The 288,358-nt window shown below is 36.0% G+C and overlaps 1 long non-coding RNA gene across 2 annotated transcripts; it reads left to right on the top strand.

Moving 5' to 3' along the window:
* Positions 1-125,045: 125,045 nt before the first annotated feature.
* Positions 125,046-135,209, top strand: LOC116872558. Of its 2 annotated transcripts, none has more exons than XR_004383671.1 (3): positions 125,046-125,260; positions 125,421-125,468; positions 135,150-135,209. It is a non-coding gene; the product is annotated as an uncharacterized LOC116872558 (long non-coding RNA). The 2 variants fall into 2 exon arrangements; XR_004383672.1 differs by having other exon boundaries at positions 125,172-125,206.
* The last annotated feature ends 153,149 nt before the right edge of the window (positions 135,210-288,358 follow it).

Here is a 288,358-nt window from a genome sequence, read left to right as displayed (position 1 = left end):
GAGAATTAATTAGTATTTAACATAATGATTTGCATGAAATAATTACCTAATGCACTTTATTATTTTCATTGCCCCTGGGTGAGAAAGATGGAACTACAGATTAGGAATAGGGGAGGGAAGGAGAGCACTAAACTAATCCAGCCTGACTGGGGAAACAGGATTGAAGTTGTGAAGTCAGGGCACCCTTCCATCCACTTCCCCCACTTCTGCTCTGATCTATTTCCAAGCTTACCATACAGCAATTTCATTATTCATAACTGCTTTTGATGTAAACCAAAGTTTGATTTTTAAACTAAAAAGAGGATCACATTGCAAAGTATTTTGGATGCTGAGGAAAGGTTATCTTACATGAAATTTTAGGCTTTTTCATTTTATGATTCAAGCACATTAGTGGTTGCAAGACCTGAAATAGACGCATTTCAGTGAAAAAGCAGCTTAAGTGGTAGTTGCTTTCTGACAGATGGAGGAATTTAGTTCATATCTAAATATGAGCTTTGTTTATTTTTATCAGATTACCAACTCTGCAAATTGGATTAATGTGTAATTTTAAGTACAGCAGGCGTAAAACTTAATAGATGGGTTTTATATTTCTAGCATTTCCATCTTACTATTTTTTAATTTTTACAAAACTGATGTTGGGCAATAACATATTTTTACTCTTTTTTCAAAACTGCCATATCAAATAATACTATCGCTCTGATAGACTCTTTGAAAGAAATTGTCTAGGATCACATTTGCATGAGTTCTTGGAGCTCACAGGGAGAGAAGCTCAAACTGTGCTTCTAGGAGTTTGGCGGGTGGTTGGGGAAGAAAAAGAAAAAAAAGGCCTTGGTGTTTTCCCATTCCCAAACCCACATGATTTTAGATCTGTGTTCAAGGTCACTGTTGGACCCTTTAACAAGCTCAGCTCTGGGCTTAAGGCCAGTGATTCCTGGGCCTCTGCCATCAGTCTGTCTTTTGGACTAGGGAATAGAAATCTTGAATTCAACATCTATGTAATCCCTTCCTCTAGCTTCATGTGTCCCTATGCAACTTTTTTAGTTTTCCTTGTCATCTGGATATCAAAGTGACATCTTTTGGCACTTCTGGGTAGCGGTTCCTCAACTAATGAAGTGTAAAGGTGTAAGGACCACCGCACTCCTTGCCCTTGCTCTCCAGCATCAAAAGAAAAAGTCTCCTGGGGGGGAAAGACAGAATAGAGCATGAAAAAAAATGGTTGCAGTAGAGTTTGAAAAACACAACTGAATATGTCTTTCCGTTAGGTAAGTTCAGAATTTTACTTTGGTTTCTAATTTGAAGGAAAACTGGCAACATAGTCCAGGCATAACAAATAGAACCGTGTCATACTGCAAAGTGAACATACATGATTTCACCCAGGTCCAAGCTCTGTCCCATTTCTTGGGAAGTCTCTGTTTGAACACCAAGGTACACACTGTGAAGGACTGAGTGGGGAATACCCTCTGTTCTCTGTGTGTTTCCCCATCCTGGGAGGTGTGTGGTCAGAGCCTGCCTGCCTTCTTCTGCCTGTCGAAGGATTTCTTTTCCTTTGGTGCCCGCAATTCTCGGTCAGGCTGCCTCAAAGGAAGAAGAAGTAGACCAGAGTGGTGGGCAGCAAAGTGAAGTTTATTGAGCAATAGTACAAAGCTCCCAGAGAGGGAGTGGACCTAGAGGGTTGCCAATTTGGCGCTTTAAATCTAGGGGTTTTTATGGGCTCTTTGGTGTCGGCTGTTTTAATCTGATTAACCGTTCATGTGCCTGTCACCCAGTCGTGGTTTTGTCTACCTATCAGGTAGTTGTTCACGTGGGAAAGCGTGGAGGGCTTCTTCCAGGGTGGTGCTTCCTAGTGTTCAGGACCAGGAAGGCTGGGGCCACCACTGCAGTAAAACATGCAGGCCAGCAGCAGGCCACCAGATCAAGGTCTTTGTTTAAATATGCTCCTGGTTGTTGACTTGGCCTCAGAGACCTGGATAGGAACAACCAAGGCCATTGCCTTCCTTTCCTTTCCGTCAGGTACAAGTTGTAAGTCTTTCCAGTAAGAAGACTTAGAGCTGAGGCATAGAGTAAAGTCTAGAATAACAGGATGGGGTCTTTTTCCTGTTAAGGGTTGTTTCCTCTTACCTGCCTTTCTTCTGACTATCTGTCTTTATTACCGCTAACTCCAGCTGTCCTACGGACTTTAGTAAAAACAACTGAAATGCTTTTCTTTCCTTTCTTTTTCTCTTTCTTTCTTTCTTTTTTTCTTTTTCTTTTTTTTTTTTTTAAGATTTTATTTATTTTGAGAGAGATTATGAGCAAGGGCAGAGGGAGAGAGACAATCTCAAGCAGACTCCACACTGAGCGTGGAGCCCAACTCAGGGTTCCATTCCACAACGGTGAGATCAAGACCTGAAGTGAAATAAAAAAATCAGTCCTTAACTGACTGAGCCAACCAGGCGCCCCCTGAAGTGCTTTTCTGAGACATTCACAGCCCTTAGATGATCTAAAAACTGTTAAACGTAGGTGTGATCCCTGCTAACTCCAAGACCTAATTGTGCAAGTCTTTACTTGTGGATGCAAGTTATACCTGGCAAAATGTAATCTTTCCCTGTAGAGTGGGAGCCTTATCAAACCTACGTGGCATAGGCATTCTGGGTGCAATCACAGGCTTTAGGGATAATTTACAGTTAGAGTTACATGGACAACCAAGAAGCAGAATCTCCATTTTGTCAAGAGGGAAATCACAGTAATTATAAGAGTATCAAAATGGCAGATTCAGGGGCACCTGGATGGCTCAGTCCTTAAACGTCTGCCTTTGGCTCAGGTCATGACCCCAGAGTCCGGGGATCCAGTCCTGCATCAGGCTCCCTGCTTGGCGGGAAGCCTGCTTCTCCATCTCCCTCTCCCCCTTTCGTGTTCCCTCTCTTGCTGTGTCTCTGTCAAATAAATAAATAAAATATTTTTTTAAAATGGCAGATTCATTGAATGCAATTCAATTATGATTCTATTGATCAAGAAATATGAGGTTGCAATTTGCAATGGATATATGAAATAACATTTTATATTTTTGAAATCAATGAATAAAGATTATGAAATTGATTTTAAACATCTGAAATAATCTGGAGCTAGAGATCCTACCTAGTTTCCCATTTTTTGAATCAGTCTTATTTTAGCTGACTTCTGGCCCCAGTCTGTGTACTAATACTCAGTAGTAGAACAATTAATTCGGGCTTTAATGGAAATTCATTAAAAAATACACAAAACTAGCTACAGTGCCATGTACATATTTTCCATATAACAGTCTATATTTACTGCCTATTTACTGTCTTTTAAGCACTTTCTATGATTTTAAGGAGAATGTTGTGTTTTATTTAAAAAATGGACATAAAAATAAGCCTAAAATGATTATCACATTAATTTTTTAGTCATAGTAATTATTACAATCCTAGAAAAAAAATATTTGGCGCTTATATCGGAAAAATGCTTTATTAACTAAATTTCTTTTTCATCATGCTTTAGTAATTATTCTCAGTAATTAAAGATTGTCTTATTGCTACAGGATAGCAAAGTGAATGTTAACAGATTAATATTCTAATTCTATAATATATATCAATCCTTTATACTAATTTAATATTTTACTGAATGTGCACATACTTTGCAAATACTCTCTTAAATTTTAAGTTTAGTTTAAAATTTGCGTACACATTTTCAGAACATCTATTGATGAAACAATAAATGAAGGTTAATTTATTATTTAGTAATCTTTGGTAATTTATTGTTTAGTTTTATTTGACATATTTGTTTTAATGTATTTGCCATTATCATAAAAATAATTCATATTTATAAAATTTAAAAAATATAAAAATAAATAGAAATGATAAAAACAGAAAAAATAGAAAAATAAAAAGAAATTAAAATCACTTATCACTTTAATAACCAGATAATATTTGGTTAGCATTTAGATACGTTTTACATGTCTTCCTAAGTAGGATAATCTTTTTTGATATCCATGGTTTCTTCTCTCTAGTGATCTAAATGTATTATGGATATGATATTGCTGGGTGGCAAACTACAAATACATACATATATTTTTTCTATTCCTGTGAGGCAAGATGACGCATGTCTAGAGCCATATAATATAACTTTTCTTTATTTCTCTCCTTTCCCTTGACCCCATGCTCACACAGCTGATTAGAGTGGGTAAGTGGTCTAACCAGGGCCAACTACATGTTCATTTGGGGTATTTGGAATTGGAATTTACAGATTCCAGCCAGCACTCCTTGGTCTGTTGAATAGAGGGAAACCAAACCTTTTCTGACATGTAGACCGGAAGGCAGAGGCAGTCAGGTTGCAGCAGGCAAGGAGGGTAAGACAAACCAACGGAAAGGAACAGAATTCAGAAATAAGGAGAGGGTTCTAATTACCATGAAGGCCATGGTTAATGTAAATGATTAAAAAGCTTTTAGTCTCAAAGGGTATATACATGTCTCCAGAAGAACTTCTGTTCCTCCTATTTTCTGAGTCTTTCCTTGAAAAACTGAAGGTGTATATCACTGTCACTGCCTTAGGTATGAAAATGATGAAATTCCAATTCTTTCAACAAATCCAACAAATATTTATTGAGTGCCTAATGTGCAATAAGCACTATTTTAGGTGCTGACACTATAGGAATGAAAAAAATAAATACCTGCTTAAATGCAAAGTAATATTATTGTTGATGCCTGGGGACACCTAATAAATAACACTCTCCTTTCCCCAACTGATTTGAAAACAACCAGTAGGCACAGGAGTTGGGAAAACTGGAGATTAAAATGTGTTCTGAATTCTGGACAAAACTATGGAGAATATAGTTTGGGTTGGTGGAAATAACAGGCTTCATATCACTGTACCCAATCTTCAGCACAATTACCTGCACACACACAAGAGATTGTGGAAAGACAGAGGCCACCACCCCAAATATTCCTTACCAAGGAACATTGGACAGGATTCAGAAGGGTTGGGTGATGTATTCTTGGGTTTTCCCTCATAACTTCATCCTTCAGACAGAGGAAAGTATTTTACTCTAATAGAATCTTCTTCACAGAGAAACAAAAGAACTGGGGAATGGAAATTCTCCCCTAATGATATTACTAATAATCCTATATTAAGATTAAAAATAAAAAAGATGTTGTCATGTTGCTGTCTCATTTAACCTTCCAATTTATTATGTGGCTTTTACTCTGGAATATTTTAGCTACTATTTGCAGACTCCTGCATAGCTTTTCTTAAATGTAAATGTGGAGTCTACTTAGAAGGTTGATAAAGAGGAATAGGAGGAAAAGCCAAGAAGAGAGTGTCTGTATGCTACAAATTAGATATATATTTACTTAAATTGTGTAATAGGTTTGGGGTTTGAAGGAATACAATAAATGTTACTTTTGTTTTCCTTCTGAGTTTAAAGCCAATTTAGAGATAGACACAAACCATTTAGACAGATGGATATCACAATATGAGCTTAATGCAGATGAATGATATGTTACAGGATGTGGCAATGATAAAATACCTATCGCTGATCTTCAGAATTAGGCTTGCCCACTAAGTTACAGACAGCCTTAAACAGCCACAGACTTTCCTCCATGGGAATTCTTGTCTTGTAAAATGTGTGGCTTGGAAGAGCAAACCAGAATGCCTACTCATTGTAGACAGGGAGGTTTTCCAAAAGGAAGTCAGGTGAGGAGGCGGAGTTGCTCCTGGTCAATTTCTTGTTCCATATCTTCTCAGTCATGTACATCTTTCTATCTTCTGCTTCTCTCCTAGAGGATAGAGAGAGACTGGAAATGTTCAGTGGAAATCTTATCTTAGGGAAATTTGGATAGTGAGGGATAAATATTTCTAACAGCACATAAACTTAAAACTAAATTCTGGGGAGATATGCTGATAGGTGGCTTTTCAAAAGTAAAATAAATAAAAGTAAATAATTAAAGCAAAAGTAAATAAATTAACAAAAGTAAATAATTAAATTGGATCTTAGGATACTTAAAAAAGATGTTAGAATAAGCCTGACGAATAGGGGTAAGAAGTGTATAGGTGAGCTGTGTGTATGAGTGTGGGCAGATGCATCAAAAATTAAGATAAACTTTTAGAAAAATATAGCATAGAGAATATGGTCACTAATACTGCAGTAATATTGTATGGTGACAAATGATAACTACACTCATCATGGTGAGCTTGCATATTGTATAGATTGTCAAATCGCTATGTTGTGTACCTGAAACTAATATAACATTGTTCCTGACACCTCAAAGATAAAAACTGAAAAAAAACCCAATAGTTGAAATTACCTTAAAATATTAAGGTAAAGTTGCTGAAGCCTTCTGTTGCCCGTTAACATGAAAGCAAATAGTTTTGCCACTCAGTCATTATATGAATTTGATAAACTGTGCATTCATAAAGACTTAAATTATCAATAACTTCAAGGAGAGTCTTCATGTTTAATGAAATATAATTCAATAAGTGATTACTCATTAGTGATTGAGATTTGCTACATGGCAAGGGATAATATAAAGCAGAGCTTTTGGGACATAATATAGTAAGTTTTGCAAAGTTTTTTTTTTTTTTTTAATGTATTTGACAGAGTGAGATCACAGGCAGAGAGGCAGGCAGAGAGAGAGAGAGAGGAGGAGGAAGCAGGCTCCGTGCAGAGCAGAGAGCCCGATGTGGGGCTCTATCTCAGGACCCTGGGATCATGACCTGAGCCGAAGGCAGAGGCTTTAACCCACTGAGCCACCCAGGTGCCCCAAGTTTTGCAATGTAATGTTATTTGTATCATTATTTAGAATCCAACATATGTATCCCTTTTCTCTAATCTCTGACAAGCAAGTTACCAAAAATTGGATCAGTATAAGTCCAGTGGAGTAGAGCTCAGACTTCATAAATTTTCCAGGGAAGGGAGAATGTCTTTAACCCTTCATGAGATACTAAAAGATGTATATTAGAATCATCCCTGAAACTTGTTAAAATGGATAATACCAGCTTCCATTCTAGAATGTTCTGATCCAGGGGCACCTGAGTGGCTTAGTTGGTTAAGCATCTGCCTTCTGCTCAGGTCATGATCCCAGGGTCCTGGGATTGAGCCCTACATTGAGCTCCTTGCTCAGCGGGAAGCCTGCTTCTTTTTCTCCTCCACACTCACGCTCTCTCCCTCTCTTGCTATCTCTGTGACTATCTCTGTCTCTCTTAAATGAATAAGTAAAATAAATAAATAAATAAATAAAATGTTCTGATCAAGTGGTTCTAGGCTGTGGCCATAGAATCAGCCTTAATAACAGGCTCCACGTATGTTACTAGGGAAAGTGAGTTTCTGCAGGGACTGTGTACAATTGTCTTTTATCTTTATGCTGTCATTAATTATGATCATCATCAACTCTTGGTCATTATTATGTAGTGTTTCCTTTGAAACAGTTTTAAGGGATGTGCTATGACATTCTAGAGCCACTCATCACGTTTCTACCGCCAGAAGTGATAGATCATCTCTGGAAGAACATTTTCAAGGCTTTTCTTCTCTTTGAATTTGGGAAGTTTCTCAGTATTGAGAAAGTATATAGTACAAACAGTGTCTCTCTGTTTATTGGGGATTCAATTAGTTATATTTTTAGATGCATGTTACCTTGACTGACGGGATGGTGAGGGACAGTACTGATGCTTTTTTTTTTTTTTTACATCTGTAGGAGAATATACTATTAAGAGAGTTAAAGAATTTTCAAAATCCCTTAAACTTATGTCAACACATCCAGGATGCTAAATGTCATAGAACAGAACAGATGGGAATTTGGGAGAGGAGATCAGATGCAAAAGTTCTTGTACTGGGGTTAAGCATTGAAGGGGGTGGGCAAACATGTGGGTATGACTGGAGGCTGTGCATTGGCATCAGGGGTCTGCTCATTCAGGATTATCCAGAAAAGCTTCAGGCTCTAGCAGAAACGTAGCTTCCTGCTCAAGACGTGGCTACAATTGGAAGAAAAGGCTGACTAGATGGATGAACCAATAACTACACTCCTGGTCATAATCTGTTCATACCATGTGAAAGATCTATAAATTTCTGGTTGCTTGCAGGGGAGAAAAAGGAGCTGTTGAGGAGGCTAGTGCTGCAGAGTCACATACACCTTCTTGATTCCCAGTCACACCATGAAGAAAGGTAAGAAAGGAGAGAAATTGGAAAGACGAGGATATTCACAAAAGAGACTAATTTAAGTCACTAGCTAGCAAGCTAACTAACTAAACCCGAAGACACTGAGAAACTAAGATACCGTTGATTGTATATTTAAACAGATTTCTCCACTAAACTTTTATTAGGCACGTACATTGATAATCTACCTCTAAATCAGCATATTCATTATGAGGTTCTAACATTCTATTCAGCTGCCCTGATATTATGCAATCTACCAGCCACGAGGTAGGAATTTCACATGGATTAGCTTTAAGAGTTCTTAGTTATTTATAAAAAGTGCCAATGTTCAGTACCAGCAGAATGTTGGCATTTAAGGAATGCTACCACCACCATACCACGAAACAGTTGCCAGGAATAAAGTAGCTTAATAAAAATACATGTTTTATCCACAAAGAGTTTCCATCAGCTTTCCACTATTTTTAATTTCAGCAATTTTTTTTTAAAGATTTCATTTATTTATTTGACAGAGATCACAAGTAGGCAGAGAGGCAGGCAGAAAGAGAGAGAGAGAGGTGGAAGCAGGCTCCCCACTGAGCAGAGAGCCTGATGCGGGGCTCAATCCCAGGACCCTGGGATCGCGACCTGAGCCGAAGGCAGAGGCTTTAACCCACTGAGCCACCCAGGCGCCCTTAATTTCAGCAATTTTAAAAATAACATATGAGATTGTGAGTAAAACAAAATTGAATTATTGGAGTCCTAAGATATAAAGTAGAGTCCTTGAACTGAAAGAAGTTCCAATTTTTTTGACTCTGTGCTGGTAGACTTTAGATCCACTGGTGAGATTGTGTGGTGATGGTTCTTTCTTTTTCAAATAGTCATTTTCTCCCATTCATTTTACAAACAATAGAGTGCCTAAAATGTGGCCACAAATTTGTGGGCAAATTATCCATATCACCAATATAATTTTCATTTCACTTTGGCTGAGATGATTTTTTAAAAAAAACAATCTCTTGCTGTTTTTGACCAATTACAAAGAAATGGGACTGCAAATCTAGCTATACCATAAATTTACAAGAACCTCTGGTATAGTTTTAAAGATGGTTGCTCCTAGAAATAATGACTGCTATTTTTTCCATATCTAGATGTGTTCCTAACCAGGCCAAGGCACACACTGTAAGACAGTCATCCTTTTCTCACAATGGCATTAATTACTGTTGAATGATCCTGTAGTGATCTTGATTGCCCTGCCACAATAGCATTTAGTAAATATGGGGAAAAATAAGGTGTGTGGAGAATTTTGTCCCTTTTATTTTCTTTTTAAAGGAGAGAGCATGAGATTTTCTTAATACATCTCATTCACAGATCTTACCTCTGTGGCGAAAGTGCTAAAATGACCCGAAAGAGTGGCTAGTATGTAGGTATCTACATTTTTAATAGCCGTGTCATGAAATGTTATGTTTTAACTTTTCTCCTAAACCACCTATTGAGCTACATCAGAACAGCATCAGACTCTGTCACACCTTATAATAATGGACCTCACATATTGCTATTTGCTGAACAAAGAACTTTATTTTATTTATCTTACAATTAACACTGATGGAGTTGTGAAGAGTATCTCTGTTTCCATCATGTCACTGTTAAGACAGGTCAGTGCATACTTACTACATTATATAAGCTCTTCTTGTAAAGATACTTATGATTTAATGGAGGTTTCTCCTATCCCCAATCTGTGATGACCCGATCTTTAGATCCTTAATTATATCTGCAAAGACCCTTTTTCCAAATGAGGTCATATTGTAGGTACTGAGGATTAGGACTTGGGCATATATATATATAAATATATATATATGCATGCAGTTGTGTGGTGGAGCATATATCAATGTACTACATTAATTTAGTATGAGTTATCTGTGTATTTGTTAATGCACATTCTCATTCTCACTCCCCCTCCAGTTAGACTGTCAAGACCATGATAACAAAGATTAAATATGTTTTGATTATATCTGTGCCTTGACCACTTTTGGGCACACAATGGGAGCTTAATAAATATGTGTTGAATGAATAAAAGGTGAAACTGTGAACAAGATATAGGAGTTATAATTGGAGTTGAAAGTAGAAAAACCAGGGAAAGAGGACTTGGAAAAGGAGTCAGACTTGTGTGAAAAAATGCAAAAAATAAAGCCAAGACTATTTGCATCATGAGGGAGTGAATGCTAATGTCAAATGTCAAGCTGAAAGAGGGATGAAAAGAGGCCTCAATGATTGGCTATTAGAATTCTTTAGGTTCTGATGAAGATCTTCATATCACTTGGAACTGTGTCCAACGCTGAGGCAGATTTTGTTTATGTATTCTGTTATCGTTGTGGCTATTTCACTACCTTATTACAATAAGATAGAGCAGATCAAGAAGGAAATAATTACTGTCAGTGGATTATAACTCACTGACTTTGTTTTGTAGTAATGTTCTTGTGGTCTCTCTTATCTTCTGGACCCACTGGCTTACCAGTCTACCTATCTGGTGTAGATTTGATGTTTGATAATTATTGGAGCCTGTCAGTATGTGTGTTATTTCCAGACTCTACTTATTAAACTGGACATATGTTTTTACCCTCATTAGTTCTATTCTGCTAGTTCCAATGCACGTGTTCTATTATGTCAGTTTGTAACATTTCATTTCTATTGATAATTTCTGAACAGCAGAGTTTAAAATAATTCAAAAAATTCAATTCAGCCTATTCTTAACAGAAACATGGAAGGTACTTCTAGTATATAATCAGCAGCACTTAGTAAATATGTAGAAGTATGTGTTTTATTCAATAACTATAAAAATTCATTAAGTCTTGGAGAATAGTGCAACATGCCCATAGGATATCATTTGTACTTCTGCGGCTGCTTTTCTAGGGAAGAGAAACAGCTACAAAATAGTGTAAGCACTTCAACATTAACTTCAATGGAGATGAGATGAGTTATTATGTGCAAAAGTTCCAAGTATTATTACCTAAAACACTTTGATAATTACAGTTTATTTTTTTTTAAGATTTTATTTATTTATTTGACATACAGAAAGAGATCACAAGTAGGCAGAGAGGCAGGCAGAGAGAGAGGGGAAAACAGGCTCCCTGCTGAGTAGAGAGCCTGATGTGGGACCCGATCCCAGGACCCTGAGATCATCACCTGAGCTGAAGGCAGAGGCTTAACCCAGTGAGCCACCCAGGTGCCCTACAGTTTAAGTTTTGAATGTATGTGTGCTATATAATTCATATAACCCACATTTTATCTTGTACAATTTATCAAATGTAAAACTGTTCAATTTTTGAAAATCATTCCAGCCTATATTATGTGGATATTATACCTTTAGGAAGACAAATAATTTTCTTTAAAAAAATAAATCAATAAAAGCAATCATTCTTTAGTTCCCAGAAAATGTGAATAATTGCTTTATATGTTTTAATCAAAATAATTCAGTCACATTTCAAAATTTTTTTGTTTGAAATTATTGTTTTCCTTGGAATGACAGCATTTTATTTTCTCTTAGCATCCTCAAATACGACTACATTTACTTACTTACTTATTTATTTATTTAGAGAGGGAGGAGGGGTGAGGAGGGGCAGAGGGGGAGGGAGAGAATCTTAAGCAGACTCCATGCCCAGCATGGAGCTCAATGCAGTGCTTCATCTCTTACCACTGAGATCATGATCTAAGCTGTAGAATGCTAAACTGATTGAGCCACCCAGGCACTCCTCATTTATGCAATTCACAGTAACATTATTTCTTAATTATTTTATAGATATGTCAGTAACTATAGAGAAACATTGTTATGTAAAATACATTATATAGTGTATAATTATATAATACCCTGTTATAAATAGAGATACCTAAATAATTTTTATTCTACTGTGACCATTCTTTTTCTTTTCCTTTTTCAAATTCACAAGCTAGCGCTCTTTTTTAAAAATAAGAATATTTACTGAAGCACTACTTTTATCATTTTAATTTTAAGTTTATTTATTTTCTAAGTGGGCTCCATCCCTTACCCCCAGTTCATTAGCTGGCCTTCTCTCTAATCCCTTGGTGTTAGTTAGCTTCTCCCTGAAGCCTCCGATGAGAAGAATGTCACCATCCACTGTAGACCTTCCCATTGTGTTAACACTCTGACCCTTCCAGCAAGGGAGGGCCCAACCAAAACTCTCTTTAAACTCTAAATCATCTTAATCTCAGTGTTTTGCCTTCTACATTTGTACCCTCTAATCACGGATCTTTTAAGGCTTCACTCTGTGGACTCAAAATCCTCTTGGTCTTTTACCCTTGTTCTGTCTCCATGTGCTTTGTTGGCCCCATGATCAGTCATTTTCACAGGGCTTTCTCTAGTATTTGCGGATCCTTCACTATTGGTAACTCTCCTACTTCCAGAGTGTCAAGCATTAATAGGAATCACTCATGGAACCCTGCTCAGGAGATGGGTGCTTTCTGGCATGACCTTTCTTAGCTATTATCCTCTCCTTCTCAAGAAATTTGTGTATCTCCACCAACTGCAACACCTTTGACTCAAGACGAGATGTATCTCCTTGTCAATCAAGACTAACAATCCTCTAGATTCAGTTTGCCACCACTAAGACATGACTTTTCTTTTGCTGTCATCCTATACCTCTTCTTTCTTTCTGGTTTCTTTTTGCTTTCATGTTATCCATTCCATAAAAATAAATAACCTAAATAAATGCAATAAAACTTATTTAACCTTAACACTCATGTACATTAAACTATTTTTTCCTTAATTCTTTGCTTCATACACTGACATGAGGTAGGAACACACTAAACTGTTGCTCTAGGACCTCACAGGTTTATTGTTTTCAATTTATAATCAAGCTTTCCCCTCCAAACCCTCTACTGAAACTGAAATCTTAAAGATGAATGATAACCGTATACAATAACCCTAACAGAATTTCTTATTTTCTATCCTCTTCTATTCTGTTAGACCAGTGCCACTCTCTTCTATCAGTTTGTTTGTTTCTCTTTTCTTTTCTTTTTTCCTTTTCTTTCTCTCTTTCTCTCTCTTTCTTTCTCTCCTCTCTCCATCCCTCCTTCCCTTCCTTCCTTATTTCCTTCCTTCCTTTGAAAAATTTTCCTTTGAAATCTTGACTCACTTTCTCATGCTGCTGAGAGATGACTTATTTTTTTCTGGACATGCACACTCCTTTCCCACTGTTGCCCTTGCTTATACTGTTTTCTCCTGTTCTCTCAGAATTCTACCCACTCCTCAAGGTGATCTCCAGTTGGATGTGGTGTTTTCCCCTTTCCCAGCTCATACCACTTTGCATCTTGTATATTTATTTTCCTGTGTGCATGCACATGTTTTCTTCCTATAATTGTGTAAATTCCTTGAAGTGGGAACTGCTTTTCACACACAATAGGTGCTCTCAATAAATCTTATCTAATTGAGGTGAATTTCAAACTGGCAGTGCATTGTTTTCTTAAAAATAAACAAATACAGCAATCATATATTGCAAATACAGTGTTAGTAAAAAAGCAATGAGAGGCAGAATTATTTTTCCTCACAATTTAGAGATTAATGAAACATAGACTGCATTAATATTCAGTTATTTCATGGCTTTGTAGTTCGCTAAATTTCTTTTTCGTTTTACTCAAGTGATTACTCTCTTATCCATAGGATAGGAGTTCCTGGAAAATCTTCCATATTAACATCTACAGTTTGTTGATAGGAAACAATTCCCAAATGGCAGTGAGCTCATTATATATGGTGGTATTTTAATATCTCTTTAATTTTTTGGTAATTCCCTCCAAATCCAAAGAAAGAATTCTAAGCCTTTTGTCAAACTTGCTTAATATAATTAAGCAACGTAACTACAAGAATTTGACCAAAAAGGTTTTTTGCATTTCCTGTTTGTTTTATTTTTAGTTTCTCCAGTTTCCAGTTTGGGAGGCCAGACTTAAAGCATTTTCATGGATGCATTTCCCACAGAGAGCCATGGGAGATTGGTGTGAGAGGGACAGCAGCCTGGGTATAAAGGAATTGTGTTTTGCCTTTCTTTTCTTTATTCTCCAGCTGCTGTTCCTTAAATACAATTTTAAAAATAACTTTTATAGGGTGGTGAATACATTCCTACCCTGTGGGGACAGGCTGCATTCTCAGCTGCCCAAAGTTTTAAGCAGGCTCTAGTAATTTGGATAAAGAAACAGGCTCTTGTCTTGAGTCTTGAAGAATCGCTACAGGGTCAAGGCCAGAGCACGGGAAGTGTGGGCACTGGTGAACTTGTACTCTGCATATGCTTCCCCAGGGGCTGCGGGAGAAGTAAGGAGCAGAGGCTAGGTGGTGAGGAGGAGTGGGACAGAGTCATAGGGATATTCCGAACTGTATGACAAAAGAGGGAACATCACAGTTTTTAAATTGAGAAGGTCCTGTGCCTTTCTCAAGTAGTTTATCATTCCTTGGCCCCGTTTATTGAGTTAAACTTTGACATTTGGAAACCTATGGGAGTACAGCAGGTAGTATTATTATACCTCACTCTGAGTCCATCTGAAATCCATGTGTGTTTAAGGTTCCCAGTTTTCTTAGGGGAGCAGGCTGGGCAGAAGTATGTTGGAGGCTCTAAAGTCCCAGGGGTCCTTTATGTAAGCATAACTACCCTCTCAGCACACAGGTGGGGCAGTACTGTGTCCTGTGACACCTGCCTCACTTGCCCCAGGTAGTAAGCATTGAATCGGTGAAGCTACTGGTTTGGCTGTTTTTACTGCATAACCCACTGCCCTGTTCTGCGAAAGAGATTTGGCTTTCATGGAAAAATGCGAACTGGAAGGTGGGGAAAGATTCTTGGATATCAACTCTCTTCTCCACCCTGCATATTTATTCCATTGCACACTTTACAAATGAGGGAATATATAGGGTATAAGAAAAGTGGACAGAAAATTTACATTTGTTAAGTGCCTTCTGTGTGCCAGGCACTAGTAGCAATCCATGTTTATAGCACTTTATAAAAGGTGCTTTGACTTATGCTATTTGTTTTTCATAATAGTCATGTGAGGGGTGCAGAGCAGATGTAATTATTCCCACTTTGCTGATGTAGATACTAAAGTTCAAATATTTCAAGTGGTGCTCAGGGTTAGGTAATAAAGAGGTTAACCAGCATGTACCCCCAAAATGCTAGAACCTTTCTGTACACCAACAGCAAGACAGAAGAATGAAAAATTAAGGAGTCGATCCCATTTATAGTTGCACCCAAAACCATAAGGTACCTAGAAATAAATCTAACAAAGAGGCAAGGAATCTGTACTCAGAAAACTATAAAGTACTCATGAAAGAGATTGAGGAAGACACAAAGAAATGGAGAAACGTTCTGTGGTCATGGATTGGAAGAACAAATATTGTGAAAATGTTTATGCTGCCTAGAGCAATCTACACATCTACTGCAATCCCTATAAAAATACCATCAACTTTTTTCAAAGAAATGGAACAAATAATCCTAAAATTTATATGGAACCAGAAAAAAAACCCTGAATAGCCAGAGGAATGTTGGAAAAGAAAACCAGTGCTGGTGGCTTCACAATTCTGGACTCTCAGCTCTATTACAAAGCTGTAATCATCAAGACAGTATGGTACTAGCACAGAAACAGGCAAATAGGTCAATGGGACAGAACAGAGAGCCCAGAAATGGACCTGAAACTCTATGGCCAACTAATCTTGGACAAAGCGGGAAAGAATGTCCAGTGGAAAATAGACAGTCTCTTCAACAAATGGTGTTGGGAAAATTGGACAGCCACATGCAGAAGAATGAAACTGGACCATCTCCTTATACCACACATAAAAATAGACTCAAAATGAATGAAGGATCTCAGTGTGAGACAGGAATCCATCAAAATCCTCAAGGAGAACATAGGCGGTAACCTCTTCGACATCGGCCACAGCACCAGTTAGAATAGCTTAAATTAACAAGTCAGGAAATGACAGATGTTGGTGAGGATGTGGAAATAGGGAACGTCTTACACTGTTGGTAAGAATGCAAGCTGGTGCAGCCACTCTGGAAAATAGTATGGAGTTTCCTCAAAAATGTAAAAATTGAACTATCCTGCAACCCAGTATTTAGGTATTTATCCAAAAGATACAAAAATAGTGATTTGAAGGGGCATATGCATGCCAGTTTAGAGCAGCAATGTCCACAATAGCCAAACTATGCAAAGAGCCTAGGTGTCCATCAACAGATGAATGAATAAAGAAGATGTGGCACATATATACAATGGAATACTATGCATCCTTCAAAAACCGCCAAAATCTTGCCATTTGCAATGAGGTATTATGCTAAACGAAGTAAGTCTATCAGAGAAAGACAATTATCATAGGAACTCACTGATATGATTAATTTGAGAAACAAGACAGAAGATCCTAGGGGAAGAGAGGGAAAAATGAAACAAGATGAAAATAGAGCGGGAGACAACCATAAGAGACTTTTAATCTCAGGAAACAAACAAACTGAGGGTTGCTGGAGGGGAGGAGGGTGGGGGGGAAGGGGTAGTTGGGTGACAGACACTGGGGAGGCTCTGTGCTATGGTGAGTGCTGTGAATTGTATAAGACTGATGAATCACAGACCTGTACCCCCGAAACAAATAATACATTTTATGTAAAAAAAAAAAAAAAAAAGAAAAGAAAAAGAGTCTTTCTTTTTTCCGATGACTTCGCATTCAGGTTTCCCTCCCTTCCCCTATGATTCTCTGCACTGCTTCTTGTATTTCACTTATGAGTGAAACCATATGATAATTGTCTTTCTCCGATTGACTTATTTCACTTGGCATAATACCCTCTAGTTCCATCCAGGTGGATATAGCCATTTACTTGCTTTTTTTTTTTTTTAAAGATTTTATATATTTATTTGACAGAGAAAGATCACAAGTAGACAGAGAGGCAGGCAGAGAGAGAGAGGGAAGTAGGCTCCCTGCTGAGCAGAGAGCCCGATGCGGGACTCGATCCCAGGACCCTGAGATCATGACTTGAGCCGAAGGCAGAGGCTTAACCCACTGAGCCACCCAGGCGCCCAGCCATTTACTTTCTGACAGTACTACAAGCCATGGAGAACTTATTTCTGTATACCTATATTGACACAGTAATATGTGTTTTAAAAAGGCAAAAGATTTAAATGATCTGAAGAGAAACCAGAGCTAATATGCATTTTAAGTGTGAAAGCATTCCTTTTCATTTCTAGAATATTTTTCATGTGTTTAATGATCTTGTGTTTAATGATCTTTTATATTTCTCCTCTGATTTGTTCATCTCTAATTTGACTGCTTTTAATTTTGGATGTTAGTATATTTTTCCATATTTTAGAGCTCTTTTTACATCAGAAATATAAAAAATCTTCTGTATAGTTGTATCATATTTGCTGCAGGTATTTTCCATGTTCATTATTTGATTATAATCACAGTAATATTGCATATGTATGAAAAACCAAGTATGGAGTTTTTTGTTGTTGTTGTTTTTGTAGAATTTTTATGTTTAGAAAGTTCTTTACCTTCCCAAGATGAATATTTTTATGGTTGTCTTATGCTTCATTCTAAAATTTAGTGTGTATTTCTTTTGGAATTTATTTTGGTAGATAAGGTAGTTTTATTTATGTATATTTGGATGCAAGTCACAAGAATTTTGGAGCTTTCAAAAGTTAGATTGCTTCTTATTAATACCGGGGTGTTTCACAGAACCCATGTTTGGGATGCAGTAACCCTTTAGGCAGAGACAGAGATCCAGGGTGGGCATGCCATTGGGATTCTGCTGTTTTTCTTCTCTGGCCTGTGCCCTCATTGCATTTCCTCATCTTCCTCATGTGTTTTCTCTACTTCCTTCTCCCAGTGAATCATCCAGAGAAAGACTACCTCTATACTCCCAAGCCAAATTCTACTAAAGTGACCCTATTTTTCTAGTTTGGATATGGTACTTCAGTTTGCCCCGAAACAAGGGCACATTGGATGAACACTGACTTCAAGGAGCTCATTCTCTGTGGATTAGATTCCATATCAAAGAACCAGGAGAATGGTAGTTACCAGGGAAGGGGAGATATTTTGAGCTGCAGAGGCAGTTAATAGGCTTGTGGACATTACACAGATGAAGACCTCACTTGATTATTTCTGAAATAGCTTTCCTAACAAGTATTGGTGCTCTGTCCTTTCACTACTGATTTTTTCATATTTGTTTTGTCATATATTAAACTCATAAATGTGCTTGAAAGTATGTATTCCTAGACTGAGATTGTCTGATAATAGTTTCTGTCAGTTGTTAAAACAACTTTATTACCATCCTTATATTAAGATCAATTTCCCTTTCTTCTTTCCAAATTTGTTGTATATGTATTCTTCCATTTATTCTTCTGGGGAAATTTTGTTGCATTTATGAATGAAATATTTTTATAATAACTATTCTAACTTATTAAGGAAAGGTATTATTTTTATCCATTTCTCTTATACCTGGCCACTTTTCTTTTGTTTGTTTGTTTGTTTTTGTTTTTATTTTATTTTTTAATTTTTTAAACTTTTTATTTCTTTTCAGCGTAACAGTATTCATTGTTTTTGCACCACACCCAGTGCTCCATGCAATCCGTGCCCTCCCTAATACCCATCACCTGGTTCCGCCAACCTCCCACCCCCCGCCCCTTCAAAACCCTCAGATTGTTTTTCAGAGTCCTAGTCTCTCATGGTTCACCTCCCCTTCCAATTTCCCTCAACTCCCTTCTCCTCACCATCTCCCCTTGTCCTCCATGTTATTCCTTATGCTCCATAAGTGAGTGAAACCATTTGATAATTGACTCTCTCTGCTTGACTTATTTCACTCAGCATAATCTCTTCCAGTCCCATCCATGTTGCCACAAAAGTTGGGTATTCATCCTTTCTGATGGAGGCATAATACTCCATAGTGTATATGGACCACATCTTCCTTATCCATTCATCCGTTGAAGGGCATCTTGGTTCTTTCCACAGTTTGGCGACTGTGGCCATTGCTGCTATGAACATTGGGGTACAGATGGCCCTTCTTTTCACTACATCTGTATCTTTGGGGTAAATACCCAGTAGTGCAATTGCAGGGTCATAGGGAAGCTCTATTCTTAATTTCTTGAGGAATCTCCACACTGTTCTCCAAAGTGGCTGCACCAACTTGCATTCCCACCAACAGTGTAAGAGGGTTCCCCTTTCTCCACATCCTCTCCAACACATGTTGTTTCCTGCCTTGCTAATTTTGGCCATTCTAACTGGTGTAAGGTGGTATCTCAATGTAGTTTTAATTTGAATCTCCTTGATGGCTAGTGATGATGAACATTTTTTCATGTGTCTGATAGCCATTTGTATGTCTTCATTGGAGAAGTGTCTGTTCATATCTTCTGCCCATTTTTTGATATGATTATCTGTTTTGTGTGTGTTGAGTTTGAGAAGTTCTTTATAGATCCTGGATATCAGCCCTTTGTACTGTCATTTGCGACTATCTTCTCCCATTCCATGGGTTGCCTCTTTGTTTTGTTGACTGTTTCCTTTGCTGTGCAGAAGCTTTTGATCTTGATGAAGTCCCAAAAGCTCATTTTTCGCTTTTGTTTCCTTTGCCTTTGGAGACATATCTTGAAAGAAGTTGCTGTGGCTGATATCGAAGAGGTTACTGCCTATGTTCTCCTCTAGGATTCTGATGGATTCCTGTCTCATGTTGAGGTCTTTTATCCATTTTGAGTTTATCTTTGTGTACGGTGTAAGAGAATGGTCGAGTTTCATTCTTGTACATATAGCTGTCCAGTTTTCCCAGATCCATTTATTGAAGAGACTCTTTTTTCCACTGTATATTTTTTCCTGTTTTGTCGAAGATTATTTGACCATAGAGTTGAGGGTCCATATCTGGGCTCTCTACTCTGTTCCACTGGTCTATGTGTTTGTTTTTATGCCAGTACCATGCTGTCTTGGTGATCACAGCTTTGTAGTAAAGCTTGAAATCAGGTAACGTAATGCCGCCAGTTTTGTTTTTGTTTTTCAACATTTCCTTAGCGATTTGGGGTCTCTTCTGATTCCATACAAATTTTAGGATTATTTGCTCCAGCTCTTTGAAAAATACCGGTGGAATTTTGATCAGAATGGCATTAAAAGCATAGATGGCTCTAGGCAGTAGAGACATTTTAACAATGTTTATTCTTCTGATCCAAGAGCATGGAATGGTCTTCCATCTTTTTGTGTCTTCTTCAATTTCTTTCATGAGTTTTCTGTAGTTCCTCAAGTACAGATCCTTTACCTCTTTGGTTAGGTTTATTCCCAGGTATCTTATGGTTCTTGGTGCTATAGTAAATGGAATCGATTCTCTAATTTCCCTTTCTGTATTTTCATTGTTAGTGTATAAGAAAGCCACTGATTTCTGTATATTGACTTTGTATCCTGCCACATTACTGAATTTCTGTATGAGTTCTAGTAGTTTGGGGGTGGAGTCTTTGGGGTTTTCCATATAAAGAATCATGTCATCTACGAAGGGAGAGAGTTTGACTTCTTCATTGACCTGGCCACTTTTCTAATTTTTCATAATTCTAAGATATGTTCAGTTCTCTTGGAATTCCAGTTACATAAATTATATAATGGTCAATAAGCATAGTCACTTAATTTTTTCTCTTCTAATTGTATCTTTTATTTCCATTTTATATCTTTTAGAATTATTCAGAATATCCAGTAAGGCAATAATTATATTTATGAGTATTGTTATGAGCAAGAATAGTATTTGGTATCTACTGACACCATGTGTCAGGTGCTATTAGAAATTTGTGTGAATTATTTTATTTAATCCATTATTACTATTACTCTAATTTTGGTGATGAGGAGACTGTGACTTGGAGAAGTCAAATTAATTGGCCAGAGTTACACATCTCATACATGGTAGAGCTGGCATGCAAAAACAAGTCTGTCTGACTCCAGTAACCATAATTGTAATGATTATCCAGACTACCTTTTTTAAAAAGGAAAAAACAATTTATTATTTGAAGTTATATACTGAGAAAGCCCAAGAGAGTTTCATAACAAAACATTAAATGTTTCTTGCATTTCTAAAGAGGTCACTGGTAGAACTTTGTATCTTTGAAGTCTTTTGTGCAGATGATTAGTTAATACATTTTGCCGCCTTCCCCATCATTGATGTCTATCCGAGTTTTCTGTTTTTCTTTGGGTTAATGTTGATCTACTTTTTTTCCTCCTTAATTACTCTGAATAGCCCTTGTGAATTTTTGTTTCAAGAAAGAGCTGCAATGAAGACATGAACAGACATTTCTGCAAAGAAGACATCCAGATGGCCAACAGACACATGAAAAAGTGCTCCATATCACTCGGCATCAGGGAAATAAAAATCAAAAACACAATGAGATACCACCTCACACCAGTCAGAATGGCTAAAATTAACAAGTCAGGAAATGACAGATGCTGGCGAGGATGCGGAGAAAGGGGAACCCTCCTACACTGTTGGTGGGAATGCAAGCTGGTGCAACCACTCTGGAAAACAGCATGGAGGTTCCTCAAAATGTTGAAAATAGAGCTACCCTATGACCCAGCAATTGCACTGCTGGGTATTTACCCTAAAGATACAAACGTAGTGATCCGAAGGGGCACGTGCACCCAAATGTTTATAGCAGCCATGTCTACAATAGCCAAACTATGGAAAGAACCTAGATGTCCATCAACAGACGAATGGATAAAGAAGATGTGGTATATATACACAATGGAATACTATGCAGCCATCAAAAGAAATGAAATCTTGCCATTTGTGATGACGTGGATGGAACTAGAGGGTATCATGCTTAGCAAAATAAGTCAATCGGAGAAAGACAACTATCATATGATCTCCCTGATATGAGGGAGAGGAGATGCAACATGGGGTGTTAAGGGGGTAGGAGAAGAGTAAATGAAGCAAGATGGGATTGGGAGGGAGATAAAACATAAGTGACTCTTAATCTCACAAAACAAACTGAGGGTTGCTGGGGGGAGGGGGGTTGGGAGAGGGGGGGTGGGGTTATGGACATTCGGGAGGGTATGTGCTATGGTGAGTGCTGTGAAGTGTGTAAACCTGGCGATTCACAGACCTGTACCCCTGGGGAAAAATATATATGTTTATAAAAAATTAAAAAAAAAAAAAGAGCTGCAATGTACATAGTTCTGCCCTTAGAGTGAAGTGCATAGGTAACAGAGGGGATTTCAAAAGTTCTCTTTTATTAATTAATTAATTAATTAACTTTTTAAGTTATGTCATATTTTAAAATGAGAAGAAAATAAGTAGTATGTAATTGTTAAGTCTATCTAAAGGATATCTTTTTTATTCTTGACTTAAGAAGGCTATTGTAGGCAAAGACTGCCAAATCCATGCAAACTTGTTACCTTTTTGGCATTTGAGCACATCTTTTATATTATGTGTTGGTACATCATCATCCAAATATAACATAATAACTGCGGTTAGTATACTCTGTAAACAAATATACATATATTATCAGGCTGATGGGGAAAGAACAGATTAAGTGTGTAGGGAGAATACCTTTTAGAATATGCCAAAAATACAATAGGGTTGACTGTGTCAGTCTAGTTTGACATATACAGAGACAGATACAACTTTCTAGATGGGTCTGCCAGCATGCTTCAGACACAAATCCTAGCAAATTCAGGCCCACATTGAGTTATTTTCAGTGTGGTTGAAATGTAGTAATTAATGACTTTATCAATAAAGCAGATATAAATGTACATTCAATTTTGTAGCCACTCTAATTTTATTCTGGATACAACCTAATATAATGTATTCACCTGTTGGTATATGTTGTTTTGATCAAATAGATTGTATGCTTGAGAGTAGTGAACTTGGAGCCCAGTTTTGGTCTTACTTTTGATACTGATTTCAGTTTTAGATAGATAGTTTATCTCCTTGAGTTTTATTGCCTCATCCATGAAAGAGATAATGAATGATGCCTATATGCAGTGAAAGAAAGAGAAAACATTATAAACTTATTTAAAAAGCATATTTTAGCAAGGCTCAAACCAAAAGTTCCAGAAAGGTTAAGCATCTTCCTCAGGACACAGAGCTTACAGTGGGATTTAGGCCATTATCTTCTACTGGTAGATCTAATTCTAGGTTCTGTATGCCTAGTGACTTTAACATGCTTTTAACTAAAGCTCTAGCAGCTGAACCAGTCTTACCCCGTAGACAGGCTAATAATGCTATTAATTTTGTACGAGACATATGCTTTTGTTCTACAGATCTTGAAATATTCCATTAGTGACTAAAGGAACTTAACTCATAATATTAATAAAATGTTAGATTAACATATTTATATGTAAATATTACTTCATTATATTTGATACTGTATGTTTAGAAGAATTGAGTAAGAATTTAGGATAAATAATTAAATGTTTGTGGCAGATTGTGTTTTCCAAAGATGGCCACAGTACCTCCTATCCCATGCTTTGGTTTTACATTGTGATTTCGAGAAGGGAGTCTATATTACTTCATCTTGAACTTAGAAGGACTTGTGACTATACGGAAGTGACTTTTCTGTAACTTTTGAGGCTAGTCATAAAAGGTGGTGCAGATTCTACCTCAATGCCTTGCACACTCAGAGTGAAACCCTGTTTCTCAGAGCGAAACGCTTCTCATGCTGTGAGGAAGTACACACTGGCCTATGTGGAAAAACTGCACAAGGAAGCCCTGAGACTGCAAGAAAACAGAGAAATATATGGCCAGTCCTCCCTGGTTGCAGCCCCAGTTACTGTCTGTCTGAAACCACAGCCCAAGTCAGAATCATTCAGCTGAACTCTTCCCAGATTTCCAAATTTCCTATGGTTGAGTAAAGAGACAAATGTTGAATGGGATACTTTCTGAGAAATAGGTGGATGGAGCCTTTAAGAAAACAGTTGTGTCTAATTTTCTATTTGAAGTTATCTACATGGTTGTAATGTAAACTTTTCCCTCTCTTGAGGAAATATCCCCGTGAGGACAGACCCATATTTTGAATGAGTGCCTTTTGTTTTGACTTCTTAGAAATTACAGAATGTTGGGGTATCTGGGTGCCTGAGTTGGTTAAGCGTTTGCCTTTGGCTCAGGTCATGATCTCCGTGTCCTTGAGAATGAGCAATGCAAGGGGCTCCCTGCTCACTGGGGAGTCTGCTTCTCAGTCTCTCTCCTTCTGTCCCTCCCCTCTGCTCATTTTTTTCTCTCTTTCTCTCTCTCAAATAAAATCTTAAAAAAAAAAAAAAAAAAGAAAAAGAAAAATTACAGAATGCCCTGGATTTCCCATCTGGGTTGAAGTAGTGTAGACAGGTACAGAGCTCTCAGAACATTCAGGTAATCCAAAACTGAGTTCATTCTGTGAAAGCAGCTGCTCGGAAAGACCAGAGGTTTGGGAAGGTATTACTCATCTAAAGGATGTGGAATGAGTGAGTAGTCAAATAATCTAGCTGAGATCTTAAGACGTGAGTGGATGACAGTTGACATCTGGGCTGCATGTGTTACACATGTTACTGATGTTCATCAACAAGCTATTATTTAACATCATTCTGAATGGCTCTCTAGGTGTTAATCCGTCTTAGATATTGGGACTGAGATAGCATTTTTTTCCCCTTTGTGTAAAACTGATTGTATTTGAGTGGAATTGTCTTTAGTTTGATTGTTATTATATTTATTCAAAACTGTTTATAAATTTAATCATAGAAATGAAATCTTCATTTATATTACTTTTCAAATTCTGCATATTAACTTGAGCTGTTGAATACATAATATAAATCATAGCTACAAATATTCAAATCTTAATCACCAGTTTTATTTAAAAATTATTTTAAATTTTAAGTGTGCCACAAAACCTAGCTATTTCTACAGAACATATCCCATCATATTTAGTAAAGAAAAATCTGAAAATAATACTCTACCTTATAATCACCTCCATAAAAAACAGCAACATAAAACTGAAAAATATAAGGAACCTCCTCAGATGCATAATGTTGCCATAAATAAAGCACTGACGTCATTTACAAATACTTTTGCAATAAATGCCAATAAAATACACCCCACACTACATTTCTGAAGAAACATTAATCATGAACTTACCTGAACATGCATAATTAAAATAGTAACTCTGGCTGGTGTTGATGGTTCCTGGGTTAAGCACTGGAGGGATTCATGTAAGCAAAAACATTTTATTTCCATATCAGCTAATCTTGACTTTAGGGAACAGTCTCTAATTCTTTACATGTCTAAAACATACAAGCCCTGTGCTACCTGTTACTTTATAGGGTGCTTTTATAGGCTTCTGGCTTTTTCCTCAATTACATTTCCATTTAGAATTATGTGTGGCCTATGTATAACCTCACACCACAAGTTTTCTTTTAAAGTTTTATCTCATTTAATGACCATTTTTTGTACTGGAAGAAGTAATTGCTAAAGTAGTTTCCTTAATTTTTCTTTTTTTTTTTTTAGTACTTAATAACATACATAATATATGGTGAACTTATTCATACAACCATCACATTTCATTTGTGTGTTCTAATTTATCTATGATTTAATTTTCTGGCTTAAGAACTGTTGGTTTTTAGACCCCTCCATTTTCTTTTAATTTCTATCAACAGGGCTAGCTCTTTATTCTTTGGGATTTTCCACAGAACAATACTTTATTCATTTCACAAGACTATTGGAGAAGGGATAGGAATGAAACCTTGAAATCAGTAAACTGAAGTGAGGTATAGAAACTTTGGGTGGACACCAAGACTCACTACTACACCAGCCTCTAAGTCCAAGTGATTCAAATTATAACTCAGAAAAACATACCTTAGTTTCATAGCCTTTTAGGAATTTTTAAAGTTTCATTTTGTTTTGTTTTACTAATAGTTTAAATTGGAAAGATCAGTTACTCAGATGCCGTGGGTCTCCTATAATTTTAGTAAAGACTTATATCAAGGGACTTAACAATAACTGGGAGTAGCAGCTAACAGTCTTGTAACCATTGTCACTAGTCAATACCTAAGGTCTGTCCTAATTGAGAAGTTGTTTCCCTTTCTTGTCATTTAAAGATGAAGAAAAAATGTTCGTGCCCTCTAATTTAATCCAAAGTCTTGGAAGAGTCCTTCTGACCACTTTCAAAATCTGGTCTGGGAATAAAAATGAAAGTATTTTAAATTTCACACTGCACTAATTATAGGTGCAACTTTGAAATTTCTCCTTCTCTTAGATTTGACAAATGTTGCCTAGTGTTTTCATAATGACATAACAGTTTTGTGTAGTACACAATCAAAATGTCATTATAGCATATTACACAACCGCTGAACATGCCATTCTTTGCCAGACAGTCTTTTCTTAGTACATGTGTTTCAAAAGCACTTACTCTGTAAATGAAAGATTAAGGCTTAGCTGACCTAGATTGAGCTGTGGGAATTTAAAATTAAGGGATCAATCATCTTGGGTCTACCTCAGTTCATCTCTTTTTTTCAACTTTTTGGATGACTCTGTGGATTCATTCCAATTTTCTGGACAAAGACAATGTTTCATGCTTGTTTTAAAAAAAGCCTCAAAAATGAAAACAAAACAAAACAAGGTGAAATAAGCAAGCATGATTAGATGGATCCTCCTTTGAATAGGATACCACAAGTAGCTTCTATTTTACATTCTGCTGGTAGAAACTGGAAATTACATAGCTATCTCTGTATTTGCAGTGGAGATTGAAAAGCCCAAGCAGATATAGTTTTATTTGGAAATAAACCTTTCTTCATAAAAACATCTCCTTTTCACCTATGACATTTGATGACATTTAACTTCTCTTACTCTTAAGCCCTGAGATGAATGGAAAATTCTTTTATCCCTTATTTATGAAGAACCAACAATAGAAAGACCCAACATAGGTAGTCATTGCTCTTCTTTTTCTCTATGACTTTATGTCATATAATTAAGAAAAAAACAAAGATGAAAACTTTGAAGAGTCCACAGTAGATATGGAATTTTAAAAATGTCATCCTTTATAGGGGAGTTCTTTTTAGAGGTCAGCATTATGTCCAATTCTGCTTTCATTTTAGGAAAAGGGAATTATTGAAAATACCTTTGGAATTTTAATAACTCAGTTTCCACTGGAAATGGAAAATACAATTGAACTTAAGAATACTTTTGACTCTAAAAGAAAACCAGTCTTGTGTAACAATTTGACTACATATTAAGACATATTAAGATTTAAATATGCAATGACAATAAGCTTCAAAATACATTTGTCTTTCTAGCAGATCTTATTTGAAAATTTATTGTACATTGATAAGAACTTAAATAGAAATAAAAGACTTAAAATTTAATGTTATACTTAAAAAATTGAAGTATAGTTGACACACAGTGTTACACTATGTTACATAAATTAATTTTAGGTATGCAGCACAGTGATTCAATAAGTTTATATGTTATGCCATTTATGCTCACAAGTGTAGCTACCATCTGTCACTATACAGCACCATTACAATACCACTGTCTATATTTCCTATCCATACCTTTTATTCCTTTCATTTAAAAGTTATACTTTTTAAAAACATTCAGTACCTTACACAGAAAAAGAAACAGTATAGACTTCCTTTTTTCAGCATGATGGAATAATGGGGTCAGATTTACTCTCTCACATTAAACAAGTATAAAACCAGACAAAATAGATGAAGCATTTGCTTTCAGGCAGTGGCCAAAAGGTATCACAGAATACTGATCCTTAGGAGAAGGAAAACAAAGTATGGGAATCTTAAAAATTCCTTAACTCATGGCGTTGATTCCTGGGGTCCTGTGTTAAGAGAAATCTCAACAATGTTTAGAAGCCATGTGAAGCTGGGGAGAGAGAATTTTAGGAGCTCAGGTCACCTAGAATTTGTGGAGCAAAATAACAAATATGAGGGAGTAAGACAGACCTAGAACTCCAAATATATGCATTGGATCCTTTAGAGGTTCTAGCTGAGCACTGTTCTGCACATATTTGTGAGTAAAATACATGAAAGTAAGAAACGAACAGGAAGAAGTAGACAAGGCAATCTCTGGAACTCTCACAAGACTGGAGATAATCCACATTGCTACCAGCCAAAGTGGGAAAATATTCCCAATTGTCCTAATATATAGGACATTGGGTAGAATAAATATCCTAATATATAGGATATTGGGTAGAATTCTCAGAAGTGAGAATTAGTGGCAAAATAAAATTACACTCAAATAGAGGCCTTTCTCGAATTCTTCTAAAAAGATTGAAAGCAGGTCTCAAAGGTTAAAATGATTCTATTGAAGTTAGCTACATCCTTAAATTAAAATCAAACAATATTTAAAGGAATACAACAAAAATCCCAATAGGTAAATTTCACAATGCCTGGAACCAAATTAAAAATTAACTAGGCATGCAAATAAGGTGGGAAATATGGTCCAGAAGGACTAGAAGAGTTAATCAATAGAAATAGACCCAGAAATGACCTAGATGACAGAAGTCACAGGGAAAGATGGAAAAACAGCTATTAAAAATACACTCCATATATTCAAGAAGGTAAAGAAAAGAATATAAAGAAGAGAGAAACAGATATGAAGAAACTCAAATGAATTTCTAGAGATGAAAAATATAATATTTGAAATGAAAAATATACCCAAAAGCCTTGAAGAATATTGAGGTCAGCATTGTAGGAAACTTCTTTCAAATTGAAGACACAGCAATGAAAAATATACAAATTAAATTACAAAGAAAAAAATCTGTAAAAACAATAGCGCAAAATTGACCTTGGGATGTATTAAGTATTTTAATGCATGCATTTTTAAAGATTCAGAAGGAAGTGGTAGGGGAACAGAAATTATAAAAGAAATAATGACTAAAAATTTTCCAAATTTGTTGAAAACTATAAAACCATAGTTCCAAAGACTCAGTGAACTCCAAGAAGTGGATAGATGAAGAAAACCCCACCAGGTCACATCATAAACAAATACCTGGTAAAGAAGTAATGAAGAGGGGTGCCTGGGTGGCTCAGTTGTTGAGCGTCTGCCTTCAGCTCAGGTCATGATCCCAGTGTCCTGGGATCAAGCCCCGCATCAGGCTCCCTGCTCAGTGGGGAGCCTGCTTCTCCCTCTCCCTCTGCTCTGCCTGCTTTCTCTGTCAAATAAATAAATAAATAAAATCTTAAAAAATAAAAAAAGTAATGAAGAGATAGCTTATGAGTAGACAGAGAAAAAAAGGCATTACACACATGGAACAAATACAAATACAGAATTCTTGTCATGAACTGTGCAAGTGAGAAGACAGCAGAGTAACTTCTTAAAGCACTAAAACAAACAAACAAACCCTGTCATTCTAGAATTATATGCAGCAAAATATCTTCCAGGAATGTGGGAAAAATAAAGACCAGACAAAACCAGAAAGAACTCATTGTCAGCAGAACTGTACCGTAAAAAATGTCAAAAGTATATACAATGGAATATTACTCTGCCGTCAAAAAGAATGAACTCTTGGCACTTGCAATGACATGGATGGGACTGAAGTGTATTACGCTAAGTGAAATAAGTCAGTCAGAGAAACACAAATACCGTATGATTTTCCTCATACATTGACTTTAAGAAACAAATAAAAGAGACAAACAAAAAAATCAAATTCTTAAATACAGAGAACAAACTGGTTTACCAGAGAGGATCAGAGTATACTTATCTTGATGAGCGCTGAATAATGTGTAGAATTATTGAATCATTATACTGTATACCTGAAGCTAATATAACATTGTATGTTAATTATACTTCAATAAAAAATGTAGATTTTAAAATGATGGGTCACTGTCTTCTAGGTTTTTTTTTTTTTTTGTTTTGTTTTTTTTTAAGATTTTATTTCTCTCTGAAAGAGATAGAGCGAGGAACAGCATGAGCAGGGGAGGGACAGATGGAGAAGCAGACTCCCTGCGGAGCAGGAAGCCTGATGTGGGACTCAGTCCCACAACCCCTAGGATCATGACCTGAGTCAAAGGCAGGCGCTTAACCAACTGAGCCACAGAGACACCCCCTTACAGGTTTTAAGAGAGACTGAATTAAAAAAGAAAAAAAAACAAAACTTAAGCCATGTTCTTTTCTATATTATATACTTGATTTTTTTCTCAAAAATATGAAATATATGGGGCGCCTGGGTAGTTCAGTGGGTTAAACCTCTGCCTTCAGCTCAGGTCATGATCCCAGGATCCTGGGATCAAGCCCCGCATCGGGCTCTCTGCTCAGCAGGTAGGCTGCTCCCTCCCTGCCCCTGTCTGTCTCTCTGCCTACTTGTGATCTCTCTCTCTGTCAAATAAATAAAAATCTTTTAAAAAATGATATATATGACAATAATAAAATGAAGGATGGGAGAAAGTAAATGGAATTGTATTAAGATTCTTTCAATATATATGAAATGGTATGATATTTAGTGGTAGACCGTAATAAATGTGTATGATGTAATCCTTAGAGCAACCATTAAAGAAATAGAGTTTAGATAAAATGCAAATAGTGATGATAAAATGTAATCAGACATGAAATTTTTTCAATTAATCTAAAGGAAGACAGGAAAAGAGGGAAAGAAATAACAAAGAGTAGATAAAACAAATATAAAACAACTAGTAATTTTCCAACCATTTCAGTATATACACTAAATGTAATTGTTCTGTACACTCCACTTAAAAGGCAGAGATTTCCAAATTGGACATAAAAAAAAGCAACTTCATGTTCTTCCCAGAGAACCTTCTTTAAATATAAAGTGATAGTAAGAGGAGAGGCTCTACTGTGTATTTATATATATTACATATATACTATTTAGGTTACTCACTACTTTGATGTATTTTTTATCTTTTTTGTTTCATTTTCTATAAATATGTATCTTCTTTCAATTTCCCCCCTCCTTTTTTTTTTTTTTTTTTTTTTTTTTGGCATGCTCTACTTGTAATGAGGTTGGGAAATGTTCTATGAAAATCTTTCTTTTAATAAAAGTTTCTCCCCTCTATCTATTTCCTGCCCGTATATGAAGGTATTTTGCCTTTTAAGGCATTTCCATTGTTTGCTAAATGGAAAACATAGAGTACAGGAATGTAAATAATAAGTAAAACATCAGTTCTCTCTTCTGGTGATCACCAGTTCTCTGTATTCATCGGTCTGCTTCTGTATTTTTTTATTTGTTTGTTCATTTGTTTTATTTTTTAGATTCCACATATAAGTAAAATCTGCTATTTGTCTCTGACTTATTTCATTTAGCATAATTATAATATATACCATATCTTCTTCACCCATTCATCTAATGATGGGCAGTTAGGTTGCTTCCATATCTTGGCTATTGTAAATAATGTTGCAATAAATATAAAGAATTGTATTTTTAAGACATTGGTCAAAGTTAGTGGATCAGATGAAGTCTGCAATTTTGTTTTATTATTCTCATGCTTTTACCAATTTAGATAACTGTCATAGACTTTAATTACTATTGGCTTATTCTTTTTTTCCTCTCTGAAGGTTGTGATCCTAACATTTATATTGTATTAGGGTACATAATATAAAAATAACTATCTTATACTATTACAGAAGTGCTAATACAAAACACTTCATGATTACAAGATACTCATCATACAGGGCCCTCGAAGAATGGTCTAATAGTTGCAAATTTATAAAATTTTCTTTTAAAAATATGCTTATTTTTATTCATAGAGAAGTACCTTTATTGCTCAGGTGGAAGCAACAGTACTTTAGTAAATTAGAAGTTTCTTAAATGGAAAACACCCCTGTCCTCCTAACAAAGACTACATATCTCTCTTTCTTTCTTTACTTCCAAGACTTTGGTTTAATGGGACGAACATCAATTTCTTTTTTCTGATACTAATTACAGATTATTTATTAATTAGATGCTAATTATAGATCAGTTCTTAAATTCATTTTTTCAAATAAAAACTCATTTAAAAAAAACGTATAAAATATGCAGACTTCCCCTAAGATCTCCAGAGATTCCTATTCAAAGTATGTGGTGTTATGTCCAAGTATTAGCATTTCTGACAACTCTGCTAGATGATTCTGGTGCTGGTGGTTCAAGGACACTTTGAGAAACACTAAACTAAACTTTCTGAGCTTGTATAGAACAGTGGTTAGTGATTCTTAAAATAACCTGCACCATCATGCTGCAGTGGTTGTCAGCACAGGTTGGAAGGATTCTTTCATGAATGAGGCAATATTTTCCAATGGAAGAAAACATAGCTGTTGTAGTTCCACTTCTTTTTAAATTAAATCACTAACTGCAGCTTGCAGGTGAACTGAATTCAAGCCTTCCTCCTCTCTTTCTTGCCCACTATTTAGAAATCAAGAGGGAGTATTCCTGATATAATACTGACAACAAGAATTTATTAACATGAACCTGGAATAACTTTAAAAATGAGTTATCTTAAAGATATATCTTAAGATATATCTTAAGATAAACTCCCAAACTTAAACCTAATCACCATAATTAGTATATATCCTTCAGAAATTAACTGCCTTTAGTATCTATGAAGTTCACTAGAGATGTGCATTTATTTTTTATATCTAAGAGCACATTTTATTTATTTGTGTGAAAAAATGCATAAGGACTTAAAATTGTTTAAATGTGGATACTTTAGAGTAAAATACTGATCTCATTGCCCAGGTTATTATTATATTATTATAATTTTTTAATTTAACTTAATTTTATTATTTATTTATTATTATTTTATCATTTTATTTTTTATTTAAATTTTAAAAAAAGATTTTATTTATTTGACAGAGAGAGAGATCACAAGTAGACAGAGAGGCAGGCAGAGAGAGAGGAGGAAGCAGGCTCCCTGCTGAGCAGAGAGCCTGATGTGGGGCTCGATTCCAGGACCCTGAGATCATGACCTGAGCTGAAGGCAGAGGCTTAACCCACTGAGCCACCCCGGTGCCCCTTATTTTAAATTTTTATTTAATTATTTTATATATAATGTTTTTATAATAATTATATAATTATATATAATTATTATAATTTTTTGTAAGAATTTCTTCAGACTTCTCATTTAAAAGAATGTCTACAATGATAGTTTGGTAACTTTGATTTTTATTGAATTATATAGGCTAAAATATACATATCTATATTTTATGATATAGAACCATTCGATATTTATTCTCCATTTTTTCATGCTTTGAAGTTAACTCCAAATTATTTCCTGAGGGTGTTGAGGGGGATGAAGACTAATGTACCTCTTAAGCTTCACTTTGTTTAAGAGGATATTGATATGGTCTCCTTTTAAATCCTAGAGCTCTCCCTTTGACTGGCAGCAAAGTTGATCTATATTTCTTATCTTGTCACAGAGTAAAACCTTGGGACCTTTGCAGTCTAATATTAATCAAAGGGTCTATCTAAAGAAAAATGGAAATTATATTTATGGAGAATTACTTGAAAGGTGTGACTTTCATCCATTCTTCTACTTCTCTAACTTTTAGGTGGCTTAAATGTCTCTTTCTTGTGACTTAAAAAAATAATTTTATATAGTTTTCTTATTGGAACTTAAAGGTGTTCTGTTTCTCCTTCACATTTCTTCTTAAAACCAACTTAAGTTAATTATGAAATAATTTAGGTATATAGGACATTTCAGAGAATGAGAAAATCATTATTCAACCACACATGCATTTCTTAAATGCTAACATTTCCAGTCCTATTTGCTTCAAACCTTTTATGCTTAAAGGGTTAGGTATCAGAGTTAAGTAGAAGCACCCTTTATATTTCTTCTGAACCCGTTCTTTGCCCTTTCTTCCAGATATAATGAACATCCTGAAGTTGTTTGTCTTCCTCCCAACCATCTTTTTGGTTTTTGTATTTTTATCATAAATACCATACCAAATATCATAAATCAAAACATATTTGTGTGTTTTACAAATAGTATATTTAATATATTTTAATTTTTATTAAAAACTAATGCAGATATACTATATTTTTTCCAGCAGTCTTTCACTCAACATTATATACTCTAGATGAATTTGTGTTCACTAATTTTGCATTATTTTTAATTGTTATATAGCATTCTGTGTATGATAAACTGCATTTTTCATCTTTTCTTGTGTTGATAGACTTAGCTTTCAAAAGTTTTGATAAGTGATCTGGTAAAAATCTTTGTATATATCCACTTGGGTAAGAAATATCCTGAATTCCTTAAAGCTATAAATCATTAGAGCTGCAGTATTTCTGCATGCCAGGTTACAGTAAAAGAGTTCCTTTGGTTTTACTGTTATCAGCAGCCTATGAAATTGTCTCTTCACATCTTCACAAATACTTGCTTTGGTATACTTAAAAATTTTTGCCAACCTAGTGAATATACATGAGTATGTCCCTGTGGCTTTAATTTGATATCTATGATTACTGTTATATCTGACTACCTTTAGAGAAGTATTTTTCTTAATTAATTTGTGAGATTTCTTTGTGTTTTTTTTTTGTTTGTTTGTTTGTTTTTTGATAGTCTTCATTTGTGTGTTAGGGGTTGACAGTTTTCTCTCAGTTTTTGGATTATGTTTAAGTTTATGGTGTACTGAAGCTTTTCATTTTAACTGTCAGGTAGGGAAAAGAAAATGATTATGAAGAACATGGGCTTTGGATCAAGTCCAGGTTGCATGTAAACCCTAAGACCTTAGGCAACTTAACTCCTCTGGGCCTCATTTGTATGATGGGGTTAACAATATACCTACTTCATAGGTACTTAGTATAATAATACAGAGAAGGTACTTACTGTATGCTCAAAATATTTCTTTTTAAAATTTTTATTTAAATTCTGGTTAGTTAACATACTATACAACATTGGTTTCAGGAGTAGAATTCATTGATTTATCACTTACACACAACACCCAGTGCTCATTATAGCAAGTGCCCTCCTTAATACCCATCACCCATTTAGCCCATTCCCTACCCTCCTTCCTCCATCAACTCTCTATTCTCTGTCAATAAGAGTCTCTTATATTTTGTTACCCTTTCTATCTTTATCCCCTGCCATATGTTCATTTGTTTTGTTTCTTAAATTCCACATATGAGTGAAATCATATGGTACTTATCTTTCTCTGACTGCCTTATTTTGCTTAGCATGGTACACTGTAACTCCATCCACGTCATTGCAAATGGTAGATTTCCTTCTTTTTGAAGGCTGAGTAATATTCCACTGTGTGTGTGTGTGTGTGTGTGTGTGTGTGTGTGTGTGTACAACATCTTGTTTATCCATTCATCAGTTGATGAAATTTTGGGCTCTCTCCATAGTTTGTGTATTATCCATGATGGTGCTATAAACATCGGGGGCATGTACCCCTCCAAATCTGTATTTTTGTTTTCTTTGTATTTTGTATTACTAGGTAAATACTTAGTAATACAATTGCTGAGTCATGGGGTAGTTCTTTTTTTAACTTTTTAAGTAACTTCCATACTGTTTTTCAGAGTGGCTGTACCAGTTTGCATTCCCATGAGCAGTACAAGAGTGTTCCCCTTTTTCTGCACACCCAACAACACCTATTATTTCTTTTGTTGTTAATTATAGCCATTCTGACAGGTGTGAGGTGATATCTTACTGTGGTTTTGATTTCTGTTTCCCTGATATGACTGAAATTAAGTATCTTTTCATGTGCCTGTTAGCCATCTGTATGTATTCTTTGGAAAAATGTCTATTCATGTCTTTTGCCCGTTTCTTTACTGGATTATTTGGATTTTTTGGATGTTGAGTTTGATAAGTTTCTTATAGATTTTGGGTACTAACCCTTTATCAGACATGTGATTTGCAAATGTCTTCTCCCATTCCATAGGCTGCCTTTTGGTTTTGTTGATTGTTTCTTTCACTATGCAGAAGATTTTTATCTTGATAAAGTTGCAATAGATCATTTTTGCCAAAATATGTCTTTATTAATTTTAGTTTTTATGGTATTAAATGTTTCTGATATTGAGGTCATAAATATATCCTCTTATATTTTCTTAGAAATTTTGATGTTCTGTTTTTCATATTGGGATTTATATTCAGATCATCTGGAGTTTACATTTATGGATGGTATACATTCAGAATCTAACTTTTTTCTCTATGATAGCAAACTTCTCTACCATTACTTACTTATCCATCATACCCTTTCCTTTTTCATTTATAATTGCATTTCCTCTGTGATTTAATATGTCCTTATGTAATGTATAAGTATCTTTCTGTCCTCTGTTCTTACTGATTTGTCTAAAACATAAATATTATCAGGCATTTAAATTTTGTTTTAACTTTATAGTGAGGGGCGCCTGAGTGGCTCAGTGGGTTAAGCCTCTGCCTTCAGCTTGGGTCATGATCTCGGGGTCCTGCGATCGAGCCCCACATTGGCCTCTCTGCTCAGCGGGGAGCCTGCTTCCTCCTCTCTCTCTGCGTGCCTCTCTGCCTACTTGTGATCTCTCTCTCTCTCTGTCAAATAAAAAAAAAATTAACTTTATAATGAGGTTTGTTATCTAGTAGGGCAAGTCACTTTTGTTTTACTTCTTTAAACTTTTCTTGATTGTTTTTGCCTTGTACTTTTCCAAAAGAATTTAAGAATAAGCTTATTATGTTGTGTACACACACACGCACACACACACACACACGCACACACACACACACACACATCTTTTTGTAATTATAATTGAAATTCACTGGACTTACAGATTAATTTGGGTAGAAACAGTATCTTTAACATACTGAATCTATGAATTTTTCCATCAGAGAACATATGGAAACCTATGAACATAGTTTAAAACTTTCCAGTTATTCAAATAATATGTCTATCCTTCTATTATTTTTTAATAGAGAAATCCCAGATTAAATTTTTTAGAGACCTTACATATTTTTAAAATGGTCCTTTTCCAATTATTTGTCGTTCCTGTATAGCAGTGCAGTTGACTTTTGCATGTTAACCTTTAGTTCAGAAACCTTGCTGAACTTTCCTGTGGTTAAATAATTTCTCTATAGATGCTTATTCATCTGTTATGAAATCACATTTGTGTAAAAAGTAACACTTACTAGTTTTTTCTTTTCCATTCCATATGTTTCTATTTAATTTATGTGTGTTGGCCCTTCATTTTTGCAAAACTCTTGTCAACAATATACACGGATTTTCTTTTTTTTAAATCTAGGCTAAAATTATATATCTCTTAATGGATAAGTGACTTTTTAATACTTATTATAATTGCTGAGATGTTTGTAATAATTTCAACTATTTTTATTGTAGTTCCTGCTTTCTTGCCTCTGATCATATCTCCCTACCTTTTATTTCTATCTAGTGTTATAGAATTAAATATTTGTATATGACTCAAGAAGCCTGAATTTAGTCCACATTTTATTTATTTATTTTTTTAAAGATTTTATTTATTTATTTGACAGACGAGAATACAAGTAGGCAGAGAGACAGGCAGAGAGAGAGGAAGGGAAGCAGGCTCCCCACTGAGCAAAGAGCCCAATGTGGGGCTCGATCCCAGGACTCTGGGATCATGACCCAAGCCGAAGGCAGAGGCTTTAACCTACTGAGCCACCCAGGGGCTCCTAGTCCACATTTTAATCCTTCTCTGTTACAGTAAAAGAACTCAAGAATGCCTTTACTCTACTTTCCTCCTCCTATTTTCTACTATTTTTGTCAAGTGTATTAGTTTCCCCTTACTTTTATTTATTATTTATTTTAAAATTATGGCAAATTAAAACAAAATTTTTTTTATTATGTTAGTCACCATATGGTGCATCGTTAGTTTTTGATGTAGTGTTTCATAATTCATTGTTTGCATATAACACCCAGTGCTCCATGCAATCCATGCCCTCCTTAATACCCATCACCAGGCTCACAAATTCCCCCAAATCCCTCCCTTCTAAAACCCTCAGTTTATTTCCTGGAGTCCATAGGCAAATATTTATATGTTTTTTCATGCAGCAAATATTTATGTATGCCTACAGACAAATCATAGACATCTGCTCTGAGTTTAAAAGGGCGATCCAGGGTGGCTGGGTGGCTCAGTCAGTTTTAAGTGTTTGCCTTTGGCTCAGGTCATGATTCCAGGGTCCTGGAATTGAGTCCTGAGTTGGGCTCCCTGCTCTCTCCCTGCCCCTCCTCCCACTCATTCCCTCAGTATCTCTTTCTCAAATAAATAAATAAAATCTTTTTTAAAAAGGTAAAGCTTTCTTTAAAAATAAAATATATATACATGAATGTTAAATAGGTATATAGACAGGTTTTTCTTTCTTTCTTTCTTTCTTTTTGCTTGTATTAGCAAAATAATGTGTTTATCATACCAAAAACCTTTGTACTGGGTCATTATAATAACCTTGTAGAAAATTGCAAATTAACTTGACTTCAGTGTTCTTTTTGAGTCACATAAAACTCTTCTCCTGCCTTTTAAATTAAATCTGTGTTTTCAAGAGTCTTTGCTACTGAAGTGACTTAATATTTATCCACATTATTTTCCTTTTCATTTAAAATTGTTATAATAAAGCATTGTCATAGTTGCTGGTGTTTCTGGTGATTCTGTTTTGTGTGTGTTGAATGTACAAGTAAGGAGCAAGCTCACCATTAAGTTTTTGTTCTAGTTTTACTTAAAGGCAACCATGGGAATTAAAAAATTGTTTACACGTAAGTCTTTCTGTGCCTTATGCCTTGTATTTAAATTATTCCAAATAAATTACTATTATTATTTTTATGTTTATTCTTATTATCAGTGAATACTTATATTTATTAACATTTTAATAATTTAATAATTATTTAATAATCTTAATTTAATAATAAATTTAATAATATTTAATAGTAATTTATTCCTTCATCATTGTATGCCACTTCTTCCTTCTGAGTTTATTCTTATCAAATGGCTCTGTTGGGGAATATAGTAGTGAGGAGTAAAATTCGAAATAAAATATACAATTCTGTTCATCTTTAGTTACAGTTTTAGGAAAAAGTAGTTTTAAAAATTTGAATTAAAAAGGTTTGTACTTTCTTTTTTTTTTCTTTTTAAAGATTTATTTATTTATTTTAGAAGGAGGGCGAGAGGGAGAGAGGGAGTGCGAGCATGAGCAGGGGAGGGGCAGAGAGAGAATCCTTAAGCAGCTCCCCACTGAGAGCAGAGACAAATAGGGGGCTGGAACCCAGGACCCTGAGATAATGACCCAAGCTGAAATCAAGAGCCAGTCACCTAACCAACTAAGCCATCCCGGCGCCCCAAGGATTTGTACTTTAAAAAAAGAAAACTGTACAAGAACAATAAAAACAAAACGAAAACAAAATAATGTACTTTCAGATTATATTCTCATGCTTGATCCCTCCCTGGAATTTTTTTTTAAATTTTATTATTTTTTTAAACATATAATATATTTTTATCCCCATGGGTACAGGTCTGTGAGTCACCAGGTTTACACATTTCACAGCACTCACCATAGCACATACCCTCCCCAATGTCCATAACCCCACCCTCCCTAACCCCCCTCCCCCCATCAACCCTCAGTTTGTTTTGTGAGATTAAGAGTCACTTATGGTTTGTCTCCCTCCCTATGCTATCTAAAGCAATCTACACATTTAATGCAATTCCTATCAAAGTACCATCCATTTTTTTTCAAAGAAATGGCACAAAAAATCCTAAAATTTATATGGAACCAGAAAAGACCTTGAATAGCCAAAGGAATATTGAAAAAGAAAGCCAAAAATGGTGGCATCACAATCCCGGACTTCAAGCTCTATTACAATGCTGTCATCATCAAGACAGCATGGTACTGGCACAAAAACAGACACATAGATCAATGGAACAAAATAGAGAGCCCAGAAATAGACCCTCAGCTCTATGGTCAACTAATCTTCGACAAAGCAGGAAAGAATGTCCAATGGAAAAAAGACAGCCTCTTCAATAAATGGTGTTGGGAAGATTGGACAGCCACATGCAGAAAAATGAAATTGGATCATTTCCTTACACCTCCCTGGAATTTTTATTTCTCTGCTTCTTATCTTTTTTTTTTTTTAGTTTTATTTTTTTTTTAGTTTTTAGAACCCTTTCTAGATCTGGGTCAACAGCTGTGTGTTCTTTTTTCAAGGAGGAAGTAGATTTTCAGGCTGTATTAAAGATGATGTGCACATCATGTTTCTCATCTCCTGAACCCATACCGATAGTAGAATTCTAGTCATCAGATTCTTGAACCTATAGATGGGTTGAAACTCTCGTGAGCTCTTACTTCTGCTTACCGCTTGAAGTTTGATTTATCTCCATAATTCTGGAGACCAAGATTTCCCTTTATAAGAAGTCTTTGTTTGTTTTAATATGATTATATTTTACACAAAATTCTTATATAAGAAAATCTCATGTGTATCAGTTTAGACATTCACATTGCCAGACAGCTATGACTAGTTTCTAATTAAGTAAGATGAATTTGATGGATGACTTTTTGTTTCAAGGTCTTTTAAAGGTATTTTTGCTTTCAGTGTGGTGACAAAAGCAATGTTTTCCTCGTGGGCAAAACCACTGTGAGCTTTCTTAAGTACATAGTGTTAGTAGCAATTTTTTTCACAAAGATAAAACTGATGCATGTAACTTTTAGATGGCTTTACAAAAACCTGTGAACTTGAGTCTTTGGTTATAATAAAATTGCTATGTCTCAACTATCATAAAGGCAAGTTTAAAAAAGAACCTCTCAACAAAAGAAGCAGTTTGTCAAGAATGAAAGCTGGAATTTCTCAGCCTCTCGTGCCAGAGTTGACTTAAATCAAGTCAACAGCCACGTCACTGGTAGAATCCATGGGCTAAGTTTATTCACACAGATCATGGAGATATAAATGTTAAAAAAGCCACCCTTATTTATCATTTGAGTAGTGATTCTCAAATCATTCTATTGAAGTATCTCTATCATGCTTTACTTTAAAATGTAGTGACCTCTGTTTTCTACTTCAGAGTTCTGTTTGTTTTAATTATTTAATTATTGATTTGCTTTTCTATATCCCCTTTTTATATGATTATACTTGTGCCTAGATATGTTACTGCTATTTTGTGGCATCATATATTCCTTTGGTATTTCTTTGTAGATACATACTGTTTGAAAAGATTCAAGTTTGTTTTTTTTTAAAGATTTTATTTATTTGAGAGAGAGAGAAGGAGGGGCACAAAGGGAAAGTCAGAGGAGAAGCAGACTCCCCACTGAGCAGAGAGCCTGATGCAGGGCTCCATCCCAGGACCTTGAGATCATTACCCAAGAGGAAGGCAGACAGCCAGCTGAGCCACGCAGGCATCCCCCAAAATACTAGTTTTAAATAGGACTACTTTATGATTGCTTCAGCCATGCAATGTTAAGATAGAAGGTTTGAAGATGACTGTCTTGTTATCCGTGATTTTCAGAAGTTTAGATGAATTTACATATTCTTTGGAGTTTAAGGACCCTAGAAATCAGATCTATTCAAGGGAGCTTGTAGGGGAAGGGGGAAACTTAGTCTATACTTGTTATGAAACACTTGTCTTAAAATTTTTATAAAACAAAGTAATTACAGAGTCAAAGAAATACTAATAGTATTTATTAAATATTCTGTATGCCAAGGCATTGTTTTAAATCAAATTGTATGAATGAACACACTTAACTGTTCAGATCAAAACTATTATATGTCATGCCCATATAACAAATGAGCAGTGTGAGGCAGAGGGAGGGTGAGTAACTTGCCTGAGATCATATGATCAGTAAGTCGTCATTTAGGTTATGAACTTATTTAGAGCCTAGTCTTCCCACGGTTAAGAATAAAATGAGAGGGGCGCCTGGGTGGCTCAGTGGGTTAAAGCCTCTGCCTTCAGCTGGGGTCATGATCCCAGGGTCCTGGGATCGAGCCCCACATCGGGCTCTCTGCTCGGTGGGGGGCCTGCTTATGCCTCTCTGCCTCCTTGTGATCTCTGTCTGTCAAATAAATAAATAAAATCTTTAAAAAAAAGAATAAAATGAGAATAATTGAGTAGAGGTGAGACTTCTAAGATATCTCCTAACTTCTGATTTAGTGCTCTTTACTGGGTATCCATTTCTTGCGGATATTAAATATGTATTATTGATGTGCATTAGTTTCCCTTGCTAAATTGAAGGGCAAAGTAATTTATATTCACAAATCTGGGATTTGAAAGGCATTCCTAGCAACTTAATCTTCAGTATGTTTGATATGGCGCTTATAATGGGAATGGTGAGAATTTAACTGTCATTCATTTCTTTATCTCTTAAACTGTGCATTAATTGCTCATGAGGAAAAGAAACTTAAGTGATTATATTTTCCAGTTCTTTGTATTCCTTTCTTTTTACATTTTGGTATGACTGCAGAGTTGTCTAGATGGATTTGTTTTGTGGTGTTTCATGGCCATTTTTCATCAGTTATAAACAATTATTAGTATTCTGTCAAATTCTGAAAGCAGTGCTTTATAAATTTCCAATAGAAACTAATATAGAACCATTCAGAGATGAGTATGCCATGAGTTGGAATGAGAAATCGACGGTTCTTCGCATTTTATTCAGTTGCAGCTTTGTAACTCAGTGTGTTGTGAGCTTTTTCTCCTGACTTCTCAGTATTCACAGGAATGTAATCTTTTTGATAAAGTTCTATGACCCATCAATATAATATTTCAATTGACTTACCATTTTGTTCTTGGTAAGCCTGTCTCATAAATAAATTTGTGGGTTATTGCTTAATGTTCAAGTTAATTTGCCACGTTTAATGTGAAAATGGTTGAAACTCACTGAGATTAAAAGGGCATTGTCTAAGATAGTAAGTCTACAGAGATCTGTTACCACAATTGTATGGTAATCACATACTGGCCTGCACACTAGTAAGAAATGTCTTCGTTAATTGGGATCCTTGTACAATTGGTCAGGTTTTGGATATTCCTTCTCTTGAATAAGAGTGTATTTAGCTTTATTTATGATTCTGAAAATGCATCTTTCGATTCTCAATTGTAAACTGGCTACCACAAATGCTATGTTCATAAGTTCCTTAACCATTATGGTAACATTGATGTACCAAGAAAACTTATCATTGCCAAAACTGTACCACAGATCTAGAATCTATTTAAATGAGAGCTCCAAACCATTTTATTTACTTTCAGAAAACAAAAACTTAGAATATTGGCCTTGAATTTGCATTTTGGTTTAGATAATATGGTTAAATTTTTGTACTTAAGAAGAATTTAAATTCCATCAATTTAACTATTGTAAGACATTATGATAAAGATTCAAAACATTGCTTAAGGTTTAATATTGGCTAAAATGTATGTGATTCTAGTGGTTGATTTAATACTAATATATATGTGGTTGGATAAATAAGTATTTTAGATTTTTTTTGGAATAAGATTTTTTGGATTAAGACATTTTAAAATTTAATCTTGATTTACTTCCACATCAACATGTTTATTTTGGAACTAGAGCATCCTCTATCCCATCTTATTTTTTTTCTATTTATAATTTTTTTAAAAAAAAGCTCTTAGAAAACTGAACAAATTACAAATTGAAAGGAAATGCTATGCCATCTTATTTTTAAATTTATAAAACATTATTTTTTTTAAGATTTTATTAATTTATTTGACAGAGATCACAAGTAGGCAGAGAGGCAGGCAGAAAGAGAGAGGAGGAAGAGGCTCCGTGTTGAACAGAGAGCCCGATGCGGGGCTCGATCCCAGGACTCTGGGATCATGACCTGAGCCGAAGGCAGAGGCTTTAACCCACTGAGCCACCCAGATGCCCCTACAGAACATTCTGTAGACAAACTGACTCAAGGAGTTATGGGAGCCGACCATAAATTCGAAAGTACATTCTTCTTTTATATTCTTAAACCCACCTACTTGGGTTTACCTTCATCATATTTGATAGTTCTTTTAGATAAGATGACATATCAGGATAGCAGAACAAACTGATAATCTTGAGACATTATAGATGCTAGAGTTCCAAAAGGAAAAGTTCCCCATCTCCTATCCCATAGGTCCATAATAAAAACTATCAATGTGGGAGCCTATTATTAAGAATCAAGCACAAAAGTGAAAATTCTTATGACCTGATAGTAAGATTGACCACATGACTTATCATGTAAACCCAGAAATCTTTGAGAGTGAAATGGGGCATTATTAGTAAAATTGACCCTTGAAAACCCAGTGGTTAAGGGTGCAGTTGAAAATCCACATATAACTTTGACTCTCCCAAGACTTAACTATTAATGACCTACTATTGACTGTAAATCTTACCAAATACCTAAGTAGTCTTTTAACTCTAATTTTGTATGTTAAGGGTATTATATACTGTATTCTTACAACAAACTAATTTAGGGAAAAGAAAATATTATTAAGATAATCTTGTGTAAAGAAAATATATTTACAACCCTGTACTGTATTTATAGAAAAAAATCCATGTATAAGTGGATCCATGCAGTTCAAGCTTGTGTTGTTCAAGGGTCAACTAATTTAGAATGAGATAATACATATAAAGTAAGTCTTTCCTGGATGTGTAGTTAGCTCATTTTTTAGTTTCATGAATCACAGTCCCTGCCCTGTTATATAGTCTGTTTAGCATTCTGAATGTAAGATTTACTTAAGGCAGACACAAAATTCCATAACAGCATTATGTGATTCTTTTGGTCAACAGAGGCCAAAGTTATGACTGAACAGACCCCTTAGTTTTGAGCTTAAGGCAGTATTCCTAAGGGTATAAATTATAGGCCTTCTTCGAGTTCATTTTTAGCTGGCTCATAAAGGGTGGGGAATGCTTTTTAAACTAGTATATGTCAATCACCCGAGGATCTCGTTAAAATGCAGATTCTGATATGGCAAGCCTACAGTGGAGCCTGAGATTTTACATTTCTGATAAGCTCCCAGGTGATGTTTATGCTGCTGGACACTGGACCTCACTTTTAGTAGCAAAACTGTAAATTATGTTAGGCAATCCATACATCTAGATTACCTCTAATTTCACTAATGAATGCTCATTTCATCACTCAGATTAACAAGATATGTCACTAGTTTCACCAATGAAAACCCATTTTAGATATTCAGTAATCAAATTAGCCAAACTTTGGCTATTGATCAAAGAGAGAAATTTTAGGTGGGATGGGTAGCCACCTCTTGGCTTTGGCCCATTCTCATAATATGCTGCATCTTTCTGTGTTAAGACTGGGTGTTCTTGATTAGCTTGTTAGTTGACCACTTTGCAAATATGCTTTCTTGCTGGGCCCTTATGTATGCACTATATCCCATTTTTTATACTGAGGTGTTTCGAGTATATTTTAGGCATCATGACTCAATCTATCTTGCTTTTCATCTTTCCAGAGTCAATACATACTATTTGTGTAATTTTCTTTGGCGTGTGATCATCTGATGCTAGCATGAGGGAGAACACAAATATTAGGTCAGTGTTACATGACACTGACTCACAGTACGAAGATAGAGGTGACCTCCCAAGACAGGTCTCCTAAATTAGTGACATGAGTCTGAATGTTCATCTGAATTCCCCCTGACGGTAATGGGAGAAGCTTTCACGTCTTTTCAAAATGTACTTTTTGGTCAAATAGAGCCTGGGTTCTTTGGCACATTCATCTTTGACATGTTTGAGTTCTTAGGTTAGTCTTTTAATGTTTTTTGTCATTCTGTTTTTATTTGTAATATAACAAAGCATGTCACCACATTGCCAAGATGATTAAATGACTGATATATATTATATGTTCTGAAAAATTAAGGTGCATTAAGGATGCTGAATTCACCAGTTCACATTTAAAATAATATTCAATTAAAAAAAACAATATCCAACTCTTTATAAGTCATCACAAGTCACTTTTTGTGGTCAAAAACCCATGAAGATATTGAGAGAAATCAAAACTATCTTCTCTTATCTCCTGATGTCTTAAGAATTAAGGATATATTATGGTTGGGAATAAAAACAAATGTACCCATGTAAATCATAAGGATGTGTATAGATTTGGCTTGTTCAGTTCTCAAAACTGAGAACACAGAGAATTTAGAATAATGAAGCTCAGATATTGCATCCCTAACATTAGAAAGTATAACCATGAAATCAAGTTTTCTTTGTGCTCTAAAGAAGGAATCGTTATCTTCTTTCTTTTCTAAGGTTTGACCCTCCTGCCTGGACAAAGGGTACTTATGCCATATAAATGACCATTTGTTTTAGATTTAAGTAGATGGATATTTTCTTTTCTTTTTTCTTTATAACTAGGATCATAGACATTATGGAAAGTCTCTTTGAAGTTTTATGCTAAGTACTTTCTGCTAAGGCTCTCATTTTTCTCTCTTTACTCACTGCCTTTCCATTATGATAGATCACTGAAATCTCATAGGCTTATCCTTACAACAAAACTATCATTCCTTTCTTCTCTCTTTTTATTTTTCTTTTCCTTTTATGAAGTTTTGATGACTTAGGTGACTTAAGCTATACATGCCACTTCTCAGAGTTATTTTATATAAATGTAGTTTTTCATCTACTAAGCATGGATTCCCCCTCCAGAGCATGTCACCTGTGAATTATATGGTAATTGTGAAATACATGTTAAATACTAGTAAAATAAAAGTAAAAAGATTCAGACCATTTATCATTTACCTTAATCCCAACTTTTGTACTTTGTCACTGTATCCTTCACTTTCTTTACTTACATAAAATGCTGAGCTGAATCTTTAACTCATTTATGCTATTCACTCTACTGGACACAACATATAATATTTCCCCCCATGCATATTACCCAGAAGTTAATATTACTTGGTATAAAATCTTAGTGAGTTTTATTATACTTTTTCACATTTCTGGTCTTCAAAAGCCATATATTTTATTCTGCTGTCATTTGAGTGAAGTTTTATATCACTTTTTATTTCTTATGTATGATATCAATAATAAACAATTAATGGGTGTGTACTGTGTGTATCTCAAAAAAAGCCTATAAAAAATAACATAAAATTTTGAAAATTAAGAAGTCAGTACTTACAATTTGATTCACATTATATTAAACAATGTTTGCAAAATCACCATGAAATGGACCAAAGTTAATACTCCATTTTAAATAAAATTATATAAAACTGCCTTTATAAATCACTGAATAATAAGACTTAAAAGATATAATTTAAAGATTTAACTACTATTGCTGCAATTATTATTAATTTTCTAAGAAATCAGCCTACAATGATAGTTTAAAAATTATCAGATTCTGTGTTAGAGAATTAAAAAAAATTTGTATGCTGGGAATTAAGGTATCATTAACAATTCATTCTGTTCAATTGGTATAAAGAACATTTTAGAAATTTTCTGGAATTTCACTTGAGTTGGACCAAAGAGAAAATTATTTCTATGAATTACACTCTATCAAGTTGCTGATAAGCCAATTTTCCAAGATACAAATGTGACACAAAAGAAAGCTTTAGCCTGTGTATGCTCTTTGTTGATAGGAGTCCTGTTTTATTTATTTTTGTATCCCCAGCATCTAATGTATCCTGGAATACAGCTGTTTCTCAGTTAAGTGCTTGATGACTAACCAAATAAATCTAAATGGCATATCCAGGCAAACACTAAATTGTGATTATTCTTTCTCTTGTAATTTTTCCTCAGAGAAGAGATCCATTTCATAGGTAAATGTCCACATACAAATTTGAACATGAGGGTAAATATATTTTCCTACATGGTCACATTTGTAGTCGTCTATCTGTTCTGTCATATTTTCGTATTTTTTTCCCAACGGCACTATTGATCAAAAAGAATGTAGTGAAAAAGTACATCTTCCTATAAAAATATCACTTTTTAATAAACATGATTATTATGCTCTAAATATTAAAATAACTACTGCAGTTTTTTGTTGATTATTAGCCAAAGAAATCTGATGCCTAACATGGTTTCTGAACACCCCCATAAATTAGATTAATCACAGTCCTGGGCTCATGATACTCTATCATTGTTGGTACATGAATGGGCACATTTTTAAAAAAGATTTTATTCATTTTATTTGAGGGAGAGAGGGAGGGGCAGAGGGAGAAGAAGAGAATCACAAGTGGACTCCATGCTGGGCCTGGAGCGAGAGGTGGGGCTTGGTCTCCTGACCCTGAGATCATGACCTGAGCCCAAACCAAGAGCTAGACATTTAACCAACTCAGCCACCCAGGCACCCCTATTGTATTCTTGTTTATTTTTTACTTTTAGCTTAAATATGTATGCCTAAACAATACCTTATTTAATTTTACGTGTTTTTGAACTCATAAACAGGCTATTATTATAAGTACATGTAGTTTGACATAAATCAGAACTGAATTACTATGTGCTTGCTTTTAATTCATACATTTTTAAAGATTTTTTTTTTTTTTGACAGATCACAAGTAGGCAGAGAGGCAGGCAGAGAGAGAGAGGAGGAGGAGGCAGGCTCCCTGCTGAGCAGAGAGCCTGATGTGGGACTCGATTCCAGGACCCTGGGACCATGACCTGAGCCGAAGGCAGAGGCTTTAACCACTGAGCCACCCAGGCACATGCGTTTTTATTTCTACAGATATTACATTATATTCCAGGTATTTTGTTAGATTCTGTATATATGAACTAAAATTTGACAATATTCCCATCTGGGGGGATTCTGTCTATGGTGAAAATAGGCAAGTAAACTTACTGTTACTATGTGATTTGACAGAGAAGGAATATATTATGTACTTTTTTTTTCTATGCTGTGTACTTTTATGATGTGCATCAGAAGGAGGATAGAGTGGAGTCTTGAAGAATGAATAGGATTTACTTAAGCAAGGGTGTCTGGCATCCCAGGACTTTTCTATGTTTGCATGATATATGTAAACTGGCGGCATAAAATAGAAAGATGTTGGAAAGGAAGGCGGAGGCCAGATTGTGAAAGACTTTGTAAGCCATTCAAAGAATTTGAATACTCCTCTGTAGATTATAGGGAGCCTGGAAAGATTTGAGGAAGGACAAAACAGTTATGTTATTCAGAAAAATTACCCTAGTAGCAGCTTGGAAGACAGGTTACAAGATGTTAGACAGTTTCCAGATTATGGCAATGGTCAAGGTAAGAAATATTGAGGAGTCGATCTAAGACAGAGGGGTATTGATGGAAAAAAGTGAGAGATTAATAAGGAATTTTGAATAGAACATCAACAAAACTTGTTTACCAGTGTGAATGATTGGTGGGAATTATGCTGAAAGGTAAGAAATTTAAGAAGACTTTCAGCTTTTTGGGATGGATTACCAAATGACTGGTGAAACCATTAGCCCAGTCTAGGTATTTCGTGTAAAGAGAAATTTTAATGAGGGATCAAGTTGGGGTGTAGGGAGAATGTTTAGTCTAAAACATGTTGAGTTTTCTAGAACCTGTAAGACAACACCAAAACCCAGCTGATTATCTAAACACAACACACTGTGCTAAGAATTCTGGAAGGAACAAAATCAGTTTTGAGGCTCAGTTTTACTCTCAGGAAAGATATGATGCAAGGACCCAAGTATCTCAAAGATAAGACAGAATATCCTAGATGGCATCAGCTGGAATGTGCAGTGTTATGACTTTCCAAAGAGAGAAAGCTCTATTCTCTTTGAATGATCAGGATGGGCTACACGAGTGAGATGCTCCTTGAGGTTCACCTTGCCAGAGCATGAGTCTTTTAGTTAACAGGGATGATGGTGAAGGAAAGAAGTACAGGAAACTAGAAATGGCTGTAATAGAGAGGGGCATGGTATACGGGTAGGAATCATGGGGTATATTTATAGAACATCTAGTCCCTCATTTTGACTACAATTTAAGTTATAAAAAAAAAAAAAACCAGTGAATGATGAACTTGAAATAAAAATAGGGACCAGATGCAGAAGGGCTTTGAATGCTAGGTGTTATAGTTTATTTAGTTGGCAACTGCACTGGGAGTTGGAGCTTAATGCTTAAGAATGGTTTGAGGGGTAAAGTGACAATATCAGATTTTCACTGGGGAAGATAGAAAACAACTATGAAGATCCTGTTTAGGAACCTGTTAGAGCAGTTCGTACAGAGAAAGTGAAAGCCATAAGGGCAGTAAAGAGGGACAGAGTGGATATAATTTCTTATTATTTTTATAACAAATGAAAGGAAGGAGGGAATAATAGATGGTTCTAAGAATTTGGGGTAGAAATTTGATGGGAACGCTGGTGATAGCTGTGTGGATCTGGGATGATCCTAGAGGACTCTGTGTTGGAATAAATATACGGTTCTGGGTAATCAGGAGGAAATGAGAAGAAACAATTACTAAAAATAGCAAAGCCAGAAAAGACTAAGTAAAAATAATTGTGAATCATTCATTACCTTTGAAAGGATTTGTTAAATTTGTGAACATAGAGGAAAGACTAACAAGGACATGGGATTTTCGCTTTATTTGTAATATAATTTAATTAGAATAAAAATCTTCATGTTTCTTTCCAACTCTAATGTTCTGGAAGTCTAAGATTCTGTGAATATTGAAAACTTTTGGAGAGATTGGGGAGTGGGTAAATAGAGGTGTTGTGTGTAAGGATGGTTTGATTGCATTTGTAAATTAAGGGCAGGAGTCCACAAGGAGTAGAGATAGTGCAGAAGTGAAAGAAAAGTGAAAAGGATAGAGCAGGACTCCTCAAGAGGGGGGAAGGGATGAGAGCTAAAGTGGAGATGGGAACAGTCCCTGGGGAGAGTTGGCACAAGTCCACAGCAGCCATGAGGAAGGAGAAAGTGGGTGAAGATAGAGGAGGGTTACAGAAGGGATTTGATAGTGTATGTGACTGGAGAATCAAACTCCTCCTTTTGGGGGTGCAAAGGGATATGGAGAAGGAACTGGAGCAGTCTGCGGAACATCTGCAAGTACTTGCTCTCAGGAGCACAACTGACAAGAAGAGATGCACTGAAAATTGCCCAACAGCCATGAGGCCGTACACTGCTTTGTGGCTCTTTGTCTGCAAGAACTCTGTATTATTTACTTGGGCATGCAGTGCTCATTCAGAATGTTTTTAAAAAGACTATTTTTCTGGTGAGTGTAGGTATAGATAGAGGTACTTTTCTGTAGCCCTCTTCCAGTGAGATTCATTGAGGCTGTAGAGCCTTGGCGCATGTAGGCTCATCACCGGGAAAAAGCATTAGATATAGTTTGGAAGGGAGATACTGTTTCTTCAATCCATTGCATTTCATTTACAGGAACAAGTATTACATAAATTCTTAGGATTTTCCTCTTCACCACCAGCTTAGCCCAAATTACCATAGTCAGCAGTGTCTTAGCTTTGGATTGAGGGTAAAGTGACATTCAGGGTGAGAAGCCCTAAGGCAAACCTCTTGTTGGATAATATGCAGGTTTAGAAAATCTCATGCGTTTAGACATGCAGTGCCTTAAAATATTAGCCGTGCATAAAGATAATTTTTTTTCTTGAAGAAAGAGCTTATATAGATAACCTCATATTTTTCTAATTAGAAATTCATGCCTAGGTAGAACATAATAGTGGCAATACATATGTGTTCGGCTTTATCGAAGTGATTAAAGAGAATCTTCAAGAGGACTGTTGGAAAAATCTTTTCTGTCAGTAGTTGTCCCTCAACCTCTTTTACTTGCAGTCACAGTGGGAAACTGGAGCAGGGTCAAGGGCACATACCATTTCTTAGTGCCAGCAGATCCCAGTAATTGGACTTCAAAACGATGCTGAGTCCTTGTCCCTTGAAGACCAAACTGAGATTTGTATAGCGTTTAACAACAAAATACGATTCCCTGGCCAAAATCAAAATCTCACAATGTAGACAATGTACAGTCTGGGACCTGCTCCACCTGCTTTTGAAAGCTGCCACATGTTTACTTTCTTCTCATTTTGTCCCGTGTTGTGTTTTCACTCATAACACATATTTTGCACCAAAAATAATTTACTGGCTTAGTGGGAATAGAGTCATAAGTGAGGAGAAAATGGAGGAACTGCTGGCTGGTGGAGCAGCCCACGATTAATAAATTGTGCACCATGTGGCTTGGCAGCTCTTTCAGTCACCAGCAGAGTCCCCTCCCTTGTAAATTCCAGTTGGCTTTCCCATACATTATTACGTGGATTCCTTATAACCACTTCCCTTTCTGATTTTCCAGAGACAGAGTATAAAGTTTCCCTAAACGCCAATAAAATGTGAAATCTTATCCCCCTCTTTAGGCTGGCTTTGTGCAGTCATCTTCTAAAATAAGAACAGCAAACGTCTTAAACGTTGCTGTTTGCTATTTTTATGTCCATTCATTAGTTGCAGTTCTTCGTAATATCACAGTTTTCATTTCAATAACAGTTTGTTAATTTGAGGGAGGGATTGATATGGAGCAAAATTTTGTATGTTTTCTTTTTTTCCTTTAGGAATAAAACTGACTTCACGTACCTCTCTGAAGATATATCCATGTCCCTAAATTAGTATAAATTATACACTCATTTCTCCACCCACTCAAAATCTGTAGGTGAATGGACTTGAGTTAACTCCATTAACCTCAAATCCTTCAACACATAATCTTGGTTTGCTGGTATATTCCTGAAACAACATAAACACACTGGGGTTTCAAGTGTTGATTTTGTTTACATAATCAGGGAATATTTGTTTTTTATGGAGGCAATAAATGCAAGCATTGTTATTAACTGTGACACATTAAAAACAAAGATTCTTTACCATTCTGAGACGTTTGTTGACAAGCTTTTAAGAGGAGGTTTTCATTTTGAGCAAAGGGGGAGTGGTGGAGGGATATAAATAGCTTTCATCGCGTGCAGTGTCTTCTGAGAATCATTTCTTTTTCTTTCTTCTTTTTTTTAAATGGAACTTTGGCAGGGAAAAGCCTAAAATATATACATGGCATTACATCATTTGTATTAAATCATTTTGTGTTTTGAGTGCCTTCTAGATTCAGAGAGTAGAAATTAGTTGGAGTGAAAAGATAAGTCGTTCAATATGTCTAAAAGCCTCAGAACCCATGTTCCTGGTATCAGAAAAAGTTCATGGCATATTTATATCAGACCTGCAGTGTATAAGCCCTGAGTGTTTAAAAGTTGCCTTGAGAAGAAACTGGAGAAACTGGATTTGTGAAAAGAGTTTGGTAAATTTGGGATGAAGAGAATGTGGCTTCACTTAATTTTGATTTTTTATAGTTCCCTACTAAACTTAGGGAACACAGGTTAAGTTTTGGAATTTGTGGTATGATTTTCCCTTTTGTATTTCTAAATGCACGACTTTTTTTTTTTTAAAAGATTTTATTTATTTATTTGAAAGAGAGAGATCACAGGTAGGCAGAGAGAGAGAGGAGGAAGCAGGCTCCCTGCGGAGCAGAGAGCCAGATGCGGGGCTCGATCCCAGGACCCTGGGATCATGACGTGAGCCGAAGGCAGAGGCTTTAACCCACTGAGCCACCCAGGTGACCCTCTAAATGCATGACTTTGATGCCAGTGGCGCTTGGACATTTCCCTGTCTCTGGAGTTTGGGCTTAGTTGAAGGGTGGTGTAACAGTTAGACATATTTCTAAAAGAGAGAGGCTTAGACAATATTTAGCTGACTTTTTACATGAAGGTGATAGGCTTGAATCAGGTTTTGGGGGGAAGAGAAAGGGTTGTCCCCTTTCTCTTTAGCTCACATTAGGTATCAAAGGTTCAGGCTGGAGTATCCATACATGGATTTAGAGCTTGGTATAGATAGATCCTCCTTTTGCTTGCCCAAGCAGGGCACTTCCATGGTGGAAAACAGTTACGACATAGAGAAATAAAAAGAAAACCTCTTCTGTCTGGCTTCAGGGAAGTGTGGGAAGGAAGGAGATGGATGTGGTTGATGAAGTGAGATCCAGTGGGCCTTTTAGGAGAGATGAGGCAAGCTATTCAGGGTCTGAAATGGACCATCACACCAGGGTCTGGCTGGAGACTTGCAGACATTTGGGTATGAAATCTGTTTTTTTAATTAATTAGTTAATTTAAGATTTATTTATTTATTTGACAGAGAAAGAGAGCACACAAGTAGGCAGAGTGGCAGGCAGAGGGAGAGGGAGAAGCTAGCACTCAGTTGAGCAGGGAGCCTGATGCGGGGCTCAATCCCAGGACCCTGGGATCATGACCTGAGTGTAAGGCAGATGATTAACCTACTGAGCCACCCAGGTGCCCCCGAAACTTGTTTTAACTGAGGAGAAAAATCAACAAAGGTCAAGTGGCCCGTGTTCCCAGGGGGAATCCGTTTGGCCCAAAGAATGGACAGAGAGCTAGTCATCTTTGATGTTTAGAGACAGAAGCCAGTAGGGTGCCCAGAAACCAGGTGGACTGGGAACATTATCCTAAAAATAAGTGGACTAGGCAGTATATAGGGTTCAGGAGAGGTGGAGCCCAGGAATCATATAAGATGGCAACTACCAATCAAAGAGACTGTTTATATATGTGCATCAGATTGGATTTTAAACTGGATAAAGCCAGAGTTTAATTCCCCCGCAATACCCTCAACAAGCAAGTGGGAGCTTGGGAAGAGTATCAGCTTAATTAAAGGCTCGGTAAAGGAGCTGCATGTCCTCAGCATGTTCCAGGACTACTGTCCCTCCACCTGTACTTTGAGCAATGGTCTGGGCAAGTTGCTAAATTTGCTGGTTGTCTTTTGAGTAGCATCACTATACCTGAGATGCCATATGTGTCATGGGATGTCCTGTTGTGTCCTTTATTTACTCTGTGGGACAGTGGCAGTAAAAAATTCATTCCTTATGCTTTTAAAAACCAAAATAATTTTTTCCGTAACTCCTCTTTGCAGACATTGGAAGTCACAAACTAATAGTCCATGAACTGTGTCAAGCTTATAGATTTTTTTTTTGACCTATAAGGTGTTGTTGTTTTTTAATGAAGGTAATCTTTAAAAATTAGAATATTTCACAAGATAATGGAGTTCTGGCTACTATTGAAAAGATTTGGAAGTCTGGCAGTGTGGTGTCTGGATTCCTAAATGTCCCTAATTGCTAGAGCTGACTATCGCGTGCCCATTTTGTGGGTGATGTACTCTACTTTTCCATACTTGTGTCTCTGCCAGGCTGGCTTCAATCATGACCTGTAGCTCCGTGGTACTCTTTGGCATTGGATTTGTGAGTGCTGCATCCAAAGAATAAATATATGCTTTAATCTTATACCCCAGCCTCCCACAGTTGCCACTGAACCCATATTTTCTGCCTCACCTTTCATTATCTTCTAAGTTTCCTCCTCTTCAAACACAACTACAATTTCTTCACTTGTGTTTGCCTGATCCCATTCCTTTCCTCATGATGTTTGAAGTCCTTTGCCTGCAAATCACACACACGAGTACTCCCAGTCTCTTCATAGCCTCACAGAACCCTTAGAGTGCAAGAGTTAAGTCAAACCAAGACCACAGGTATTTCCTTAAGATGCCACTATATATCTCCTTAGGTCAGGGAATCAGAATCCTGGGTCTGTGTCAGAGAAGAATAGCTCCATTTCTTTCAAGGGTATCACTGAAATGTCAATTTAAAAAAATTACTCATTTAAATTGAAAACAAAATCTAAGCACAAATGCAATTTATATCAATTTACACCTCAGTTTCATGCATGTATACACACATAAAAACACATAATGAACATTTAGTAGAGGTTAATAAAGACTAAAAGCATACACTTAAATTTCATGATTCTTTGAATTTCTTGATCTTCTGTGGTTCTTCAAAATTTTGCATTTTAAAACTTGGATAATGTTGAAACAGAGTTGTTTTCTTATCACATAGTATAAATTAAAAACATGGTATTTTTCTCAGTTTACCGGAATTCTTCTAGAAGAACTTATTGCCATGAGAAATATGTTCTAGGAAACATGAGAAATTGTTTTCTCTTTCCTGTCACACTGTGAGGACTTGCTTCTTTCTGCTTAGACCTAGTTAAGAAATCACAAAGATATCCTGCTGGTAAGCAAGTTAACTGCTAAATAAGGCCCCAGGGCTAAAAGGTTAACAGGCATGGCTTCAACAACAACTTTTTATAATAGACATGCACCACACCTATTAACCTAAACACTCTATTATATCCATCATATTTGGTTGTATTTTATTTCAGTTTCCACCATTCCACCTAGGAAAATTGTTGGTCCTCTCGGATTTCTGGGACTAAGCCACTGTTGCCATTCTGAAATTAGTTATCTCTATTGGTGCCATTCACATCAGGCATTTAAAGTATTACTTAATTAAAACCAGTATGAAATAAGTTCTAAAGAGAATTTAGTTTAAATAAGCTGAGTTAATGCTGCTCTTTCTTTTTTCCGATTTCATGAATTGCTTTAATTGGGGAAAATGAAGCAGCATCTACCAAGAGGTTATTGTACTAGAGTATACTTGGCAATCCATTTATTTCAACCAACCTAGTGATTAATTAATGTGGGTTGATTACTTAACCTTGCTGGATGGTGTCCTATGAGGGTTAGTGATGAACACTCATCCATAATTCTGCCATTGCTGAGGCAAAGGAGTAAAGGCATCACAGGAAACTGGAAGGTTTAGAGTCTTCCACAGTCATATTTACATACTGTGAAGAAAAACTATTCATGTTCGTATTTGAATAGCTCCACAGCTTTCAGTTTAAAAGAAGTGGAATAAAAGGCACAGGGGAGTTCAAGAATACTCCCTCTCTCTATCGCATTCCCAGGACACTACTGAAAGCTTATCAGGCCTTAGTTGAAAAATCTCTGGTCCTTGCCAATCTGTCGCTTAGCAACTAAATCATTCTCTCCTTCCCTTTTTGGTCTACTCACCTTGCAACCTAGAAGACAAAAAAAAAAAAAAAAAAGAAAGAAAGAAAAGAAAGAATCTATCCCATATGTTCAAAATAATTATAGGGACAGATTTTCATAGGTTTAGGGACATGTCAGGAAAGTAGCTAAACAGTGATGTCATCTAGGGTTTTACTGATGAAATGAGCTTTAAGTGGATTTGAATAGCAAAATTTTATCAACTTGTATAGTTATTTGTACCAAAATCATTTAATGGCCTTTGATTTCCAGATTCATTAGGAAGTACCTTTTTCCTCTGGAAAAAAGAGAAAGAGGGTCTTATGTTTCTTTTTTAGTGAACAACCAAAGGAATAATCTTATAATTCTTGAAAGTTGGTACCTAGAATAGGGCCATCGGTTTTCTTTACAATAGCTAAACTTTCCTTGTACTAGGAAAATGTATATGATTTCCATTTTATTTATGAAAACTTTTATTGTTTAAAAAACACAAAGAAACGAAGATTTTAAGAAAAACATTTTACATTCATTTATATACTCATTACAATTTTCATCTTTTGTTCAACTAACTTCTTTCTAAATCTCCAGGTTTTTCTAAACATTTACTGAGGCTGAGGAGAATCTCTGCTTGAGATACAATTGTAAAAAAATGCATAATTTGAAAAAAAGCACAAAGTTGCACAAACACGTCAGTATAATAAAAAATGTACTGCTGATAAAGTTTTCTTATCCAAATATTTGTAAAGTGTTTTGCCAGAATGACAACCACCACAACAAAACCAATGGAACAAACTTTAATTTGGGGCCACAAGACTGTGTAAAGCAAGCTCACTGATAATTACAAATTAGGCAAAATTGTGGTTAGCTTAATGAAAGGGCTCAAAAGTGTGCCAGGCCAATGGCAAAGGACCTAAATCTAAAGACAGACAAGCTTTTCTTGATTACAGTGATTACATCATGGTCATTAGAATTTAAAGTAACTAACCCAAACACAGACATCATATCTTCATTTGATAGCTGTAGTCTAGTAAATAGTGGGAAAGGATGTTATGTATGGATTAAGCTTGATGAAATGAAAACAGACATTCTTTTTGAACCTGTCTGGCAAGGAAAATGAAAACTTCAGAATCAGGCAGTAAAGTTAACTTTTAAAGCTTAGGCTCTTTGATTGGAAGGGGTCTGTGTAGTGTTTTTGGCTATTCTTTGTTTTATAGGGAAGCCACTGCAACAGCTAGCTGTGCATAGCTCCTTCTTGCATGCAATCTGTAGTCAAGTAAGATGTTTGAGATCCACTCTTTGGAACTTAAGACAATTAGTATTTTCAAAGTATAATGCGGTACTAGCATGGCTCAATATTTGTTTTCTCATCAACTGTAATACAGTTAAATCTCAAGTGTGAGTTTTGACTCTCCAAATGTGGATCTTCAAGCATTATGCAGGGTCCCACTCTGCTCTGCATGTAGACAATTCATGCTGGGAAGACAAATGCTTTGCTCAGGCGAAAGGGATGCATTGGGTTACAGTTAGAGCCACATACATGAAAGCAAGTCCTTTGACCTCTGACTCCCAAGCCCCCTTTCATAGCACTACCTGTGGGAACACTGCTTCTAAACAGAAGAGCAGCTATTTAGTTAGATCAGGGGAGTGAGGAAAAGAAAAACAAGGCAGAGAGCCTAAAAGGATGTATTACCTGTCTCACTGATAGAAGATTTCAGCTTGGATTAAGAAAAGGCACCATCCCCCCCGTTTTTAAATTTGGCATTGAGAAAATGAAGACGAAGAACAAATTAGACTTGTGTAACAGCCACATTGTGTAATTTTGAGGAAAAAATAGAACTGATAAGACAATCTATGGTCTGATCTTCAGTAAGACGTTCAGTGTTAAGTAAAGCGAAGGAACACCCAAGTTAAAATCAACTTCATCATTATCATCATCAAAAAGCATTTATTGGGTGTCCGCATGCTCTGCGCGCCATTGAACCTACTATGTTTAAAGAACTTAAGAAAGGAAACCAAGTCTTAATATAAACACGGCTCAAATAACTTGAATTGGTATCAGTTCCTTAAATTGCACCTTAAAGAAACCATTAGGCGGGCGGTTTAAAGAAAAACTGTATAGAGACTGCATGTGAAGTGTCCATGTTTTATCACTCTGGCAAATAAATGGTCTCATTTTCTACTTTACTGAAGTCTCAAAATGGTCAAAGGGACTCACAAAAGTTTCACAGCAATTCTCAGATAAGGTTTTTTTTTAATCACAAGGAACAAAACATGGATTAAATTAATCTTCCCAAATGCATTTTCTTGACTTAGTTTGTCTTAAAATAAAAGTCAGTCAAACTTGCAGGGTTTTATATTACCTCTTGTCCTAGCATCTGCCACAGCCACTGCCAAGGAGTTTCCCTCAGAGCCCAGAAAACACGCATTTGTAATGGCGTTGCCCAGGAACTGTTCAGTCTGTTCGGATAGCAAGAACCTGAACCCTCAGTCTACTCTGATGGAAGCCGGTTGGTGGTCATGTCAGTAAGAAGGCATGAAAGCCTCAGTAAGCAGATATGCTCATGTTCCCTTTCTTTCTGGACACTGGCTCCCAAATGATTCTTATTTTACTCTTTTGGGCTAGGATCAAGCAGAACATTTTATAAATCTCCCTAGGTGAATCTAATATTCACTGTGATATAGCTTAAGTTCTTTTATCTATTTTTTGTGATTATTGATTTTTCAAGTAGAACAGATATCCAAATGATTGTACATCCAGGAGGTGAATAATGTGTTCAAACTCCTGGATATCTACAGAATCTGGTTACCTTTCTTTTGCCTTTTAATCCCTGCAGCCCTACCATGGAAGGTAAGAGAGAAAAGGAGCTCTAAATTATATTGAATTGGTCACTTAAAAAGTGGTAAATTGCAGTGCAGATAATAAAACCTTGTGGCATTGTATGGATAAAGGTCAAGTCGAGTTCCAAGTCTAATGGACCCAAGTGGGGCCCCTGGGAGATGGATTTATCATACTGGAGAGAAAACAAATGCAGACAAACAGTTTGAGGACACCAGAGAGTTAAGCACTGAGGACTGAGGAACCCAGAGTTAATCTGGTGAGGAAATCTTTACTAATAGGCAAGGAGGTTTGCTTCGGCAGGTGAAGAATAACCTGGAAACAGATGCCCTGTTCTTGCCACTTAGAAATAATACTCATACTTCTAGTAGGGTGTAAACATACAGAGCTGAACAATGAGTTCAGGAAAGCATATAAAGATATCTAACAGGGGAGTCTGAAGTGGTAAAAGATCAACCCCAGTTCTAGATTGTTGATTGTTTCAAGATCTTATTGATCTGATAAGGACAATAAAAATATCAGTGTTTCAGGTGCATCAATCAGTGCTCTAGACACTTCACACATACTATCATATTTAATTCTTATCATGATGGCAGATAAGAATTATTTTTTTTTTAGTTGAAAGAACTGAAAATTCAGTGATGTTAATGAACTTGTCCAAGGTACATACCTATTAATGATAGAAATAGATTTGAACTATCTGCTTATATAAACGTCAGCTATTTTATCTCCTTTATTTATTGTTTTATAAATTACTTTATTAAAACTTTTGTAGTCCAGAACAGAGATTCAGGTAATAAGGCTCAGGTAAAAAAAAAAAAAAATGATGCTTTTTGTAACGTTTGTGAAAACTTAGATTTGTTTTGGCTCATTTTTCATGTTTTTGTATTTTCATATGCTCATTTCCTTTTCTCATAGTTTTGCAAACCTTGCTAGGTATATATGAAGTGCTAATATTTGGCGATAAATTTTTAAAAATCTTGATGTCAGTAGTTTGTCATAAAGTTAGTAGAATTCAATGTACAAGAACAGTACATGCAGTGAATATTTTAAACAATTATTTAAATGGTAATATAAGGTTTTTAAGAGCCTATGATTCTGGGAAAATTTAATAATAGGATTTCAAATTTCTTTTAAGTAACATCTAAACACCAGTTTAATTACTGAGGTTTTGTTTTATTAAGACTAAAATATAAATAATATATATATATATATATATATATATATATATATATATATTTAACCATAGAAGTTGTCTGGATAGGAAATTACTGTAATATTTCCAAATCCAGAGCCTAACTTAGTAAGATTAAGAACTCACACTTTATTCAATCCTGGGCGGCTTTCAAATTTTCTAATATGCTTATATTTGAATTGAAAAAAAAATTCATGAAATCTTTGAAAAGTCACTTCTTTGTGTTTAAAATAAATGTCTACTATTATAGAAGGCAGCATTAATCTCAATCAATAAATCAGTTTATTAATTTTTCTCTATTTATTGAATGTTCTTGTATGCTCTCAAATGCTCAAGAGAAGGGTTGTAAGACCCACTTCCTGGTCTCAAGAAAACATACCCCAAATACAAAGAGACTGATGTAAGACAGCACTGAGTAAAGTGTTTAATATGTGCTATAAACTTAGTTTAAATATGTGGTATAAACTTTATTCTTAAGACATGAAGGAAGCAGAAAGTAAGGCTTGGAGAAGGGCTTATAAAGGACTTGGCATGTTAACTAAATGCTCAGTGAAAGGGGTTCTTTAAAGGTGGCAACAGCTTTTCAGACATAAAAGATGGGAGTAAGCAAGTTGTGATAGCTAGCAGGAGGGGAGTGCTCACAGAAGTGATGATGCTGGAAACAGAAGGTAAGCCAAGGTTATGGAGAGTCTTTGTTTTCCAGCAGTGTTTTAGACTCGAAATAACTGCTGAAGTTTTTTAGATAGGAGCTAGTCTTCAAAAGATTGGTTTAAAGAGGGTCAAGTACGTGAAGTTTTGCAAAATGACTTGTTGGAGAGGGAACAGAGTATGTAGCAAACTTGAGTGACAAGGGCCTGATGAGGTAGTGACAATAGAAAGAGAAAGCGCTGACACTTTCTGTGACGCCACCTGGTATTTTTCACATTTTTGCAATATACACTATTAAAGGTTGTTTTGGAAAAAGGAGAAATACCGCTTTAATTGTTCTACTCAAATACAAGAATTTTTATTTTAGAGTATGCCCTTCTAGTCTTGAATGCCATATGTATTTTGACACTATGATATTTAAAGAGGTATGTAATTTAAAATTTTTCTTGAAATAGTATATTTTTAAACAATTCCCATGGCTGCTAAAAACCAAAAAGAATTTTGTAGGAAAAAATGGAAAATTGGATGCCTGAATACTAAGGTTGATAAAATGATAAAAAAAATTAAGTGTGACTCCAAATATATTTTTAACAGTGGTACAAATAATAGAATGGGAGCTGAGGAGTGAGCGAATATTAAATTCAATTTTGGACATACTGACAGTGAATTAAAATATCTCAAAGATAGTTGGACACATGAGGCTAGAGATTTGGTCTGGAGATACAGATTTGATGACAGAGGAATAGTATGGAATAGACTTTATGCAGATTCAAGTTCATTATGATTCTTTATGTTTATTATCTGGGTAACTTCAGGCAAGTTATCTAAGTCCTTGGGGGTTTTAGTTTTTTAATATCTTTTTTAAAAATTTTATTTATTTATTTGACAGAGACAGAGATCGCAAGTAGGAAGAGAGGCAGGCAGAGAGGAGGAAGAAGGCTCCCTGCTGAGCAGAGAGCCCGATGTGGGGCTCTATCCCAGGACCCTGAGATCATGACCTGAGCTGAAGGTAGAGGCTTTAACCCACTGAGCCACCCAGGCGCCCCAGGGGTTTTAGTTTTTAAAAGAAATAAAAACCCATCTTTCAGGCTTTGGGGCTAGTACTTTGTAGACACAGTTAAAATGTCCATTCTGAAGAAATAACAGTTATAAAAAGTTGTGGCATCTCAGTTATCATTTCCCTGTAATTGAACATTTCTCTCATCATAAAATTGGGAACACTGTTATAGGCTGATATGAATTTTCTTTTAAAAAAAAAATCAGGAATGACCTATGTTGAGCAGATTGGCTCTGTACATACAAAACCATCTCCTGGTTTGGCATAAATCTGCTCTAAATTAGACGACTGAAGGAATAAAACAGACCATCATATATGTTATTTTGTTTTCCCTAATTATTTTTCCTTCAACACTATATAACCTTCCTGCTTTTGGCATCACTAATGTAAAATCCCTATTTTTCCAAAGCTATCCGAGAAATGAGTAATGAGAAATGATCTCTGTGTAGCCGGAATATGCCTATCGGAAATGATACCTGATGAAATGTGAAAATGCTGATTAATGAAGGAGAAATTGTACAGGTCTGGGAATGCAAGATAACTTTGTGCTCCAAGTTGCATCTGAAAGCAGAGTATACCAGGGAAAATGCTCTGCTTTAGCCTGTGAATAAAAGAACATCAGTCTCTGTGACTGCCCATCTGGCATTTTTCACCAGCACCAAATTCATTAGCAATGATTAGTCCTTTTCTCCAAACCCCTCACTCAAAATAAGTAAATAAAAGGAGACTTTGGGCAGTAAAAGATCAAGGAACAGTATCTCTATTTTGAGATGTCCTGAAATTATCCTGATTGGCCAAAACCTAAACAAGCATTAAAGAAGGAGCTACGTGATGAAAAGATGAATTCTCAGTAAACATCTCCAATGTTAATGTTCTATTTAAGGTAACAGAGAATTTAGTTGCAGTAACTCTTAGATATTGACAATTTCTCATGTGAATTTAGATTTAAAATGATGGAAAAATTCTCTATTGCTCTACTTCAGCTGCAGAGAAAAATATTTATAGCTTGTTTTATTGATATGCTTATCTATAATAGAAAACCTCAGAATATACATAATTTGCTTTTTTTAGCTTGCTTCTTTTTGTGTATAATATTATATTCAAGTTATCTTTAGAGTTATCATGTCATTATAATATGATCATTATGTTGTTAGATATTACAAAGCCAGTAAGATTCCTAAAGGTTTTAGTAACTATCTTCTACATTTATATATCAGTAGAGTAAATTCTAGATTTTAGAATCCAGTTTTAACTGGAAGCTGGAGTGAGATAGAGATAGAGAACTTAAGAATATATTTCCTCTAAGGAAATCCCTAAATCATTTACTTCTCAGAAATTGCTGTGTTAGAGAGTGCTTTGTGAAGAACATGACATAATGTGGTATGCATAGACTAAAATCAGAATTTACAAAAATGTTAGAAGTCTTACTTCAGTGTACTGATTAAATGCATATAACATGAGTTAAATATTAGGCATGAGTTATAAGGAAAGAAGATACCCAATGTTCAAAATACTGAGGTGCAGTACTTAATATTAGATTTAAATATATGCTAGTTAACAGTGCTGAGAAATATGTTGCTTCATCAAATTCCACAATATAGTTTCTTTTCCTAAATATCTTCTCATTAATTCATGGATAAATTCGTTATATTATTTGTTGCTGTCCTTAGATAGTTTTATAGTTTATCATTAGGATCAAATGTATTAGTAGATTTATAGTAATCACTAGTGTTTGGCTAAAACAAACAAACAAACAAACAAAAAAACCCTTTTCCTATCCGTAGCATCTAGTGTGTTTCTATCATTTAAACATTGTGGGGGTGCCTGGGTGGCTCAGTTGGTTAAGCGGCTGTGTTCGGCTCAGGTCATGATTCCAGGCTCCTGGGATCGAGCCCCGCATCAGGCTCCCTGCTTAGCAGAGAGCTTGCTTCTCTCTCTCCCTCTGCCTGCTGCTCTGCTTACTTGTGCTCTCTCTCTGTCAAATAAGTAAATAAAATTTAAAAAAAAAAACATTGTGGTTCATGTAATAATAACATTATCTTCTTTGCACTGGCTGCTAGAAAACTGTGCCAAATCCATGCCCCATTTCTAAAAAGTTCAGTGGACTTAAAGCTTTCTTTTCATGTATTAGCCTTTTTTTCTCCATGCCCTTGTATTTCCTTACTCTTAGGTTAGTTACATTATGTGATTTTAGATACCCATTCTATAACAAGATTTGTATATGTAACTGCATATTTAATATCATAAGCATATACCCTAAGAGTGCTTATAACTTCTACCATATTAAGAACATGCATTCTAAGAAGCATGGTCTAGAGAGCCACAGAGATTTTCTCTTCTTGGGTCTGATTTGTAAATGTGCTCTCAAACACAGTATTTGCAATATCATTTAAAATTTTTTTTTAAAAAAGAAAAGAAATCTAGTAAGAAAGCTAATGTTTATTGAGCACTGTGCTAAGCAGTAAATATATATAATCTCATTTGTGCTCGTGTAATAACCTTATAAATGTAGGTACTATTTTTATCCCTGTTTTACTGATGAGAAAAATGAGGCCCAAAACCTTTAGTAATTACCCGGATGTTACATTGTAAGTGGTATGACTGTAATTAAAAGTCTTGAGCTCTACATGCTTGCAAAACAAACCACTTAGGAAATAAGGAGTTTTCATGCATTTGGTGTAATGCTATCCTGTTGATGGCCACAAATTTCTTGGTTAATTCTGCCACTGAGAGATTAATTTTCTGCCATTAGAAGTCACTGAATATCGGTTGTCCCTCATCTTTTCCCAGTTTGCTAAAGGCTACCAACCAATAAATGTGTGTGTGTAGAATTGGTAAGGGAGAAGGGATTGCAGAGAAAGTTAATTCTTCACAGGACCAGGGGATGCTGAATCCTGCTGAATATGATCTCCTTATCCTGGCAAGTTTTTCTTGAAAGCCCTATGGAAGGGGTATATAGTACCAGAAACAAGTCTTTAGCTGCAGACCATCATTCAGTTTGATAATTTAGGAGTTGGGCTTTCTGACTGGAAATAACTGGTTGGAGGCACACGGAAGTCATTCTTTAGGAGGGCCCATTCTCTCTCTGATGGCATTAGCAGATTAGGAATTTAAATTGTTGCTTTCAAAGAGGATCACTAAAAGGTTAGAATGAGAACTAGCAGAGTGAAATACTAGTGGTGAAGACATGGAAATATTTCCTTGATATGTCAATTATTAATAACTGTGGTGGCAAAATTTGCCAAGTATTTGTCACAAATACCATGTTGATTCTTGTTTCAAGTTTATTGGGAACCTTCCATGATGTTCATTTTCTGTCTTCATTGAAGGGCACATCTGTTGGTTACAGTGCTAATAACCCAAGCAGGTCCATTTGAAGTCTATTGAACCTCTGAGTCTCTTTCCTGGTTATTTTTATTTGTTTAAGGATTACAAATAGGCAGTTCATCTTTGAAATGGGAGCAAGTTTTATAAGTTTATCTATTAATGAAAACCAGAAGTCTCTGAACTGTCCTACCACTTGGCCATTTAAGTGGCTTTGATAAACTATAAATCCTTCTTTCATCAAATGTCCTGCAGATACATTTTCCTGACGTCCACGTTGAGTCGATATTTTATCTCTGCAGGGACTGTGATTTAGTTTTGCAGATGCAGTAGAAGAAAGAACTGCCAATACTTAAAAAAACTTGATTTCCAACATAAAAATGTTCTAGGGGTCTCTGGCGGGCTTAGTCAGTAGAGCATGTGACTCTTGGTCTCAGGGTCCTGGAGCCTCCTAAAAAAAAAAAAAAAAAAAAAAAGGAGACAGGAAAAAAGAAAAAAAAAAATGTCCTAGCAAGAGATGTCCATTGAAGAACGGTATGGAATATAGACTATTGGACTGGAAGTCAACAACCATCATTAAGCTGTTGTTCCAGTACTGTTGTTCCAAACTAGCTTAACACCTTGATAAAGCCATTTAACTTCTCTGGGGCCATTCTTCTTATTTGTTAAACACAAACCTCGAATTCTAAATTTTTTTCCTTGCCCCAACTCAATGAATGTCATTTCTCCACCCCAGGTTTGTTTGAGACCAGAAATGTGTCCATTGTCATCCCTGTTGGTGTGAGTACTTGCCAAATTAATAAAGCCTATGAAATGAATTTTCGGTTTGGTTAGCAATACTAGATGAAGTCTAAACTTTATGCAACTGCTCTGGCTTCAGTTATTTTGACAACACTTTTTATTATCACATCTGAGTTTTACAAGTATTGAGTGGTGCAGAGGGGAAAAGAGACTTTTTTTCTACAAACATTTTACATATTGTTATTTGGCTGGAATTGAAGAAAACTGGTTTTATTTGAGAGGCTCCATTTTAAAAAAAAATCAAAAGTGCAAAAGGCTGAAAATAGGTGTGTTAGAGGGGTGCCTGGGTGGCTCAGTGGGTTAAAGCCTCTGCCTTCGGCTCAGGTCATGATCTCAGGGTCCTGGGATCGAGCCCCGCATTGGGCTCTCTGCTCGGTGGGGAGCCTGCTTCTTCTCTCTGCCTGCCTATCTGCCTGCTTGTGTCAAATAAATAATTAAAATCTTTAAAAAAAATAGAATATGAAATATAAGAATTTAAAAAGCTGACTTTTATCTCTCATGAACTTGGTCTTATTTATGAAGGAATTGGATATCATACATAGTTGGCTTACATGGAGTTATCTGGGGGAAGCTTACATTTTATGTTTACAGATGTGTTAATTAGCTATTTCAAATTTAAGCTAAGTTAGGCTATTTGTGTTTAAGTAAAATTGTCAAAACAAAAACAAGTTGAGCTCAATGAGATTATTTTCAGAATTTATTTGTATCATATTCAAAAGTTATAACTTAAATAACAAGGGCTATGGATCTAAAAGCACATATAAATTCCATTTCTTTAATTTACCTCTCCCCTTTTTTCCCCATCCACCTCTGAAAGGTCAGCAGTTTCTAGACTATAACATTTGTTGAGACTAGTTTCCAGCTCAAAGTTACTACATTATGTTTGCTAGTGTTCTTCATTCTACCAAAACTCTAAGTTGATATTCAAGAACAATTCACCCAAGCTTTGAAAAAAGTATCTTTTCTGGTTTTCTTAAATCTTGCAGCTATTTGAGTACTGTCCAAGAAAGAAAACAGATTACGATTTTTGATAACATAGGAAGAAAATATTATATTACAGCTTGAAATCTGTTAACAGGAACTTTCTTTAGGGAAAAACAGAACATTAAAGTACAATAGAAATTTAATTACAAGGAGATTTTCCACTTGTCAGATATATTTGCATTAATGTCAGAAATAACTACAGTAAAGAGACTATTGTCTGGTGCTGCAAGAAATGGAAAAGATGAAAGAGATCGTTTGTAATCTCTGTTACAGATACACTAAAGGATCATTGATTATTTAGATTGTCATATTTCTAAACAAAATATTAGGTAAAAATATTAAAGCAACGCTCATTTGTTAGTGTCATGTTGCTTATCAGTACTTTACCAGGAAAGCGTCAAGGATGTTATTTGTCCTTCTAGTCTAGTAGAGTAGTAGGTCACTAAGTATATAATATTTAAGGGAAACTGTGACAACTATAGAAAATCTTCTTTTATTCCTCCTTCCTTTGCTTTATACCCTTAGGTTCAGAGCATTGCTTATGGGATGATCTTTCATGAGCATTATGTGAGAAATCCAGATATTAAATTTACTTAAAATTGGAATCTTAAGGACACTATAAGAGTCAGAGTCCATAGAAAATCCCCCGGCAAATCAGACGGTGATTTCAAATGTTCTGGCTACAGGTCCTCTTGATATAGAGAACAGAAAAAGATGCTAATGAAATGGATTTCTTATAAAGAACCAAGAACGGTCTCATGAATTACAATTTTGATATCCAGCTAACATCTGTTGGAAAGTCAAGGGCACTTTACAAAAGGACTCTTACTATGTGCGAAGCTCTTTACATACATTATTTCATTTTTCCTCACAACACTTGGTTGATGCACATATAATTATGCTCTTTTCAGAGACTTCAGAGATGCAAAGTGCATTTCCTAAGGCCATTCAGCTAGAACATGGTGGAGCCATGACTTAGATGTAGGTCTGTGGAGATGATATCCTACTGATTGGTTTTAACCACACCATTTCTCCACAGCTCTGGTAGGCGATTTGAGAAATCCCCTGACATGCCTTTTAAGGCCCAAATAATAAAAGCAAAGCTTTTACTCAGTGCTTCCCACCTATGGATAATGAGTTCCCAGATAACATCCAAGTTAATATAAGGCATCCTTGAGTACAAATATTCATAAAGCATTATCTGTAGATAATAAAGATGTGACAGACTACTGTTTATTAAATCTAAGTATAAGCTTTGTGAACAATAAAATGTAAGTTCAATTATTAATTAGCACTGATTCTTAGAAGCCTTATTTTTATCATTTTCCTAGCAAGTTACTAACAACAACAAAAAATTCTTGTTAAGGATCAACTACATGTCAGATGCTATTTCTAGTCACTGGGGAGATGGCATTAAAGAAAATGAACAAAGATCCCCACTTTTGAGGAGTTTAAATTCTAGTTTTATGTGTACTACATTACGATGGGTATGTTAGTAGCCCAACGAGAATAATTTGCTAAAATAATATGGGCCTTATCTGAAGATACTGCCTTTGTATACATATCAGTGGAATTGGAGTGGAAAGATTCAGACCAGTATCTTGTATTTCCAGTAGAAGTGATTTTGGAACTGGACTGGATAAACGGTCAGTTAGGATCAGCCACTCCAAGATATTGTCAGAGACTGTAACCTTTATTACAACTTGGTTTTTGAGAAGTAATATTAAAAGATTGCTTGAAGGATTCTAGTCCATCTAGTATGCTAAATGGCATTGAAGTTTACCCCTGGATAAAATGAGGCAAACAGAAGGCTCTGTGCCTAGATTGTGTGGTTTTGGCAATCCTTTGAAACCACGTATAGGAAATTGTGCTTTGGCGTGAATTTCCCGTGAACATGGTAGGCAGCCACAGTAAGAAACAGCTCTGTGGAGCTATGTGATATAGGGTTATTACTGAGGGTGATGTTTCTTGAGTTCTTCAGTGTTCCCTCTAAGAGATACTGTAAGAGAATTTTGTGTGGACTTCAGTGTAGGAAAATGTGTGTTTCTCTGTGAAGGTTGGTATGTTTTTATCTTTTGCACGATGATAATTTTATAACTTATATTTCTCACTTTAGTTTGTCTGGTAGAGGACTTGGAGCTGAATCTATGGTGCACCTTTTAATTCTTTTGCAGAAATGTATGTATTTGTTTTTGAGTTCTTACTCTCTGGCTTTTTTATAATAGATGAGCTCATTTCTCTATTTCCTGGTTTCCTTAATTTAAAATTTTGTTTTACCATGTAGATTTTTTCTAAGCAACTGTAAGTACTTTGGAAACAAGGCAGGCTATATATTCATTAATGAAATAAATAAAATAATAAGTGCTAGAAGAGATTTAAAGAAGTCAAGTACTCTAAACCTGTCTTCCTTAAAGTCACATCAAATATAAAACAACAATGTTAGTAACTGCCTGCTATTTTCTTTAAAGCTCTTCAAAACTGGCTCTAGAAAATTCTCTTTTGAACCATCTTCAGATTCCTACCCCTGTCCTCATGGTTTGCTGTTCTTAAGGCTTCTCATGTCAGTAGAGGGTGGTTCAAATGAAACAGTTTACCTGAAACCAGAAGTTAAGCAACTAGAGGTAGAGTTGCGTGATATCTTTGTGACATCTTATTTGAATTCCACCACCTGCATCTTTACGAACCTCACATTTTTGTCACTTTGTCTAAGAATCTTCACCACGGATAAGATTGGATGGAACATTTTGACACCTATGTTAGTTTTGCATTTTTTCCTGTTAGGTTACTGTGGAAAATCATTTAATTTCAGTCTCCTATAGAACAGAATATATATGAACAGGAATGTTTCCTTATGTGACAAAAAGGATTAAAAAATCACTCAGTATATAAGTTTCAAAGACCCAGCTCCATTAAGAATATAGAGCTATCTTTATTCTCTAGTCATGCTAGTCCATCTTCATTTTTTTCAGTAAGTATGTCAGTCATACCCAACTGTCAGTTTTATTGGTTTATTAACTGTAGAACTTTTGAAAGTAACTGATGCTCACAGGAGGTTCCTGTTTGAGTTCACTGGACCTGATGATGGTAGATCTCTTAAGAGGAATTTAGATTAGGAGATGTACAGCTCTCACAGGTCATATTAAGCCTACTTTCCCCACATATGACTGTAGTTCTTTTCATAGAGCACAATTCATACTCCTCCATGGTCCCAAGGAGATTGTACATGTAAACAGGAATTTTCTCTTGTGGGGTGAGAGAGGAGTTGAGCAGGATGTGAACCAGGCTAATAAAATGTGAATTTATAGGTGTTCTGATTCTGAGCCCACTCTCTTTGTCTGTTAGGACCAGCCCTTCCTGATCCTTCCTCACTACAGAGAAGTGCTGGGTTTCCCCCCCAACCACCCTTTATTTTCTTTCCTTCCTCCCTCCCTTCCTACTTTCTTTCCTCCCCTCCTTCCTTCTTTCCTTCCTTCTTCCCTCCCTCTCTTTCATCCATCCATCCCTTTCTTCCTTTCTTTCTCTCTCTCTCTCTCTTTCTTTCTTTCTGAGATAATGAATTTGAGAATGTGTTCTGAAGATAATGCAAGTGTTACAGACATCACAGCAAACCAATGCAGCCACACTAGGGCTCAGATGAATTAGGAGGAGCCAAAGCCCCAGGCTGACCATTTCTCAGAGCTTACTAATGTGACCTTTAATTTGTCCATGTACTTGAAAAAAAGACACACCATTTCCTTACATTTTTTTTCCTGAATGTTTTAGTTAATTTTGAACCAATTCTTTGGCTTGATAATTATCTGCATATTTATTTTTAAACACAAGTATTGATCTAAATAAAATCTTCAGAAGCATTTGAGCATCAGGTAATTTACCAGACCCATAGGGTTACCATGTTAGGAAACTATTTATCACTTAAACAAACAAACATTCCTCATGAAAAAAAAAAAACAAAAAAAAAAAACTGAATGCAGCATTTCAATTGCAGTCACAAGTAATAAACCATGTAGTTTTACAAGATATCTAACACTTTTCTCAAGTGAAAAGCTTTGCAGAGTTAATGTTAGATATTCCTGTTGAGCAATTCTTAAAATTCACAAGAATGTAAATGGTCTAAAATTGAAGTTAACCTCGTTTGACAATTCTATAATATCTACCATTACAGACTCAAAACAGGGCAGTAATTCCATATGAAAACTTGGCTAGTTTGGCCTTTAAAAAATTTAGGATAAAAAGCCATGCAGGATGCTCCCACATAGTATTTCATAAAAACATGATTTGATCTGATCGTCATAGTCTGGAACATATTTTTCTTGGTATTTGGCTTTTTTCCTGTCATGCCTGAAATAAATTTTCTGGAGTCTGTGTCTTTGCTACATACTATGGATTCAGAACAAAAATATCTTTCTTCTCTAGGGAGTGACTGAAGCAAACGCTTCTTTACATGGGATATTTTACTGCCTGCTCTTTTTCAGGTGCTCTTGCTTAGAAATGTCACGTATTACATTTTTATTTCTTCTTATTTTTCTAAATATACTAAAATCCTCTTTCTTTTATTGTCTCTTACTAACTTTCTTAAGTCCAATTTAATCTGCCACTTACACAAGTCTTAAATGTATCTAGAATACTGCCGCTTATTCCCTATGGTCTAGCTTTGCTTTTTATTTCCATCCACTTGTTGCTTTTCCTAGTGCAGCCTCTTTGGATATGCTCAACAGATATTTGTTGAAGGAATGAACAAACAAATATATGTCTGTCTTGTGTTGTAGTTAAATTTTGTGCGTATAAACTATAAGTTCTTTGAGGACTGTAATGTTGGGATATACTTCCTTTCCCTACCACAACTACGTGCTCATGTTGCACTAAGCTCGGAATATTGCCACCATAGGTGATAGATGTCAAAACATTTATATTGAATATGTAAATTAGGGATATATTGATACTACATCTTAAGTATGGTGCTATTCTTCATTCATGTGTTGAACAAATATTTATTGAGCCCTATAATATGCCACACACTGCTCTGTGAATATAGGCAGGTATTTTGAAGAGCTTTGCTAGAAAGGAAAACAGAGAAATGGGGAAGTTTCCATAGGGAGTATTTAGGCCTAGGAAAAATTTTTTTTTGCTTTTTTTATTTTATAAGATGGTCAGTATTACAGCCTATATCTGTGTATGTGTGTTGTGAGGAGAAAAATATACCCAACAATGAATAACATCTGTTCCCCGCCCCTGAGATGAGGGTGAGAAGTTGTGACTGGGTCTCTCTCTCTTTCTCGTAGACACATACACTCTCCAGTGCAGATTAGTTTAGGATTCTTGAAATTGGCTTTAGATCTGGTAGAATAATTTAATATTAGGAGAGGGTCTTAACAATTCTTGACTCCCTTCATCTCGTCCCTCTTCTGAGTGAAAAGCCTAGTAATATGTTTGTAGAGTATTCATTCGTGTCATAAGTACTTTATAAAGAGCGATTTATGTTCGTTAGATGTTCTAGGTGTGGAGAGAAATGAACAGAGGTGTCATCTGCCTTCTTCTTGGTATTTGTACTTTGTTCTTGGTTGATTCATTCTGATTTTACATTGCACATCTGTAGCACACTGGTCTAAATAGTACAGGTTGAAATATAAGATTTAAAAGGCGATCCTATTTCTATGGGATTAATTAAATTTCTATTTTTATGAATGCATTATAATGAACAAAGTTTCTTTGTTATATTTCAGAGGGTGCCCAGAGTTTTGGAACATAGTTTAATTTTATTGAGAAAAATATCTTTAACTACTTACAATTTCTGTGATTATTAAGTCCACTAATAATAAGTAAAACCTTTATGATTTTCTTTTTAATGCGATATAGGGTTGTGAAATACTCTTTCCAAAAGAAGGATCTGGGGGGGCGCCTGGGTGACTCAGTGGGTTAAAGCCTCTGCCTTCAGCTGGGGTCGTGATCCCGGGGTCCTGGGATCGAGCCCCGCATGGGGCTCTCTGCTCAGCAGGGAGCCTGCTTCCCTCTCTCTCTCTCTCTGCCTCTCTGCCTGCTTGTGATCTCTGTCAAATAAATAAAATCTTTAAAAAAAAAAAAAGACGGATCTGGGGACAATAAAAATACTTCACTCCAGTGAACATCCAAGTCTCGGACACACTCTCATATCTCTTATTATCTGGAATAACTATCTGCATCACAATCCCAACTGACCCCTATATTCACTATGTGACTTGTCAGGCAAAAATTGTTAACTGTGTATTGTGTGTTTGATCAGCATTTTTGTTGTCATTTCTGCCTCAGCCTTTCGCAAAAGATTTTTTTAAACTTGAAAACTGAACCACTTGCAATCCTTTGGGGGAAAAGGGAAAGAGGGAGTTTTACATGAATCTGTTCTACAGTGATATACACCCAGCATGGGGTGGAATGTGAAGAAGGGAAAAGGTTGAAGAAACTGAACAACTTTATTGAGCCTCCTGTGTGGTGTCGTTACAGTAGGACGTTATTATTTCCCTTGGAGTGGATCCCCAGAGGAGCAGATGTCATCTTAGTCAGATGTCAATGTAAAAACACAATCACTTGAGTCAAAGCACAGGCTTTCTTTCCGAGGAGGATCTGTCAGCTTGGATTGCTCACCCTTCTCTTGTCTTGCACTGATACAAGGGACAAACAGTTTCTTACTGTTTCAGGAGACATTACAGCTTTTCTTCGTAATTAATTATGTGGTTTATTTGCTTGATATCTACAAACAAAACTGATGAAAAAAATCTGAGTGTAGTATTTCCCATGTGTTTTAAGTTCATATTTTCACATCTGTGAGTATTCTCTAGCTTATTAACATTGCAGTTAATTTAGAAAGGATATGTAATTTAAGGAAAGAATGATGTCTTCCTGGATTTGGATGATCACTACTATTTGTTGAGGTCCTACCCTTGTAGTGTATTGTTCCAGGTGTCATGGGTAGGACAGTGATACCTTCCACATCAGTGTTGGGATCATGGAATTATAATTAAATTGGAGAAAGGAAGCATGCACATACAGAATTTGCAGAATGCAGGAAAGAATGTTTCTTTGGAGGAAGGTTTTCAGGTTAATAGTTTATGAGTTACTTATTTTCCTCCATATTCTCATTTAAAATGCTTACGTTCATCCTTTTTTTTTTTAAGTTAAAATTGTCTAGTAACAAGAAAACACTGCCGTAACTTTTCAAGGGAAATATTTTAACCTGGAAGTTGTTGAGGAAATATTTTAACCTGGAAGATGTGAGACATTTTAGTAATACAGAGTTCTATTTGAGAATAAAAATGTTAACTTCTAAAATTATTTTGTAATATTTTCATACAATCCTAATTCTGAAGGAACTGACCCAAGTGTTTATCCAAGTGTTTTTAAAGAAGTGTGTAATGCCAGAGAAGAAAATTTTAGACACACCAGAGCATTTTTTCTCATAAAGTTATGCACCAATAAAAGAAAATTATGATAACAAATATTTTCTGATTTTAATTGCAACATTTTCCTGCCATACATGGCTTGCATAATAATAGCTGGGGGGGATGGCTCAGCCCAATGTCTTTAGTACCTAGACCTCATGGAACCAGAGTTCTAAATCCTGCCAGACTGAGCTCTACTCTTAATTCCTCTGAGGCAGATAAATTGAGTTCCACGCAGTTTAGTTTGTGAGATCCCATTGGTTCTACAGTGTATTGGTGATTTCATGGATGTTGTAAAGACCTCACATCCACCCTGGTGTCCTTGGCCTGAACCTCTGTGTTTAAAGACAGGGCACTATCAAGTTCTCTAGTTAGTTATACAGGGTGTTGTCCCACTTGTGTTGAAGATATGTTAAAATTCATCGAAAGGGTAAAACCATGATGACTTTGGCATTGTTTGGGTTTCCTCATTTGATCATGAGAAAAGTGTTGGTTAGTTCACTTACAGTAGACTGAAGGGCTGGGGGAGAATCTGAGGGTGTTTCAGTGTCAGCAACTCCAGGTCGTTTCCTGGCAAGTTCTTGGTAGCTATATGGACTTCACCTTTCAGAAGTAGAAGGGAGGGAGGAAGAAGAAATGCAAGTAAGCATCTATTTAATTTTTCCTGCAGTTTTGGTCCTCTGGAAAGTCCTCTTCCTGTCAGCCAACTTCCAGACATACCCGTACATTCCCTGAAGCCCGTCTATCCTGTCAGCTTCTTCCCCCAGCTCTGAAGCAGGTCTTAGTAAGTATCATTCTCTTAGGATTTATGTTATATTACTCTTATGCTTAGAAAATGGTCAGATTAGTTTGGAAAACCAGAGTTCAGGAGGCTCAACTCTTTTTCTGTTTCCAGAGGCATAATGGGTGAAGGGTAATATTATGTGAGGTCCTACCTAGTCATAGGATTATGTTTCCTTTATTCTAATTAAATCTCCCAACCTGTAGTCATATCTCACATAAACTTATCCATTGAGATATATATATGAGAGAGGACATACAATCACTACCCATCCTTAGATAATCGGCTTTAAACTGCCGTTCATCTATGAAGGGGATCCTTTCTTTGGTTATTGTTTTTTGATTGATGTGTTGTTCTAAGCCACGTAAGAGTCTCTTGAAACTAAATTCAGCACCCTTTGTATTTCCTTCTCCAGGATGGAAATGAACCAAGCATGGTTTCCACTTTCCACTTTGATTCCCAAACTCAACATTAACATAGGACCATTCCTTTTAAAACAAGATGATGATGTAAACCGCAGCAATCATGTGCCACTTCCTCATCTTTAGTTGGTTGCATTATATACATTATACTCTAATGTATAGTGACTTTCTACACTCCTTAGAACTACTCCATATTACAATACATCCACCAAAATTAATGTTAGCCTTTTCCTGCCAGTTCACCCCCTATGTTCTAGCCAAGCATATTTATAATCAGAAAGCTATTGCTTCACAATCAGGCTTTATTTCAACTTCTCTTTATAAGTGATTTGACCTAGTTTTCACCTTAATGACTGCTCTGTTTGGCTTTTCCCTTGTACCCATAGGGTGCACCTTCAAGCCTTATACTCTCATTCTGCACATTCCACTCCAGGGAACTGTGCTACATTTGACATTCAAATCTTTGTCTTTCAAATTCAATCCATGACACATTCAATCCATAAAACAACCTTAACAGCTTCCTGCTATGAGCAATGTCACAATGTCCCTTAATGAATATTTCTTTCATTGTTTTGATTATGTTAATTGATCACTTTAATCCAATGATCTATCTTAGACTTTTTAATTTCTCTCTTAGTTCCTAATACAAGGTATTATATGCATGATTATATATATTTTTATTTATTACATTATATATCTTTCATGTCATGTGTTCATAAAATTAATAGTTTTTTTCATCTTTTATTTGCAAACTCAAGCAAATGACACTTTTGAACTCTGTTTCTCTGCCTTTCTTTGACTTGAAAAGTGGTTTCTTTAAGATAAGAATTTAGGTGTTAATTTAAAGTCCTAGTTCAATAAATATTTTGTATTTCATAGGGTTAATTTAAAAAAAAAATTTACTTTTTTACACCTAGAATCCATAATCTCCTTACAGTTTTCTTGTGGCATCATTTTAAATAAAGCAGATATTTTGAGATGGCCAAGCATCTCAAAATACTTAATTCTGAAGAATGAATATGTTGTAAAGTAATTAATTTGGTAAATTTAATAGTTAATATTATTAATAATATAATTAATATATCAAATATTCTTAACTTTAAGAATATTATAGGGAAATTTAAGATTGATTGGGTATTGGGTATGTGTTTTGAACACAACATTTCTAGAATTTGGAAGGCTTAAAAATGATTAAATGATTAAAAGTATTTAAGTATATTTCATATAATTATTACAAAGGAGGATTTGAGTTCATTTTAGGAATGGGCTAAGCAGGTGAATGGCTCTCTGTGCATATGTAGAATAAGAGGCCCTATTTAGGTAAAAATGAATATTTAAGAGAAGAGAAGAAGAAAAGCAGAGATATCAGAATGCTCTTAAAGACTGCTTTTAAGACTCTATAGCCCCCAAGTAGTCTTTGAAAACTTGTTTTAGAGATATTAATCCAATCTCATTTTATTTGTCAGATAGATTTTCCCCCTACAAATGAAGCTTAGTAGGGAATTTGATGTTTAAAAAATACTTTCTGATTCTGAGTAGTTTTATTTTTTGTAATGTATGTTACATGAAATAGAATAATTGACTCTGTGTGAAGAGGGTCTTAGTAGTTTACATTTCTTTTTATGTGAGATTATATCCATAATGACTAAGGAATCCCATTATCATGCTTTGCATGTACTATAAAAAAAGGATAACAAAGCAAAAATTTTCCATCCTAGGGAAGGAAAATTTGTTATTTCATCTATCCTTTTCACCACATATATTAATACAGCTATTTCCAGGAAAAATGATGAGCGCTCCAGCTCCTTCTCAGTGAGACATTCAGACTGTTCAATGGAGTAGCAAGAGCACATCTTGTTCCCTGCAGGAAGACAAACTGCCATACTGTTTTTGGTTTTTTGTTTTTGAGGTTTTTTCTTTTTTGTTGTTTATTTATTTATCAGACAGAGATCACAAGTAGGCAAAGCAGCAGGCAGAGAGAGAGGAGGAAGCAGGCTCCCCGCTGAGCAGAGAGCCCAATGCGGGGCTCGATCCCAGGACCCTGGGATCACGACCTGAGCCGAAGGCAGAGGCTTTAACCCACTGAGCCACCCAGGCGCCCCTTTGAGGTTTTTTTCTTAACTAATTGCCCTGCTATCTGGATCAAACATTGTCTACGTCAGATATATGAATTCCGTAGATTACATTCATGGTATCTGTGAAAAGGACATTAATGATTTGACGTACCAAAATCTGTCAGAGGCTACTGTCCTAGTATTCTGAATGAATTACCTGAGAAATTTATTTAAGAACAGCTCTGTCTGCCTTTAGTGTGAGAGACCTTTCATTCAGCTCATTACCAGGCAGTAGTTTAGGGAGACATCACTCAAGATGATGATAACGGTTTGAATTCTTTTGGGCCCCCAAATAATAAGGTATCTCCTGCAAGTGACCAAAATTTATAGCTGTGGCTTGTATAGTAGCTTAGCAGTTCACATATGGCTTATGTCAGTGGCAGAAACAACATTATTTTCTAAATCACATTGATTTGTTATGTGGTATTGAAAGATCTTAAACAGAATCAAGGTCTATAAATTGCAGAATGGAGTCCTCAAAACTTCTTATCGGCGTTTCAGTTCTGTCAAAATGAGCCCAAGAGCCAAGCATTCTATGTACACAATGCTACTAGTCAAAGAATAAGAACTGAGACCATTCAATTTCCTCTTTTTTTGGCAAAATGCCAGAGTGACATTTTCCTTTCTGTTAGTTTTGGCAAGGAAGAAAGAGAGAGGAAACTTTACTGCTCAGTTACTGATGGTTTTTCTATTTTGTTTTTATTAAAAATGTTGAAACATGGACGCTTTGTCAAAATTATTTTATTATTGAAGGGTGGGTGGGGTGAATGAACTGGCAAGTGTTCAGCAAACCATTAACGGTACTGATAATGGACAATCTTATTTTGGTTCCCCAACACAGAAGTGCTTAATTGCAATAAATTATGCTGCAGTCTGGTGACTGATGTGCATGTTTAATGAATTGGTACGGACTTGGAGGCTAATCTGCCGGGGTGGGGGGCTGGGTAACAAACTTTAGCCCATCTGATATTGCAATAAAAACTATGATCTTTTAAAGTTACATGATGATATATTTTGGGCACGAACCTAAAAGAATGAGTTTTCATTGGCTGTGGATTTGTTGGGCCTCCAATACTAAAACACTGAAAAATCAACATCCCTAATGGTGACATTTGAATTAAATATAAAACCTGAGTACATGAGCAGCGGAATGCAACCCACCCAGACCGAGACTGGAGGCCATCAAAGAACTTACAGAAGATGCAGTGTGTTCTCAGAAAACAATTGGTCTTAAGCCATCTTTACCTATGTAATGGATTATATTTTTAGTTCTCAAGTTATTTATATAACAAGAAAACAAATACTCTTTCTATGTAATTCTCTGATAAATACCGCTTGGAGTTTGTACAGAAATATGACCTTCTTTAGGAACCATGCGGAGAAAATTATTTCATAAACCTAAATGGGAAACTGAGTGTCAATTAGGAAGACACTAATAATGGATCTGCTGATGGTTATGGGGTCACTGCCAAGGTGAATGAAAAAAATAAATTCAGTAAAACTAAGCAACAAAACCTTTCAGTATGTGAAAAAGTTTGCAGATGGGAAGCACAAGGAACAATTACTTCTGTATTTTGTACTCAAGTGCTTAAAATTGCCAGTTGAAAATGTGATATTTAGACCAGGCAGAAAGAAAGATACAGTGATTCATACCTAGCATTTCCATTTATGTGTTAAGTGTTTATTTTTCCTCATCTTAAAGTAAATATCCTGACTTTGAGGAAATCAGACTAAAATATTTGGAAGCCATATCCCTTAGCTAATAGCCACTGAAAGAAAAAAAAATTAATTAAAAGGCTTAATCTGCTTAGAATTCCTATCTGGAGTTTCTTGTAGAGTCCTTTGCAGATGATTTAGTGAAAAATTGCTGAGAATTACAGGTCCTTGAGAAAAGTTAAAACAAGAAGTACTATGTTTCCAAAAAAAGATAAGAACCACTCTTCCAGATAAATTAATCAAGAGGCCTGTTTTGATAATAATTACTAAGTGACTATAATAGGTTGTAAAGAATAGAGTTGTAAAGAGAAGATTTGCTTAATTGGAGACATTGTGCAGACTCTTGTCAGATAGATGTCTTCATTTATTTTTATTAAGGTTATTATTATTACTACTTTTTTTTTCTGAACATACCTGTGGATTCTTCCATAAACGTCTTTTACAAAACCTTACAAATGAAAACCTACTATGAAATGAAAGAAAATAATAACATGGTACTTCTTAAAGACCGACACTGCCAATTCTGGAGTTCTCTTTTTTCTGAACCCTCACATTGATGACATTGTGGAAATTTTAATAATATTCAAAGATTAAAGAACATCTTTATGTGTTTGCCAGTTTCACTGATATGCTTAGTGCTCTCTCTCTCTCTTCTTAAAAGATTTTCTTATTTATTTGAGAGAAAGAGAGAGCGCAAGCCAGGAGGGAAGAGGGAGAGGGAGAAAGAATCTCAAGCAGGCTCTACACCAAGCATAGAGCCTGACTCGGGCTTGATCTCATGACCCTGAGGTCATGACCTGAGCTGAAACTAAGGGCAGGCACCCAGGCACCCTGGCTTAGCTTTCTTTTGAAAGGAGACAGAATGTTAGAGGCTGTTTTGTTTGGATTTCACTCATGCAATCATTACTTAGTCCAGTAAATATAAATATGCAAATGCTTTTTCCAGTTTTACCACAGAAAAATATAAGGTGTTGTATAAAATCTTGTCAAACTGCTTCCTATCTTGCTTTAATGAGTTGAATGAATAATGAATTCTCTAACTTAACCACTCACATGCATTTCCCAAAATTGAGAATTTGGTGATAGACACCCTAGAAGAAGTATTTGGCAGAGTGGTTGAAGCCATAGGACCAACATTTCCTTCTTTGAAGGAAGAAAATTTCTAGCTATCTCATTCTTTTGTGGAAGAGAAATTTGCAAAGGAAATTAAGAATGCCAGGGACCCCTTTTTATGTAACGGTGCAGGGCCACATAACATGTTGTTACAATAGCTCACTCCACCAATCAGTAATATTTTTCTGAGTAAGAGGAATCACCACAGTGCCTTCTCATTTTTCACTGGGTCTACTCAACATTTAAAATTTTGCCTCCAAAATGTACTTTTCAATTTGTGTAAGCAGATGCCCAGCATAAACTTAACATGTTAGATTTGATGAAAAATTATATACGTTTTAAGAGAATGGGTTTTTTAGGGAGAAGTTTTGTTTGTTTTATTCTTTAATGTCAACTCAAGGTATTTATGTAATGGGTAGTATTGGTCAAAAGTTGAACTAGGGTTATATTGGTTAAAGAAATAGCCCGAAGAAAGCCATGGACCATACAGAGAAAACTGGAAGTAGTCAGGAAACATATTCAACACATTGAACTGAATTTAATATTTGCAAATCTAAAGATTCTATCCAAATTATACTTTCATCTTAACCACCATGATATTTTGACTAGCCCTCTAAGGAGTGTGTTGTTGACCTATAAAGACTTAAATGGACCATCCGTACATAGTTTAATGTTTCTTCACTGATTAGAGAATATCATGTTCCCTGAAAGCAGAAGATGAATAACAATGTATAAAATCATATTCTGAAAAAGGTTGAAACCAAAGTTCCCACATTCAACAACCGAACTGCATGGTAATGGAAGATGTTATGGAGAGAACTTGAACAGGCTGTCTTTACATATGTATAGGGATTTCTTAAATTATTTGTGATGAGAGGAGAGAGTTGTTTTTGCTTCTTGAAGGAATGTACAGAATAAGGATGGTGATGAAAAGGGAAGGATGAAATATTGCTTGGGGACTGTCAAGATGATGATAGAATGATGGAGTAAGGAGGGTCATCGCAGTGTGCAAGAAGAGAAGAGAGAAAGTAAATACTATGGTAATGAATTCTTTCCCTCTCTTGGTGTATTCCTAAAGTTAGAATAAAGAAACAATTCTTGTTAAAAAACAATTTGGTCTAATTATTTTTACTTTGGAAAGCAGTATTTGTTCAGATATGCATGCTTATAGTTTATAATTTTATACCTAATGTTAATTTTCAAATGTTGAGTACTAATTGAGTACCATATTTAAGGAACTCAAGATAAGTAGCTAATATTATTAATCTTTATGTTTTCCTTGTAATAGAGCTATGAACATGCACTTTTGAAGAACACATAATTCTCATTTTGTAGTAAGAAAACTAGACTTAAAGAAGTGATATTTCCAAAATGACATAACTAAGTAACATCTGTTAAAACCAAATCTTTTGATTGTGGTACCAGTGTACTTTCCAATACACCACACTGTGAGTGAAAATATAAATTTGTCCCATATTACTAGTGAAAAATTTAAGACTCAGTGATGTCCAAAGCTATAATGTCAGCAACAAAAGCAGGAAGATCAATCACTCAAGCCACCAGATTGCTAGTCCCAGTATTGGATTAGCAATGCTGCATTTCCAAATTTGTACTTGTCAGTGACATGCATAACTTGTACTTGTCAGTGACATGCATAATAGTGAACAGGATTCTTATGTGCTTCTAAATACACACACACGCACATGCACGTGCGTGCACACACACAACTCTCATGGAAGATTTGGTATAAATTTAAAAGGAATTGTATGTATTACCCTATACTTGAAAAAAAAACTATTACCTGAGTAAATCAGAATTTGTTTTGGGCTGGAGAAGTGAATGGTTTTGTGTGCAAATCCGTTTTCAACCACCGACAGGTGTGACCTCAGTTAGGCTCTGTAATTTAGTTTCCCCGGCTGTAGACTTGGGGTACTAATATTACTCAGTTATTCTGGACTGCAAGCTGAGGGAGTTGGTGAGTGCATTTAAGTGCTTCACGCAAGAAGCCCTCAAAAAATGTTCACTATTATTAGCAACCTGAAAATGTTCATCAATGATAGAATCATCTATCAATTATTTTTTATTCCCATCAGTTCACAGCAATGCATGGTATACCAAATAGTCCTGAATTTAGAAATCTTTTATTTTCTTAATGTACGTTAGTTTTTAATTGTGCTAAAGGCACACAACATAATAGTTACCAACTTAATCATTTCTGAGTCTGCACTTCAGTCGTGTTAAGTGCATTCACATTGTGGTACCACAACAGCCATCATCCATCTCCAGAACTCTTCATTTTGAAAAAGTAAAGCTCTCTGTCTTTTAAATTATAACTCTCCACCCCCACCCCCCGCCACTTCTCTGGCCCCTGAGAGCCACCATTCTATTTTTTGTCTCTATGAGTTTGACTATTCTAGATATGTCATATAGTGGAATTATACAGTATTTGTCTTTTTGTTACTGGATTATTTCACTTAGTACAATGTATAATGTTCTCAAGGCTTGCTTATGTTAAAGCATGTATCAGAATTTCTGCCTTTTTAACTTGGAATAATAGTCCACTGCATATATATATGTATGTATATGTTACGCGCACGCGCGCACACACACACACACACACACACACACACATTTTGTTTATCCATTTATCCAGCAATGTATTCTTGGGTATTTTTTGCCTTTTGGCTATTGTATTGTTGCTATGAATGTGTTATACAAATATCTCCTTGAGACTCTGCTTACAGTTCTTTTGGGTCTATACCCAGAAGTGGATAATTCTATGTTTAATTTTGAGGAATCACCATATTGTTTTCCATAAAAGCTAAACCATTTTACATTCCCACCAACAGTGCACGAGGATTCCAGTTTCTCAACATCTTCATCAACATTTGTTATTTTCTGTTTTGTTTTTTTTTATAGTAGCCATCCAAATGGGTGTGAGGTGGCTAAAATTTTTATTTTTAATGTCAAGTATCTTGAGGAACTGTTGACATTTGTTATAGAATGTGACTGTTCTACCCACTAGGAGCTCTGCTATGATTCTGAGTTTGCAAAAGTCACTGCAAAAAAAAAGGAGATAATTCCAAATTCTTAATGATTCATTGGCATTTGAATGACAACCATGGAATGAAATCACAAACTAATACCTAGAATTGTTATCCAAAATTGTTAAGTTTATACCAGTTACCCTGAATTCTATTACTAAAAGCTATCTAACAATTGTAGTGATAAAGCCCAATTGATTTTGAGGAAGTATTGGAGCTTGAGCTTGTGTGTTTCTTAAGATTTTTACCATTCATTTTCTCCCCTAATAATGTGTCGTGCAGAAGGTAGAATATTCTATGCAGCACTGAAATACCAGAGTGGAAGTTTTTTTTCCTACGTAATATAAATGTAAAACTTTGCACTTTTAAAAACTCAAAACGGAGTATTTCATTTTTTTTGCTATTTATACTTATATATACTGAATATAAAACCTGACCACTAAATAGTTCGGAAATATGCATTTTATTGGGGCGTGTGGGTGACTCAGTCAGTTAAACATCGAACTCTTGATTTCTGTTCAGTTCATGACTTCAGGGTCATGATCTCAGAGTTGTAAGATGGAGCCCCATGCTGGGCTCCACACTGGGCATGGAGCCTGCTTAAAATTCTCTCTATCCCTTTCCTTCTGTCCTGTCACACTGCGTGCCCCCACCCCACTCACATACAATCCCTCTCTCAAATAGAACAACAACAAACCTTCTAAAAAATAATAAAAAAGAACTATGCATTTTATTATCAAATGAAGGTTAAAACAGGAACATATTCATGAGTATCTGTTTTACTTAATTTTAGAGAAAAACAATGATGAATAAGCTATACTCTGGAATTTCATTAGGTAATATCTATTTCCTCAATAGCACTAATGAATGACAGAATGACCAAACCACTAATCCTCCAGTGTGTTTATGCTCTACTTAAACAAATAGACACAAAGGATAAAAAAAATGTTAATCAAAAAGTTAAAAACTCTGAATGAAATCCCAGAATAAATAAATCAGTTATGTTTATGGATAGGAATACAGTATTGTTAAGATATCAGTTCTTCTCAAATTTATCCATAAATTTAATGTAAAATGTCAGTAAGTTATTTCATGGATGTCAATATACTGATTTTCAAGCCTACATGAAGAGGCAAAAGAGCTTAAAATAGCCAACAAAATATTGAAGGAGAACAAAGTTGGAGGACTAACACTGCCTAACTTCAAAACTTAATATAAAGCTACAGTAAGGGGTGCCTGGGTGGCTCAGTTAGTTAAGCATCTGCCTTCAGGTCAGGTTATAATCTTGGGGTCCTGGGATCATGCCCCACGCTGGACTCCTTGATCAGCGGGGAGTCTACTTCTCCCTCTCCCTCTGCCCCGCCCTACTACCCCCTGCTTGTGCTTGCTGTCTTTCTCTCTCAAGTAAATAAATCTTAAAATAAAATAAATCTACAGTACTCAAGGCACTGTGGTATTGACAAAACAATAGACAGATAATGGAATGGAACAGAGAACCCATCGCCAACTGATCTTTGACAAAAGAGCAAAGGCACTAGGGTGCAACAAAGATAATTCTTTAAAAAAAAAAGTGCTGGAACAACTAGACACCCACATGCAGAAAAATTAATCTAGACACATACCTTATACTTCTCACAATAATTAATTCAAAATGGATCACAGATTTGAATATAAAATACAAAACTCTGAAACTCCTAGAAGATAACATAGTAGCAGAAAACCCGTATGATCTTGAGTATGACAACGACTGTTTGGATATAGCACCAAGGGCAAGATCAGTGAAAAAAATAACTGATAAGCTGAACTTCATTAATATAAACAATTTCTGCTCTGTGAAAGACAATGTCAAGAGAATGAGAAGACAAGCCACAGTGTGGGAGAAAGTATTTGCAAAAGACACATCTGATGAAGGACTGTTTTACAAAACAGACACAGAACTCTTAAAAAAAAAGTATGAAAACTAGCCACCAAAGTTTATTTGGTATTTCCCTCAAATTTGTCTAGTTTTAGCTGGCATATATCATATGGTATTTTTAAGCCAATTAAGTCGATGGCTTTAGTCAGGGCTCATTGTAACACAGAAAAGTTAAAAAAATTGTTTTTTCTATTTAGTGTGAAATTTGAATGTGAAAGAAGATATATTTTACCTTAAATTTTAGGATGTTTGATCCATTTAGGATAGTTTGAAAGCCTTTCCTTTTATACATTTTTGAATATGGAAATATATGATGAGTTTATGCCTTGACTAAGATTTATAGAGCAATCTGAAGGTTAATAATGCCAAAAATAATATTTTCTTCCTTTTTACCTATTTGAAACATCAAGGAAAAAGGTTTTGGGGAATCTTTTCTTTTTCTGCACAGAAGAAGAAAAATGCACACAGGCTTTAGTTTCACACTTTTATTTTGGTTGTAGGTTTTAGGATGTTTTAAGTATGATTCATCATTTGTAAAAAGAAGATAACTGAAATATCACTGAATGAACTAAGTTTAACCAGAAATCTAAAGCACCGAGTATATAGAGAATGTGCTAAGTATATTAGTTCAGGATTCCCCTATATGTGCAATATATTCTGAAGAGATTGCTTAATTATGGGCAGAGAGAAGCTTTGTGTATGTTTAATTTTGTTTTAAATTGAGTCTGTACTCTATACAAGAGGATCATCTAAATTCACATTATTTATATTGGAATTAAAACTTATCCATTTTATTTCAACTCAGAATTATCAAAGTAGATAATTTCTCTTTCAGGAGCTTGGTAGAGTTACCCTTGAGTGAATATTTAGATTTTCTAGGGATTTTTTTTTTTTCCTCTTTGGTTACATTAAATGGAGTTGACAACTGCCACAAAAGAAAGTATTGTTCAGAAAGCTACAGCTGGGATTGTTGATGATATTATGAGGCCTTCAGCAGGCTGAATTGAAAAAAGGAAAGGCTGTTAAAGTTCCTACCCCAGATGGAATTTGGAGGCTCCCAGTGAGGAGAAAATTGAGAGTTCACCCAAACCATGTATGTATGGAAAGTGATACCTTTAGATACAGATAAGGAAAAATCCTGACATTGTACATAATCACAGAGAATAATTTTAATGAAAAAAGGTCATTTTTCCTAAAGAAGTCTTACAGAATGTGTCCTTTTGATCTCATTAATTTTACCAGAAACAGAACCATATTCCAATGAATTATTAGGTATGAATCATCTTACTGATAATTTTGATCCCTAATAGTGAGGGACAGAACACATGGACACAAAAGCGCAGTTGCTTTCAGATTTTATGTTATTTATTTCTTTATTTATTGCTTTCAGATTTTAGAAGTAGGAGAAAGCAGAGGGAGAGATTTACCCAAAAACAAATTAATGTTGGATTGCCCAGGTGTAACTATAGTAATGCATTTCTACCTGTTCTAGTTTATACAAATTTATATGGATTTATAAACCGTCATCTTTATGGATAATAATAATGATAAATAATGACATTTTCAAACACAAGATTTGAAATAAGTTAGAGAAAACCTGGTATTGTTTGCTCTAAAATTTTTTACGTGAGATATGGTCAGATGCAAAATTTCTTGTTCTTGCTTTCTTTTTCCACTTATGTAATTAAAAGAACAATGGATTGGAACATTGTTTAACTAACACTTTAAACTGTTTTCACTTGGACAAGGAATTTAAAAAGTTTTCCATGCTTTCATTTATTCATCTTAAAAAAGAGTTTGTAGGACGAGATCATATTTAAGGACTCCAGGCAATAATCCAGATCCTCATATCCTCCGAAACATAAAGGAGGTGGCATCTGATGTTTGACTGTATTAACTTGTCACTAGTCAATTCAGTATCTTTTCCCTGATTACACAAATTATTTTCCCTTTGTAAAAAATATTTTTCTAGCGGAGGAGTCAAGATGGCAGAGAAGTAGCAGGCTGAGACTACTTCAGGTAGTGGGAGATCAGCTAGATAGCTTATCTAAAGATTGCAAACACCTACAAATCCAATGGGAGATCGAAGAGAAGAAGAACAGCAATTCTAGAAACAGAAAATCAACCACTTTCTGAAAGGTAGGACTAGCGGAGAAGTGAATCCAAAGCGACGGGAAGATAGACCGCGGGGGGAGGGGCCGGCTCCAGGCAAGCGGCGGAGCAACGAAGCACAAAATCAGGACTTTTAAAAATGTGTTCCGCTGAGAAGCATCGCTCCAGAGGCTTAACCGGGGTGAAGCCCACGTTGGGTCAGCGTGGCCTCAGGTCCCGCAGGGTCACAGAAGGATCGGGGGTGTCTGAGTGTCACAGAGCTTGCAGGTATTAGAATGGGGAAGCCGGCTACAGAGACAGAGCCGAGGAGTGAGCTCCCAGCTCGGGGTTACCTTGAACTGGTCGCAGGCTCGGTCAGCTCGGAGCGCGGCTGGAGTCAGGGTGACGGGAGTAATTGGGCGCTGTTCTCTGAGGGTGCACTGAGGAGTGGGGCCCTGGGCTCTCAGCTCCTCCGGGCTGGAGACTGGGAGGCCGCCATCTTCATTCCCGTCCTCCGGAACTCAACGGAGAGCACTCAGGGAACAAAAGCTCCCGAAAGCAAACCCGAGCGGATTACTCAGCCCGGCCCCGGTAAGGGTGGTGCAACTCCGCGGGGGGCAAAGACACTTGAGAATCACTACAACAGGCCCCTCCCCCAGAAGATCAACAAGAAACCCAGCCAGGACCAAGTTCACCTACCAAGGAGTGCAGTTTCAATACCAAGGAGAGCGGCAGAATTCCAGAGGAGGAGAAAGCAAAGGACGGAACTCCTGGCTTTCTCCCCATGATTCTTTAGCCTTGCAGTTAATTTTTTTTTTCTTTTTCAATTTTTTTTTTCTCTTCTTCTGCTAAATTTTTTTAACTTTTACCCTTTTCTTTTTTAACGTTTTTTAGCTAGTTTATCTAATATATATATATATTTTTTCCTTTTTATATTTTTTCTTTATTGGTTTTCTTTTTTAAATTGTTTTTCTTTTTTTTTTTTCTTTCTGAACCTTTTTATCCCCTTTCTCCCCCTCACGATTTGGGATCTCTTCTGATTTGGCTAAAGCATATTTTCCTGGGGTTGTTGCCACCCTTTTAGCATTTTAGTTGCTCCTTCATATACTCTTATCTGGACAAAATGACAAGGCAGAAAAATTCACCACAAAAAAAAGAACAAGAGGCAGTACCATAGGCTAGGGACATAATCAATACAGACATTGGTAATATGTCAGATCTAGAGTTCAGAATGATGATTCTCAAGGTTCTAGCCGGGCTCGAAAAAGACATGGAAGGTATTAGAGAAACCCTCTCGGGAGATATAAAAGCCCTTTCTGGAGAAATAAAAGAACTAAAATCTAACCAAGTTGAAAGCAAAAAAGCTATTAATGAGGTGCAATCAAAAATGGAGTCTCTCACTGCTAGGGTAAATGAGGCAGAAGAAAGAATTAGTGATATAGAAGACCAAATGACAGAATAAAGAAGCTGAGCAAAAGAGGGACAAACAGCTACTGGACCACGAGGGCAGAATTCGAGAGATAAGTGACACCATACGACGAACAACCTATTAGAATAATTGGGATTCCAGAAGAAGCAGAAAGAGAGAGGGGAGCAGAAGATATATTGGAGAGAATTATTGGAGAGAATTTCCCCAATATGGGAAAGGGAACAAGCACCAAAATCCAGGAGGTTCAGAGAACCCCCCTCAAAATCAATACGAATAGGTCCACACCCCATCACCTAATAGTAAAATTTATAAGTCTTAATGACAAAGAGAAAATCCTGAAAGCAGCCTGGGAAAAGAAGTCTGTAACATACAATGGTAAAAATATTAGATTGGCAGCAGACTTATCCACAGAGATTGGGCAGGCCAGAAAGAGCTGGCATGATATATTCAGAGCACTAAACGAGAAAAACATGCAGCCAAGAATACTATATCCAGCTAGGCTATCATTGAAAATAGATGGAGAGATTAAAAGCTTCGAGGACAAACAAAAACTGAAAGAATTTGCAAACACCAAACCAGCTCTACAGGAAATATTGAAAGGGGTCCTCTAGGCAAAGAGACAGCCTAAAAGTACCAGATCAGAAAGGAACAGAGACAATATACAGTAACAGTCACCTTACAGGCAATACAATGGCACTAAATTCATATCTCTCAATAGTTACCCTGAATGTTAATGGGCTAAATGCCCCAATCAAAAGACACAGGGTATCAGAATGGATAAAAAAACAAAACCCACCTATATGTTGCCTACAAGAAACTCATTTTAGACCCGAAGACGCCTCCATATTTAAAGTGAGGGGGTGGAAAAGAATTTACCATGCTAATGGACATCAGAAGAAAGCAGGAGTGGCAATCCTTATATCAGATCAATTAGATTTTAAGCCAAAGACTATAATAAGAGATGAGGAAGGACACTATATCATACTCAAAGGATCTGTCCAACAAGAAGATCTAACAATTGTAAATATCTATGCCCCTAACGTGGGAGCAGCCAACTATATAAACCAATTAATAACAAAATCAAAGAAACACATCGACAATCATACAATAATAGGAGGGGACTTTAACACTCCCCTCACTGAAATGGACAGATCATCCAAGCAAAAGATCAACAAGGAAATAAAGGCCTTAAATGACACACTGGACCAGATGGACATCACAGATATATTCAGAACATTTCATCCCAAAGCAGCAGAATACACATTCTTCTCTAGTGCACATGGAACATTCTCCAGAATAGATCACATCCTCGGTCCTAAATCAGGTCTCAACTGGTATCAAAGATTGGGATCATTCCCTGCATATTGTCAGACCACAATGCTCTGAAGTTAGAACTCAATCACAAGAGGAAATTTGGAAAGAACCCAAATACATGGAGACTAAACAGCATCCTTCTAAAGAATGAATGGGTCAACCAGGAAATTAAAGAAGAATTGAAAAAATTCATGGAAGCAAATGATAATGAAAACACAACTGATCAAAATCTGTGGGACACAACAAAGGCAGTCCTGAGAGGAAAATATGTAGCAGTACAAGCCTTTCTCAAGAAACAAGAAAGGTCTCAGGTACACAACCTAACCCTACACCTAAAAGAGCTGGAGAAAGAACAAGAAAGAAACCCTAAACCCAGCAGGAGAAGAGAAATCATAAAGATCAGAACAGAAATCAATGAAATAGAAACCAAAAAAACAATAGAACAAGTCAACGAAACTAGGAGCTGGTTCTTTGAAAGAATTAATAATATTGATAAACCCCTGGCCAGACTTATCAAAAAGAAAAGAGAAAGGACCCAAATAAATAAAATCATGAATGAAAGAGGAGAGATCACAACTAACACCAAAGAAATACAGACAATTATAAGAACATACTATGAGCAACTCTACGCCAACAAATTTGACAATCTGGAAGAAATGGATGCATTCCTAGAGACATATAAACTACCACAACTGAATCAGGAAGAAATAGAAAGCCTGAACAAACCCATAACCAGTAAGGAGATTGAAATAGTCATAAAAAATCTCCAAACAAACAAAAGCCCAGGGCCAGACGGCTTCCCGGGGGAATTCTACCAAACATTTAAAGAAGAACTAATTCCTCTGCTCCTGAAACTGTTCCAAAAAAATAGAAATGGAAGGAAAACTTCCAAACTCATTTTATGAGGCCAGCATCACCTTGATCCCAAAACCAGACAAGGATCCCATCAAAAAATAGAACTACAGACCAATATCCTTGATGAACAGAGATGCAAAAATTCTCACCAAAATACTAGCCAATAGGATTCAACAGTACATTAAAAAGATTATTCACCACGACCAAGTGGGATTTATTCCAGGGCTGCAAGGTTGGTTCAACATCCGCAAATCAATCAATGTGATACAACACACTAATAAAAGAAAGAATAAGAACCATATGATGCTCTCCATAGATGCTGAAAAAGCATTTGACAAAGTACAGCATCCCTTCCTGATCAAAACTCTTCAAAGTGTAGGGATAGAGGGTACATACCTCAATATTATCAAAGCCATCTATGAAAAACCCACTGCAAATATCATTCTCAATGGAGAAAAACTGAAAGCTTTTCCACTAAGGTCAGGAACACGGCAGGGATGTCCGTTATCACCACTGCTATTCAACATAGTACTAGAAGTCCTAGCCTCAGCAATCAGACAACAAAAAGAAATTAAAGGCATCCAAATCGGCAAAGAAGAAGTCAAACTATCACTCTTCGCAGATGATATGGTACTATATGTGGAAAACCCAAAAGACTCCACTCCAAAACTGCTAGAACTTGTACAGGAATTCAGTAAAGTGTCAGGATATAAAATGAATGCACAGAAACCAGTTGCATTTCTCTACACCAACAACAAGACAGAAGAAAGAGAAATTAAGGAGTCCATCCCATTTACAATTGCACCCAAAACTGTAAGATACCTAGGAATAAACCTAACCAAAGAGACTAAGAATCTATACACAGAAAACTATAAAGTACTCATGAAAGAAATTGAGGAAGACACAAAGAAATGGAAAAATATTCCATGCTCCTGGATTGGAAGAATAAATATTGTGAAAATGTCTATGCTACCTAAAACAATCTACACATTTAATGCAATTCCTATCAAAGTACCATCCATTTTTTTCAAAGAAATGGAACAAATAATCCTAAAATTTATATGGAACTAGAAAAGACCTCGAATAGCCAAAGGAATATTGAAAAAGAAAGCCAGAGTTGGTGGCATCACAATTCCGGACTTCAAGCTCTATTACAAAGCTGTCATCATCAAGACAGCATAGTACTGGCACAAAAACAGACACATAGATCAATGGAACAGAATAGAGAGCCCAGAAATAGACCCTCAACTCTATTGTCAACTAATCTTCGACAAAGCAGGAAAGAATGTCCAGTGGAAAAAAGACAGCCTCTTCAATAAATGGTGTTGGGAAAATTGGACAGCCACATGCAGAAGAATGAAATTGGATCATTTCCTTACACCACACACGAAAATAGACTCAAAATGGATGAAGGACCTCATGTGAGAAAGGAATCCATCAAAATCCTTGAGGAGAACACAGGCAGCAACCTGTTTGACCTCAGCCGCAGCAACATCGCCAAAGGCAAGGGAAGCAAGGGCAAAAATGAAGTATTGGGATTTTATCAAGATCAAAAGCTTTTGCACAGCAAAGGAAACAGTTAACAAAACCAAAAGACAACTGACAGAATGGGAGAAGATATTTGCAAATGACATACCAGATAAAGGGCTAGTGTCCAAAATCTATAAAGAACTTAGCAAACTCAACACCCAAAGAACAAATAATCCAATCAAGAAATGGGCAGAAGACATGAACAGACATTTCTGCAAAGAAGACATCCAGATGGCCAACAGACGCATGAAAAAGTGCTCCATATCACTGGGCATCAGGGAAATACAAATCAAAACCACAATGAGATATCACCTCACACCAGTCAGAATGGCTAAAATTAACAAATCAGGAAATGACAGATGCTGGCGAGGATGTGGAGAAAGGGGAACCCTCCTACACTGTTGGTGGGAATGCAAGCTGGTGCAACCACTCCGGAAAACAGCATGGAGGTTCCTCAAAATGTTGAAAATAGAACTACCCTATGACCCAGCAATTGCACTGTTGGGTATTTACCCTAAAGATACAAACGTAGTGATCCAAAGGGGCACATGCACCCGAATGTTTATATCAGCAATGTCTACAATAGCCAAACTATAGAAAGAACCTAGATGTCTATCAACAGACGAATGGATCAAGAAGATGTGGTATATATACACAATGGAATACTATGCCGTCATCAAAAGAAATGAAATCTTGCCATTTGCGACGACGTGGATGGAACTAGAGGGTATCATGCTTAGCGAAATAAGTCAATCAGAGAAAGACAACTATCATATGATCTCCCTGATATGAGGGAGAGGAGATGCAACATGGGGTGTTAAGGGGGTAGGAGAAGAGTAAATGAAACAAGATGGGATTGGGAGGGAGACAAACCATAAGTGACTCTTAATCTCACAAAACAAACTGAGGGTTGCTGGGGGGAGGGGGTTTGGGAGAGGGGGGGTGGGGTTATGGACACTGGGGAGGGTATGTGCTATGGTGAGTGCTGTGAAGTGTGTAAACCTGGCGATTCACAGACCTGTACCCCTGGGGATACAAATATATGTTTATAAAAAATAAAATTAAAAAAATATTTTTCTATTCTAATAAGAAACTTTGTTAATGGGTTATATATTTAACATTTATTATAAAATTTACAAGTAATATATGCTCAAGGTCATTTGAAGCAATATGTAAGAATTATTAATTGAACACCTAATATTTACCATGTAATGTGTATTTAGTACTTACAACATGTGAGCAGTTAAATAAATGCTGTAGGGGAGCAGAGATGTTTCTAACACTGCCTATGACCTCAGGAAGGAAGAGAAAATAATATGACTTAATCATTTTCCATGTGTCATTTTATATAGTATTTCATAAATTTTTGATAACTTTTGGTCTGCAGAAGTTCAAGAGATATTTTGAATGGATCTCTGTGCATTATTTATAGAGGAGGAAGCTAATGTAGTTAAATAGCTTATTAAACGCTGTATGGTTCAGGAATTGCAGGACTAGAACACAAACCGAACATGCTTTCTGTACCCAAATCATGTGTGCTTTTCCATAATAAAATAACATTTATATGAGAAACCCAGTGTAAGACAATTCATGATGTATACCATAATGACATCAAAACCAATGTGAAATAGAGGTGCATAGAAGAAAGAAAACTATTTCTGATTTGTAAGATTAGGAAAACTTCATGGGGGAAGGATCTTTTCTTGGGTCATGAAGAATGGTTAACCTCTGAGAGAGAGAGAGAGATGAAGAAGAATTCTAGGCACTGGTAATAATTCATCAATATCATGGAGACAGGTAGTGTTTAAAGAATGATGAGAAGTTCAGTTGCCGGAACTGAGAGATGTTGACGGATGTTAGCAAGTGAGGTTGCAGTCCTACCTTTGAGATGCCCTGAGGCTAATGACCTATTTAATAGAAAAGAAAAGTACGAACTGGAAATTTTCATTCTTATAAAGGTTATACTGGTCCTCATGTGCAGGATGGTGTTATATGGATAAAACATGAGAGGCAGGGAGGCAGGCGAGGAGGCCAAGAAGAAGGAGACAAGTACCGGAAGTAGGCAATGCCAAAGAAGCTCTTCTCTCCTCTGGATGATTCCCAATTCACAAATTTGTGGTGCTGCTTTCCCTGTTTCACTCCTTTATCAGTTTTCAGCAGACCATCAAAATACTCTTAAAATTAAAATTTGATCATGCCATTCCTCTGTATAAAATTCTCCAATTCTAACTTCCTTTTTGAAAAAAGTTTTTATTTAAATTCCAGTTAGTTAACATATAGTGTAATATTAGTATTAGTTTTGAATGTACAATATAATGACTCAACACTTGCATACAACACCCAGTGCTCATCACAGGTGCCCTCCTTAATCACCCCCCCATCCCCGCATCCCTCTCTCCTCTGGTAACCATCAGTTTGTTCTCTATAGTCAAGAGTCTGTTTCTTGGTTTACCTTTCTCTTTCTTTTTTTCCTCCCTTTGCTTGTTTGTTTTGTTTCTTAAATTCTACTTGTAAGTGAAGCTATATGGTATTTGTCTTTCTCTGACTGACTTATTTCACTTAGTGTAATACACTCTACTTCCATCCACTTTGCTGCAAATGGCAAGATTCCATTCTTTTTATGGCTGAGTAATATTCCATTATAATATGTACACGTGTACATATATGCCACATCTTCTTTTCTTCCCCCTCAGATCTAGAGTCAGGGTTGATTATGTCCAGGGTGAGGGTATGTGCCTGGTATTCTGCAGTTCAAAGGCCTCTTCAGAGGGGTTAAGTTATGGTTAGGTTTAGAGTTAGTGTTAGGGGTTAGGGGTTAAGGGTTAGGGTTAGGTCTAGTGTTAGGATTAGATTTAGGGTATGTGCCTGGCATCCTGCGGTTCATAGACCTCTCCAGAGAATAAAGCCCCAGACTTCTGCTGGGGTGAGAATAGATATGGCAGTCATCTCACCAAGTGTTACAAAGACTATATAGCTAGGTTCTACCCAGTTCTTCTACATATCTCATGATGCACTCACCCCAGTTCACTTCTTTTTATCCAAACAGGTCTTTTGTTTATCAGTCTTTCTGCTTTAAGGTCTTTGTAATTGATTTTTGGATATTTTGTGAATGCTTTGTTGCTTCTTGGAATTTGTCCCCCTTTCTTGCAGTATTCTCCCCATATATTAAGGTCTCAGCTCGCATATGACTTTCTTAGGAAGATGTTTACTGGTTAAAAGTATTTTTTTTTTAAATCTTAGTCTCTTGTTTGCTTTCTTTCACATAACATCACATTTGTCATTTTTTAAAAATTTGTTTGCTTACATTTGAGTCTTCTCCTTAGAAACTGTAGTTGGCCATATTGATAGCCCACAAAGAAAGACTTTATAGCAAAGCGAAAAAAGAATGATAGAGCTAAGAAAACACAGTGAATACACACATCTTTCATTTTGCTAAAACAATAGCAAATATTATTTTCAAAAAATTTCATGTTTTCTTTGTGATTGTTGATACTCTGTCCATTCCTTTTTTTGTGTGAACTGCTGTGACATGAAATACATGTGAGTTAGCAGAAAGAGCATGCTTCTCCCAAAAATGTGCATGTAGCATTCAAGAGTATGTTCCCAAAATTTAACAACTCTGCAAACCTAAATTAGGAACTGGTTCCCTAGTATAAAACACCAACACAACTTTTAATTTTATTTTTTATTTTTGTGCAACAAAAGTGATTCTAATACCTCTGCAGTAGAGGTTTTGAATGAACTTAAATTTCCCCAGATGCCATGAAGGTTTCAACTTATTTCCTTTCCTTTGCCAATGGCAGTATTCTTCATTGTTGAGCTCTTTTGGGGTATCTTTCTGACAAGGTTTCCTTTACATCAAATACACACGGACACACAAGTGTGCACAAGACTTGTGCTCTTGACTCCCATTAGCAATAAAGTCCCAAGCAGATGCTTAACTGATCTTAACTATAGCTGACTATTACAGTCACATAATGTCATAATTAAATTTACTCTTAATTTTTCTCTAATATATGCTAGTAGATGTAAACGTCTCAAGTCTTACGTCTTAGGTGGTTGTTGGTATCACTTTTATGAAGTCTATAAGTTTATACACAAGGACCATTGCTAATATCTGATTAATCTCTTTATGTATTAACATTTTTGGCATAGCATAGCCCATTTTTTTGTATAATTATTTAGTTTTCTTATAGTGTTTTGGGATAACTAGGCTTCAAATTTATTTTTAAATTATACTTTAAGTATTTTCCAAAATGTTCTTTGAATACTATTTTCCAGCTAAAATTTTAAAATCTTTCTATATTGACCAAGGGATAACCATATATATTTACCTTATAAATAACATATTTGTTAGCTATTATTACATTAAATTTATCTCTGTTATTTTCTTGGACTCTAAAGTGACCTGCTCGGCAATTAAATCCACTAAACCTAACTCTCAAGATTCCCTCTTGTGTTTCATTTCTATTATAATTATTATGGGACCAAGAAAGGCAAATGAATTTTCTCAAAATTTTCAGGGCAGTGTAGAAGCAGTCTATTCTGTGCCTCTCGATGAATTTAACTTGTTGCCCCAAACAGATCTTTCCTCTGTGATGGAATTTTTAATTAGAAAATCTTGTCTCCTTTTGGGAGAGAAATGATAATAAGATACCATAAAACATACACTATCTTGTTTTTTTAAATTTAATGATATAATTAGTGGCCCTGATTGACTAGAAATTTATTCAAAATTATAAAAATAGAAGGGAAAAAACCATTAATGTTATCACATTTCAGCTTAGGTCCAAGACTGGCTTGACCAATATAATAAAGTTCTTACTGTCTTCAGAACATCAGAGAACTTACTATCCGTGATTTGGTCTTTGAAGTCACCATGACACCATTGCCTCTGATAAAAGAGTTTATTTATAACTTGCTCAGCTTATGTCCTTTCCCACTGAATCAGCAGGCTCTCTAAGGTTTGGGGATATAATTTCAAGGACTGTTAAACCTCTGTCAAAGTTTGGTTGGCCCCCTGAGGGGCCCTGTGTTTCAACATTCTCTTTGCTAAGACAAGACTTCTCAAGAAAGTGCTCACAGAACTGACAGCTTCAAGTACCAGAGGTTTTGTAACTTGAAGTGGCATTTAATCTGAAAAATAACATTAGCAAATCAGCATATAATTGGCTTTCTATTTCCTTTCCCACCCCTCATTATTTTTTCTTTTTGGTCAGGCTGAGATGCAAGTCAAAATTATACTTGATACAGCAATTTCCTCATCTCTTCAGAAGGATGTTCCTATGCACACAATTAAGTAGATGGAATGTCATTATCTCCAGAAAGTAGAAAAATGTACGTTTTAATGCGGACCATTTATATTTCTAGGGTATCTTTTTCATAGTCTCTTTTATTATTCATATATCCACTGAAATTTAAGGGGATTCTGCCAACAACTAAACTCTGTGAACAAATTTAACAAAATATGTAAAGAAGAAAAATCCTCATACAACCCTTTCACTTCTGTGTTTAGTTGCTCTTGGGTCCCTCATCACTTTTCAGTTTGCCCCCCTTCTCAGCTCTTGTATTCTGCATTATACTATCTCCACATTTTAGACCTTTCAAGCTAACAGGTAAATGGAAAATACCCTAAAGCCTTCTATGAGATCAGGACCTTGCGGACACCTTCGTAGATTATCATTCTCCATAATTTGACTTCTAACATCCTTTGTCAATACTCTTTTTCTCCCCCCCTTTTTTTTTCTTCACAAAGCAAGGTTTTATTGAATAGATTCCAGTAAATAATCTATCCTTTCCTAAGTGTTACTTTAATGAATTTGTTTCACAGTGCTTTAGCTAACGTTCCATACTGTCTGTATAAAATATGTGCGCACAGTATCATTGCTGTAGAATTCTCTGTGTGATCATGTTTCATTCCAGTATGATAGCACTGTTCTACTGCTTCTCTTACTGATGAGATCAAATCAAGCTAATGGGGATATTGGCCTTGCTTGAGATGACTTATGGTGACGAGAGAATAGGAACCGGACACTGGACTCTGATTCTCTTCAGCTTCGTTCTGAGAGCCTTGGTCCTTTGCCATCAATCATTTTTTCTTCAGTAGTTAGCAGTCAGACTGTGTTGATTCACAACTTTTGATCGGGTCCCCAAGGACCTATTGATGTCTACATGAATACAAACTAAGCTTAATTTTTACTCTTTGTGTTGTGTTCTGCTGTTAGTTTCACAGGCTTTAGAGTGTAATCCAAGTTCTCTATTTAATACCTTGTGATTTTGAGATAGTTCCTCAACCCCTCCAAGACTCAGTTTTCTCAAATGTTATTGGAGATCATATTAACTTCATCATAGGGCTGTTAATAATTTTTAAAAAAGATTTTGTTTATTTATTTGACAAACAGAGATCATAAGTAGGCAGAGAGGCAGGCAGAGAGAGGGGGGAAGCAGGCTCCCCACTGAGCAGAGAGCCTGATGCGGGGCTCGATCCCAGGACCCTGGGATGATGACCTGAGCCGAAGGCAGAGGCTTTAACCCACTGAGCCACCCAGGCACCCCGTTGTTAATAATTCTTGTAAGATATTTCATATAAAGTGATCAACACTCAGTGAATGGTGGCTATTATTGTTAATAAGTAACAGTTATAAATCTTGCTCTTAATCATATTTTATTTTGATTGGTAATACAAGTTATCTATGACTTAAGAAATAATCAGGGGCGCCTGGGTGTTAATTTTAGCCATTCTGACTAGTATGAGGTGGTATCTCATTGAGGTTTTGATTTGTGTTTCACTGATGCCAAGTGATGTAGAATGCTTTTTCATGTGTCTCTTGGCCATTTGGATATCTTTGGAGAAAAGTCTGTTCATGTCTTCTGCCCATTTCTTGATTGGGCGTTGAGTTTGTTAAGTTCTTTATAGATTTTGGATACTAGCCCTTTCTCTGATATGTCATTTGCAAATAGCTCCTCCCATTCTGTCAGCTGTCTTTTGGTTTTATTGACTTTCCTTTGCTGTGCGAAAGCTTTTTATCTTGACGAAGTCCAAAGAGTTCAATTTTGCCTTTGTTTCCCTTGCCTTTGGAGATGTGTCCAGCAGAAGTTGTTGCGGCCGAGGTTGAAGAGGTTCCTACCTGTGTTCTCCTCAAGGATTTTGATGGATTCCTGTCTCACATTGAGGTCTTTCATCCATTTTGAGTCCATGTTTGTGTGTGGTGTAAGAAAATGGTCTAGTTTCATTTTCTGCATTTGGCTGTCCAATTCTCCCAGCACCATTTGTTGAAGAGACTGTCTTTTTTTCATTGGACATTCTTTCCTTCTTTGTTGAAGATTAGTTGACCATAGAGTTGAGGGTCCATTTCTGGGCTCTCTGTTCTGTCCCATTGATCTATGTGTCTGTTTTTGTGCCAGTACCATGCTGTCGTGATGACTACATCTTTGTAATAGAGCTTGAAGTCCAGAATTTTGGTGCCATCAGCTTTGAATTTCTTTTTCAACATCCTCTGGCTATCTGGGGTCGTTTCTGGTTCCATACAAATTTTTGGATTATTTGTTCCAGTTCTGTGAAAAAAGTTGATGGTATTTTAATAGGGATTGCATTAAATGTGTAGATTGCTCTAGGTAGCATAGACATTTTCACAGTATTTGCTCTTGCAATCCATGATTAACAAATATTTTTCCATTTCTTTGTGTCTTCCTCAATTTCTTTCATAAGTATTCTGTAGTTTTCTCAGTACGGATCATTTGCCTCTTTGGTTAGATTTATTCCTAGGTATCTTATGGCTTTGGGTGCAATTCTAAATTGGATCAACTCCTTAATTTCTCTTTCTTCTGTCTCATTATTGGTGTATAGAAATGCAACTAATTTCTGTGTATTGATTTTATATCCTGACACTTTTTACTGAATTCCTGTGTGAGTTCTAACAATTTTGGGGTAGAGTGTTTTGGGTTTTCCACATAGAGAATCATGTCATCTGCAAAGAGTGAGAGTTTGACATCTTTGCCAATTTGGATGCCTTTTATTTCTTATTGTTGTCTGATTGCTGAGGCCAGGACGCCTAGTACTATATTATATTCTAGTATTATATTGAACAGTGAGACAGTGAGAGTGGACATCCTGTTGTGTTCCTGATCTTTAGGGGAAAAGATCTCAGTTCCCCCCCCCCATTAAGAATGATATTTACTGTGGGTTTTTCATAGATAGCTTTTATGATATCGAGATATGTACCCTCTATCCCTATGCTGTGAAGAGTTTTAATCAAGAAAGGTTGCTGTACTTTGGTCAAATGCTTTTACTGCATCTACTGAGAGGATCATATGGTTTTTGTCATTTCTTTTTTATTTATGTAGCATATCACATTGATTTGCAGATGTTGAACCAACCTTGCATCCCAGGAATATATCCCACTTGGTCGTGGTGAATAATCCTTTTAATGTTGGATCCTATTGACTAGTATTTTGGTGAGAATTTTTGCATCCATCTTTTTTTTTTAAAGATTTTATTTATTTGTCAGAGAGAGAGAGAGAGAGAGAGTGAGCACTGGCAGACGGAGGCAGAGGGAGAAGCAGGCTCCCTGCTGAGCAAGGAGCTCTATGTGGGACTCGATCCCAGGATACTGGGATCATGACCTGAGCTGAAGGCAGCTGCTTAACCAACTGAGCCACCCAGGAGTCCCTGCATCCATCTTCATCAGGGATATTGGTGTGTAATTCTTTCAGTGGGGCAATTCATACTTTCTTCACAATACGATATTTGAATCTAAATATACTAATTTAGAGATTTAGCTTACAAAATCAATCACAAATGCCTAGGTCTGAAAATAAAAAAGAGGTCTTAATTTGGTCAGTCTAGTGACCACCAAAAATATCTGGTAATTTCAGTGTTCTACTTAATTATTTAAAAGTATTAAGAATTCTGGGCGCCTGGGTGGCTCAGTGGGTTAAGCCGCTGCCTTCGGCTCAGGTCATGATCTCAGAGTCCTGGGATCAAGCCCCGCATCGGGCTCTCTGCTCAGCAGGGAGCATGCTTCCTCCTCTCTCTCTGCCTGCCTCTCTCTGCTTGCTTGTGATCTCTCTGTCAAATAAATAAATAAAATCTTTAAAAAAAAATAAAAGTATTAAGAATTCTTCAGTCAATTAGAAAGAAAAACTCATGAGGGCAATGGAGAGTATGGTCCTTTTATTTTAATTATTTAAGATGAACATATTGGCAACAGTGTTATTTTCCTTCGCCTACATTTCTCCTGTTAATTTTGAGTTCCCTGGTATAGTACTGGACTTCTCTCTTAACTTCCTGTACTTTTATTTTTCAGGGAATTCATCTATACATATAGTTTATATTCGAAAATAGTATATTTCCTTGTATTTTAACCTTATATCCTAAAACTTTGATATAATTGCTTATGAGTTCCCAAAGATTTTTTGTAGGTTTTTTTTTTTTTCAGATTTCTACCTAAATGACAAAATGATCATGTCATTTGTGAGCAAAGACAGTTTAATTTCTTTCTTCCCTCTTATTTTCTTTCCCTTTTAATGGTATTCTCGAAAACTTCCAGTACAACGTTGAAAAGCAATGGTGAGAGGGGACATCCTTGTCTTGTTCCTGATCTTAGCAGAAAAACTTTTGAGTTTCTCACTGTGAAGTATAATTTCCTTGTAGATAGGCTTTATCAAGTTGAAGACATGCCCTGCTATTTCTTGTTTGCTCAGAGTTTTTATCATAAATGAGTATAGCATTTTATCAAGTGCGTTTCTGCATTTATTGATATGATCACATGGTTTTTGTTTTTTAGCCTATTGATGTGATGGATATATTAAGTGATTTTTGAATGTTGAACCAACCTCGCATACCTGAGATAAATCTCACTTGGTTGTTGTATATGATTTTTCTTTTTTTTTGTCTAAAGAGTTTTTATTTTTCTGTGTTGTATATATATATTTTATTATTTTTCTAAATTTAAATTCAATTAATTAACATATAATGTATTATTTGTTTCAGGGGTACAGGTCTGTGATTCCTCAGTCTTATATAATACCCAATGCTCATTACAACACATACCTTCCCCAGTTTCATCACCCAGTTACCCCATCACTGGTGCTCTGTTGTTGGGTGCAAACATATTAAGAATTGTTATGTATTGGGGTGCCTGGGTGGCTCAATGGGTTAAGCCTCTGCCTTCAGCTCAGGTCATGATCTCAGGGTCCTGGGATCGAGCCCCATATCACACTCTCTGCTCAACAGGGAGCCTGCTTCCCCCCCCTCTCTCTGCCTGCCTCTCTGCCTACTTGTGATCTCTCTCTCTGTCAGATACATAAATAAAATTTTTTAAAAAAGGAATTGTTATGTATTCTTATAGTATCTATCCCTTTATCATAATTAGTGCCCCTCTTTATATCTGATAACTTTCCTTGCTCTGAGGTATCTATTTAAGCTTTTTAAAAAATTAATGTTAATGTGGTCTATCTCCTTCCCTTTACTTTTTTTTTTTAAGATTTTATTTATTTATTTGACAGACAGAGATCACAAGTAGGCAGAGAGGCAGGCAGAGAGAGACGGAGAAGCAGGCTCCCTGCTGAGCAGAGAACCCGATGCAGGACTCTATCCCAGGACCCTGGGATCCTGACCTGAGCCGAAGGCAGAGGCTTTAACCCACTGAGCCACCCAGGGCCCACTTCCCTTTGCTTTTAATGTATATGTATCTTTATATTTCAAGTGGGTTTCTTGTAGACTACATATGGTTGGGCCTTGTTTTTTGATGGAGATGATCTCTGTCTTTTAATGGTGTATTTAGATCACTAATGTTTGAGGTAACTCTTGATATAGCTAGATTAGTATCTACCATATTTGGTACTGTTTTCTAGTTGTTGCCCTTGTTTTTGGTTCCTATTTTGTCTTCCATACTTCTGCTTTTTGTGGTTTTTATTGAGCATTTTGTATGGTTTCATTTAATCTGCTTTCTTCTTTTTTTTTTAAATCTGCTTTCTTTTTAAAAAAGATTTTGTTTGTTTATTTTTATGGAGAGGGAGAGAGAGAGAGAGTGAGCACATGAGCAGGGGTAAGTGTAGAGAGGGAGGGAAATGGACAAGCAGACTTCTTACTGAGCATGGAGCTGTACTGGGGCTTGACATCATCTCCCTGAGATCATGACCTGAGCTAAAATCAAGTCAGATGCTTAATCAACTGAGGCCACCCAGGCACCCCATCATTTAATTGTTCTTAGTTCACCAATTATACTTCCTTTTTTTTTTTTTTTTTTTTTTTTTTACTTTTTTCAGTTGCTCTTGGGTTTGCAGTATACATTTATGGCATTTCTAAGTCCAATTTTCAAATAATGGGTAGCACAAATACTTTGTAACAACAAATTATTCCTAGTGGTCCCTTTCATCTCTTGAATCATTATTGTCATTCGTTTTACTTATATGTAAGCGTATATATACACACAAATATATATTATTGCTATTATTATTTTGAGCAAACTATTATCTGTTAGATCAGTTAAGGATAAGAAAATAAAATTTTGTAGTTTACCTTTACTTATTCTCTGATACTGCTTTTCTTTATTTAGATCTCAGTGTCTAACTTATATCATTTTTTTTTCCTCTCAGAAGAACTTTTTAAAGTATTTCTTGCAAAAGAAGTCTACTAGCAATAAATGCTCTCAGTTTTTGTTTGGAGAGTAAATTTTTTTTCAGTCATCCCTGATTTTATCTCTATCTATCCATCTGTCTATCATTTTCTCACTTAAAAGGCCCTTCTCATGCCACTGTCAGACTGTATCTCTTCCTTAATTCAAAAACCGGTATGAAACTTTGACAAAACCCTCTCTGAGTTCTCTCTCTTTATGCTAGTATTTCTAGTAATTCTTAAAAAATGGGCCATAATGTGATGTATGTTCAATTCTTTAGTTCTTTGTATTTTAAATAAGTTTTCTGTCTGCTTCCTTTGATTTCTATACTTTCTTTTCACCATGATGTCCCAAAATGTACGGAATAATGTTCATTTCCACTTTATGATTGCTTAAATGCTATTAATCTATGGCCACTCTCAAGTAGTGTGTAGTCACAATCTATTTATGAGGTGCCTTTGAATCATGTGACCTTAGGCTCTAGGCTCAAAGAGAAAAATACAAATAACTGTTGATTGTTTTTTGTATTGTCTACAATTTTTATTTTGAAAAAATGATAATGTGTCACCATAGTAGTCATGCTTGATTTTCATGGGAAAAAACTACTCTCAGTATGTGCTTTTACCAATAACAGTTCAGTTTAGGTAATGAAAGCTTTGTAAATCAATTTATGTTTGATCAGGAGAAAAGTCAGTAGTTTTGAAATCTAACTTTGAAGCTCATTTTTAAAAAGTTTGCTGAAAATTATATCAAGTCTTCAGAATGTTAAATGTAATAGTTCTATTGAGGCCTGGGCTGGTTTCTGACTGTACACAGGGCCTATGAATTTTGAAGCTGATTTTTTGGGTCATCCAATTGTCATGTCCCATGACAACCTTTGAAGAATGCCTGAAAGTAATGCATAGATCTGCCAGATTTCCAATTCTGAAACACCTTTGGTAATAAGGCATGTCATAGTATTTTTGTTACAGTACATAATTTGCCCAATATGTTTCAAAACTAGCTTAAATTTATGAATCTCTTGATAGTTTTTTCTTATTATTTGGTTGGCTGAAACAGAAATCCTTTCAAACATAGGTAGGAATAAAATGATCCTGCCCAGTCATAATCATTTCTGTTCTTGGCCAAATGACAATTACTAGAAAGGCAAATAATTTAACAAGGAAAAATGATATAGACCAGAATCAATGGGGATTTAATTCTTGCTATAGAATATCCAAAAATCTTTTATTTTTTCTTTTGCACATATTATTGACACTTGTTTCTATATAGCGTTTATAGTTTTGCTCCAAAAATCTTCAAGAAAAGAAATTAATTTGTTCATGAGTTATTTATCCTAATATGGATCAGACACCACAGTTATAGAAGTCAATAAATCAGATATCATAACCTTCATGATAGGCCATGTTACAGTAAGTGAAAGAGAGAAAAATAAGTCTCTGTGGAGAGTTTCAATTTTGATTGTAAGGGAAAACAATAAATGTGTACATGTGTGATCTCAACACTTTTTTTTTATTTTTTATTTTTTTAAAATATTTTATTTATTTATTTGACAGACAGAGATTACAAGTAGGCAGAGAGGCAGGCAGAGAGAGAGAGAGGAGGAAGCAGGCTCCCTGCTGAGCAGAGAGCCTGATGTGGGGCTCCATCCCAGGATCCTGAGATCATGACCTGAGCCGAAGGCAGAGGCTTTAACCCACTGAGCAACCCAGGTGCCCCATCAACACTTATTTTAGATTAAAATTATATTAAACATTAAAACACATATGGAAATAAGTAGTATGTTTCATATTTTTGTTTTTGAGTTCCACTTTCTCATTCCTTCTCTGTTCTAGTTCTAGTCATACTTGTAGTTCTTATCTGTTCATTCATTTATCTGTACACTATATATTTATTTTTTACTAAGTTTTAAGAAGATAATGATAGTAATTTTTCTAACGAGTACAGATCTTAATATAAAAGAACACTAACATATGCCAGAATATACCCTCAGTTAAGAGGCTATATGTGGGGCGCCTGGGTGGCTCAGTTGGTTAAGCCTTCGGCTCAGGTCATGATCCTGGAGTCCTGGGATCGAGTCCCACATCGGGCTCCTTGCCTTGTGGGGAGTCTGCTTCTCCTGCTGACCTCTCTACTCTCATGCTCTCTCTCATTCTCAAATAAATAAATAAAATCTTAAAAAAAAAAAAAAGAGGCTATATGTGCTATTTGCTAAATATTTAGACATTTAACAGGTGGGATTCATGATTGTTTCAAATTAAGACCCCAGATTTCTAATTGCTGTGACATATACACTATAATCATCTAGTGTTTTATAGCTTTTCTCATTGTGGTGCTTTATAAACTCTCACCTTGGCTGTGCTAAACTACTTTCCCACAGTACTCTTTTCTGTATGTTACTAGTTAGTATGAGTCATGTGAACCCTAGTCGTCTCTTTCCCTCTGGCTGCTGGGATACCAATCTCTAAACTTCTCAATGAGGCCTTCCTGGACATCTAGTCCCTAGCCAGCAACTTGCTGGTCACAGATACTTGAGTAGGCCCCTAGAGAATAGGAGAGGTGGCTCAAACCAATCTACAGCATTACGAGATTAAAAAAATGTTTAAAAAATGTTTTTTATTTAAGCCATGAAATTTGAGGTAGTTTGGTATCCAGGAATAGCTAACTGATACAAAATGAATGAACAGACAGAGGAAAGAGCTATAGATTGGGATAATATTATTTTGCAGTTGGCAAAATAGAAGTTAAATCCCTTAGGTCCAGTGAATAAAATGTATATTTCCCAGACCAAAAGATAGAGTACTATCTGAAATTACAAATGGAATGAAAGTAATTACTTGAAGGGAATCTGGTGCAAAATAGGTAGAATCTTACAGTGCTTCTAAATAATCTTGACTATGATGTAATTTAAGGTATTGACTTGAAGATTTATACAATCACATTTTTAAAGAGAGGACATAATTCAGTTTTAAAGGTCTCTAGATATTTTTCTGTTATAATAAATACTTCTAATTCCCAATTTTATTGAATAACGTCTTGAGTAACATAGAATGACATAATCTTTTCAGTTAGACTATCCTGTGAAATACTATTATACTTTATACCACTTATATGGTATTATCCTGTAGTGTCTTATGTGTTGACTGTTTACCTGACTTTTGTTTCTTTTTAATTTTTACATTTTGCATCTAAAATCCTTGTATATGGCCTGTGCCATTGACCATCTGTGCCAGAAACAACTGGAGTGTTTGTTTGAAATGCAGATGTTTGGACCCAGCCCAGAGCTTCTTAAAGTCTTTAAGGATGTGGTTGGAAATTTCCTTCCTTTGCAAATTTCCATACAAACACTAACATATAAGAGTCTTTACTGTAGAACTGGCATAGTGCAAGGTGCTTAAAAATGTTCTTAAAATGAATGGCAAACAAGAATATGTGTGCTAAGTTGAAACTCCTATTTTAATATATAAAATTTGTCTATAGAATTTACATAGCAAATAGTTCATGCCAGTATCCTCAAGCAACCCATTTTCAGACAGACGGATAAAGTGTAGTTTAATACCCAGTTGCCATTGGAATAACACAAGTTACTTGTCAGGCTGGGTCTGGTGTAACTAACAAAGAAAAAACACTTTTTACCTGAATTTGGCAGAAGCCTCTTCTTTGACTTTGAGAGTCAAAATAAAAATGAGGAAAGCAGAGGTCCTGAATGAGTGAGAAGGATTTTTGGAGATTAGTAGTAAAGGCTCTAAACTAGTGTCTGTATGGCAGCTGTACGTACAGACTCTATTTAAAATTGAAATTCAAAGAAGAGTTAAACCTAAGTATTTAATAACTTTGCATAAGCCCATCTTTATTTTTTGAAAAAAATGATCAAACCAGTTCTTAAGGCAGACGTCATCATTATGTTAATACCTTGAGGGAATAATTGGAAACAGCAATAAATAAACTCTGCTTTAGTGTTAGCTTTTAAAATGTGGTGATAGAGATAATTTAAAGAATATCTGAGGAGCATAATTAAAATGGAGTCATGTGTGGTCTGGAAGAAATAAAATGCTCAAAACAGTTCAGGCATTTCTCAAGAATGAGTTCTTGACTTTACGAATATTTCATTAATTCTGTCTCAATATGGTACCAAACTACAGTGTGAATGACACACCAAGAATCAAGAGTGCAAGAATAATACTTATAGATTAGAGGAACAGCCATGCCTTTTCCGACTGTTTTTGTACTCGTTTTGCTTACTTATAATTTCTTCTCTTAGCCTTTTGAGAGAATTATCCTCTCCTTCCTTTTTGATGCATTTGATTCAAAATCAGAGAATTAAAAGTGGAAAAATTATTTCCCAGCACTGCTCCAAATTAACTAAAATAAAGATTTTCTAACAGAGTCATGGCAACCGTAATTTTGGGAACAGATGTGTAATTGGAAGAAGAAGAGATGCTTAGGTTAGCTTCCTTTTGTTTTGAATATATGTAGCTGCACCAAGGAGAATAAGCCCACATGACACCCAAACCAAGCAGTTTTTTGGGTCTAGAATATGTCTCTTAGTCTTGAAACTTCCATTGAGTGTATGTGTCATCCAGAGTGAGAAGTATGTTTTCCAAGTCTGGTTTAGTAGATTTCTCAGAACCCCCTTTGATCCTTTTAATTTTATTAACTGAGATGGAAACCTCTTGACATCAGAATTTTTGCAAAGTTTATTCCATATCCCAGCCCCTGAAAGCTTTTAAATACCTAGGGGTTGGTCCAGATTGTCACCTAATGAATAAGAAAATCTTCCAATGTCCCTGGTATTTGAGGCCATTAGTTGCCATAAAATTACAAATGATTATATTATCCCTGTAAAAACAAATTAAAGCCTTAGGTTTATTCTACTATTTTTCCATTATAAATAGGGACTTTACAGCGTCACTAAATAAGTATGTTTGTCAAAAATGTTTAATCTGTCTTTTTTGGGGACCAGTTTATAGCAGATACCAGGTAGAGAAGAACAGGTCAAACAAGAAAACAAGCAACCAATCATAAGAAACCAGAAAATAAGACTGCATATAAGACTACTGTCCCATTCTTTACAAGAAGCTGATGTCTTAAGAAAAAGGCAAAGTTAGAAGGAAACTAGAGCACATTAAAAGATATTTTAGAGATAAAACAAACATGAAACATATGGTCCTTGGCTGATCCTGGTTTGAATAAACTAGCTATAAAACATAGCTCTGGAACAATTAGCTCTGAAAATGTAAATATGCACTGGATAGTAGATGATATTAGAGAATTATTAATTTGGTTATATCTGATAAAAGCATATAGTAAAATATCTTTGTAAGGATGCATACCTTAATATTTAAAGATTGTTATGATAAGTGTAATTTATTCTATAACATCTAAGCATAAGAAAAAATAGATACAGATTAGGTTGATTAATGAAACAAATATGCCATAACGATCACCAATTTTTTTAAGTTTAAAAAAAAAGTATTTTATTTATTTATTTATTTGTCAGAGAGAAAGAAAGAGAGAGAGCAAATGCAGGCAGAGTGGCAGGCAGAGGCAGGTAGAGAAGCAGGCTTCCCGCTGAGCAAGGACCCTGATGTGGGACTTGATCCCAAGACCCTGGGATCATGACCTGAGCCAAAGGCAGTGGCCAAACCAACTGAGCCACCCAGGCGTCCCTGATTATTAATTTTTAAATCTCAGTTTTAGTTCTATGGTTTCATTATACTGTGTCTTATCTGATTTTTTTGAATAATTTCTTTAAATTTGAAAAGGACATAGTTGTCTTTCATAATTCAACTAGAATTAGAAGTTTTGAGTGAGCATGGGCCTTTGATATAATCTAGAAAGAGCAGGTTTTAGTAGCAAAGAACACTTCATTTAGTGTTAAGAGATCTGCATTCAAGTTAAACCATGGGTGACGGCCCAGTCCAGTTGCTTTCTCACCATCAACCCAAGTTCAGTCAAGGACTTTTCAATCAGATTTAAAACAAGAACAATAATCCTTGTCACCCTCCCATGTCAAGGGGGTGTTATAATGATGAATGAGCTCCGGGAATAGATTTAGCTTGCTGATGTATTTGTAACCCATATGGCTGTATCACCCTTTGACTTTTCTAAGAGGAATAGAAAATAGTTACATTTAGTATGCCACAAATTAAATTTCTGTCAAGTTTGGTTTTAAAAACCACTTTCCTAGAAATCTGGATTTTCATAGGCTCGCAATGAATCTTTATTAGATCCCACGTAGGGAACTGAAGCTACTATGCTAATACTGGGTGATTTTGTGTAAGTGGAAATGAAACTTTGTGCATTAAATATATATATATATATATATATATATATATATATATAGTCTTTCATAATTCAACTAGAATTAGATATATAGAATATATATATATATATTCTCTTTTTAAAACAGCTTTATCGAGATATACTTGACACACAAAACTCCACATATTTAATGTGTATATAATTTGACTAATTTAGACATGTATATGCCTGTGAAACTATCACAACAGTCAAGGCAATAAACATATCTGTCTCCTCAAAAAGTTTCTTTTTTTTTTTAAGATTTTTATTTATTTATTTACTTGACAGACAGAGATCACAAGCAGGCAGAGAGGCAGGCAGAGAGAGAGGAGAAAGCAGGCCCCCTGCTGAGCAGAGAGCCTGATGCGGGGCTCGATCCCAGAACCCTGAGACCATGACCTGGGCTGAAGGCAGAGGCTTTAACCCACTGAGCCACCCAGGCGCCCCTCCTCAAAAAGTTTCTTAATGACCCTACATTTTTTTCTTTACTTGAACAGCTTTAAGAATTATGTGTCAGTACTGCGCCCTCTATGTATTCTATGTGAAGTACTGATACAGACAGAAATATTTAGTAGAGCTTCAGTATTTTTAGTATTGATCACATCAAAGCTATATAAATTAATTATATAAATTAGGGATTAAAATCCTATAGGCTGTTATTGTTTGGTTGTTACATTTTTAAAAATTCCTATACCCAAAAGTGTTTACCAAATGCTTATATGTGTGATAGTACAGATTAAGCCAATGTTTTTGATTAGAAACATGTCACTCTAATGTAGAAGAGGATTTTTTTTCTCAGTTGCTCAATTCAGTTCAGTAAACATTTGCTATAGATCTTTTTTTCTCCCCTGTATCAAGTGGTATTTTCATAAGAGCCTGTACAAAAAAATTCATCTGTTTGCCTTTTGGAATTTATATTTTCAGCTAATCTTAGATAATCCTCATGCTTCTTCCCATTCCAAGAAAAAGATATCCTGGGCATCTCCTTAGACTCGTTTCCATGAACTCAGACTGCATGGGTTGTAGCATGGCTACAGGGTTTGCAGTAAATGGAAATAAAGCTAGAGTTCTAGACAGAAATGAACTTAGAAAATGAAGGAAGTAGCCTAAATATGCCAACAAAATGAAAGAGTGAGAAAGAAAGGAAATCTCCTGTTCTATTAAAAAATGAAGAGTTTGCAACTGAGAATAGGTTATAAAAAAACAATGATCAGGAGGCCACACTAGAAGAGAAGAGGGCTTTCTAGATGCCTGTGGCCTCAGGCTTGGTCAGGAGGATGCTCTTTAAGGAGTAAGGGTGCTCAAATGTCGGGGGACCCGAGTATTCTACTTTAGCTGAGTTGAGATACAGCAGAACACATTTCTTGAAGGTAGGGCTTTCTGAGAGTAGCTCACCTGTGACAAAAGCACCCCTAATAAAGAAACTTTACTTGGGAAAACAGGGTACATGTGTCAATCAGAGGGCCCCTGTTTTCTGCACATTTGGGGATTAATCATGCGTTAAGACAGAAGAGAAGCTTTATTGAATAATGGACCTCTTAACTGCTAGTAATTTCAGGGCTTACAATCTTACTCGAAAAACCAAAGAAGTTTAAAAAGCCACATTGAATACTTGACACACAGACACACACACAAAAGTCAGTGGTTTCTTGGTAGTATGATTAGTTCTTGCACAGTTTCAGAAGAAGAGTTATATCATACACAAAATTGATAAAAATCATAACATAAAAAATAAACTTTTGTGTTATCTGTATGATAGAAATGCAAATTTAGTTATTTTATAATGGACAGATGGATATAGTGGCTCTCAGTTGTCACACTTCATGTAGATCAATTTTTTGGAAAATCCATTGCATAAGTATTTATTGAATATGTACTAGTAGATGGAAACATCATAGCAGTAAGCCTTCCTAAATGAAGATAACATTTGCATTGCATGTGTGGCAATGTTTATAATTTCATTTACAACAATTAGGGATGTACTCAGATAAGTGTAACAAAAATCATGAGTTACAGTGATGTAGCCAAAGTTTATGCTTATATTTTTTCATGTAGTAATTATATGTAGAAATAGAAACTCTGACTGATATTGGCTCATAGGTACAATAACATCATGGTAGATATCTTTGCAGTTCTCTTGGCTTTTCCCTTATGATGGCAAAATGGATGTACCAGCTCTAGGAATCATGGCCACATTTAAAGTAGAGAGAAGGAGGAACAGGTGAGTACCGACATATCTGTCTCTTTTATCAGGACAGCTAGGGGCTTCTAAGAAATATTTCTTTCAGACTTTCCTTTATGTCTTATTGGCTAGAACTCAATCATGTGATTACTTATAACTGCCATGAAAGTAGGGAAATTAAGTATTTGGCAATGGGTAGTATGAATATTATGATTGGTTTGGATTAATCATGATTCATTGCTAGGTACTGGATATATTACTACCCTGAATATAATTAAGTTTTTAGTAGCAAGGAAGGGCAGAAGGAGGGGAGATATTATTATTAGGCAAGTAAAAATATCTGCCACATTTTGCTTCACATTTTCTGTCCATATGGAGTGCCATTTTATGCTTATTCAACACAAACTTGTAGGCATGCTGACCACTCTACAAGATAATCTGTTAAGCAGCTAAACTACGTCCAAAGTGATAAGTGAATATTACAATACACTTAAAAAGTACTGGTTTGGATAGTCCAGAGAATTAAACCATTTGAATTTTATTTGGACATTTTTATCTTTGTGTTTATATAGCCTCTGTCCTGTGTAAAGGAAAATACATAAAAACTACAAAACAACTATCAAATTATATGAGAAAAGAATCCAACATGTTATAATAATTTAAAAAAATGGCGAAGTAGTCAAAGTAAATGGCATTCCATTTAACATCCAGCCTAATGAGTGGCATGGCCTTGGACAACTTCTATTACCTGTCTAGTTGATTTCCTATCAATAAATTTGGTCTCTGTAGTCCAAATTACCTCATTCGAAAACTCATAATGTTGGTAAAATAAGATAAAAGGATTGGCTTGGAATGATCATATACAACTATGTAGTTCAGAAGAAAAAAATGAATAAATATTTGATTTTCTAGTTTAAGTGAAAAATGATATAGCTGATAGTTACATTAACCTAACTTTTCATTTCAAAAATATTTTAAACATAATTTATTAGAAGAACAATGGGAAAGAGAAAAAAGATCCTGTATATGTCAACCTGAGACATGCCACATACATTCTTGTGTCGTTCTTAAAAGGTGCTGAACGTGAAGACGGTAAACAAAAATGAGATAAATTCACACATTAAATTTACTTACCTTGTAGTATATGATATGATTTTAAATGGTTATTATTTTCTCAAAGGAGACAGTTGAAAAATTGCAACTTAAATTTTATTGATTTTCTATTAGCTGTGTTTTCAGAAGAAGATAACAAATGTAGCTGATTTTGTGAAATTATTTATGTCTTTGTATTTGTCATAATTTCCTTATACTCAGAATTCCAAGATATAGTTATATAAATCATTTTACATTTGTCCAATTAAGTAATTATGGGTAGGAAATATTTTTGTTGCATTTCTACAAGAAAATTCTTTCATAATCCCTATCTACACTGTGTATATATAGTAGCTACATTTGAAAATCCATTTATAGTATAGGTTAGTTGAGGATTTTCCTGTAATTAGCACCATTAGCATTAATTTATGATGCCAAAATTGAAAAATAAAATGGTATAAAATAAAAGGAATTGAATGAGAAGTTACTTTTAAAATTCAAGGGTAAAAAATTATGTTCAATTTTATAAATACAGTCTTTGTGGTGGGTTCAATCAGTGCATTCAGATATATTACCTGAAGTTTTTAAGTTGCACTTAATCAGATTGGCTGTGGAAATAGCCCTTTAGCAAAATTACATAGCAGCTTTTAAAATTAAGGCCTTAAAGCTATAGGGTATAACAACTAACCTGTAGAGTCTTTAAAACACATCAGCAAAGTTAGGAAATATTTGGCACCTGGGAATTTTCTTTTGGCATTATTAGGGTTACAGATACAGTCAAAGTATTCACGTCAGAAAGGTTTTCAATGAAAATTCCAGATGTTTGACAAATGTGCTCCCTTATCCTGTTTAGACATATGCAGTATGTTCATTCTTCCTAACAATTTCTCTTTTAAAAAAAAAAATATGTAGGCATCAATAAATACCTTGACCTAATGCATGGTGACTATAGATAGTTTAGAATTTGAACAAACAAACAAACAAACAAAATACAGTATATGTATAGCTGACAGCTTGGGAAATATTTCCATCTCTTCTAATGGCATATTATAGTAGAAGTTTGTCATTCTCTTGGCTGCTTATCATCTATCTTTCAGATATTCTGCCTTTAAGTGTTGGTGAGTGGTAATGCCCCCTCCCAATTTAGAAGTTGAACTGATAGTTGCTTTCCTGGATTCCTTTGTATAAGAGTACAGAGCAATGACTACATTTTCATCAATCAGATTCACCAGCCTCAGACTCTGAAGCAGGTATTTGTGATGCAAACAAGGCCAGAAACTCTTCTATTGTGTTGGAGATTCCAAGAGATTCAATTCATAGAACAGTGGACAGATAGCTTTTTTGTTAATGGTGGCATCCTGAACTTAGTGTTTTCAGTATTAGTAATGTTTAAATTGCCTTATCCAGTCCTCAGAGATGAGCCAGTCATAACTTCCATGGACAGTCTGAAGTATGATTTCCAGAGTTGTTCTTGGCTGTATAGCCCTGAGACTTGGTGTTTGGGGTGGCCAGGAGAATGTGTCTCTCAAAGCTCCAATTATAGAAAGCTTAATTAACCAAGTGTTCAGCTGCTGTGGTCTGAATTTCATCACTGAGTTTGCGCTCAGGCCATGCTTTGCATAGGCTATAGAGCCTGTAAGTGTATTCAGCAAGAATTCTAAGACAGGTACTCAGTTGGGTGATTGATGGCTTTGCCGAACTTTCTTTAATAACTGCGCTAAAGAGCTTTCCTCCTATCATTTTCCCCTCTTGCCTTCACCAGGCATCAGATTGTTGCATGGTCTGATGACTCTTCTAGCTGACCCACATCCTTCCCACTTTTCTTCTCAGGTGTGTTTCCCTAATGAAACTGTTGTATTTTTAATTGAGTCTTGGTGTCTGCTTCTTGAACTGGAACTAACACAGTTATCACGTGAGCTAACACATTTTCTTCAACACATTCCCTTTCTGTTTAAATAAGCCAGAGTTGGCTTTTGTTACTTTTAGAACATTCAAGGAGATATATATATATATATATATCTCCTTGAATATATATACACACAGCCACACACTGTAGAACCATTACAAATTGGTATTAATTATATACAAACAAATCTAGTTACCATTCCTTGCCCCGAGGTTTTAGTTGAATCGGGTATATATTTACATACCTAACATTTCATTGAAATAATATTCATTGAAAATCACCCAAATTAAAGACTGAAAATTTTATAAATGTTTTTGGTCTGTTTATACAAACATTTACCAAGTTCCTTTCTGGAAAGAGTTGCTTGGAGTAAGAGAGTGCATAACTTAAGGGAAGGTATCACAAGTTAATACTGCTCTTTATGGATACTTCATGGTGGAATGATTTTAGATATTGAGTACATAAATGGCATGAAATGTTTAAGTAGAAAAAGTCAAATAAGATAATAAGCTACAGTATATTTTTGGGTTTTTAAATTGTTATTTGTATGTAATAAAATGAGGAGACTTTAAATGAGAGGTTTAATTGTTTTGATAAACGAATGCCTCTGTGTGACCAATTAAGATGTAAGACCTTTTCATCACATCAGTAAATTTCCCAGAGCCCCCCACTTCAATCTACCTCCACTTCCTCAGGGCAAGAAATCTGATTTCTATCACTATAGTTTATGTAGTATACTGATCCAAAAATTCATATAAATGGAATCATACAATATGTCTTTTTTTGTGTGTCTGACTGCCTTGAATCAACAAGATGTCATTGATAGTCTTTCTTATTGTTGCATATATCAGCAGTTTGACCTTTTTATGGCTTAACAGTACTCAATTTTAGGAACACATCAGTTTGTTTATCCAGTCACCTATTAATTGGCATTTGGGTCATTTCCATTTTTTATAGATTATGATTAAAACTGCTGTGAACATTCTTATATAAGCGTTTTGTGGTCATGTTTTCACTTTTCTTGGACAAATATCTAGGGATGAATATCTAGATGAATTGCTCTATCTTACAGTAAATGAACATTCAACTTCATGTTAGAAACTACTGAATTATTTTCCAAAGTGATTGCATAATTTTCTATTTCTACCAGTAATATATGAAAATTGTAGTTGCTCCTCACTGATTTTTTTTTCTTTTGTGCTTCTCTTTCTGTCTTCTTTTAGATAATTATTATATATTACTTTGTTTTCTTATTTTTTCTATTGTATTTTTAGGCATTCCTCTTTATGTAATTTTTTTAATGGTTCTAGGAATGAGAACATACATTCTTTTTCTTTTTTTAAAATTTTATGTTTTAAGTAATCCCCCCACCCAAGCTTGAACTCACAACCCCAGGATCAAGAGTCGCATGCCCCAGTGACTGAGCCAGCGAAGTGCACCAAGAACATACCTTTCTAACTTAGTACAGTCTACCTTATAATACCCTCCTTGAATTAGGTAAGAATCATACAGCCGTATAATTATATTTATACCTTTTCTTGTTCTTTTTTCTTGTTATATAGTCTACTTCTTCATGTATTATGAACCTCGTAATATATAGCCATTATGTTTCAATAAATGAAACCAATCCAAGAAAATAATAAAAAGCAATCTTTTGTATCAGTACATACAGTAATCATTTCAGGGTACTTTCCTTATTCTAGTTTATGTTTGGATGATCTCTACTGGCTATTCTTCATATTCACTCTTCCTTATTCTATGGATTTCCACTTTTTATCTGTTAAAATGTTGCTTTTACCTTCAGGCAAAAAAAATACTCCTACCTTTTATATAATGGAAAAAGTCATTGCTTCTCCCTTATTCTGAAAAATTAAGGTAAATTTATATATAGGGAAATGTATATTCTAAAGTATCCACTTTGGTGACTTTGCCAAACATATATATTCATGTAACCAATGATCCAATTAAAATATAAAACATTTCCAAATCCCCAGAAATTTACTTTATGCCTCCATTTAGTCAATTCCTATGTACTACCAACAACTAACATAATTGGATTTCATTTTTTGAACTATACTTGTTTTTTGAATATAGAATTTCAAGATAGCAGGATTCCCTATCTCTCCTACCTACCCCCAGTACTTATTTATTTATTTATTTATTTATTTATTTGACAGAGAGAGATCACAAGTAGGCAGAGAGGCAGGCAGAGAGAGGAGGAAGCAGGTTCACTGCTGAGCAGAGAGCCCGATGTGGGGCTCGATCCCAGGACTCTGAGATCATGACCTGAGCCGAAGGCAGAGGCTTAACCCACTGAACCATCCAGGCGCCCTTACCCCCAGTACTTTTAAAGCTGCATTTTCTTCTATCATTGTTTTTGACTTGTCATTCATACTACCTTTCCACAATTTAAATGGTATACAGTTTATCTTTTTTCTCTGTATTTAAATATTTTCTCTTTATTATTAGTTTTCAGCAACTTGATTATGATGTGCCTAGGAGACAATAGTGTCCCACATTTCATCTGCTCATTGTTTATATCTATTTTTTTCCCTCTCTGGTTTATGTTTGGATGATCTTCTATGGTTCTTCTTTAATTTCACTGCTCCTCTTCTGATCAATTTACTGTTAATTCTATCTTAAATTTATCTTCAAATATTATTTTAATTATGCAATTTCTATCTGTAGAATTCTGAAACTGACGACCAATTCACACACCTCCCCTGCATCTTTGATTATAGAATTTTTAACATATTTATAATTGTTATTTTATAGCTCTTTTCTGCTAATTCTAAAATCAGGATCATTTCTTGGTTTCTTTGAACTGACTGATATTTTTTTTCTTGGAGTACACCACATTTTCTTGTTTCTTCACTTTTATAATTTTTTAATTGCATACTGCATACTTTTTGGCATATTCATCATAGAGACTCTATTTTGTTGTCTTCCTCTGAATGGTGTTGGAGTTTTATTCTAGTAGTGAATCGTTGATGGATCACTTTTAATGTGATGTCTGTAGACTTGGTTTTGTGTTCTGTTAGGACATGTCTGCTTTAGTTTGGGCTTTAATACTAGGATGTAATTTTTATTCCTATGGCATGGTCTTTCTGGTGTTTTAGTGGAAAGCCTGAGATGTTTATCAACTCTTTCTAAGATTTGAACTCAAACTCTGTGTCTTCTGACATGGAAAAAGCTACGATGTCTGCTTATCTCTTTCAATTTTCAAGTTGTTGTTTTTCCCCTTGGAAAAACACTAAGTTTTGCACAATTTTAGAAATCAGCCAAGGATTTGAGGGAAACTTAAGTGCATTATTCTGGTATTTCTCCTTTTCCTTTTTAAGTTTCTCTGTGAATTCTAGCCATTCTTATAGGCTCCAACTCTTCAGGTTTCTCAGACTGTGGCTTTCTGCTTGAATTTGTGATCTTTCATTAATTTGTGTTTTCTCAAATTTGAAGATAATTTAAAATGTTGTTAGCACAAGAATGGTTATGGTAATATGGTCTTCCCCTCCTCTCTATCCCATTCTGTTAGATCTAGATTATGTGGAAGTAACGCATAACAGTTTTGGGTAGAGTTAGAAAGTAGAGTCAATGCAATTGGTTATGTTAAAGTAGAGTATGCCCAAATCAGAGTCCCCTTTGTGACCAGATATTCCCCAATTAAAGATATTAATATGTTAATGTACATCTTTAAAGCGGTTTGCCTCCATTGTCTTCTGGAATTTAATTTTTATATAAAGGAGAATTTAGAGTTGTTTTGGCATTTTCCCTTCTCTTATTTCATCTTATCCCAAAATACTTGTAGAATGGCTTATTTATCATTGCTATTTAAAAATCCTTAGGGTATTACTATGCATGGATTTCTTTGTATTTTTTGGCAGCATAATTTTTCCGTTTGCATATCCAAATTTTGTTTTAATTCCAAAAATATTTTCTTAAGTTGTCTAAAATGATCTATATATGTATAATTCCAATTTCTATAATAAAAATACCTGTATCTGTAATTCTAAGGTCTGGTATTCAGTCTCCAACATCCTCCTTTGAATATTATGTCTTTTTCATTATTCTTGCCTTCTAGAAGAATTTTTCCTTTGTTCTATATTTTACCAATCTAATATTCTGCTATTCATGTTTTGGTAGTTTTTGGCTTTTTTCTAGTACAGTCTTTGGTTCTGCTCTTCAACTTTCAATTCCTGCCATAATTAATCTTTCTTTGCTTATATGTTTATATCCTATTGCTTTTTTAGGGCTTTGGTTCCTGTGTTATGAAGTTCAAATCTTTTATGTTATGAGGATTACTAAAATCCTAAGATAGAGAGCATGCAAGTGGGGTGGAGGGAAGGAGGGCAAAGGGAGAAAGAGAATCTTAAGCAGCCTCCACTCCCAGCATAGAACACAATGAGGCACTTGATCTCGAAACCCTGATATCGTGACCTGACCCAAAACCAAGAGTTAAAAAATTTAACCAACTGAGCCACCCAGGAAGCCCAAAAGATTAATTTTTAATGAGCCTACCAAATAAGACTTATCTCAGAAATATAAATATGGGTCAGTAGCAGAAAATGTGTCAAAGTATGTCATGATCTTAACAAAGCAAAGCTTAGAATGTTCAAGAAACATCTAGGGAGGCCAGATGGTTAGAGTGGTTGAGTTCTGGGGGAAAAGAGTAGGAAAAGAGATAAGAGAAGTAATGGGGAAGGAACAGATTATGAAAAGTCTTGCAGGAGATTGTAAAGATTTTGATTTTTACATCAAGTACCATGGCAAGTCTTTGCAATTTTTTTGAGTAGGGCAAGTGACATTATCTGACATATTTTAAAAGACTCAGTCTGCTCTCTGTTAGAAGATATTTTAGGGATTGAAGATTGGGAGCAGAAAGATGATCATTATGATACATTTTTTAATACTACTGAGATCTTTTACTAATATCTTATATACTATTTTTTCTGTCCACTTTCATGACTAAGATTAGTTTATATGGTTTTCTAGTGCTGTCCTTTACTAGTTTTTGTCTCATGATTAAGCAAATTATCACAGATTAGGTGAGTATTAAGCTGGATCCAATGTCCTTTTGACATGGCTTCATCACAGCTGAACACTTTACTTTCTTGTACTTTGAGATGGTCTAGAATTAAAATTCCCACAGACCTGGAAACAGCAGTTTCTTCAAGAAACCTAATTCTTATTTGTCAAGAATGGTACTTAGAAACCAGCATTTGGGCATTGAGTTATTTTGTATTTTTGAATCTGTTTTTGTCATTTAAATTCCTTCCAAGAAACATACTTTTATAGCTAAATTTTCAAATTTATTGGCAAAATTGTGTTTATTTTAAGGAGTTCTTTTATGTTTTAAAAAAGTCTCTTTTGTACTTCTATTCCTAAATAGTCTTGGTTTTACCCTTAAGGATAATATACTCATATAAACAGATTTGAGTTTTGAACAATTCTTTCTTGGGGGGTAGTTTGCATTTGTTTTCAGTCTCACTAATTTTTGTCTTAATTTTAACTTTTTCTTTTCAATTTCCTTCAAGGCAGTCACATTGATCTTCAATATTCTTGATTAAATCGTACCATGCTCCATATTCTCTTACAGATCGCCAGGTAATTCCTGTGTACTGTGAAGTTTGGGAACCACTGGGATAGGATATTCATTTATTTGGTTACTCAATCTCTGTCCCTTGTTAAATATAAAAACAAATTAACACTTTTGACTTGTCTTTCTTAAATATTATTTCTTTTAATGCATGCTAAAATCTAATATTTCTTAAAAATGCTGCCTGATAATGGCCTTTCAGGAAACTCCAGATCTCTTCTCGGCCTTTTGGCTAAAATCAAGTGTAGGAAAGTCCGGAGTTGTGCATTTCGTCCATATCTGTGAAATGAAAGCAACAAGTACTGTAGAAAGAGGTTGTGTGTTTATGAGACTAAAGAACCTTAGTTTAAACTAAGAAATGATCAGAATGAAAGAAAATTTTTAAAATCTAAATTGATAATGAATAAACCTGTAATCATTGCTTTTTGAAAATTAATTTAATTACAACAGGGTACTGCTTCTATGAAAGAAGAGTTGTTTTGGTGGGGGAAGAGGACAGATGCATCCTCCTAACATTGAGCCCAGATAAATGAGAATTCACCAGCAAATAAAATTCATCACAGTCCTATGCCACGTTCCTTTTTGCGTTCCTGATCTTTCCTACTTCTTCTCTCTCCCAATCTCTCCCTTCCCCCTCCTTACTTCATTATATTTGCAAATTCTTGCCATTTGGAACAGTTTTTAAGGCAATGGAAAAGTGATGCTTGAGAGGTGAAACGCAATCACAAGCTGGCCTGGAATCAATCGATAGGGAGAGTTCTTGACAGCACTCACCAGCTGATTCCCAGCTGTGCTTGGGATACCGCTGCTGAGCAGCCGTCCTAGCAATTTGGGTCCACTCATGGTAATTGGTTTCAGATGATTCCAGAACAACTCATTTTACACTGTCCTCTTCCCAGAGCCCGAGGAATTGGAGGGCGTAGTGTAACATGTTCAAGGCAAAATCCCAGCTTCGTGGAAATCCCATCACTTAAATTCTAGTCTGAATTGGATCTCATTGTGTCTTGGTAGTCCCTGTGTGGTGAGAAGGATTATTATAATGTTATTTCAGTGGTTAGTTGTGTTCACCCCGATGCTCTCGCTATGACCCTTCTATTTTTCTCAGAATATCTTGCTTTACAAACACTAAATGTGTCCCTAGTCATGTAATTAAGGAAAATGTTAGTGATCATATTCCTAATGTGGAAAAGAAATAGTGGGTACAATTTTACCTTGTTCTCGCTAAATGCCTCCCCTTTTTAAATTTGAAGTTTCAAATAAAACAAAAATGCTTTCAGCATATATTCCTCTCATTTCTTCTTTCCTCTGATAAAAGGATATAAATAAAATTTCAGAATTTCTTTAGTAAAGAAATTAAGTCCATCCAGTTGCTCATTTCATAAACTGTGATGCTATTTTCAGCTCCAAGTAAAATAAAAAGATGTCCAGTAATAGTGATTTAAACAATGAGGACCTATTAGCTAACATAAGAAGAAGTCTGGAAGCAAAGTGTTTCCAGGGTTAGTTCAGAAGCTGAAGAATGTTACAAAGGACCCAGGTGTTTAGCAGCGCAATCGAACTCCCACTTCTACCATCCTCACTGTCACAGTGGGTGAGGGATGTCTGCACTCATGGTGACAAGATGGTTTCATTAGAGTCAAGCATCACATCTTCAGAAAATACTATTAGTGGTGTTCTGGTCAATGTTTAATGACCCACTCTCTAGAAAACAAAGACAAACAAAAAAAATTCTAATTTGTAGCATTTGATGATTTCCATCTTGTGAATTTTCCCAGCGCTGGGCAACTTCAAGGTCCTATATGGTGTCATCGAGTGCAGCATATAGAAGTAGCAATCATGAACCAGTGTGTGCTGGCTCCAGTATACCACTAGATGATATCCAGAGTCGGGCAGAATCTTTTTAATAATATCTAGAGAGGGAAAGCTTTCCCAGAAATCCTTAAACAGCCTTATGTCTCATTGGTCTGGCTTGCCTCTAATGCCTACCCTTAAGCTAACCACTGTCAAGGGGCCTAAAATGATCATGATTGCTTTGAAAGAAAGCTTTGAAAACTACATTTACTCCTGGCAGCAGGGTGACTTTCTTAAGCCTATAAGAGAGTACATACCTCCGAAATATTGAAGCAGTCTAGCAACTAGGAAGGGGATGAGAATGCCTGGTGTTTGGGCAAATAATAGCGTCTGCCAAAAGGACAAAGCCAGACATACCGTGTTCTTACGCACAAACACACTTGAGGAGGAGGGTAGAAATGTAAGGATATACAATTTTTATTCTACTTCCAGCATCTTTTTATGAGTCTACTGCAAAAACACACACACATCATTTGGATGTGTCATCTTTTTGTTTGGGCAACTCCTGGAGCCTTGTCATGGTGAAACATCAAAGTGGAAGGAGGTTCCTAGCTGAGTTGGCTTGAGGGCTCTTAGAGAGCACTTCAAACACTGTGAATGGTTGGGAACAGCTAAAATCCCCCTAGAAAAACATCATCTCTTGTAAGAAACATGACCCTAAACAAGGTTAATATATTTTTGAACTTGAGCACTTTATTATCTGCTGTTCTCTAGCACCTTTCTAAAGTGTGCTAATCATTTCTATCAATTGAGATGTTTCCTTTTGCTTAAAAGAATGAAGTCTTCCTCAGAGATGTGCATAGCTGAAGCTAACGACGCCAGCGAGGAATGGTTAAGAAGGGCTTGGGCAGACAAAAATACTGTATTTCCTTGAGGTCAAAAGAAAAGAAGCATGTTTGTTCCTTTTGATTAATGGATAGTAATTCAAGTCTTTCTTTCCATTATAGTATTTTCCAGTGTCTTCTTTTAGTATTTTTATTTAAAGAAGATGTCAGCTCTTTTTTTTTTTTTAAGGTTCACTTCTCTTATTTATCCTTCATATTCCTTCTTTAGCAGTACTACCCTCCCCCAATATACTCGTACCACCTTACTTATGAACCTACATCTTTTTTTTTTTTCCTGTTTCTACAGAAGCTAGATTTTAGATTTTGTTGTTGTTGTTGTTCCATTTGCCATTGTTAACTGTTCTTTTTCTTATTGACAATGCAGAGGTGACATTAGCTCTTCAAAATTCTGTTCCCATTGTTATGAGGGGTTAGTAACCCTGCTGGTTCCAATTTTAGGCTAACAAATCAAGATACAGGAAGCCTTGACAAATTGAGGAGCTGATTCTCTAAGGTGGGACCAGCACAATGTTGTAATACAGGAAGAACTCTTAATGTCTTTGTAATGGTAATGACTATGTGTTGCCACACAAGTTAGTAATATTACATTGGTGTTGGTCTACAGTATTTTACATGGTTTAACCTATGCTATAGTAAGCAATTCAACATTAACATTTGTCACATGTGCTGTCTTAAAAAAATGTTTTCTTTTTCTCTCTTTATTTTAGAGAGGAGTGGTAATCAGTTTGCTCTCTTCTGGTGGAGAACTTCTCAAGGTGAAGTATATTTTGATTTTAAATGCATACTTAGATTTAAAAAAAAAAGAAATGTGGAGTAGATGTAAGGAAGCAACCCTTTGAGGTTGATAAACCTCCAAGAATGAGTGAATTTATCAAACTTGGAAATATTTGGAAAAGAAAAGAGATGCTTTGCCCACAGTATCTTGGCAGTGCCTTGTCCAAAGTACAGAAAGTATGCTGAAGACCTAGTGTCTCCTTCTAGGTTTGTGTCTATTCAATGATACAAATTTACTGGATAGATCTGTCTTCTCACTGGGGTCTAAAAAAAGTGATTCCTTCACCATGGGCACTTTATGAATATTTGGGTACCAGATAGTCATTTTGAAAGATGTGGTTTTCTTTGACCAGTTGTTCAAGCATTCCATGGACACATACGATGAGAAAATAATCTAGTATTTATACTTCACATAAAATAATGATACTTTTTTCCTGATGTCAAATTTAGAAGGAATACATTTCAAAACGGTTTCATATACATGATAGCTGTTCCTTTGTACACTAACACCTAGAGCTGTTGTATTTAGATTCCTTGCTTCACTACTTACCTACACAGAAATTTTAAATTTGAGGAGTATTTTTCAAGTTGGTGCTTCCCAATACCAAAATGTCTTTTAATGAAAGATAGATAGTTTAGTTATTACATTATTAGAGTAATTTAAAAATTTAAATTTGCTATCTGCTTTGCTCCCATGGTCACAAAGGTGAAATAAAGAACAAGCAAAAATTACTGAGAAACAAATAAAATTTACAATTCAACTGTTTTTTTTTTTTTAAGATTATATTTATTTATTTGATAGACAGAGATCACAAGTAGGCAGAGAGGTAGGCAGAGAGAGAGGAAGAAGCAGGTTCCCCACTGAGCAGAAAGCCCCGTGTGGGGCTTGATCCCAGGACCCTGGGATTGTGACTTGAGCCAAAGGCAGAGGCTTTAACCCACTGAGCCACCCAGGCGCTCCCAATTCAACTCTTTTAAGCAACATTTCTCCTTCTGTTTTATAAGAACTGCATGTGGTTACTGCAGATTCCTGCTTAATCAAATTTTGATATGGGTGTTTTTACCAAGTGCATATTTTACCTTTTAAAAATTCAGTTTTTATTCTAGAATAGTTTTAGATGTGTAGAAAAAGTATAAAGATGGTACAGAGAATACCCATCTGTCCCCCATAATTTCCCCTATTATTAATGCATTACATTCATATATAGATTTGTTACAGTTAATGAACCACTATTGATATTTTATTCTTAACTGATATCCATACTTTGAGATTTCCTTAGTTTGTACCTAGTGTCCTTCTTCTGTTCCATCCAGGATATCACAATACAATGAGTAGTCGTGTTTCATTAGCCTTCTCTTGGCTGTGATAATTTCTCAGACTTTCCTTATTTCTGATGACCTTACCAATTTTGAGAAGTTCTGATCAGGTAGTTGGTTAGGATATCCCTTGATTTGGGCTCATCAAATGTTTTTCTCATAATTAGACTGATGTTATGGGTTTTGGTGAGAAAGCCAAGTGTATTTTTATTTTTATTTTTATTTTTTTTAAAGATTTTATTTATTTGACAGACAGAGTTCACAAGTAGGCAGAGAAGCAGACAGGGAGAGAGAGAGGAGAAAGCAGGCTCCCCACTGAGCAGAGAGCCTGATGTGGGGCTGACCTGAGCCAAAGGCAGAGGCTTTAACCCACTGAGCCACCCAGGCACCCCCCAAGTGTATTTTTAAATGTAAGTGTTTTATTCTGTATTCCCATTTCATACTGTTGGTATTGTTTATGTTTGTGAAAGTACAGGTTAAGGTCTTTTGGAAACATGGATATTAACTGCACTGCTTACCATAAAGTTGTAAGTAGATCATGTAACAAAGTTAAATTTTCCAAAGCAAGGAAATTCTTAACTCTGGCACAATTTTGCTTCCCTTTGGAGAGTCAGACTATTACGAATTTTCAGTGGTGGTTTCCTGACTTCTCAATCATAAATATACAGGACTAGAAAAGACCAATTCTGGTTCTCAGGAAGCTGTGTAGTATAAAACAGTAGTTTTCTAACTCGTGGGTCATGAAAATCTCTGTTCAAATGAAATCTTGCATGGCGCCATAAACAAATAAATAAAAAGCAAGACTGGTCTGATTGAAGCAGTGCAGAGACTAAGCAGCAGAGGACTTACTTAAAGTATAACTGCAAATCCTCATGTCTGATAGATTGGTAGAAAGAACAGGGAACAAAAATACCTATTTCACATGATTCATATGAGGCTTCAGTAATATGTAAAGTGTCTGGTGTTGTGCATTTATGGCACATAGTTGCTCAAGAAATATCAGATCCATTCACAAATTGTAATTTAGTGACTGTATCTTTACTCTGTCATTTGAATATGTCCCTGTATCTTTATGACCATATCTGTGTATTAACTATCTATATATTTGTGTGTGTAGGTGTATAACCCAAAGAAAATAAAATATTTATAATGGTGAGGATATGAGATAATTGCATTTAGTAATTAAATTTTATATTGTGAAATTGAGGTAATTACTAAGAGTTAATATCTAAACAGATAATAACCCAATGAAACTGTGTAAAATATTTTCTGACATCTAGTATATACCATGCTTTAAAATGCTTTCCCAAACAAGACATGAATATTGTGTTGGTGAGAGGTTTTAAAAACTACTGTCCCCATATATCATATTACATTGACAATATTATAGAGTATCTTGTCAGTCAGACTAATTCAATTATTACGCTATATTTTCTAATAATAAAAAAAATTCAAGTGTTATCACTGTCTAGTTTGTATTCCAGGAAGAGGTTAGGAGTAATAGAGCTTAGAATGCAACAGAAAATTTACACTAGTCTGAGCCATTAAATCAGAATTCTAATGTACTCCACTGTGTCAATGTTTGACACAAATTTTCCCTTAAAATGAACAAAAATGTTTAAATGATAACCATAACAGTAATAATTTGTCTTTGGTGTTTGGAGTACTCATGAATCTAAATAATAAATTTTATGAAATTAAAAGGTCTTAATTACATTTGGTTATAGGTGGATGACTAATAAGTTTTTAATGTGCTCAATTACTTTATGTTTAGTAATTAATTGCAATATTATAAGGCATTATGTTAATGATAATATTGCAATGGACTTTAAAATATTTTCACATCCATGTAAGGTAGGAAGTGAAAACAATTGCTTGTCCAATTTTATAACTGCATAAGCAAAGCAAGGAACAATTGGGTAACTTTGGTGGATCACAAGGATATTCATTGGAGCAACTGAGTGTCCTAAATCTTGAGTCAGTAACATTTCCATTGGAGAACATGGCTGGTTTTGATAAATCTATTGTATTTATAGTTTTAAAATTTGTTTTGTCCCTCTTTACATATTTAACCGAGTGTTCTCTTTTCTTTTTCTGAATCTTCCAAGTCGTTTCAGTTGGATAAAATTCAATATCTAATACCTTTGGATTTGAAGTGGCAAATTTTTAATGTGTGAAAGAACGACAAAGTGAGGTGATGCACTATTATGTGTTTAGTTGAAGTTCTGGGTCACTGTCATATTGGTCGGAGTTTTACCCTTTGTGATTCTGTGCAATTATTTTTCTGCTGAGTTTATCCTGGGTCCTGGCCAGTGCATTGCCTATGTCCTTCTTAGTTCACAAGTCAAAAGGCAGTAGAAAAACCACTGTCAAGCCACAAATAGTATACTTTGTTTTATTACTAAAACCTGAATATATTGGGAGTTTATTTGCTATTTCGTAGAGTATTGGAGATAGCTAGAAAACACTTAAATGACTGACCTATAGAATTAACTAGAAAGATAGAGATGATGGCAAGATACACTGTGTTATTTTTACATCAGTTTAATTAGGGGAAGCTCATATACAACACTGACATCACTAGACTTCTCTGGGTTCCTGGATATCATTTAAAACTGAATCCATATCCGAAGACCAGATCCTGCTTCAGGTTGCCTTTGCTGAGCTACAATCTTTTTATTAAGAAATTACCATTCCAGGCGTGGCTGGGTAGCTTAGTCGGTTAAGTGTCTTCCTTCAGCTCAGGTTTTGATTCCAGGGTCCTGGGATTGAGCCCCACATCATCCTCATCAGGCTCTCTGCTCATCAGGGAATTTGCTTCTCCCTCTCACTCTATCCCTCACATCCCCCCCCACCTCCACTCATGCTTTCTCTCTCTGTCAAATAAATAAATAAAATCTTAAAAAAAATTACCATTCTGTCTGGCCAGCATCTCTTTTTCCACAAGTCATCCCTGTTCCTTTGCCTTATTTTCATTATTTTAATGTGACGGTAGTTATTCACAATCCTTCATATGACATATTTCAAGAAGATGGTGATGTTCAGGGCATATTTTTACTGACTTCTGTCCTCTGTAATACTTCTTGCCATCTCTGAATTTCCACTGTCATTCATTTTTACTTTTCTGGTGTGCTTCTTTTTGTCCCATGTGATAGTTATGCATGTGTGCTTGTTTTATCTTCTCTATCTGAACACATACTCTGGTAAAAGAACAAGAGTTGTGATTCACCTCTTGTTACCCGCACTCCTGGTCTGTTGCTCAGTGTTACATAGAGAGTCAGTGAACATTTACTGAAGTAAATCTTTAGACTATCACAGAATGACATCAGAAAAACACAGCTCTTGCTTCATATCTCTGAATGTTTACTATTACTCAAATCCTACCAAAATTACTCAACTCAGAGCAGGATGGATCTCTGTGTTGGTGTGTATCTTTTGTTTTTAGTGTGGGCTGTATTTTTTTTTCCTCTCTTGGATTTTGTGCCTTCTAAGTATTTTCAACCTAGAGACTTTTCTAGCTTTCTGGATGTTTGCAAAGGCCATTGTCTACTTAAATTTATCTGCTTCACTTTTCATTGTTCTGTGTCATTTTCTTCAGCTTTTTGATAGTTTATATAGCTTACTAACTGCACGATGTTTAAGGTGTTGAGGTGTCATTTGTAGGCTTCATAAAAGGAGGTCACAGAGAGTTCAGAAATGTTTAGAAAAGGGAAGAAATCTTAGGAAGGTTCTTCTTGAGGTTAGCAATTTAGAATCTCTTCATTGTTTGCACTCAGAATGCGATATGTGATGCTAAGATTCTCTGTTGTGAATCAGGCTAAGGAAAGTGAAAAACCGGGGAAAGTAAGGGGTATCATATTTAAAGGAATATCTCAAATCCCTCGAGCCCGAGTTCTTTAAAATGTGTGTGTGTGTATGTGTGTGTAGATTTGTGGTAATTTTAAAATGAAACACTTAATTGAGTTTGAAAAAGAAATTTAAAGAAAAGAACAATAACAGAAATTTCCATTGCGCTGCCTAAATTTATTGCTCACAATTGTGGAATATATTTCCCAAGCCATAAAGACATGAAGGAAGAGCTTCTGAGTCATTATTCCCTTTCTTGTTAAGGCCGGAGGGAAGTAGAATTTAAGATTGTCATTTATGCATCTAAACATAACTATTCTAAAGGTTGCCAGTCAGAGTATCCATTGAGAGGAGAGAGAGAGGGGAGACGGAAATGACCAATAGCTGGCTTCTGGCTGGATAAAACATTTACACATAACTCCTGGCTTCCCCTCAAGTGGAGCTTTTGCGAGGGATTTATAGGTCAGATAGCTCAGCAGTTTCAGCCTGCTGCCCACTGTACCTTAACAAAGCTTGTGCGTGTTTGTACAGCTGGACTGGTAGCTGTGGGAGTCCCAAGAATCCCACAAGGCCTCGTCCTTTTACCTCCCCTTCGCCATTTACCAGCACACAAATACATACAGAATGAAACTGTCTGACTAGCAGGTTAAAGGCCCACAATTCAAGCCCTGTTTATTTTCTTTCCTTGATTTCCTGCTGCTACAGTGAGTAAATGGTATTTTTCCCCCTTGCTTTTTTTTTTTTTTTTCTTTCTTTAAACCTGTTTGTCTGTCAGTGTCTGGTAGAGAATGAAAGAAATACCGATATTTTAACATAGTTTATGGAATTTGTTAGTACACTTTGGTGTACTATTCTGAATCTCTCCTTCTCTCTCTCTCCCTCTCCCCCCACCTTCCTCTGACTACCCTTTCCATCCCCCACACACACCTCTGTCTCCTTTCTCTCAAGGTCTTTCCATTCTCATCTCTTTCTCATATGTTTTTGGGAAAGGAATTATTTACCCAAAGGAAGGAAAAAAAAACATCCCCAAACTCTTCAAGTGTAACTTCACCCCAAGGAAGGGTGTTATTTTAATTACTGTTGAACCCATTCTGTGGGGAGGCCTGTAAATGCTTGATGCAGCTCAGAGAGTGGCAGTTAATATGCCTTTTGAATCAGTGCCACAAACTACAAAGACTGCCATCTGGGGAGGTATTACGTTTGTAAGAAAAAAATAGTTGAGACTTTTCTTTAAATGAGCTTGTAAATTCCAGTCAATCTTAGGTTCATTTCATTTTTTTCCAAAAAAAAAAAAAAAAGTCCTCCCATATGAAATACTTAAAATCATATTAATTAACCAGAAAAGGAACAGCAATTCTGAATTTCAGTGAATATCACTGTAATTCTAGGTTTGATCCGCGTGTTTATATTTTGGAATTTTTTTTTTTTTTGTCATCCCAATAGCAATTTCATTAAACTCTTTGCATTGGAAAAGAATTAAATTGATGAAGAAAAGTTTGTTTACCTGTTTTGTATTCTTAAATTATCTTGTTTCTTCATACCAAAAAAAAGTTTTAATTAGAAAGCAAAAATAGTTAATTCTGGCACTTCAGTCATTCTTCATCTCCTGTGACTGTTTTGGCAAATGACACAGAAATGGAGGAATATTGGGAGTTGGACAAAGCTGATTAGAATTCAGGTCTCTGAGTGTAACTAGCGCACTGTTCTGAGACAAGGCATGAAACTTCAGCTTCATCTGGAAAATGGGAAAAATGGTACTTTGCCAACTTCCCAGGGTTGTTGAGGGAATCAAGTGATATGATGGCTGCCAGAGTGCTTTATACACGGAGACATTTTATGTAAATCTAAAATAGTATTCTTTTTTTGAAGTTTTAAATTATTCTTGATAGTTGAACTTTTCCTTTCTTTTTTTGGGAGAATATTTTCATGGCAAATCCATCATTACTGGCAGATGCAAATTCTAAATTTCAAGGAGACGCTAAATCAGATGTAAATTATTTTTTAAAAGTAGTGTTTGCATGGTATCTTTTAACAAATTATAGAGGTACCTGAAATATAATGGGAAAAAAACATGATTATTTTAATGGTAGATCCTATTGATCTCATTATAAATATTCAGGAGAACTTCCTATAATCTTATTTCAAAATACTCCAGGATGCTTAAACTTCACACTCTGTTGACATTTTAAATTACTTAGCAGGAAACCTTCTGATACTTATCCTTCCATTTGCTAAAGTTCCTTAGTTCAAAATCCCCTATGGAATTGCAAACTTCGAGGCACTGATTTAGTAAGGAAAATACACAAGAAACAGGCTCTGAGCAACATTGGACTTCATGTAACACCTTTGCTATTAAGGACTATTAGAAAGACATTTTAAAAAAATCTACATATTGCATTGAAAACTAATTCTTACTACTCTGAGAGAATAATGAACAACTTTTCACTCAGGAATTTTTCTTCATTTAATATTTGAATTATCATATGGAAGATATTTTTCAGTTTCCCCCCTCTCATCTCCTTTCCCTTCCCATCCCTATGTGATCCCTGTCTATGGTAGTCTGCATGTAAAAAGTAGATATCTCTAGAACAATGTTTCTGTCCATATCCACTTTCATTTTTAAAAATTTTTCCATGTCCACTTTCATGTCCATTTACATATCCATAACCACATCCAAATCCATCCTTTGTCTAATAAGAATAGGAGGTCTTCCTAGAATATTTATTCTCATCATTTGGATTCCATTACAATCAAGGCGTTTTCTTTAGCTAATAGCTTTTGGTCAAAATAAATATTTTATTCTAGCATAATTAATATTCTTCAATTTGAAAAGTCTAGTAAAAACATTTAGTCTATTGTTATTTCCCTTCAAATTTTTATCTGTTTTTTCATTTATTCCTTCTCCTTCCCTTCTTTTCTGTTCCACCTGACATTTTACCAATCTTTGTGCTAAATCTTTATTTAAAAAAATAAAGCTTTAATATTCCTATGTGATGGATCAACTTAGGGCTTTGTACTCATTGTGTTCTCATCATTCTGTGAAGCAGAATCTTTGTGACAGAACCACACTGTTCTTGCACGGTGGAAGGCACTTGCATGGTGGAAGAGGTAGTGGACACTGAAAGTATCTGTTGCTCTCATAACATTTCTGCAAGGCTGACTAATTTGCTAATTGTGTGAGATAAATTTACGTGGTTAGGCCCATAGTTCTTATAAGTGCCCAGCATTTACCTGTTCTTCAGCTGTCCTCTTTATTAGTTTCTTACTCTAATGGATTCCAAAACATCCTTGAACAATCTGCTTAATAAATAAGAGGAGGTTGTTGTAACTGAATAAGCAACTTCTAGGTTCAGACCAGCAGCTAAGTACATTTTTTGAGTGCCTTGGTTAAGGAAGCATTTACATTCAAAATCTTTAATGAGTTTCTTAACTGAGGCAGAAGATGCAATCAAGATGTGTTTCCCCTGTGAAAAGTGGAAGATTGCTGTAGAGTATTAAAAGTTGAACAGCTGGCCACTGTTTATGAAAACAGCCAGGCTCTTATCCATAATACAGGAAAGTGAGTCAAAAGCCAAAGTCTCCTGTTTTTTAAGATACAGCTGGAAGATTTTCAGAGCTCGGGGAGAATTTTAAACATAGGGTAGACATATCTTCCCCCCACCCCTTGTAAATATAGGAAAAAGAGGAATAAGAAAATATCTTCAGGGTAAAATATCTTTATCAATTCTACAATTTATATTCTACCAAACACATGTATCTCTTTTGGGAAAAAATATTTGGTTAACTTTCACCAGAAATAAGAGCAGGTGACTTATGTAACCACTGTATGAAAATAAGAGGAAAGTTAATTAATTAAGGTAAAATGGAGGTAAAAAGTATAAAACAAACAGAGCTTAGAATTAGTTTTAATTCCTTTACAGTCTCCTTACTGAAGCCAATTCATGACTTCAGCTGAAGATACTTTTTCATAGTATAATGAAAAACTTTCTTAATCAATTCTTTGGAATCCTGGCATCCTATCTGTTGTATTCCAGATTCACTGATTTTTATGGCCAAAGAGATTTACTCAGAAAAGAAGCTCTGGATGGGGAAGTTAAGGAGGACGTAAACTGAATGCTTTATCTGTATACTTTCTAGTCATCATTTTAACTTTATCCCTTTGGGTAGTAAATATCTATCTACTGGTAGAGAAGAATTTCTCCTATCTTCAGCACGAGTAGGAATCAGAGTTAGAGAATTTGAGGAACCAAGAAAAAAAATCAAAGTTAAAATACAATTCATTCTACATATGAACTTCCCTCTACTAGGCAGTTGTATTTTGGAAGTATCTAGATGACCTTATTTTAACAGATGACCTAAGACTCGCAAAACAAAACAGAACAAAATAAAACAAAACAAAACAAAACGCCTTGTCCAACAGTTAATACGAATTTGTTCAGAGCCTTCCCCATGCATAAAATCTGTAAGTGCTTCATTTGATGCTTTTATTTCTCTTTTAGAATGCTACTGAGTTCTGATAAAATGATCACAAGTTTGGGCAAGAGAATTTGAACCTTTTGCACAAGAGATTTTGAACCTTATGCATGGAAAAGTGAATATGCATTTATACATTTTACAATGAAAACTGTTCAAGTAGGTTAAAGTTGAACTTCAAAGAAATCAAAATGAAATACAGCATGAGATAAACAATGGTTTTTAAAATTTGTACACATATCCTACATCTAGGTTTCAAATAAATCACATTAGTTAAATTAGTTGTTATTTCATTTATTGTCATGCTAAGCTGCTTATAAAATACGCTATAAGTTTATCATTTGTCTTTTTATTGCTTTTTTTGGGAGAGCGGTTTCTAACCTATTATTAGAATTATTAGAATTCTCCAAAGAGGATGACCAGTAAAGCTAAAGATTTGGATTGTCCCATGAGTAAAAACAAAACAGAAAAACTCCTTGTATAGTCATTAAGTCTTGTATGATATGAAGCATTTACTTCTTTTCCTTGTTTTCACTTTTTCTCCCTGTAGCAAGCATTCTTTTAGTCAAAATCAACATGCAGTGAATTCTGGTTTCCTAATACCTAGGGTGCTTTCAGATATAAAATAAATGCTTTTAGTCTGAGCCAGTTAAACAGAAGCCTGGACATACTGTGGGGTGGGTAGGATTCCGATGAGAGGGAGAATAGGTGAACCCTGATATGAGAGAAAACAGTTCTGCAGCTTCAGGAAAGCCAGGGAAAGCTGGAGGGTTAGGGGCTGTTCTAGGAGCTCAGTGGTGGCAGGTGCTATAATGGAAGTGGCTCTGCCAAGAAGCCAGGTTGCATCTCACAGCAAGTAAGAAGAGCAATGGGTTGTGAGATCCATATGCTCGGCTTTAGCCTTTTGGTCAGAAGAAGAAATGAGGTATCACAATGGCACACATCAAGGATGTCCATGATCCTGTTTTCTTTTTGTCTTGGATTATACTGCACTGGGCCATCCTCAAGGTCATGGGCTCTTTTGATACCCTATTAGTCTAACTGTGTTCTGAGCCTTAAATGTGGTCAAAAGCCACTGAAGAAATAGCATCAACATTCAACAGAATCCATTTCTACCATGGAGACATAATGTAAGCTATTTATATTGTGTGACACAGATTTTGGGTGGAAATACTTGCTAATAGCAAGCAACTTTTAAGACTATAATTTATATGTTCCTTTAATCCTTTTATACTCTGCATAGGTTAGGTTAGCTCTTTGAGCAATGTTTGGAAGAGGAGATATGTGATATGGATGTTGAATTACTAGCAGTGATGGAGAACAGCAGTAACTGAAGTGATTCCCAAACAAAAGGCAATTAGGAAGACATATTTAATATCACTGTCATATCATGATAAGCAGAAAACCAATTTATCAGTCTACGTTAGTATAATTTTTTTAAGATATTTATTTATTTGAGAGAGAGCAAGAGAGCACGTGTGTGAGCCAAAGGGAGGTACAGAAGGAGAGAAGAGAAAGAATCCCAAGCAGACTCTGCTGAGCACAGAGCCCAAGGCAGGTCTCGATCCCAGGACCCTGAGATCATGACCTGAGCTGAAATCAAGAGTCAGAGGCTTAACCAACTGAGCCACCCAGGTACCCCTACATTAGTATAATTATTAACAAAATTAAAATCAGCTTTAAAGCCCGCTGATCTTTATAAAACCTACTGAAGGATTGGGGTCCCTGAGTGGCTCAGTTGGTTGAACATCCTAGATTTCAACTTAGGTTTTGATCTCAGGGTGGGTGGGATTGAGCCCTGCGCTGAGCTCTGCATTAGGGTCAGAGCCTGCTTAAGATTCTCTCTCTTCCTCTCCCTTACCCTATTCCCTTTCTTTCTCTCCCTTCCTAAAAACAGAAAAAAAACAAAAACAAACAAACAAAAAACTATTGAAGGATTAAAAACATATCAATACACAAAATAGATGACTTTTTTTTTTTTAAGAGTTTATTTATTCATCTGAGAGAGAGCATGAGAGGGGGGAGGGTCAGAAGGAGAAGCAGACTCTCTGGCGAGAAGGGAGCCCAATGTGGAACTCGATCCTAGGACTCCAGGATCATGACCTGAGCCGAAGTCAGTTGCTTAACCAACTGAGCCACCCAGGCAGCCAAAGTAGATGACTTTTATATTTAGAATAATATTACTTTTCTTAATTATGGCTCTTTCTCATGGTACTGGAAATGTATTTTATGAATTTGTATGCACTCTGGGTTAGGTCTGTGAATAACAAGTGTCATTTCTAAATATACTTAATAGACAAGTCAGTTCTCACTTTACTTAAAAGAATCCCATGCTGGGATATATATCTTTGATCCATTAGAACAGGCATGGACACCAACTCCTTTCTAAATAATTTTATTTGTGGATCTGGCTTCTAATCTTTACCATTTTGTCCTCGCCTCCATCTCAGGCCTGCGTTGCTGACATTATATACTGGTCTATGAATTTGGGTTTTATCCTCTTAAATAAGAACAATACCTCTGTTTAACTCCAGCTGAATAATTTGGGACAGCACTCAATAACCAATGGAGAAAGATTAATTTCCACCTGGCACTGCAGAGAATTCTACTCTGTGGCAGAAAGTGTTGTTTTTGGAACAATGTTAGACACTCTCTACTATTTTACTGTGTCCTGACAGAAATTAATCATGAAGGTCTTCTAGAGTCATTTATCAACAACCTTCTGAATTCACACTCTTACAAACCACGTATCCTCAGTTGAGGGAATATGTTGCCTGTGATTTTGCATCAAAATGTCAGTGGAAGGCAGATTCTGACCAGGGTAAGGTTTTCGGAGTAACTGATCTGGGTGACTTGGACTTTGGTTAGACTTCTTGAGGCCTAGTCCTGAAAGAGGCTGAAAGGGCCTTCAGCAAGGCTCTGAGTGATCCACAAGATATGTAAACACAGATGCACCCGGCAGAGGCAAGCGGCCCAGCAAAGAGCCTGGGCCAAAGTCAGAGCAATTAGCACATTGTGAAACAAAGTGCCCAGGCAGGCCTCAGAAAATAAGCAAACTGTTGTGTGCATGTGGTTTTAAAGAAAGCTTCAAAGTAGGCTTACAATTTATGAGAGATCATGAAAATGGGAAGGATTCAATATGTTCTATTTATATCTTTTGCAAAAAAAAAAAAAAGTAGTTATGTACTACTTCTGTGTATCTATAATACAAAGGTGAAATGTCCATTTAAAAGTAGTGTGCTTTTAGTTTCTCTTAAGCATAGCCTGGGCCTTCGTATTCACTTTACCAAAAGCATTTGTTAAAAGGATATTTTAAAATGTGCCATACCAGTGCAGGATAGTAATAGGAGAAACTGGGGAGGGGTAATATATGACAATTGTTTTCCTGTAAACCTAAAACTGTTCTAAAAAACTCAAAGTATATTAGTTTTTAAAATTTTTTTTTTTAAGATTTTATTTAATTATTTGAGAGAGAGTATGAGCAGGTGAGAGGGACAGAGGCAGAAGCAAGCACTCCACTGAGTAGGGAGCCCAAGGTGAGACTTGATCCTGGGATTCCAGGATCATGACCCGAGTTGAAGGCAGATGCTTAACTGACTGAGCCACCAAGGTGCCCCAATTTTTAATATATTTTTAAAAGGATATTAAAACCAATGCCATAATTCATGATGAGATAACTCTACTGTCATAAAGTCAAGAAGTTTAGAAGGGCATTGCATGTGTTTATAATGGAAACAAATGAAAATTACATAACCTGTAGAAATGTATGCTTAAGAAAATGGATGAGACTAAAGTATATATGAAATATATTTTTAAAAATAAGAACCTGCCCTCTCTGGGTTTCTGTGTAGAAAAAGGCAGACAGAATTAATATGTGTGTGTGTCTGTGTGTATGTATATTTATATATATATAAATACACACATATATATGTGTATGTTTACACACACACACATACATATATCTTCTCAGTGTAGTGAGGGAAGAGTTTTGTAATAGTATTTTCAGCAATAGATAAACCTTTTTTTAAAAAGCCTTTAAAAATGACAAAGATATATGTATGAAAGTTGATTTTAAAAGTCCTCTTATTGAGTAATTTTAGTAAGTATTAATATATTCAAATTAGCCGTCACTGTGTGTTGGTATGGGTATGGGTAATGTGCATTTTCCAAAGCCTATTCCTAAAAAGAGAGAGCGAAGAGCACATTAACTGTAGTGTGATATTCTAGTGGAAACTATTAAAGGCATTTTTCAGTAGCGAGCTTTATTTTCAGCCATTTACCTTGTACCGCTTCCTTTCTCTAAATGTGACTTCTGATTTTACTTTGTCTGAGAAATAACAGCAAGTTGAGTAGAAAGTCCTGAGGTTAGAAAAAAAAAAAAAAAGTCTGAAGTTTTGACAAAGAAAAATATTCTTTCTAATTCTGTCAAGTGATTTCCAGGATCAAAATTTATAGGGGCCCGAAGTTCCTGGCACTACCTGACATAACTGGCATTATTTGATCTTTCTAACCACAGCACCCCAAACCTGAAACGAATCAGTCAGGTAGGATTCACATCTATTTTTTCCTTCAATGAAATTCATTGTATAGTAGCATATGTTTAAGGGAATGTGTGAGTTTTATTGCAGGTCAGAAAGGCTGCCGTTCTAATCTGTGATTCACAAAGAAAACAGAGCACACAAAGACCAGGGCAAAACGGCTGGGTTGGAGATTGGAAGGTTCCAGTGTGTAAACCATATTCCAGTCTGATATGTGTGCAACAATAGGGTCATAAAAATGAAAACACTCCGTGTGGATAGGAGACAGTCTCTGTTTTAGGGCTCTTACTGCTTTATTTAAAATTTGTTGGTCAGGTTCTTTCAAGGCTAGAGTGATTCTGAGTGTGGTGCTTTGTGAAGTGCATAAACCATTTGTGAACTCAAGGGGAATATTAAATATATTTCACGTGCCAAGAAGTTAATCAGTCAACCACAGATCCTTATTCAATGTGATTTATTGAACACCTGCCATATTAGAAGAGCCATAACAAGCCAGGTGGTGAACTGAAATGGCAACACTGCCCTCAAGGTGCTTATGATCAGAAGAAAATAAAGAAGATGGCGACTGAAACTTAACAAGGGCCTCCCAGTTTACACTATTTCACATCCAAAGGGTGGCTGGAGTGTGATCATTACATACAACACCATCGTTATCAACAAGCAGATATATATAATGATCAGTTATAGGTATGTGTGTGCACGTGAGTGAGTGGGTTCATGTGCAGAAGGGGGCATTTGTCCTTAGTCTGGAATAGCTTTAGGGAAGACTTGAAGTTGAAACAGATTTCTGAAGAAATAGTAAGAACCAAAAAAGAGGCTTTGTAGTTACAGGACAGAATTCTGAGTGATGTGACTATTTGGAAAATAAACACCGTGTCAAATTGTAGTAATCAAGTAATCAAGTAATTATCTGTTAGCTTCCCGATTCAAAGTATTAACTTGATTTTGAAACTAATTGGGAACAGTTAGTTAGAAGGTTTCGAGCATGGAGTGATATATATAAGAATTCACTTAAAGAAGACTCTTCTGTCTTCTATTTGTGACAAATGACTAAGACACCAGAGGCAGTTTGGTCTCATGGTTTGAAGGTATGAAGAGAAAAACTGATCCTTCTAATTATATTGAAAGGTTCTGGACAGATCAGAAGAGATAGGGTTAGCTTTAAGTAATTACACCCACTCTGTGTGTGCCTGTTAACTCATTAAGACAATTAGATTTATAACAAAAGATGGTTATGAAGATTGGTGAAATAATATAAAAACATATGGCGTGTGGTAGGCACTCAAATGGCTTAGTTTAATCTGAATCTAAAATGCATGTCTTATTAAAACAATTGTAATAACAGTTTCATATATGGCCTCAAAAAGAAAGTTACTTTTTTTGTAAATAGATATTTTGGTTTTATAGTAAGGTTATCCAGAGAAAATTTACATTCAGCAGAAACTATATAGGACCATCTCACAGTCACAAGAGAAAAAAAAAAGGTATACCTTATAATAGCATTCCATTTTTTGCCAATTTAGGATGAATCTATAGTAAATCTGTTTTTAAAGTGATCTTACTTCTGAGAAAATCTAGAGGGCTGTGACAGAATCATTTTGCACAAAGTGTTCAGTGTTTCTTTTCAACCAGTCAAATGGCTATTTTAATGTAATTTCATTAATGTAATTTTATAATATAATGTAGTCTGATTTATCTTTCCTTATCATATAAAATCTCAAGAAAGTAGCAATCCTTTTCTAAAGTTGGGTATATAAAACAGAACAACCTGACGAGATTTTTTCAAAAACCTGAATTGAATGGTTCTAATGTGGAACTTGGTTTTAACTCGCTTTAATTTTAATAGTTCTTTAAACTTAAGGATTTCGGTCTTTTAAATATGTATTTATGTTTGTGACATGTAAATAAACAAGGGAAGGTTTTCATGCTCTCAGAGTATCAACTTTTAAGTTAGTCTGTTTTTGCAGTTCATCTTCTCTACTTACTGATTCTGGGACTCCAGCAGTGTCAACCTCCGCTCCAGAACTGCTCCATTACATGAGGTGGAAAGCAGCCTCCTCAGAACACACACTCATCAAACAGCTCACCCTTTCTCTCCTTTCTCTGTTCTTACTTACAAGCTCAGTCCAAGTGCAGACTCAAGCCTAAAAGAACGAACAATACTGAAAACGATCATTTGTATTTACCCAGAACTCTGTAGTTTATAAATGCTTTCAAGCTTATTATGTTACTTGCTGTGGACAGAGCAACTATTACTGTCACTGTTAATACCAAAGATTATTCTGAAACTTAAGCGGTTCGGAAAATATCACAGATCACAAAATTAATAAATGTTATGACCAGATTGAAACCCAGATGTCCCTACACTGAGGACAGGGTTCTCTACCGTTCTATACTGCTGTTGGCAGCTGGGTGAGCTTTGGGAGAGAAAGAGAAGCAGACAGATGAAGGGCAAATTCACTGGTGGGGTTTCTTTTTTCTCTCAGAGAAATCTCAGCCTTGCTTATAGATTCAGTCAAGTCACAAAGATTACCCAATATAATCTTTCTAATTCAAAGTTAACCGATTAGGAGCTTTCCTGAAATAAGCATCTTTCATATCTTGCAATGCTCTTTTAGTATCATGTTTGGCTATACTATATTACTAATTTTTGCAGCAATATTCCTTGGTGAGATTGTGATTTTGTTTTACCTTTTTGCTTTCTTTCAGATTTTGTTATTTGTGTAATTTCTGCTTAACTTAATAGAACTAGATGTGTCTTTTCTTTTATGTTTTATGAAAGTGTATATATCATCATTGGATTTTCTATGCCATAATTGTTCAGTAGAGTTTGACTGTGAGAGTATTGGCTTGGGTCTTTTTTTCAGGGAGCGGAGAAGGTAGATGTTTGGCAAGTTTTCTATTTCTTTCAATGATTAAATTAGCCCACTCATAGTTTCTCTCCCTTTTGGAACAAATTTAGATAAATGATACATCCCTTAAAATGCATCTGTTTCATTCAAATATGGTTAAAAGCATGTTTCAAGATATACTTACTATCTCTGACGATTTGGAGAAATTTCTCTAGATTCTGTATTCCTCAGTTTCTTCATCTATAAAATAGAATCATATACTACCTTAGAAGATTACTCTCATAATTAAGTGAGTTAATAAATATTGTTTGTGTTTTATTTTGTCCTTGTCGATTTCAGAGTATTTTTGGGATGAAGAGGGAAATTTTGGCCTTTCTTCTCTATTTTCAAACCAGAAGTCTTCATCTGAGTCAAATTTTCTTTTAATAGAATTTTGACAATATATTTGAAGATTTTTTAAATCTAAATTCAAGTTAGTTAATATATAGTGTAGTATTGGTTTCAGGAGTAGAATTTAGTGATTTATCACTCGCCTCTAACACCCAGTGCTCATCCCAACAAGTGCCGTCCTTAATACCCATCACCAGTTTTTCCTTTCCCCCCCCACCCACCTCCTCTCCAGCAACCATCAGTTTCTTCTCTACAGTTAGGAATCTCTTATGGTTTCCCTCCCTCTCTGTTTTTATCTTATTTTATTTTTCCTTCCCTTCCCCTGTGTTCATCTGTTTTGTGTCTTAAATTCTACATATGAGTGAAATCATAGGATATTTGTCTTTCTCTGACTGACTTATTTCCCTTAGCATAATACTTTCTAGTTCCATCCACATTGCTGCAATTGGCAAGATTTCTTTCTTTTAGATTGTATATTTATGTATGCATGTGTGTATGTATGTGTATACACACGCACACATATACATATATATGTATACACACACACACACACACACACACACACATATATATATATATATCTCACATCTTCTTTATCCATTCATCAGTTGATGGACATTTGGACTCTTTTTAGAATTAGAATTTGTTTATTGTTGATAACGCTGCTCTAAATGTGGGGTGCATGTGCTGCTTCAAATCAGCATTTTGTGTCCTTTGGATAAATACCTAGTAGTACAATTCCTGGGTCATAGGGTAGCTCTACTTTTAACTTTTTGAGGAAGCTCCATACTGTTTTCCAGAATGGCTGCACCAGTTTGCATTCCTGCCAACAATGCAAAAGTGTTTTTCCTTTCTCCACATCCTTGCCAACACCTGTTGTTTCCTGAGTTGTTAATTTTAGCCATTCTGACAAGTTTGAGGTGGTATCTCACTGTGATTTTGATTTGCATTTCCCCAGTGATGACTGTTTGAGCATCTTTTCATGTGTCTGTTAGCCATCTGTAGGTCTTCTTTGGGAAAACGTCTATTCATGTCTTCTACCCATTTCTTATATTCATTTTTGCTTTTATTTGCCTGTCCTTCAGAGTTGTGTATAATAAGAGGTTGCTGCAGCTGAGGTCAAGGAGTTTGCTGCCTGTGTTCTTCTCTAGGATTTTGATGTTTCCTGTCTTATATTTAGGTCTTTCATCTGTTTTGAAATTATTTTTGTGTATGGTGTGGAAAGTGGTCCAGTTTCATTGTTCTGCATGTCACTGTCCAGTTTTCCCAACACCACTTGTTATAGAGACTTTTCCCCCCATTGGATATTCTTTCCTGCTTTGTCAAAGATTAGTTGATCGTATGGTTGTGGGTCCATTTCTGTATTCCCTATTCTGTTCCATTGATCCATGTGCCTGTTTTTGTGCCAGTACCATGCTGTCTTGATGATTCCAACTTTGTAATACAGCTTGAAATCCAGAATTGTGATGCCACCTGCTTTGGTTTTCTTTTTCAACACTATTTTGGCTATTCAGGCCCTTTTCTTGTTTCATACAAATTTTGGAATTGTTTGTTCTAGATCTGTTAAAAAAAATGCTGGTGTCGGGGCGCCTGGGTGGCTCAGTGGGTTAAAGCCTCTGCCTTCAGCTCAGGTCATGATCTCAGGGTCCTGGGATCGAGCCCCGCATCGGGCTCTCTGCTCAGCGGGAAGCCTGCTTCCTCCTCTCTCTCTCTGTCTGCCTCTCTGTCTACTTGTGATTTCTGTCTGTCAAATAAATAAATAAAATCTAAAAAAAAAAATGCTCATGTTATTTTGATAGGGATTGCTTTGAATGTGCTGATTGCTTTAGGTATTATAGACATTTTAACGATATTTGTTTTTCCAATTCATGAGCATGGGGTAGTTTTCCAGTTCTTTGTGCCTTGTTCAATTACTTTCATGAGTATTCTGTAGTTTTTTGAATATATGAGATCTAAACATACTTTTTAAAAATAAATAAATAATAAACATGCTGATTTTGATTTTGTCTTTAAAATGGCCGCAGTATGGACTCCTATTAAATACTTTATGATCGTAAGTCCTATTTCTCCTGCCCTCACTCATTTTGCTCCAGCCACACTGGCTTCCTTGCTATTCCTCTATCAGGATAAGCTAATTTTAGACTCAGCTCTTCTTTTGTATTTGTGTTCTCTACAGCTAGAATGCCTTTCTTCATGTCCACATGACTTGCTTCTTGCCTTCTTCAAGCCTCTGGCCATATATCACCCTCCCAGTGACTACTCTATTTAAAGAGCAACATTGCTCTCCCCAACCTCTATTACCACCTGCTTATTCTCCCTAGTTGCCATATTTTTCTTTATAGCTAAAATACTTTCTAAAATACTCTATCACCTTTTTTTTTGGTCTATCACTTATTTCCCACCATTAAAATAAAACAAAAAACTCATGGGAGAAAGGCATTTTCCCCTATTTTATTTGCTCCTATATCCTTGATTTCTATCACAGTTCCTGGCATATGATAGAGGCTCCATAAAATGTTTGTCAACCACATGAAAGTAATGTCTGTCCCACTGAGTCAGTATCTGGTAATTACCACTACGGTCAGCAATGCAGATCAACTTTTAAATTATTATCATAATTTTGATTGTATACAGTAAGCTTTTCAAAAACAGGAAATATTTATTTGCATTATTTCAGTTGGAACTCTTTAATCTGTGAATAAAAGATTGACCTAGCCAAAAGTGGGCTATGTCAGTAATCTATGTGTAAAGATTTGCACATTGTTTAAGTCAGAATTCATATTATTTGAGTCAGGGATCCGCCTCTAGCACTGCTTCCATTTTGTTGGTGTCAGTCAGGCTGAACAGTAGCTCTTAAGCCTGTATACTTTCAGGTTTTAAGTCTTTTTCTTGTCTTGTCTTTTTTTTTTCTTTTTTTTTTTGTGTGCCAAAAACCCGGGATCAAATCAGTTTTAAGTATTGAGAGAAGTAGCATGTCCAGTTCTCCAGTAGCTTCAGCCTCACCCAATCAGCAATGTCCTGGGACTGAGACTAGTAAGCTTCTGATTATTCCATTCACCAACTAGTTTCTATAGACATATCCAGGAGTCTTCTGTTTGTCTAAGGACTGACTAAGCTCATGCCCTATCCTTGAAGTCAGGAAGTAGTTGCCACATAGTCTGTGAGTAAAGAAGGAAGTGGTTAAAGACCAAAGAAATAGATTCTAAATATATATAAAGTACCTAGGTGTTCCATAAATACTGGTTGATCATGTTTCTCATAATCCTTTTCTTAATAATTATAACTTTTCAAATGCTTCATTTTTACCTAAGTACTGGAGACATATATGTGGAAAGTGATTTTTACCCTTTGAAATTATATTTTTTAAATTTAATTTCAGTTTTCTTTAGGCTCTCCAGATAATTGTCCTTCCCCTGCTCCTTTTGTAGGAGAAAGTGAGCTTCAGTCAAGGGATACTGTTGTAGCAAGTCCAAAAAGTTCTCTGGGACAGTTGAAAAAATGAAGATGTATTCTAGGTGGGCATCTTGCCTGTTCTTGTCCCGCCTTGGAGATATGTGCTACCTATGTTTTAAGCATAATCAAAATTAAAGTTAGGCTTCCCAAGATGTTAATCTACCAGAAGCACTAAAACATTACTAAAGTCCTTAAACCATATAAGAAATCTAAAATGATTTTTAAAACAGTGAGTAGAGGGATCTTAGAGGCTACTTAATAGTATGGTGGTGGTATATAACATTTCTCCATTTGGCTGCAGTACACAGAAGTTGTGGTAACATTTTTGCTGATTTTATAGGTAAACCAACATGTGGGTCAGTAAGTGGATTTTTGTAATTTTCTCACACATTTGCATAATAATAAAACAATGTATTTTTTTTGAAGTATTGTATGTTGTTAAAGGAAAACTTTAAAATGCAACTCAGAGTTGGAAGTGAAACTTCAGCCTAATGGAAAGATTTTAGTGTAATGATCAACTACTGTAAATGATGTATCATAAACTATCCCAACCATAGTGGCTAGCAACAATAAGCATTTATTCCTATATTTGTTGGTCTGCTGGTTGATGTTCAAGGAGTATACAAGGGACTTCATCTGGGTGTGGCTCTAAGGTGAGGATTTAGGTCCGCGCAGTATGTAACCATTCTGGGACCATTCTGGGACCCCACTGAAGGGCCATTGATTAATAGGACTATGATCAATGCTGCACAGGAGAGCAAGTGCATGATGCGTCCTTGAGTCTTGGTCTGGAAATTTGAGTTATTTTCTTCCGCATCTAATTTACTGAAGCTAGTCGCATAATCAACCCAATGTCTATGGTATGAGGAAATATACTTTACCTTTCATGGAGGAAATGGAGAGTCTCAGGGCTAAGGATGTGGATGTATAATTCCGACTTAAGGGTTGGTGGAGAATTGGAAGCAAAGATTCAATCATCTGTGTTGAGTAATAATGTATATATGCCAAACTATTTCTAACGTGAGGTTAGGAGCTACAGGGTGATATTTTTGCTGAGCTGGGGTTAGAGTTTAGGTCCCATATTTGTTCTCTTTCTTCTGATGTGTGTGTGTGTGTGTGTGTGTGTGTGTGTGTCTGTGTGTCTGTGTGTCTGTCTGTGAATGTGTTTTATACATACATAACGACTGGCAAGTCCTAAGATCTGCAGGGTAAGTGGGCAAGCTGGAGACCCAGGAGAATTGATGTAGCTCTAGTCTGAAGGCTGGCAGGCATGATACCCAGGAGGAACAGAAATCTCAGGTAAAGTCTGAAGGAAGAAAAAAAGTTAGTGTCCCAGTTTGAAGGACATCAGGCAGGAAGAATTCTTTCTTACACAGAGAGGGTCAGCTTTTTTATTCTATTCAGGCCTTGGTTGCATGAGTGTCACTCATATAAGGGAGGACAATCTACATCACTCAGTCTACCAATTTAAATATTAATCTCATCCAAAAACTTTTTCACAGAAACACCCAGAATAATGTTGGACCAAATATGTGGGCACTCTGTGACCCAGTCAAACTAACATATTAAAATTAACTATCACGAGCCCTGGTTTTGTTTGTTTTTGTCCTGACTTTTTATGACAAGAAAAAAAGAAACTGAGTGAATATTCCTTTTCTATCTTTTTCTTACTGAATTCCCAACCTCTTTTCTAAATAAATAGTGAGGCAGCCAAACTTTGAAGAATATAGGTTTAAAGGGATGCCAAATTATTAGCTTGTCTTGGTTGCCCATGGATCTTGGTCTGGCCCTGTTCCTAAGGTTTGTGCATGTGGCCCTTGGAAACTCAAGAGAGTAAAAGTTCCCTTTCCTTCGAGAGAGAACCACACTCTGGGAATCTGAAGTCTTTGTTCACATGACCTCATTGTGGAACTCAGCATTAAAACAGTGGGTAGGAATCTCTGAGGCTACTTAATGGTATGGTGGTACATGAAGTTTCTCCATTTGGCTGTGGTATGTAGAATTTGTGGTGACATTTTTGCTGATTTTATATGGTGAACCAACATGTGAGTCAATAAGTGGATTTTTATAATTCGTTTATCCATTTGCATAATAATAGGAGTGTCTGAAGGACAGGTTGAAGAAACCACATCCTGCCTTTAGAAAAACAAAGTATCTGAGGTAGATTGTTGCCAGTTGAAATACCATCTTTAGAGTATATTAAAAGTGGAATAGTTTGGAACCTGAATGTATAAAATGTCAAAAGAGAGTAGTCAAAAAAGGTTTCAGTATTTGTCCAAAGGAAAATGATCTAAATTTAATGAACACTTAAGACTGCACAGTCAGTTTTTATGATTGCCTTTAAGGAGAGGAGTAATGTATGGGATTCTATTGCAAGATTCAAAAGAAAGTGCCTAAAGAACGTATTATTTGGCATGGTAAAAGAGTAAAGGGTGAGTATATAGAAATGAGATGAAAAGACAAGCTCTGGCTTTATCATTGAGGGCCTTGTTTGTGAAATTAGGGAACGTGAACTGCCTCTTATGGGTCTTCCAGACCCATCAAGATGTTTAAGCAAATGAGTGACAGAATTGTTGTTTCTGCACAGTTTGCCCTGGTGTTAGTAAGATCTGATCAGAATTTTTTAAAGATCTAAAGATTGAAAAGATTCTGGGGGCATCCTTTATGTAATTTAAACTAATACATAAAGCATATCCTGAAATTAAAATAATGCCTAAAGCTTAAATATCATAATTATAACTTCTTTCCAGAGATTCTACTTTTAAAAAATCTGGGTACATTCACTGAACATAAGCTTTTCTCACATTTTATATTGTGTTTGCTTTACTGACAACCTAAGAATATGATTTTATCACCCACTGGGTGATTTAGCATTCCATGAGAATTTCAACAAAGGCAGTAGCAATGGGGATGGACAGCGTGGACAGCAGAAAATTTTAGAAGACAGACTTGAAAGAATTTGGTAGTTGACTGGCAGAGGAGAAAGTTGGGGATTTGGATGTTTCTAGCTTAGAACCATGAGTAGATTAAAATAAAAGTGCATAGAAAAAAAAGCAATGGTAATGGGAATGGTAATAGAAACATATGGTCATTCTAAAATGTAGATTAATTCTTACTGCATCACATCAAATTGGTTTGAAAGTAAGTTTCCTGGTGGTAGGAGAATTTTTTTTCTAAATTTATATAGACTAAAGTTGTATTCTTGAAAGAGGTGATTTAAATAACTTCTAGAACCAAACAGATATTTAGAATAAAAATTTTACCTTGATATTATCTAGGAGACTTCTTGATAACAGACATTGTCTACTTATTTGGAGAAAGGCTGCCATTCATTACTAAATTGCAAGCTTCATAATTTTAGCTAATCATATGTTGTTGGTCATGCCTGTGAATGCCTTGAATTTCTTCAGCCAATGCCAATGATGAATGTGGGTAGGTGATTTGAAAAAAATAATACAGGAATAAATAGTTTCAGGGTCCTACTAAAGAACTCATTGCTGCTCTAGAATTCTGAAATACCCTTCATTTACTCAACAAATGTTCCTTTGACACAAACAAGCATACAAAATCTGTATGTAGTCCTATTCTCTGCTATGTTATGTGTAAGCATGTAATCCATTCTTTATGTACTCGTGTGCCTTTGACCTGAAATTATATTGGAAAATCATAGAATTAAATAAAAATACTGGTGAAGTAAATTTCTTTTACCTTATTGCTAAACATGGTACCTTTGGAATGTTGTCAGTGACTAGTAACAGAAGTGAAAGAAGATATTCAGACTAATTCAAGATATGAATTCTCACAAAGGAATATGGCCTTTTCCATCCTCTTTCTCCTCAGTTTCCCCCCTCCTCTTTTTCCTCTTTGGTATCAAATGCAAAAATAAAAAAGGCAAATGAAGTTTACTTCTCAGGTTCTTATACTTGGTTCTGGCTGTGCCCTGAAATTAGTCCTTCCCCCCCTCCCTCTGGGAAAACATCAGCATGAAGACGGTGACCCTGTGCACTTGTTTTAGATGAGGGTAAACAGAAAACGATATTACTTGCCTGAATGGAGTAGACTATCCCATGGAGGAGAATAATAGCTGTCTTCTAGTTTCTGTTTTTCTAAAAAGACCAGTGAGAACTTGAAAGGAGAAAGACCTGGAGAGGGGGTGAAAGATGATTACCTTAAGGATTAGAGCTGTTACCCTGGTGAAGTCTGCAAATACTGTTTCTAAGTGATGGGTTCAATGTCTCTCAAGTAAAATGAATTTCAACTAAGGGATTAGCAGTAAATCTTTACAGGAAAATATCTCTCAGTTAGTTATCCATTATGATAGCGTGATTTCAGTAAAAATGGATATTGTTTCACTCATTAACCAGGCTGTCATATAAATATTATTTTAAAAGATCAGAAGAAATACACTGTTTTCTGGAAGAGTTCAAATTGCCGAAATTTTATCACAAGTTTGACTATTTTAAAATAAATTAAACAATAATGATTTTTTAAAAAATGAAACATGGCATTGATCTAGCCTTCTTAGTGACTTTACAAATTGAAATACTTTAAGTATTTTATGAAAAGTCTAGTAGATACAGGTTTCATAGATGCCTTTTAATTTGCTATATACTCTTGTTGGCATTTTTTATTTTTAAGAAGTAATCAAAAACACATTGTAAGCTCAAGGAACAGCATATATGCTTAAGGTTAACACGGTAATGGCTCTGACCTTTAACCCTGATGCAACTGTTCTATGCTAACAGCTCTTTGTGAAGGGACACCAAATACTGAAGAAATTGGAAAGGTTAACAAAGTTAGCGGACAAAATAAACTTGATACTGAGAATGAACTTTCACATGTAGCAAAAAAATAAACACTATTCTCTTAAGCTGATCATCAAAGGATGTTTAAGATGCCTATATAGGCTTCTTAGTGCTAAGTTCATACTCTCTTTTGAGAATTGTTTATACAGAGGGTTACCAAATTCATAGTGAGTCAATTACTGTAAATTCATAAGAAATAATATGTAAGGATTATTTTAAAACAATGGAAGTCCCAGCACCATTGGGGTGGCAATCATACTTAGGAACTTGGTATTTTTTTCAAGTCATTTTCATGACATCCAAGTATAAGAGGCATTCCTAACTTCCTTATGTGGACTCGAGTGAATTATTCCCCAACATAATTTATAGAATTTGTGTCCAAAATATAACCTGAATTCTTGGCTGCAACAAGGTAATATAAAGCCTGACTTCTGTTACTGACACATTGTAGAAGTTCACAGCTCAGGCTGACTCTACAATGGGAATTACATATCAGATTACTTTTGTAGAAATGGAAAAGAGCAAAGTTACTGCAAAACTGTGTGTGATCACTAAGAATATGGTGTGGAAAGGTCATTTAAAGAACACTGAAAAGGTAGGTGTGTTTTTTACGGGTTACTGCTTATCTTCTAAACCGTTTTATTAGCATTTCCTAAAAGCTACATAACATCCTAAAGAAGTAAAGATGGTCTCTCTCTCTTGGGCACAAGAGAGAAAATACCCCTTAAAGGAGATACCCCAGACTAAAACTCACCAAAGCACTCTAAATGTTATTTTTAGTGATGAGAAATACAGGTTAGGACCTTTTTTATTTCTCATTGTATCAAGAAAATAATGTTTACATGGAAAGAAAAGCAAATGACAGACGAGAATGGTTATACCTGGTTTTGCATTTAAAAGTCCAATCCTTAATGGCTTAAAAAAATAAAACTTCAGGTGGTCTTATTTTTTAACTTAACAAAGTTCCACTTGTTATATAAGTCGTCTTACTAATTTATTGTTGGGCTTTGAAAAAGCTTCCCCATTTTGCCGGTCTTCCAAAGTATTGGTTGATGTGGCTAGCAGTCTTTCAGAAAACAGCAGGATTAACAGGGTATTTGCACACCTGCAAAGCTCATTTAATGACTAAAATTGCAAATGCTGTACAAGTAAAACAAAAAAAAAATGTATTTTTTAAGTTATTTAGTGACCACAGCTGTATAACACTATTCCGACAACCAAGAATGTATGTCTATATATTATGTATCTCAAAACGTAGTTTTGATTGATTGTTTTTCCATGTCGAATATTTTGATTTGCTGGAAAAGATGATTAAAAAAAAAAAAAAACCTGAACAGAAATAGACAACTTTATAAGAAAATGAACAGCAAAAGCAAGAAAGTGATCTTGAGAATCTTAAAGTCAGCAGATGAGAGAAAGAACATGTACATCAAGATGGGGGGCATGGTTGCTTTTTGTTCTAAGGACTTGTATTTAGATGCCTTGCCATGCGTATCTAAGCTAAACACACAAACTTCCCTGGGAAGTGCTCTCTGGATGATTCACCCATCTTTCAGACATGTAATTTTTAGACTTTCCTTTATTGATCATTTGATTGTTTTTGATCAATAGATTTCCATTTTGATGATTGCTAGGTTTCTTGAAAATTCTCTCACTTTTTTTTTTAAGATTTTATTTATTTATTTGACAGAGAGAGATCACGAGTAGGCAGAGAGGCAGGCAGAGAGAGAGGAAGGGAAGCAGGCTCCCCGCTGAGCAGAGAGCCCGATGCAGGACTCGATCCCAGGACCCCGAGATCACGACCTGAGCCGAAGGCAGCGGCTTAACCCACTGAGCCACCCAGGCGCCCAAAAATTCTCTCACTTCTCATAAGATCATTTAAACTGAGGCCTACGTTGTCACCCTGAGTATGGCTTTCCAAGGAGGTAATTCTGGAGGCCTAACCGAGGTAGGGAAGGGTTAGGTATTAAGGACTGAAATTGCAGCCAGAGCATTTGATACCATGTAGGGATTCTATGTACTCCCCACTTCTGAGGCCCATAGCACACGTATGTACTGAACTAAAGATCTTGGGTACAACCTCAGAATCTTCCTTAACTCTCAGCTCCAGGCAGCCACCATTAATATCTTAAATTGGCTCAAACAGTGAAATCTATTTGCCATCCTGCATGAGATTCATATTCTAAGCTTTAATATTTACTCTTCCTCTCTTTCATGGAGATGATAACATCACTTTCTTTCTGCTTCCTTGGTGTGAGAACTAGTCCTAGAGAAGGGTTATATGAAGACATAGTGCAACGTTTCCTTCTAAAACTGTAGAACCATGATAAACCCATTTAGATTGAAAGAGACTTAATCAAAATTTCCCTAACAGATTATCATCTATTTACTTCTAAATCATTATTACTCATTCTGTGTTCACTGTAGCAAAAAATGAGTTAATCTGAAATGGAATTCTTTAAGACGTTAGGTTTTGTTTGTGAAAATGATTAGTTTATACTACTGATACAATTTTACTATGAGTGCAGGAATAAGAAGTAGATGAGATTTCACATAAATAGAAGAGTTTGATGCTATTGACTTAAGGAGAAAAATGATCCTCAGAGGGCTCGCAATCACAGCTTGCTAGAATCAGCATCTAATGAATTAATGTCCTGTTTACATTTTTCAAACTGTAAACACTTTGCTACTTAAATTTTCAGCAATATTTGAGAATCAGTTTGCAACTCGGAAACTCTGGGCTTTGCAAACTTTGAATATAAGTGAACGGGTACTAAGTTATACATGAGGCTGGAAATACATGGAGATTCTTGTGTGTGGGCATGAAAGCACATCTGCAAATTGTAGTTAGATTCAGCCTCAGTCTGTGTTTTCCCCAGTGTGACTCACTCAGTCATCACCCGGTTTGCGTTATTACGGACTCCTAACTATGTGAAACACTCAAACAGTTGGGATTCCTTTTGGAACACATACAAACAACCCAAATCTTCCAATTCAGATTATGTGGTTGGTCCCAAGACTGTTTTGAAGACAGGGAGGAAAAACCTGAAGGCTGCCTGTGGTTATGGGGTGTGGTGTTGTGGGGTTGGTGGTACAGTTCTAGGGTGTTAGTTAATACAGGAAGGTACTCAAGTTACATCCAGTATAACGTACCAAACTTGGAAAATCTCTCCCTCTTTTACTTCTCTCTCTCTCTTTTTTTCTCTCTCTCTCTCTCTCTGTCCCTCCCTCCCTCCCTACCACCCTCTCCCCCACCTCACCTCACCCCACCCTTTCTCTCTCTTTCCATAGCAATTGGTAACTAACCTTCCTGACAGTGTAACCTGAGGCAGATTACTTGGGTAAAATTTCTCGGCAATTCTTTTGTCCTTACGATCAAACCCACATCAAGTCTAAGTAAAAGCTCATTCTGACTATCAATATTTATTTTATTTAGTTCTGTATAAGCTGCAGTGCCTGCTCATTTCTTCTTACCAAAACTCTTGAACTTCTTAAATCCAGTCACCACAAAATTGCTGTGGGTGGAAGCCTTTCATTATCCTCCCTTTGTTTTCTAATTTTTTGGATTTTTAAAATTTGAAAATAATTCCAAGTCACCACTTTAAAGTGTACAAATCAGTGGTTTTTAAGGTATTTACAGAGTTATCCAGCCATCACCACTATCTAACACCAGTACAGGTTCATCACCCCAGAAAGAAGTCCTGAGACCATTAGCAGTTACTCCCCATTCTCCCCTCTTCCTAGCCTCTGGCAACCATTAATCTACTTTCTGTCCCTATGGATTTGCGTAGACTGAATACTTCGTATAAATGGAATCATAAAATAGGTGGCCTTTTGTGATCGGCTTCTTTCACTAGGCATAATATTTTCAGAATTCAACCATGGCCGACTAATATTCCATTGTATGGATATAATACATTTTATTTATCCATTTATCATTTGCTGGACATTTCATGGGGAAATATTTTTCCTTTTCTCTATTTCTCTTCTAATTTTTCTTTTTTTTGCTTCATGTTGTTTTTGTTCTCCTTATGATATTTGTTATAAGTTATTTAATTTCACACATTGAAAATCCTTCTAGTAACTTCTAAAGTTTCTCAAAGTTCAATGTGTACATAAAACATAGAGGGCTCCTTTTACTTTTTTTTGGAAATTTTTATTTATTTACTTTAAAGAGAGAGAATGAAAGCAGGAGTAGGAGCAGAGGGAGAGGTAGAGAGAGAATCTCAAGCAGACTCCACACGGAGCATGGAGCCTGACAAGGCGCTTGATCTCATGCTCATAACCTGAGATCATAACCTGAGCTGAAATCGAGAGTCCAACACTTAACTGACTGAGCCACCCAGGTGCCCTAGGGCTTCTTAAAAAATGCAGACTCTGATTCAGTAGTTCAAGGAGTAAGCCCAGGATTCTGCATTTAACAAGTTCCCATGAGGTACTGATGCTGCTGATCTATCTGTTCACTACCACTTGATTCTGACTGTATGTTCCACTGAAAGAGTATCTTCTAAATAGGCTAGTTCATACCAGGCACACGTGTAGATGCTTTCACAAATTTTATATTTATCTGAATATTTCATTAACAGCTATTTAATACACGCCCAACTGCCTTCACATAGTATTTAAACAAGGCGTAGTTTTAAACAGAGCTTGGCAACTTAAGACCTGTGATTTTTGCCTGCCACCTGTTCTTTAAAATAAAACTTTATTAGAACCTAGCCATACACATTCATTTGTATGTTGTCTATGGCTGCTTTAGATGACAACAACAGAGTTGAGTAACTTTTACGGAAACCATAAGGCTTGCTAATTGTGTCAAAGACCACACGGTTTACAAAGCCTGACATAACTACTATGTAGCCCTTTACAGAGAAAAATTGCCAACCCCTGCTTTAAAGACTTCCTATGTTATGAAACAATTTGAATCAATTAAGCACAAATCTATGTGTAGACTAAAGAACTTAGGGTATAGAATAGCAGTAATCACTAAGAATATTTCATCAAAATAAAACTGATGTTCAACAAGAACATCCATGCATGGACCACTTTTTAATGAGGGCACAACCAAAGAATAAAAGTACAGTCAATATTTTCAACTACTTGAACATTGAAAGTTGTGTTTGACTCAACAATCTGTTAATTCTATGTATGCACCCAAGCAACTGAGTACGGCTGGAAAAAAAAAAAAAAGCAATTGTCACACAATAATTTTATGATCACTAAACTCAACTAGATCCTTAATGAATCACAGGAATTAATTCTTTAATTCATTTGCATTCCTACACTCCTGGATGACTGCCCATGCCTTTTCATCAAACTCTCAACACCTCATATTCCATTCTCAGTCTTAAGTGAGGACCGCTTATTGTCTACTAAAAAAATAAAATCTGTCAGAAGAGAACTTGTTTTGTTCTTGTCACTATGTTCTCTCTTACCTCACCTCAGCCTCCAAATTCTAGTTTTGTTTTTGTTACACCGGATGAATTGTTTGTCCTTTTCACAAAGATCAGTCTCTTCACTTGTGCATACCACATCCTTACCTTTATCACCTACTTCACGACATCATGGCAGCACTTTTTTCTTGCTCCTGCATTGTCAAGTTTGGCCACTGTACCTGATTTTCAGGTACATGTTTCATTACACAAACATGTTCTTATTCCTTTCATCTTTAAATTTTTAAATAAAATTTTAAAAATTTAAATTTTTTAAATAAATTTTTAAAAATTTAAATTTTTTAAATAAATTTTTAAATAAAATTTTAAAAATTTAAATTTTTTAAATAAATTTTTAAATAAAATTTTAAATAAATTATTTATTTATTTAATATATTTTATTATATAAATATAATTTTTAAATAAATTTTTAAATATTTTTATTTATTTAATATTATATTTTATTATATAAATATAAATATATAAATAAATTATATAAATATAAAATATAAAATATTAATAAAATAAATATTTTAAATAAATTTTTAAATAAAATTTTAAAAATTAAAAAAATATCTTTAAATAAAAGACTAAATTTTCTTGACTCCATTTGCCTCTTCATAAGCATCCATTTCTTCCTTCCCTTGACAACAAATGTCTTTGAAAGAGATGTCTGTACTTAGTCTCCAGATTTCTCCTTCCATTCTTTGTTGAGTCTGCCTTAAGAGTTTATCCCCATGCTTACCCTGAAATTGCTCTTGTTAAGGCCACCATGACCTTCCCAATACAGATTTCAGTGGCCATTCTCAATGCTGAATTTGTCAGTGGCTGTGGGGCGTGTAACAGCTGAGCACTCACTTATTTTGTAACGTAGTCATCCCTTGGTGTCTAAAATCCACCCTCTTCTTATCTTCCTTCTATTACTCTAGCCATTCCCACCCCCCAAGTCCTTTTGCTATTTTCTTTTCATTTACTTGACCTCTAAATATGGGTCCTCTTCCTTTCTTTATCTATACTCAATCCCTTCATGAATCATGGTTTACGATATCACATTTATGATGATGGCTTCAGGATTTATATCTCCAGCCCAAACTTCTCTATAACTCTGGAGTTTTAAATCCAACTGTCCACATACCATCTCCATTTGGATAATCAGTGGGCATCTCAAACTTACCATGCCCACAACTAAAATGCTGACTTTCTCCTTCACCCTAAATCTTATACTTCTGTCTTAGTCATCTCAGTGAATGGTAATTTCATTTTTACAGTTGCTCAAACTGAAGAGCTTGGAATGATTCCTGATTCTTCTTTCTTTCACACCCCATATCCAATCCATCAAAACATCCTGTCTACACTTGCTTTAAGATACATCTGGAATCCAACCACATTTCTTCACTTCATAGCCACCATCCTTGTCCATTCTACCACCCTCTCTCACCTGGATTATTGTAAGTGTTGTGATGTCTATACATCCTTCAGTGACTTTCCATTTCACTTAGAGTAGAAGCCAGTATGTTTCCTGTGGGCTATAGGGAGCTATGCACCATCTCTAAGACTTTAATCCATACTCTTCTCCTCTTGCTCACTCAACTCAACAGCTTTCACCTCTTTGTTTTTTCATGAACCTGCTAATCATATTTATGCCATGGAGCCTTTGTATTTTTAGTTTTGTTTGCCTGGAGTACTCCTGTGACATTCACATGGCTCCTTCATTCATTTCCTCAGGTTTTAATTCTTTTCCTCTTAGGACTTCTTCCCTCATTCTACTTCCCTGATTTAATATTCTCCGTAGCATTTATGACTCCCAAACAGACAATTTTTACCTGGTTATTTTGATTATTGTCTCTGTCTATCCAGTGAAATATAAACTTGATGAGATCAGGGATTTTTTCGCATTGGTGTATTGTTTTAAAGCATAGGACTATAGACTCAAAACTTTTGACTTCCGGTTGAGAAGAGTTTCTCTGGCTAAAGCAATTTCAACCCAATGTTTTCTCCCCCCAAGTTAACATCTCTCCTTCAGGGTGATATTACCTGTCACTTGACATTCTTTTTTTCCCCTCCTTTGCTCTACTAGGTTAAAAGAACGTAATGCTGACTTTTGGCATCATTCAGAAACACTGTGTTATTATAGTGCTTTCCCCACAAAATGTCTTCTTATGTCTTGGAGTAACAGTCACCAGTGCAGCTCTCTCTTTGAGTTGCTTTAGCTAGAGAAACTCCTGTCATTATCTCAAAACACAGACATGTTCTGATTAAAATAAACAAAAAGAGAAGCTTTTATTCCATAGAGAGGTCCTCATTAGAAAGAGGTTAGTTATTATAAGGGAGCATTGTAGATTTGAAAACTCATTTCCCAATTTCAGAAAAAAAAGATAACTTTTTCAATATCCATAAAAGTGAAAAAGTCATCTTTTAAATTCTCTCCCAGAGGGGTTTGTACCCATTCCGTTTTGCCTTATTCTGACTCTAATCTCTACTTATTGACAGATGAAGTCCCATTCAAACCATGGAACAGTTGTAAATTTTTTGCTAACTCTGCCTTTATAAAATCTCGGCATTTAACATCTTGTTAGTATGATTAATGTGTAAATGTATTTTATGTTTATAATTATTATATATTTAGATTTGTCTCTGTAACTAGAAACTACTGTAAACTTTGCCCTTAAAAAAGTCTAATCTAAAAATTAAGACTAAATAATAAGTCAGACTTCCTGTTAAATTGCTCTCTTGCTTTGAGAAACTTTGCCAGCACAAAGAACCAATCCACAGTAGCCCCAGATAGTGGTTTTTGGCTAAGCATCAAATGATAAACACTATTTATATGTATTCCAAAATACAGAAGCTGGCTATACGTCATACTGAATATAGAATTGTGCTAGTTGATATTTTTAAATATTACTAAGGGATTTGATTTTTTAAAAATTGATATTATAGCATAATTTTTTAAAACTGTGCCATGGATTCTTTGTTTTTACATAGAATGTATTTATACTGAACTCTAAATCTCACCTTTTTATATGCATATATAATTATGTGAATTCTCTATTTATTTTTTACTTCCATGTGCGATCATGCTTTTCTCCCATCTTGTGACAAGGGAATAAATAGGCCCTTTCTCCAAATGTGAGACTCTGATAGTGTCCATTGGTCCATTTTCTTTTTTAATGTCCTGACAATTTTATTCCATCAGGTGTTCCTCTGGGCCATCTGTCTTTATAAAGAATCCCTCTTTTTAATCTAAAGTCTATGATACTTTCCATTAAAGAAAATGTTTCCTATTCCCTTTGAGTCTTTTATGACACAAACATATCTTTTTTAATGTTTTTCCAATTAAAGTACATTTGTCTCATACTTGAGTTTAGTTTGCTAAGTCTTCAGGGCTACCTTTAAAATCCATTTACTGATTTTGAGGTTAGAGAATAGCTTAAATGCAAGAGGTGACTTGTGGACGGACCAGTTTACTGTGTAGCTGGTGATAATTAGTAATAGATTTTAGTTGTGCTTTATATTTAATGTCACTTTTAGAAGCATTGATTTATTCATTATTAGAGATTCCTACATAGTTCTGTTCGAAGCAGATTTTAGTTTATTATTGTTACTTATTCTTAAAATTCTCTTCAGTAAAAGGAGGTATTTTAGGTATATTAATGAGAATAGAAAAAATATTCGTTGCATTTTCAGTCTAGAATTATCTTTAAAATGTCTGTCATCTATCATCTATTCACTATTTCTTTAAAAATTTTTTTTAATTTTTTAATTAACATATAATGTATTATTAGCCCCAGGGGTACAGGTCTGTGAATCGCCTGGTTTACACACTTCACAGCACTCACCATAGTACGTACCTACTATTTCTTTTTTTTTTCATGACTCATTCTTTCACTGATGTCTGTCGAGGAATCTAAAAAATGAAATTTTTGTAAAAGACCTTACAAAAACTTTCTAATACCTTAATTACCAAATTCATTTTTAGTCCATATTCTTTTCTCATATTGTTAAAAATTTTTGATGTTGTTGAAACTTATCTCCTCTTAGAAATCTTTTCTCTTGACCTTTTGCACAAGAGTCTTGTGTGTCTTTCTCTAGGTCTGCCTGGTTCAACAAAGATTTTATCCTTGACTCCTTACCACTCTTCAACCAATGGACAGCCCTTTTGTGAACCTGCATCTCTGCTGCTGGTTTTGTTTGTTTGTTTTTGTCGAGGTTCCAGTTGATCATGACAGCTAGCTGACTCCTATTTGTAAATTTTGCATGCCTCCATCTAAATTTGTTTCTGTCCTACCAATCCAGTTTTGTTATTTCTAATAATGGTCCACCCCAAGTTGTTCAAGTCTGAAATTTTAATTATCTAAATTTTTCTAGCTTCCTTTGTCTCCTAGATGTATTCCTTTATGCAGACATCAATAGGTCCTGCCTATTTTCTCTTAATTTCTATCTAAAATCATTGCAACAGCCTCTTAATTTTTCTTTTGTACATCTAATTTTCTTCTCTAATTTCCCATGTATTCATCTACTCTTAAATTATGTTTCTTGTTTTAGATCACATATCTAGTCTCACGGACGCAGTCTCCTGAAACTCATCTTTGCTGCCTTGGCTTTTTGAGAGAATATGAATGTTAGTCTTAACCTTATATGTCCCAAATATATCTATTCATCTTCCATGAAAACTTCCCTCATCGTTTTATTTGGAGAAGATTCCTCTCCCCCTCTGAACTTGCACACAATATTGTCCTGTTCTGGCTGGCTTGCTTTCTGTGTTATATAATTACTATTTATTGTGGGATTATAAACTCACAAGAGAGAGATTTCAGACTTAGTTGTCTTTACATATCCTATAGAGACTATTTCAGTGCTTTAGATATTACAGGTACATGATAATTGTCAAATGAATAAACATCAAATATGCATTCTTTTATACCACAGTTGCTTTATACAGGATTGTAAGAGTCTTTTCATTATCTAAGTGTGAAAGGTAATTTCTCGGTTTAGCATCACATAATGTATGAATCACAATTTTCTTATGGGCATATGGTTTTATAGCTTTAAATTTTATGGGAATCCTTATAAAATTAAAAAAGGATACAAGTAAAGGGGAGAAAAGACCATTATCCTGGGAGTTTTCTTAAGATACATAGAGCAAAAGGCCTGAATTTGGCATCATAGACCATTGCTCTCCCATCCTCCCCCACAACTACTGTCACACACCCACAACTGCCCCTGCCCAATCTTGCACATGAAACTTTAGAAGTCCCATGTATAAATCTACAGAAATCTATCCACTCTTCAGAAACAAAGTAATACTGGTCATTATGTTGCTGAATGCCATCATATTATATGGTGTTAAATGACATAGTGTTGGTTGTGTATTCTACATATGATTTCCAAGAGTTATATATTATATTTTTTTCAGGAGAAAAATCCTACATTGTTTTCTTTTTAATATTTCATGTTAAATCAAAAAATACTTCAATGGAATATGTTGCAAAGGGAGCTATTTTGAATGTAAACTGAAGCAAAATTAATTAGAAGTTGCTGAAATACTAGAGAAATAATCCTAATTTTAAATGGGCTCCATGTGATGTTTGATTTCATTACTGACAAATTTAGAATGAACTTCATTTATTATGCCGTGAATGTTCATTATTTTTGCAATGTATTGCACACACATTTCCATTCCTTCCAACCTATTTTTTAGTCTCAGCATTTCTATTTTGACGTTAGAAAAATATACAACCAAAATCTATAAGACTTTGATTAAATGTTGATACAGCTGATTTCAACACAGCCAAAGCCAGTGACCATACATGGAATCTAAACAACAGCTAGTAATTACAATGTCAAAGGCATGTATACACTGTGAGTTATGTTTCATTGTCTGGCATGCAAATATAGTCTCCGTTTCCTTTACACTATGTCCAAAGTATAAAGAAAGCCAACCAAAGAGTTCCGTTTCGTTTACACAAAAGAACAAGGTTCAATCATGTTTGATAAGTTGCAAATTACTGGTAAGACCACGAGTGTTGTTACAGCTGCTAAGAATGGTCAGGAGGATGTACAAAATGCAGCAAAGGCATGAATCAAAAGAAAAAACCTAAACAAGTTGGAATGATGGTGTATAGTATGGCTAACTTTAACTTCACTTGGGGCCTGGAAATGCCGTGTTTGGTGCAGCATGAGGAGCCTCATATGGAATCTGGCCTCGTGCAGATCTGCTGGGCTTTCAACTCTCTCCAACAAACGAAGTGGCCTCTTCTCGTTTGCAGGCAAGCATGGTATTTACCAATCAGAGTTCTTACAGTTTAATAAGACCTGAGCTACCAGGGACAAAGAAAGGAAATAAAGAGGGAGAAAACATTTGGAGACAGTAAGAAGCAATCTGACTTTTTCGTAACAACATTAAAACCCCTTTTTAAGAATCAGACCAAGCTGGCATATTAAAAGAAAAAATGAAACATGACACTTTCCTGGGAACCCGAATAGTTGAAATACGAGGGTTTTTAAAGTCTCTAATTCATGATGGAATTTAATTCAGTGAGCATTTATTAAATCCTACCAGGTACTGCAACTTCTCATTTCATATACTTTATCTTTGTTCCCCTCTTCGTCAGTCCAACCCAAGATTCAGGATGATGTGTTTTCGAATGGGAAGAGGGCTATAGAAAGCATTGGGGTGATGAAAAAAAGACTCATAAACCATAGTTCCTATCCCTTGTCGAATGCTGGCAACCCGTGTAACTTTCTGACCTTCCTGGGCCCTCATTTGTGTGCATATAAAATGAAGAGGAATGAATAGCATCAGAAGTTGCAGACAGATGACCCTAGACCTAAGTGTCACCTGCAGACATATTTGGTTGGATCCACAATTTGAATCAGGTTTCTAATACTTAAAAGGCAGGACATTTTATGTAAAGTTCCGGATTTCTGACTTCATTTGAAAAAAAAAATTGTAAAATCTGCCACTAGCGGGCTGGCATTTGTACATAGCAACAACAGCATGCTGCTGAGTAACCGTGGTCTCTTACATAGATAGAACACGCAATCTCCTCTTGAGGTCAGGTCTTAACAGAGGCAAACAGGGTTATCTGTGCTACCCTCAAATGACCCTTGTCTTCTCTGAAATTTCTAAAACCACTTGTTCAATTTTGCTTTCAGAGTCATCTCTTTCTGACTAATGCTATGTTATATTTATAAAAATACATATAGAAGTTATTTATGTCTAATGAAAGCAATTCTAGAGTAGTACCCCACTTCATAGTTATGATATTAGTATTACCACTACTTGTAGAAATATTAATAATAATACCAAATATTTAATGATGACTAAGTTTGTGTCTGGCAAAACTCTGAGTGCTTCCATAAGGATTAACTGAAAAAATGCTTACAACAACGTATTATAATGTAATCTCCAAGAGGACAGGATGTTACATTCTAAACCAGTGGTTCTCAAACTTGAGCATGCATTAGAGCCATCTGAGGGCTTGTTAAGACATAGGTTTCCAGGTGCCAATATAGGGTTTGAGAGAGGAAACTATGATAGAATCAGAAAAACAATTGCAAAAATGTATTAAAATTCTGCATTCATACTGCTTTGCATTTTTTTTAGATGATGTATTTAATATTGAAGTTTAAAGTTAAGAGAAACAGAGCTTGAAAGTCACACTTGATCCATCACGGATGTGATTCGTGCAAAGAAGAAAGCAGAGCACCAATACTGAACCTATGCACTAGAGGTTGGCAAACTATTGCTGAGATTGGAAATGGCCAAGGCCTGTATTTGTACAGACCATGAACTAAGAATGATTTTTACATTTGAAAGGGTTGGGAAAAGAAGGAGAAGGAGAAAATGAAGAAGCAGAAGAGGGGGGGAGGAGGAGGAGGAGGAAGAGGAGAAAAAGCACAAGAAGGAAAAGGAAAAGGAGGAAGAGGAAAAAGAGAAAACAGGAGAAGGAGGAGGAGGAGGAATGTGTGAGGACTGTGGAGGAAGGGGAAGAAGAACCACAGCAGGAGCACTGATAGAGGACAAATGTGGCCCTCAAAACCAGAACTATTTACTATATCCTTTTACAGAAAAAGTCTGAAGACCCATGTTATGCAGTAGGAAGGACTTTGTCCCACTTGAGTGATTTGTCTCCAGAATGCACATTTATTTATGCCGTAAATTAAAATATTCTAGGCTTGCATAAGTCTTTTGTAAGGAAAAAAAAAAAAAAGAAAGACAGCTTTAATTGATTTTTTTACTGTTACTTAAACTGTCTTGATAGGGTGGAAAAAAAGTTTTCCACTTATAGAGGGTGCTCAGAAAACCTACTGTCTTATCATTTGCCTGATTGAACTCAGATCTGTTCCCCTCCCTTTAGTGGCAGGATTCTTCCAAGTCTTTATTCCCAATATGGCAAAATTTCATCATTAGTCTGCCTGAATAGAATCTGCTCCTGTGGGTTTGGATGTTCGTTATGAATAATAGCAAATAAATACAACTTTACCCTAACCCCATTTTTAAATGTATTCATTGATTTATCCATCATCAATCAGGTGTCAACTTGGTGCCCAGGTAATGTCCTGGTCACTGTTTCCTATGACCCTCCATCTCTCTTACCCAAGGGCCTCATTTTCATATCATGTGGAACTAAGGAAAAACCCCTGCATCTGCTTTCTCTCCTTGCTGTGTTGGTCCTTTCCACAGTGAGTATCCCTGCATTAGTTGTTTGGAAGGAGAATTTAATTCACTTCTCAATCACTTTGCTTGATGTAAGTATGACTTCATTCATTAGAATCTTGGCTGGGTGAGGTAGCAGGAAAAGGTAAGCGTATAAACCATAACCTTCATACATTAGCCAGTTTCCCCAAAATGTATAGAGGTACTTGTATTTTTTGTGTAGCACAGAACAACCTTAGGAAATAGTATTTTTTAAAAAGGGCTTTTAATCTCCAAGGTAAAATAAAGGTGTACTATAAAGCCATATGGTAATACTTTACAGCAGCTGGGCTGAGACAGTGTACTGCAAATTTGCACAGTTCTTTTATGTAAGTTAAATGTATTTCTTTGGCTAAATGCAGTTCTGAAGGCAAGGGTATTATTAATTGCTAATGCTGCCCCTGGTATTCTGATATTCACTGCTAATTATATAAGCCAGTATACTTCAGTCTTAGTGAACCATTTTTCTTCTGCTCTGAGATATTTGATCAGAAGGAATTCCACTTCTGGAACAACTTGTATTAGGTTAGCCCTCTGGGAAAGTTCTAATTTACAAGATCCTTACTAAAAAAATCAAATCTGTTTCAAAGAGATTACATTATAAATGTAAACTTCCTAATGAGCTTGAGTGAAATGCTGTGGGCTACAACTGGTGAACTTTGAAAGTTTTTACCCTTTTCCTTTTCCTATATATATATTTTATGTAATCTGTATCCCAAGTCCTATAAAGAGACCAGCTGTTACTCCCAGTGAACTGATGCTTGTAGCCAAATCTTACATTTTCCCTGATATAGGCGATCCTTCCTTTTTTATCCTTTTCATTAAGAAAAAATGTTTATGATAATAAAACAGCTAACACTGTGCTGATTATACACACTTATTTGTGCAAAAGTAAGCACTTTTGCATAAACTACCTCATCTGATCGTCACAAGTTAAGTAACTTACCCAAGGTCTCTTAGCTCTTAATTAAGGATCAAAAAAATAATGTGGTGCTTGAGCTTGCTAGAGACTGAGATAGTAAAGAACATTATTAAAAGCATGAGAAAAGCAGATAAAGCAATTATTTTCTTTTTTTAAAAATGGTTATTTCCAGGGCACCTGGGTGGCTCAGTGGGTTAAAGCCTCTGCTTCGGCTCAGGTCATGATCTCAGGGTCCTGAGATTGAGCCCCACATCAGGCTCTCTGCTCAGCAGGGAGCCTGCTTCCCCCTCTCTCTCTCTGCCTGCCTCTCTGCGTACTTGTAATCTCTCTCTGTCAAATGAATAAATAAAATCTTAAAAAAAAAATAAAAAAATAAAATGGTTATTTCCATCATTTAAGTGTCAGGATACTGACTTGTTTGATTTTGGTGTTCTTTCTTCTCTTCTCTTTTGCATATATGTAACAGATCAAAATGAAAAAATGTCCAAGTAACGTGACTTTTGACTTACTCTATTCTTATTTTTTTTTTCGTGTAAGTCTCAGGATCATTTTTGAGTAGTTACTTATCCTAATAAATACTGTCCATTGACTGACAGATGCCTTGTACACAATTCCCTACATGTATGGCTGAAGGATATGAAAATATTCATGTTGGTATCTGGCACTAAGCATTTTGCAAAAGCCCAGTGGTCTGTATTTCACATGACTTGGGTTCAAGGTCCAAATTAATCTCTATTATTACGTATATGACCCTGGACAAATTTTTTCATGTCTGTGGACTCCAGTTTCTTTATGTAAAAGAGAATAGTTGGAATTGGCTGTCTCTAAGATAACTTATTCTATTCTATTCAAAATTCCATGAAGTTTTTAATTTAAATTTTAAAAAACCTTGGTTGTATGCCCAAATAAAACTAGAGCTTTAGAAGTCTTGTGTATAGCTCCCTCCTTATCTGTTTCTTGCCATCCTTTTCTTCCCATTCGATTCCATTCAGCTACTCTTCTTCGCCATGATTTTCTGAGATAGCAATGTCTTTGCACAGAGAGCCTTCTTAACTGAACTTCTGTACTGATGGCAGTGTTGCAGAGAGTTAATTCCAAGGAGAAGCTGACCATTGGTAGAAACAGAAAGGCAAAGGAGGAACTTCTAAGCCATCATCCTTTGATAACTATCCAACTTTCTCTCACCGTGTCCTCTCTTGCTCCCTGCCATCCTTAAGCAAACCATGCCTACTGCACTTCCTGTTCCTTCCTTGCCCAGATGCAAAAAAGGCTTAATAACAATGCCTCTTCACTCCCATCTCATTCTCAGTGTATCTCTTAAAAGAAAAGGAACAGCCCCTGAAAGCCCACGTGGCAGCCTCACATTGAGGTCAAACTATTTTGACCTCAGTCACCATTCAGTCAAGGGCATTTCTCAGCCCCAGTGAAGGGGAAGAGATGTTAAAGAAGAATCAGCTCTGAACTTCGTCAGTAGTTTCTGGGTGTGCCGTGAATAGGTGGAAATTAGGGATGAAATTCTCTTGACCATGGATGGTAGAAGTTAATGTTACTCGTGATGAGGATGGAAGGGATGGGGAACATTTGGAAGGAGGAGATAGTAAAAAAAAAAGAAAAAGCAAGAGAAAAATATTTTGAGCCCACTGCCAGTTGAAATAATCTATCAAGTAATAGTTTGCAGATACAGTTATTTTTCTACTCTAACCTATTGAAGTTTGGACTCTCATTGAGGGTTTTTTCTCAAATTAGCATAGGCTGCATTCAGTATTCATGAATTTTGCTTTTTCTAAAGGTACCCTATGCTTCCTTTCTGAAGGAAGCGTAAGAGGTTTGCCTATAAGTCCTAAAACTGGGTGAATCCTTACAGTAATGGGTATATCTGTGTGGGTAAAGAGGTGCTAATTTAGGGAGGTGAGATGTGTATTTTGAAATGTCAGTAATTAGGAAAGGTAAAAGGCACCTCCTGCATAATTTTTCTAAACAGTTACACTCCCTGACTTTTTAAAATACGCCATAATAATATGCAGCAGAAGGTAACAAATCAAAGGACCAGACCTGTGCTCTCTCTTGTGGAGTCAGTAACTATTTTGACCTCAGCTGGCCCTGACTCTTGCCCCCTTCCTTGTTCATAGTACCCTCTGTGTGTGTGAGTGGTATTACTTTCTGCTTTGAAGAATTCTTAGATGATAGTGGGAGGTATGCTCCAGTCTCCTTCCTTTTCTTCCGAGATTATTGTCATTATTCTGAACCTAATGATATGGAGAAAATAGTGTTTTCTGAACAGCTAATGTGGGAATTTCTTTGTAGGGCAAGCTGAGCTGTGCTGAGAAGATATTTTGAAAGGCCTATGGTGGGGAAGAAGCTAGACTGGGACTGGCATCTAGGGTTGGTGAAGGAACACTTCAAAGAGGGAAAGGAAAAGAAATGGTGCTGAACACCCTGTGGGAGGAATGGTTAGAGCTGTGTGACCTTGTGGTTGACTACAGGAAGGAAAGACTTGCCAAAGAGAAATGTCTCTTTTTTTAAATGAAATGCCAATGGGCTGTGGGATGTTACCTACCCACCCCAAGCCACAATCCCATAAAAATTCAAAAATAATATACTAAATATGCTTGCATTTCTTATGCAAGACAGTGAAAGGAGTTGTGTTTCAGGTCAAGATTGGCATTGGCTGAAATATATAAAAAAAAATGGAAGGAACAGTTGACATCATGATGTTATTATTATTCTGAGGCCAATGTTTTTAATGGATTTCTGGAGGAAACTTCTCTCAGCTTTAGAAGTTTCCTACCATGTACACCCACAACATAGGCACCAGATTCAGGTAAGAAATGTTCTTAGAAAGAGCCTCAGACAAGTATGAAGAGGGTCAGAGGCACAACAAAGGTGCAGGCACTGACTGGTATTAATGAGTGTTGAGTCAGGTACATTAATTTCCTTAATGTCTATGTAAATCTCAGTTGCATGCTATTATGCCGTATCCAAGCCATGGGTCTACCTGCTGTTGTATCACCAGTTACCTTATTCAGTTATATTATTTTAGTCAGAGAAACCAAGAAGGAATGAAATTCTTCATTGTTTAAAATTCGCCAGGAATCCTTAGTCAATGAAACAACCATTCTCAAAGGCCTCATCTTCTCCATTATTCCAGTTTTAACTAAGCGCAGAAACTATTTTGTTAAACTGGATTGCAGACACAAAGCAAAACTATTTCCAAAATCTCCAGTCAGGTGAAAAAAGTTGCTGGCACTCTGTCCGGGGATCTACAGCCGTGTTCCCAGAGCCAGAAGCTCACACGGTGCTTCCTGCCTGCCTCGCTGCTGGCAGAAATGGCCGCTGGTTGGAAATAATCGTTTTTAATAATGCAGATCATCACAAGAGCTCGTGGGAAATCACTCTAAATATTACCCTTGGACTTTAGTATAGAAATATAGCAAAGGGAAATTGTCCCTATGATGCTCAAGGGTTAGAATAATATGGAAAAACCAACTCAGTTCAAATAATTTATTGTCTCTGCCATGCTTTTTGCATAGCATGGCTTAAGCTGTCATTCACCGAAGGGCTATTTATACAGTCTGAAATTCCAAAGGATTCCTGGATTTGTGTTCTTCTCCTCTCTTTAAATGATGCATAATAAGGTACTCGACAGAGGTCTTTTGTAATGAATGTGGAACTGTTTAGTTTGGGCCCCATCAAAGGGATGGAGGAACAGTAACTGGCTGTTTGAAATTTTATATTATAGAAACTATACTCTGCCACCACTTGAATTTGTTAGCATCTTTCAAATAATCTTTATCCCCAGACAAAACCAAATAAATCTCCATATTCTTGACATTTCACTACAGAGGCCAAGGAGAGTGTAAATAAAAGCTCCAAGGACTAGAGGAAGTAGTTTTCCTGGAGGGGCATTCTGGAGGACAGACACTGGCTATTGTTGATGGTGTTTTGTTCTAAAGGTGGCCAAGTGTTTCTTGGCTTCTTTGACCTAATTATAATGCTTGCTTTCAGTTAGGCATGGCAGTGTTGAGACTTGCGTTGCAGAGTTGTCAAGCTAGATACCTGCTGGACATCTCAAACGGGGTGTCCTGCAGGAACCCCAGCTTAACGACCTCAAACTCTTGCCCCTAATGCCCCACTCCCTGCAAGTACTTGATATTTCTCCTTCATTCTTCATCACAAGTGGCAAATGACTTACCCAGGCATCCAAAACCAACATGGGAATATTGTGTGTGGAACAGTGTGAGGGGAGTGGGAGATACTTGGTGAAGTCTGGGTCAAGTTCACCAAATAGTTAAAAATATGGCAGCCGATTGTATCAATATTGATATCCTGGTTGTGATTTTATACTGTGCTTTTGCAAGGCATTATTATGGAGTGAAACTAGGTAATAGGTGTGCAGGATCTCTATTATTTCTTATAATGTCATGTGAATCTATAATTACCTCATAATAAAAAGTAAAAAAATATTATCTCTTGATTTGGATACAGAAATGCACATTCACAGTAATCTTTGAAGCATAAATTCTATTTTCACCATATGATAGATGAACGTACAAAATGTGACAGCTAACTTAAAAATATTTTCCTTTGTTGCTCTAGTCCTTCCATTTTTCAGAGTATTGAGTAGTAAATCAGATAAATCAAACCATGGTCCTAGGCTGCTGTTTGATATCCTATACATAAAAATAGGCACATGGCTTGGTCTCAAGCATGCCTCAGTGCTAAGCTTGCGCTCAGTAGGTTTCTTCTTTTAGCATGTAACTCTAGCACTGGGAGACTTCTATCTTCCTCTCCCGAAATGCATTATGATTTTTCTATGTGTGACTCACTTTATATCTCGGATTTCTCAAGGAGTACTGGAGAAGATTAAGATGATTCTATTTATGGATTCTGTTTTCTGCTTGATGACCAAGACTGCAATTGCTTGAATAGTTTGTGTATGCTGGATTATAATATTATCTCTAAGGCCATCTGAGGCTCTTAGAATGGCAAAATATAGTGAGGAATAGTGTGTCTGCTTCTTTCTATGTAATGTTTAGGCATGTTGGTTTTAGAAATAAATGAAGAAATCAAAATGAAGGGCAATTTTACCAAAATAAACTCTCAGCCTATTAAAGTTGTACCATATTCCAAGAAGTATATCCATAATTCCTCAATCTAATGCTTAAAGAGAATAAGCAAAACTTGTAAAACATGCTGCTTATTTTTTTTTTTTCAGCTGATAAATTTACAACTACTTAGAATTAAAAAAAAACAGTATTTGGGTGAGCTCTTGGTTTGTGAGTGTGATGTCCATCTACTATTTTTTCAGGGGGAAACATGGTCATTTTTTGGTGATTTAAACACAAAGATGGGGCCCAATAATAGATGAAATATAGGAGACAAGAAAAACTCTTCTTCCTTCTGTTCTAGTAGACTGTTTAGGATTTGCTTGCATCAAGTGCTTTGATTTTCCCTCTCTTCATTTTACATAGGAGTATATATTTATTCCCTGGAAAGCTTAATCTGTAATCAATTATATTTAACAAGTTAACTCAATTTTAAATGATATGATATAAATGAAGATTAAAGCTAATTTAAGGCAGCATTTTTTTTTTTTACTACTGTTTAAATTAGCATTGGAAGAATCAGAAGGAACTATGTTTTTGATTAAGGTTTGGTTTAGGCTGAAGAGTTTCAATAAGATAATTTTCATAAAACTCTGAACTGGAGCCAATACCTGGTAAAAGATAACAGGATATATTAAAGCCATATTAGACGTTTAAAAATAAAGTTTCTGAACACCTTTAATCAGGAAACAAACGGTGTGTGTGTGTGTGTGTGTGTGTGTAGTGTGAAGCCTCCCTGCTGTCTTCCACAGTTCAGTGTGCTTATACCCTTCTCTTACCTCACTCCCATTACTTGGACTCATGTCCACCATCCTCCGTGGCCAGTAGTTCTGGTTTACTGACCAGCATCCTCTATGTACAGTTTGCATTCTGCCTTAAAATTCCTGATTCATTTTTCATACTAAAATCAAGATGATCTAAAATAGCATTCTGATCATGGCCAGTTGTCTACCTAACATTGTCTAGTACTTTTCCATTGGCTTTAAGATGGAGTCCAAGTTATTTGCAGATAGGGTGTGTCCCAGCTCAACTAATGTCATCCCTTGCTACCCTTTTCTAGGTACCCCTTCCAGTTACTCACTTTATGTTCTCTGAACGTGTGGAACTTTCTCTTATCTCCTGGTCTTTTCAGTGTTTTTAACTCTTCTGGAAATATATCCCCCCGGACTCGCATACCTGTCATCTAAGTTCTAATAATGGCTCCAGTCATGTCTTGGAAATGAAGAATCTCCCAGGTTACAGATGGTAGCTTATTTGTCTGTTCGCCCAATAAATATGAAAGTGACTTAGATCAAGGAGTGGGTCCTTGCTCACCATTATATCTCCCTATTTTATGAGATTTAAAGATTCTTTTGGAGGCACCTGCATGGCTCAGTTGGTTAAGCATCTGCCTTAGGCTCAGGTCATGATCCCAGGGTCCTGGGATCAAGTCCTGCATTGGGAATCCTTGCTCCGTGGGGAGTGTTTCTCCCTCTCCCTTCCCACCTCTCTCAGGCTCTCTCTCTCTCTCTCTCTCTCTCAAATAAAGAAATAAAATCCTTAAAATAAATAAAGATTCTTTTGATGGCAAGACACAACAGAGTGACATGCAAATGGATGAAAGGTAGATCTTTGTTATTTATAGCTCCCAAAGAGATTAAACTGACAGGCAGAGTCACACAACAGGTCATACCCTGGGACAGGTGAGCAGCAAGCTAGAGCTGTTGAGAGCAGCCTTTGTATGACAAGGAGGATGAAGTTAACTGGATTTCCCAGTCTCCTATAGATTGGCTAATTTGCCCCCAAGTTGTCTGGTATCCAGCCCTTGAGTTAGAAAAGTGCATAGCGATCCTTGAGTGTAACTCCGTGAGGAAAGTGGTCGGGGTGTGGATGTAAACTAGTTGCCCTAGAAGGGAGTCTGACTGATGTCTAGCCAGTGTCGAAATTGCATCAGCACAACATTTCAAACAATGCGTGCATGCTTGAATGAATGACAAACCAACAAAATATATCATGCTATAGCTTAGTACTTAAATTGCATGCTTAGAATAAATATTTAATTGACACCATGAGTAAAAAAATTAGATATACATATGCGTGTCTATGCTACCATTTGGCCCTATAATAATTATGCTTTTTCTCAAATATCTAGTTATTTAGAATGGACTTACAAGTGCCCAGTGTCATCTTCCACTTAGTGTCTCTGAACCTCAGTTTTCACATCTTTAAAATGGGTCTTAGTTTCCTTCTTAATTAAGGAGAAGAGGTAATGAATTTGATAAATTTTTAAAATGTACATTTTTTATTTTCAGAAATATTAATTAAATAATTATATTTATAATTATATGTTTGCTGGTTGGACCCATTTTGGTAAGGTCTAGTCAAGAAATAGTTTCTAGACCTAAAAGGCCAAATTTGCTCCCTGCCTTTTAAAATATGCTTAAAAATTAGCCTTTTATTAAGTAGTAATCTTCTGGAATGAGTGCTGAAATTGCAGACAATACTGTTAACACATGAATGAAAAAAACAGTTTATGCTTTAAAGTATCTTTTTTGACATCAAGAATAATGTGGATAATTTCCTTCTTGCTGTAGTTGCGATTTGAGAAGCATAATAAAAGCATTTGCAGAGTATATTCAGATGAACTCTTTTCAAGAACTTTATGAAAACAAATGCTGCTTTTCATCCAGGGGCAAAATAAAAAATGTTCTATTTAGCCAGTATTTTTCTGGAGATAATATATTTTATAATTTCTAGACTCCTTTTTACATTGTTAGTATTATTTACAATATGATTAAGACTGTGTTAGTCAGGGTTCTCCAGAGAAACAGAACCACTAGGATACATATAAGAGGAGATTTATGATAGAAATTGGCTTACACAATTGTGGAGGGCAAGTAGTCCCATAATCTGCTGCTATAAGTTGGAGACTCTTGAACACTGGTGGTGTAATTCAGTCCAAGTTCAGGAGAAGGTGGATGTCTCAGCTCAAATAAAGAGAGACCACATTCATCCTTTTTCTGTTTGGGCCCTCAATACGTTGGACTTGGATGATGTTGAGCCACATGGAGGAAAAACATCTCTTTTATTCAATTTGCTAATTTAATTGGTAATTTTTTCTGGAACACTCTCACAGACAAACCCCCAAATAATATTTTAAAGGCTATCTGGACAGACACTTCTCCAATGAAGACATACAAATGGCTATCAGACACATGAAAAAATGTTCATCATCACTAGCCATCAGGGAGATTCAAATTAAAACCACATTGAGATACCACCTTACACCAGTTAGAATGGCCAAAATTAGCAAGGCAGGAAACAACATGTGTTGGAGAGGATGTGGAGAAAGGGGAACCCTCTTACACTGTTGGTGGGAATGCAAATTTGTGCAGCCACTTTGGAGAACAGTGTGGAGATTCCTCAAGAAATTAAAAATAGAGCTTCCCTATGACCCTGCAATTGCACTATTTACCCCAAAGATACAGATGTAGTGAAAAGAAGGGCCATCTATACCCCAATGTTCATAGCAGCAATGGCCATGGTCACCAAACTGTGGAAAGAACCAAGATGCCCTTCAACGGACGAATGGATAAGGAAGATGTGGTCCATATACACTATGGAGTATTATGCCTCCATCAGAAAGGATGAATACCCAACTTTTGTAGCAACATGGACGGGACTGGAAGAGATTATGCTGAGTGAAATAAGTCAAGCAGACAGAGTCAATTATCAAATGGTTTCACTCACTTATGGAGCATAAGGAATAACATGGAGGACAAGGGGAGATGGAGAGAAGGGAGTTGAGGGAAATTAGAAGGGGAGGTGAACCATGAGAGAATAGGACTCTGAAAAACAATCTGAGGGTTTTGAAGGGGCGGGGGGATGGGAGGCTGGGGGAACCAGGTGATGGGTATTAGGGAGGGTACGGAATGCATGGAGCACTGGGTGTGGTGCAAAAACAAGGAATACTGAAATGTGTTGCTGAAATGTGTTATGCTGAAAATTAAAAAAATAAATAAATAAATAAAAATAAAAAGGCATGGATTTGCTCTAAAAAAAAAAAAAGGCTATCTGGTCATCCCTTAGCCTTAAAATTGACAAATAAAATTAACCACCTGAAAGACTGAAGAGCTTATTCTAAATATTTGTTATTGCATATCATATTATCTATATAAGGTATAGACAAAAATATATTAAAAATGAAGGGATGGAGAAGATATAGCATCCTAATACCAAAAGAAAGTTGATACAGCTATATTCATCTCACACAAAGAAGACTTCAGAACAAGGTAAATTATCAGGAATAAGGAGCAAATTACATAACCATAAAGGATTAAATTCTCCAAAAAGTCATAACAAGGCTGAATGTACGTATTCCAGCAAGAGAGTGTCAAAAATACATGAGGCAAAAACTGTTAGATCTTGGCAACAGAAAATCAGTAAGAATAAAGTTGAACTGAAAAGGACCATCACTCAACTATATCTAATTGACATTTATGGAATACTTCACTCAACAACAGGATACACATTCTTCACAAGCTCACATGGAACAGTCACCAAGATTGATCATAGTCTGGGCCATAAAAGACCCCCTCCCTTTTTTTTTGAAGATTTTATTTATTTATTTGACAGACAGAGATCACAAGTAGGCAGAGAGGCAGGCAGAGAGAGAGAGGAAGAGAAGCAGGCCTCCCACCTAGCAGAGAGCTCGATGCGAGGGCTCAATCCCAGGACCCTGGGACCATGACCCGAGCTGAAGGCAGAGGCTTTAACCCACTAAGCCACCCAGGCGCCCCCATAAAGCACATCTTAACAAACTTGAAGTACAGAAGTTATACAATGTATGCTCTCAATCCACAATAGAATTAAACTAGAAATTAGTAACAGAAAGATAGGTAGAAAGCCCCCCAATATTTCCACATTAAAAAATGCACTTCTAAATAATACATGGATAGGCCTGCCTGGGTGGCTCAGTTGGTTAAGTGTACAACTCCTGGTTTTGGTTCAGTTCATGATCTCAGGGTCCTGAGACCAAGCCCCATGCTCTCACATTTCTCAGCACGGAGTCTGCTTGAGATTCTCTCTTCCTCTCCCTCTGTCCCTCCTGCTTGTGTTCTTGCTCTCTTTCTCTGTCTAAAAATAAAAATGAAAATAAAAATCAATAAATAACACATGGAACAAAGAAAAATCCTTAAGAGAAAACTATGAAATATTCCAAAGTAAGTGAAAATGAGAATACAAGTGTCAAGATTTGTGAGATAAAGCAAATGCAATATATTAGAGGGATATTCATAGCATTGAATGCATTTATTAGAAAAGAAGATAAATCTAAAATCAGAAATCTAAGTTTCTATCTTAGGGAAGTAGGGAAAGAAAGCAAAGTAAATCCAAAATAATAAGAAAATAAATAATAAAAATTAGAGCAGAGATCAATGAAATTGAAAGTAGGAAATTAATAGAGAAAATAAAAAACCAAAAAATGATTCTTTGAAAATAGCAATAAAATTGATAAGCCTTTAGCCAGGTTAATCAGGAAAAAAAGAGAGAAGAAACAAATTGTCTAATAGATTAATACCTTCAAAAACATAATCTAATAAAACTGAAATTATATATCTATTACATATCTACAGTCTGAACAAGCCTGCATCAAATAAATAATTTTGATCAATAGTTAACAATCTTCTAAAACAGAAAGGTCCAAGTCCAAATGGTTTCACCACTGAATATTGTAGAATGCTCAAAGAAGAAATATACTAATTCTTTACAGTCTCTTCCAGAAAATCGAAGTGGAGGAAATACTCTTTTTTTAAAGATTTTATTTCTTTATTTGTCAGAGAGAGAGAGAGAGCACAGGCAGGGGGAGGGGAAGGCAGGGGAGAAAAAGGCTCCCCACCTAGCAGGGAGCCCATTGCAGGACTGGGTCTCAGGACCCTGGGGTCATGACCTGAGCTGAAGGCAGATGCTTAACTGACTGAGCTGCCCAGGTGCCCCAAGGAAATACTTTCTAATTAATTCTATAAGGACAGCATCACTCTCATACCAAAACCAGGCAAATATAATATGAAGGAGGAAAATGACAGACCCAGATCTTTAATAAGCATGTATATAAAAATTCTCAACAAAATATTAGGAAAGAAAATCCGACAATTTATAAAAATAATTATATGCCATGACCAAGTGGAATCTATTCCAGGTATTCAAGGTTGGTTCTACATTAAAAAATCAGTTCATATAATTCATCACATCAACAGGCTAAAGAAGAAAAATATGTAATCAAATCAATAGGTGAAGAAAAAGCACTTGATGAAATCCAAAATGCAGTCATATTAAAAATTCTCAGGAAATTAGGAAAAGAACAAACACTATACTCAACGGGTGAGAAAGTAGATTTTTTTCCTTCTTAGATCAGAACAAGAAAAGCTATGCCCCTCTTCTCACTCTTATTCAATATCAGACAAGAAGTCCAAGTTAATGCAGTAAGAAAAAGAAATAAAATACATTCAATTTGAGAGAGAAGAAGTAAAGCTGTCTTTGTTCACTGATGATATAATTATCTCTGTACAAATTCCCAAATAGACATAAAACCTCCTGGAAGGTAGCAGGATGCAAGATTAACTAATATAATCTTAATATTCAAAAATTCATTGCTTTCTTAAATAGCAATAAATTAGCAGTTAGAATTTGAACTTAACACAAAATCACTTACATCAGTACCATAGACCTGAAATACTTAGTATAAATCTAGTAAAATATGTACAAGAGCAATATGAGAAAAACTACAAAGCTCTAATGAAAAATGAACGAAGATTTAAATCACTGGAGAGATATTCTATGTTTATTGATAGATAAATTCAATATTATAAGATACTAGTTCTTCTCAATTTTATAAATTCAATAAAATCCTAATCAAAATTCCAGCAACTTATTTTTGGATGATCACAAATTGATTCTAAAGTTTATATGGATGCAAAGAGCCAGAATACCCAACAGAACACTGAACAAAAATAAACTGGAAGACTCACACTAACAGACTTCAAGATTAACTGTAGAGCTACAGTAATCAAGAGAGTGTAGTACAGAAAAAAAAAGACAAATAGATAAATAGAACAACAGAATAGAGAGCAATCAGTAGAGGTGGGATAGTGTTTTCCAGTAAATGGCTGGGGTACAATTGGACATCCAAAAAAATGAATATAAACATGTGCAGAAAATTGATCTAGACACAGATGTTACATTTTTCCTAAAAATTGAGTTGAAGTGGATCATGGACCTAAATGCAATACTATACAACTTTTAAAATATAACACTGGAGAAAAACTAGATGATCTTCTGTTTATCAAGGACTTTTTAGGTACAATATCAAAAACATAGACATGAAAGCAAAAATTGATAAAGTGAGTTTCTTCAAAATTAAAAACTCTTGCTTTCTGAGAAGCAATGTTAAGAGAATAGAAGGACAAACAAACTAGGAGAAAGTATTTGCAAAATACAAATCTAATAAAGAAATTATACCCCAAATATACAAAGAGCTCTTAAAACTCAATAAGAAAACAATTAATCCAATTACAAAATGGACAAAAAATCTAAATAGACACTTTACCAAAGAAGATATATAAATGGTAAGTGGGTCTATTAAGTTCAACATCATATGGGTGTAATAAAAGAATTTCAACATCATATGTCACTAGGGAATTGCAAATCAAAACAGTGATATACCAGAGTACATTTTTGAAAAATGGCTAAGTTCCAGCTCACATTCATCATCAAATTCTAGTGATGATGTAGAACAACAGGAATTCTGATTTGTTGCTTAGGGGAATGCAAAATGGTATAGCCACTTTGGAAGACAATCTGGCAGTTTCTTACAAAGCTAAACACAGGCTTACCGTACAAGACAGCAATTGTGCTCCTAGGTTTTTACTCAAATGGGATGAAAACTTATGTTCACACAACAGCTTGCACACGATAGGGTACAGCAGCTTTATTTATAAGTGCCAGAAAAACGAACAATATATTCTTTAATGGGTGGGTGGATAAACAAACATGCATCTATTGAGTGTACATCCATAACATGGAGCAATGAATACATCCATACAATTCAGTAATAAAAAGGAATGAGCCATCAAGCTATGAGAAGACATGGAAGAACCTTAAATGCATATTGCTAAGGGAACCTTAAATGCATATTGCTAAGGGAAAGAAGCCAATCTGCAAAAGCTATAAACTGTATGACTCCAACTATATGTTCCAGAAAAGGCACACTGTATAGATAGCAAAAAGATTGGTTGGGGGATTCAGGGAAAGAGAAGAAGGGATAAATAGGTGGTGCTCAGGGCATTTTTAGGGAAATAAAACTATTCAGTATACTGCACATGATGGATCACATAACATTGCATATTTCTCAAAACCCATAAAACTGTACAACACAAAAGTGAATCTTATTTTAACTATGGACATCAGTTAATAGTGTATCAGTATTCACTCATCAGCGGCAACTAATGTACCACGTTAATGCGAAATGTTGATAATAGGAGCAACTGTGTGTGTGGAGTGGGAAGAGAAAAGAGTAGGATATGGGAACTCTCTGTATGAGTCAGTTTCCCTGTAAACTTAAAACTGCTCTGAAAGTAAAATCTATTAATACAAAATAGTAATATATGCACAGGGTAATGGATGTATTCATTATAAAAAATTTAAAAATGTAAATATGTTCATCAGACGTATAGTCCTCTACTTTTTTTTTTATAATTTTATTTTTTATAAACATATATTTTTTTTTCCCCCCAGGGGTACAGGTCTGTGAATCTCCACGTTTACACACTTCACAGCACTCACCATAGCACATACCCTACCCAATGTCCATAACACCCCCCCACCCCCCCTCCGCCCAGCAACCCTCAGTTTGTTTTGTGAGATTAAGAGTCACTTACGGTTTGTCTCCCTCCCAATCCCAACTTGTTTCATTTACTCTTCTCCTACCACATTAACCCCCCATGTTGCATCTCCTCTCCCTCATATCAGGGAGATCATATGATAGTTGTCTTTCTCTGATTGACTTATTTCGCTAAGCATGATACCCTCTAGTTCCATCCACGTTGTCGCAAATGGCAAGATTTCATTTCTTTTGATGGCTGCATAGTATTCCATTGTATATATATACCACATCTTCTTTATCCATTCGTCTGTTGATGGACATCTAGGTTCTTTCCATAGTTTGGCTATTGTAGACATTGCTGCTATAAACATTCGGGTGCACGTGCCCCTTCGGATCACTACGTTTGTATCTTTAGGGTAAATACCCAGCAGTGCAATTGCTGGGTCATAGGGTAGTTCTATTTTCAACAATTTGAGGAACCTCCATGCTGTTTTCCAGAGTGGTTGCACCAGCTTGCATTCCCACCAACAGGGTAGGAGGGTTCCCCTTTCTCCGCATCCTCGCCAGCATCTGTCATTTCCGGACTTGTTAATTTTAGCCATTCTGACTGGTGTGAGGTGGTATCTCATTGTGGTTTTGATTTGTATTTCCCTGATGCCGAGTGATATGGAGCACTTCTTCATGTGTCTGTTGGCCATCTGGATGTCTTCTTTGCAGAAATGTCTGTTCATGTCTTCTGCCCATTTCTTGATTGGATTATTTGTTCTTTGGGTGTTGAGTTTGCTAAGCTCTTTATAGATTTGGACACTAGCCCTTTATCTGATATGTCGTTTGCAAATATCTTCTCCCATTCTGTCAGTTGTCTTTTGGTTTTGTTAACTGTTTCCTTTGCTGTGCAAAAGCTGTTGATCTTGATAAAATCCCAATAGTTCATTTTTGCCCTTGCTTCCCTTGCCTTTGGCGATGTTCCTAGGAAGATGTTGCTGCGGCTGAGGTCAAAGAGGTTGCTGCCTGTGTTCTCCTCAAGGATGTTGATGGATTCCTTTCTCACATTGAGGTCCTTCATCCATTTTGAGTCTATTTTCGTGTGTGGTGTAAGGAAATGATCCAATTTCATTTTTCTGCATGTGGCTGTCCAGTTTTCCCAACAGCATTTATTGAAGAGGCTGTCTTTTTTCCATTGGACATTCTTTCCTGCTTTGTCGAAGATTAGTTGACCATAGAGTTGAGGGTCTATTTCTGGGCTCTCTATTCTGTTCCATTGATCTATGTGTCTGTTTTTTTGCCAGCACCATGCTGTCTTGATGATAACAGCTTTGTAATAGAGCTTGAATTCCGGAATTGTGATGCCACCGACTTTGGCTTTCTTTTTCAATATTCCTTTGGCTATTCGTGGTCTTTTCTGGTTCCATATAAATTTTAGGATTATTTGTTCCATTTCTTTGAAAAAAATGGATGGTACTTTGATAGGAATTGCATTAAATGTGTAGATTGCTTTAGGTAGCATAGACATTTTCACAATATTTATTCTTCCAATCCAGGAGCATGGAACATTTTTCCATTTCTTTGTGTCTTCCTCAATTTCTTTCATGAGTACTTTATAGTTTTCTGTGTATAGATTCTTAGTCTCTTTGGTTAGGTTTATTCCTAGGTATCTTATAGTTTTGGGTGCAATTGTAAATGGGATGGACTCCTTAATTTCTCTTTCTTCTGTCTTGTTGTTGGTGTAGAGAAATGCGACTGATTTCTGTGCATTGATTTTATATCCTGACACTTTACTGAATTCCTGTATAAGTTCTAGCAGTTTTGGAGTGGAGTCTTTTGGGTTTTCCACATATAGTATCATATCATCTGCGAAGAGTGATAGTTTGACTTCTTCTTTGCCGATTTGGATGCCTTTAATTTCTTTTTGTTGTCTGATTGCTGAGGCTAGGACTTCTAGTACTATGTTGAATAGCAGTGGTGATAACGGACATCCTTGCCGTGTTCCTGACCTTAGCGGAAAAGCTTTCAGTTTTTCTCCATTGAGAATGATATTTGCGATGGGTTTTTCATAGATGGCTTTGATAATATTGAGGTATGTGCCCTCTATCCCTACACTTTGAAGAGTTTTGATCAGGAAGGGATGCTATACTTTGTCAAATGCTTTTTCAGCATCTATGGAGAGTATCATATGGTTCCTGTTTTTTCTTTTATTAATGTGTTGTATCACATTGATTGATTTGCGGATGTTGAACCAACCTTGCAGCCCTGGAATAAATCCCACTTGGTCGTGGTGAATAATCCTTCTAATGTACTGTTGAATCCTATTGGCTAGTATTTGGTGAGAATTTTTGCATCTCTGTTCATCAAGGATATTGGTCTGTAGTTCTCTTTTTTGATGGGATCCTTGTCTGGTTTGGGGATCAAGGTGATGCTGGCCTCATAAAATGAGTTTGGAAGTTTTCCTTCCATTTCTATTTTTTGGAACAGTTTTAGGAGAATAGGAATTAGTTCTTCTTTAAATGTTTGGTAGAATTCCCCCGGGAAGCCATCTGGCCCTGGGCTTTTGTTTGTTTGGAGATTTTTGATGACTGTTTCAATCTCCTTACTGGTTATGGGTCTGTTCAGGCTTTCTATTTCTTCCTGGTTCAGTTAGTCCTCTACTTTTAATCATTGAAATTTCTTGTATCTCCTTGTAGATCATAATCTCTTCAATAACTTAAGCACATGTGCATGTTTTCATGTACATTTATATGTGTGTATCTATCCCTTTTTTAATACAACCTGACAGTAATTTTATTGATAATAGCACTTGGAAATCTTTTATATCAGCACATAGAGCTATATCTCATAATTTTTAAAAAATTGAGTTATATTTGTCCTATGTTGAATGTTTTTTTTCAGTGTTGTCATTTTCCTTTTCTTCTTTCCCCATTATGAGCAATGCTCTATAAGAATCCTTGTCCAAATGTCTTGTCATCTTTTGTAAGTGTATCCACAGCAAAAATTCCTGGCTATGGAATTGTTTGGTCAAAGGGCATATGCATTTTAAATTTCAATTAGTGTTACCAAATTCCTCTCTACATTTTGTAACAATTTATGACATCTACTTTCCCACATCCATTTTTACCTATCCAATAGGTGAAAATCAGTATCTTACTTTAAGTTTTCTATAATAATTAATTTTAAATAAGTAATCATGGAAGGTTATTTTTGAAATTTTTAAAATTTGAGTATAGGTAACATAATATTACATTAGTTTCGAGTGTACAACATAGTGATTCAATGTCTTCATATGTTATACCATGTTCACTATTGCTATAGCTAGTGTCTGTTGCCATACAATGCTATTACAGTATCGGTGGCTTTATTCCTTATGCTGTGCCTTATTCATTTCATAACTGGAAGCCTGTATCTCTCACTCTCCTTCACCCATTTTGTCCATCCCCGCCCCCCGCCCTGTCAACCACCAGTTCTTTTCTTTGTAATTTATCTGTCTGATTTTTTATTTTATTTGTTTTGTTTTTTGGATTCCACATATGAGTGAGATCATAATTGTCTCTCAGTCTGATTTATTTCACTTAGCATAACACCCTCTAGGTCCATCCATGTTTTTGTAAATGGCACACTCTTATTTACATTTGTGTTTATGTAATTATGAGTTTAGATTGACTATTTCATATTTATTAAATTTTTGTACTTTTTTGATAAAGAATCATTTTATATTCTACCTTAGAAGCTTGTGGAGTTAGACTCCTTCATTATTTTTTAAACATTTTCTTGACTCCTTTAGCACTTTTTCCAGATGAACTTGATAATAGTATCCACATTAAAATGTGATTGCTCCTATTATTAACATTTCACACTAAGGTGGAATATTTGTTACAATTGATTAACAATATATTACTGAGTATCATATTTATAAAATAATTTCAAGAACAGTGATATCGTTAAAATATTATCTTTCCATTAATAAATATAGTGTCAGTTCTCACTTGATTCTGTTCTTAGAAGTTTTAGAAATTTTTCTCAATTTAAGTCAAATATATAATACATACATACATGTATTAATCTTATTTCTAGAAATATTATCTCTCATGGTCTTTTAAATAGTAACAATTCAATTCTGTGAAAATATGCCTTGAGTTTATCTAAGGGACATATTGCTTACTTAAATGTTAAATTTTTTTTTTTACTTTCTATCAGTAATTATTTTCATAGGAACTGTTCAAAAAAAGATTGTGATATGTTAATGGCAATCCTAGAAACTCCTTGTGATTGAATTAACCTAAAGCAATTGATATGCAGTGAAGATTTAACCACTATTCTGTTCTTCTTCACACCCTTACTATGTCCAAAAACATTTGAACTTTGAGCCTCTCTTAATGTGATAAAGTTTATGAAGGTATGTTTATAGAAGGAACTGGCTTCTCTCTAAGTCCAGGTTTGACTGTTATCACAGATATTACCCGAAGTAGAAGTATCATTTTCTGGATCTGATGGGGTGTGGCAGGGTGGGCCTTGGGGATGAGGTAATTGAGTGGGAATGTAGATTTAAAAAGATAAACTTACTTATCCAAATTTGATTGATTTCACTGTATTTTGGGGGCAAACAAAAAAATGAAGACCATGACAAAAATATGAAGGTGGGTGTGAGAACTAACACTAAAGGTGTACCTTTCTTTGCTGCAACTAACATACACTTGAGTATCATCATGAGATACATTCTTTGTCCTTTTACAGATCAGAAAATATAAGCCCAGAATGCTAGAGTCAGTTTCCCAAGGTGAAAATCGCAGATTTAGTGATGAAGCCTGAGGGCTTGAATTTAGGTGTAGTCTGACTCCAGAGCCCATGCTCTTTTTTTTTTTAATAAATGTTTTAATTTTTTTATAAACATATAATGTATTATTAACCCCAGGACTACAGGTCTGTGAATCGCCAGGTTTACACACTTCACAGCACTCACCATAGCACATACCCTCCCCAATGTCCATAACCCCACCACCCTCTCCCTACCCCTTTTCCCCCGGCCCCCCTCAGTTTGTTTTGTGACATTAAGAGTCTCTTATGGTTTATCTCCCTCCTGATACCATCTTGTTTCATTTGTTCTTTTCCTGCCCCCCCAAACCCCACCATGTTGCCTCTCTACTTCCTCATATTAGGGAGATCATATGATAGTCTTTCTCCGATGGACTTATTTCGCTAAGCACAATACCCTCTAGCTCCATCCATGTCATCGCAAATGGCAAGATTTCATTTCTTTTGATGGCTGCATAGTATTCCATTGTGTGTATATACCACATCTTCTTTATCCATTCATCTGTGGATGGACATCTAGGTTCTTTCCATAGTTTGGCTATTGTGGACATTGCTACTATAAACATTTGGGTGCACGTGCCCCTTCGGATCACTACGTTTGTATCTTTAGGGTAAATACCCAGTAGTGCAATTGCTGGGTCGTAGGGTAGCTCTATTTTCAACTTTCTGAGGAACATCCATGCTGTTTTCCAGAGTGGTTGCACCAGCTTGCATTCCACCAACAGGGTAGGAGGGTTCCCCTTTCTCCGCATCCTCGCCAGCATCGGTCATTTCCTGACTTGTTAATTTTAGCCATTCTGACTGGTGTGAGGTGGTATCTCATTGTGGTTTTGATTTGTATTTCCCTGATGCCGAGTGATATGGAGCACTTCTTCATGTGTCTGTTGGCCATCTGGATGTCTTCTTTGCAGAAATGTCTGTTCATGTCCTCTGCCCATTTCTTGATTGGATTATTTGTTCTTTGGGTATTGAGTTTGCTAAGCTCTTTATAGATTTTTGGATACTAGCCCTTTATCTGATATATCCTTTGCAAATGTCTTCTCCCATTCTGTCAGTTGTCTTTTGGTTTTGTTAACTGTTTCCTTTGCTGTGCAAAAGCTTTTGATCTTGATGAAGTCCCAATAGTTCATTTTTGCCCTTGCTTCCCTTGCCTTTGGCGATGTTCCTAGGAAGAAGTTGCTGTGGCTGAGGTCGAAGAGGTTGCTGCCTATGTTCTCCTCAAGGATTTTGATGGGTTCCTTTCTCACATTGAGGTCCTTCATCCATTTTGAGTCTATTTTCGTGTGTGGTGTAAGGAAATGGTCCAATTTCATTTTTCTGCATGTGGCTGTCCAATTTTCCCAACACCATTTGTTGAAGAGGCTGTCTTTTTTCCATTGAACATTTTTTCCTACTTTGTCAAAGATTAGTTGACCATAGAGTTGAGGGTCTATTTCTGGAGCCCATGCTCTTTTTACATAAGACCACTCTGCCACTAAGAAACCAGTGTCTACAAACAGGAAGAATACTAGGTAGAGGAATGCAGGTAATAAACCAGAGTAACAAACAAAACACGAATAATATGCTTAAATAAAATGTAAAAAAAAAGTGACATCTTTTCTACTACATCCTGTAGGCTCTTTTGCCAAGCATATCACATTCTACCATACAAATAGTGTAAGCACCACTGCTTCTAATTATATACTTGCTTTTTAATGCTCAATCATGCCGTCTCCCTATGGCATGTGCTGCATTTTTTTTTCCTGCGATAGCAAGGTAATTAAAAACCTTAATTTCTTGTTGTAAAATAAGGACTCAATATTAATCATTGAGCAGTAGGTAGATTCTACCTACTTTCCTTCCTTACTTCACTTTTCTTTGTTCCAGGCACTATAGCCTTCCCATGTACACACTCATACATCTGTGAGTCTGTGAAGAGTAACTGCTAGAAAATGCAGAATAGAGCAATTTAGACTTGAGAAGGCCCATAGAGATGATCTGGACCAACATTCCTCATAATGTGAGGAATGAGATATAGAGACAAGAGCAAAGTCTGAAATTGGACACAGAACTGATCTCGGGAAGACTTAACTTCTCTACAGATACCATGACTGTCCCTGCTGACATCTCCTGGTGCATGACTTAACTGCAGTGCCTCAAGAAATTAAATCTATAGCCCCTGCTTTTATCCTTGCCAGAGTGTGTCCTCAGTATTCCCTCTGCTTTGCATTTCTGTTTCCCAAACTAAACTCAACTGCAGGTGCTTCTGATTAGAGGCTAGCTTTATCCCTGCAACCTAGCTTCAAAGGTTTGAGCAAGCAGGTATCTGATGTCTATGGTGGGGGAAAAAATGTCAAACATTCCCTGCATTTGTCAAGGTCCCTATTAAAAGGGGCTCCCTAAATTGAACGCATCATTCCAGATGGCTTATGACCAATGCAGTATGCAATGCAATTAACAACCTTCATCTGGATAGAGTACATAATGATATTAAAGCCCATATGAAGATTACGTGAACATTTTTCAAATCCACATCAAAGTGTTGGTTCATAATTAAGCTTTCAGTTAACCATAACCCTGAAACTTGCTCACCTTTCACTCCGGTTTAGCCATGTGTTCTCCATCTTATATTTGTACAATTGTGTTTCAGTTTTTTTAAAGCCAGATACGGAACTTTATTTAGCCCTGTTAAATTTCACTTTGTTAGTTTTGGCTCATCTTTCTAACTTTTTGCAATCCTCTTGAACACTGTTTCTGTCATTCAGTATAGTAACTATCATTCCACAGTTTTGGGTCATACACAAGTTGGATAAACATGCTTTTCATTTTCATCCAAATCTCTGATAAAAAATGTTTAAAAGAGTAGAAAGCATCATAGAATACCACAGAATATTTTCATCAAGTGTGGCATCTAACCATTTATTAATATGTTATACCATATTGACTACACTGAATTTATGTATAATTGTATTAAACACATGTTCATTCTTTTAGCTTACATGATGATGGTGGTGATGATGATGGTGAAAAGAAATAGATGAAAGGTATCCAAAGGAAAAACTTTTTAGAGTGCGAGTGTTATACAGAAAGTGGTGATTAAGAATTAAGTAGAAAATATTCTCCAATGTGTGGACCACATACTTCTCCAATAAGTAAAATTAAAGAAACCAAGATCACTATTACTTGTATATTAAAGATCAGTCTTAATATTGTATACCTATGAATCTCAGAGTGTTACTAGAGCAGGGACTAGTAAACATTTTCTGTGAAAGACCAGACAGTAAATATTTTAGACTTTGCAAGCCATATGGTCTCTATTGCAATGGTGTTACTTGCCCTTGTAGCACAAAATGAGCCCTAGACAACACATAAATAAATGGGCATGGCTGTGTTCCAATAAAATGTTATTTATAAAAATATGTGGCCAGATTTGCCCCACAAGCTATAGTTGGTCCATCTATGTATATGATGGTTTTTGTAAGGTCAGCAAGTAGACATGTGCAATTATACTTCGATGAAAATATTACAATCTTCCCAAACACAAGATATATTTATTATTTTAGAAATTTCATGCCCTAGGTCCTCAAGAGCAAGAACTATCCTATTCCCTTTTGAACTTCAGTACCTAACTCTGTTCTAGTACTTGGTAGTTGCTTTGTTTCTTTTTGAGGTCATGAATAAAAACCTTTAAGGGTTTTTGTTCAATCTCAGATTCATTATTTTAAGATTTTTTTTTTTTTTTTGGACAGAGAGAGAGAGAGAGAGAGAGCATGAGTGAGAACACAAGCAGGGGGAGTAGGAGAGGGAGAAGCAGGCTCCCCGCTGAGGAAGGAGCCCCATGTGGGACTCAATCCCAGGACCCTAGGATCATGACCAGAGCTAAAGGCAGACACTTAATGACTGAGCCACCCAGGCACCCTCAGATTCATTATTTTTATGATCAATTAATCATAATACTTATAGGCATTAACATAAAATTGAATATAGAGTCAACATTCATAGGGGTTATGACTGCCCAGATCTTCTTTCAAGAATTAGGGGCCTATTACCCCAAATCCTGGAAGTCTGTCTGCTGGCAGATAGCCCTCAGCTGAACCCCCTTTCAGGTTACTTAGCTGTAAGAGAACCACCTCTCCAAAGACCATGCCTCCTTCCCATCATTGTCTATACCCAGCGGTTGGTCAACATGGAGGCTCAGCCTTTTCAACCTAACAAAGGACAACTCTGAAGGTCATTTCAGCCTTTGAGTTCTTCTCTGTGGCTTTTACTGAGACTGCATTTCAGCTAATGGCTCTCTTGTCTCAATCTTTCATCTTTCTTTGTCTAAGTGTTGATCCCAGACTTCTCCTTAATAACCCTTCTGTACTCTAATTTCTGTCACAGAATCTGCTTTCTAATGAATGTAACCAGAAACAATAAGAATAATATTTTTACTCTAATTATGACAACCACAGTCATATTAATGACATCCATTCAAGTTTTACTTGCCTTCAACTGATCTTATACATAGCCTAACCTATAAGGTATGATATTGAATGTTGGTCCTCGTATTAGAAGTTCCTGTGGACTCACTTTGTCTTTCCAAATTAATGAAGTTCATCTATTCCAGTAGATCTTAAGTAACCTCATCGATTGCTTACCATTTATATCACCTCCTGGTTCTCACAATTCTCATAATTACTAGAGCAGGCACTGTCTGCTTACTGGTGCAGAGAAGCACCAATACCTTGCCCTAACAATCTTGAAAGTTTTAAATCTCCACCAGAAGAGACAATAAATAAATCTTCAACAAGTTCATGCTTTCAAAAGAGGCTTTGTGGAACATTGGTAAATACAAGAAGTGAATATAAGATCACTTCTTGTGCCACATGAATTGAAAACTCAGTAATGAAGACGAGGCAAATGAAAAGGAAACTAATTCTTCCTAAAAAATGGGACGTGCCCAACAGATGGTGAGGCAAGCTCAGAGGAGGTGGTTAATAAAGTAGCCTATGATGATCTCGGAAGAAGACAATGAGCTGCATTTAGAGGAAATGCCAATTTTTTTTTTTCCAAATTGCTTTCTCCTGAATGATTTCAAAGTCATAAATGAAATTACCATAGTCATCGTTGAAATCAGGAGAGAGGACAAAAAGAAGAGAATTTAGAGAATGGAAGGGAAATAACTTTTATTTAGCACTTTCACTTTAGAAACCCATTTCTAAAAATCTTCAGAGAGCTTGCACTAGTGACAAAGTATTATATACATATGGACTGGGTTAGCTGTGAATGTTCTGAACTTTGTCCAAGCAAGGTTTGCATCTACCCAATTTATACCATTTACATTTTGGAACCAAAGTACCTCCCATGCTTGTGGTGTTTCTAGAAAAATAATGAAATACATTCTTTAGCAATTAGATATTTGTAAATCGCAAGTGTTTTGCATTTTTGACAATTCTTTCCTAAATGTTGTTGCTTTATTCAAACAAACACAGTAATTACAACATGGAAGTATGTATAGAATGTGGATTGAGAAAGGAGAGGGTTGGGAAGAGAATTGGTAATGAGGGAAGTGCCAAATGTATGTAATCAGATATTAAATTGGAAGTTTCAATTTAGGCACTAGGTATAATCAAGACTGATTCTGAAGATAGGTTAAAAACTGTCTAATAATCAAAAACTGTTGCATGCCTTGAAAACGTCATATATATTAAGATACTTGAAGAGTAGGGAGATTGGTGAAGAGGTTTCCTTAGAGAGATCTGTCCATTTTTTTAATACTACTCTCTAAATTTTTAAAGTGAAAGGAAATTCCCCGTTTTGTGTCAAGACGAAAGAGAGGACTTTTAGTGTTATCACTCAGGGAGCTTCCTGGGTCTCCTGAAGCTACCTGATTCCAGCCAAAATAACCTAAGGCAGAGAAAGCCACCCAGTTACCTGCTAGAAGTGTGAGGAATGTGCTTACTGTATTGTGATCACACTATGTTTTAGAGAGTTTGCACAGGTGAAGAGTCCTTGAGTGCTTCCTGAGGACCAGATACACTGCGCAATTATAGGCCATCTTAGAGCTTGTCCAATAGGGCCACCTAGAGGGGAAGCTGAAGGTGGCTGAGTGAGTTCTGAAAGTTTGAGAATCATTGTAGGTAAAATGGTCAAGAAGCCTGCTGATAAGATCGCCAGTAATAAGAGTCTTTATAGAACGCATGAAAGCGTGCAATAAGAGAAGAGATCTTCTTCAAATATCCTTCATGTCATGCCTCAGTCCCAGCCCAGAATGGGTCTGAAATAGCAGGTAGGAGTGGGGGTGTGGGGGGGTAGAATGAACAAAAAGGGAACAAGAAGCCGAATACAGTCCCCATCCCCACCCCTTCTGTTGTGTACAACTAGGTAGCAGGAAGCCTTAACTGGAAGAACACAAAGAAGTCTTGCTTTGCATGGAAATTGAGTGTAGATTAATACATTGTTCTGCTATTCATACTGCTGAGTTGATACTGTTTTGCGGCATAGAAGTGACTACATGACTTTAAGACCCACCTAGGTTTTCATCAAAGGTGAACACCAAGAAAGAAACTTTAAAAGTTCACTGGAAAAACAAACAAACAAACAAACAAACAAAGATTTTTTTAAAGCACATTTTATGAATCATCATGTGTCATTGTATTAGGTACATATATTTTTATAATAAAGATAATTTCAGTGAGCTCAGAAGATAGAGTTTGGATAGAGAAGTTGATAGGATTAAAAATTAGTTAAGTAGAGAATCATGAATGTCAGGTTAAGGCATCTGAACTTTATTACATAGAAACTGGAAAATCATTGAATTTTGGTGCATGATAGATAACATGACCATTTTGACAAGTGGCATTATTTTTAGTGGTGACATGTACTGATTCCAGATGGAAGATTGGTAATGCAGGAGACAATAAAAATTTCTGGAACTGTTAAATACATGCGTAGATAGAAGTAGCTTTTTGCATTGTTTAAAAAAAAACCAGCAATAATATTTTCTGAAATTTAAGTATGTGTGGATTTAAAATACATAACAATAACAACACAAAAGAAAGAAGGCATTGAAATGTTATAAGTTTTTTATTTTGTTCTGGAAAATTTTTAAAGTAAAAATTAAGAGAGACTTTAACAATTCCAAGATGTGTGTTCAAATCTCTACAGTAACTACAAATAAAAAAATGAAATAATGTACTTCTAAAAACCTAATAAAGGGAAAATTGGAAGAATACAAATATTACTTATTCTTTAAAAAGGCAGGAAAGGAGACAAAAAGGAAAAAAACAAGTAATGGGGCAAATTGTAAGTAAATATTGAAATGTATGTTTAAGCTCATGTACACCAGTGATTATATTAAATATAAATGGACTAAACACTTCAATTAAATATTTTTCTGTTGGGAATAAAGAACATACATGCTTCTTTTAAGAACCACACTATAAATATATAGATATAAAAATATGTGTGATACAATAAATAAACAAGAGAAAGTTGGTATAGCTCTTCTGATAACAGGTGAAACAGAGTTTAAGGGCAGAAACAGTATCAGAGTTAAAGAGCATTCTTACAATATAATAAATGAGACTGCAAGAGGAAGATACAACAAGTCTATGTTAATATGCACCTAAAAATATATTTTTAAAAATGAACAGAGACAAAAGGAGAAAGAGACAAATTCAAAATTATAGTTGGAAAATTTAACACATTGTTTTTAGAAACCAATAAAATGAGAGCAGTAAAGCTATCAATTTTAGTAAGACAATTTTATTTTACAATTACTTTACAGTTTTAGTAAGACAGTTTTAACAACATGGTTAACAAATTCTCCCTAGTTGAAATATATATGACATTGCATTCAATGATTGTCAAAAAAGCATTTTAAAAAAGTGTATGTGAATCAATTACTAACCTATAAAACAAGTCTAAACAAAATTCAAAGGGTAGAATTTAAACACAATATATTCTCTGACTGTAGTAGAACTAAACTAGAAAGCCACTACAAAAATGTAACTAGAAAATTCTTCAGTGTTTAAAAATTAAATAGTATACATTAGCAACACAAAAGTAAAATAAAAAAACTGCATTGGAAATTAGAAAACAATTTGAACTGTTTGATAATGAAATATATCAAATATGTGGGGTTTAGCTAAATTTGTGATTAGAATGGCTGTTCCCAGCTGAGGGTTTTGGAGGGGAGAGGAGTAGGGGTTGGGTGAGTCTAGTGGTCGGTATTAGGGAGGGCACATATTGCATGGAGCACTGGATGTGGTGCATAAACAGTGAGTTCTGGAACACTGAAAAGAAATAAAATAAAAGAATAATAAAATAGACACACCTTTAGCAAAAGTAATCAAGAAAAAAAGGCACAAATGACTGATATCAGGAATAAAAAATGAGACATCATTTTTGGCACCTTCAGCTTCTAAGAAGGGAGTAAGAGGCTATTATGAACAACTTTACATCAATAAACTTGAAAATTAAAATGAAATTGATAACTTGAAAAACACACCTTACCGATACTGACATCAGAAGTAAAAAATATGAATAGTTTAAAATATTGAATTTGTAATTCAAGTTTTATTTCTTTCCTAGAGATTAAAAAGGAGAAATTTTCCAATGTGTTTCACTGAAGGTGGCAAAACATTGACAAAAAATCTGACATTGGCAGTATATACCCCACACACACACACTCACACATACACTCATACAAAATTGGAGTGTGAATCTCTCTAGAACATACAAACTTCCTGATTAAAATATTGCAAAATATTAATAAATGTAATTCAGTTTTATATAACAGGAAATCACAACCAATTGGGATTTACTGTAAAATTGTAAGGTTGATCTAACATATTTAAAAATTAATTACTTAATGTAACAAATCATATTAACAGTAAAAGGAAAAAAAAACAATATAACCCCCACTTAAAAAGATCAGAAGCAACATTCGATATAATTCAATACCCATTTATGATTTCAAAAAAACTCTTAAAAAACCAGATTTATAATGAGAGGCAAGGGGTAGCCACAGAAACATGTAACAAATATTTTACTTTATATTGAATTATTAAGTTTCAACTCTGATATTGGAAAGGAGGCAAAGCTATTAAAATTATATCTATCCAATACATATACTAGAGATTTTTGCAAGTAAAATATGGCAAGAAAAGAAGTAAAAGAAAAATTTTAAAGGAGGATAAAGATTATAGTTGTAGAAAATTGAGAAAATACAGATAAGATACAGATAACAGAATTAATAATTGCATTTTGCATGGTCACTTCCTGCAAGGTAGGTGTAAATAAGAAATTATGATTATTTTACTAACAATATACTTGAAAATAAGATTTTATAAGTGATACTACTTAGAATAAAAACTATAAAATTCCTAGTAAATACAAGAAGAGATGTATGAAACCTCCATATGGAAAGCTATACTATTGAAAGGAATTTTAAAAGACTTAATAAAGGGAAGGAGTGTTCATTTGCACTGTTTGGGAATTCTAAATATGTTGACTCTCACCAAAATGATTGATAGAATCAATGCATATTCAGTCAAACATCAATACAATATTTCATGGAAACAGACCATCTGATTTCAAATTTTGTATGGAAATGCAAAAGAGCAAGAATAACAAAAGATAATCTTGGGAAACTGGTGGCATTTCAATAATTGATGTAATGATTTGTTATAAAGTTAGTAAAATTAAACAATGTGGTATTAGTATAAGGATGACCAAATAGACCAAATAAATATTTATACATAGAGAATCCTCTGACTTATTTCTAAGTTGCACCTATAATGCAGTATGAAAAGAATAATTTTATAAATGGGCTGGATCAATTAGATGCCTATATGGAATTTTAAAATTGAACCTTTCTCCCAATGTCATGAGATACACAACTATCAAATTTAGATGAAGCGTGGACCAATAATGGAAAGTAAAATAACTAAAATGAAAAGAAGATATTGAAGAACAATATCTCTGTGGTCTTGGGGTACCCCAATTTAGCTTATATGGACATCAAGTGCACTAACCAGAAAAATTTGATGAGTTGAACTACATAAAAATTAGATCTCTTATTTATCAAAAATTATCAGTTAGATTATGAGGACAGTAGAGATGATATTCACTATATATGTGTGTCCAATAAAGAATTCATATCCAGAATATAAAATGATTTCTGCAAATCAATAAGAGAAATACAGATAATCCACTTTTAAAACTATGCAAATGATTTGCAGAGTCATTTCACAAAAAAGTATCCAAATGACAGACATACACAGTTGCTCAATCTCATTATATACCTGGGATATGCAAATTAAAACTAAAATGTCATGTTATAATACACCTTCCAGGGTTGCTCCCCATTTTTTTAATATTATAAAGGATCTTCAAGGACATGGAGTAAGTGGAACTCATACATTGTTCGTGGGAATGTAAATGAAACTTTGGCAATACTTGCTAAAGCTGAAATTTGCATATTCTATGACCCAGTGATTTAATCACTAGATACACATTTGCCAGAAATATATAGAAATGTACATCAAAAGACATGTTGAGTAATGTTCCCAAAGTATATATCTATACATATATAGATACATATATCATGTTTGTTTACTCAGTGAAATACAATACAATTGAAAAATCTACACAAAAGAACATGAATAATTCTCATAATCACAATTTTACCTGAAAGGAGACAAAAATAACATAAATCTCATAATTCCATCTCTATAAAACTCAAAAATAAGCAAAGCATATCTGTGCCCATATACAGCCTGGAGCAGAGTTTGCTCTGTAGATCATAGGGGGTTGGTCTGGGGTTGGTCTTGTTGCAGACAACTGGCCTATAGATCAGGTGGACAAACTTTTCTGTAAAGGGTCAAATAGTGAAATTTTACAGCTTTGTGCACCATGGTGTCTCTGTTGTGACTACTCAATACTCTTGTTATAAGGACGAGGGCACCCATGGACAATATGTAAACAAATGAATGTGACTTTGTTCCAGTAACACTTTACTTACAAATATAGGAGGCAGGAGGGCCATATTTGTCCCAAGGCCCCCAGTGTTCTGATGCCTGCGATAGATAGGAGAAGATCACTGTACTTAACTTTTTAGTCAGTGTTGCTCCCTGTAGATCGTTCTGTCCATGACTTTCTGCTATTTTATAAGCTTTGGCTTGCACCAATAGTAGTTTCAGACATTCCTTAAATTTAAGGTTCCATTTTATTGTTCTGTTTTAAATTTCAGTCCGCTGTGTAGTTTAGTAATATAAAAACAGAATCTGTGACTAAATTTGCATAAGAAGGTGAATTTTAGAGAAAGAATTTAAAAGAAATCTAATGTCTCATTAAAGAGAATCATCATTTCCTACTTAACTGTTGCAAATGTGAACTACAATACCCCAAAAAAAGTGCACTTCACCTTTTATAGACCTACTGCTAATAAACATAAGCCTTCTATTCCCAGTACTTCCATCTGCATTGTGAACATGGATCAAGTAGAGAATTATCTAGGGAAATTCAAATAAAATAGAAGACCTTTGGGTCATGGCACTAGTATACTTCCTTGCCCCAAGAGAAGGTAAGGAATGACTTCTTACATTTAGATTGGCTAGGCTGGGAACTCACTTCAACTTTTATACTCCTGTGATCCTTTGGCACGAGATTTTTACCATCGTATTAACTTTATCTCTAGAGTTGAAAAAATAAGTCCCAAGGTTAATTATAAGCAGAGTTGTCCTTGGTAGGAAATATCTTTCATTCCAGTAGTGCAAAAAGTGCATAATAGTGTAATAAAGCTGTTTGGGAAAACAGATAATGGTCAGGTGCTTTTTCCTATACCCTTGGGAGAGAATATGACTCTGTTGGAAAGCAGGCGTGGGAGCTAAGATGCCTCTTTCCCCCTCATCTTACCATGACTTCGTAGTGTGCTCCTGTGAAATTACTTTAACCTTTTCCATCTAAGGTGATGAGTTTGCAAGAGCATTGCCTTTTACTCAGAGGTTCCAAGAGGCATTATTAACTGTTTTCCTAATGGGAATTCTTTGTGCATCTTTTTTTTTAAAAGCGTCTTTAAAAAAAGGTCAATATGATTTTTCTTCCCTCTCAAGGTTTTGATTGGCCTTTTCAAGCACTAAGTAGAAAAAAATCTACAGTTTTCATTTCATGACATATTTATTCTGTGGTACATTGAAAAAAAAAACCGAACAACTGAACAATAGTTAATTTTGAGGCTAGATGGATTTTCTTTTGGCTGCAAGCGATTGCTCTTTATGGGTTCACGGTTTCTGGGGAATTTGGCTGCAGTATGAGTTTTGTTCCTTGAAACTATTCATATAGTCTTGATGTACACATGTGTGAAACATTATAAGAAGACTTCTTTTGGGGTTGGGACAAAGAGAAATTATTAGGGACTAGATAAGGAAACTGAGGCTCCCATTTGTGAGGTCTAAACTGTGTAACCAGCCTATATCTTTCTGTTCTTCAGGCCTCTGGGCACTTTTAGGAAGTTTCTTATCCTTACTGACCCAACACAATGATACTTAGGCTAGTATTTCTAATTTGAATATAGGTTTAAGAGTTATGTCTGTAAATGGAAGAAATTTGAATCCATATACCAATTTATATGCCATGCCTCATAGCTCCCTAGACCGAGACTGGGTGTGGTTCTCTCTTACTGATGTCTGAAAAATAGTAAATTTGGAGCATTTCTCTTTTATCTAACTTAGTTTTGTAAAAACCACTCAAAATATATGACAATATCAGGAAATGGAGGCAGAGGTTAAGTGCTCTGAGCATTCTATGAAAAGGAGCTATATAAATGCAAAGCATTAATATTATCATTATGGAAACACATTTCCTCATCAACCTCCATTTCCATGCCAACAAATATTCTTCAAAAGGCTCATTTTATCTTTGACCATTTTGCACGCAGACCTTGGCAGCCACCTAGTAAAACCCTTGGTACGTACATACTGCTTGCAGACACTTCATTATGAATCAGGCCTTTCAGCTGGTAAATACAGAAAAATTAAGCGTGAAATAAACCAACACTCCAAACCAAAAAATAACTACAGCAAAAGTGAAAAATCTCAAGGCAGACTTCACAAACCAAATAAGAATTTAAATCCCCTATCCCATAATAGAACCCAGTTTATTGGAAAGGGGCAGCCCAGTTTTAATTCAAACATGATCATTTATCTAAAACATAATATCCCTAAATCCACGAAATGAAAAACAGTAGAGAATGGGGACAATTTTACTTTTACTCCCACTCAAATATAAAGAATACGTACCAGGTAATTCATACCCAGCTATCTGCAGTTAGCCTATTTGTAAGATTTGACTATAAGAGATGATGTTCTATTAGCTGGTACAGCATTAGGAACTTAGAGATTCAATTTTAAGATGGCATTAGTATGCTTACAATTTATATTTATTACTTGTCAGTAAAAGAAAAAAATATATATATACATACTAGTACGTATACTTAGTATGAATTCTCTTAGTAAATTAAGGGGTTTCTTTATACCTCTTTTAGACATCTTAAATAAATGTGTTGACATGTCACTTATATTAACACAAACTCTTCAGAAATTGGTTAACTTCTTAACTGATTCTAAAGGACTAGTTACAAGCAAATTTTGAGGATAGAAGGCAGTACTTTATTAATTTAAATAGAAACATTTAATATAATTATAATATAAATATAAATAGAGGTAGGCATTCAGCTGACTGAGTAACCCTGGCGCCCCTCAATTCCCTTTTTTTGGTAAGTATTATAGGAAGAGAGGATTCTCTAAGGTCCATTGGTCTGAGACTGAATCTGTATAATTCATCTGAATGAAACACTTCCTCAGAAATTTTTTACCAAAATGATCTTGTTGGAGTTGATGCTTAGAAAAGGGAACAGTTTTGGGGTGCCTGGGTGGCTCAGTAGGTTAAGCATCCAACTTTTGATTTCTGCTCAGGTCATGATCTCAGAGTCCTGACATCCAGCCACCTTCAGACTCTGTGCTCATCAGGGTGTCAGCTTGGGATTCTTTCTCTCCCTCTCCCTCTGCCTAGCCCTCCCCCCCCCCACCAAGACTTGTGCGTGCTCTCTCTCTCTCTCAAATAAATAAATAAGTCTTAAAAAGGAAAAACAAAAGAGAGCACTTTCTATTCCCATTACCATGTGTTAGAGTGTGTGTGTGTGTGTGTGTGTGTGTGTGTGTGTGAGAGAGAGAGAGAGAGAGAGAGAGAGAGAGATATAACCTGGCAGCTTGTACACCCATATCTGAGATGTCCTGACTCCCTTACCTGATTTTACAGCATATTTACAGTTAGGGTTTTTTTTTTTATTTTTTTACTAGAAGCAACAGTATGTGATAATTAACATGGAATTGTTAACACATACTACCATGGCTCAGATGACTCTTGCTTTCTGTGAGTATTTTCATATATATCAAAGACTACAGCCTTATAAGCAAGTTGCTTGCATTCTGAAATGAAAAGTCAGATAAATATAAAGGAGCCAAAAATATCCAAGTTTGTATTCATGCCAGGATAACCATATGATTTAATCATCCAAAGGTGTTTGAGAGTGACAGGGATACTTGTAATAATTATGTTAAGATAACAATTAGAAAGTAGGAATTGGAATATGGGGTTACCCTTCATATTATATATATTGAGCTTAAAAAAATCACACATATATGTAGGTGTCAAACTAATGTGTAGCATAGTAAAATCCAATTACTTTGACTAGGATAGCATTTTAGTTTAGTGAGGATGCTGAGAAATTATCCAAAATTGAAGATTATTGTTAACATATAGTAATATATCTCCTTTTAACATGTTTGAGGATAAAGGAAATTTTGTGCACTGTAAGGTCATTTATAACAACTATTACAATGTATGCAAGTGAAGAGAATTTGTTTAACTGGATAAATGAATGGATACAGCCATTCTCAATCCTGCCTCCACTAGAGCATCTGTTGCTGGTATGTAGAAAGTTTACCTCCACCCTCTGTTTGGAAGTTGGCAGCTTTACTGAGTACTGCAGCCTCTACTGCTGTAACCCCTGCAGTTTGTTCCCTTGGTTTAGGCAGCATCACATTGCTTTGTTCAAGTCTTAATCATTATTGCATCATAATTGAGGCCAGGTAAAATTAATAGTAACATTTTAATTCTTAACCCAGCCAAACATATTTTGGCAGTTATAAAGAGAATATTTGTATAAGTCTCCTTCAGAATTAAACTTTAAATTAACCTTCAGTAGAGTAAACTTGAAGAGATTGGATTTGCACTGTTAATGGTGGGAAGTCAAATACTGGTACTCAGATCTTACAGGGAATACTTAAATATACGTTTTTTAATAACCAGCCCAAGATTTTCAAAAAGTCAGAATTTATATATATGTAAATATATATTTCATTAAATATTAAATATATAAATATATGTTATATATTATATATAAATATATATTAAATATAAATATATAATCTATTAAAATATTATATATTTTATTTGATAAAATACATATTTTATCAAAAAATATTATATACTTTATTAAGTATATATTACATATATATGTATACATATATACATATATATATATAAATCCCCTAGTTTTCTGTTCATAAGATATATGCATGAAGAGAATTTTCACTCATAACTTTAAAGGTTCAAAATATTTCATACCCTGGGATCCCCCAGACTGATATGGAGTCTTCACATTTTACAGCAAACTCAGGAAACATGGATCCTTCTATTACTAATGATACATTTTTGTGGTTTTATCTGAAAAAGCTTTCCTTGAATATATGTGTCACAGACCGGCATGTTAGGTGCAGTTTTCTTCAGTCTATATCATTACTTTGTAAAATTAGCTTAAAATGCCACATTTATAAAATTATCTTATTGGCAGCATTTGAAGACTGAGGATGAAAAATATCGTATGCTTGAATTGTACATTGAGTGGGAAAAGTAGATGATAGAATCCCATTACAGGAAAACAAGTAAACTGGATTGTCACTTTAAGAGATTTCTTATGGAGGATTTATTCTTTAGCTTGTTATGATTTCTTTTTTATAGGAGCAGCTGTACTTGTTATCGCACTCTGCCACATCATCAGTCATCTAGCTACTGCAGAGAATTCCCCCCGGCAGAACAGGACATTCATGAGTTTATATTACTGCCATAAATTCTTCGGCTGTAAGTTTTTATACAAATAATCCCATGTCTCTTGTATACATTGCCCCAATTGGTTAATAACATGATCTCTACCAGGGGATTTCTGGAATGTTCTATCTTTTAAAAATAATGGCCAGAGTACATTTTTACATACACTAAAAATATTCTAAATGAGATTGGGCAATTTGAGGACATCTATATGATGAGAAAATATGTTTTCCCTTAATTTTCCTATTTAACCTGGTGAGCTTTGATTTAGCTGAATGACATGAAAACAAGTATTTACAAAAGGGGTATAATAAGATTAGTTATGTTAAAAAAAAATATGGAGTTGCTTTTCAATTGAGAGTGGGGAGTTCCTGGCTATGAAACTCTTTTCACAGTTTCTGTATCACTTTTCAGAATTGAATAATCTCCATAAAGGAGCCCAGCAATTTCATCATGCCAGCCACTAAGTAGTTGCCAGATCCTCTGGCCATTGGCAAACTCTCCTCACGATAAAAGCAAAAAGAGTGCTTAAAAGCAGTACACCAGTTCACCAGTTGGTCCATTGACTAATGACTAATGGCACTGATCTGATTTTCTTTTACCTCATTTTCTTTCCTGACAAGTGTACTAATAAGATTTCAAATATTTCCCACAACTCTAAAAGATGAAAGTATCCTTCCCTGGATCTTCTTTCATCAATGGCACCATCTCCCGTGTTTTTTTGCTCTCCATTTCTGGATGTAGTAAGCCATTGACCAAGTTTCAGATTTTAGTGATGAAGTTGATATTATCTAAAGAACCACAGGAAAATTTTCAAAAGGGAACACAGATTCAACATGAAATACATCAGTTTAGAGTTGAGAAAGAGATAGCTTGGGATTAGTGTTTGTGATGTAAAGTGATCTTTTTTAACATCATTATTCCAAATCGAGTCAGTTTTCCAATATGGAAAGAATGGTCAACTAAATTGAAACTTTCTAATTGCTTGCATTCAATACCATGTTCTTCTACTACAAGTATCTTCAATAGCTTACATTTAGCTGCCATTAAATTAGAGTTTAAAGTATCCTTGCTATTGAAATACAAAATGAGGTCACTGCAATAAATATGTCCTCAAAGTAGAGGTAAGTAGATTATCAAGTTAGAGATTCATGTATATAGTAGGACCCCATTTGTAGGGAAATGTCATACATATGTTTGCTTATGATTATGATGTTTAAATATACCTACAAAAATATTCATTGTGGTTATTTATAGACTGGAAATTTGGAAAGTGAGAATAGCTATAAGTTGTAGTGTTTATTTGTACTTTTGAATTTTAGAAGAATCATGTTTGAATGAGAAAAATTAAAACATTAAGAAAAACAGAGAAAAGGATAATGATGTAAACTCTTTCAGCATTAATCTATATTGAGTATTAATCTTTATCAAGATATTTATTGTTTTTCATTCTGGGCTGTAGCAATAATATGGTTGATTCTAAAATAGAAATGAGTTAAAGAAACATTTAAGATTGTGTTAAGAAAAGCAAATAAAACCATGATGAACCATAGATCATCTGTGCAATATTTTAATAGCATAAATTATCTAGTTGAATAACTTACCTTAAAATGGAGAATAAAATTTTAGCTGTGTTGTAAATTCTAAACATTAGTCAAGATTTAAAAAGTAAGTGTTCTCCTTTAAAATGCATATATTTTTTTTTTAGTGGTCACAAGTATGCCAAATAAACATGATCTTTGTGAGTGGAATGATAATTCTTTTTAAAGCTGAGAGAATCTGTCTTTTTAGATTTCAAACTCCATGAGGTTTATGCTACATATATAAAACATCTGTTAGATGAAGTGATAAAAATCAAGAGAAAATACATATGAACTGTAACCAACTACTGCTGTCTAGGTCTATGCCTGGACTGGGGGATGGTAGAATTACTTACTGTATTTTGGGACTAAGCATGATAAAGATAATTGTAAGTGATGCCATTTGAGAACTATAATTAATAGAATTTTCTGTTCAGCATTAGAACATTTCAGGGAGAAGTTGAGTTTTGTAGTTTGGAACCAAGTGGGAAGCATAGATGGCACTGAGCAGTCTTCTCAAACTCAGTGGACTTTCTCACACTTTTTGTTATCTGACTGCTATAGAAGTTTTTCTGGAATATTCTCTGTCAGCCTTTCAGGCATGAATAATTTAGACCAGAAATTTAATCAAAGCATATTTGCTATGGGACAAATTCAGAAAATGAAGGAGAAAAAACATTGAACGGTAGGTCCAGATTCTAGTTTCAGTTCTGCCTCCATGTGAAATTTTGATGTAATTACTTAATCTTTCTAGGCCTCAAAATATAAGTTGTAAATAATGTTTTCTAACAGATGAGTTTAAGGCCCTCTCTGGTTGCCATATTCTTTGATTCCAGATTCCTTGAAATTCTTCAATCATGATATGTGGTTCATTTAGAACCATATCCCCCCTCCAGCAGACATCTTCTACCTTTCCCTAGGAGCCCACGTACTTCCCTTTTCTTTTTTTTTTTAACTTGTTTGTCCTATGAGTATGAAAGAATAATAAACTAATCAAATTTTAAAAATTAAGGATGGTACTAGCAGTAATCCTTTGATCTCAAGGAAGAATGATTAAAACATCACATAATGGAAAATTAATCTTTCTCATCCAGTAAAGGTAACATTTTATTTTATTTTTTTTTAAAGATTTTATTTATTTATTTGACAGACAGAGATCACAAGTAGGCAGAGAGGCAGGCAGAGAGAGAGGAAGGGAAGCAGGCTCCCTGCGGAGCAGAGAGCCCGATGTGGGGCTCGATCCCAGGACCCAGGGATCATGACCTGAGCCGAAGGCAGAGGCTTTAACCCATTGAGACACCCAGGCTCCCCTAAAGGTAACATTTTAGACACATGTGTTATTATGTGTGTATTTGATGGAGGGATAACTGGCTTTGAACAGAATAATAAAGCTGCTTTGTGAAGATCTGACACAGGAGGAACTGGAAAGGAGCCTACTTCCACAATCTAATTTCAAACTCAGTCCTGTTCTGTAATGTCTCCAGGAAGAAAATAGAGTAAGTTCTCTCCTCTCTTAATTCTTCCCTGTAACATAACACCTATCCAGTTGTTTGGGAATCTCTGTACTCAGAGAAAGTAGGAGGTCATATATCAAAAGAGCAAATATTTCACTAATGTGCATTTGGATTTTCACACAAGATTACTCCAAGATATATAGGTAATCTACCTGCTCATAGATGTGTGAGAATTTACTATTAATCAAAGAAATATCATTTTTAATCAACACATGTGTTCATTTATTTGTTAATTCATTGATCATTTACTAGTCAGCATTAGTGCCATTTTTGCTTAGTGCTAGGGTGTCAGTATGATAAGCATACAAGAGCATATAACCACTAACATTCATGAGCATACAATTGAGAAGAGAAGATAAATTATGTCTATATGTGACAATTATCTGAGTCATCATGTGGTAAATTCCAAAAGATAAATTATGATGAAAAAATTTTTACCTTGGCTGTGATGATCACATAAGTCTTCATTGGGAAAAGTTCCTTTTTTGTTCTATAAAGTCCCGTGTCAGTGATTTATCCTATGTTTCCTGCAATAACTGTATTTACTATTATTTGTGATCTAAGTTAATTGTTATATGTTTATTAATTAGGAACATGTATTATTATCTTAGCTTTATATGTAAATCTAGGGATAGTGGACAGAGAGCGTGATAGTGGAGATGCCAAAAGAGATTTTTTATCTTTCCAAATCACCACATAAAAACAGAGCAACTAAATTGCAACCCCCCAAATCCATGTACATTTACAACAAAACTGGATAAGAAGGTTTCCCTACAAATTCCAGAACTCCCAGATACATGCAGGTGGTGATAACCCACAGAAGGCCACAAGACCTTCATGATATCAGCATCTGTATGGGAGAAAGCAAAAGGAAGAAACAAAGTGTGGGATAACGCTGAGAAGAGGAAAACCACATTAAGAGCCAAACTCATGGCTTTCTCGATGAGATTGAATCTGAGTGAAAAAAATTTACAAATCATGTTACCATGTTGGAGAAAAGTGTGTTGAAGTTAGGTCAAGAACCAAATGACCATTTTCCACACTAGGAAAATCAAGTTATAGCTAAAATGAAAAAAATGTATATATAACCACATTATGCGATTTAGAAACAGAAATAAATGCTGGCTAAAAGAGTTTAAAACAGCAACCAAGGAAATACACAGTGGAGCAGGAGGCTTCTATTTTCTCCTATATCCTCACTATTACTATTTGATTGTTTGAACTATGTATATACATAACTTCAAGGGGAAAAGTCTGTATTAATAATATTGGCAAAAAATTAAAAAGCATTTCAATGGTCTAAGTGAAAACAATATAAACTTTTGAGACTAACATTTGACTGCATTTTAATGTTAATACAGAAATATAGGAAAACATCAGGGAGTATTTCAGTTAAATCCCAACTCTGTCCAGAGAAAATAGCACATGCTGCCTTCACCCCGAGCATTTCTGGCTCCAGTATATGTTCTGAAAATTATAGTATTCCCTTCTTTCCTTAACAGACACTGAAATTATTTTGATGAAGATTTCTGCCTGTGGAATATTTCCAAAATATGTGGCAATTTAAAATCTTAATTAGAAAAAATAATCAGGATAATGACAAATACCAGTTCACAAAAAGAGATGTCAAATTCATTTCTCATTAGATCATCAAAAAGTGACAAATTGGTCCCCATGTAGTCAACAAATGATTTGTCAAAAATTAAAGAAACATTCAAGACTCAATTCCAAGTGTTTTAACACAAGACTGAGTGATACTAGAGTTTCTCCAAAAGAGAATTCTAAGACATCAGTATTGGTGATAAAACTTACTTAACTAGAACTGGTTAATAATCTTTCATCCAGCTTTTATTAATATCTTCCTTGACATTTTTCTTAAAGAAGTGGTTAAAGTTGAAATAGAAAAAATGTTTTGTAAACCTTTCTACCTTTTATCACATGTAATATTTTATTCCTCCCTTCCATAAACTAAGATGGATTTGTCCATACTTCAATTCTGAGACTCTTAAATTGCTGTTAGAGATTGATTGATAATTTTGTGGGGAAGTAAAAATAACTTCAAAAATAACATATACGTAAACTATAAACTTTTTGTAAAGCTACCATCTAATTACAGAACATAACATAATGTTTAAGTGTTCAGTGAAGTGAATCCTAGTATAGTGAACTCAGCTGCTTACCAGCATTCTGCTGAAGAGAGTATTACTATACTCCAGAAGCCCACACTCATAAATACATTATTTTTATCTGGCTTTGAACTTTATAGAAATAAAATATAGTTTGTACTCTGATGTCTGGCTACTTCTTTTGGTTGACATTATGTTTGTGGGTTATACGGTTGTTGCATGTAGCAACAATTTGTTCTTTCTCATTTCCGTATAGTATTCTGCTCAATTAGTATGCCACAATTTCCTTTATCATTTGATAGAGATGTGGGTTGTTTGAAGTTTGGGGATATTAAGAATAGTGCTACTATGAACTTTCTTTTTAATGTTCTTTGGGGACAGATGGGTACCTATCTGGTAGATATATACAAAGGGTGAATTCCAGGGTTGTGAAGTATGCATGTGAACCGCTTTGGTAGATCCTGTCAAAGAGTTTTCCGTACTGTACCAAAGAACACAAACACCAACAGTGTATGAAAGTTCCAATTTTTGCACCAACTTGTCAACATTTAGCATTTTCAATATTTAACTTGGCACTTTTATCATCACTACTAAACATGCATACCTTTTCATGTAGTTATCAGTCATTTGAATATGATCTTTTATTGCTGTTGTTGACATGCTGATTTAAATCTCAAGACATCTTTTGAGTTGCCTTTTTTCATTGATTCCTATGAATTCTTTGGATATTTTGGGCATGATAGGTTTTTTTCTTCAGCTGATTATAAGTTTATTTCTTTGTTTTAATTTTTGGAAGTTTTGATATGTCTGACAGTGGCTATTATTATTATTTGTTTATCCTCTTTGAGGCTCACTCAGTCTCTCTTTATTTTTAAGATTTTATTTATTTATTTGACAGACAGAGATCACAAGTAGGCAGAGAAGCAGGCAGAGAGAGAGGGGGAAGCAGGCTCCCTGCTGAGCAGAGATCCAGATGTGGAGCTCGATCCCAGGACCCTGGGATCATGACCTGAGCCAAAGGCAGAGGCTTTAACCCACTGAGCCACCTAGGTGCCCCCAATTCAGATTTTCTATTTCTTCTTAAGCTAGTATTGTATTTTCTATAAATTTGTTCATTGTTAATTAATAATTAATTGTATTTTCTATAAATTTATTCACTTTAACTAAGGGCATCAGCAAGATCACAGAGTAGCAGATACCAGCTTTTGCCCTCTCCCCCCAAAAACGCATATATGTAATATATAATGGAATATTATGGAGCCTTAAAAAAAAAGAAAGGAAGTCCTGCCATTTGCAGTAATGTGGATAAACCTATAGGACATTATGCTAAGTGAAACAAGCCAGCACAGAAAGACAAATGCTGCATAATTTTGCTTATATGTAAATCTAAAAGTAAAAAATATCAAACTCCTAGTAACAGAGTAGAGTGGTGATTAACAGGGACTATGAGGTTCTGGGGAAAAGAGGAGATGTTTGTCAGAGTGTACAAACTTACATTACAAGGTGACTACGTTCTGGAAACCTAATGTACAACATAATATATATTTAATAATAATGTATTATATACATGAAATTTCCTAAGAAAATAGGTCTCAAACATTCTCATCATGAAAAATTTTTAAAAAGTAACTATGTGAGATGGTCGATATGTTAATCAGTTTGATTGTGGTAAACATTTCACTATGTCTATCTATCTATATACCACATTGTACAACCTAAATATATCCAATTTTTATTTGTGAATCCTAGCACAATAGTGTAACTAATTGCACATGTATCAGATATTTTAGCTGTGTTACATATTTTCTTAGGAGCTTTTCTCCATTTTCCGGTTTCTTTTCTCTCCTCACTTCAGTCTAGATATTTTTCACTGGTCTCTCTTTTGCCTTACGCATTTTCACTCATCTCTCTCTTGCCTCTCTCTCTCTTACCTGTTTGGTACTTAATATCAATATTGCACTTTTCAGTTCTATATTCCTCATTTGTTCCATTTTTAAATATTCTATCTCTCTGGAGAAATTTTCTTATTATTATTACTATTAATCTATTTTAAGTCTAAAGTCTAGGTCTGATAACTTCATTAACTGAGTGATTTGTGTGTTTATTTCTGTCATTTTGTTCCTTTGTGTCTTGGGATTATTTATTTTTCTACTCAGCAGTTATCAATTGAATGCTGCATATTTTCTATGAGACAATATAGAAGATAAGGATTGGGTTGGCTATCTTCAAAGATAGTTCAGTATTTTCTCTGATAACCAATTATAATTGTTTCAATTTAGACTTTGTAAGTCTTAATCTACCTCTCCAGCCCCTACCAGTTAAGCCTCCTATCTAGGAGCCCAAAATGTCTGCTAATAGTCCACCCCCTTCCTGGGTGCTAAGCTCCTGTTTTGAATCTCCTCCTTGGCACTGTGAAACTACTTAAAACTTCACTCTGTATTGATTAAATTTCTGTTAGTCTTCTCAGCCTTTTACTTTGTTCAGCTGAAGTGTTTCACTGGTGTGTTAAGAGGAAGTTCACTGAGTTTTTTACTTAAATCTTGACTACTTTTCTCTCTGAGATCTTGGTCCCACAAGTACTGACTGCCTTGAGAGACACTAAGTCTTTTTTTCCCTCCCAGCTTTGTAGGATTTCCAAAGCCTGATGGATTTTCTTTATTTTAGTAAGGATTTTCTGCCTGAAATTGCCATGTCTCCTACCACCAATTATCAGCAAATATTCCAAGGGTAAAGATAGGTAGAAAGTCTGCTCATCTCTCTGAAGTTTCCTTCTCTCCAGGAGCTTGACCTTTCTAATTCTGCCTGCCCCCTCACTTCTCCTTATATATCCAAGCTCCTTGGTATATGTCCCAGAGGGCAAAAGGTCTTATCCAGCTTTCCTAAGTTTCCTCAATGGGAGCATTGTTTGCTGTTTACCAGTAATGATACAGTCATGGAGAAGCTGAAGTATACTTTTTTTTTTAATTATTAAATGACTAATATATTTTAACCACATTTCTATCAAATTATTTCTGATATTTTTATTTGATAAACTGATAGAGAATGTTGGCTAAAAATTTTGCTTCAGACTTTCTGTATATTTCCCTTAAGCCATTAATAATTACTTAATTAAAATTACTAAATTAGGATTCTGATAAATCTCTGCTTGAATCTCAATTCTGTCACTTCTTTGGTTACTAGTTGTATGACTGGGCAATTTAATTATGTTCTCCCAGCCTTAATTGCTTTATCTATTATAAATGTAAAAAAGTTAGCTCCTGGATTGTTTTGAGAATTAATTTAAATTACATACTAAAAAAGCAAAAACCCGGTCCATATTAACCAGCCAGCAAATGCTATTTCATTTTTTATCATCATCCTGTCCTCTGCTAAGGATGTAAAGTAACAATGGATAGTCAAATGACCAGTAATAGATGACCGTAAAATAACGAGGCTGCAGCTATGTGAGTAATTGAGATTTAACAATAAGTGTCAATATATATTTAATTATACAGTTCCGTGGAACTCAGTTTAATTAAATTATTTGTTCCCACTTGTACAAAATTGTGAGAATGGAATGAGGGGGAGGGCAGTGGAAAAGTAAGGAAAAGAGAACTATATATATCTTTCTATAAGCATATAGCAGGGCTCTAAATATACACTTTTGAAGAAAGTTACAAATCTATTTATTACTCTCATGAAAGATATATACTACCCATTGTTTATTAAATTATTAGCTTTAAGTAATTAGAAATAATCAGTTGATAAATTGTCTTTGGTGAAATATTTGTGTTAGCTCATTTGCGATACAGAAAATTTCAAGCCAAATCTGAATTTTTCTTCATCACCCAATCACACTGCTATCCCCATTAAAGCACCATACACAATATGCTAAAGCACAGGGTCTAGCTCCCCTATCCTCCTTTAACTTAAGAAATTATACCTTTATGAAAGGTGCCAAGTGTAAGAACTTTCTTAATTCTTTTTATTTTAAGCATTGGATCCAATAAACTCAGTTACATTTTAATATTTGTACGAGGCTCTAAAAGATGAAACAAAGGTGGTAAAAGAATAGAGAATTAATCCTCAAAGGAAAAATAGACGACATGAAAGTGGTTTAGCCTAGAAAATAATTAATTATCTGAAGGTCAGTTATGAAATGTTTATATATTTAAAAAATTCAGTTGCCTATCCAGATCAATCTAGGAAAAAAAAAAGATATGGGTTTGAATTATAAGAAACAAAAATATTATCTTTAAACTATTTCACTAAAGAAGACTGAAGGATATTATTTTCCAGTAATGTTCAAAGAAAGCAAGCAAAATTTTAAAAATGTAGACCTCACTGTCATGCTCTTGACTATGCATATGTCTTGCTCTCTGGGAAATGATATTGAGCAAACTCTTTTTTAGATTATTATTATTTTGTTGCTAATCTGCTAGTCTCTACAAGACTCAGGGAGAATACATATGGATAAGAGAGCAAAATGATATGAGGAACAAATACAGTTGAGCTCTGTGAAGCTACTGAGACTTCTGTAGAAGAAAGGCGTAGATAGGTCTTAATTTCCAAAATCTTCTGCGAAACTAGTACAGGAGCAAACTTTCCGTGCTGTGGGTTTCTCCATTTTTCTTTTCCTTTTTTTTTTTTTTTTTTGAACTACCTGTTCCCATTTATACAAAAATGTTTTCAATCAGTGCAGATTACCATATCAAGCATGATTTATATTTACAACTTCAGAGGTGAACTTGACTGTTTCATGGAGTGGGTCAACCCAAACATTTTTTAGAGTCATCCAGCCTACTTAATTTGAAAAGTAGCTGACAATGGCATGTTTTTGTGTAAGTTAATGATGTGAGAAATATGCATTGCATCCTGGGCTATTTCAACATTCGGAAAGGTTCTCCTCCAACAGAATTTCTAATACGTTTCTTTTATTTCTTTCATGACACAGTAATTTAGTTCTCCCAAATAACTCATGTTCAGTTATGTGCTGGTCAAGTGTCTGGGTTTTTCAAATAAGACGTTCTTAAAGAATTACTTTGCAACCAGGGATGGTTGAGCAAATAGAGAAAAACCTTGTCAGTAGAAGCCTGTATTTTTTCCTTAGTTGAGTACAAAAGGAAAGCAAGATGGCCTCTGGGCAATATTCTAGAAACAGTGACCTGTCAAGGACCTCAGTGTTCAAGTTTATTTTGCCCTTTCTTTATTACCCCCTCATATATTTGCTGGTCAGTAATTCCAAGATTCTGGTAGAGAAGGCAATCCTTGAGAGTCTGCTGCCATGAAAGTGTTTGTATATGTTGTGGCTTCCATTTTGCATAGATAAGGGAAGAAAAAGTATATAAAAGAAGATGGAGAAGTAGGAGGAGAATGGCACTAATTTTTGTATGCCTCATTGTCTCTCTGTGTAGCAAGTATCACAAAGAAGAAACACTGTCTATCCATATGTGTAGAGATGGGGTAGAATACGAAGTCCATTGTTTTGGGAACCCCAAAAACTGGGTTCTGATCTCCATGTAGCCACTAATACTATACTTTATTATTGCTACCTTGCAGGATTCCTCATCTATAAAATGGATACTCTTAGCTCATCTAAGACTCTTTCTTATTTTACAAATCTTTGTTGACTGAAATGTGACAAAACCAAAAGCCTATGAATCCCAAGTGTTATCTGGTCAGTATTTTCTAATGAGTGCTTACTCTACATGTTTCCGCAGTGATCTCAGTTATGCCTCAGTGAGCCTAAAGCTGCCCAACTATTGGTCATGGGTTTTGCGTGGCAACTCTGAATATTTGTAGATAACACAAGAATTTGGAAAGGAACAGGAGGAAGGGCCTCTGCCTGCTGTAGCTTCTTATTGACAAGAAGACAAGAACTAAGAGCATGAAAATGAAGTAGAAAGAGTAAGAATTCCTGAAAGGCATCAATGCAGTTGTGGCAACAAAAAGTCTTTCCATGAAAATTATCTGAGAATAGATTAATGGTCTATAGGTATGGTTGTATAAGATTAGCTATCAGAGCTATCTAGTGTGTGTGTGTGTGTGTGTGTGTGTGTGTATGTATATTTATGAGAGAGATCTTTTTACTTCCAAAATTTCACTTATTTCTCATGCTATGTTCACTAAGCTATCAACTTGGCAAACATATGGACGAGGTACAGGAAGTGATGGAGGAGATACTCTACTATCTGTCAGATACTGTGCAAGCATTATATATTTATAATTTCATTTAATGTTCATGCTATTTTATAATATCTGATATGAAATTTTTAAAAGGGAGCTCATAAAGATCAATTGACCCATGTAAGATCACATAGCTGTTTAAGTGTTGGAGGCTGAATTGGAACCCAGGTCTTCTTCACACTAATACTCTTCATTTGGGCCATGCAGCCTCTATTAGCACAACAGGGCATTATCACTAACATCTACTCATTCCAGACACTGGTGTGTCTTTGATTTACTCTAGTTGCAAGCTGTAGCTGCAACTTCCTGCATTAGCTGTATTGAACCAATGTAAGAAATTGCTACAATCAGCAGCTTAAGACAATTTTTCTTTATCATATCACAGTTCTGTAGTGTGAAGTCCACTAGACTTGGCTGGTAGCCTGCTTAAGGACTCACAAGGCCAAAATCAAGGTCTCCGTCGTTCTGGGATCTTCCTTGGATGCTCTGGGGGAGAATCTGTTCTTAGCCACACCTGGAATTCTGTTGGCAGAATTTAGTTAAGATCCTTGTGCTTGTATGACTCTGGCCATTATTTCTTTGCTGGCTCTTAGCCAGGGGTTATTCTCAATTTCTTCAGGTTACCTGTGGTCCTTGGTTTGTGGGACCAACTATTTTCAAAGTGAGCAATGACACATGAGATATTTCATTTTCTCTGAATCTCTTTGACCCTCTCTTCCCCTGTATCTCCCTGACTGCCTCTTCTGCCTCTGCTAATAATGAAATAAATACATGAGTATGTATATACTGATATCAGTACATTGAGCTCACACTGATAATCCAGTATAATCTCCCTGTTTTAAACTACTTAGTAACCTCTGCAAATTTCTTTTTTGTGTGTGCAAGACAACACATCCACAAGCATAGTATCTCATGATAGTCATAGTCCCAGGGATCAGGGGGTAGAATCTTCTTAGATCATAATTCCTCCTGCCACAGGTCCTGCTGCCCATGTCCCTTGAGGACAATAAATATGGTCCAGATGGTTGCTTACATGCAGTGAGTCTGCATCCTGCATGAGAAAATCCAAGCTTGAGGAATCTACCACTTTTATAGCAAGCAACGAGACTGTTCTTTGTTTAGTAGAGAGACATTAACTCATCTTTCAAAGTTATTATCTCTCATTTGCATAAATTCAGCCCTGAGAAATTGATATTGTAAAGAGTAGCCAGGGCACCATATTCTTGGCAAGGTTGGCAAGAACTGTAGGATGCAGAAGAGTCCCTATAGAGGACTATTTTAACAGACTCCAAAAATTCTTGAGCAACCCAGATGACAAATTAACTTTCAATCTCCAAATACATAGGACATTCCCAATGAAGTAAAAAGATCTCTTTCAGATCAGACTTTCAGTTGCAATGAAAAATATGCTCCTTGAATTTCAATTAAGAGGGAAGGGAGTAGAAATAAGGCTGGCTATCAAAATCTATGTAATTTTTGTGGGTGGGGCAGAGTCTCTGTCATGTATGTAAAAGACAGACAAGAGACAAATCAAAATCTATGAAAAATATCAGGATGTCAGATTTGAGAGAACTGTAATGGAAACACCTTTGAATACATTATCATAGGGGTCCAGGTTTGCTGCTTACTTCTACAGATATGTGATTTTGGATAAGTTACTTAATCTCTCTGAACCTCTGTTTCTCAGTCATTTGACGAAAATAATAATACCTGTCCTAAAGATTTATTGGAGGATACAAACAGGCTAACTTCTATAAAGCCAGTAGCATTATGCTTATAATATAGAAGGCTTCCCACAGGTGTTTCTCTAGCAGCTCCCTCCCCAACTCTACATATATCCAAATATGACCTAGTTTGGCATGAACCCAACTTTGTTATGATAGAATGCCATAGCTTCCATCCTGCAAAAAAATGTCTGCTAAAAACCAATAGGTAACAATTGCATGAACACCCCCATTGTGCACCAGGCTTCCTCTCAAAATTAGTTTCTAATTTAGCATGACTATATATATGATAAATGAATGCAAGTTTCCAAATTATATTGATATTTACATATACCCGTGGCTCCCCTAACTCAAAACACTTCACCTCTATACATGTCTGAGTTTAGAGAGTTTTCCAAGTTTTAAGTATCATATGCTCTGAATTTTTAACTCACCATGTAAGTGTTAGGAAGAGTATAGTCCTAAGCTTTGGAAGATGTGGCCCTTTCTCTGAGATAAATACTCACCTGCAGGAGGCATTGGGAAAATGATGGTGGTTCCACTGCTCTACAGCAGTTTCTGCAGACCACTTAGGCAGGGCATAAGGCCCTGTGGACCACCTACCCAACTATATTCATTTTTTTGATATCACAGAGCCCTCAATACCGTTTTGTGGTGTTTTTGCTTGGCTCTGTAATCATAATTGTGGTTAGATTTTTTTTTTAAGTTCATTTTCATGCTTTCCAGCAGAGGCTCAGATCTGCAGTGGAAAATACATTTATAAAACTGTGTTGTTGCCTGTGTAACTTGCATTTTGGGCTTGTCCCAGACCACCTGGAACACCTTCATGGGTTCCAGTTATCCAAGAGCCACATTGTGAAAATCAGTGGTTGCTTCACTAGGTTACTACTGGCCATGCTTTGAGATCCCCAAGTAAAAATCAGAAGCTGTTTAAAAAAAAAAAAATTCTCCTTTTGCTGCAAATAAAGTGTACCTTTTGTACATGTTAGTGTCTCAGTTCATATTTGAAATGTGCAGCATTAAAAAAAAGAATAAATATACTGGCCTTTAACTGGAGGCAGAGGTAAATTACAAAATGACTGTAGCATTCTGAGAACGCTGCCGCCTATTTTTCTAACCCGGGCACTGGAGTCTGCAAAGTACAGACCACACCCTCAGAGCCTACCTCAGCTTTATAGAAGGCCTAGTGTGTGGTCAGGGCCTCTAGACTCGCAGTTACAAGTTCAGACCAGGGATGGGGTCAATGACACTGATGGCTTTTTACAATTAAGTTGAACCCTCCTCTGGCAGAAGTCCTAAGCAATCAGTCTCTCAAGACTATACCACCAGGGTAAGGCAGCTAAGCTCCACAAATTTTTTCAATGCTCAAGGATTCTGATTTTTAAATAAATATTAATGCTCCAATTTCTATGCTATGGAAAGAATAAGGAAAAGGCTTAGGAATCCAGCCCACAAATTTCATGGTTAGAGAGAACTAACTACCTGACCGGCAGATAGAGAAAGCCAAAGGCACACCAAACCACACAGCAAAAACTCAGTTTGCCAGAACTGTGGCTGAGTTGAAGTGGATTTGGCCCTAAGTATATTAATTCTAGGCACCCGGTGGTCTGAGACAGAAAAGGCAAAAGTAAGCAAACTAATTGGTAAGAGGATAATCTTTTCCCTTCCTTGTCCCCTTTTTTGTAACAATTTCTCTCTCAGATATGCCTCTGATTTCCCCACACAGCAGTGGAAGGAAAAGAGGTTAGCAGGTGACAGCGTGGCTCTGGGGTGTTGCTGCTAGGGCCAGAGGCAGGATTTGTTTTGCAAAAAGTGTTCTAAAGTTTCAGGTGTTCTCCAACCACATGAGGAGGGACCTTGTCTTTCTAAAACGAGAGAGCTGGGGCACCGGCTTGGCTCAGTGTGTTAAGAATTGGACACTTTGATTTCCGTTCAGATCTTGATCTCAGGGTTGGGGGTTAAAGCCCAGCATTGGGCTCCATGCTGGATGTGGTGCGTCCTTAAAAAAAAAAAAAAAAAAAAGAAAGATTAAAACAAGAGGGCTGATCTCCTTCCACTTTCCCGCTTTTTAAAGCAAAATTATGAACTTGTGATAACAAGTCTTTAAACTTGCATAAACTGGCAACTTCTAGACAATAAATCTGAGGTACGGACTGCATCAGAACTTGTCTGCTTACCTGCTGAAAGTGTTGAACTTGACTCCATTTGTCTTTATCTGCTTTCTTTTTGGAAAGGAGAAACAAAAGAACACAGATGTGAAATCAGATGCCAGCTACCCATTGTATTTATGTATTATTGCCTTTATTTAAAAATAAAGTTTGATTTTTTTTAACCTGAGATTTATTTCTTCTTTAGATAATTGTTTCTGAGACAAAAGCCACCAGCTTAAATAACATACATCCTGTGAACCAGAAAGAAATTTTCCTTAAGCGTGGACTTATGTTTATATAGCAATAAAACTGTATTCTGAAATATCAATGACAAGACTTCTGCAGAGCTATTAAACTTCCAATTTATTGGACTGGATTTTTTTTACTGTGTTTTTTGTATTATTGTCAGGAAGATATTTCTGTAGAAGACAAATAATGGGAGATAGCCAGTGGTAGTAGGAATTATCTTTCAAAGCAATAAACTGGAAATGTGTTATAGTATTTAAGGTAATGCTACTCTTTTTTTTGTTGTTGTTCTTTTCTATTTGTTTTGTTTTAATTTAATTTTATTTCTTTTCAGTGTTCCAAGATTGTTTATGCACCACACCGACTGCTCCATGCAATACGTGCCCTCCTTAATACCCATCACCAGGCTCACCCAGCCCCCCACCCCCCCCAACACCCTCAGTTTGTTTCTTAGACTCCGCTACTCCTTACGCTCTTTACAAGTATTGAGGGGCAACTCAAGATCCAAAACAGTTAGTTGCATCTTAAGGTCAAATTATATGAGAACCCATAAAACTTACTGTAGAACGTGAAGTCCTTTATGTTTGTCTAAAAGACAAAGTTAGAAAATATTTAGACATCATGTTTCTATTTTGAACCTACTTGTGCTGCTGTTTTACCAAGAGCTATACTTTCCTCCTATAGCTGTGCCTATATATTTATGCCTTTAGTATGCCTGCCTTTAAGTGTTAAAAGAAGACCAAAGACACAAACAATCCAAATCTAAATGATTTCAAATAATGTTTTAACTGTGTCAAATCAGTAAGTTCAAAAAAATTTCCTGTCAAGCAGGCACCCTCCAAGCAAACCAGTAGCCCTGTTCCACACAATGTAGTGATGGCTATCTCCTTGTTACCTCTGCTGGGCGGTCTTCTGAGAATTGGGTAGAGAAAGCAGGACTAAAGTAGAAACTTGAAAGGAATGGTACACAGAATAAACTAAAATTATGATAGGATGCTCCATAATAAAAAATTATGGCAGAGATAAAAGTTAATTTTTAAAGTTATTAAAATGAAGAAAAGGAGTTATCTTGAGTTAAATTTATTATAACAATTAACCAGCATCTGATAGCAGTTGAAGGCTTGGTAGTAAAACTTGTTTTGCTTTGGTTTGGGGTAGGGAAGAAGTGAAAGGATACATGCATAGCTCAAACTTTCAGTTGTTCTGGGAGGATTCAAAGAGCACCCAGAAACCCTAGTTCTCAAGTCTCCTGCTGAAGCTGCCTAGAACTTGGCCCTTGTTCACCCAGAGCTCCTTAGTGCTTCACCATTTTTATTTTGCATGCACATACCTTGCATGTGGGAATGATTATGGCGTTCCCTGAAGCACAGTGGTTTTGAGATGATATACGTTTCCCCCTCCCACCTCCCTGAGAAAAGATTTCTATTTCTGTATTGTGTCTTTATGAATGGCAATAGACCACTTCTTGGCATGATGTCCAACATTTTGTGGATACTGTAGATTCCAAAGGCCAATTGGACATTACCTGTGTGCTTTTGTGAAGCTAGCTGTATTTATTAGAACATTATGGGCTTCAAGCCCCTTGCTTACACTTTGATAATAAATATGTATTACAATTTTTAGCAAAAAATTTAGAGATTGTTTAAATCTCATTAACTTTTAATGTGAAAAGCGGGAAGTACCACTGCTTCCTTCTGGTCCTCTCCTACTGAATCCTGTCTATTGGATGCTGATCCCACACACTGACCAACATGCATCATGCATCAATTTTATCTGTAGATTCTTACGTTTTCCACAGATAAGTATAAAGAATAGAAAAAGAGCTAAAGTACTGGAAGGAAATTTTTAAATTTAATTGTGATATATTTTTAAAGAACATATTTCTACTTAAAAAAAAAAATCTCTGGGTGGGGTAAGTTTCAGTCCCCCTCCCCCCCCCCAAAAAAAAACCTGTTTGTTTTCCAGTTTTCCCCTCCAAACTGCTTCTATATATAACATTGGTGACAGACTGGGTCTCAATTGTTCCTATGTTAGTGAGCAAATGAGCAAACAGATTTAAGTGCAACAAAAATGGCTAGTAGCCTCATAGTTCCTGACTAAAACTTGGAAGTCTTAATAGTGTTAAGAGATTTTTCATGTTTTACAGTATAATTTGACCTATAGTCTTCCTCTAGCATGACTGCTTACTAGTTTCTATATTGCTTATTAAAAACTTTATTGTTGGGCGCCTGGGTGGCTCAGTTGGTTGGGCGGCTCAGTTGGTTGGGCGACTGCCTTTGGCTCAGGTCATGATCCTGGAGGCACAGGATCGAGTCCCACATCGGGCTCCCCGTTTAGCGGGAAGTCTGCTTCTCCCTCTGACCTCTCTCCTCTCATGCTCTCCCTCTTTCATTCTCTCTCTCAAATAAACAAAATCTTAAAAAAAAAACCTTTATTGTTTATTAAACTAATAATTATTAAGTACCTACTGTGTGCTAGAAATTGTTTTAGGGGCTGCAATACAGCCATGTCTAGCTTGGTGAGATTTTAATTTTAATGCTTGAGATGATTAAATTACAGAAATTACTTTTTTTTTTCCCAGTAGAGATAAATTCCATTAAGTAGAGAGAGAAACAGGATGGTTGAAAGGATAAAGAACACAGATTTAGTTCAATCAGGGGATCTAGAGAAAAGTTCTTGCCAAATTTCTTGCCAAACATTCTTGCCAAATTTCTGATCGAGTATTAAATTATTTTATTATACATGATTTGTGCTTACTCTCTGAATTCTGTTGGTGGGGAAACTATTTTTATTTTAGTTCATTGTCAGAAGTAGGCACATACAATTACAGAAAATGTTCTGTTGTAGAAAGGATAACCTATTTGTGCATATTTTTCTGCATCTGAAAAACAGAATAATTCTAACTTATTTAAATTCACAGCCCCTAGGGACTGAAACTGGCTCAGAACCAAAGGGTTCTGCTTCTTGTCGCGAGCCAGGACAATTATTCATAAAACATCAGAGTGTTTAATTTCTTAATCTGTCAATGTATAACAGATTTTTGGAGAAGAAAATCGTAATTCTTAATCTTTTGGGGTGACCCCTTTGGGATCCAGAGGAGCTGCACATTCGTGACGCAGAGCAATAGCAAACCATATCTCCACTCACACAGCTCTTTGAGAGGTACAATTATGTTTACACCAGGAAACACCAGATTTCTTCAGGATCTTCTCAAATTGGTGAGAACATCTCTCTTTCACTTAGCTAATTTTGAATTGTCAGCTCTAAAGAAAGTTCTTATGTTCTAATTTGTATTTGAAATCACTTTAAAATAACTATATATTTGACATAGAAGACACTTAATTTGGAATTCTCTCTTTTCATCCAGTGAAGCCTAATGTAATACATTTTTAAATATGACAGAAAAAATTTCAAATGGTTAGGGTTTTGACTTTCCATTCATTAATAAGCAGCCAAAAATACTTAAAAATTTTTTTTAAACTAATTGTTTTACTTGAGTGTGGTTGACACACAGTGTTGTATCAGGTCCAGTCAAGCATACTTTACTTTGAACACACATGTCAAAGTAAGCTGAATATGTACTTTTAGAACTTGGAAACAATTAAATACATATTCAAGTGGTGACATGCAGCAAGGAAAACTAGACTTAGAATGTTTGAAAATTACTTTATCCCTCTTTAGGGTTTAATACATTTTGTATTTTATGAATCACTAGTTGTGACAACACAAAGATGTTTTTATTCATATGATTTAAAGATTATTTTCTACTTATATGTCTAATAGTTCCAAAAAGTATACTTAAGCAAATTCTATCATAGCGTGGCTAGAAAGCTATCAATTAATTAAATAAAATCACATATTTTCACAGTTATTTTCAGGAAAGTTTACAAACTCAGTGCAAAGCTAATTTATTTTTATTAGTATTATTGTCATTATCATTGTTAGAAGCAGGATCTACCAATGTGGAAACTTCGGCCACGTGTGAAATTTTTCTACTCTAAAACAGAAACCATACCATTTTGCCTAAAGTAGAAAAATACCAAGCATTATCCTTTGCTGCATGGAAGAGGTAACCTGGGGGCAATATAATTTTATAAATTCAGGTGTGCAGGGTTGGTAGTCATAGGGATATGCAGTGCCAGAATGCAGAAGACAAAGCCAGGATGGTAACACTTGCACATTTCCTTTCCTGATTAGAACAAGCAACAAAATACTTAAATTGTTCTGGGAGGATTCAAAGAGTACCCAGAAACCCTAGTTCTCAAGTCTCCTGCTGGAGTTGCCTAGAACTTGGCCCTTGTTCACCCAGAGCTCCTTCATGATACATGAATGAACATCAGAATGTATGTGTGGTGTTGTGCATAGAGACAGTGCTCTGTTGTAAGTGGTTACTTTACAATGGGAGCACTAGAATGGAAACAGAAACCCAGAACATGGGGTATATGATGAGTCCACTTTCCAACACATTTTTTAAAAAGATTTTATTTATTAATTTGACAAAGAGAGAGACACAGCGAGAGAAGGAACATAAGCAGGGGGAGTGGAGATGGAGAAGCAGGCTTCCGCCAAGCAGGGAGCCCAATGTGGGGCTCGATCCCAGGACCCTGGAATCATGACCTTAGCCAAAGGCAGACACTTAATGACTGAGCCACCCAGACACCCCTTTCCAACACATTTTAATGGGATTGGACTTAGTGATTGCAGTAAAAAAAAAAAGTTTAAAATTAATTATAACAAGTTCTAGTGGACATTTAGTTTAGACTGTGTAGGATGCTTTATGATAGAGTGGTATTTTCCAAGTTTAATGTCTCAATCTCCTTTATTAACAGTTGCCAGTTATGTCTGTCTTGGTCAATGATCAGACCCATCAATGGCATATCTCAGAAAGCTCTAGCAAATATTTATTTCTAGAAAGAGAGAGTCCACAGATGGGGAGAGACACTATTAGCTGGGCTGAGTCCTACAAGACCATGATAGTAAAATGGAGGTAGACGTCATGGAGAGTACATGATGCAAGGAAATGCAAATCTCAAAATCACCAATCACCAATCAAATCAAATATACACCAATCAAATATACATTTAACTGTGATGCCATCAACTTAGAAGGCAAAGGCTTGCTTCTTGATGGCAGCAGCCTGTGACAGAGTTTATAAGGAAAATAGAAAAGCCCCCAAATTGTTCTCAGCCAGGTTAAGTTGTGGAAATCAGATAAGAAATGATTACAGAGAGGAACTCTTTTTTAAGAAAATGGACCATTTTGTAGCAACAGAAGAGAGATCTCTTCAATTGTAAAGTTTGGACAAATATCCTAGTCTACCCTCTATCTGTATGGAAACCATTCAACAACAGTTCTGGGAAATCTAATTTATTTAAAAAAAAAGTAAGAGAAAAGAGTACATTTAGCATCCTACTAAGATACTATAAAAGAAAAGAAGAAAATAACATAAAGTTCCTATAGGTAACCAAAATTCATCTGAAATATGTGCCATTAAATAGATGAAAATCAAAAGCCAACATTCCATATGGAGTTTAATCAGAGAATCAGAGCTACCACGAGTAACATAGAATAAGGGCTTGGGGCGCCTGGGTGGCTCAGTGGATTAAAGCCTCTGCCTTTGGCTCAGGTCATGATCTTAGGGTCCTGGGATCGCGCCCCGCATCGGGCTCTCAGCTCATCAGGGAGTCTGCTTCCCCCCACCCCGCCTGCTTCTCTGCCTACTTGTGATCTCTGTTAAATAAATAAATAAAATCTTAAAAAAAAAAAAGAATAAGGGCTTTCTTTTAAGGGTTAGACCTTATGCAGTTTTGGAAATTGCCTCTGTAACTAGTGTTGATCCTGAAGTCTGTTTAAGTCAGACAAAATGGCAGTTTAGGAGGAGACCAGGATGTGGAGGAGAGTGACAGTTTTCAACATGCATCTGTCTTTGACCATCTCAATCTTTGCATGTGTTCATTCTTACTGCTTGATGTATTCATCAATGACATGAGAATCTTCTTTCCTAAATCAGATAATAATTTTTGAATACTAGAATATCATTTCCCCATTTTCTTGTGCTATTTACAATGTAAAAGCTATAGGCACAACACAATTTTAAATTTAGTTTGTGTTATTAACATTACTCCATTGCTTTTTAAATTCAAACAATCAGCAAAACAATAAATAAAGTGCTTATTTCAGCATTTGCCTATTTCTGTGGTGTAGATGCTCTCTCCATGGTCAGTTTCAAGGTACCAACATGCCATCACTGAACAGAAAACTGGAAAGAGATAGAACACATCATTATACAGTATTTCCACCATGCACATAAATGATATAAATAATCTCAAAAGCATATTTAATAGTAATATGCAGTAATTAGGAGGATAGAGATTGGAATATTTATTATTTTATGGTTAATGTTGTATATATAATTATAAGTTTAATAATTTAAACAATACTTGCATTTAATGACTGGCTCATAAAATTCCTGGAAATTAGTAATCAGCTCCTATTAGCCAGTATGAGCCACCTCCGGTAAATTGTACACATAACATTTGTGTACTTCATTCTGTTTAAATTAAACCTCAAAAAGTTACTAGTAAAATGAAACTTACTAATAAGTCAATTTGCTTTTAAGAATCTGATGGGTTAGCAATTTTGAAATAATTATTATATATTCTGGGCTTGAGGAAAATGTTTAAATATATTGATAATGGGAAGCAGTTTCTCACTCTTGAGGAAGGAAGTTAAAAACATCAAAACAGGAGAAACTAGACTACATCTTGTGCTATTGGATTGGAGCAGGACATATTTGTTTAGATAGATACACAAATATATATATGTTTATATGTTCAAGTATATATTTATATGTATAAATATGTAGATAAACATGTCTGTGTATCACATATTTCTATGTACATATGTGTGTGCATATGTATGCATATGGCTAAATATACATTACATTTATCTCAGTTGGGACAGCCTAGAATCAAGGATATGCCAATCTGAGGACCTCTATTGTCCATGAGTACTTGTTTCTAACTACCATTCATCAGTAAAAAGAATCAGGACTTCTTGGGGAAATGTCTGATTCTAGGAGTGGGGAAAGAAAAGAGTAAGATGAACCTAAGGAAACATTTTGCATCACAAATTAAGGAAATGCACAAAGAATCAAGAGCACATATTAAAAAGATACAGGAGCTAAATAATGGTAATGGATTGTAACCCACTGAATATAATTTGAATCTATAATTGCATTCTGATAATAAATGAATACAGGAGAAAGGAAAGTTTGTCCAAACTATAGAATGCTATGTAACTAATATAAAAGGAATAATGGATTTAGAAACTTGAAGATGGATGATAAAAAGTCAATTAAAATTTGATAATGAATAGGAAATTTATAAATTCTCAAGATCTGTTATCCAAGTTACTTTTTAATTAAATAAAAATCAGTATCTTTATAATGGGGAGGTGTGGTAAACTTTACCTTAGTCAAGTAATCGATGTTAATCTCACCAAAATAAGAAAGAAAATAATAGTATGTGCATTCTAATTTGATAAACTGAGAAGTAACACCATTTTATCAATGGTATGCCTGCCAAAAATTCATAGTATGAATCTATTCATCAGGAAATATTAGAACCAGTATATGGAATTTCTCAAAACAATGAGCTGGGATCTAAAAAAGATGGGATTTCAAAAAACCAATGCCTGTCTTTGTCAAAACTACCAAGGTCAGGAAAAAAAAGGATTTCAGAATAACTTTTCTTGATTAAAGGAGATTAAAAAGACACAGCATGACTAAATTGCAGTCATCCCAGGAATGCAAGGATGTTGCAATATTCAGAATTCAATCAATGTGTCTCACCAAATCAATACACTAAAAAGGAAGACCCATATCATTAACAAGTGCAGGGAAAATAATTTTGAGGATTCAATATCCATTAGTAGTGAAAATTCTCAGCTAACTGAAGGGATTTTATTCGACTTGATAAAGAGAATTAAAAAAAAACAACTCATAGTTAATATGTACTTAATGATGAAAGATAATGCTTTCCTTCTAAGATCAAGAACAAGGAAAGGTGTTTGATATTGTCATCTAATCATCATTATATGGAGGATTTCTGCCAGTGCAATAAGGAAAGAAAAATAAATAAGAAAAAGAAAAATAGGGGTGCTTGGGTGGCCCAGATGGTTAAGCATCTGCCTTTGGCTTAGGTCATGATCCCCAGGTCCTGGGATCAAGCTCCATGTTGGGCGCTCAGCTCAGTGGAGAGTCTGCTCCTCCCTCGCCCTATGCTTCTCCCCCCTGCTGTGCTCTCTTTGTCTCTCTCTCAAATGAATAAATAAAATCTTAAAAAAAAAAAAGAAGCATACAAACTGGAAAGGAAGAAATTAAAATGTCTCTTTCACAGGTAACAAAATTGTCTATGTAGAAATTCAAACCATCTAAAAAGAGCTCCCAGAACTAATAACTGAATTTGTCAAGGTAAAAAGATACAGTCAGTGTAACAAAATCAATTGTATGCATATATACTACAAATGAAAATTTGGAACTTTCTATAAAGAGAAACAATACCATTATAATACCATGAAACATGAAATGCTGGTGGATAAGTATACCAAAATATGTTCAGTGTTTACATATTATAAATCACAAAAGAACCTCTAAGCAAAGAGAGATATATATCATGTTCACAGATTGTCAAATAAGCACATGAAAGATGCTCAAAGCCATTAGTCAACAAGGAAATGAAAATTAAGGCCATGATGCGATACCACTATACATCTTCTACAATGGTTATAATTTAACAACAACAGTACAAAATGCAGGCAAGGTTGTGGTGCCACTGCAGTGCTCACACATTACTTGTGGGAATGCAAAAAACCCAAGTACTTTGGAGGAATCTTTGACAGTTTCATATGAAGATAAACATATACTGACCACATGATCCACAAATCTCATGCCTGAATGTTTAGAAAAGAGAAATGAAAACACATACTCACCTAAAGCATTATTCATAATAACCACAAATTAGAAACAAACCAAATGTCCTCAATTTGGTGAATGAGAAAACCAACTGAGGCATATCTATACAACAGAATACTACTCTGAGGGGAAAAAAAAAAAGGAATGAAATATTGATGCTTTACAACAATATGGAAAAATCTCAAATGCCCTGAACTAAGTTAAAGAAGTCAGGCACAAAATATTACGTAATGCATGGTTCAATTGATTTGAAATTTGAGAAATGACAAAATCATAGAGATAGGAATCAAATCAGTGATAATGAGGGGCTGGAGTTAGGGAAGAAAATGTATACAAAATGGTGTGAGGAAGCATATTGGTATGCTGGAAATATATGTCTTAATTTTTGTGCTTGCTAAGCAACTGTGTATATTTGTCAAAATTCATAAAACTGGACATCTGAAATGGGTGAGCTTTATATCAATAAACTTTAAAATAAAAGATGTGACAGTTAAAGACAAGGGATGATAAATTTGTTATTGAATTCTAGACATGGGAAAAATGAGGTATGAAAGACATTATCAGGACAATTGACAAAATTTGAATATGCTCTACTCATTAGATAAGGTTATCATAATTATATTAAAGCTCCTGATGTTAATTGTATTACTATGGTCATGTAAGAAAATGTCCTTGTTCTCAGGAATCATGTAGTCAAGTATTTGTTGTTAAAGGGATGTGGTATCTCTAACCATATACATTAGTATATAGAAAAATGTGTATATATCCATAAATGTGTGTCCCTATACATGTATACATGCATATGTTACACACACACACACACAAACACACACACACACAAGTTAGAGAGTGAAAAGGAGAGGAAAAGTGAAGGAGGAGATGAATAGTAAAGGCAATTGGGGTAAAATGTAAACAATGAGTTGGGTAAAAGGCATACTGGACTTTCTTATGTCATTCTTGCAACTTTTAGGTATGTTTCAAATACAAAGATACACTTAAAAAAAAAGAAATTAAATGCATAATATTTTAGAGAAAGAACTAAAACTAACATATTCATAGACTACTTGATATTTTTTACATCAAATTCCAAAGTTATCTACAGAAAAGTATACATATTAGTAAATTAATTTATCAAGTTTAAGGTATATAATTATAATACTCCAAAGTCAATGTTAGAAGCATATAAAAATTCAAAAATGTAAAATGATGCAATGTAAAAATGAACTAAGTAGCACCCAATACCTTGGAATATATCTGAAGAAATGTGTGCTAGGTTGACACTGTAGACTCTAAATAAAATATTATCGAGGCAAGTTAAAGAATACAAAAACAAATGGAGAGATATAACATAATCATGGGTTAGAAGACTTAGTATTATAAAGATTTGCCTTCAAATCCATCCATAAATTCATAAATTCATAAATCCATAAATTCAAAGGTATCCCATACAATGTCAGTAAGATTTTCTTTTTAAGATTTTATTTATTTATTTAACAGAGAGAAAAATCACAAGTAGGCTGAGAGGTAGGCAGAAAGGGAGGGAGAAGCAGGTTCCCTGCTGAGCAGAGAGCCTGATGCAGGGCTCAATCCCAAGACCCTCAGATCATGACCTGAGCCTGAGGCAGAGGTTTAACCCACTGAGCCACCCAGGTGCCCCTTCTTTTGATGGGTGGACAGAGAGAGATATTTTCCAAAATGTATATAGAAATTTAAAAACTAAGACATATAAGATAATTATATACAAGAAAACAAGTGGAAAACTTTAACATTTATAATAAGATTTATTTTAAGTCTAATCATGGCAATATTCAACTGGAAAAGGATACACAAATAGATGATTAGCCCAAAACAGAGAGTCCATGTACAGAATCATATATGCATGAATATTTGATGTTGGAAAATGGGTAAATAATTATACTATAGTCACACAGTGGACTACTATGTAGCAATAAGAATGAATCATCCAAAGTACCTGGAAGAGGGGCACCTGGGTTGCTCAGTGGGTTAAAGCCTCTGCCTTCGGCTCAGGTCCTGATCTCAGGGTCCTGGGATCGAGCCCCGCATCGGGCTGTCTGCTCAGTGGGAAGCCTGCTTCCTCCTCTCTCTCTGCCTGCCTCTCTGACTACCTGTGATCTCTGTCTGTCAAATAAATAAGTAAAATCTTAAAAAAATAAATAAATAAAGTACCTGGAAGATATGTGGAATCTCACAAGCAAGGAGAGCAAATGAAGTAACAGCATAAAAAGTGAGACCTGAAAGACTATATGCCATATGATTCCATTAACAAAAATTAAAACATTTCTTAATGCAGAACTATTCTATGCTGATAGAACTGTGGAAAGTGGGTACTCTGGGGAGTGTGCTGTGACAGAAAGGGGACACAAGGGCTTTGGGATCCTGGAAATGTTTATTAGCCTCAATGTTGGTTATATGGGTGTGTGATTAAAATGTATCAAACAATATACTTGTGATAAATGCATTTATCTGCATTATCTGCCATAGTTCAATAAATTTTAAGTTAAAAAATAAACTTTGGAGAAAAATGAGAAAATTAGAGTAAGATTAGAATTAAATAAGGTTCTTCTTCCTTAGACTGGGAGAGAATATGTGGTTGGTAGAGGGAAGAGAGGTAAGGAGCTACAATTTGTCGGTTTTTATGCATTTCTCTTTGTTTATCCCATACAGGGTAAAGTAACCTAAAATTTAAGAGTGTTTGAGTGCATTTACTTACAGGGAAAGGTGGTCAGAATTCCCTGCACAAGCGTTTTCAAGGGATGCCTTTGATATTCTCTGTTGTAACATACAGGATAAACCCTAGTGAAGCGCTTTGAAGGCTACTAAAATTGGGCTCACTGCTGGAACACTTAACTTCTGTGACCTTTACTGAAGGCGTGCCAGGAACTCTACAGAGCACTGTGTTGTTTCCTGAAAGAAGCTGTCACATGGGATTAGAAATTCAGTCAGAAATTTGACTTTGCCCATAGGTTCTGTTGTGACTTGACTAAACTAGAGAATTTTCTAAAATAAAAATTCTTACTTTTTCATGCTGATGAACTTGTGTAAAAACTAAAAATCAAAATATTAAGAGGTCTGTTTTCTAATTTATTTTTTTTCAAAACAGAGAAGTTCAGTTATATGAAATTCTTGATATTAGTTGCCCATTTAACCTATTTGCAATTTAAGTAAATTCCCAATGTACCAAGCTATCTATTAACACCTCAAGGCATTTTCTATACTTAATGTATTTTTAAATATTGGATTAACTTGTTTAGATGAAAATATGTTTTAACACTGAGTGATATAATTGTTTTATTGTTTTTAGTTTCCTTTTCTTAATTTTTTTATGTTATGTTAGTCACTATACAGTACCTCATGAGTTTTGATGTAGTGTTCCATGATTCATTGTTTGTGTATAACACCCAGTGATCCATGCAATATGTGCCCTCCTTAATACCCAATCAAAGCAACAGGATGAGGGTGAGATTTTTAAAAGGTGGTAAGGAATCATACCAGAGGTTAAATTGGATGGCTAGCAAGAGGCTGACTGCAAACCAAGCATTGTAAGATGTCCCAAAGGAAGTTGAGTGACATGTAAGGTTACTGTCACCATATACCAGTATGTTCTTGACATGAACAGATCATCTCTTATAAGATATGCAGTGTTTCTTGACGGTGAAGGGCAGGGAATAAAACAGAAAGAGACAAAGATAAATATGAAGCCCTTTCTTGCTTCAAGAGCTCTCTGTATTGTGCTGGAAACAATGTTTAACAATTTTTTTAAATACCTTGTAATGATTATTATAACAAGACAGAAAAGACCACAATAATATTGAAGGGGGTCTTTCATAGATACTTTTCAGCATTGCAGTTAGAAGAGTGGGAAAATCCTGGAAGATAAATTCACGTATACAAAGAAGCAGAGTGTGGGAAAACTTGCTTGGAATTAGCTTTCTGTAGCTGGAGTTCATGATGTATATAGTGGAAAACCAAGGCTGAAAATCCAGATGAGGTATCTTGCATGAAGGACTTTGTCTGATATTCTAAAAAAGTACATCTTAAATCTATGTATATATAGATGCGGGAGTTCCTATTTATATACAATGTATGAACAGAAACTTAAGAGGCACAGTTTTGTTTATGCAGCAGCAACTTATCTTGTAGCAACCTTTTTTGTTTTTTCAAAGATTTGTTGCTTTAGGGGCACCTGGGTGGCTCAGTGGGTTAAAGCCTCTGCCTTCAGCTCAGGTCATGACCTCAGGGTCCTGGGATCGAGCCCCGTATTGGGCTTTCTGCTCTGCAGGGACCCTGCTTCCCCCTCCTCTCTGCCTGCTTCTCTGCCTAGTTGTGATCTCTGTCTGTCAAATAAATAAATAAAATTAAAAAAAAAAAAGATTTGTTGATTTATTTTAGAGCTGCATAAAGAGAACAGGGGGGAGGGGTAGAGGGAGAGGGAGATAGTCTCAAACCGACTCCCCTCTGAATGTGGAGCCCAGTGCAGGCTTCATCTCAGGACCCAGAGATCACAACCTGAGCTGAAACATAGAGTTGGACACTTAACCGACTCTGCCTCCCATCCACCCCTCTTGTACCAACCTTTATCAAAATTGTCACTGTTATATGAATAAATACGGATGATAGTTCACCAAGAGATTTTGAGGCTGCATTGAAAAATATACTACATGTTTACTGAGTTCGGATTAAAAATGATGGTTGTATTTCTTAGATTTCATGTATGAAACAGAAGGAAAGGTAAATTGCATTCATCTATTTATTTTTAAAGCAAGGCAATGATCTTAAATCGTTTTGTTGATGTCCTTATTAAAATTGGATGTATTAAAAATCATAGTAGTTCTAATACATGTATTTAAATAAGTGCACAGCAATTACTGGAGTTTTCTTCTAAAAATATCAACTAATAGGAGCACAGGTGCCTAAAACTTTTGCCCTTCAAATGTCTCTTAATGGGCATAAAGGGGAGAAAAATTAGTTTAATGTGAACAGAGATGCCTTTGGCCTCTCCTGGAAATAAATCACACTGAATGCAAGTGAATTTTCTTAGATACATCTTATATATGCTCTTATTATTTATCAGACAGTTAACATCAGGCAATTTCTGAATAATAAAATAATTCTCAAAGTAAGTCAGAGGAATTTCTTTTTTTTTTTTTTTTTTTTTTTAAAGATTTTATTTATTTATTTGAGAGCAAGACAGTGAGAGAGATCATGAGCGAGGAGAAGGTCAGAGGGAGAAGCAGACTCCCCATGGAGCTGGGAGCCCGATGTGGGACTCGATCCCGGGACTCCAGGATCACGACCTGAGCTGAAGGCAGTCGTCCAACCAACTGAGCCACCCAGGCGTCCCAGGAATTTCTTTCACTTGATTATTAATTATGGAAACTAACCTCAACTCTTTGGACTCATTGCTGCCTTGCTCAGATTGAGAAGTACAAAGTGAAGACCCTGCTGTGTGGGTAAACTGATGACTCCCTTTTAATATCAGGTCGAGCCAGGAACTCAGACTCTGCCAAGCTGACTCCATAGGGAGTCCCACTTCAACCCACTCACATTTCCTAATAACGGCGCTCTTTTTCAACAGTGCTGAAATAAACTGAGCTCCTCTTTGGCATTTTGATTTGTAAATGAAGGTAGCATGTAAAATAATGAATTGCAGTGATTTCTAGGATGAAGTTTTAAAGCAGCCAAGTTAAAAGGACACCTATATTAGGACAATGGCAGGCAATTGTATCCTAGTGAGAATGAGAAAAGATATACTTTCAGGATACCTTTTGCTCCCATTTTATTCCACCTGCAGAATGAGAAAAATAATTTTGTTGTCATCTATAATATGAAGATGGTAGTCGGGAGGAGGGGCATTTATTAATTTATGCTTATAGAAATAGGACTTTGAAAGAGGTTTAATTTATAAACTCAGGGCCAAAGAAGCTTCATGTGATGTAGGCCATGCGTTTCTGTGTTTTGACATTGGGATTTAAGCTATCACGCTAGTTAGGATTTTTATGACTCCTTTAGACATGTTTATTTGAAATCTCTCTGGCTCTGCTTGGTGAACTCTAGACATGCAAAAGTACCCTGAGGGCACACACTCACCTCTGGCAGATTTGTTTCCCATTTTTCTCCTTTTAGAACTCTGGCTCCACCACTATTGCCACCCAGATCAAAAGCCTCATGTTTATTGTCCTGGCCACATGGTGGAAATATATCTCTGGGAAAGCCTTCCCTAGGTTTCCTGCCTGAAAAGACAAAATACTTTCTGTTCAGACACAAAGATTGTCCTTAAAGAGGCTTGTGTTTGCAGATGAAACTGCATGACCACACTGATGGCAAATCCAGTAACATTTTGAGATACTAACAAATCACTGCTTTGGTTTTGTTCCTTTAATGTTTGCTTCCCTCCCCTCTCCACAGCACTGGGGTTCTTGGTAGAAGTCATTCTGACGACTTTGGTGCACTTTGTTCTTCCTGAAACTGAAAGAGTCTCTTGGGTGTGCAAAGGACTGGTAATTTGAAATGCTTTCACTGAGCTTTGAAAGGTGAGCCACATATCAATCATACTTGCTACGTTATGAGTGTGGTGCCTTCATGATACTGCAGGTGTACGCTCAGGGAATTAAATAAACAGGCCTTTAATTGAACAGATCCCAGAGTAGTGCCAACAGCAAGCAACCCAGTCTTACTCAATAGCAAGATTTCAATTACCAAGGTAAAAACATAATAATAGTGATAATAAAAAGCAGACATATCTAGCGATCTATACAGCCACCTGTAGCTGTGCTGTAATAGCACACAGACTATTGGCTTTTTCTTTTTCTTTTTCGTTTTAAATTTTTCTTCCAGTATAGTTAACATGAAGCGTTGTATTACTGTCAAGTACACAATATGGCAATTCAACAATTTATACATTGTGCAATGCTCGTCATAAGTGCACTCTTTAATCCCTGTCACCTAGTTCATGCAGACTGCACCCACCCCTGCTCTGGTAACCATCAGGTTGTTCTCTATCCTTAAGAGTCTGTTTCTTGGTTTGTGTCTCTTTCACGCTCGCTCTTTTTTCCTTTGTTCATTTGTATTGTTTCATAAATTACAATATGAATGAAATCGTATGGTGTTTGTCTTTCTCTGACTTACTTATTTCGCTAACTTGATCCACGTTGTTGCAAATGGCAAGATGTCGTTCTTTTTTGTGGCTGAATACTGCATCTTCGTTATCCTTCATCGATCAATGGATGCTCACTTTAGTTCTTTCCATAATCTGGCTGTTGTGACTAATGCTGGAATAAACATTGGGGTGCATGTATCCTTTTGAATTCGTGTTTTTGTATTTTGAGGTATATACCCAGTAGTGTAATTACTAAATCATAGGGTAGTTCTATTTTTAACTTTTTGAGGAACCTCCATATTATTTTCCACAATGGCTGCACCAGTTTGCATTCTCACCACCAGTGCAGGAGGTGCGAGGAGGAGGGTCCCATTTTTCCCCACATCCTTGAAGTGTTGGATTTTTCTAAGTAGAAATTTTTCTTTAAATTTTTTATTTTTTTATAAACATATAATACATTTTTATCCCCAGGGGTACAGGTCTGTGAATCGCCAGGTTTACACACTTCACAGCACTCACCATAGCACATACCCTCCCCAATGTCCATAACCCCACACCCCTCCCCCCAGCAACCCTCACTTTGTTTTGTGAGATTGAGTCACTTATGGTTTGTCTCCCTCCCAATCCCATCTTGTTTCATTTATTCTTCTCCTACCCCCTTAACCCCCCCCCATGTTGCATCTCCACTTCCTCATATCAAGGAGATCATATGATAGTTGTCTTTCTCCGATTGACTTATTTTGCTAAGCATGATACCCTCTAGTTCCATCCACGTCGTCGCAAATGGCAAGATTTCATTTCTTTTGATGGCTGCATAGTATTCTATTGTGTATATATACCACATCTTCTTTATCCATTCGTCTGTGGATGGACATCTAGGTTCTTTCCATAGTTTGGCTATTGTAGACATTGCTGCTATAAACATTCAGGTGCACGTGCCCCTTCGGATCACTACGTTTGTATCTTTAGGGTAAATACCCAGCAGTGCAACTGCTGGGTCATAGGGTAGTTCTATTTTCAACATTTTGAGGAACCTCCATGCTGTTTTCCGGAGTGGTTGCACCAGCTTGCATTCCCACCAACAGGGTAGGAGGGTTCCCCTTTCTCCGCATCCTTGCCAGCATCGGTCATTTCCTGACTTGTTAATTTTAGCCGTTCTGACTGGTGTGAGGTGGTATCTCATTGTGGTTTTGATTTGTATTTCCCTGATGCCGAGTGATGTGGAGCACTTTTTCATGTGTCTGTTGGCCATCTGGATGTCTTCTTTGCAGAAATGTCTGTTCATGTCCTCTGCCCATTTCTTGATTGGATTATTTGTTCTTTGGGTGTTGAGTTTGCTAAGTTCTTTATAGATTTTGGACACTAGCCCTTTATCTGATATGTCGTTTGTAAATATCTTCTCCCATTCTGTCAGTTGTCTTTTGGTTTTGTTAACTGTTTCCTTTGCTGTGCAAAAGCTTTTGATCTTGATGAAGTCCCAATAGTTCATTTTTGCCCTTAATTCCCTTGCCTTTGGTGATGTTCCTAGGAAGATGTTGCGTGGCTGAGGTCGAAGAGGTTGTTGCCTGTGCTCTCCTCAAGGATTTTGATAGGTTCTTTTCTCACATTGAGGTCCTTCATCCATTTTGAGTCTATTTTCATGTGTGGTGTAAGGAAATGGTCCAATTTCATTTTTCTGCATGTGGCTGTCCAATTTTCCCAACACCATTTATTGAAGAAGCTGTCTTTTTTTCATTGGACATTCTTTCCTGCTTTGTCGAAGATTAGTTGACCATAGAGTTGAGGGTCTATTTCTGGGCTCTCTATTCTGTTCCATTGATCTATGTGTCTGTTTTTGTGCCAGTACCATGCTGTCTTGATGATGACAGCTTTGTAATAGAGCTTGAATTCCGGAATTGTGATGCCACTGACTTTGGCTTTCTTTTTCAATATTCCTTTGGCTATTCGAGGTCTTTTCTGGTTCCATATAAATTTTAGGATTATTTGTTCCATTTCTTTGAAAAAAATGGATGGTACTTTGATAGGAATTGCATTAAATGTGTAGATTGCTTTAGGTAGCATAGACATTTTCACAATATTTATTCTTCCAATCCAGGAGCATGGAACATTTTTCCATTTCTTTGTGTCTTCCTCAGATTCTTTCATGAGTACTTTATAGTTTTCCATGTATAGATTCTTTGTCTCTGTGCTTAGGTTTATTCCTAGGTATCTTATAATTTTGGGTGCAATTGTAAATGGGATGGACTCCTTAATTTCTCTTTCTTCTGTCTTGTTGTTGGTGTAGAGAAATGCAATTGATTTCTGTGCATTGATTTTATATCCTGACACTTTACTGAATCCCTGTACAAGTTCTAGCAGTTTTGGAGTGGAGTCTTTTGGGTTTTCCACATATAGTATCATATCATCTGCGAAGAGTGATAGTTTGACTTCTTCTTTGCCGATTTGGATGCCTTTAATTTCTTTTTGTTGTCTGATTGCTGAGGCTAGGACTTCTAGTACTATGTTGAATAGCGGTGGTGATAACGGACATCCCTGCCATGTTCCTGACCTAAGCAGAAAAGCTTTCAGTTTTTCTCCATTGAGAATGATATTTGTGGTGGCTTTGATACTATTGAGGTATGTGCCCTCTATCCCTACACTTTGAAGAGTTTTGATCAGGAAGGGATGCTGTACTTTGTCAAATGCTTTTTCAGCATCTATGAAGAGTATCATATGGTTCTTGTTCTTTCTTTTATTAATGTGTTGTATCACATTGATTGATTTGCGGATGTTGAACCAACCTTGCAGTCCTGGAATAAATCCCACTTGGTCGTGGTGAATAATCCTTTTAATGTACTGTTGAATCCTATTGGCTAGTATTTTGGTGAGAATTTTTAAATCTGTGTTCATCAAGGATATTGGTCTGTAGTTCTATTTTTTGACGGGATCCTTGTCTGGCTTTGGGATCAAGGTGATGCTGGCCTCATAAAATGAGTTTGGAAGTTTTCCTTCCATTTCTATTTTTTGGAACAGTTTCAGGAGCAGAGGAATTAGTTCTTCTTTAAATGTTTGGTAGAATTCCCCTGGGAAGCCATCTGGCCCTGGACTTTTGTTTGTTTGGAGATTTTTGATGACTGTTTCAATCTCCTTACTGGTTATGGGTTTGTTCAGGTTTTCTATTTCTTCCTGATTCAGTTGTGGTACTTTATATGTCTCTAGGAATGCATCCATTTCTTCCAGATTGTCAAATTTGTTGGCATAGAGTTGCCCATAGTATGTTCTTATAATTGTTTGTATTTCTTTGGTGTTAGTTGTGATCTCTCTTCTTTCATTCATGATTTTATTGATTTGGGTCCTTTCTCTTTTCTTTTTGATAAGTCTGGCCAGGGGTTTATCAATCTTATTAATTCTTTCAAAGAACCAGCTCCTAGTTTCGTTGATTTGTTCTATTGTTTTTTTGGTTTCTATTTCATTGATTTCTGCTCTGATCTTTATGATTTCTCTTCTCCTGCTGGGTTTAGGGTTTCTTTCTTGTTCTTTCTCCAGCTCCTTTAGGTGTAGGGTTAGGTTGTGTACCTGAGACCTTTCTTGTTTCTTGAGAAAGGCTTGTACTGCTATATATTTTCCTCTCAGGACTGCCTTTGCTGTGTCCCACAGATTTTGAACTGTTGTGTTTTCATTATCATTTGTTTCCATGAATTTTTTCAATTCTTCTTTAATTTCCTGGTTGACCCATTCATTCTTTAGAAGGATGCTGTTTAGTCTCCATGTATTTGGGTTCTTTCCAAATTTCCTCTTGTGATTGAGTTCTAGCTTCAGAGCATTGTGGTCTGAAAATATGCAGGGAATGATCCCGATCTTTTGATACCGGTTGAGACCTGATTTAGGACCGAGGATGTGATCTATTCTGGAGAATGTTCCATGGGCACTAGAGAAGAATGTGTATTCTGTTCGGGTCTAAAATGAGTTTCTTGTAGGCAACATATAGGTGGGTTTTGTTTTTTATCCATTCTGATACCCTGTGTCTTTTGATTGGGGCATTTAGCCCATTAACATTCAGGGTAACTATTGAGAGATATGAATTTAGTGCCATTGTATTGCTTGTAAGGTGACTGTTACTGTATATTTTCTCTGTTCCTTTCTGATCTGGTACTTTTAGGCTGTCTCTTTGCCTAGAGGACCCCTTTCAATATTTCCTGTAGAGCTGGTTTGGTGTTTGCAAATTCTTTCAGTTTTTTGTCCTGGAAGCTTTTAATCTCTCCTTCTATTTTCAATGATAGCCTAGCTGGATATAGTATTCTTGGCTGCATGTTTTTCTCATTTAGTGCTCTGAATATATCATGCCAGCTCTTTTTGGCCTGCCAGGTCTCTGTGGTTAAGTCTGCTGCCAATCTAATATTTTTACCATTGTATGTTACAGACTTCTTTTCCCGGGCTGCTTTCAGGATTTTCTCTTTGTCACTAAGACTTGTAAATTTTACTATTAGGTGACAGGGTGTGGACCTACTCTTGTTGATTTTGAGGGGGGTTCTCTGAACCTCCTGGATTTTGATGCTTGTTCCCTTCGCTATATTAGGGAAATTTTCTCCAATAATAATAATAATGCTCCCCCCTCTCTTTTTTCTTCTTCTGGAATCCCAATTATTCCAATGTTGTTTCATCTTATGGTGTCACTTATCTCTCGAATTCTCCCCTCATAGTCCAGTAGCTGTTTGTCCCTCTTTTGCTCAGCTTCTTTATTCACTGTCATTTGGTCTTCTATATCGCTAATTCTTTCTTCTGCCTCATTTATCCTAGCAGTGAGAGCCTCCATTTTTGATTGCACTTCATTAATAGCTTTTTTGATTTCAACTTGGTTAGATTTTATTTCTTTTATTTCTCCAGAAAAGGCTTTTATATCTCCCGAGAGGGTTTCTCTAATATCTTCCATGCCTTTTTCAAGACCAGCTAGAACCTTGAGAATTGTCGTTCTGAACTCTATATCTGACATATTACCAATGTCTGTATTGATTAGGTCCCTAGCCTTTGGTACTGCCTCTTGTTCTTTTTTTTGTGGTGAATTTTTCCACCTTGTCATTTTGTCCAGATAAGAGTATATGAAGGAGCAACTAAAATACTAAAAGGGTGGCAAAGACCCCAGGAAAATACACTTTAACCAAATCAGAAGAGATCCCAAATCATGGAGGGGGGGGGGAAGCGGATAAAAAGAGGTTCAAAAAAAAAATTAAAAAAAGAAAACGAATAAAGAAAAAATATAAAAAAGAGAAAAAATATATATATATATATTAGATAAACTAGTTAAAAAACGTTAAAAAAGAAAAGGGTAAAAGTTAAAAAAAATTTAGCAGAAGAAGAAAAAAAATAGAAAAAGAAAAAAAAATTAAATAACTGTAAGACTAAGGAATCATGGGGAAAAAGCCATGAGTTCCTGCTTTGCTTTCTCCTCCTCTGGAATTCCGCCGCTCTCCTTGGTATTGAACCTGCACTCATTGGTAGGTGAACTTGGTCCTGGCTGTATTTCTTGTTGATCTTCTGGGGGAGGGGCCTGTTGTAGTGATTCTCAAGTGTCTTTGCCCCAGGCAGTATTGCACCACCTTTAGGAGGGTCGGGCTGAGTAATCAGCTCAGGTTTGCTTTCAGGAGCTTTTGTTCCCTGAATGCTTTCCGTAGAGTTCCAGAGGACGGGAATGAAAATGCGGCCTCCCAGTCTCCGGCCTGGAGGAGCCAAGAACCCGGGGTCCCACTCCTCAGAGAACAGCGCCCTCAGAGAATAGCGCCCAATTACTCCCATCTCCCTGGCCTCCGGCCGCGCTCCGAGCTCACCGAGGCTGCGACCAGTTCAAGGTAACCCCGAGCTGGGAGCTCACTCCTCGGCTCTGTCTCTGTAGCTGGCTTCCCCGCTCTAATACCTGTAAGCTCTGTGACATTCAGACACCCCTGATCCTTCTGTGACCCAGTGGGACCTGAGGCCACGCTGACCCCGCGTGGGCTTCACCCCGGTTTAGCCTCTGGAGCGATGTCCCTCAGCAGAACAGACTTTTAAAAGTCCTGATTTTGTGCTCCGTTGCTCCGCGGCTTGCCAGGAGCCCCCCCACCTCCTGTGGTCTATCTTCCTGTCGCTTTGGATTCACTTCTCCGCCAGTCCTACCTTTCAGAAAGTGGTTGATTTTCTGTTTCTAGAATTGCTGTTCTTCTTCTCTTTGATCTCCTGTTGGATTTGTAGGTGTTTGCAATCTTTAGATAAGCTATCTAGCTGATCTCCTGCTACCTGATGTAGTCTCAGCCTACTACTTCTCCGCCATCTTCCTAAGTAGAAATTTTATTCTTTGACCTAAACTCTTGGAGAATCCAATATTCTGCTTTGTAGAGAACAATGTTAGAAAGAATAAGAGGAAGGAAAGGGGAAACAAAAGGAGAAGGTGAAGGAGGATGTTAAGGAGGAGGAGTAAGAGAAGTAGAAACAAAAATAAGGGATAAAGGATGCCTGGGTAGGTGAGTCCATTGAGCAGCCAACTCTTGATTTCAGCTCAGGTCATGATATCAGGGTGGTGAGATCAAGCCCTGTATCAGGCTCTGTGCTCTGCAGATGTCTGCTTGAGATTCTCTCCCTCTCCCTCTGCCCCTCCCCCTGCGTGTGTGCTCTCTCTCTAAAATAAATAAGTGAATCATTTTTAACCACCCATACAATGAAAGAATCTATGTATCAAGAGACATGCATCCAAATTTAAAGTAGAACATGACAATATCAATTACATCAATAAATGTGTATAGATTAGCACATCTATTAAAAAAGTCTTGATTGTCCAAAATCAGCATTTAACTCTATGCTTATATGAGAGACACACATAAAACAGAGATTAGATAGACTCAAAATGAGAGAATGATAACACATTAGGCAGGTGTAAGTGAAATAAAGTAGGGCTCATTAAGTTGATAACTGATTGCTTAGAATTCAGTACAAAGAAATGAAAAGACACAAAGAAGGACATTTTTAATGCCTAGGCTACATTTCAAAAATAAAGAGAAAATAGTTACATTTATCTAACAAATTCCTGGCAAATTTCATAAATCAGAAACAAAAGAAGATATATCAAAAGACAGACAAATACAGTAATAAGATTTTTGACATAAGTGCCTCTTGCAAAGGCAAATCAAGTGGACAAAAAGAAAATTACTGAAGACCAAAACAACAAAATTGGTAAAATGAATCTGATAAGTACTGAAACTTTTAATACAGTATACATCTTACTGTTACGAAAACCTCAACAAATTTGAAAAAAAATAGAAATAACACAAGTAGTATTTTCTGAATATAACACAATAAATCTAGAAATTAATAATAGAGGATTTTAAAGATTCCTTTACCTAGATATGGAAAGAAAAACACATTGTCAATTCTTAAAGAATTTCAAAGTCAAAATGAATATTTGAAAAAACAAAGGTGATAAAAACATGACATTAGGGTTTTAGGACTATAGCTAAAATAGTGATGACTGAAAATGTATTACTTGAGATAACTATGTCAAAAAATGATGAACGGAATGAATAAATTAAACTCCTACTTCAATATCTAGAAAAATAATAACTGAACTGAAAGTATTAGCATGTAATAAAGGTAAAAATAGAAATTAACTAGTTAGAAAATGAAAAAAAACAGTAGAATTAAAAAATAGAAACCCATTAAATGAACGAAGAAAAAAAAACAAATACAAAAATTAGCAATCACAGGACACCTGGGTGGCTCAGTGTGCTGGGCTCAGGTCATGATACCAGGGTCCTGGGATTAAGTCCCGCATCTGGCTCTCTGCTCAGTGGGGGGCCTGCTTCCCTCGATCTCTCTGCTTGCCTCTCTGCCTGCTTGTGATCTCTCTCTCTGTCAAATAAATAAATAAATTCTTTAAAAAAAATTAGCAATCACAAAGGACACAATCATCAAAAGACAATTTATGCCACATTTTTCTTATTCACTGTTCTATTGATGGATACGTAGATTGTTTCCATATCATGGCTTTTGTAAATAACACTACAATAAAAATAGGGGTGCATATATCTTTTCAAATTAGTGATTTAGGTTTCTTGTAATGAAATTATTGGATCTTGCAGTATTTCTATATTTAAGGCTCTCCATACTGTTTTCTTCAGTGGCTGTACCAATTTACAGGGTTCCTTTTTCTCCACATTCCTGCCAACACTCGTACTTCTTGTCTTTTTGATTTTTAGCCATTCTAACAGTTGTACTGTCACACACATATGTGTGTCAACATCCATACACACAGTGGAATATTACCCATCTATAAAAATGGATGAAATCTTGCCATTTGTGAGAGAATGGATGGGTCTAGAGGGTATTATGCCAAGTGAAATGAGTTAAACTGAGAAAGGCAAATACCATAAGATTTCACTCTTGTGTAATCTAAAAAGCAAAATAGATGAATAAACAAATAAAAAGCAGAATCAGAATTAAAAATACAAAGAACAAACTGATTGTTGCCAGAGGGAAGTGGGTTAGGGAAATGGACAAAATGGGTGAAGGGGAATGGAAGAGTCATGCTTCCAGTTATGGAATGAATAAATCACAGAAATAAAAGGCACAGCATAAAGAGTATAGTGAATGATCTGTTTTCCATAGTGGCTGCACATTCCCACCAACACTTTTCCCAACAAGAGTTCCCTTTTTCCTCACCCTCACCAACACTTGTTATCTCTTGCGTTTTGATGATAGTCATCCTAAGAAGTGTGAAGAGCTAGCTAACTATGCTTTTTGATTTGCATTTCCCTGACCATTAGTGAATTTGAGCAGTATTTCATATAGCTATTGGCCATTTGTATGTCTTCTTTGGAAAAATGTCTATTCAAGTTCTTTGCCCATTTTGAAATTAGGTGATTTAGTGTGTTTGTTTGTTTGCTATTTCATCATATAAATTCCTTCCATATTTTGGAGATTAAACCTTTATCAGATATATGGTTTGCAAATACTTTCTCCCATTCCATGGGTTGTCTTTTCACTTTGATGATTACTTCCTTTGCTGTGCAGAAGCTTTTTAGTTTGATGTAGTCCCATTTATTTGTTTTTATTTTTGTTGACTTTATTTTTGGTGTCATATCCAAAGGTCCATTTGACTTGGTGATATAATGCTCCCATTTAAATCTTTTGCATGTGTGTATCTGGTTTTCTCTTTATTGAAGAGGCTGTGCTTCCCCATTATGTATTATTGGTGACTTTGTCAAGAATCAATTGACTATAGGGGGCCCCTGTGGCTCAGTTGGTTGGGTGCCTGCTTTTGGGTCAGGTCATGGTCTCCCAGATTCCTGGGTTTGAGCCCAGTATCGGGCTCCCTGTGCAGTGAGGACTCTGCTTCTCTCTGTCTCTCTACCTGCTGCTCTGCCTACTTGTACTCTCTTTATGTAAAATAAATATATAAAATCTCTTTAAAAATTAGTTCACTGTGTATGCATGGGCTTAATTTGGGGCTCTCTGTTGTGTTGCATTGATGTGTGTGCCTTTTTTTAAAATGACAATACCATACTGTTTTGATTACTATAACTTTTTTTATATTAGTATATAATATATTATTTGCTCCTGGAGTACAGGTCTGTGAATCATCAGGCTTACACATTTCACAGCAATTACCATAGTACATACCCTCCCCAGTGTCTGTAATCCAGCCACCCTATCCTCCACCACCCCCCCAGCAACCCTCAGTTTGTTTCCTGAGATTAAGAGTCTCTTATGGTTTGTCTCCCTCCTAATCCCATCTTGTTTCATTTTCCCCCCCTCTCTACCCACCCCCCCGTCTCTCAAGCTCCTCATATCAGAGAGACCATATGATAATTGTCTTTCTCTAATTGACTTATTTTGCTTAGCATAATACCTTCTAGTTCCATCCACTTCATTGCAAATGGCAAGATTTCATTTCTCTTGATGCCTGCATAGTATTCCATAGTATATATATATACCACATCTCCTTTATCCATTCCATTGTTGATGGACATCTAGGCTCTTTCCATAGGGTGGCTATTGTGGACATTGCTGCTATAAACATTTGGGTGCATGTGCCCCTTTGGATCACTACATTTGTATCTTTATGGTAAATACCCAGTAGTGCGATTGCTGGGTCGTAGGGTAGCTCTGTACTGTTTTCCAGAGTAGTTGCATCAGCTTGCATTCCCACCAACAGTGTAGGAGGGTTCCCCTTTCTCTGCATCCTCGCCAACATATGTCATTTCCTGACTTGTTAATTTTAGCCATTCTGACTGGTGTGAGGTGATATCTCATTGTGCTTTTGATTTGTATTTCCCTGATGCCAAGTGATGTGGAGCACTTTTGCATGTGTCTGTTGGCCATCTGGATGTCTTTTTTGTAGAAATGTCTGTTCATGCCTTCTGCCCATTTCTTGATTGGATTATTTGTTCTTTGGGTGTTGAGTTGGATACGTTCTTTATAGATTCTGGATACTAGCCCTTTATCTGAGAGTCATTTGCAAATATCTTCTCCCATTCTGTCAGTTGTCTTTTGGTTTTGTTAACTGTTTCCTTTGCTGTGGAAAAGCTTTTGATCTTGATGAAATCCCAATAGTTCATTTCTGCCCTTGCTTCCCTTGCCTTTGGTGATGTTTCTAGGGAGAAGTTACTGCAGCTGAGGTTGAAGAGGTTGCTGCATGTGTTCTTCTGGAGGATTTTGATGGATTCCTGTCTCACATTGAGGTCTTCCTTCTATTTTGAGTCTATTTTTGTGTGTGGTGTAAGGAAGTGGTCCAGTTTCATTCTTCTGCCAGTGCCTGTCCAGGGTTCCCAACACCATTTGTTGAGGAGACTGTCTTTTTTCCATTTCTTCTGTCTTGCTGTTGGTGTATAGAAATGCAACTGATTTCTGTGCATTGATTTTATATCCTCACACTTTACTGAATTCCTTTATGAGTTCTAAAAATTTTGGAGTGGAGTCTTTTGGGTTTTCCACATAAAGTATCATATCATCTCCAAAGAGTAAGAGTTTGACTACTTCTTTGCCAATTCAGATGCCTCTAATTTCTTTCTGTTGTCTGATTGCCGAGGCTAGGACTTCTAGTACTATGTTGAATAGCAGTGGTGATAGTGGACATCCCTGCCATGTTCCTGACCTTAGGGGAAGAGCTCTCAGTTTTTCCCCATTGAAAATGGTATTCACTGTGGGTTTTTAATAGATGGCTTTGATGATATTGAGGTATGTACCCTCTATCCCTATACTGTGAATAGTTTTGATCAAGAAAGGCTGCTGTACTTTGTCAAATGCTTTTTCAGCATCTATTGAGAGTATCATATGGTTCTTGTTCTTTCTTTTATTAATGTGTTGTATCACATTGATTGATTTGCAAATGTTGAACCAAACTTGCAGCCCAGGAATAAATCCTACAGATTGGTTATGGTGAATAATCCTTTTAATTTACTGTTGGATCCTATTGACTAGTATTTTGGTGAGAATTTTTGCATCTGTGTTCATCAAGGATATTCATCTATAATTCTCCTTTTTGATGGGTCTTGGTCTGCTTTTGGAATCAAGGTAATGCTGGCCTCATAAAATGAGTTTGGGCATTTTCCTTCCATTTCTATTTTTTTTTTAACCATTTCAGGAAAATAGGAATTAATTCTTCTTTAAGTGTTTGGTAGAATTCCCCAGGAAGCTGTCTGGCCCTGGGCTCTGTTTTTTTGGGAGATTTTTGTTGACTGCTTCATTCTCCTTGCTGGTTATGGGTCTGTTCAGGTTTTCTATTTCTTTCTGGTTCAGTTTTGGCAGTTTATATGCCTCTAGGAATGCATCCATTTCTTCCAGATTGTCAAATTTGCTGGCATATAGTTGCTCATAATATGTTCTTATAATTGTTTGTATTGCTTTGGTATTGGTTGTGATCTCTCCTCTTTCATTCATGATTTTATAAATTTGGGTCCTTTCTCTCTCTCTCTCTCTCTTTTTTTTTTTTTTTTTTTGATAAATTTGGTCAGGGGTTTATCAATCTTATTAATTCTTTCAAAGAACCAGCTCCTAGTTTCATTGATTTGTTCTACTGTTCTTTTCGTTTCTATTTCATTGATTTCTGCTCTGATCTTTATTATTTCTCTCTTCCTGCTGGGTTTAGGCTTTCTTTGCTGTTCTTTCTCCAGCTCCTTTAGTTGTGGGGTTAGGCTGTGTACTTGAGACCTTCCCTGTTTCTTGAGAAAGGCTTGTGTTGCTATATACTTTCCTCTCAGAACTGCCTTTGCTTTGTCCCAAGATTTTGAACTGTTGTGTTTTCATTTTCATTTGTTTCCATGATTTTTTTTTTTTTAGTTCTTCTTTAATTTCCTAGTTGACCCATTCATTCTTCAGTAGGATGCTCTTTAGCCTCCATGTATTTGAGTTCTTTCCAACTTTCCTCTTGTGATTGAATTCTAGTTTCAAAGTATTGTGGTCTAAAAAATATTCAGGGAATGATTCCAGTTTTTTAGTATCAGTTGAGACCTGATTTGTGACCCATGATGTGATCTATTCTGGAGAGTGTTCCATGTGTACTAGAGAACAATGTGTAGTTTGTTGTTTTAGGGTGGAACATTCTAAATATATCTGTGATGTCCATCTGGTCCAGTATGTCATTTAAAGCCTTTATTTCCTTGTTGATCTTTTGCTTAAATGATTTATCCATTTCAATGAGGGGAGTGGTAAAGTCCCCTACTATTATTGTATTATTGTTGATGTGTTTCTTTGATTTTGTTATTAATTGGTTTATATAATTGCCTGCTGCCATGTTGGAGCATAGATATTTAAAATTGTTAGATCTTCTTGTTGGACAGATCCTTTTAAGTATGATATAGTGTCCTTCCTCATCTCTCATTATAGTCTTTGGCTTAAAATCTAATTTATCTGATATAAGTATAGCCACCTCAGCTTTCTTTTGATGTCCATTAGCATGGTAAATTGTTTTCCACCCCCTCACTTTAAATCTGGAGGTGTCTTTGGGTCTAAAATGAGTTTATTGCAGACAGGATATCAATAGGTCTTGGTTTTTTTAATACATTCTGAGACCCTGTGTCTTTTGATTGGGGCATTTAGCCCATTTACATTCAGGGTAACTACTGAAAGATATGAATTTAGTGCCATTGTATTGCCTATAAGGTGACTGTTACTGTATATTGTCTCTGTTCCTTTCAGGTCTGTTACTTTTAGGCTGTCTCTTTGCTTAGAGGACCCCTTTCAATATTTCCTGTATGGCTGGTTTGGTGTTTGCAAATTCTTAACTTTTTGTTTGTCCTGGAAGCTTTTTCTCTCTCCTCCTATTTTCAATGACAGCCTAGCTGGATATAGTATTCTTGGCTGCATATTTTTCTCATTTAGTGCTCTTAATATATCATGCCAGTCCTTTCTGGCCTGCCAGATCTCTGTGAATAGGTCTGCTGCCAATCTAATATTTCTTCCATTGTATGTTATTTTATTGCACCTCATTAATAGCTTTTTTTAACATCTTAATTTAATTTTATTTTTTTCAGTGTTCCAAGATTCATTGTTTATGCATCACACCAAGTGCTCCATGCAATATATGCCCTCTTTAATATCCACCACCAGGCTCACCCATATCCTTCCCGCCTCCCCTCCAAAACCCTCAGTTTGTTTCTCAGAGTCCACAGTCTCTCATGCTTTGTCTCCCCCTCCGAATTACTCTAATTCACTTTTCCTTTCCTTCTCCTAATGTCCTCCATGTTATTCTTTATGCTCCACAAGTAAGTGAAACCATATTATAATTCCTTTCTCTGCTTGACTTATTTCACTCAGCAAAATCTCCTCCAGTTTCGTCTATGTTGATAAAAAAAGTTGGGCATTCATTCTTTCTGGATGGGTGCATAATATTCCATTGTATATGTGGATCATATTTTCTTTATCCATTCATCTGTTAAAGGGCATCTTGACTCTTTCCACAGTTTGGTGGTTGTGGCCCTTGCTGCTATGAACATTGGGGTACATATGGCCCTTTTTTTCACTGCATCCGTATTAATAGCTTTTTAAATTTCAACTTGGTTACATGTTAGTTCTTTTATTTCTCCAGAAAGGGATTTCATTTCTCCAGAAAGGGATTCTATAGTATCATCCATGTATTTTTGAGCCCAGCTAAGCATCTTGATAATCATCATTTTGAACTCTAGTTCTGACATATTACTAATGTCCATATTGATTAGGTCCCTAGCCATCTGTACTGCCTGTTCTTTTTTTTTTTTTTTTTTTTTTGTGGTGAGTTTTTTCTCATCATTTTATCTACACAAGAATAGATGAATGAGAGAACAAAATACTAAAAGCATAGCAATGACCCCAGAAAAATATACCCTAACCAAATCAGAAGAAACAAAAACTAGGGGGAAAAGAAAGGGGGGGGGGAAAATATATATATATGTATATATGTATATATTAGACTGGTGAATCAAACAGAGCCACACACTTGATTTTGGGTGTATTTTGGTCTATTAGAAGAAACTCGTCCCAAAATTTTAAGAGAATATGTGTGTATATATATATATATATATATACACACACACACACACACATACATACATACATATATATGTATATATATATACACATACATATATACACACACACACAAATAAGGGTAAACATGATGAAGGGATGGAATATGACTGTAAAGATGAAAATTAAGAAGATTCTAAAAAAGGAATTGATAAGGTAAGATGTTGGTTAAAGAAAGAAAAGAAAAGAAAAGAAAAGAAAAAGAGGAAAGAATATGATCATGCTGGAGACTACAGCAAAGCCATGATCTAGATTTAGGGTATATTTTGATTAGAAGAAACTGTATCCCAAAATTTTAAAGGGAAAAAATCTATATGTATATAAAAACTAAGGTTAAGGGGTGCCTGGGTGCTCAGTGGGTTAAAGCCTCTGCCTTCAGCTCAGGTCATGATCTCAGGGTCCTGGGATCGAGCCCCGCATCAGGTTTTCTCCTCAGCAGGGAGCCTGCTTCCCCCCAAAACCCGCCTGCCTCTCTGCCTATTTGTGATCTTTCTCTCTCTCTGTCAAATAAATAAATAGTAAATAAATAATAAAATAAAAAGAAACCAGAATGTGGTGAAGCATCTTTCCTATTTAAAAAAATAATAATAAGGTTAAATACAATGAAGGGATAAAATCTAACAATGAAAATCTTTAAAGATTTTTTGAAAGGTATTGATAAGATGAAATGGTTAGAAATGTTAAAATAGGAAAGAGGAAAAAATAAAAAAAATATAGAATAAGAAAAAAATAATACTAAAAAATTTTAACTTTGAAAGACTAAAGCATCATGGGGGGAAAACCATGAATTCTATGTGTTGCTTTCCCCTAGCTCTGGAGTTGGTCGGTTCTCATTGATTAGTGAACTTGGTCTTGGCTGGATGTTCTTGCTAATCTGGGGTAGGGTCCTACACTTGAATCTTAGCCAAAAGGCTGAGAAATGATCTGGGGTAGGGTCCTGTTGCCATGATTCTCAAATGTCTTTGCCAGAAGCAGAATTGCACCACCCTTGCCAGGGACCAGGCTAAGTAATCTGCTTGATTTTGGTCTCGGGAGCTTTTGTTCCTTGAATGCTTTCCATACAGCTTTGAAGGATGGGAGTGAAAATGGTGGCCTCCCAAACTCCAGCCCTGTAGGAGCTGAGAGCTTGGGGCCCCACTGCTCAATGCACCCTCAGAGAAAAGCAGTCAATCCCTCCCAGCTCCCTGGTCTCCAGCCGCACTTGATGCTCACCCAGCCTGTGACCAAGCATTTGTACCTCTGGCGCCTGGCCCCATCTGGAGTCTCCAAACCCAGCAGATTCCTGCAGCGTGGTCCCATGCTGCTCCTTCCAGAGGAGGAAGGTGAATCTCTCCGGATCTTACATTTGTGGGGTCCCTGTTTGAAGAGTAGTGCGCTGGCTGTGCCTTGGATCACGGTTTAATGTAACCCTGCAGAGAGCTCACTCCTCAGCTCCGTCTCTGCAGCTGGCTTACTCGCTCTGAAACCTGAGAGTTCTGATACCTAGGAGCTCTGCCACACCCAGACACCCCTGTCCTGAGAGCACACTGTCTCCTCGAGACTCCACCCCCCAACTTAGCCACTGGAGTGACATCCCTCCATGGAGCTGACTTCTAAAATTTCCGATTTTGTGCTTCGCTGCTCTCTCACCTGCCAGGAGCGGGCCCCTCTGCCCGTGGTCTTTCTTCCTGAATGTTGCCTCAGATTCACTTCTCTGCACATCCTACCTTCTGGAAAGTGGTCGATTTTCTGCCTAGAATTGTTGCTCTTCTTCTCTTTGATCTGTTGAGTTTGTAGCTGTTCAGAATGGTTTGATAACTATCTAGCTGAATTCCTGTGACCTGATGGTATTAGGTCTCCTATTCCTCCACCATCTTGCTCCTCCTCTCTCTGATTACTATAACTTTTTAAATGTATTTAGAAATCAGGAAATGTGATCCCTCTAGCTTTGTTGTTCTTTTTCAAGATTGCTTTGACTCTTCGAGGTCTTTTGAGTTACACACAAATTTGAGCATTTTGGGGAGGGGTTGCTTTGAATTTGTACATTGCTTTGGGTAGGATGCACATTTTAATACTAATTCCTTCAATTCATGACAAGAGAGAGTTTTGTTGATTTTTATCTCCTTCAATCTTTCTTCCATGTGTTATAGTTTTACATATGTAAACTTAGAATATACTCTAAGTAGCAACACAAATCATAAGGGAAAAGAATGAACTTCTTAATAAGTCCTGCTAGAAGAATGGCCAGCCTTGTAGAGAATGACAAAATTGGATTTATTCTTTATTTCATATGTTAAGGTCAATGTGATGTGGTTCAGAAATTTAAATTTAAGAAACAGAACCATACAAGCTCTGGAAAATAAACCATAAGTGAATTCTCCTATAGTCTGGGTGTGGGAAGAACTTTCCTGTCACTAAAATTCCTTGATATAAAGGGGAAATGTGATATATTGGAATGCATAAAAATATTTTCAATGTGTCATAGAAAACAACACAGTACATATGTAAAATACAAATGTCAAATGATTTAAAATATTTTCAAATAAAGTTGCAGGCTCCCTAAGTTTCTTATTACTGATGTAACAAATAATTGCAAAATTAATGGCTTAAAACAACATAAATGTATTATCTTACAGTTCTGGAGGTCAGAAATCTAAATGATCTTCGCTGCAGGGCTTCATTTCTTCAGGATGCCGTAGGAAGAGATTCTGTCCTCTTATCTTTTCCAGATTCTAGAAGCTGCCAGCATTCCTTGGTTCATGACCCTTCCTTTATCTTCAAAGACAGCAGCATAGCCTTTCATTATGCATTTTCAATTTTTAAGACTTTGTCTATTACAATAGCTTCTGGACATTTTTATAAAAAATAAATCCAATGACCTACTTTTCTAAATCAACAAAATTTTGAAAGCTCTTAAAGCTTTGTTTATAAACGAAGCATCATGTTTAGAAATATAGCGTGAATTTTCTGTTGGTATGTTCTGCATAATGGTTCTGCCTTGTATCTACACAGCCTGGATCAGGGCTAGAAATTAGGGGGAAAGAAGGCCCTGCATTCAATTGTAGAATATTTATCTATCCATTTTACTTCAATCACAACTGATGCTTTGAATTCTTGGAAGGAAAGTACTCAGATTTTGTCTTGGTCTCTTTATGAGTAGGAATATTTTGAATGATGCTACTATATTCATAGTTGTAAGTCTATACTGTGGGATGAACCTTCTAGAGCTTATTACTATTAGTGTAAGTATAATTTTATAAAAAACTCAGTATATCCATTTCCTTTATTCCCTTGTTTAGTCCTTTAGTTTGGTTTGCCCAAGGAGAATCTTTCTACCTTGCTTCCTTAGATCCTCTTTTTCTTTTCATAGTCCAGATTTTGCATAGTTCAGTGACTGTGTTCTACACCTCATTCCTTATTGGAATCATAATTTTAATTTTTTATTAGCCACAGTGCAGTCAGTTACTTTTCTTACAGTAGGTCAAGGTAAGACATATGTCAACTAAAATCTTTTTAATTCAGTTGCTTGCACCATTGGTATTACTCTGAAACTGCCCTTGCAAATACCCATGCATGCAAGAACTGTGGGGCTCTTGAGCACATGATATGCAAAAGCCTTTCCTCTTTGAATGTTGTCTTTGCACTGAATAGTAATGCTGAGTCTAGTAAAATGGGCCATCTTGACTTTTATTTTTTTGCCAAAAAGTGGATAAAATATATTGAATAATTTTTGAAAAGATTTCTCCATTGGTCAGAAGTTTCTAATTTTTTATGGCTTTCAGATGCCCCTGTTATTTAACTGCTTAGGGTTTTACATATTATGCTTTGCAATATGAACTTGTATGGTTACCAAAGAACTGACTAAAATATGATGATATGTCTACATATTGGAAGTTCCTTTGCTAGTGAAGTATCCTCCCAAACCTTAGTAATTTGGAATAAGTGTTTTTGAGAGTTCAAATTTGAGATCAACACATAACTATTGAGAGTATAATGTGCGAAATCAAATTAGAAATAGAGTAAAACTTCACCTTCAAGAGCTTTGCTGTTGCATAATTTAATATATAAACTTTCTAAAGAACAGTTTCTTTGGAGGAGGGTACATTTGGATGAGGGGTTTTTAACTATGAACTAAAAAGTAGTAGGCATACAGACAGATGAAAGATCTTCAAGCCAGCAAGCCCAGGGGAGAAAGGAGTCTTTGAAAATGGACTTTATGCATTCTATACTCCTTCACAAAGCCAACATGTGGTACAGAATGGAGGAGACTATAGACAGTGAATTTTAGTGTTCTATCCTGTTGAGGTGAGTGCCTATCTTATCACATTCCACTAAAATTTTACTAAATCTCTTTTTTATCTGGTTTCATGTATATCAAGAGAACTTCTATTTAGTTTTGATTTTACATTTGATTTTCACCAAGAGATGATGTGCTAATCAAACATATATTAACATTCCAATTCCCAGTAATGTTGTATTTCTCATTGCAAATGTAAAATTTCTCTTTGGGTGTTATTTATCTTGAAGAAATCTATTCTGATCTTGTAGACTTGATTATTCTTGTTCATATGACAGCTTTTCTTTTCCAAATTAGTAAATGATCATTTTTCTTCAATATAATTCTCTCTTGAATTGCTGAAGTTGAGTATACCCCCAAGAGGCAGATATACTGTACATGTGCTGATAAAATCAAAACTTAGGATTTTGTTAAACTGACCTTTCCAGTCAACAAAAATTTATTAAGTGATTACTGCATATCACATTGTTCTAAGTGTTTAGGACATACCAGAAAATAAAACAGACAAAATTTCTACCCTCAGATTCTAGCTCAAACTCAAGCTGTAACGTATGGACATCTGTGAGGTGTCTTCCTGACAGCTTGCTAGTCTTTCTTCTGCCTGGCATGCTCAAACGTAATTAAAATATTTGCCTTTCAAGTGAGTAACATTTACACTAGATACCTCCAGGAGGAAGTATGTCATTTCTATCTCATTTTAAGAAATACTTTATTATAAGGCACTTAAAACATACTCACTCTCACACAAAGTTTACAGTTTTCCATTTCCAGGAAGCAATTTTTCTTGGAAAATCAAATTCCCTGCCCGTACATTCTGAATCATTATCTCTTTCAAATCAGAGCCATCATCTCTCTGAGGGATTAAGCATTCAGCTGTGAAAGCATCGTTGAATTCTTCCTCTCCATCTATTTAAGTGATAAATTGGCTTCTTTATGCAGCAGTATTCCTCTGAAAACTCATTTTGGATTTTTGTACAAAAAGAAAGCATAGCTTTCAATGGAAAAAATAATTAGTTCCTAGATTTTATACTCATAGGGAACTCTTTCCAAAGCCAAGAAATATTAGATGGAGGCATCCATGTGATATGTGATGTATCAGTCTCTTAAAGGCATCTGTAAGTATTCCCATTAAAAGCGTCTCCACTGCAAATCTCCAATGAGCACAAAATCCTACCACAAAGTCAAAAACCTGCTAATTATATGATATATTTTAGAACTAAAGTACTGATTAAACATATTTTAAATAAAGCCTAAAGTTCAGTGATTGACTCATGTATATCTGTGTATTTATGAGAAAGTTCCAGAAAAGTAGCAATTTGGTTTTATTTTTATGTTTAGTCTCAGCTTTTTCTTTTTTCACGTCTTTTTTCCACATCCCATTTTTTCCCCTTTAAATCTTTCTGTGGTCTTCTGTGTCTCCTACATCTTTAATATCCTAGTTCAGAATTTTATCATCATCAGTCTAGAGCATTGCAATAGTCTCCCTAAATCAGAGCTACTCAAATGGCTGGTGGAAGGTTACTAGATAAGTACAGAATTTGAGCTTAAGCATTTAGAAACTAGTACAACATTTGGATGTTTTTGAGAATTCTAAGCATGTAATGACTGGATCTGTCTCACTGAATGTGAATAGGTTGTGGACCATTTAGGGTGTTGTTGACTCTTAGAGTGACTGGCATGTGACACAAGCTGCATACTAGCACGTGTGGTATGACTGCTTATTGGTCTGCATCCAACTGGAAATTAAAAACAGAAGAAAATGAATAAATAAAAAACTTATCCAACAAAAATGGTTCAGAAAAAACTGACCTAATTACTCTTTCTGTCTTCCTCTTCAGAAGTACTTATCGATGGCTCAAAGTACTTATCGATGGCTCTTAGTAAAGCCCTAGCCCCTTGTCATGTCATGCAGGATTTTCCATTATTTTTTCCTTTCTCTAGTCTATCCATTCATCACTCTCTCACACACCCATAAGCAACAGAAATGCCAAGTTGTGTGTGTGCCATGGGAGGCCATATGCTGTTTACACTTTTATGTCTTTGCTCAAACATGTGTCTTCTCTGGTTTGAAACCTTCCCTGAACACTCAGACTGGCTTTATTGTACTCTTCTCATATAATTCTTAGTGTATATGCTCATTGTCACACACATCCCACTGGAACATTACTGTTTGGTCCCTCTCAAGAAGATGAGCTCTTTTAGATAGATGCTATGTCCTATTCTTTATTAGTAAGCCCCTGTCTTTCAGAATAGACATTCAAACAAGACTGTTAAGTTAATGAGTGATTAATGTGTATTAGGCCAAAGTCAAGATTCCTGGGTTTGACCTCTCCATCTGTGTGTAGTATGCATAAATGCTTCCTTGGGTAGAATTGTAAGTTTATTTTTCCATTCAAATGCAAAGACAAGGAATTGTACTCAATGATATCTAGTGTCATGTCAATAAAATTTGAGGCTCTATATTTTGAGAATTCTTTACTGTGTACACTTTCAAAGTACAAAAATGTTTTATTCTTTCTTCTTTCTTCAGATGTCCCCTAATCCCTCAGACCTGCAGAACCATTTAGTAAGAGGAGAAATCTTCAGTTATTGTTATAGAAGCCGTTCAATCATGTTAACTCTACTTTTCAGCATTGTTGTTTTCCCCTGAAGTGTTCATCTTATATATGCACTCAGTTCAAAGTAGTAATGAATTATTAATGAAATTCCTTTCCAAATGAACATCGAAGGAATTTGTATAAGCTTGAAAAATATTGGAAATTTTACAATCCTTTTTGTTTTAAAAGCCACACAGGTAGTAAACCTATATTAAACTTTTAATAGAAATTCTAGCAGTTTGAGGAGCAGTGAAATTATATATATATATATATATATATATATATATATATATAATAAAAGGGCTTCCATGTAGATATATAAAGTTATGTAAGTGATAGGCCAATTAAAATTATAAATGTGTTGGGAGCAATGGAGCAGACCACCTCCCTTTTTAATGCACACACACTCAGAGACATCCTTCACCTTCCTTCCCCACCAATGACCACCCAGACACAGTAATGGTTACCTAAGGGTAATTCAGTAACATGACACATTCAAGTACTCTGGGTCACACACAGTGTGAGATCATTATTCAGTACCCACCTATATTAAATTTTTAAAACACTCCTTGGATTTGATCCAAGAATTATCTCATCAACACTTAACACCCCAGCCACAGATAAAGAAGCAGGAGAATGGAATATCACACTGAAATATGAAGGACAGGAGGGACTGAATTGAGACATGGAGAAGGGAGGGTTTCACACACACAGGGGCTACATTTAGCCCCTAATCCACACACTTGGTGAGCCCGCACACTTGGCTGTACCTCAGAAACCCAGCCAGCGCACATTGTACACATCTCCACCAAGTGCTTTCAGTTCCTTACTGGTGGTAGAAATGGAATTTGGGATGGATGAGTGTGAAAGGAGAAGGGACTGAGAGGAAGTGACTGAGAGAACACTGAGAACCATTTAGGAGGAGAAGGGACAGAATGAAGAATGTAGAGCAGGCCTGCTTGTTAACGTCAGCAGCTGTGTTTTCTGAGAAGGAAAACAGAAAGGCTTCTTTTTAAGCCTTTCAATATTTAGAGGTCTACAAAAGAAGATTTACCTTAGAAAGTATTTAGCTATGCGAGTATTTCCAATAGGTGAGAAGCAAGATTTTTGACATGCTCAAAGCATGTATGTTGCTCATTCTCTAAAGAAACATTCTTCAAAGGATATAGACCTAACTTTTTACTTAAAGCACTCTAGACTAATGATGGAAAAAATCACTTACAAACTAGAAAGAATTTTGAAAGATGATCTGTTGTTATGACTGGTATTCTTTTAATTCTTTTATGACTTTCACGGATGTACTTACATCTTTATGACTTCTGGGAATATTTATTAACTGTTGGTGACTGAGAAACAGGGACACAATGACAAACAAGACTGACGTCTTTTATAGTCCACGAGGAATATAGGCCAAAAAAATCACAATAAACTGTTAGAAGTGTTATGATAGCAAGGTAATAAGTATTGTGAAAGGCATAGCAGGAACTCCTGATTAGTCTAAGGTGACAGAAAAATTAAAGCAAGTGACATTTTTCTAAATTATGGAGGATGAGTAGGAGTCTACCTAGTGAAAATGAGAATAAATTTTTTTTCATTTTTTTCTTCTTGATTGTTAAAGGTAACTGGCCAGAGGCAAGAAGAGAGAGAGAGGATGGATTGGAGAGAAAACATACATACATGTGAAAGACAGTTATTTTATCATTGCTAGAGTATAGATGGCAGGATGGGGAGTAGTGTAAGGTGAGCCTTCAGAGGAAAGCCAGCTGATCAGGTCAAGGAAGACTTTATGACAGTGACCATATAATTTATCATATAAACTGGGATAATTTAGAGAATGAGAGAAGACACTACTAGTAATTATGCCAGAACATATGTTGATTCCATTGAAAAGATTTAGAAAGAATTTTCAGGAGAAGGATGACAAGCTGACATTGCATTTTTATTTGTATTTTTATTTATTTTTTTGAGAGTGGGGAGGGTCAGAGGGAGAGACAGAATCTTAAGCAGACTCCATGCTGGGCATGCAGCCCAGACATGGGGCCAGAGACATGAGCCCAACACATGACCCTGAGATCATGACCTGAGCCAAAATCAAGAGTCAGATGCTTAACCCACTGAGCCACCCAGGCACCCTAATAGTGCATCTTTAAAAATTTAATTTAAATGTACAGTGGTTTGGGGAGAAATAAGGATGGGTTTAGGAAAACAAGCTCAGATGGTTTCAGATTAACCAGGGTGACTGAAGATCATGATCTGAACTAAGATAGTTTTAGCTATTTGGAGTGGAATAGATACACCTTGATTTACTGGAAGTATAGTCAACAAGTGCTGCTGGAGGGGCACCTGGGTGGCTCAGCCATAAGTGGCTGCCTCCAGCTCAGGTCATGATCCCAGGGTCCACATCAAGGGCTTTTTGCTCTGTGGGAAGGCTGCTTCTCCCTCTCCCTCTGCCTGCCGCTCCCCCTCCTTGGATGCTCTCTCTCTCTCTCTCTCTCTCTCTCACTGACAAATAAATAAATAAAATCTTAAAACAACAACAATAAAGTGTTACTGGAATTGAAGGGGTAAAGAGAGTGGATTGAAAAAGATCCTTTCCAAGCTATGACTTAAGCTGCTGAGTTCATGGTGATGACTTTTATTGAGATCAGGAACACTGTAGGCATATTCTGATTTGAGGAGATGGCGGTAGAACACAGTTAGTTTGTATCCTAGTGAGTTTGAGGGGCCTGGGAAATTTTTAGTTCAAAAACTATTCAGTAGACAGTTCATACATCAGGAGATATAAAAGCAGGGGTCATTTACAGATGTAGTAAGGGGAAAGGAATATATTTTTAAAGAAGAGAATATAAAGGAGTTAAAGAGACATTGGACTATATCTTGTTCTCCAACATTTAGTAATTTGGTACAAAAAAGAAAGATTGGCCAAGGAGGCTAAGAAAGAGAAAACAAAGAGGTAGAAACCAAAGGTAGAAACCAAAACTTCTGAATGAGATGTCAAAAAAAAATAAGGGTTACAAGTAAAATAAATGTACAATAAATCCAATCACAGATAGGTCATAGAGGTTGCCATGTGTTTTATCTCTTTCTTTTCTTTTGCTATATTTTGTCAGAGACTGCTCTATGGACTGCTCATTTGATTTCTTTTGCACTGATTTATAAGAAATGTATTGTAATTTTAATTCTATTAATGACAGCCCAAGCATTATATGTAGGTGTATATAACTCTAATTATATAATTTTAAAAGATGAAGCAGTGATTTTAACCCAATTTTATAAACAAACATTGCTACTTTATTTTGGTTCACATTTCTTCTTTCTTCTTGTTTTTTTTTTCCTTTATTTAACCTAGAATTGCATGTCCTATTTGTATCTGCTTTCTAAATTACCTACTATTAATAATTCCATTTTCTCTTTACATTCTCTTTTGATGATATGACAATTACTCAAACATCAGATCAAACTCTCTTTTACAAATAATTATTTCACTTCCATTTGCCTTCTGGAAGCTGACAGATCTGGATATAAATACCAACTCAAGCTTATATTAATAGTATGAGCTTAAACTTTTTTTTTTTTTTTAAATGGAAAGTTTCTCGCACAAGTTAGTATTCAAAACGTATTTATTTTCTCTTTTGCTTTATTCCTGATCTTTAGCCTGTTTTAATATTCACTGTCCATTTCTACTGTGACTCTCCAGTTTGGGGATTCTGCTTTTGATTGAATCATCTGACCACTTAGAAAACTTTGGCAGGAGAAAAGCACTGTATTAGTGCATTTTCCAAAACCTTATAAATCTGAGGATGTCTTTCTAGTACAATAAGATCATTGGGTCATAATCCTCTCCACTGTCAAATGTTTAAAGAATTTGTTTTCATTGTTTTATGGAATTTTATTGTCACAGAGCAAAAATATGAGTCTGGTTTGATTTTGCTTCTTTGAAAATAACCTCTTTTCTTCTTTCTGAATGCTAGCAGAATTCTTTAATCTTGAAATCTAATGTTTTTACAGTTTACGTGTATATGTGTGTGCTATTGAATTTAGTACCCTGGTTTTGCTTAAACAGTTTTGCCATCTCTCAGGCTCCCAAGTCAGATCTTTTTGTGACTTGGAAAGTTCTCTTTACCCATACAATGGATTATTGTTTCCAACCTATTTGCATTATTTTTCAAAATCATCTATATTTTTATGTAGCTTCACTCTACCTGACTCTAAGCCTAGGGTGAGTGGTCCAGTGAAGCTGAAGAAAAGACTTGGAGACAGTGATACAGATATAGGTTTATTTGGGGAAATTACATAAAGAGAGTCCAGGAGTGCCAAATGGACAAACTATCCATATTGGGATCTATATGCAGCATGTTTTTATAATGTAACAACTTAGCTTAGCAGCTGTAGGTAGCCCTAACCCTCTTGCATGGCCAGCGCTCCAAGGAGATCAAATTCTTCCACTGGGACACTCTTCCTTACAACAGAGAAGCTCCTGGTTGACCACCCCTGGAGCTGCTTACTTTGAACTCTGAAGAACACCTTCTTCTACACATTCTGCTTGATGGGCATGTAGAGGGAGGACAGGATCTCTACATTCTCAAAACAGTGATCAACAGGGACACTCGGTGTGCATGCACAAACTAGCTATCTGGCAGGTACCATACGATTTTGTAACCTGAATTTTTATGTTTTGTCTTCTATAAGTTCACCTTCTGTTATATTTTATTTCTTTATATAATTTGTTCTCATTTTGGTAATATTTCCAGATTTTGCCTTCTTTATTGACAGTTATTTGGAAATATTGTGAAATTATTAAAATTTACAAATTTCATTTAATTTTGTCTTCTACCTTTTAAAATTTCATTGATCTTTCTAGTGATTTGGGGGGGATGTCTTTGTTTTTTAACAAGCAAATCAATTTCCTTTGGTAATCGTGGTCAGTCCAGCCAGGTGAGTGGTCTTTATTTTTCCAGTTGTTTCACTAACATAAGGATCTTACAGTCTGTAGATCAGAAGATTGATACAAATTTCACTGGGCATAAAATCGAGACGTTAGCAGGTTGTGTTTCTTTCTGGGGGTTCTAGAGGAGAATCCATTTCTGTTCATTCTAGTTGTTGGCAGAATTTGGTTCCTTATAGTTCTTGGATTAAGATTCCTGAAAGTGAAGATAAAACTCTCTAAGTTCATACTGCAAGGACTCTTTCCATAAGCATGTGTACTCCTTGTTGTCCCCTAAATGTCCTCACTGTGCAGCTTTTCTTTTTTTTTTTTTTTTTCTTAAAAAAAGCAGGATTTTTGCCATTATCCTGTCAGCCCCTAAAGACCATTCTAATTTTTTCTCTGAATTACAAGATACCTGCTAAGAATGGAGGTAGGCAAGCCTAAACAGAGGATTTGAGATGATGAGAGAAGTAATGACATAGTTCTAGAGGAGAATGGAAAGGAAATTAACCAAGACAAGGAAAAGAAGATCTGGGCAAAATAATATATTTGGCTAAAAGTGAGAACCATAAATTTGTGGTTTCTCCCCTCTGGGAACATAAAATCCATTTGGGAAACATAAGAAGTAATCAAATGTTTAGAACCCAAACAATGTACACTGGTACATAACTATGAATGAGCAATACAAATAAATTTATGACTCAGTCTCTTTTACTTTTTATGCTAGACATTCCCAAATATACAAGGCAAAACATTTTTCTTATTCTTCCATCAAAAAATCTAAAAAGAATAACAAACATGGATGATCACATCTCCTGACTAGCTCATCCACTTTCTGACAAGTTTTCTTAATGCTCATATTAGGATGAGTAATAATCTAAATTTACTTAGTTTATTATATATGTTAAAGAGGTAGACTCTGACTTAGTTTTGCCCCTGCATCCTAAATACCTTTAGCTTCTAATTTTCAAATTTAAGTACAAATAAAAAAAAGAAGATGCCTTTATAAGTGATTCCTATTTGATCTGAGCTTTTTAGTCTATATTTAGAAAATGTTTCAAAGACAGTTATACTATGTTTGAATCTTAAACTGTGGATTATATTAATTATACTGAAATAAAGAAGACAAAAATTTATACTATAAAATTACCAAATATGATAATATATATAATTAATAATATAATAATTAATTCACATTAATTCAAGGCAAAACTAAAGAGCTTATAGTTATACTGAGTCCTAGAGGGTAAAAGTCTGGGGAATGAAGAAGTAGAAAGGAGAAATTTTGACAAGATGGAATGAAATCAGATATTTAAATAAAAAATTGTAGCTGTGCTGGGTGGGGTATACTATGGTATATCAGTCCACCATGTAACATGGATAAGTTGTGATTCTCAATAGAAATTTCCCAAAACAGGCATCATGTTGCCTGATTTCAAGCTATATTACAAAGTGTGATTACCAAGACAGCATGGTACTGGCACAAAAACAGACACAAAGGTCAGTGGAACAGAATAGAGAGCCCGGGTATGGACCCTCAACTCTATGGTCAAATAATCTTTGACAATGCAGGAAAAAATATCCAATGGAAAAAAGATGGTCTCTTCAATAAATGGTGCTGGGAAAATTAGGCAACTATATACAGAAGAATGAAACTTGACCATTCTCTTACACCATACACAAAGATAAACTCAAAATGGATGAAAGATCTCAATGTGAGATAGGAATACATCAAAATCCTAGAGGAGAACATAGGCAATAACCTCACTGACACTGGCCACAGCAACTTCTTTCAAGACTCATCTCCAAAGGCAAGGGAGACAAAAGCAAAAATGAACTTTTGGGACTTCATCAAGATAAAAAAGCTTCTGCACAGCAAAGGAAACAGTCAACAAAACAAAGAGGCAACCCATGGAATGGGAGAAGATATTTCCAAATGACACCACAGACAAAGGGCTGATATCCAAGAGCTATAAAGAACTTTTCAAACTCAACACCCAAAAAACAAATAATCAAGTCGAAAAATGGGCAGAAGACATGAATGGACACTTCTCAAGAGAAGTCCTACGAATGGCTAACAGACACGTGAAAAAATGTTCATCATCACTAGCCATCGGGGAAATTCAAATCAGAACCACATTGAGATACTACCTTACACCAGTTAGAATGATAAAAATTCACAAGGCAAAATACAACAAATGTTGGAGAGGTTGTGGAGAAAGGGGAACCCTCTCACACTGTTGGTGGGAATGCACGTTGGTACAGCCACCTTGCAAAACAGTGTGGAGTTTCCTCAAAAAATTAAAACTAGAGCTACCCTATGACCCAGCAATTGCACTACTGGGTATTTACCCCAAAGATACAGATGTAGTGAAAAGAAGGGCCATATTGACCCCAATGTTCATTGCAGCAATGTCGACAATAGCCAAACTGTGGAAAGAGCTGAGATGCCCTGCAACAGACAAATGGATAAAGAAGACGTAGTTCATATATACAATGGAATATTACTCAGCCATCAGAAAGGATGAATACCCAACTTTTGTATCAACATGTATAGGAATGGAGGAGATTATGCTGAGTGAAATAAGTCAAGAGAGAAAGTAAATTATCATATGGTTTCACTTATTTGTGGAACAGAAGGCATAACATGGAGGACATTAGGAGAAGGAAGGGAAAGAGGAAGGGGGGAAATTGGAGGGGAAGATGAACCATGAGAGACTATGGACTCTGGGAAACAAACTGAGAGTTTTGGAGGAGAGCAGGTTGAGGGGTTGGGTGAGCCTGGTGGTGGATATTAAGGAGGGCATGTATTGCATGGAGCACTGGGAGTGGTGCATAAATAATGAATCTTGGAACACTGAAAAAAGTCAAATCAAATTAAATTAAAAAAACAAACAAGCAAAATATGTGTTAATCAACTGTTTATGTTATAGGTAAGGCTTCCAGTCAATAGTAGGCTATTAGTAGGGAAGTAAAAAGTTGTATGTGTATTTGTAATTGTTTAAGGGGTTAGTACACCTACCTGCCCCCATCTTGTTCAAGGGTCAACTGTGTGCGCGCACGTGTGTGTGTGTGTGTGTGTGTGTGTTTGTGTGTGTGTAAGAAGAAGAAATCTACTATCTGTCCTCATGAAGACATTAATGCTATCAGATCAGGATTTCACCTAATGACCTCATTTAACTTTAATTACTTCCTCTGAGGCCCCATCTCCAAATACAGCCATCTTCCTGGAGGTTAGGGCTTCAACATATGAATTTTAGGGAGACACAAACATTCAGTACATACCACCATCCGTGGGATAGAATTACTGGAAAAACATTTTAGCTTTATTTAAAAGTAGTCCCCTCCAAATGCACCAGTTGGAGCTATATAAATAACTTATAATATTTTAAAAAGAGGCACAGTTGAAAGCAGCATTTGCCTTTTCCCAGTGCCCAGGACCTCTTTGAAACCTACTTGAGTCCCAGCTTTATCCTATCCCTTCCCTTGACTGGCCAGGGAGGTGGTGGATGTAGAGGTAGAGGGTGGAAAATCCAAGATCACACAGTACAAGTGGCTCACTCTCATCCTTTTAAATGACCAGAAACTATCCTCCAGGTAGGCCAAAAAGCTGGTTTGCAAAATCTGAATCCCTTTTCCCAAAAATATCCATTACATTTGTAATTTGAATATTTCATTGGAAGCATTCTCATCTTCCAATGAGTACCCACCAATCTTGTTAGATTCCTTGGAGCATGCAACCACCTCTTTTTCCTAAGGATGATCTTGACTAGATTTTACATGGTTAAGAGTTAACCTTCCTATTGTCTTATGCATTTGCTTTCTGAGTGCTATTGTGAATAATCATGCTTCATGTGTAGGTATGTGCATATTTCTGTTTCACCCTTTACCTAAAATAATATTAGCAAAACTGCCTTGAACCATGGATCTTGACAACAATTTTTATAACTTGATTGTTACCGATATTGCTATCAAGTAATTACCCTACTATTCCAATCATCACCTAAACCCAATTAATTGAATAGCACACTTGTTTGTTTTTCTGTTTTGTTTGTTTGTTTATTTATTTATTTTGGTAACTTTCCCTGTTATATCTCTGAGAGAGTTTTATCTTCATGCAGTTTTTTGAGCCGAGGAAGTAATTTACTGGACTGTTTTATATTTTCGTTTAATTCAGTTGAAGACAAAACATATTTCTGGAATGGATTATGGCAAAGCAATTGTCAAAAACAAAGTATCTAATAACCTCTTCACTGCCTATGCAACAGCTCGCTATTAAAACATTTGTCCAGGGTATTAAAATGACATACAGATTGATGTTTATTGCTCTGGAGTAAAAAGCCCTGCCTGTTGTTTTTCCAGAAACTCTGTTTCGTATCAGTGCATGCTTAGATTTGCTCTCCAATATGATTTCCATTCCCTGGGCCTAGGCCTCCTACATATACCATCCATGATCTGCCCACTACTTGTCTTCTGTACATCAAACAATGCAGGACTCGTTGGAGTATATTATTTTTAAAAACAGTTCTGGTACTTTCTTGGCTCTTTTGTAACTGTTATTACTGGAATTTTTACAATCTTATGGAATTCAATGGGACCCTACAATTTCCATGAGTGTAGGATTTCTTCTTTCCTGTGTTTTTATGCCACAAAACTGAGTTTCAAAGAGAAACACGAGAAACATTCTTCTTTCTGCAAGGACTAAGAGGGCCTCAGCAAATTCCTAATCTAATTAACATCTTTAACAACTCAGACAATAAATTGACTGCAACTGCTCTGGAAGCTCTGTGCCACCTTGTTAAGCTCCTTTCCAAGACTGCTATAAATCAAAGGAGAAATGCGAGGGTCCTTGCACATGTTTGTTGCTTGTTCCAATGTGAAAGGCTGATTGCTTTACCAACTGCTCATTTAGACTGGATATTTTTTTAGACATGTTTAGCATTTCAGGTTTGGAAAAGAGGCCCCTCTGAAGGCACAGGATTATATGTTGGCTCCAGGTCTTTAGGCCAAAATTGAATAACTTCATTACTTCGTATAGATTATGCACATTTTCAAAGAGCATAATGCACAAATTAAAACATGAAAGAGGGGACACATGACCCTTCAGTATCTAATCAGAAATGATGGTGTGCTACTAGACTTCTATAATTCTTTTTTTTATCATGAATTTCTAGGAGATTTCATGTATGTTCACTCTGTGGTTGTGATAATGGCATTTCTCCAAAAGCACTGGGTTATCATTAAGATAATCAATGGTGTTTTTTTTTAAGAGTTTATTTATTTATTTGAGAGAGAGAAAGCCAGAGACAGATCAAGAGCAATGAGGGGTGGGGGGAAGGGAAGAGGCAGAGGGAGAGGGAAAGCAGACTCCTCGCTGAGCAGGGAGTCCTGGGACTGGATCCCAGGACCCTGGGATCATGACCTGAGCTGAAGGAAGACGCTTAATGACTGAGCCACCCAGGTGCCCCTAAGATAACTCAATGTTTTATTTCAAACTGAACCTTTATACAACTGAGACAGAGATAGAAAGGCAAGTGTAACTTAATCGTTTGAATGTAAATTCAGTCTATCTGAACACATCCCATCTTTCGGATGTCTGAGTATTGTGGTAGACCAAGTTGGGTGAAATTTTGCCCCTTGTCTAGTTTGCTCAGTTATCTACAAAGACCACAATAGATTCATGACCATCATCACCCTGGGGTTTTAACCAATGTCTTTTTTTTTTTTTTAAGCCATGTCTTTTATGAACTGCAAATTATGGAGTTCCTGGAGCATAGATCTTGACCTGATATAAAACAAAAGAAGACTAATTATTTTAATGCTCAATTCAAAAAGGGTTTCAATTATTATCACACAGCATTCAACTGCCAAGTAACTTTGTTGAAATGAAAAAGGCAAGAGAATTGTATTGCACTGTGTCAACAAATAACAAGGATAGACTTCTGGCCTATTCACAAAAAGGGAAATAAAATAATAAAGAAAAAATTAAGAAATATCTTATCTCATTAGTTTTTAAGAAAGGACGAATAATAATACACAATGGCAGTAAATTTGGTACTTCCATATACTATTCACGGTGTTAATGAGGGGCATAATTTTTTGGAAACCAATTTCACAGTATATCTATACAATCAGTACTAATATCCAGAAATCCTATAGGTGGTTATATCAAAAAGAAATAATAGAGATGTTTGGAGAAGCATTTATAATGATGATAACCAAATTGTTAATTAAATTATGATACTTCAACTACATGCATTTTACTAAACAATTAAAATGATGTCTATAAATATCATGTACCTATATGGAAGAAAGCTTATTGTGAGCTTATGTTAGGGGAGAAATAAAAGCAGGATGAAGATCTTGTATGCATTATAATTATAGATATTTATAAATCTACACATAAAAAGGGGGATAATACTCTAAAATAATGGTAGCTACTGTTTGAAGGTAGTGTTTTATGGATAGTCTTCCTTTCTGCTCTCCAAACTTTAGTAATATGGTTATATAATATAATTTATGATTTTTTTTAAAGTATGGTAAATTTTTTAACCCATTATTCATAGATAAGTAAACAAAACCTCAGTGTAAACCCTTCTAGGAATTAGTCTCTGCCCAGCTTCCCACACTATTCAGTAAGTATGCCTTTATATCTGAACTACTGTGAGGGAGAGAGAAAATATCAAAGATAAAAAAGGCCAAGCCTACCTGCACTTCAGGAGCTGGTAATATGTCATGAGAGTGAATTGTGAGTAACTGCAGGGCATCTGACACTCTGACTCCGTGGTCTGTTTCCACATCTTCTGGATGGAGGCTAGAAAATATTTTGTAAAAATACATTTTTGTGAAGTGTCTTGGAGTATATTGATTTAAGCTTGTGGAAAGTCTGATGCTTACAATGATGGGAAAGTCAGTCAGGAGGCAGACTGATAAAGCCCACAGCCGAGTTTTTTATTTTGTTTGTTGTTGTTGTTGTTGTTGTTTATTTCAGGTTAATATCACAAATCTTCCAAATTATCATTTACCCTTTTGGGTTAGACTTGAGAGGGAACCTTCCATCTGTGTCATCCAGATGAGTTTCTTCTTTCTTGATAGGTTTTGACGTAGTGTTATTTCTATATTTAAGATTAGCAGATATCTGCAGTTTGGGGAGGAAGCCTGGGATTTGCTTTCCCAGATGCATCATATCTCTAGGTTGGAGGAATAACTTGGAGAATTTAGCTGCTCAAGGGGGAATAAAGGATTAAGCTTGACTTTCTCTATGGTGTCAACATCTGGTTAAATATTTGTTGCTTGTATTCCTGACTACCTAAATGAACAAATTGAATATGTGACTGAATCACATTTTGATTCTTTTCCTTATGAATTGTCTAATTTTTAAAAAAATAACTTCTCTAGGTGAGAGTGGGAGGCTTGCAATACTGTTTTCATCACACATTTAAGGGCAAGATGGATGGTCTGATCAATGCAAAGGTCTGGTTCTTTGAAGTGCGAGATATTTTGTTTCTACACCACACTAGAGATTCAACTGAAATGATCTGTTTCTATCAAATAGATCAAACCCAAACTGGAGGGTTAATGCTTCCATGAAAGTATTTTTACTTACACAGAGTAAATCTGACCTTCTAAATCAGAACAACAGATAACCCAGAACAGTTCTTTGTTTCTCTACTCTATAAACACTATTTAAATCTGAGAGTTTGGCAACAAAATAGCAAGATCCTGAAGAACTGGAGAAGGACTAAAGGCAGCCCTGCTCTAGCCTGACTTTCCCGGAGGCTATCGTACTAGGAGGACCTAGGGAATCAGAACCAGGTTAGGCCTGAAGCGCTTTTCAGTTTTTAAAGAAAAAGCCTGAGATGTTTAGTCTGCCCTATTACCAAAACTACCTCTGTTGAGTACTGAGTAGAATTTTTGCCTATGTTTGTCCGTAGTTTTGCCATAAACTACTTTTCTGGTCATTTGGACACAATCCAAGGATACCATGATTCCCTTTTCCCCATGGTTATCTTCACTGCTATAGACAGATATCATTAGAGTCATAAATGTGTGCAGTTCCTACAATTAGTTATTTTGTAACCACTTCAAAGCAGTAGTTGCTCTGAAACTTCTCTCCACTCTTCTCAGTGTGAAGTGCTGTGGCTTTCTCCATTTGGAATTTGTATTTTAATGGCCCTTAATTTCTTGTTTATGCTGGCTCTCCCCTCCAGGATTTTATGTGGTTTTAAAAAAAAAAATCATCTAGTTGCATTAGTCTCACCTTGCTTTTCTTCAGGCTATCTTTATAATAGTTCGTTGGACCTATTTAAAACTTTTTATGCCTTTATTGATCAGGCCACTTTTCACCTTGGATTTGTGGCGACTAATTTATCTATTTAGTAGGGAATTCAAGCTATACCTGATATCAGCACTTTACCAATAAAAACCTCATGTGAGGCTTTGATTGCTTTTGTGTAGGAAAAATTATAGGTGCAAAAGGCTTTGTTTCTTGTTGCTATCATTAGTGTGTTTGGTGGTTAACCTCAAAGAAATAGCAAAATATAAAGGAGCTAGTTTAAAAAAAAAAACTGTGTGCAATTGAGTTGTTTCACTTATTCACCTTTATTTTTTTCTGCAGCCATCTTATCATCTATATCTCTAGCACAAAATATTGTGCTTAACACATAATCAATACTCAATAAACCTATACTGGATTGGTATAAAATTAATCAATCAGTATACTATTGTTATGTAAAACCATGTAGTAAATTTCAAAAAGATAAATCAAGATTTTCAGATTTTCTTTCTCAAATTAAACTCAAACATGTGATCTAATAAGATTCTGGGACTGCAGTCAACATTGAATTTGGTTGTAAAATGTATAATTTATTGGTCATCACTAAGCAAATTGCTGAGACACTAAATCATTTTATAAATATACACAGTGACAACTGTGTTTATCACTCGTTTCCATGAATTGGTCATGCAAACAAAAGATTTGCCTGGACTGTTTTGTTTCTTAACATATAAACTTGAAGTCTTGAGCCTTCCAATCATGCCTAATGGGAGTGCTTAAGAGTTATAAGGTCCATGAGTAAATTGTTAAAAAATCTAATTTAGTAAAGGCTTAAAATAGCTATATTTTAAAAGATTGGCTTGACCAGACACATACACACACAAAACCCCTCATATTGTACTATTCCATTTATACAAAATGTCTAGAAAATTCAGAGACGCAGAAAGAAAATTAGTGGTTGCCTGGGGCTGTGGGTAGGAACAAGAATTAACTGTAAATGGGCACAGGGATCTTATTAGGGCAATGTAAATGTTCTTTAACAGAATCATGATGATTGTTACATAACTTGGCAAATTTACTAAATTTTTTCACATACACATTTATAAAGCCTGGCTTGATTAAGATGTACTCAAATCTGATTATCTCAGTGATTATACAATAAAATGTACTCAGTTTAAGCTTCTTATATAATTTATCCTTTTCTTTTTACCCATACAGTATGATAGAAATAAGTTCTGGACACATCCTATGGCTTCCTATATTTGGGAAAACATGCCTTGTCCTCCAATTTTAACCACTTTACCAGAGAACTCAGAAAATGACAGTGATCCAGATATTCTCTGGAAGGAAATATAAAATCGATGCAGGCACATCACTCACGTTTATCTTTATCATAGCTCTGGATCCCCAGAACCTACTATGGTGTCATGTACTTGGTATACCCTTTGTAAGTATCTGTTCAATGAATAAGTAGAGAGCTGCATGAATGTATAGCTCCATCATAAAGTTGTGGATTCTATAGCAGAATATCCTATAAATATGGGAGGCTGTATTAAGTAATACATAATCTGCTATTTGTTTTGTTACTTTATGGTTGTTTAAGATTAACACATAGCACAAGTAGCACCAAACATCATTTTATCTTTATGCTACTATTTTTTTTACCATTTTTAAATTTTTTTTAACTATTTTTACTATTATTTTTTACTATTTTTAAAAAGATTTTATTTATTTATTTGACACAGAGAGAGAGAGAGATCACAAGTAGGCAGAGAGGCAGGCAGAGGGGGAGGAGGAAGCAGGCTCCCTGCTGAGCAGAGAGCCCAATGCGGGGCTCCATCCCAGGACCCTGAAATAATGACCTGAGCCGAAAACAGAGGCTTAACCCACTGAGCCACCCAGGCACCCCTCTTTATGCTACTATTATGAAATATTCCCCTCCAAACAACTGAACATTCCCCCCATAGGAGGGGGTTAAAAATAAGCACAGTGTTCCATCAACTTACTAGAATACAACGAAAAACCATTTTTACAATCACAGAAATCATGGGTAATTACATGTTCTGGTTTATTCATAAAAATATGCTGGAAAGACCTACTTGCAATTCAGCTTTTGGCAGTAGACATATTTAAGGAACAAAATCAATAAAAGTCAGGGTGCATTAAGGAATTTATGGATCAAACAAAGGCATTTTGGCATAAAAAAGAAATTAATTCTTTGTAACCTGAGTTTGACTTATGATAGTCGAGTCTATTGAACTAAAATGATATATTTAACTCAGTCACAGAGTGCTGATTTCATAGTCCCTTTGTTTGCCCTAGCTGTTCCTGCATAGGTGTTAGAGGTAATTAACTGCCATTTTCCCTAGTAATTCAGAAACTGCAATGAATCAAAACCTCTGTATGAGTGATTATAGAAAATGGCAACATATGGTTTGTTATGTAGTTCATCCTTATTCCAGTTGTTTAATGTTGGGAGTAGTTACCCTGGAGTTTATTATGCATGACTATTAGACAATTGGTTTCTCTTGCTAAACACCAACTTTAAATCCATGGATGCACATACACATACATACATCTGTGCTCCCACACATACCCACATACAGGCATGAAAGTACGTTGTCACACCAAAAAGCTATAGAGTATGGCAGTTGTAGTTGTAAATATGATTGATTAAAACCTCAGGGTTATGTTCAAACTAAGAGCCACTTCTGTTGAACACAGAATTGTTTTTCTTTGTTCCATCCTTTAAAAAATGGATATCTTATGGGGGGCCTGGGTGGCTGAGTGGGATAAGTGTCTGTATTCCACTCAGGTTATGATCCCGGTGTCCTGGAATGGAGCCCTGCATTGGACACCCTGCTTAGTGGGGAGTCTGCTTCTCCCTCTGCCTCTCTCCCTCCCTGCCCTTACTTGTGCTCATGCTTTCTCACTCTCACTCTCAAATTAAGAACAAAATGGATATCTTGTGAGAAATTTATGATTCAGATTCATACATGGCCAGAAGGTGGTAGTAAGAGAGAATGCATCTTCTCGTTTTATGTGTGGTACCATGGAGAAAATTGAGGCATCATTATCAGTTAGTAGTCATTGACTCAGAGGTACTCAAACTTATACCTGTCTCTCAACTGAGATGCCTGTTAACTGCATCTATCACAATGAAGCCATCGGAAAGTTTACTTCTGGAAGTAGTTCCATAATTGGAAGCTCAGTGCTCAGCTCATTAGCATACTGTCTGGGCAGGCTGCTAGGAAACAGTTGGTAGTTTCTTTCTGTACCTTTGATCCTGTGGCAGAGGTAAAGAGTTTCTAAAACCAAGATCCAGCCTCTTATTTGCAATCAAAGCCTGCCCTGGAGGCCAAATGTGTGTAGTTCAGCCGCCAGAACCACAGAGGGCTTGCCATGTGTTTTTCACCTTGGCAATTTCTATCAGCCGAGTTTCCACTGGGTGCTTTGTTTTCATTTAAGAAGTTGATGATAAGGGACTGTACCAAAACCATGACCAAAGTCACCACATACCTTAGCAGGGCTTTCTTATGACAGAGGTAATCCAGCATGATAGAAATGCATTCCTCCTTTCTGTCATGGATGGACAGAAGTACACCAAGGGGAGAATGTCATGCCCAGAAGACAACTTTTCCCACTGCCTTCTTAGGACCTGGAGGAGTCATTAGTTAAATTCCCACACCAAGTCTTTCCCTAACACCTTGTTTGATAGTGTGGGTCTTCCTCACTACCCTGGAAGCTCCCAAGGATAAGGGCCATGGTTTTTTAGTTTTTTTCTTTTCTTTTCTTTCTTTTCCTTTCCTTTTCATTTGCTAGAGTAAACACAGAGCCTTTAGCATAGTGCTTAGTGCGTCATAGGAAACTGATACTTAGTTGTTGAAATTTTTCTAAAGTTTTCTAAGATACATTTGTTGAATAGTCACTTAACTGACATTCAGCTACAAACTCAGGCCTGTTAGGATTCTTGAAGTCCACTCATGTAAGAAGAGCCTGGTTACTCTGTGTAGATTTGGTGGTATTTTTATTCTCAACAATTATCAACTTGTTTTTGGAACTTTCAAAATAATGTCTCTACTGAAGGCCTATTTACAAAACCAGTTCATCTGTTTGACTCAGTGTGAAAGCATTTCTTCTTTCTGAGATCACTGGGGGCAGTGAAACACGAACTCTTTTTTCTACATACTCCTTAGTCCTGGGCTTTAGATCTACCCATTTTCAGTTACCTAACCAGTCAGGACTGATGTCAGCCTTATCTCAGTTTATACTTGAGAGTAGACACCCCATGCCTGTGGCTTGCAGGGGCCAGAACTCTCTGGAGCACCCTGCTCACTTAGGGGAGGTAGTCCTTATTTTCCTCTCTGAGTGGCCCTTGGCTAACATGGAAAACACTTCTCACAATGTGAGCATCGGGTCTAGGATGTGCATTCCCTCCCGGGAACAGAATTTCTCCTTGTTTTGATTTCTGCCCAGGTGAACGTTGGCCCTCAAGCCTGACGATTGCTACTCTGAGGATTGATTTGGGCCTTGTCAAATACAGACAGGGTCCCCTGCACCGAATAAAACCGAGGAGGCAACATGCTTCACTTTCCCACTGGCTTAGCGTTGAGGTAATTATGGTTCTGGGTTTTGTGCATGTTTGGAATTTAAAACTGTTGCTTTGTCAGTGTGTTGATTTTATGGTCAGTCTCAAGAGTAAGTAGATTTCAAAAACAGCCAGTTAAGAGGAGAGTTGGCTGACTGTTAGATAGAAGTATCTGGATAATAGTAATATGTGTCCCACAAGATGGTTCTGAGAGGAGGGCTGTAATTGACTTAAGCCCGGTTTTGCTGCCTGTTCTTTTAAACATGTGGTTGGAAACCCTCTTCTGGTCTCTTAGCTCAAATGCTCAAACATATTCTGTAACAGTCATGCAGCCTCGTCCAACACAAAGAAAGTATTGTACTTCATCACTTGCCTAGGTTTTTCTACAAGATCAAAAGTGAAAGCTATTTCCATTTGAATTGGAAATATGTGGTAAATGTTTTCTTGATAGAACTTTTAAGATTTCTCTGTGCATTGTAAGGAAGGAAAAAATAAAATTGGATTGTATCCCCTTAAGGCAGAAAAAAATGGAATACGATTTTTTTTTCCTGGCAATGTCACCGGCTAATATCAAAAAGACTATCAAACTGTTGAACTGCATAAGGGACAGTACTTAGAGATGGGAAATAGGATTTAGGAATATAGTTAAATCTTATAGGCTGAGAGTTTGTGCTACTTTCAGCAAGGGTTTGTGCTGTTTAACTTAGAGTGATTCATAAAAGAAAGAATTGAAAAAGCAACTCTGAGACAAAGACATTCACAGAGCATGTTTATGTGACTTAAGAAGTAGTGACTCCAACATCTCTTAAATGTGTTAGAAGGGCCATTTTCAAAACAGCAATTAAGATGAAAAAGCCAAACATTACTAATAAGGAATTTATTAGGGAAGGTTTTATTGTGTAATTACAATTTGTAACTAAATAAAAGTGACAGAAACCATTGTTTGACCTCAAAGAAATACATAACTATTAGCAACCAGCACTTTGCCTCTTGTGTCTCCCACACCCACACTTGCCCTGTTGATTTATAGGTCCCAGAGACAACTCCCGGCCCAAAGCAGAATAGGATGAGGGCCATTGACCTGGTATAGTCCTTTCATTTTTATTACACTGGGCCCAGCATACAATGATACACCATTAGGAAGGAAGAGGTGAGGAGTCATGAGGATTTACAACTGCATCGTTCTACCATCTCTCATATGGATTTAGGACCAACTGTATGGTGGAATCTGAATCTGGGAAAGAGTCCAGAGAGATTGACCATGGCTGCTGGAGGTAGGGATCTGGTGAGAGAAACACAGGCCATGGCTATGGAGATGGACATGGAGGGCTCAGATCCCAAGAACTCATCCAGGTACATGGGAGTCCTCAGTGTGTATCACTGGCATGGGCTGGAGAGTATAGTAGGCAGAGTAGCCCCTGAAGAAAATAGGAATGGGCCTGGAGCTGGTGCTTGGAAAGCAGGAGGCTCACCACATTTGAAAAGGGAAGAACAGAACAAACAAGGCACATTCAGAGTTGTGAGAGGCTACCACAGACCCTAACCCTGAACCTATGCCTTTTATCTCATCTTGGCCTAGAAACCATGTCCATTTTGAATGAAGCCAGGGGCAAAGTCCTACAGTGTCATGTGTCTGGGCACATTGAGTAGACCAAGTAGGAAAGAAAGCCAGGAGAAACTGCACCCTCCACTAGAAAAGGACAGCTCAAAGCAATACTTTTTTCCTCCTGATGTGCAAAGGAGAACCTGTAGGTGGGAGCTGGTCTTTAATTCTCTCTTCTACTCAAGACATAGTCTTAGGGGCTCACTTAAGGATCATGTAATAGACAGAAGAGATGTACCTGAGAAAACACTGTATGTACTCTTGTTTATGGCTGAAGACCTAGCAATGGGCTTCTCAGTGAAGACAGACAGGGTGTTGCTCTTTGGACCTGGTTGGCCTTATGAATAGTCTCCTGTAAGTGCTATAAATTCATGAGCATCTGTAGATACAGGCGCCTGCTCTTCCTTGTATGCCTGTGCATGAAACCCTTGATAACTGCTTTTGATAGGACAGAATTTATTTTCTTCACATCAAGAAGAACCTTTTGAATATTTTCAAAAAAGTCCCATATTTTTAGGAAATTGTGGATTTCCTCCTTAATCCAAAGATAAAGGTGTTGGCCTGCATGGGAGGCACCTTGAATGCCTTCAAGCTATGTCTTTGAGTGATTCTCAGAGCCATGCTTTCCATTGACAGGGCCAAGGTCAGGCACTGCCAAGGGATGTGAGATGATGAAGTCTTAACCTGGTAGAGCAGAGGATTTAACATTATCCTAATGATAATGTTAAATCCTCCTAGGATTTAACATTATCATTAGTGTGGTGACAGGTCAGGAAACCCCAGCAGACCTAAATATTGTTCAGGTTCCATTTATTGAATGTTACTGAAAATAGAGCAGAACAGGCTTTGGTAGTATAAGTAATGTCCTGGAGGACTTGCTCTGATGACCCAGGGACATAAAATCCACTCCTGGTGAAGGTACTTGATGTCCACGAGGTCACCATGGCCAACTTTGCCAAGACAGCTGCCAGGAATAATGGCACAGGCTAACTGAGGGTCCTCTTCCCCCTCAGTGTCCTTTTTACTTTCTGAAGAATTCTAGTAATTTCAGCCTGACTTGTCAATTCCAGTATTATTTAAAAATAAGTGATCTTTTTCTTTTCTTTTTTAAAAATTTATCAGAGAGAGAGAGAGAGAGCACACGCGAGAGCACAAGCAGGGGGAGCAGCAGAGGGAGAGGGAGAAGGGGGCTCCCCACAGAGTAAGGAGCCCGATGCGGACTCAATCCCAGGATCATGACCTGAGCTGAAGGCAGATGCTTAACCAGCTGAGCCACTCGGACATCCCAAAAATAAGTGATCCTTTGATAGGAGCTTATTTCTTAAGCATTTGCCTGTGAAAAGATGAACAGTTTAGCTCCTCACTGTATTAAAAACCAAAATCTAGGGGCCCCTGGGTCACTCAGTTTTTAAGTATCTGCCTTCCGCTCAAGTCATGATCCCAGGTCCTGGGATCGGGCCCCATATCGGGCTCCCGGCGTGGTGAGAGGCCTGTTTTTGCCTCTCACTCCCCCTACTTGTGTTCCCTCTCTTGCTGTCGTTCTCTCTCTCTCTGTCAAATAAATAAATACAATCTTAAAAAAAAAAATCTAAATCTAAAATTCTCAGTGTCAAGGGCAGAACTGGGAAAATACATATGCAATGTGAAGTAATCGAGTATTCCGGTCTCAGACAAATACCCATGACTTGTTTGAAATCCAAAGCAGAAACACATTCCCAGAATCAGGAATTTTGTAAAGAAACATTAAGTGGGAAGGCAGCATAGCACAGGGATTAAGGGCAGCAGCTCTGAAAGCAAAGTACCAGGATTTTAATCCCAGATCCAAAATTTTAAATTGTGGGATCTTCTTCAAGTTAGTTGACCATGGTTTGCCTCAGTTGCTCTTTCTGTGAAAATGAGGGTAATGGTGACATCTACCCACAAAGTTGAAAACATTATTTGACTTTTTCACTCTGAGTTCAAGTGTGATTCTAAGAGCCTTAGGCTCTACTTGTGATCCTAGACTCCCATGTACATCTACAAGTCTATGTAAAGGCATAAGGAATAAAGTGAAGTACCAGCTTAAGTGACACCAATGTGTATCCTATTATACCAATTATTTAAGGAGTGAAGTGGTTCTCCATTTAGGGAGGGTTATCTGGGCTCAGCAGGAAGAGTCCAGTGTTTAGTCTTCATGGAATCCTAGATCGTCTGGGTTTTCCCCCCTCTCTTTTGGAATGTTATACTGTTGTCTATTACTTAACCAAAAGGGTTTTGCCAAACCCAGATCATTTGGAAAATAAAAGCAAAGCTCCAGACAAATATTAAGACAGGAGTTTCCAACTGGTTTTGAAAGGAGGAACTATTTTCACTTTTCATTTCTCAGAAGGCTCAAATAATGCATTTGCAGGGATGCGGGGAGGTGGAAACAGAGGGTTATTTAGTGGGAGAGCAGCTGGTGGGGGAAAATTATACTAGTGAAGTCCCTGATGTGGTGGAAAGGTGGATGTGGTAGGAGACTTAAAAGGAGAGGTCCAGAAGAAGTACCATAGCATCAACACTGGAAATACTGATAGTTGTTTCAGGCATTGAGTGGGAAATGGAAAGTGCCAATGTCACTTAGCTTGGAAAATTGCCATTAGATTTCTATCCGTTGGATGGGCAGACACTCTTTGTCAAGGTATGCCAAAGACTCTGAAGTCAAAAGACACAAGACAAAACTAATTATTTGAGTTAGTGTGACTTGAGGCATTTGGGTAGTGGTTAGAAGACGGCCGTATGGGTTTACCAATCTGAGGTTTATTTGCTTACCTTTAATTCATTGTTTAGTGTTGTATAATTAAATTCTAACTGCTTCTGAGTGTGGAGAAATGGAGGTATGCAGAATCTGTAAGCTAGAAGGAGTATGCATAATTGTTGCATTTCTGTAGGTATAGTTTTATTTTGAACGTGGCAAAATAGCACACTACTTATTTTCCTAAGGTGTGCCTTTCTGTAAAGTGAAGACCCCTTTCTAATAATGCCAGTAATGCTGGATTCAATATTATGACTTTTTATGTCAGAGGTTCTCTAATCTAGTGACTCTAAATGATTCTGTAGTCTAAAATGACTCTCTATCTAAATAATATATTCATAACCCAAGGCAAAGATTCAATAATGATTAAAAAAATAACAGAGATCCCAAACTCTTGACCCTGTGGACCCATACAGTTTTATGAAGTTTCAAATCAGTTGTAACTTTTAAAGATTTAAGATTTCCCTGAAAATCCAATTCTCAGCTTCTTTTGAAGGACCTCTCTAGGCTGTTTGAACACATTCCTCAGTGACAGCAAGGATTCCTTGCCTGCACAGTCATCTCCCTGACCCACCTGCTTTTCTCATTCACTTTGTCTAGCCCCAGATGGCATCTGAATCCAAGACATCATACTCAGACTTATCTTCATTTTACTTACCAATAGAGTATTTTTTTAATTGAATAGTCAAAAGGAAATGAAGTAGTGATGCATGCTACAAAATGGATGAATCTTGAAAACATTATGTTAAGTAGAAGAAGCCATAAAAGACAAAAAAAAAAAACACACACACACACACCACAAAAACCAAAAATAGATAAAAGAAAGTATATTGGGTGGCTGGGTTATGGACATTGGGGAAGGTATGTGCTATGGTGAGTGCTATGAAATGTGTAAGCCTAATGATTCACAGACCTGTACCCCTGGGGCAAATAATACATTATATGTTAATCAAAAAAGAAAATATATGAAATGAAAGAGAAAAAAAAAAAAGAAGGGGCTAAATGGTGGCACCACGTCCCCGCCTCCACATTTAACCATCAAGACCATTTTCAGAGGCAACAACCTTTGGGGAATTCTCTTTCCTTTAAGCTTTTCAAACTGTTCTCATCAGTTAATGTGAAATTTCGAGACAGGAATTTTGCCATCAGAGTCAAAACCCCCAAACTCAATTAAGACAAACAAGCAGATGAGATAGCATTGACCAAAAGAATGTGACTAGATATTTCTCACAAACTTCCACCATCCTGGCTGTTGATATGTGTCTTGTTGCAGCAGGGATCATCTGCCGGGGGGCAGGGACAGACCGGCGGTGCCCAACCCCCTGAGGTATTTCTCATGCTGGCTACTGGGAAAGATTCTATACAGCAGCTTCAGAGAAACAATCATGTTTGTTCTTTAAGTCATCAACTACGTTTTTTATGCTGTACTTGCTTCCAGAATGCTTAACCTGAAATTGTGGGATTCAACACTTTTAATGTAGACAGGTGGGATGACCAAGGCCCCAGAGTGGTTACACATCCACGGTAATACAACTAGAAAAAAAATATTGAAGAGTCAATTCAGATGGATGACTGATTTGAATGATACAGATTCTGCTTTTGTTTTTTCCCCTCTCTACCACTCCTCTCTCCTCCTCCCCCTCCCCCTTCTTCCTCCTCCTCCTCTTGCCCCTCCTCCTCTGCTGCTTCTTTTCTCCTTCTTCTTCCTCCCCTTCTTCTTCTCCTCCTCCTTCTTCTCCTTTTTCTTCCCCTTCTCCTCCTTCTTCCCCTCTTCCTCCTCCTTCTCCTCCCCCTCCTCCTTCTCCCTCCTCCCCATCCTCCTCCTTCTTCCCCTTCTCCTCCTCCCCCTCCTCTTCCCTCCCCTTCTCCTCCCTTCCCTTCTCCTCCCCCTGCTCCTCCCTCCCCCCTTTTCCTCCTCTTCCTCCTCCTCCTCCTTCTTCCTCCTCCTCCTCCTTTTTGTCTTCTCTTTCTTTCCCCCCCCTTCTCCTCCTCTTCCTCTTCCTCCTCCTCCTTCTTCTTCATAGTCTCTCTCTCTCTCTCTGGCATTTAGTGGACATTGGTAACCAACTTATGTCCATACTTTTTCTGTGAATGGGAAGGGATGGTTAAACTAGCCTAATGATTATCTGGAGATTAATCTCTAATTAAATGCTTATTAAAAAAAGATACAGCCTTTCATACAATCTTAAAAAACTATGTCTTTTTAAAAACAGCTTCTGTTTGAGGACATTGTCCTACTGTTTCTAAGTAACAATCATTTAGAAACAATTCCTGGACTGGAGGATTATATAATTTTTGGAAAACATATATTATAAATATTGAGGATGATAAAAATTTAGTGCAGAAAGAACAAACTTGAATAGTTTAATGGAAAAAACAGAAGCCTATTTCATGCAAATTATTCACAAATTAGAAGCATAAAAGGTACTTTAAAAAGAATGCACAGTTTCTCCCTTTTACAAATATGCTGTTTTTCTGAGTTCTCATTTAAAAAAAAAAACTTGAGTATAGTGCTTTAGAATTCTTAAGACCTATCCACATACATTTTGCCACTTTATTTTTATAACCCTGTATAAAAAGGCCAAGCAATTATTGTTCCCATTTTAGAGGTACAGAGACTGAGCCTGAATGAGATTTTTCGAATCACTTTCTGGAGGGTCACACAACCAATTAGCAGTGGAGCCAGATGTGGAACTCTTTATTCTAACTTTCAACCCAGAACTCTTTCCACTGCATTACCCACACCCTCAGTTTGCAGTAGAGTCTTTTCCAAAGTAACACTGAAATTAAATGTCTAGTCCCAAAGGTGCTACAATGCTAAAATACGAGATGTGATTTAAATTAATTGTCACGTTCTGTGGTAAAGAAAAGAAAATATTATTCAAGTTTAACCTTTGAGACAAATTCATATGAACTCAGCCAAATACTTGGAGAAAATTCCACAAAACTGCTCATGGAAGGTGAATCAAATTTAGCCAAAACCATCTGCAATGTCCTACTGCTGTTTAAAGTGGAAGCTATTCCCTTGTGGTAGTTCTTTGAATGCCATTTCTCAGAATATATTTTTGTATCATCCTGACATGCTGAGAAATTGCTAAGTTCTTTCTAGATATTTCCACTTTTTAATTGTTTGAGCAAATGGATAAAAACAAGTTTTGCAGCAGTCAGACTAACAGTCTCCTTGGATTTCCTGGTTCTCGTGTCTTTTATGGATTGGCGGGTATAAATGAGCAGTGAATACAAAAAAGTGCTACAACTATTCTGTTTTTTAAGATCTTAAGACCAGTGTTGTCTAGTACAGTGAGTAAAAGTTCATCCTCAAAATCAGAAATTTTTCAGCTTTCTGTTGTTCAGCCATGTGGACAAATTGCTTAAGTTCTTTAAGCCTTGTTCATTCATTTATTCATTTCAAAATATTTATTCACTCTGTCATGTAATAACAAATGCTATGAAATATGTTAGAGGCTAAAGATATGGCAGTAAACAATGAAGACCAAAAAAATGGAACAAAAAGATGAAAAAATGGAACTCTCATGGGGCTTCCATTTTAGTGACTCAGTATCACTGAATGTAAAATGGGGATAATTATATTTACTCCATTGAATAATTCCTGGGATGTTATAAAATTAGCCCTGGCTTAGAAGTGTACTAGTGCACATTAGATGATCTAATCTTTGTCTTAAGCACGTTGGAGAATAGATTTGAGGAATAATAATTTCAATTCCAAAATACCCTCCTATGTATTTAAGCTGTGATCCTTAGTGGAAGTGAAAATAAATGAGAAAACCCCAAGTAGGACCCGGCAAAGGGAAACATATTATAAATGAAAAGTGCTAATTTAGCATATATCACTTTCTCTAATTTTTTTTACCTTTTTATTTTGAAATAATTTCAGACTTCAGAAACCTTTTAAAAATAGTAGAGGGTTTTAGTATACCCTTCATGCAGATTCCTCTAATGTTAATATCTTGAATAACTGTATTACAACTAGCAAAACCAAGAAATTAATGCTGGTAAGGTGCATTAGTTAAACTAGGAATAGATAGTGTAGACCAATTTTTTTAGTTTGTCTTCTGTGGAGTTTTTGTTGTTGCTGTTTTTACAAATATTCTTCTGTTCCAGGATCCCATGCAGGATATCATACTGCATTTAGTAGTCATGCTTCCTGAGTCTGTTGTCTGTTTCATTCTGTGTCAGTTCACCAGCCTTTCCTTCTGTCTCATGACTTTGACATATTTAAAGAATACTGATCAGGTAGAATGTCTCTAAATTTGGTTTTGTCTGATGGTTTTTCTCATGGTAAGGTTGAAGTTGTATATTTTGGCAAGAATAGTATGCAAGTGATGTAGTCTTCTTAGTCTGCTCTAGGAGGGGTTCAAGATGTCTTACTGCTGGTGATATTAACCTTGGTCACTTGGTTCCTGTGGTTTCTGCTAGGTTTTATCTTTGTAATTAATAAATATCTTAGGGAAGATACTTGGAGACTATGTGCAAATACCTGGTTTCTCCCCAAGACTTTATCTAGTAATTTTAACATCCATTGGTAGATTTTGCAATAATTATTATTGTGCTCTAATGGAGATATTTCTATTTGCTTCTTCCCTTCTATATTTATAATTATTATTTTTCTGTAAGGAAGAACTCTCTCTTCTCTTTCATTTATTTGTTCAACTTTCATGAGCTTGTGGATTTTTATTGTATACTATGGTTGTAATGCACTAATATTTTATTTACTTTTTACTCAATTGTTCCATTTGTAACCATAAGGAACTTTTTTAACTTAACGCCTGTCTCCCTTCCACGTGTACCCAACTAGGTCTGAACACTTTCTTACTCTCTGGCACAACAAGGTGTCTCCCTTTACCTTTAAGGAGAGGCTGTCAGGTCCTTTGAGAACATAACCTGTGTAAGGCTTTAATATTTTCTGAAAATGCTAAAACCAGGAAAAGATTACCCTCCAAGACTTTGTCAGGAAAGATTAATGTCAATGGATGTCTTTGGTCCAACATCGTACCAAGTACTTAACTGTTTTCAAGCTAAACTAGTCATATTAAAGAATCTGTTTTCCTATATTTCTTACTTTATATAAGGGTGGTGGCTTCAGTACATCAATGTACCATTGAAATGATTTCTGAACTTTTTTCCTCCCTGACTTGGTGAGGATATCACAGCATCCAATGTACAGTGATGTGTATTTTGGTACATAAATGAATGAGGAGAATTTTATTCACTTGACATTACTCACCAACACTCCTTAGTTCTGGATCTGGGAGTGTGGGGTCAAGCCAAATTAAATGCTATTTCCAGAAATCTGTTAGGTGGACTTACTGGCTCTGTTATTCATTTTAAGAGTATGAGAAAAACACACCCACTCGGTAGAAGGGAGGCTTTGGTGCAAGTTTTCTGTAGTATCTACCTTCTTTTAGAACAGAGGCTAGCAAACTATAGCCCTTGGGCCAAATTAAATTAGCTGCCTTTTTTTTTTTAATCACCTGCAAGTTGTTTGTTATATTCTCAAATGGCTAGATTTTATAGTTATATGAATCCCGATATAATATCTTCAGTATTTTCTCTTGGCTCTCAAATCTTTCCTGACCTCTGTTCTAGAAGTCACCCCTCTTTGCTTTGCTCACATTCTTCCCTCTGCCTGAAACATTCTTCTCTACTTTGCTCCATTGACTGATGCCTACTTGTCCTTTCAGTCTCAACTCCAGGATTCCCTATTCTGCAGTCCTTTCCTACCTTACCATGTAGTCAGATGCCTGTCTTCAGACTACCTGTACTATGAGCCTATAGTATAAGGGCATGACTCTTCTAATTCAGTGGTGGGCTGGAGCCAGCTGGTGGGACCCAATTATATACGTCTTTTCTCAGCTCCACATTCAGTGATATACTGATATACTGATATACTGAATACTGATACCCTGAAATTGATCATGTTGGGAGTATTTACACTGTGGAAATTTGCAAATTTCGCAAGCCAGTATTTTCCTCTCCCCCATGCCCTCCAGAGAGCAGGGCATTTAACTTTGCAAGCACACAACTATTTATCGCGATGGTTTTTATGTACTTGGTTTTTGGTTTGTTTATTTTTTTTTCTTTTTTCTGATTCTGCCATCAGAATCTGAGCTACTTAAGGATTGAGTCTGAATTTTATTCATCTTTCATAGTGCCTTATATACATTCAGATGTTCATACTTTTTGAATTAATGAAAAACTGAGTTAGTGAAAGCTGTATACATGGAGGAAAAACCTTTTTCTGTAATCATTTCTAAATCTAAGGAATAATATAATGTAGTGGCCTAAAACTTATGTAAATCAAAGATTTTTTCCCTTAAAGTAACCATTTTCGGATCCTCAATACAAAGTAAAGAATGGGAAAAGGTAGGGAATAGAAAGAGATTGGATAATAAGATAATAGAATTTCCTAGTTGAAAGCATTCTTAAAAAATCATAAGTTCCACAATGCCAGTGGCATTGTGGAATAAGTCTTGAGGCTTTTTGATTCATGTCCCAAGCTGTTTCCACTACACTGGATGCCAGCAATTAGGCCAGATTTGTCCAAAGGGAACCCCCATCTCCTACATCTGTATTTTCTTTATTCTTGTGTTAACCTTCACTTAGTTTCTCTTCCCATTCTTTAATTTGGGTAAATAGGCTGGGGTAGAGAAAAGGCTGTTGCAGAGAGTCTGCAATAATGTAAAAACTAGGAAACTAGATCCACTTCTCCCCTACAATTCTTGGTGGAAAATGAGTGGAGAGAGGAAACAAGGAAAGTATTTCTTTGTCAAAATTAAAAATGCAGAAATATAGTAACATATTCATATTCTGGGACATTATTTCAGAAATCTCACTTCTTCTGACCAATGTGCCTTTAACTTGGTACAAAAATAACACATGCATACCAACATGCCTTCTATATCACTCAGGGTGCTAGATACCTTTAGTTTATCTCTATGGCTTCTAATCAGGAAAAAGGAACATATTTCAAAGGACAAAGTGATTTCCTACATATCCTAGTCAATCCCTTTCTGGGACTCCTGGGGTCCAGATGGTACTTCAGTTCTATGACTATGAATATAAAATCAATTTTCTAATTTCTTCTTCCTGTTTCTTTCAAATTAAACTAAGAAAATATTTCATGGGTATAATACAGCACATGTACTTTAGAGAAAGTGAGGCATATAATTTATATCCTGTTAGAAAAGTAACAATTATCCTTGGTCATAGAGGCAAACCCAAAGAGAAAAGGCTATTTTTACAAATTAAAGATTCCTGAAAAGGCAGTGGAGGAAATTGGAAATCAGTGCTCCTATGTCTAAACTCAGTATCTGAATCCTTCAATAGTTTTATGGTTTTAACATACAATTCTTTATCACTCTATTTTATGCAAGAAAACTTCACAGAATGTGAAATTCTTTTTTTATAGAAACAATATATCTATCAAATATATATTTTTTCAAATGACACATAGTCCACTCCCCAGAAAAGTATTTTCTCATTCCCCCTACCACTGAGAATCATTAAAAATGATCAGTTGGTCCGTAATGAGTAATCATTTTTCATTGCCCCATTGCATTCAAAATAATAAAGCTAAATTTGTCGACTATCTTTATGCTTGTATGACTTGCTCAGTATTACAGAAGGCAGCTGGAATATGAATTGTTCAGGGTTAAAGTAAATTGCTTTCAAGTTTTAAATACAGAATCTTTTTCATAGTCCCAATACTCATAAGTGCTACTAAAACTATTTCACAAGTGCACTCCCAAAATCTTCAAGCAGTTCAATAGTCCATGCTGTCTCAAAGCGAAAGAGAGAAAGTCCAAGTGATGATGTTGCCAAGGCAAGAGGGTTGTATTTGGCTCCTCTACTTGAAGGACAATCTAGCTACTGTGAAAAGCCTGGGAATTTGACTTCTGTTATAATTGGATCAGATCTTTCCAGCAGCTCCTTCAAGGGGATATTACTTTCATATGGAACCTGTAGTTCTTCCAATTTGAGGCTTTGATTGTACAAATAAATGTTGAAATGCTCATTCTGATCCTCTCATGCTAATAGAATTGGTGACTGGATTTGTATTCAACTGTATAAAAGACACAGAGGAGTGTGCAAAGAACTAAATGGGCCATTTACTTAGAAGGCATGGTGCTGGTCTGAAGATGATGAAAAGATTGTCTCAGGTTTTCAGGAGATTTGCTTTTATTGCTAAATTAATAACCACTCTATGTTATCATAAAATCTGAAGTTGCTATACAGCTATGAACAATCAAACTGCAGATTTCTTGAGGAAATGTTCTGTAGTGTTAACAACGTTTCAGAGATATCTCTGCCATCATTATTCTTAATTCACCATGTGGTTAAAGCTGATGTATCTGAAAAGTACATGGAATCCTCTTTCAAAATATATTATATTTGATGACTATGCTAATGGATATAGGCATCCCACTAAGGATGTATTTGAAATTAAATATGACATTAAGCTTTTTTTGAAAACAAACTTTTTTTATTATACAGTACTTTAAGATTTATAGAAAAGTTGCAAAGATAGCAGTTTTTATTCACCTAGTTTCCTCTTTTGTTAACATCTTTCATTATTATGATGCCTTTGCTATAAACAATGAACCAATATTAATTCATTATTATTAACTAACGTCTGTACTTCATTCACATTTTTCTTAGATTTTACCTAATGTCATTTTTCTGTCTCAGAATACTACCCACGATACCACGTTAGTTTATCACCTAGTTTTTTACTTCTAGATGAAGTAGTGTATGTCATATTTCTCCATTGTAAAGTTACTATTTTTTCTTTCCTTTTCATGCTATAATCTTTGGAAGGAAGTCACCAAATGCAACCTACACATAAGGAGTGGGGAATTATGAGTAGGAATATAATATAAAGTATTTGGAATTTTTCTGGAGAGGAGATTTGTCATTCATTTACCTACTTGGTCACTTATTTTTTTTTTAAGATTTTATTTATTTATTTGACAGAGATAACAAGTAAGCAGAGAGGTGAGGGGGTGGGAATCAGGCTCCGTGCTGAGCAGAGAGCCCCATGTAAGGCTCCATCCCAGGACCCTGGGATCATGACCCAAGCCTAAGGCAGAGGCTTAACCCACTGAGCCACCCAGGTGCCCCTGGTCACTTATTTCTATCACTATACACCTATGGATATTTATTTTGTAACCAATGTAATATTATTTATTTTTTTGCTCATATTATGTCAGCTTTTGCCATTGGAACCTCTTTGGGTTGGCTCCAATATGTCTTTGACATACCTCTTCTCATTCTTACCCGACATTCTTTTGTTTTGTTCCAGTGTTTTCTTACACTATAAGATCTTTGGATGCCAGCTTTTCTTGGCTATTCCATGACTTCAGTCCTAGACCCAACCATTTGGGACTTAAATATCAAAATCAAACTTTAGTCAGTAATTCAACAAATCTGTGTCTGTATTTTAATCTTCATTGCTCATCAATGTAAACAGTTTTAGTAATAAAAATAGAGGCTTTGGGGCGCCTGGGTGGCACAGTGGGTTAAAGCCTTTGCCTTCGGCTCAGGTCATGAGCCCAGGTTGTGGAATCAAGCCCCACATCGGGCTCTCTGCTTAGCAGGGAGCCTGCTTCCTCCCCTCTCTCTGCCTGCCTCTCTGCCTACTTGTGATCTCTGTCTGTCAAATAAATAAATAAAAATCTTAAAAAAAATAGAAGCTCTATTTGGTTGCTAATGGGTTATTTTAGAAAAGCAAGTGACTTGTGGCTTTTTGAAATTATAATCAAAGATATATTATTCCAATTACTTCTGTTCAAACCCAAAGAACATTAAGTTAAATATGTCTAAATTGATGAAATATCATCTGTTTGAATCATGACCTTAAGAAATCATTCTTGGCTGAAAGAGGAAAATCAAATTACTCTATGGAATATTTGGGAATATGCCTCCTGGCATGAAAGGCTAGATATTCTGAAAAAGAAGAGTCCTGAAATAATGAACAAGCAGCTAACTAAGATTTTACCTGGGATATAATTTGAGAACCTGGCAAAAGGGAAGAAAGAAGAGAAGAGGGGCATCTGGGTGGCTCAGTGGGTTAAGCCTCTGCCTTCAGCTCAGGTCATGATCTTAGGGTCCCGGGATGGAGCCCCGCATCAGGCTCTCTGCTCAGCAGGGAACCTGCTTCCCGCCGCCCCACCTCTGCCTGCCTCTCTGCCTACTTGTGATCTCGGTCTGTCAAATAAATAAATAAAATCTTCAAAAAAAAGAAGAAGAAAGAAGAGAAGGAAGGAAATGAAAAGAAAGAAAAGGAAGAAAAGAAAAGATAAAAAGAAAAGGAGGGAGGAAGGAAGGAGAGAAGGAAGAAAGGAAGGAAGGAAGGAAAGACTTCATTCAAGGTTGTCAACTCATTATTACCTGACAAAAATGCAAAACTAAAACTAAAAATGAGATTTTAATTCTGGAATTTCACTTGAGAATACATCAATAGAGGAATCCTACATAATTTTAAAGAAATAGAAGAGAAAGTTTTGTATCAATTTAAAATTCAACGTAAAAGAAAAAAAGTTTCCTTTAAAATTATGATACGCTACTATTTTGAGGTGGCAGGCAGGAGGAGAGAATATTGGGGAAGATGCCATAAACAGCAAATCCCTTTTCCGCACATCTCTTCAATGTAATCCTGTGGGTTTTTTTCCAGAACATTAGGTACTAGTCATTAATTTCTGCTAGTAGTCTCATGTTGGTGAATCATCTCTTGGGAACACACTTGTCATGGTTTTAAAGAAAGTATTTGGTGCTTAAGATTCTTTAACTTTCTTCCTGTTTTACTTGTTTTCTTTTAAAGGTCAACTTCCTTATACCTTTAGACTTTCGGTATGCTAGACTCTGTTTTGTCATAACAGTAGCACTTATGTTTTCATTTGAAGGGCTGAGTCAGCAGCATCATTATAAAAAAACTACTGTTTTTTCTCCCTCTTCCTTTTGAATATTTTTGAAGGAACGTAAGTAAGCTAACTCAATTATTTTTTGCTCTTTTTCAATAAAATCTCTTCTTTTTCTTTAGTTATTTAAAATAAGTTTGTTATTCATTAAGTGTGTGGTTTTTTAAATTCTGTTTTCCTCTCATGTAATATAACAGCTTGAGCCAAAGAGAACACTTTCTTGTTTGAAAATGTTTTAGTATTTTATAAAATGAGAAGAGTTGAGTGGCTAGAGACCATCTGTGGAATACTATCCCAAATCTACTGATAACATTTATTTTTCTTTTATCTATTCTTCCATGTCTCTGCCCATTTATTCATCCATCTATCTGCTGCCTCAATAATGCTGTGTGAAACACTACACTAATGGAATTTTGAGTAGTACAACTATTATGCAGTTTCTGTTTAAACAGGACAAAAAGCTTGCTTCCTAATGGAAGGCTGAATAAACATTTTTCCAAAAGGTAGAAGATGTTATAGACTAGATGAGTGATATAAAAAATTAAATACAATAGACAGGCAAAATTATAGAGTTTTCTTGAAATTGGGGCAATCTTATCAGGTCAGATATAAAATCATAAAATGAGGGGCACCTGGGTGGTTCAGTGGGTTAAAGTCTCTGCTTTCGGCTCAGGTCATGATCCCAGGGTCCTGGGATCGAGCCCCGCATCAGGCTCTCTGCTCAGCAGGGAGCCTGCTTCCCCCTCTCTCTCTGCCTGCCTCTCTGCCTACTTGTGATCTCTCTGTGTCAAATAAAAAAATAAAATCTTTAAAAAAATTATAAAATGACATTTGAACTGATCAAATATCATTGATCAAAAGGGTGGGCTGGATGTTAAAATGATGAGAAAGAAGAATGGATTCAGAATGAATGTATTCCTTCACCCATTTATTTAGAAAGTGTCCGATAAAGATTTGTGCACAAGACACTTCGCTAGTTCTGAAGCACAGAATAAGAGTACTGTTTGAGGAACAGCTGATGGGTGGCTCAGTGGGTTAAGCCTCTGCCTTCAGCTATGGTCATGATCTCAGGGTCCTGGGATCGAGCCCCGCATAGGGCTCTGTGATCAGCAGTGAGCCTGCTTCCCCCCCTCTCTCTGCCTGCCTCTCTGCCTACTTGTGATCTCTCTCTC

Source organism: Lontra canadensis, unplaced genomic scaffold (genome assembly GCF_010015895.1).
Source record: "Lontra canadensis isolate GAN:19392208 unplaced genomic scaffold, GSC_riverotter_1.0 scaffold2, whole genome shotgun sequence".
In the NCBI taxonomy this organism is placed as follows: domain Eukaryota; kingdom Metazoa; phylum Chordata; class Mammalia; order Carnivora; family Mustelidae; genus Lontra; species Lontra canadensis.
The sequence above is the reverse complement of the archived record's forward strand: the minus strand, read 5'-3'. Positions and strand labels throughout refer to the sequence as shown.